Genomic DNA, 288,358 nt, shown 5'->3' on the forward strand with positions numbered 1-288,358 from the left:
TAACTGTATTACTACTGCCTTAGTAATGGCCACTTTCTGATTAACAGCGTCCATTACTAAGAAGGGGCTTAGTGTTAGGCCTTATTCACACGGGCGTTGCGCATCCCGGACGTGAAAAACGTCAGTTTTTCACATCCGAGGTGCATCCGTGCTCTGCACTGCGTGATGCGTTATCACGCATCTCCCATAGACTAGAGTCTATGGGGGATGCGTGAGGCGTGAAAAAATAGGATATGTCCTATTTTTCACGGACCCTTCACACGGTCCGTTGAAACAACGGACGTGTGAACGGCCACATTGAATTACATAGGTCCGTGGTTGTATAACACGTTCGTGTGAATAAGGCCTTAGCTGGTGAAAAGGCTAACACTAACCCCTCCATTATTACCCCGGTACCCACGATCTATAGTGATGGCCCGGTAATGGGGCAGCCGCAGGCTGATATTATTAGGCTGGGAAAGCCCAAAAACCATTGCCATCCTGGTAATGCTAGCCTGCTGCTGCTGTGTTGTATCTGGCTGGTTATGAAAAACAGGAAGACCCCACGTCATTTGTAAAAAAAAAAAATAATCAGAAAAAAACGCCCATTTTTTATAACCAGCCAGATACAACATAGCAGCAGGCTAGCATTACCAGGATGGGAAGGGCCATTGTTTTTGGGCTTTCCCAGCCTAGTAATACCAGCCTACAGCCACCCCAGTATCCGACCATCGCTACAGATGGTCGGGTACTGGATCTTACCCAGGTCTTCCCAGTACCCCTGGGGGCGGTGGGTACCGGGGAAATAATGGGCGGTGGGGGGTTAGTGTTTGCCTTTTCATCGGCTAACACTAGGCCCTGCCTTAGTAATGGACGCTGTTAATTAGCCAGCAGCAATTACTAAGGCGGTAGTAATAAAGTTAAAAAAAACACTAGAAAAAAATATTTTATTGAAATCAAAACCCCCACACAACCGTCATTAACCATTTTATTGAGAATAAAAAAAACGCCGTCATCTAAGTAGTCCTCGAATCCAAAGTAGTCCAACAACTGAGGCCTCATGCACACGACCGTATTTTTTCCCACCCGTAAATACTGGCGTAAATACGGGTCCGGTGTCACACGTATTCCACCCGTTTTGCACCAGTATTTACGAACCCGTGCTCGTAAATATGGGTCCGGTGTCACACGTATTCCACCCGTATTTACGAGCACGTTTTTGGCGGCAAAATAGCACTGCACTAATCGGCAGCCCCTTCTCTCTATCAGTGCAGGATAGAGAGAAGGGACAGCCTTTTCTGTAATAAAAGTTAAAGAAATTCATACTTACCCGGCCGTTGTCTTGGTGACGCGTCCCTCTCTTCACATCCAGCCCGACATCCCTGGATGACGTGGCAGTCCATGTGACCGCTGCAGCCTGTGATTGACCTGTGATTGGCTGCAGCGATCACATGGCCTGAAACGTCATCCAGGACGTCGGGCCGGATGTCGAGAGGGACGCGTCACCAAGGCAACGGGCGGGAGACCGGACTGTAGGAAGCAGGAAGTTGCCGGTAAGTATGAACGTCTTTTATTTTTATTTTTTACAGGTTTACTGATCGGTAGTCACTGTCCAGGGTGCTGAAAGAGTTACTGCCGATCAGTTAACTCTTTCAGCTCCCTGGACAGTGACTATTTACTGACGTCGTTTAGCAACGCTGCCGTAATGACGGGTGCACACATGTAGCCACCCGTTATTACGAGAGCTCCATAGACTTCTATGGACTGTCCGTGCCGTTATTACGGCCAGAAATAGGACATGTTCTATCTTTTTCAACGGCACGGGCACCTTCCCGTGAGAAAACGGGAAGGCACCCGTCGCCAATAGAAGTCTATGAGCCCGTTATTACGGGTCGTGATTACGACCCGTAATAACGGGAGTTTTTACGGTCGTGTGCATGAGGCCTGAACCTGTAAAATGTAAAACAACACAAAAATGATAAATAATTAGTAACACATAAAAAAGCAAAGCAATTATTACACTTACGTTTCCTGAGTCCAGCGCTTGACCTGCAATGTCAGCGAGCTACACTGTTTTTGTAACTTCAGGAGTTATAGGGCAGCATCAACTCTAAATACGGTCCAGCTTTCACCAACACTCTCCACCGTGCCCCCCCCACTTAACCTCTACCTCTTCCTATGCCCCTCTCCCCCTCCTCCCACAGAACTGCCACCATCTATCCCCCACCACAAATAAAGGTTCAAAATCCTCTTTAGTGTCCCCTGCACCCCATAAGACCCTCCCTGACACTTTATGTTCCCCATAATACCCCATCTACTTGCTCCCCAGCCTTTTAACTGGACAATATAGTGCAGCATGCTGGTCTTGATTTTTTTTGCCTGCAGTGGAAGCTTCTAAGGCTTCTTCAAACCATGGTATTTCTATCAGTCTACTGTATGTGGTGGAAAAGCTCCTGACGCCTATGATAAATGGATCCATAGACCCCCATACACTCAACGGAGGCTGAAAAAGCTTTTTTTTAGCTGCGTGGAATAGCTTTGAAGTTTGAAGTTTTTTAACATGGGCGCCTATGGAGGACGGACAGCAGAGACATCCGTATTTTAAACCGTTTAATGATCTCCTGGGAGCTTTATCAGCACATACATTATATTAATAGAAATACTGTGGTGTGAAAGCTGCCTAAGAGCATCCAATGCAGATATGTACACAGCCCAATGCTGACAATGATAATAAGGCAGCATTATTACATCTATCACCAGTGTGGCTACAGCTAACGGTTTGCTACTTGTGCTGGCCCCACCCACAACATGGGGCCACGTTTAGATATTTTTCCAGGGCCACTTTAAGCTCCCAATCCGCCCCTGACCCTCTGGGTAGTCTTCTTTGGTGACGGCTAACGTTGGTAGAAGCTGAGTGGTTAACAAAGCAATAGGTCTGGGCAGGTGGCAGACGTTCATCACAGTAAACATAGCTATAGGTCAGGGCAGGCAGCAGATGATCAACACGGTGAATGTAGTAATAGGTCAAGGCAGGCGGCAGGCATGGTTGGTCAAAAACAGGCAAGTTCGGCACACATAAAATCAAACTAGACAGCAGGAATAAGTTTGGAACTCAAAGTCAGAACTTTTACTTGGCCACTCTAAAACTATACCTCCCAACTTTTAAGTATCACAAAGAGGGACAACCGCGGCTCACAATTTATTTATTTTTAAGCCACGCCTCTAATCCCACCCAATCCCCGCCCATACACACCCGATTCAGCCCACATAGAATCATGCTCCAAAGTGCCTCCCACACAGTATAATACCAAATAGCTGCCCCTCACTGGCGGATTATCATTTGGGCCCGAACCGCACATAATTTTAAAAATCACTTTAGAGACTCTAGGATCTTTCGGGGTGCTAGTGTCAGGTCCGTATTTCACACCGAATAACCACATCTGTAAATTGAAAGCTGAAGGCATGCCTGGAGAGAAGTACACCACACAGATGTTTGGTACAGCTTCCCTCTCTCAGTCCGGAGGAAGACTGAAAAACTTTTTTATTCAGAACAAAGAAACACAGAAAGAGACACATGCCTCCTCCCCAGAGATGTGGGAGTGCCCAAGCCCCCACCAGTTTCTCAGACTCACTCTTCTTGCATTCCAGGGGGCGGTGTCTTCCATAGGTGAGTCCGACATGAACAAAGAACTTGTTATATATATCAGTATATTACACAAAGAACTGAAATGTATATACATATGTGTGAGGATAATATTTTTCAAACAATATACATAGTATTGATCCCTGACACTAGCACCGCTAATGTCCGCTGCTGAGAGGGAGGGAAGGGAGGGGCGGACTGGAACGGAATAGAGCCGCAAGCGCAGTGCTGATGGGGAGGTGGGGGAGGGATAGTAATTGCAGGGTCTGGAAGGACTAGCAGACGAGCGTCTGATAGGTGGTAGAACACTCCCCTCTTTGATGCTGTACGTAGCGCCAGTGAGGAACAGAAGAGAAGGGCGGTGGTCGAGCGGTGAGGAAGAAGGTTAGGCTGCTGTTCGCCTCCTGCCCCAAGCAACAATCGGCAGACGCTAAGGGGGGATTAATTATACAGCAAGAGTGGGGGGATTTCCAATTTCCATCTAACTCACTGCAGAGGACTCTCTGAAGGGGGGAATAATTCCCCACCATCTAAGTGACTCCAGAGGACTCTGTGAAGGGGGGAATAATCTCCCCCATCCCCCATAGAGCCCTCAGTATTTCAGTATTTATTATACAGCAGGGGGGGGGGGATTTCCATCTAACTCACTGCAGAGGACTCTATGGTGGAATAATAATTTCCCCCATAGACACTCAGAAGTCAGTTACACGCTCAACGCCCCCCCTGCTGTATAATAAATATTTAAATACTGAGGGCTCTATGGGGGATGGGGGGGGATTATTCTGGAGTCACTTAGATGGTTAGACCCCCCATTCAGTATAATCCCCCCCTTCCCATAGAGCCCTCACTAGTTACTAATATATTGCAAGGGAAGTCAACTTTTCTGACTGCTGGGGGCTCCATAGGGGGTCTGAGCGACTAACTGCTGGGGGCTCTATAGGGGGGTTTGAGTGACTAACTTCTGGGGGCTCTTTAGGGGGTCTGAGTGGCGGGCTCTATGGGGGGCTATCCCCCCCACAGAGATGTCAGAATCAGACACTCAGACCTCCCTATAGAGCCCCCAGCAGTCAGTGAGACAACCTCACCTCCCCTTGCAATATAATCCCCCCCATACAGCCTTCAGTTTTCCCATAAGGGAAATGTATGACATATCCACCTGTTTTTGCTCTCGCTGCCTCCTGGTCACATCCTGATTACATGGTCGGGAGTTACGAAAACAGCGTAGCTTGCTGAGCTACGCTGTTTCCTTAAAGAGGCTCTGTCACCACATTATAAGTGTCCTATCTCCTACATAAGGAGATCGGCGCTGTAATGTAGGTGACAGTAATGCTTTTTATTTAAAAAAAACGATCTATTTTCACAACGTTAGGAGCGATTTTGGTTTATGCTAATGAGTTTCTTAATGCCCAAGTGGGCGTATTTTTACTTTCGACCAAGTGGGCGTTGTACAGAGGAGTGTATGACGCTGACCAATCGGCATCATGCACTCCTCTCCATTCATTTAGACAGCAGAATCGCGTTCTTTCTAGAACATGATCTGCAGCCACATACACAGCGATTCTGCTTGATTAACGTTAATCCAGTGTCCTGATAATGAATACACATGACCATCCAGCCTGGACGTCATGTGTATTCAGAATCCTGACACTTTTCTGTGAGATTCCAGCAACGGATACGAAATCTCGCGAGATTACGGAGGTAAACGAGATTTCGTATCCGTTGCTGGAATCTCACAGAATCTCTGTACAACGCCCACTTGGTCGAAAGTAAAAATACGCCCACTGGGGCATTAAGAAACTCATTAGCATAAACCAAAATCGCTCCTAACGTTGTGAAAATAGATAGTTTTTTTTAAAATAAAAAGCATTACTGTCACCTACATTATAGCGCCCATCTCCTTATGTAGGAGATAGGGCACTTATAATGTGGTGACAGAGTCTCTCTAAGTCCCATAAAACAGAATGAAAGTTACGGAAGCAGCGTCGCTCGCAGACTCCCACCGATCACTAAAACTAAGTGGCAGAAGCACTCGTGTGAGTGCTGAGCCGCTTGGTTTCTGTTTCCGGAAAGCCGAGCAGTTTGTGTACGGGCTCATAGAAAGTTAATGAGCCGTACACCGCTACTTTGGCTTTCCGGAAAAAGCCGAACAGAAACTGAGTGGCTCAGCGCTCACATTAGCACTTCTGCCGCTTAGATTTAGCAATCAGTGGGGGTCTCAGCACCCGGACCCCCACTCATCAAAAGGTCTGACATGTCATTATGACATGTCAGAAGTTTGTTGAACATTTACTTACCCTTTAAAAAGAGGTGTTACAATTTGTTTTTATTTGATGTGTTAAAGGCTATGTAAACCTTTCAAAAAGTTAAAAAAATAAAATAAAATAGTGTATGGTGTTTGGTGCAACCTTTCTAAATACTTATTAAAAATTATTTTTACTTTTTGAGATACAGCTGCTTTATATCCTGAATACAGAGCAGCTGTATCTAGTGCTAAAATCTGTATCCGTCAGGTCAGTGGCACTGACGGGTACAGTGTCAGCGGGTTGTGGGGGTTGAATTGCGTGTGAGGGGGAAGGAGGGGGCCCAAGTTGTGTCAACAGCTCAGGGCCCATGGTACACTTAATTCGCCAGTGCTGCCCCTTCCCGGACACGCTGGCACATGCGACTGCATCTCTCTACTGTTTCCCCTAGGGTAATTGTCCCTGCCCAATCCCACCTCACCCTGGACTTTAAAAAAGACTCTGTCCGCTTTCTCCTTGCTTGAGCATTGTTGTACCTACCCATGTTTGTTCTGCAAATGGTTCCTTAGCTGTATCCTGTTTTCCCGTATCCAGTAATTGTGTTTAGTTTCAGTGTGAAATCTAGTATCGAGTCGAGTTCACCTTCTGTGCCCGGTGCCCATGACGGCTTGAGGATCCAGACGACTACTCTACATCTAAGTCAAGTGTCTGCCAAGTCAAGTGTCAGCCAAGTCTTCTATTCAGGTACTCATGTCCTAAAGACTATCTTTGACTCTTGTTTGGCCAGCTGCTACTTTGCTACAGCGGAGCCGCCCAGTGGGTCCAAATATCCCACAGTCGTGACAGGTTCTTTTGAAACCTTCTGGATGTCGTCGATGCACTCTTGGTGAAATTTTGGTAGGCTGGTCACTCCTATGAAGATTCACCACTGTTCCAAGTTTTCTCTATTTATAGATTATGGCTCTCACTGTGGTTCGCTGGAGTCCTGGAGCCTTAGCAATGGCTTTGTAAACCCTTTTCAGACTGGTAGATTTTATTGACTTTGTTTTGCATGTATATTTGAATCTCTTTAGAAAGTGGATTCACCTGCTGCTTTTTGAGAACTTCTAGTCTGCTTCACATTGCCAGATTCTATTTTACTGATGTTAAGATGAAACAGGTCAGGCAGTAATAATGCCTGGGTGTGACTAGTGAAATATAACCCAATTGTGAATTAAATTTGGTTAACTGGTTGAATTAGTAGCTAAGAGGGCATCTACTTTTTCACATAGGGCCAGATAGGGTTGAATGGCATATTTCCTTCAATAAATAAAAACACCATAATCTAAAAATAGTATTATACATACACACGCACAGTTTTCTACAGCTTGTGGGGAGGCACCTGCCCGTCACCCACCGACATCCAGACCGACTCATGTTCTGGGCCTTTCAAGAAATCTTATCCATACGATGCAGACAAAACCTGCACAAAAGATGGCTTGCTGTTTAGGTTATCAATCTGCAGCATGTCAATTTATTTTGCGAGAAGAATTTCCGCACAGAAAAATCTGATGTAAGTTCTGCAGTGATTTTATTACGCTAAGGCTGGGTTCCCACGTAGCATAAATGCTGCAGAATTTCCGAAATGGAATTCCTCAGCATTTACAGAAGCAACAAAGTGCATGAGATTTAGAAAATCTAATTCCCACACTGAGGAAAACAAAATCAGCATAAACATTAATAATTCCAAAAAATAAGAGAGCAAATGTTTGGCACTACCTTCACTTGTGGCATCACAGGATTGCGTGTTTGCTAGAACTTGTGGTACGATCACCTTTAATCGCTGTTGCTCTGTGCTCATAGTAGAAAGGTATGAGCAGATATACAACTTGAAGAAAAGAGACTGCACGACACTCACCGCTTTCCAAAGGTGTTTTAATTCAACAGACAGGCAGGCATAACACAGGAGTCACGGACAATAAGGCCTTGAGAAAGCATTTGGGGGACGTGAAACGGCTGTAGGCCAACTAACTTGTCCGTGACGACTAATAGTCGACTACACTATTGCTTCCGGTGCACAAAAGAGAAACGGAAACCACGGGCACTGGCTCCGTCACCATTGAAATCAATGGTGATGGAAACGGAAACCTCTGGTTTCCATCGGTGTCAGTTTGTGTCTGCTCAGGGTCCCGTACTGACGGAAACCTCCGATGGAACGTCAGAACAGGACCCCAACGCAGATGTGAACAGAGCCTTAGAGAACTGTTCTCTAGAGGAATGTGCTGCCTTTAGAAAAAGACCGTTTTGTTGGATGACGTATACTAATACACTCTATTGTCTTTATTAAAAATGCCCCCTTTGAAGTCCTCGTCGCTCCTGAAATATCAACATTTCTAAGTAGCCAGCAGGCAGGCAAAGGAGAGCCACAGGCTGCTGGAAGGTGAGCACAATGACACTTTAAAAGAATAGGTATGTTTAAAATCCCATTACATAAAAGGCACAAGGGAAAGCTTTAAAAATAGTTTAATGCCTTTAATATAAATAACTAATTACATTATTATACAAAACAACAGTTCAATTATAACATTTACATATTGTGAATAGAATTCATTTATCAGCAAGCCTAGATTTTTAAATGTTTCAATAAGCTGTTATGTAAAAAAGATGGCAAAAGGTAAGGGCCTTTTCACATGGGACAATTATCTGGCAAATGAGCGTTCACAGAACGCTCGTTCCTGATCATTGCCCTGTGTAAACACAAACGCTCATTCATCGGTTGATTTTATAGTTTCTGCAGCCTAAAATATTATCTTTATCGGCAACATATCTCCCTGTGTAAACAGGGAGATGTGCTACTGACATGATAGAAATGTATGGGACCAAGCGGTCATAGTAACAAGCGCTCGTCCATATACTAGCTCCTTGTTAGAAGAGCAAACGAGCGCGGATCAATGAGCTGCCTCATTGATCGGCGCTCGTTCTTATGGCCAAAATGGGCCAGTGTAAAAGGACCCTAAGTTTTTATATAACTGCTTGTATGTGCTGTCAAACAGGCAAAAAAAAAATCACTTTCATTTATTTGGATTTTGGCAGATTTATACTTATACACACATATTCATTTAACCTACAATGAAAACATACAATGATATATGCATTATATTGACTAGTGCACATCAAAGTCATGTGCATTGTAACATGTGCATGTGCATTGTAATATCCAGGATCATGTGGGAGCTCCGAATGAATGTGTTCTTACTGGCGGGTCCATACAACCCTATCTTTTACTGCTGGAAAATGCAATAATTATTCAATAAAACAAAATCTGTTCAAGTTGATCCCTAGGGGCGATGCTGAGTGGAAAGTTTTTTTGGAACATTGAGGCCATGCAGCACCTAAAGAGGCAAGCATAGGTTACCTCTCTTGAAATTTGATGTTTGCTGGAGTTCATGTCAGTCTGTGTGATGCCTTGTACAAGGCATCAATGAGCTCATTTTAAGTATATCGCTCTCTAAGGCTATGTTCACACGGAGTATTTTGGGGGAGGAATATCTGCCTCAAAATTCCGTTTGGAACTTTGAGGCAGATATTCCTCTCCCTGCACGCCGATTTTCGCGGCAATTATCGCGCCGTTTTTCGCCCGCGGCCATTGAGCGCCGCGGGCATAAAACAGCGAGATATACGCTTTCTCCTGCCTCCCATTGAAGTCAATGGGAGGTCGGAGGCGGAAGCGCCCGAAGATAGGGCATGTCGCTTCTTTTTCCCGCGAGGCAGTTTTACGTTCTCGGGCCGTTTCTGCCGAGTTTTGCGACGCGGTTTCCGCGTCAAAAAACTCGGCAAAATACCCCGTGTGAACATAGCCTAAGGGAAGCCATAAAAGTCACAGACAGAATCAAATCCTTCATTTTTGTGTTATAGCGATAAATGAAAAGGATTCTATTATCAAATGTGCTTTTTTATATCCAATCTACACAACCTTATTGTTAACAAAATTAGGAGATTCATGTGTCTATATTTTAAAGGAACATTAAATATACCAGATATTGCAATCAAAACTCTGATAAATATATAAAGAATTCTTCTTTATATGTCCTAGAAAACCATCCATTTCACCTTCCTTCTTCTCACAATCCTGTGTCTGGCTGTGAGATAACTGGCTGTAGAAGGAAACTTCACCCACTGTTGAACAAAAGAAAGCCAGGAACACTAAGGATAGTTTTACATGGGCAGATATTCGCCAATGTTCACCACCTATAATGAGTGGCGATCATAAGATACAGCTTGTTGATCAGCGCTTATTTTCTCTCTCTAAAAGGTCAATGATCTTTTAGTATGGGGACGTTACTACGAACATTCATCCCCATACATTTGCATCATGTCGGCAGCACACCTTCCTATTTACACAGGTAGAGGTGCTTACGACTAGCGATCATTTTTTGGGCTCCATAAAAGATGCGATCAACCGATGAATGAGTATTTGCATGTTCAGCGGCTGATCTTTGCCCTTGTTCACCCGATCATAAGGTGCCTAAGCCCGATCCCCATAGCAAAGTCCTGTTCCTAATCATCTGCCACCCAAAAATAGGTGGGACCTGGAGGAAATTAATATGTGTTTCCTCTGCAAGATTTCTCTAAGGCCTGGTTTACACGAGCGTGTGCGTTTTGCACTTAACAGCTCCGTGTGTCATCAGCGTATGATGCGCGGCTGCGAGATTTTCGCGCAGCCGCCATCATTATGGCACTCCGTTTGGATGTTTGTAAACAGAAAAGCACGTGGTGCATTTCTGTTTACATTAAGAGTTTGACAGGGGTTGCGCGAATCACGCTGTTCGCACGGAGGTGCTTCCATGTGACCTGCGTGGTTTTCACGCACCCATTGACCTCAATGGGTGCGTGATGCGCGAACAGCGCACAAATATAGGACATGTCGTGAGTTTTTTTCAGCGGACTCACGCTGAGCAAAACTCACGGACTGTCTGCATGCCCCCATAGACTTACATAGGTCCGTACGACACGCGTGAAAAGCACGCGCGTCGCACGCACGTATATCACGCTCGTGTAAACGAGGCCTAACACTGTTTCAGGAACGTGCAGAAAATCTGCAGACTGACAAACACCTAGCGGCAAGTTTATATCCTGTTTACTTTTCATTCATTTCTAAGTTTATTGTTCATAAAAGTTGTAGAATTTAAGGGGTTACTCCTATTAGGACAAATGGACATCATAGGAGGGACCACTCTAGGAGCCAGACTAGGCAGCCGCTGAAATAGAGCAGCTCAGATCATGGCCGACATGTACAGTAACAATACATTACCCCTGCAGCAACTACTACAGGGAAAATGTATGGCTGGCTGCTGGGGATTTATTTCTGAAGGCAGACTCACAGCTGATTTCCACACAACTTTTAATCAGAAAATGAGTGGTCTTCATGAGACCACCCTTTAAAGTGTTCCAATAATTTATTTTCTGAAATAAGTAAACAGAGCACTGACCCCTATAAAGATTTTTTATGAATGTAATCAGCACAGACCATTGGACCTACATATAAAAACAAAACAATACTTTTTGTATATGATTAGAAAACATGACAGCTTTCTTCCAAAATTAGTACCACACCTGTAAATGGGTTGTGTCTAGTATAGCAGCTAAGCGTCATTGAAGTGAATTGGTCTGAGTTGCAATACTACATACAACCTGTGGACAGGTGTGTTTTTTTTGGAAGGAAGCAGCCATATTTTTCTAATTCTGGACAACCCCTTTAAGTCTATTCTCCTTATACTATACCAGTTTAAAATCTGTATAAACGCTTGTTGACCTTGTGGTAAATGTGGGGGTAGTAAACATGTTATGCAAATACTGCTTTATAGTTATGAATGTATACTTTGAAGAATCAGTTTAGTGCAAATGTGAGAAATTACAAACTAAATATATGCCATAGAAGATTTGAGAGCCACGTGCTGATTAGATACAGTAAATTTACAGTATATGCAACATATTGGGTGCTTGATAAACACTGGGGCTTGATAATCCGTGGTGGCTAATAATAATTTTATGTTTACACAAGCTAAATTATCTAATGCATTAAAATAATGTTTTAAATCTAGCAGCCATTTTTTTTCATGTTTCAATTTGCAATTTTCCAACGCATATTTTCTTATTTAACCCCTTCCCCCTGCTTGCATTCTGGGCCCTAATGACCAAGCCATTTTTTACGTTTTTCCATTGTCACATTCGAAGAGCTATAACTTTTTTATTTTTGCGTCGACATTGCTGTATAAGGTCTTGTTTTTTGCGGGACAAGTTGTACTTTTTAATAGCAAAATTTTGGGGTACATATAATTTATTCATTAAGTTTTATTAACTTTTTTTTGGGGGGGGGGTAGAAGAAAACCTGAAATTTCACCACTCTTTTTTTGCGCCCTAAATCTACGTCGTCTACCGTGTGGTATAAATAACACAATAAACTTATTCAACGGGTTGTTACGATTGCAAAGATACCAAATTTGTATAGATTTTGTATGTTTTACTACTTACACAGTAAAAACACTTTTTTCAAAATTATTTGTTCTTGTGTCTCCATATTTGAAGAGCCATAACTATTTTATTGTTCCGCCGATGCAGTTGTATGAGGGCTTTTTTTTTTGCGGGACGACTTGTAGTTTTTATTGGTACCATTTGAGAGTAGATGCGACTTTTTGATCACTTTTTATCACATTTTTTTAAAGTCAGGATTAACAGAAAACAGCAATTTTTCCATTGTTTTTTTATTTTATTTTTTACGGCGTTCACCTTGCGGGTTAAATAATTTAACAGCTTTATAGTCGGGGTTGTTACGAATGCTGCGATACCAAATATGTGTAACTTTTTTGCTTTATTGTCTTTTTTTAACAGTAAAGCATTTTGTAAGGGGAAAAAGTGGGTTTTTCATTTTATTTTTCACATTTCTTTTTTATTAACTTTATTCAACTTTTTTTTACTTTTTTACTTGTCCCACTAGGGGACTTTAATATGCGATCATCCGATTGCTATTATAATACACTGCAATACTTTTGTATTGCAGTGTATTATGCCTGTCCGTTTACAGCGGACAGGCATATGCTAGGACATGCCTCCGGCATGACCTAGCAGGCATTCACTACAGGCAGACCTGGGGGCCTTTATTAGGCCCCCGGCTGCCATTGGAGATACAGACACTCGGCGATCTTATCCCCCTCTCCAAAACTACTCAAATGCGGTGCACGCTATTTAGCACCGCATCTGAAGGGTTAAACGGGTGAGATTGATACTAATATCGATCTCACACGTTCGACCAGCGACGCCCCCAGCACTCAGCTACCTCTGGCAGCTGAGAACAGGGAGATTTGACGGCTCCCTGCTCTGTTTACTTTATTCTGATGCAGCGCCGTGGAATGGCAGTGCTGTAGAATAAGGCCCACTAATGACCGCCGTGAAAAGGCTTATTGGCGGTCATTAAGGGGTTACATAATGGAGTCTGGAATTTAATAACACAATGACACAAGTAATTTTAGTTCGGAATGCAACAAGTCCACTGCAGCTGCTCCTTTTCTCAGAATATCTAAGATTTTGATTATAAAAAAACCCTTATGCAAAATGTATGCACATATTGCTGCTCATAGGATAAGGTAATATGGCTCTATAATGATGTAACTCCAACTGTTGGATAGAGATTTATATAACTATACACACATCAAGACAATAGAAAATAATAAGGTATTTTCTCATTTCTCCAGCATCATTGTATGGTTGAGATGTTAAAACTAATACTGTCAATACTGTTTGCCATATAACCCTAAACTAATAGTTCAGGCTACGCCTGACCTGAGCACTAAATTTTGTGCAGCTCTACTAAGATTGTTTTAACACTGCGTGTTTAACCTATTGCATATAAACTATTTATATGTGGAATTTCAAACCTATATTTTCTACTTATTTTATGACAAAAACTTCTCAACCACTTCAAAGAGATCAGCAGTTGAAGACAGTCCTTCAAAGTCTAATAAACTTGTATCAATCTTAAAGTTGAAAAAATCATCATCATCCAACTCTTTTTCACTTCTTTCATCGCAGTCGTTGTCAATCTCCTCCTGCCCTTCAGAGATGCTACTTTCTGAGGTAGGGATGATGACTATACGTGGAATTGTGGCATGAATGATCCAGTCTAGACCTCCACTCACATCACTGTCGTTCAATTTTGGATTACTTACAATATTGTTTTTAACAATGGATTTTAAGCCAAGTGGATAGGTAACTGTGTTGAGTGAATTTGATAGAAGAATCTCTTGTGTGTTCCTTTTCTCAGATCTTTCAAGTGGATGGCGTAGCGTACGTATGGTTGGCATAATCTAAATGGCAGAAATATAAATACAAGTATTTTGAAAAGATGACACCAAACTTATAGGGATTTTTTTTTTAAATGAATGATACTTGAAGATAACTGAACGCACATATAATAAATTTCTTTGCTTTTTGCATAAGTTAATTGTAAGCTGACAAACTCAAAACAAATGAAAATTTAAATTCGGAATACACTCCATTTCATTTTAATGTCTAAAAGTAGATCTTTAAAAAAAAGGAAGAACAAAGTCTGAACTGACCTTTACATAACTACCTTGTAAGGCAATGTCTCACTCTCCCACAACGGCAGATGTCACAAAAAAAAAAAAAAAATCAGGCATGTTGGATTTCAACATGTCCAATCCATTGTTCCCCCTGGGAGATAAGTGCTGCCAGAGGTCTCTGACAATAGCTTTCCCCCCTCTCCCTTTCGAAAAATAAACATGCACGCTCAGTTGATCTAAGTGTGAGGAGTAAGGTATGTAACAATCAGCTATCTTATGTGTATGGCCAGCATAATAGATTTGAGAGCTGCCAGATAGCCCCCTGACATCTGCTATTGAGAAAAACTTGCGCAGAAAGATTTTATCTGTTCAACTGAGAACGTTCCAGCTGAACAATTGTTTGGCTCAGAACTACATTGCATGTGTTTGGGAATACTTGGACAGTGAGATGCAGAAAATGCCCCTCAAAGGCTGAAATATTGCTGAAGATTTCTTTGAAAAACTGAAAGTAAGCCTCCAAAAAAGAACAGCAGTTAAAATAAAGGCAAAAGTAGACACACAAAAGTACTGAAAAATGTAATTATACTTAGTTGCTGAGGCTTCTGTGCAATTTCCTCTCAAATATGTTTTCTGCTTTGTTTTTTATACATTTTTTTGCTAATGCCGAGGAAGCAATAATTTTGAGAAATGGGGAAAAAAATTACATCTAACTGGCTCTGTGGGAAGACTGTTGAAGTATCGTAGGATTTTCACACATAACAATCTCTAAAATATATAGAGAATAATGCTCAAAACACATCCAGTGAGTGCCAGCTCCGTGCGGGTAGATTAGGTAGACTAGTTTAAGCTAACGGGAATGCATCAAAAACTCAAATAACAAGGTAGCAGAAGACCACATTGGGTTTCACTCTTGGCAGACAAAAATAGGGACCAGCAGTCTAAGGGCTCATTCAGACGAGTGTGTATCACGTGCGTGTGATGGCCGTTAAAACAACGGCCGTCACACAAACTCGTGTATTTCATTGGGGCCGTTCACACTACCGTTGTCAACGGAGCCTGTGAAGGGTCCGTAATAATATAAGACATGTCCTATTTTTTTGTGCTTCACACATCCCTCCATAGACTCTAGTCTATGGGGATGCGTGATAACCGGGGCACCTTGGACGTGAAAAAACTGCAGTTTTTCACAACCGAGGTTGGCCACGTTCGTGAGAATGTAGCCTTAAGTGGGTATAGACTGTGGGCAGTGACTCATATACTAATTGTGGTGTGAAAATATTCCATAAGCCACATGAATCTCCAAATCTGTTCTGCCTTGCTGCCGGTGGTGGTGTAATGATGTGAAAAGTTATTATTTGCCACTTACTATTTCCTTTAATACCAACTGGGTAATTCCTAACTCTCTTTTTCGTTTATTGACTATATACATCCATTTATGACCACACTCTATCCAATAATGGGCCAAGTCATATTGGACACATTATCACAGTGACTTCTTTCTACTCTAATTTTATTTACTCCACAATTTATTGGGTTTTTGGCATTCTGTTAAATGGATTGGTGGTGCATGTAGAAAGGGCCCAAATCCACAATAAATAAAAAAAAAAAAAAACAGAACTCAGCACACACCAAAAGTTTATGTAATTATGAATTATTTATTGTGCCCTCCATAATCCATGCTATCATGCCGACTGCCTCTCCTTTTTGTTGGAGATGTGGAAGTGAAATGGGAACACTCCTTCATGTATTTTGGGAATTTCCGATGTTGACTAGTTGGTCAGAAGTTTGGTGTATAAATTCTAAATTCACAGACCATGTTCTACCTAAATTTCCCACCTTGTTTCTGCTACATCTCTGCGATATCCCCCATCTATTTATAAGCACTCCGTGGTTCAACATCTGGTCAACGCAGCAAGAACCTTTATCCCGGCTCTATGGAGACAAAACATCCCTCCTTCTATTTCCTTGCTGTGTAACAAGATACAGAAGAGTAAGGACCTTACGGCTTTGCCCAGGGGGTTTGATGACAGGTTTCTTAAATCCTGGCACCACTTGTATGTTTCCAAAACTCAGCTGAATTTAGATCTCTCGTCCACTCATAAAGATGATGGAGGTGTGTTTTATCAATCCTTATCTTTCTCTTTCTCCTCTCTCTATGCAACCCCCGAGAAAGAACCCTACCTTTCCCCTCTTCTTCTATTTTCTATTGTTACGAAGAAAGTATTCAACACATTCCGTTGATTGATGTTTGTATTTCACATTTGAGAGTTACTGTAGATTATAAACCAGATTTGGTTCTTCATTTTGAATGTACTATGGCCTGTAAGCCATGAATGCCATGCACTGTTTTCTCTTTGTACTTCGCAGTCACCGGATCTAAGTCCCATAGGCACTTGGGTAGTTGGTAAAATGAGAGATTGGAAGCTTCAATGTACAGCCAACAAATCTGTAGCTACTGTGGGATTCTATCAAGAAGAGCAACAAAGCTAATAAGGGGCATAGAGAATGTAAGTTATGAGGAAAGATTAAAAGAATTAAACCTATTTAGCCTTGAAAAAAGACGACTAAGGGGGGACATGATTAACTTATATAAATATATTAATGGCACATACAATAAATTTGGTGAAATCCTGTTCCATGTAAAACCCAATCAAAAAAACAAGGGGGCACTCCCTCCGTCTGGAAAAAAAAAAAGGTTCAATCTGCAGAGGCGACAATCCTTCTTTACTGTGAGAATGGTGAATTTATGGAATAGTCTACCGCAGGAGCTGGTCACAGCAGGGACAGTGGATGGCTTTAAAAAAGGCTAAGATAATTTCCTAGAACAAAAAAATAGAAGCTCTTATGTGTAGAAATTTTTACCTTACCTTTTCCCATCCCTTGATTGAACTTGATGGACATTTGTCTGTTTTCAAGCATACTAACTATGTAAGTCAGCTTGAACCAGTACCTCTAGAGAATGTTTCCAGCTCATGATTCATGGCACAAAGAATTTAAATTGTCCTTAAAACATAATAGCTTTCTGCTCAGTACCAGAAAGGCTCGGTTCACATTTGTCTGAGCATTCTGTCAGACATATACGTCGGAATTGTTGGCCAAAATATACCCTTTGAATGAATGCTCTGACGTATACAATTGTATAGGATTACGGTGGCATACGTCACCCATAGACTCCCATGTTAACAAAAAGTATACTGCGCGCTATAATTTTTTTGTAGAATGCCTCTACATAGAAAAGCGTAGTAGACTATGCTGTTCTATACCGCAAAAATAAAAAGCTATACTAGCCCGACGAAAGCCAAAAGGACACTCTTTGGCCTCTGTCGGGCGAATGGAGCTCTATGTATACATTTGGCATATATGCTAGGAGCTTTGCCTGGCGTATATATCAAATTTAGGGCTTAAATGTGATGTGAACGGAGCCAAAGACGTACCTAACAGAAAAGCCTATACTTAACCACCAAGTATACCTTTTCTTCAGGTAAAGCATTGCAGCTCCATGCCTTCAAGAGTATATCCCGTTTTTGTTCTAGTTTTTGACTTGAGGAAAATGAATTGCTTCTTTGAAAACACATATTCTTGTAGGCAGCTTCTTGCTCCACATCACTTAATATCTAAATGTAAAATAACAATTGTAAATTAGCATGAACATTCCCTCTTTTTTAGATTATTATAAATACATGTTAGTTAAAATGCTTGCTAAAGATTAAATTTTCTTCCTAGTATAAATTTGCAGTCACTTAGGAATACACCTACATTTGTATAACACAGATGTGCAATCTTGTAAGTTGTTCAAAAATATTCCCATTAGAGCTTTTACGTAAACATAATTTTCTACCTGACATAAATTTTAGGAGAGATTAGTTCTGACTATAGTTGAAATCAAGGCGAAAACTGAAAATTCTGAAGCTAGAGTTCCACCTCTCAAAATCTTTCTTTCTTCCTAACTGAAAAAAACAAGGAATATCAAGGGCTGTGATAAGTGGGTATGAAACCATTTTGCTATTGAAAAACTCAGGAAACACCTGATACACTGTGTTATGTCTAGTTAAAAACGCGAGAAGGCGGTGCATGACACAGGAATTCTATTTTGGTATTTTTCATGAACCACCCCCTCAGGCGACACACTAAGCAGTGTATTAGTTTTGCCAGTTTGGCATATGGTAGAAAATATGTTTTTTATTCATGAATGTGGGGGGAAAAATGACAACTGCCATATTTTTAGTGGTTTTGTCAAATTTGTTTAATGCATTCGTTTTATGACATAGCCAGTGACGTACATAGAAGAAAAAAGATTAAAATAGGCCCTCCATTATGTTGCTGGGTTTAGCCACCATGATAGAAGGGCTTGGTGTATGTTTACCTATCCACACCCTTTTCATGACGCTTAAAAATGGAAGTCCTGTACAGGTTCTTACCACACAGTAGTAAAATGAATGGGACCATGTATATACGCCCTTGGACATAACCCTTATCTGGTTTTGTTGAAACATGCAGATCAATGATTATTATTTAAAATGATTGAATTCTGTTTTCTAGTCTAAGTAATTCCGAAAATACACGCATCTGATTGGTTAGACTCTCCACATACACCATAGTTTTCCTATTGATTATTTTAATGAATATTTTACGCTTTGTGTTTTTCCCATAGTCTTTAATCTGGCTGCTAGGAAATATATGAATAGTTGTTGGAGATGCAGACAATTACTTTTCATGAAACAAAAGAGTTACAAAAGTGAAAGTAAGAAAATGTAGAGCCTTTAATCTGAATATAAAGCAGTATATAATCAATTTATCTAACTTCATCCTTTAGTAATGGGAAGAATAATTGAATTAAACCACTCACTGATTTATATTCGAATGGAATTTCAATGGTGCATATTAAGCCAAAGGATTAATTCATCATTTATAATGAAGATAAAATGAAGACATCAGTACACCAAGATATAAAATGACTAAACCGGTAACATGACAAACACATACTGTAACTAGAATTGTTGATGATGTTCCACTGATATTATTAGAATTTCGCTCCTATAGTTACAGTTCCCTTCATATTAGGATCTCATCCCTATAGAGAAGGTCTCACTGATATTAGGATAACATCCCTATAGAGGAGGTCCCATTGATATTTGTTACGGCCGCGGTCACGGACCGCAACCTCCACTTACCTTCCGTCAGCAGACCTCCCTCTTCCTGCTGGCGTCTTCCTCTCCTGAGACGTCAGCACATGAGTGTCCACTAGAGGGCGCGCGCTGGTTCCCAGCCTTAGGGCCATGCAATTAATTAATTATGCTCCAGGTCACCTTGAACTATTGAAAGGGCCCTGTCCTTCCATTCCGTGCCTGAACGTTGTTGTAGTCTTCCCATGTCTGTATCTCAAATGGTTCCTTAGTGTTTCCCCGTTCCCAGCGTTCCCGTGCCTTTCTACCTGTATCCTGTGCTGTGCTTTGCCCTTGAGCCTGTCTATTGTTGGAGTCATGCCCTGCTGCACCTGGTGTCATCCGCCACGTCTGGCGCAACCTGCTGCACCCGGTGTCATCCGCCACGTCTGGCGCAACCTGCTGCACCTGGTGTCATCCGCCAGGTCTGGCGTAACCTGCTGCACCCGGTGTCATCCACCACGTTTGGCGCAACCTGATGCATCTACTGTCGTCCGCCACATCTGCCGCAACCTGCCACATCCAGTACCATCTGTGCGAAAGCCTCTTCCATTGTCTGGACTATCTCAGGTACGTTCATACTACAAATTCTTTGTATAGACTTGTGCATTGACTGTGACTTTGGCCAGCTGCCTCTCCACTATGGCGGAGCGGCCTAGTGGGTCCACATACCCCTAGATCGTGACAATATTTTTATGATTTCATCTTTATAGAGGAGGTCCCACTGATATTATTATGATTTCATCTGTATAGAGGAGGTCAGTGTTTATCTGGCCACAAAGGGAAGCATTACATTGAAAAAAACTATTATTATTTTATTTTTTTTTACTGCCAGCACAGTTTGGTTCTGGTGGAATCTGGGGCTGATGGACTGGAGAATTATTAAGGAAGTAAGGAATATATCTTTCACCAGGAAATACTGATGGTTGTGTGGAAGTAGATATCATTATCAGATCACTCCTTGCTCATGCTCTGTATATTGTGCAGTGCAGGGAATGCAGGGAACTGAAGTACATGAACTATAGCACTTGTCGTTTTGGATAGAGCATTCAAGTGGCCTGCAGTACTTCATGGGCAGTTTGTATTTTTTCATTAACCATTTTTTCATCCCACCAACCTTGTTACAAAAACAAATCCAGCCAGTAGCAGAAATAATCAGTCTAATGTTCCTTCTTTCTTCTGTCTGTTTTTGTTCTGTGGGTGGGCAGCAGAGCCGCACGACGTGACGCTCCTGCCTCTATCTACCAGCAGTGCATTGTGAAGCATAAAATATATTCACTCCTCACGATTTCTTTTATCTCTCATTATTTCTTCTAATAACACCTATCCAATACCTTTGTCGTTTCTCAGAGGAGGACAATGCTATTGTGTATGCTTAACTTCTCCTCTGAACTGGAGAAGAATAGAATATAGATAACCATTGGCCGCTTTAATTGATTGTATTAATGGGCAGCGTTAGCAGGGGAGAGAAGCAGATCCAGTAGGTTGACAGAGATTTCCGTATAAAAAAAATAGGGGGCTCTACCACTAATACCAATGTAAGTTATCTCTTCAGAGGAAAATTATGAATTATAGTGTATATTGAAAATGTGCATATTTTTACAGGTTCTGTCCCTTTCTAAACAATATTGTTTGTGGGATAACCCCTAAGGGTGAACCTCCTAAAAAAAGACAAAACATGAATACTAGTATTATATTGATAACCTGGTGCTCAATCACGGAATGGAAACTGACAACCAAGCAGAGCAAAAGAAGACAAAAAACAAACACTCTAATAATGGGACACAGGGAAATACCACAAAGGTTTATAGGTCAAAATCCATAATGAGTCATAAACGTTTATATAGGCCAAAGGCCCGCTAAGGTACAAAGTAATTGGTAAAAGCCACAAGAATTAAAAAAAAAATAGTTAAGTACTCAGCCTGCTGGACTTCAAACAGTCATATAGTCCATTGTGCACTCTAGGTGATATATCCAGGGAAAGCACAGCTTAGTCGCTTGTTTTTCTCACTCCCACAGCACCTTCAGCTTTCATGAGGAACGTGTCAGTTCACAAGTCACAACTTCATCGCCGTGATGACAAATCACGTTGGGGGCAGGTGACAGGTCAGAAGTTGACAATGTAATAGGAATGTCCTTGTACTACACTTGTAAGTGCATAAAGTGCAGTGTTTTAAATGTTTTAAACAAATGGTGTTACCCTATCCGACGGGGCATCATTGTGAATTGGGAACTGACACGTCCACCATGAAAGCTGAAGGTGCTGTGGATGTGAGCAAAACAAGCAAGTCTGCTGTGTTTTCTTTGAATGTATCACCTTGAGTGGACAACGGACAATATGACTGTTTCATGCCAAACAGACAAAGTCCTTATCTATTAATTGTAAGCCTTGCGACTTTTTCAGATACATTTTGATCTTAGCAGGGCTTTAGCCTTTATGAACTTTTATTGGCTTTGGCCTATGAACTGTAGCGGTATTTTTCTGTGAGGCCTGTTATTAGTGTTGTTTGGGTTTGTTTATTTCAACCCCAGGTTGCTCTTTTTCGATTTTTGGCATTTGATCTGCATACTTAGACTGAATTAACATTGCGCCTTGCTGTGCTTTCAAACGCTGTCACAAAAACGTATCTGAAAAAATGCATGCGATTTTAAATACCAGTGCTTAGTTTTTAAAAAAAAAGTGTTTCAGTAATAAGCCTATAACCATTAAATTTAAAACGAGATTACAGCTGAAACATGTAAAAAACACATGCGTTTTTTAGATGCATTAATTTTGTGAGTGTTTGAGAATGCAACAAAATCACAACAAAAAAGCACAATGTGAACCCAGCTTTAGGCCTTTTTCAGACGAACGTGTATTACGTCCGTACTACGCGCGTGGAAATCACGCGCGTCGCACGGACTTATGTAAGTCAATGGGGCCGTTCTGACAGGCCGTGATTTTCACGCAGCGTACGTCCGCAGTGTAAAACTCACGACATGTCCAATACTTGCCCGTGTTTCGCGCAGCACGCACCCATTGAAGTCAATGGGTGTGTGCAAATCGCGCATGGCACACGGAAGCACTTCCGGGTGACGCGCGTGATTCATGCTACAGTTGGTAAAGAAGTGAAGGGAAACATAAAAGCCCCTCCTTCTTTACTGTGTGGTAACATCAAAACAGAGTGTCATAATGATGCCGGCTGTGCGAAAATCACGCAGCCACGCACCATATACAGATACCACACTGAACTTTTTCGCGCGTTTCTTGCGTGCGCAAAAATGCACAAGCTTGTGTGAATAAGGCCTTAAACTGACACAGATGATTGGCTCATTAGAAGTAAGACATTGCAGATTTATTGGAGACATTGAGGAATCGAAACACAAAATATATAAAAAAAAATTGCATAACATTTCAGTTTGCAATTATTAAGCTTTATTTGCATAAAACTAAAATACCTCTTTAAGCAGTTTATTTATCTCCAATACGTATTGATGCTTCAACCAAATAAAATGAAATTCTAATTACATTTGACTTGATGTCTTCTCTCATAAATCCAAAAATATCTGCACAATCTGTCCTAACTGGAACATGTTTATTTTTAACACATCCATGCTTGCATATCAAAATATACAGTATATACTGTGTTTTTTTTTAGCTTGGAGCAAGCCAAGCAACTGTTGATTAATTGTAGCGGACAGGAGCGTCTTTAAGAAATAGTCTTCAGTCTGCTAGAAGCCTACCACGTCTATGTTTCAATCTTAGGGGCAGATTTACTTAGTATGTAACTACTGTACATACCATTGCAACTCAGTAATAAGATTCTATTTGACTAGGAGCTGAATTTCAATATATCGGCACAATTACAACTTGACATCTCCATAAAAGGAAAAAAAAAAAAGAATACACGCTGTATCCTTCCCAGTTATTAAACATCACAAATACTTATTGAATGACATCATGAAATTTAACTTCAACTGTGAAATGGTTAAACGTAAGCAACAGATGTGGTGCCATTTCAAGCAGTTTGTACTATTAGTCATTGCTAAAAAGGGGATTATAAAAAGAAAAAGAAAGTGGCTTTAAAGGAGCGCATTATGTAAATTGTGGCAAAGGTAGTTTTCTTATCGGTGACTGTATTTGTGAGTTATCCACTCCCTTCTGGTCCTCAGCTGTGTCATGTGACCAGGACCATAGGACTCTCCAACTGCAGAGTGTCTCATGTGTGAACAGGAAGTCAGTTTCTCTATTCATTCCTATCACAGCCTCGATGAATCTTTCCTGTGAGATTTCACAGCAAGGCAAAAGTAATCTTGTTTTAAATAATAGGTTACAGCGTAATCTCGTGAGATTACGCTTGCCTTGCTGTAATCTCACAGAAAAGATTCAGAAGTGTCAGGATTCTGAATATACAGCACGTCCTGGCTGAAGGTAATGTATATTCATTGTCAGGACACTTGATTAACGTTAGTGTTTGTGTATGTGGATGCACATAGCGATATAGCTATATCGCTTTGTGCTGTGTAAATGAATGGGGAGAAGTGTATGACGCTGATTGGTCAGCGTCATACACTTCTCTCCACAACGCCCACTTGGCCAAAAAGTAAAACACGCCCAGTTGGGCATTAAGAAACTCATTAGCATAAAGCTAAAAATCGCTCATAAAGTGGTAAAAATAGATCATTTTTCCAAATAAAAAGCACTGATGTCACCTACATTATAGTGCCGATCTCCTTATGTAGGAGATAGGGCACTTATAATGTGGTGACAGAGCCTCTTTAATGATGGCCAGTTCAAGTTCGGTTCCACTTGTAAATTTAAACACGTTTGTTCACACTGCAACGGGTCCTCACATGGAGCTTCAAAATGCTTGCGTAAGGGAAAACGATCAGGAACCCAACTCGGTTCAACTAGTCAAGGGAGTGACGCCAGTGAGGCTGGAAAGGATGGCCCCCTATCTAAATGATTATCCCGATAGGGCCGCGGCTACGTTGATTTATGACGGTTTTAGTTTTGGTTTTGTTATTCCCGCTCCCCCGCATGTAGTGCCAGTTACACGGCGGAATATTCGGTCTGCTTACCAGCATTCCGAGGTGGTTTCCTCTAAACTTCGTAAAGAAGTATTGCTGGGTCGTATGGCGGGCCCCTTTCTTGCTCCCCCGGTGGGGGATTTGGTAGTTTCCCCATTAGGAGTCGTACCAAAGCGGGAGCACAATAAATTTTGCTTAATTAAGCATTTGTCTATCCCAAAAGGGTCATTGGTGAACGACGGCATCACCCTAGAGTTGAGTTCGGTAGTTTACATGTCGTTTGATAAAGCGGTGGGTTTAGTGAAGCGGGCTGGTCGCGGCGCTCTTTTGGTAAAAACGGATATAGAAGCGGCTTTTCGACTGTTGGCGGTGCACTCTGACAGTCAACGGCTGTTGGGCTGTTTTTGGGATGGGGGGTTTTACGTTGATCGGTGCCTGCCTATTGGTTGCTCCTTGTCCTGCGCATATTTTGAAGCTTTCAGTTCCTTCATTGACTGAGTCACTAAATCGTAAATTTTTTGTGTGTCGGCCCCCAGGGGTCTGCGGTAATTTGTTGTTTGCTTTGCAAAAGGTCACAGGGGATTTCGGAGTCCCTTTACCACCCGGAAAGACGGAGGGCCTGGTTTCTACGATATGTTTCTTAGGGATTGAGATAGATTCGGTTGCAATGGAATGTAGACTTCCTGAGAATAAGTTGCGGGATCTCGGGGAGGAAGTTAGGCGGGCGTGTCATTTGCGTAAAATTACTTTGCGGAGTTCACAGTCCCTGTTGGGTAAGTTGAATTTTGCATGCCGGATCATGCCAATGGGCAGGGTGTTTTGTAGGAGGTTGGCGGCTGCTACTGCAGGCATGCGGGAGCCACACCATTTTGTGCGACAGGACGCGGATCATAGAGGCCGATTTGCGGGTGTGGGAGGTCTTTCTTGGGCAATACAATGGCCGGTCCCTGTGGATGTTGCAGGTGCTGGACACGTTTGATTTGGATCTCTTCACGGATGCGGCAGGTGCAGAGGGTTTTGGTGCTTACTGCGGGGGTTCATGGTGTGCGGGCGGCTGGTCGTCGAGCTAGGTGGCTAGCGGTCTTACGAGAAATCTATCCCAGCTCGAGTTGTTCCCTATTGTGGTCGCCATGACCATTTGGGGGGACAGGCTCAGGGACAAGAAGGTTCTCTTCCACTGCCACAATCTCGGGGTCGTGTTGGCGATTAATAATATTACAGCGTCTTCTCCACCTGTGGTACAATTGTTAAGGCATTTGGTATTGATATGTTTGTCATTGAATGTGTGGGTGGTGGCAGCTCATGTGCCGGATGTGGATAACTGTATATCTGATGATTTTTCTTGCTCACAGTGGGATCATCACCTGGCACCGGGTGCAGAACCAATTGGCACGGCCTGCCCGGATCATCTTTGGGAGCTGGTTTCCGTTCAGCGGGCAGGTTGATTAAGAGATCTTTGGCTGGGTCCACCTGGTCCTCTTACTTGGCCAGTTGGAGTCAGTGGGAAGAGTGGGTTAGATGCTTAGGCGATGTTAGTACAGATCGGGACAGGTTGGTCTCTCTCTTGTATTGGTTAGGGGAGGCGTATGAGGCAGGATATTTAGTGGCAAAAGTTAATAGGTTTGTCTCGGCGTTAGCTTTTGGCTTCAAATTGCGGGGTTTAGCGGATGTAATTAAGGATTTTCTAGTAAGGCAAGCGTTAAAAGACTTACGGCGGGGCAGGGCAGAGTTAGACTGCAGGCGGCCTGTTTCTTTTTCCCTCCTTTGCTCGCTCGGAACGGCGGTAGAGGTGGCGTGCTTTTCAAGTTTTGCGGTACGGCTGTTCCCGCTCGCTTTTTCTCTGGCGTTTTTCAGAGCTCTCCGGCTAAGTGAACTTGTCTCTCCTAGAGCTTTGTGGGCGGGGGGGGGGGGCTTAGACATGATGACGTGAATGTGTACGAGGACAGATTGGAAATTTTATTGCGTCAGTCAGAAACTGATCAACTGGGCAGGGGTAAGCGCATAGTTTTGTTTTCTCTCTCGGCAGTTGCGGTTTCAGGCCTCCTGGTAGCGCATCAGATGTCCCCTTGCTACGCCACGAGGATGGTACTTTTCTTTCCAGATTCCAGTTTTGTGCAGTTTTTTAAAAATGTTTGTCGGCAGTGGGTGTTAGCCCCGACGGTTATGCGTTGCATTCTTTTCGCATTGGCGCGGCAACTGAGACGGCACGCTGGGTTTGGATGAGGCGGAAGTCCAATGCATGGGAGGTGGGAATCTAATAGGTTTAGGTCATATGTCCGGCCTCATTTGTTGTGATTAATTACTTGACAATTGTATTTGAGGTTGTGTGGGGGTGGGTTCTGTTGTGGTGGTTACCGGAGTGTATGCTTATGGATGTGCGGGTACGTTTCCTTTCATTTCAGATCCCTTCCCGTGCCTGGTGTGGATATTGGGGCACTCATTCCTTCAGTGGGGTGCCCTGAGGGGGGATGTTCACCCCGACAGCCACCAACTGAGGATCCCGCGGGTCGACGCAGTACTGCATTGGCTGGGATTCCGAGGTTTGCTATGGAGCCCGGTCTTGCTTAAGTTCCAAAGGTATTCCCTGTTAGACCGGGTTCTTTAGATCCTGGCCTTACATGTGGGTGGGAACGATTTGGATGTCCGCCCCTAACGCGAACTAGTCCGGGATATTCGGCATGACCTACTTTGTTTTTAGGCTTCCCACCCGACATTGTTCCAAGGAAGCACTGGCGTTTGGTGCGGTCCGTTGACCGGATTAATAAGGCCCGTATAAAAGTTAATAGGGCAGTGTCTGTTTTTGTAGCCAGGAACGAGGGGCGGGGTTGCGTTCGGCATAGGGACTCACAGGCTTATGGTGGTCAAGGGCCTGTTTCGCTGTGGTGGGGGGATTCCTTGAGGCTGGTCAATACAAACTGGTGGGTGGGTCGCATCGGGGGCATGCATCGTCCAAAAAGGAATAATAATGGAAGACTTTTTAGGGTGTTATCCCTTTGAAGTGGGTTTTGGTCTGAGCCATCTGCAGAGGCGAGCAGTGCCTCCGAGCTGGGTTACGGCTGGAGGTAAAAAGGTGGTGGTTTGCAGATGGCTATCTCAATTAAACTAAAAGAATAACTTCAAGGGCTTTGAACATTTGTTATTTATTATTGATGTTTATTATTTATGTTTATAAATAGACTGACCCAGGTAGGGTCAGGTGAATTATTGGAGGGAATACTACTGTGGAGAATTCCCGATGTTTTTATAAATGTTTGGATATATTGACCTTTTCAGGTTATTTTATAAATAAACGGCTGCTGTGGCCATTAAAATCTAACCTCGTTTCCTGTGTGGTTTTCTTGGAATTAGGGGGGGGTTTAGAAAATAGGTAAGTGACACATTCATAGGAGAAGTGGTCATGCATGCTCTTGGCCCCCACTATTAAAGTCTTTGAGACCTTTAAGATGACAATAATTGTACTTGCCGGTTCCCAATCCCACATCAGCATCCAGTGGGGTAGACTACAGCCTAATCCTGCCCTGTCATCCTTCCTACCTCTATTTTTACCCAAGTAGATGTGATAACATCATTGCATCGTTCTGGCCTGTGTGGAAAATGGACTCCTGGTAGGCCAAAGGCTAAAATTAGATCTGAGTCATAGAGATAGCAGCCACTTACAGGGGTTGTCCAGTCCCTAAAAATTGATGGCCTATCTTTTAACCCCTTAACGCACCTTGACGTAACTGTACGTCGAGGTGAGCAGTAAGTTCGCGCACCTTGACGTGCAGTTACGTCTGTGCTTTGTCAGTTAACCGCCGCGCGGCGCTACACCGCAGCGGCAGTTAACTGTGCAGGGTGTCTGCCCTGCATTCCCCGTATCGGCAGTTAACCCCTTAATTGCGGCGCTCGATTTTGAACGCCACAATTAAGGTGTTTAGCGCCAATCGGCAGCCCCCATGTGAAATCACGGGGGCTGGCGATGGTACCCATGGCAACCGGACGCCAGACAATGGCATCCGGGCTGCCATGTACAGAAGCCTATGAGGACCAGCCGGAGGGTGGTCGTCGTAGGCTTCCTGTCAGTGTGACTGTCACGTCACAATGACAGTTGAAATGCATTACACTACGTAGGTAGTGTAATGTGTTCTAGCAGCGATCAGAGCTGCAAGTCTAAGTTTCCCCTAGTGGGACAAGTGAAAAAAGTAAAAAAAAGAATAAAAATGTTTTTAAAAAAGTGTAAAAATAAAAGTTAAAAGTGATATAAACAAGAACTGTTTTTTTTCCTATAATAAGTCATTTATTATAGGAAAAAAATGAATACGTAAAAAAAAAAATTACACATATTTGGTATCACCGCGTTCGTAACGACCCCAACTATAAAACTATAATATTATTTTTCCCGCACGGTGAATACCGCAAAAAAAATAAACGAAAAACAATGCCAGAATCACTATTTTTTGGTCACCACCCCTCACAAAATATGCAATAAAAAGTGATCAAAAAGTCGCATGTACGCCAAAATAGTACTGATACAAACTACAACCCAACCCGCAAAAAACAAGCCCTTACACAGCTTTTTTGACTGAAAAATAAAAAAAGTTATGGCTCTCAGAATATGTCTTTCTAAATAAGTTATTTTATTGCGCAAACGCTGCAAAACATAAAAAAACGTGTATATATACATATGGTATCGCCATAATCGTACTGATCCGCAGAATAAAGTATAATAGTCATTTATAGCCCAGGGTAAACGCCGTCAAAAATAAATAAAAATCATTGTCAGAATTGATGTTTTTTGGTCACCTGGCTTGCCGAAAAATGTAATCAAAAGTGATCAACAAAATCGCATGTACCCCAAAATGATACCAATGAAAATTACAGATTGTCCCACAACAAATAAGCCCTCACACGGCTCCGGTGGTGAAAAAATAAAAAAAGTTCCGGCTCCCAGATTATGGCGATGCAAAATGTACAGAGCGTTCCAAAAGCGGATAGGATCGGGTGCCATTTATAAGTGCGACACTGGCCACATATCTGCAGATTATTATTTATTTACCCCATTATTATACCCTCTTATTATGCCCCTGATGTACTCTGCCCAGCCTACATGTGCCCCCACATTATAAACTGAAATACCAGCAAAACGCCAGAGCTACTACCAAGCAAAATATGCGCTCCAAAAGCCAAATGGCGTCCCTCCCTTCTGAGCCCTACAGCGTGCCCAAACAGCCGTTTACGTCCACTGATATGGCATCGCCATACCCGGGAGAACCCTGTTAATATTTTATGTGGTATTTGTGGCACAAACTGGGCACAACATATAGTGCACTAAAATGACACATCAGTGGAAAATTTAAATTTTCACTCTGCACCATCCGCTGCGCATTAAACCTTTCGCGCACCATGACTTAATAGCATGTAGTGGTGTGGGGGGTGATATATGGAGCATCTCACGCGCTTAGCCCGTGCCATACGCTGCAGGTGTCAGCTGTGTATTACAGCTGATATCCGGGACTAACGGACAGAAACAGCGATCGCGCTGTTACAGGAGCCTGTAAAAATCACAATATACTGCAATACATTAGTATTGCAGTGTATTCTACCAGTGATCCAACGATCGCTGGTTCAAGTCTCCCAGGGGGACTAATAAAATATGTAAAAACAAAAGTAAATAGTTATTAGTGGAAAAAATTAAATAAATATTTAAAGTCCAAAAAGAAACCCTTTTCACATTTTTGTCTAAAGTAATGTAAAAAAATAAAAAAAATACACAAAATTGGTATCGCTGCGTCCGTAAAAGTCCAAGCTATTACAATATATCATTATTTAACTCACACGGTGAACGCTGTGAAAAATAAAGAATTTTAAACGGCAAAATCTCAGTTTTTTGGTCACCCTGGCTCTACCAAAAAATTTAATAAAAAGTGCTCAAAAAGTCTTATGTACCAAAAAATGGTACCAATAAAAACTACAGCTCGTCCCGCAAAAAATATGCACTCACACCACTCTATTGACGGAAAAATAAAAAAGTTGTGGCTCTCGGAAAGCGGGGAGGAAAAACGAAAAAGCAAAAAGCAAAACATGAATCAGTTCGTAAAGGGTTAATTACTTTCTAATGAAAAAGCATTTATGACCACATGTGGGGTATAGCCATACTCGGGAGAAATTGCTTTACAAATGTTGGGGTGCATTTTCTCCTTTATCCTTTGTGAAATTGAAAAAATTCAAAATTTTAGTGGAGATAATGTTGATATTAATTTTCACGCCCTAATTCTAATAAATTCTGCAAAAGACGTGTGGGGCCTAAATGCTCACTATACCCCTAGATAGATTCCTTAAGTGGTGTAGTTTCCCAAATGGGGTTACTTTTGGGGGGCTTCCACTGTTTCGGTCTCTCAGGGGCTTTGCAAATTCGACATGACACCCAAAAACTATTCCAGCTAAATTTGAGCTCCAAAAGCCAAATAGCGCTCCTTCTCTTCTAAGTCCCGGTGTGGGTCCAAACAGCAGTTTATTACCACATATGGGGTATTTACGTGATCAGGAGAAATTGTTTTACAAATGTTGGGGTGTTTTTTCTACTTTATTCCTTGAAAAAATTTAAAATTTCTACGTTTTAAAAAAAAAAAAAAAGGAGATTTTCATCTTCACATACTAATTCAAATAAATTTAGAAAAAAAACTGTGGGTTCAAAATGCTAACTATACCCATAGATAAATTTCTTGAGGGTTATAGTTTCCAAAATGGGGTCACTTTTGGGGGGTCTTTACTGTTTTGGTACCACAAGACCTATTCAAACCTGACATGGTGCCTAAAATATATTCTAAAAAAAGGAGGCCCAAAAATCCACTAGGTGCTCCTTTGTTCTGAGGCCTGTGTTTCAGTCCATTACCCCACTAGGACCACATGTGGGATATTTCTAAAAACTGCAAAATCTGGGCATTAAATATTGAGTTAAATTTTGGGGTAAAACCTTCTGTGGTACAGAAAAAATGTATTACAAATGAATTTTCGAAGAAAAAAAATGAAATTTGTAAATTTCACCTCTACTTTGCTTTAATTCCTGTGAAACGCCTAAAGGGTTAAAACACTTTCTAAATGCTGTTTTGAATACTTTGATGGGTGCAGTTTTCAAAATGGGGTGACTTCTGGGGACTTTCTAATATATAGGCCCCTCAAAGCCACTTCAGAACTGAACTGGTCCCTGAAAAAATAGGCTTTTGAAATTTTCTTGAATATATGAGAAATTGCTTCTAAAGTTCTATGCCTTGTAACGTCCTAGAAAAATAAAAGAATGTTCAAAAAACGACGCAAACATAAAGTAGACATATGGGAAATATAAACTAGTAAGTATTTTGTGTGGTATTACTATCTGTTTTACAAGTAAATACATTTAAATTTAGAAAGATGCTAAAGGGTTAAAACACTTTCTAAATGCTGTTTTGAATACTTTGATGGGTGCAGTTTTCAAAATGGGGTGACTTCTGGGGACTTTCTAATATATAGGGCCCTCAAAGCCACTTCAGAACTGAACTGGTCCCTGAAAAAATAGGCTTTTGAAATTTTCTTGAATATATGAGAAATTGCTTCTAAAGTTCTATGCCTTGTAACGTCCTAGAAAAATAAAAGAATGTTCAAAAAACGACGCAAACATAAAGTAGACATATGGGAAATATAAACTAGTAAGTATTTTGTGTGGTATTACTATCTGTTTTACAAGTAAATACATTTAAATTTAGAAAAATGCTAAAGGGTTAAAACACTTTCTAAATGCTGTTTTGAATACTTTGATGGGTGCAGTTTTCAAAATGGGGTGACTTCTGGGGACTTTCTAATATATAGGGCCCTCAAAGCCACTTCAGAACTGAACTGGTCCCTGAAAAAATAGGCTTTTGAAATTTTCTTGAATATATGAGAAATTGCTTCTAAAGTTCTATGCCTTGTAACGTCCTAGAAAAATAAAAGAATGTTCAAAAAACGACGCAAACATAAAGTAGACATATGGGAAATATAAACTAGTAAGTATTTTGTGTGGTATTACTATCTGTTTTACAAGTAAATACATTTAAATTTAGAAAAATGCTAATTTTGCTAATTTTCTCAAAATCTTGGCGTTTCTTACAAATAAATATTGAATTTAACGACTAAATTTTTTCAGTATCATAAAGTACAACATGTCACGAGACAACAATCGCTTGGATAGGCAAAAGCATTCCGGAGTTATTACCACATAAAGTGACACATGTCAGATTTGCAAAAATCGGCTGTGTCCACAAGGCCAAAACAGGCTTAGACACTAAGGGGTTAAGTATAATTTTTGTTTACTCTCATGTTAAATATGCTCTGTTCATTTATCCCAGACATACCTCCAATGTTAATTACAGATGGTTTGATCCAAAAAGTTGAACTCACTGTTTCTGCCGTGGATACTGTAGAAATGCAGCTGTTCTTTTTCCTTAAAGCTAGGGACTGGCGGCTGTAGACTGATCCTCTAAATGAAGAGTCAAAATTGCATGTGGACATAGTGTCTTTTTTTGGTAGTCTGATGAGGAACCGAAGACACGGAACAGTCTTGTGAATAGTTTCCCTAGAAAGATAAACTATTTATTTTACTGATAATAATTCAAGCACAAGCTATAATAAAATCACAAACTAATTTCAACATTTGGACTACAAACACTCTTAGGCCATGTTCAGACATGGCAGAATTTTTCCGCTGCAAATGTTGGTGCAGATTCGGGGCAATTACACCACGAATCTGCACCAACATTTGCATATTTGACAGGTAATTCAGATGTTGCAGATATCACAGCGGACTTGCCATAGAAATTCCGGTTCTTTTCCGCAACATAAAGAGCATGCTGCGGAGGGAAAATTCTGCACCGCAGCCTAAATACCGCACAGTTATTTTCCGCAACATCTGAACTAAGTTTCCTAAAATTTTCGAGAAACAAATGCATTGGCTTCAATGGCCGTGGGCGAAAAGCACTGCGAAGAAACTGGAAAAATAAGTGCAGGCAGTTCAATATCTTCCTAAAATTTCCTGAAGGAATTCTGAGGCAGATTTTTTCTGCCTGCAAAAAACTCAGTGGTGCTTTAGATATGGACAGCTATAAGATAACTATAAAAAGTTAAAACACCTGGAGTGTGCGGTACTAAATACCACGCTACTTTTACAGCTGCCAGTTTTCTTTTATTTCTAGTAGCTCTGAAAATGCCTCTAACCCCTAAGTGATCAGGTCATTTAAATTTTTTCCTCCCCACATTCCAAAAGCCCTAACTTTTTATTTTCTCATCGACAAAGCCGTATGAGGGCTTGTTTTTTGCTGAATAAGTTGCAGTTTTTATGGCGTTAATTAATTTACCATATAATGTACTGGCAAATTTAAAAAAATAATCTTTGTGGGGCAAAAAACAGCAATTCCGCCATTGTATTTTGGGTTTTGTTTTTCATTGTGTGGTAAAAATGACAAGTTAACTTTATTCTCTGTGTTGATACGATTACGACGAAACCCAATTTATATGTTTTGTTTTATATTTTACAAATTTTACAAAGAAAAAACTAATTGTTAAAAAAAAAATTGTTTTGTGTCACCATATTATGAGAGAGCCATAACTTTTTTATTTTTCCATCGATTGAGTGGTATAAGGACTTATTTTTTGTGGGACGAGCTGTAGTTTTTATTGGTACTATTTTGGGGTACATGTGACTTTGTAATCACTTTTTATTACTTTTTTTGTGCAGCTAAGGGGAATTAAAAAACAGCAATTTCGTTCAAAACTTTTACAGTGTTCCCTGCGTGGGTTAAATAATGTTATATTGTGATAGTTCAGACTTTTATGGACACGGCAATACCAATTATCTTAATTGTTTTCAACATTACTTTAGAGAAAAAATGGGAAAAGTTATTCTTTTTTTTTAAACTTTTAGTAGGCTTCATTAGGCCCCCAGTCTGCCATGACAATCATCGACACCTGTGCCACAGAGGGGGGCTGTTGGAGGGGGCCACCCCCCTCTTTCCAACACCGTGGATGCTGCGGTCGCTATTGACCGTGGCATCTAACTGGTTAAACTGGTGGAATCAAGTGATTTTTTTAATTCCACTCGTTGCAGTGACACATCGGCTGTATAACACAGCCTACACCCACTTGGTATGGAACGAGCTCAGCCCGTGAGCGTGCTTCATACTTGCCTTTAACGCTCGTTATATACATGTACGTAACAATGCGTTAAGGGGTTAATTCTATATAATACATGTAAGTTGAAATGCTATTAGCTCATTCAGTTAATAAAAATATTTAATGTTTTAGATCATTTTCATGCAAAAATGGTAAAATATTATTATCTACATTTTAAACTCACATCCTTAACCCGTTAGTGACCGGCACATAGTCTTTTTACGTCGGTCACTAACGGGCCTTATTCCGATGCCATAGACTTTTTACGTCGCGGCATCGGAATAAGTAAACAGAGCAGGGAGCTGTCAAATCTCCCTGCTCTCAGCTGCCAGAGGCAGCTGAGGGCTGGGAGCGTCCCTGCTCTGCCGGGTGAGATCGATATTAGTATCGATCTCACCCGTTTAACCCCTCAGATGCGGTGCTCAATAGCGAGCACCACATCTGAGTGGTTTTGGAGAGAGGGAAGGAGCTCCCTCCTCCTTCCCTCTCTCTCCCACCGACACCCGGCGATACGATCGCAGAGTGTCTGTGTCTCCAATGGCAGCCGGGGGCCTAATAAAGGCCCCCAGGTCTGCCAGTAATGAATGCCTGCTAGATCATGCCGCAGGCATAACCTAGCAGATGCCTGTCCGTTTTAAATGGACAGGCATAATACACTTCAAAACAAAAGTATTGCAGTGTATTATAATAGCGATCGGAGGATCGCATAGTGAAGTCCCCTAGTGGGACTAGTAAAAAAGTAAAAAAAAAAGTTTAATAAAGTTAATAAAAAAAAAAGTGAAAAAAAAAAGAAAAACCCACTTTTTCCCTTTACAAACTGCTTTACTATTAAAAAACCAAAATACAGTTAAAAAGTTACACATATTTGGTATCACCACGTCCGTAACGACCCCGACTATAAATCTATTACATTACTTAACCCGCACGGTGAACGTCGTAAAAAATTAAATAAAAAACGACGGAAAAATTGCTGTTTTCTGTGAATCCTGACTTTAAAAAAATGTGATTAAAAAGTGATCAAAAAGTCGCATCTACTTCAAAATGGTACCAATAAAAACTACAAGTCTTCCCGCAAAAAAAAAGTTCTCATACAACTGCATCGGCGAAAAAATAAAACCGTTACGGCTCTTCAGATATGGAGGCACAAAAACAAATAATTTTGAAAAAAAAGCGCTTTTACTGTGTAAAAGTAGTAAAACATACAAAAACTATACAAATTTGCTATCGTTGCAATCGTAACAACCCGCTGAATAAACATATTGTGTTATTTATACTACACGGTAAACGGCGTACATTTAGGATGCAAAAAAGAGTGGTGAAATTTCTGATTTTTTTCTATTCCCCTCCAAAAAAAGTTAATAAAAGTTAATCAATAAATAATATGTCCCCCAAAATGGTGCTATTAAAAAATACAACTTGTCCCGCAAAAAACAAGACCTTATACAGCTATGTCGACGCAAAAATAAAAACGTTATAGCTCTTGGAATGCGACGATTCAAAAACGTAAAAAATAGCTTGGTCATTAAGGTCTAAAATAGGCTGGTCATTAAGGGGTTAAACTATAATGACATGTATATGAAAAAACTGGTTAGTTTACTTATGTTTCTTTAACACATCATTATATTATTTAGTACATTGGTGCAAACTACATAAATTAAATCCAAGTATGAATGATCCCTAGAAGACAAGAAACTTCCAACACTGAGCAACATGTGGATTTGCATCCTTTTGGACACCATTTGAATAAAAAGGTGTTTTACAGAAATTGGAGAAGACGCTAACATAAACAAAGAAGTGTATTTTATGGTGTGACGCTGGGACAATCAAAGTGCGAAAATATCAGAAGTTAAGAAGTTCAACTAAACACTGAGCGTGTAACAATAAGGGTATGTTCACACGCTTAACCAAAAACGTCTAAAAATACGGAGCTGTTTAGAAGGGAAAACAGCTCCTGATTTTCAGAAGTTTTTTAAGCCACTCACATTTTTAGCTGCGTTTTTTACGGACGTTTTTGAAGCTGTTTTCCTAAACAGTCAATGAAAAACGGCTCCAAAAATGGCCCAAGAAGTGACATGCACTTCTTTTTTGCGGGCGTCTTTTTACGTGCCATTTTTGGAAAACGAGGCGTAAAAAAAAACTCCCCGTCGGGACGTTTACGGCCTGAAAAACAGCTGAAAATACTACGTGTGCACATACCCTGAGAACAAGAGAATCCATGATGAGTCCAAGCATCTGCTCTTTGTGTCTCCTGTGTTCCAAGCACCAAAAAGTAGGTTATGATGTACAAAAATGCTGCCTAGATCTTTGTTATATATAAAGAAGTCAATCAATAATGAATCAAGCTAAGAGACGTGCACTGTACTAACAGTTACATTTAAGGACGCTTAACTAAAATGTAGAATTTACAGTAGCTATGCCTGGGGTTCCCAAATGTTCCAGTTTTCCCAGAGCAGCCTATTCTACCACATAAAACCAGTTAATAGAAGCTACTGTGTATTTGCTTTCACTCCACCCACATAATGGATAGAAATTACTGGGGGGAAAAAAAAACTGCTACAGCATCTTTATTACGTTAAAGAGTAATATAAGTCCTTGAGTTGTCCTTCAGTTTACTGAAAAATGTTGTTAAGATGTTATAGCTTTTCTGGAAATGTTGGGGGACAAGCAATATTGTTAACAGTAAGTGTATGTTTGCACGGCTTATTTTCGGATGTTTTTCGGGCCGTAAACCGCAGAAAAAAATCGGAAGCAGAACGCCTCCAAACATCTGCCCATTGATTTCAATGGAAAAACGGCGTTCTGTTCCAACGGGCCGTTTTCTTACGCGTAAAGAGACGGCTGCGAAAAAGAAGTGCATGTCACTTCTTGAGACGTTTTTGGAGCTGTTTTTCCATTGACTCTATTGAAAAACAGCTCCGAAAACGGCCGTAAAAAATGCAGCGAAAAACGAGAGTTTGCTTAAAAACGTCTAAAAATCAGGAGCTGTTTTCCCTTGAAAACAGCTCCGTATTTTCAGATGGTTTTTGGTTAAAAAGGCTCCGTCACCAGTTTAGAAGTGCCCTATCTCCTAAATAATCTGATCGGCGCTGTAATGTAGATAACAACAGTGTTTTTATTTTGAAAAACGATAATTTTTGAGCAAGTTATGAGCTAGTTTAGATTTATGCTAATTCGTTTCTTAATACCCAAAGGGGCGTTTTTTAACTTTTGATCAAGTGGGCATTGTAAAGAGAAGTGTATGATGCTGACCAATCAGTGTCATACACTTCTTTGTATTCCAGTCCAGATTCTTTCACTGCACAGCGTGATCTCACGAGCTGTGCTGTCACATACTCCCACACTAAGTTTACCGAAGTGTCTTCAGAGTTTATAGACATTGCCTCCAGACAGAATGCATGGTCTATTCACACTCTCGACACTTTGTTAAAGTTTCTGTGGGGATCATGCTGTTCTGTGAGTACAGATGGACATGGATGACAGCACAGCGTGATCTCGCGAGATTATGCTGTGCTGTGTGAGTAAGTCCCACAGAAACTTTACCAAAGTGTCGGGAGTGTGAATAGACATCGCATCCTGGCTGGAGGCAATGTCTATTCACTCTCAAGACACTTCGGTAAAGTTAGTGTAAAGGATCTGCCAGGCACAGCTTCTGTGTCAACGCCCATAGGTAATCAGTCTGCACCTGCTTCTAGGTCTGTGAGACTGACTCCATCTTCCACCACTCAGGATGGCAGGCTTAGGAGTGGGAGAGCCTATCACAGCCTGGCCAGACGGAGCTAGCTCCCGCCCTCTGTCTATTTATACCTGCCTTTCCTGTTCCTCCTTGCTTGTGATTCTTCTCGTTTGGTTTCCTGGCCCTGCTGCAGTTTCTTGAACTATTTGTCCCTGCTTCATACTGACCCTGGCTTACTGACTACTCTCCTGCTCTGCGTTTGGTACCTCGTACACTCCTGGTTTGACTCGGCTTGTTCAATACTCTCCTGCTCTGCTTTTGGTACCTCGTACACTCCTGGTTTGACTCGACTCGTTCACCACTCTTGTTGCTCACGGTGTTGCCGTGGGCAACTGCCCCATTTCCCTTAGCTTCTATGTACCCTTGTCTGTTTGTCTGTCGTGCACTTATTGAGCGTAGGGACCGTCGCCCAGTTGTACCCTGTCGCCTAGGGCGGGTCGTTGCAAGTAGGCAGGGACTGAGTGGCGGGTAGATTAGGGCTCACTTGTCTGTTTCCCTACCCCCTGTCATTACATAAACACAAGCCCATATGCCTAGTCTACCCTGGTCCCTGACACTACTATGGACCCCCTTGAGACCCTGGCTCAGCAAATGCAGGGTCTCTCCCTACAGGTCCAGGCCCTGGCTCAGAGGGTCAACCAGCCTGATGCTACCATGGTAGTGCCCCTCATCTCACCTCTTGAACCCCACCTCAAGTTGCCTGACCAGTTCTCAGGGGACCGGAAGACTTTTCTCTCCTTTCGGGAGAGTTGTAGGCTCTATTTTCGCTTAAAGCCCCACTCCTCAGGTTCTGAGAGCCAGCGGGTGGGTATAATTATGTCCCGGCTCCAGGAAGGGCCCCAAGATTGGGCCTTCTCCTTGGCTCCTGACGCCCCTGAACTTTCCTCCGTTGATCTTTTCTTTTCTGCTCTCGGACTCATTTATGACGAGACTGACAAGACTGCCTTTGCCGAGAGTCAGCTGGTGACCTTACGTCAGGGTAAGAGACCTGTTGAGGAGTATTGTTCTGACTTTAGGAAGTGGTGCGTAGCTTCTCGGTGGAATGACCCTGCCTTAAGGTGCCAGTTTAGGTTGGGTCTGTCGGACGCCCTGAAAGACCTGCTAGTTTGCTATCCCTCTTCTGACTCCCTAGACCAGGTTATGGCTTTAGCGGTACGACTTGACCGACGTCTCAGGGAACGACAACTTGAACGTTTTTGTGTTTTTTCCACTGACTCCCCCAAGATGCCTCCCGAGGTTCCGTTGCTTCGTTCTTCCGCGGAAGACTCGGAGGTACCTATGCAACTCGGGGCCTCCGTGTCCCCCCAACAACGTAGAGAGTTCCGCAGGAAGAATAGTCTCTGCTTCGATTGTGGGGATGACAAGCATCAAGTGAACTGTCCTAGGCTTAGGAATAAGCAGCCGGAAAACTTCCGCGCCTAAGTGATCATCGGGGAGGTCACTTGGGCGCACAGGTATTTCCCGTAAATATGAAACGTAATAAAATCTTGCTTCCCTTTCAGGTCTTTTTTGGTGGTAGGTCTGCTACCGGCAGTGACTTCGTGGATTCAGGGTCTTCTGCTAATATCATGTCTGTGGAATTTGCTATGTCTCTAGCTATGCCTTTGATTGATTTGCCTAAACCTGTCCCGGTAGTGGGTATCGACTCCACTCCTCTTGTGAATGGTTATTTTACACAGCATACCCCTGTTTTTGAACTCCTTGTTGGCTCCATGCATTTGGAGCAGTGCGCTGTACTGTTGATGCAGGGATTATCGTCCGATTTGGTTTTAGGCCTTCCCTGGTTGTAGTTGCATAATCCCACGTTTGACTGGAATACTGGGGATCTTACCAAATGGGGTAATGAATGCTTGACGTCATGTTTTTCTGTTAATTCTATTTCTCCCCCTGAGGAGGTGAACACGCTACCTGAGTTTGTTCAGGACTTCGCTGATGTTTTCTCTAAGGAGTCCTCCGAAGTGTTACCTCCTCATAGAGAATACGATTGTGCTATCGATTTGGTACCAGGAGCTAAACTCCCTAAGGATAGGATATTTAATCTCTCTTGTCCCGAGCATAAAGCCACGAGAGAGTATATCCAGGAATGCCTTGCCAAGGGTTACATTCGCCCCTCTACTTCTCCGGTAGGTGCTGGCTTCTTCTTCGTAGGGAAGAAGGATGGTGGTCTTAGGCCATGCATTGACTACCGTAACTTGAATAAGGTCACTGTAAGGAACCAGTATCCCCTTCCTTTGATTCCTGATCTCTTTAATCAGGTTCAGGGGGCCCAATGGTTCTCTAAGTTTGATCTACGGGGGGCGTATAACCTTATCCACATCAAAGAGGGGGCTGAGTGGAAGACTGAGTTTAACACGCCCGAAGGTCATTTCGAATACCTCGTCATGCCCTTTGGGTTGTGTAATGCTCCCGCGGTCTTCCAGAATTTCATAAATGAGATTTTAAGAGATTACCTGGGGGTATTTCTTGTAGTGTACCTTGATGACATACTTGTGTTTTCCAAGGACTGGTCCTCCCATATTGAGCATGTCAGGAAGGTGCTCCAGGTCCTTCAGGAAAACAAACTGTTTGCGAAGACCGAAAAATGTGTGTTTGGGGTGCAGGAGATACCATTTTTGGGTCAAATCCTCACTCCTCATGAATTCCGCATGGACCCCGCCAGGGTCCAGGCTGTGGCGGAATGGGTCCAACCTGCCTCCCTGAAGGCGTTACAGTGCTTCCTGGGGTTCGCTAATTATTACAGGAGATTTATTGCTAACTTCTCGGTCATCGCTAAGCCTCTTACGGACCTCACTCGCAAAGGTGCTGATCTCCTCCACTGGCCTCCTGAGGCTGTCCAGGCTTTTGAGATCCTTAAAAAGTGCTTTATCTCTGCCCCGGTGCTGGTTCAGCCCTACCAAATGGAGCCATTTATCGTGGAGGTTGACGCGTCCGAGGTGGGAGTGGGTGCTGTCTTGTCCCAGGGTACCAGGTCCCTCACCCATCTCAGTCCCTGTGCCTACTTCTCCAGGACGTTTTCGCCCACTGAGAGTAACTATGATATTGGCAACCACGCACTCTTAGCCATTAAATGGGCATTTGAAGAGTGGCGCCACTTCCTGGAGGGGGCTAGGCACCAGGTAACGGTCCTTACCGACCACAAGAATCTGGTTTTCCTAGAATCTGCCCGGAGGTTAAACACGAGACAAGCTCGATGGGCGTTATTTTTTACCAGATTCAACTTTTTGGTTACCTATAGGGCTGGGTCTAAAAATATTAAGGCTGATGCACTGTCGCGTAGCTTCATAGCCAGCCCTCCTTCGGAGGAAGATCCTGCTTGTATTTTGCCTCCAGGTATAATCATTTCCTCTATTGATTCTGATTTAGTCTCTGAAATTGCGGCTGATCAAGGTTCAGCTCCCGGGAACCTTCCTGAGAACAAGCTGTTTGTTCCCCTGCCATTCCGGCTAAGGGTACTTAGGGAAAATCATGACTCCGCATTATCTGGTCATCCAGGCATCCTGGGTACCAAGCACCTCATTGCCAGAAACTATTGGTGGCCTGGGTTGCCTAAAGACGTTAAGGCCTACGTCGCCGCTTGTGAAGTTTGTGCTAGGTCCAAGATTCCCAGGTCCCGACCAGCGGGCTTACTATGTTCTTTGCCCATTTCCCAGAGACCTTGGACCCATATCTCTATGGATTTTATCACCGATTTGCCTCCATCTCAAGGCAAGTCGGTGGTGTGGGTTGTAGTACACCGCTTCAGTAAGATGTGCCACTTTGTGCCCCTCAAGAAACTACCCAATGCTAAGACGTTAGCTACCTTGTTTGTCATACACATCCTGCGTCTCCATGGGGTCCCTGTCAATATTGTTTCTGACAGAGGGGTACAATTTGTTTCATTGTTTTGGAGAGCCTTCTGTAAAAAGTTGGAGATTGATCTGTCCTTCTCCTCTGCCTTCCATCCTGAAACTAATGGCCAAACTGAGAGGACTAATCAGTCTCTAGAACAATATTTAAGGTGTTTTATCTCTGACTGTCAATATGATTGGGTCTTCCCCTCGCCGAATTTTCCCTTAATAACCGGGTCAGTAACTTGTCAAGGGTCTCCCCCTTTTTCTGTAATTTAGGGTTTAATCTGCGGTTTTCCTCCGTTTCACCTGGTAGTTCCAACAATCCCGAGGTAGCGGTCGTTCATCGGTAACTGTGCACAGTCTGGGCCCAGGTTCAGAAGAACCTAGAGGCGTCCCAGAGCATACAAAAAACTCAGGCAGATAGAAGACGTTCTGCTAACCCCTTGTTTATGGTCGGGGATCTGGTGTGGCTATCGTCAAAGAACTTGCGCCTTAAAGTCCCGTCCAAGAAGTTTGCTCCCAAGTTTATAGGGCCGTACAAGGTCATTGAAGTCCTCAATCCTGTCTCCTTCCGACTGGAGTTGCCCCCATCTTTTCAAGTACACGACGTGTTTCATGCCTCCCTCCTTAAACGCTGCTCCCCATCCTTGGCTCCCTCGAGGAAACCTCCTGTCCCCGTTCTCACCCCTGAGGGGGTAGAATTCGAGGTGGCCAAGATTGTGGACAGCAAGATGGTCCAAGTCTCCCTCCAGTACCTGGTCCATTGGAGAGGATACGGGCCTGAGGAGAGGACTTGGGTACCCGCCCGGGATGTTCACGCTGGGGTATTGGTCAGGAGGTTCCACCTTCGTTTTCCCAATAAACCAGGTCCACCTAGAAAGGGTCCGGTGGCCCCTCATAAAAGGGGGGGTACTGTAAAGGATCTGCCAGGCACAGCTTCTTTATCAACGCCCATAGGTAATCAGTCTGCACCTGCTTCTAGGTCTGTGAGACTGACACCATCTTCCACCACTCAGGATGGCAGGCTTAGGAGTGGGAGAGCCTATCACAGCCTGGCCAGATGGAGCTAGCTCCCGCCCTCCGTCTATTTATACCTGCCTTTCCTGTTCCTCCTTGCTTGTGATTCTTCTCGTTTGGTTTCCTGGCCCTGCTGCAGCTTCTTGAACTATTTGTCCCTGCTTCATACTGACCCTGGCTTACTGACTACTCTCCTGCTCTGCGTTTGGCACCTCGTACACTCCTGGTTTGACTCGGCTTGTTCACTACTCTCCTGCTCTGCGTTTGGTACCTCGTACACTCCTAGTTTGACTCGGCTCGTTCACCACTCTTGTTGCTCACGGTGTTGCCGTGGCCAACTGCCCCATTTCCCTTAGCTTCTGTGTACCCTTGTCTGTTTGTCTGTCGTGCACTTATTGAGCGTAGGGACCGTCGCCCAGTTGTACCCCGTCGCCTAGGGCGGGTCGTTGCAAGTAGGCAGGGACTGAGTGGCGGGTAGATTAGGGCTCACTTTTCTGTTTACCTACCCCCTGTCATTACAGTTAGTGTGGGACTTACTCACACAGCACAGCGTGATCTCGCGAGATCACGCTGTGCTGTCATCCATGTCCATCTGTACTCACAGAACAGCAGGATCCCCACAGAAACTTTAACAAAGTGTCGAGAGTGTGAATAGACATCGCATCCTGGCTGGAGGCAATGTCTATTCACTCTCAAGACACTTCGGTAAAGTTAGTGTGGGAGTATGTGACAGCACAGCGAGATCACGCTGTGCAGTGAAAGAAGCTGGGCTAGTTGGTCAGTGTCATACACGTCTCTTTACAACGCCCACTTGGTCAAAAGTAAAAAAACGCCCAGTTGGGCATTAAGAAACTAATTAGCATAAATCTAAAATTGCTCATAAGTTGCTCAAAATTGATTGTTTTTCTAAATAAAAACCACTGTTATCTACATTACCGCGCCGACCAGATTATGTAGGAGATACTTATAAACTGGCAACAGAGCCTCTTTAAGAGTGTGAACATACCCTAACAGCCTCCACAAGGTTTTTCAACCAGAATCCCAAATCTACCGTTTTCTGCAGCAACACAAGTGTAAGGAACATGTAACTGCATAAGTATGAAGATTTGTCACTTAGAACATCCTAGTGACAACCAGTGTGGGAGCTATAATGATGGTTATATTGGTTGGTACCTAAGTTTTACCCATATATAATGAAGAAACAGTTAAATAGACAACTCAAGGATTTTGATTTAATAGTATCTTTTTATTATAGAGAGAAATGTTCTATAAAGAAAGCATGGTGGCTTTTTGTAAATAGATTGTGTGTCGATTTGAAAATGAAAGAAGCACAGATCATATAGAATAAAAAAATAGGACAGCAAAAAATATACAGTATAACAATTACATAATTTTCTACTCACCAATGTTAGATGTTAATCATATTTAAAAAACAGTAGACCATATATAACCTGACGCAACAAAAGATTTACCTGTACTTTGGATGCATTATTCCATAGATAATAGGATTATAAATTGCAGAAGCTTTAGCTATAACTGCAGGGACTGTCTTGGAATATGGTGTCAACGATTTTCCATGGCTAAAATATAAATGGATAGGTTATCCATGCATGACATTAATCTAATATTTCTAAATAGTTTAAAGGAACATTCAGGGGTGCTAAATGATAAAGATAGATAGATAGATAGATAGATAGATAGATAGATAGATAGATAGATAGATAGATAGATAGATAGATAGATAGATAGATAGATAGATAGATAGATTTCTGTACTAAAGAAAACAGGAAAACTCTGGATATTCACTTATCACAGAATGATTCTATAAAAAACACACAAGCATACAGGAGACAATAAAAAAAATAGATTAGAAAGCAAACATGCCTTGCTAGCCACTTTCTTAGGTAATATTCTTCTAAACATATATAAACTATAATCCAACTACCGATCACAAATCACAAACAGGGTACATTAAAATGATCTTGATACATAAAAGAAAGGATAAATATAAATGATAATGATTATTTCCATCAAAAGACATCTTAAATGCTATGGACACCCTTAACATGGACAAATGATTTTTACATATGCCAGTGGTTACCTAGAGTTAAGGGGAGTCTAGAAAGTATGTAGGAGAGAACCTCCAGCTCACCTTACGGCAGAAAGTCAACTGCCTGCTGCGCTCGGATCCTCATGTCGGCACACGTTGGTTTGAAATAGAGCAGAAGAGTAGATGGGATCCAGCGCAATGATATAATTTTCGAAGAATATATTTAAAATGGAACCTTGTTCCAATTTTATTGAATGACAGAATAAAAACGGGAATCCATATCCCACAGAGGAAAGGTGGATGTATGAAAAATATATATGTATATATTGCCTACGCGTTTCAGACGATCTCCTCGTCCTTAGTCATGGCTGAAAATGAATGTTCTGACAGCAGGTTTAGGGTTTATATCCGGTCTAACACAGGTGATATTTGATTGCGGTTCAACAGAAATGAGGTGGAACGCTAGAATGTAACTGGATAGATGTCAGCACGTGTCACATGGCAAGATCCAACCATGTGTACAACACAGCACCGAAGATCGCAAAGCATATTTGGTAAGTAAGAAACTTTTTATTATATTTGTTATTAGCGATTGGTTATTACATAGCATTCACGGTATCAGAAAGTGTACTATTCTTCAAACAAATAGTTTGCTATTTGGACCGGAGATAAACCCCAAGGTAATAAAACCCTATATGTCAGAAATGATGCTTGGGAATGGAAAGTTGTGTGAATACAATATATTGGGGAATGTTTAAAATTAAATAGAAAGTATAAGATAAAAAGTGACTAGTATTGACACGTGAATATATGTACGATGGGCAAATATATTTGCATTGGAACATACAAAAATTGCAAAACCTACATAGTAATTGTGGATATATGTTGGTATACTAAAATCTTGAATGTAAATATGATGCCAGAGCAAAGGAAAATATGATACCGTGAGCTAGTAGTTGTTAGTTAGATGGTACGAAGGGATTAATTTTATAGAGAAAACAGACATCTGTAATTTGTCTACTTTGTATATTTTTATTATTTTTATTTAGATTTTTGTAGAGGACTGACGTCTAAAATGTATCTTTTTTTAGTCACGATTTAATCATAGGCTAGAGTAGCTGGATATACTTACAGGAGGTATTTTGTTACCTTTGAATAATTCAAAAGGTTCAATAGTTGTGAGCTTATTATTCATATTGCTCTTTCAAGCTTAAAAGTTATTAGTTTAAGCGGGAGCCTATTTTCATGGAAGTTGATATACCAGCCATATATAGACGAAAAATCCAATAGGCTTCCCTTCCCAATGTTTTGTGTTTCAAATTCCCTCCCCGTTTAGGTGAATGTACTTTTTCAATGGCATAGCATTTTAGTGAGTTAGTGGATCTATTGTGACACTGAATAAAATGTTTGGCTGCACTAGATGTGTTCGTAATATTAGGATTCCTGATATAACTTAAGTGTTCCAGAATTCTCAATTTGAACTTACGATTAGGATGATGTCCTTTATTTTTGAAAATTGATTGCTGTATTGGAGAATAATGACTGGTTTGTTTGTATCTAATGCTATAGATTTGTTGGTATTGGTTAGCATATTCTCCCTACTTTTTTTTATGTAATTGAGGCAGCTCTTTTAAGTGTCCAGTTGGGATATCCTCTATTACGTAATCTTTTGGAGATTATATTTTGTTCCACTATGAAATTAGATTCCGTATTGCAATTGCGTTTGGCCCTATACATTTCACCAACAGGAATGGAAGTTATTGTTTGTTTGGGGTGGTTACTCTTTGCATGGAGGATAGTATTCCCCGAGATGGGCTTACGGTGTGTTTTGGTGTATATTGTTTCGCCCACGATCCCTTTAAGTTCTAAGTCCAGAAAGATTGTATTATTAGGATGAAAGGTGTGGGTAAATTTGAGATTATCAATGTTGGAATTAAGATAACTCATGAAGAGAGGGATATCTGAAATTTGTCCCTTCCAAATAAATAGCAAGTCGTCTATGTAACGACCGTACCAATGTATGTATGTGTTAAAGATGTTGTTATCCGAAAAAAATATACAGTTCTTCCCACCATGCCATTACCAAGTTGGCCAAAGAGGGTGAAAATTTCGCCCCCATTGAAACACCCTTAAGTTGAAGGTAGAATTTTTGATTGAATTGTAAATAAGTATGTTGCATCAAAAATACTGAGACATCTAAAATGTATAGCTGAAGCTCATGGCTATATGGGCTGTGTTTAGACAAGTGATATTTAAGTGCTTCGTGTGCCACAGCATGAGGTATGTTAGTGTATAATGAGATGACATCACAATTCAACCAAACATATTATTGGGACCACGTTTCATTCTGAAAAGATCTGAGGACATCTTGAGTGTCTCTAAGGAAGCCTGGAGTATTCGTTGCCAGGGGCTGAAGGAGGGAGTCCAGCCATTCTGAGAACCTTTCCAGGAGTGACCCTATGCCGGATACGATGGGTGTCATTGGTGGAGGATTGATACTTTTATGTATTTTCGGAAGAGCGTGTAGGATGGGAGTAGTTGGAAATTCCACATCGATGTATGAAGACTGCTTTGGAGTAAGAAGACCTTTATCCAGACCTTCCTGGATTAATTTTTTTATTTTTTTATTTGAAAATCCTTGGTAGGGTTATAGTCCAGGGTTCTGTAGGTGTCTTTATCCGACAGCATGATGGTTACTTCAGTTATATATGTTTCTCTGTTCATTACCGTGATACTTCCTCCCTTATCTGACTTTTTGATGATTAAGTCATTATTGTCCTCCAGAGACTTCATTGCTGTAAATAATTCATTGGACAGGTTTCTGGGATGTTTATGTGATTTTGTTTAATCTGTGAGAAGTTGTAAATCTTTCTCAATAGCAGTTTGGAATCTGTCCATTGATTCTGTTCTTGATCCCAATGGATAGAATTTGGGATTGCTGGTTTTCAAATCTGTAGAAATATTTACCCTCTGTGCTTGTGTTTCTGAACTTAGGCTTTCTAGATCTAGTAGTGTTCTCCATTCATCGAAATGATATATTCTGGGGTTTTGGACTTTCTTGACTGCTTTATCTACTTCCAGATTTTGTGAGTCTTGTTCCAACTCCATGCAGTTAGTAAAATGTCTCTTGATGGGGAGATCTCTAACAAATTTGTTAATGTCTAGAAGTGTGTTGAAAGGATCAAAGTTGCATGCAGGAGCAAAATTAAGTCCAAGTGAAAGCACCTTCTCTTGAGCTGGAGTCAGTATGGTAGATGATAAATTGATAATACTAAATTGAGGAATTAGATCCTCTGGTGCCTCAGACGACGGCCCTGGTCCTGCTCTGAATGGTTTATGTTTTCTCCCCCCTCTTCGGCCCTATTTTTTTTACACCTTGAATTGATTTTTATCCAGATTGTATGGTTGTAGTGGTCTTAGTCTTAGATCATCACTGTCAGAGGTTTCTGCGGATTCCAATTCCGTGGAACTGAAGCTGACTCTGGAAACACTATTACCTCTATTTCTTCTAAAATTCCGTTTTTTGAGGATGGACTTGAAATTATTTGGTGTTCTGTCCTCTTTGATCCAGATATACACCTCATTGTTGGCATAGTCTCTTGAGTCTCGGAGAAATTTCTTCTTTTTGACTTCAGCCCCTGGCAACGAATACTCCAGGCTTCCTTAGAGACACTCAAGATGTCCTCAGATCTTTTCAGAATGAAACGTGGTCCCAATAATATGTTTGGTTGAATTGTGATGTCATCTCATTATACACTAACATACCTCATGCAGTGGCACACGAAGCACTTAAATATCACTTGTCTAAACACAGCCCATATAGCCATGAGCTTCAGCTATACATTTTAGATGTCTCAGTATTTTTGATGCAACATAATTATTTCCAATTCAATCAAAAATTCTACCTTCAACTTAAGGGTGTTTCAATGGGTGCGAAATTTTCACCCTCTTTGGCCAACTTGGTAATGGCATGGTGGGAACAACTGTATATTTTTTCGGATAACAACATCTTTAACACATACATACATTGGTACGGTCGTTACATAGACGACCTGCTATTTATTTGGAAGGGACAAATTTGAGATATCCCTCTCTTCATGAGTTATCTTAATTCCAACATTGATAATCTCAAATTTACCCACACCTTTCATCCTAATAATACAATCTTTCTGGACTTAGAACTTAAAGGGATCGTGGGCGAAACAATATACACCAAAACACACCGTAAGCCCATCTCGGGGAATACTATCCTCCATGCAAAGAGTAACCACCCAAAACAAACAATAACTTCCATTCCTGTTGGTGAAATGTATAGGGCCAAACGCAATTGCAATACGGAATCTAATTTCATAGTGGAACAAAATATAATCTCCAAAAGATTACGTAATAGAGGATATCCCAACTGGACACTTAAAAGAGCTGCCTCAATTACATTAAAAAAAAGTAGGGAGAATATGCTAACCAATACCAACAAATCTATAGCATTAGATACAAACAAACCAGTCATTATTCTCCAATACAGCAATCAATTTTCAAAAATAAAGGACATCATCCTCAAACATCTACCAATTCTTAAGGAGGATCAAATTTTGGATAATATCCTAAAAGAAGGTTGCAGAATAGTTGCTCGCAAAGCCCCTACCATAGGTAACGTCCTATCCCCTTCCATGTTACGGCCAGACACGCGTAAGAGTTCATGGTTGGAACAAAAGGGGTTTTTTAAATGTGGCACACATCCCTGTAAAATATGTTCCTATGCCTCTCCCAGAAAAAACTTTTTTGATTCCACAGATACATATAGCTTCCCCATAAAGAACTATATCAATTGCAATAGTGAATCAGTAATTTACGTTCTGGAATGTACAACATGTAATTTAAAATACATAGGCTGCACTAATCGTAAGTTCAAATTGAGAATTCTGGAACACTTAAGTTATATCAGGAATCCTAATATTACGAACACATCTAGTGCAGCCAAACATTTTATTCAGTGTCACAATAGATCCACTAACTCACTAAAATGCTATGCCATTGAAAAAGTACATTCACCTAAACGGGGAGGGAATTTGAAACACAAAACATTGGGAAGGGAAGCCTATTGGATTTTTCGTCTAAAAACGAGACATCCTCACGGATTAAATTTAAAAAAAGAACTTATGTTTCATTATTAGAATTATTCATTAAGAATTAAAATATATGGCTGGTATATCAACTTCCATGAAAATAGGCTCCCGCTTAAACTAATAACTTTTAAGCTTGAAAGAGCAATATGAATAATAAGCTCACAACTATTGAACCTTTTGAATTATTCAAAGGTAACAAAATACCTCCTGTAAGTATATCCAGCTACTCTAGCCTATGATTAAATCGTGACTAAAAAAAGATACATTTTAGACGTCAGTCCTCTACAAAAATCTAAATAAAAATAATAAAAATATACAAAGTAGACAAATTTTCTCTATAAAATTAATCCCTTCGTACCATCTAACTAACAACTACTAGCTCACGGTATCATATTTTCCTTTGCTCTGGCATCATATTTACATTCAAGATTTTAGTATACCAACATATATCCACAATTACTATGTAGGTTTTGCAATTTTTGTATGTTCCAATGCAAATATATTTGCCCATCGTACATATATTCACGTGTCAATACTAGTCACTTTTTATCTTATACTTTCTATTTAATTTTAAACATTCCCCAATATATTGTATTCACACAACTTTCCATTCCCAAGCATCATTTCTGACATATAGGGTTTTATTACCTTGGGGTTTATCTCCGGTCCAAATAGCAAACTATTTGTTTGAAGAATAGTACACTTTCTGATACCGTGAATGCTATGTAATAACCAATCGCTAATAACAAATATAATAAAAAGTTTCTTACTTACCAAATATGCTTCGCGATCTTCGGCGCTGTGTTGTACACATGGTTGGATCTTGCCATGTGACACGTGCTGACATCTATCCAGTTACATTCTAGCGTTCCACCTCATTTCTGTTGAACCGCAATCAAATATCACCTGTATTAGACCGGATATAAACCCTAAACCTGCTGTCAGAACATTCATTTTCAGCCATGACTAAGGACGAGGAGATCGTCTGAAACGCGTAGACAATATATACATATATATTTTTCATACATCCACCTTTCCTCTGTGGGATATGGATTCCCGTTTTTATTCTGTCATTCAATAAAATTGGAACAAGGTTCCATTTTAAATATATTCTTCGAAAATTATTTCATTGCGTTGGATCCCATCTACTCTTAAGGGGAGTCTGTCAGAATTTTTTACCCTATAAAACGGCTGATATTGCTAGTTTGGACCTATGGAAAGCTATTTAAATATAACTTTCTGTAGGGTTTGAGAAGCAGCATGAGTAAGAAGTAGAAGTTTTAATTAATCTGGTGCGTACCGCTCCCGCAAATGCCCTCTTGGCATTCCCTAACACTGAAGGGCCCTCGGGTTTATGAAGTTACCGCTCCTCAACCCATGCCTCTGCTCTTCTTCTGGATAGATGCTATAGCTGCCACTCAAGAGCAGAGGGGAGGGGTTGTGGAGAGTTTGATGTAGAGAGTCAAGGGCACTTAAGCTAGAATAGGTTGAAGTGAGAGCTGCACATACATGCATGCAGCTCTCACTTTAACCCATGCTTCTAAAGGCTCTTTCTTGGGCTAAGAATCTTGGCTCTAAAATAAAGACCTTGATCACAGTTTTATTTGCGATCTAGCCTGAGTTAGAGCAGGTTGAATTTGGAGCTACATATATTTAAAGCTCTCACTCAGCCATTGTGGTGGAGGAGACAGGGGTGGGGGGGGGGGGGTGGGGGTGCAGGGGATGTGCTTGCAGCATGCAGGGAGAGGTGGATAATATGTGATCCTCCTCCTGTCTCTCTATGGCTATAGATGACCCCAGAGGTAGGGGTAGCATAAACTTTTGTTCATGTTATCAAAACCCCTTATAAATCAGAAAGCATACTTGATCTCTGAATGTTAAATTTCAGAAAGGAAGTGAAAATATGAACAATAGCTCACCTAATCACCACTTTAGGAAGGCCATTAATTGATACCATGATCCAGACGTTTACCAGCATCCGGATGGCAGAGTAAATTACCTACGCCAGACACTTGCACACACAAACATTAATAAAGTTTATATATTTTACACTGTCCCTATCGTGTCCCTGATAGTCGCCATAAATGACCTTTTCCAATTAGTTCCACTCCAAAAAAAATCACTATTAGTTAAAAGTATTTGTGATTATTGATTAGGGTATATGTATGTGATGTGTGTTATGTATGAGCTCCTAACATTTTACAGTTTTTTGCAGAGTACATTTTGCTTGCATACGTGGTCTGCTTGAGTATGCATTTTAGCTGCAAATTGGAATTTTGCAATTTTTGCCTATAACCAATTTGATGCAAAGTTGCATGAAGGTGGTTCTATGTATAAATTATTACGTTGTACTGTATTTTTATACATGATATGCTATGTGCTCCCAAATTTTTTGGTAGCATAGCAGCTGCTTGTGGTGTTCAGTATATGTTTTTAACAAATTTGTGGCTGATGGTCAAATGTTGCATGGCCTCTGTTTCAGCATTTTTTTAAATTGTTTATATGTGTAAACCTATGCTTGTATGTGAGTTTTAGATGCAAATGTATGTTTAAATGCATTTTTTTTAAAAACATAGTTCATGCTTCTCACAAATTTACATGAAGGTGGTAATGGCTGTCAACAGCACTTCAAAATTGTCAGGTTGTCTGCTTTTAGTAAATATGTAGGGTTTTGGGGTGCACTCAGTCTTCAAAGTGTGTAATCCCTGTATTCTATTAGTTGTTTTTTTTTATTTTTTTATTCCAGCTTAAAAGCTGATTTGTTTTGTCTCTTCAATTCTGATGATTTTATGAAGATATGTGCATGTAGACATAGGAATAAGCAGTATGTGTGAATGGAAAAGTATACGTTGACAAAAAGTGCTGAGTGGGATTTTGACAATGTGCCAGATGTCAAAGTATGATTTTTTTTATGTTGTAATTTAGGTTTTATATGTATATGTCAAAAGTGTGAAAATTGTCCTGGTTATCAGAGGTGCAATATATATATATATATATATATTAATTTAAAAAAAATACCTGGCAGCAAAAGGATTAAGCATCTCGTTTTACTCACCCAGCCCATGCAATCAATGTGACACAAGCATAAGGAGACCAAGACAACACATAGACAACTATAATGATGAATGCAATCTTTGCCATTTTCCACTCATTCTTCATAGATGTTGACAAGAAGGATTGACGTCCACACGATGCAAGCTTCTGAACATTCCTGAAAAAAACGCACACAATTAATACCATACTTGATTGAACTGCAACATCTGGGCTTTAGTTTTATGTGTGGTCCCAGATTGTAATAATGGGGGTAGGGAAACAGACAAGTGAGCCCTAATCTACCCGCCACTCAGTCCCTGCCTACTTGCAACGACCCGCCCTAGGCGACGGGGTACAACTGGGCGATGGTCCCTACACTCAATAAGTGCACGACAGACAAACAGACAAGGGAACACAGAACCTAAGGGAAACGGGGCAGTTGCCCACGGCAACACCGTGAGCAACAAGAGTAGTAAACGAGCCGAGTCAAACCAGGAGAGCACAAGGTACCAAACGCAGAGCAGGAGAGTAGTCAGCAAGCCAGGGTCAATACGAAGCAGGGACAAATAGTACAAGAAGCTGCAGCAGGGCCAGGAAACCAACAGAGAAGATTCACAAGCAAGGAGGAACAGGAAAGGCAGGTATAAATAGACAGAGGGCGGGAGCTAGCTCCGTCTGGCCAGGCTGCGATAGGCTCTCCCACTCCTAAGCCTGCCATCCTGAGTGGTGGAAGATGGAGTCAGTCTCATAGACCTAGAAGCAGGTGCAGACTGATTACCTATGGGCGTTGATAAAGAAGCGTGCCTGGCAGATCCTTTACAGTACCCCCCCCTTTTATGAGGGGCCACCGGACCCTTTCTAAGAAGTGGACCTGGTTTATTGGGGAAACTAAGGTGGAACCTCCTGACCAATATCCCAGCGTGAACATCCCGGGCGGGTACCCACGTCCTCTCCTCAGGCCCGTATCCTCTCCAATGGACCAGGTACTGGAGGGAGCCTTGTACCATCCTGCTGTCCACAATCTTGGCCACTTTGAATTCTACCCCCTCAGGGGTGAGAACAGGGACCGGAGGTTTCCTCGAGGGAGCCAAGGACGGGGAGCAGCGTTTAAGGAGGGAGGCATGAAACACGTCGTGTACTCGAAAAGATGGGGGCAACTCCAGTCGGAAGGAGACAGGATTAAGGACTTCAATGACCTTGTACGGCCCTATAAACCAGGGAGCAAACTTCTTGGACGGGACTTTAAGGCGCAAGTTCTTTGACGATAGCCACACCAGATCCCCGACCATAAACAAGGGGTTAGCAGAACGTCTTCTATCTGCCTGAGTTTTTTGTATGCTCTGGGACGCCTCTAGGTTCTTTTGAACCTGGGCCCAGACTGTGCACAGTTACCGATGAACGACCGCTACCTCGGGATTGTTGGAACTACCAGGTGAAACGGAGGAAAACCGCAGATTAAACCCTAAATTACAGAAAAAGGGGGAGACCCCTGACGAGTTACTGACCCGGTTATTAAGGGAAAATTCGGCGAGGGGAATGAATGAGACCCAATCATATTGACAGTCAGAGATAAAACACCTTAAATATTGTTCTAGAGACTGATTAGTCCTCTCAGTTTGGCCATTAGTTTCAGGATGGAAGGCAGAGGAGAAGGACAGATCAATCTCCAACTTTTTACAGAAGGCTCTTCAAAACAATGAAACAAATTGTACCCCTCTGTCAGAAACAATATTGACAGGGACCCCATGGAGACACAGGATGTGTTTGACAAACAAGGTAGCTAACGTCTTAGCATTGGGTAGTTTCTTGAGGGGCACAAAGTTGCACATCTTACTGAAGCGGTCTACTACAACCCACACCACCGACTTGCCTTGAGATGGAGGCAAATCGGTGATAAAATACATGGAGATATGGGTCCAAGGTCTCTGGGAAATGGGCAAAGAACATAGTAAGCCCGCTGGTCGGGACCTGGGAGTCTTGGACCTAGCACAAACTTCACAAGCGGCGACGTAGGCCTTAACGTCTTTAGACAACCCAGGCCACCAATAGTTTCTGGCAATGAGGTTCTTGGTACCCAGGATGCCTGGATGACCAGATAGTGCGGAGTCATGATTTTCCCTAAGTACCCTTAGCCGGAATTGCAGGGGAACAAACAGCTTGTTCTCAGGAAGGTTCCCGGGAGCTGAACCTTGATCAGCCGCAATGTCAGAGACTAAATCAGAATCAATAGAGGAAATAATTATACTTGGAGGCAAAATACAAGCAGGATCTTCCTCCGAAGGAGGGCTGGCCATGAATCTACGCGACAGTGCATCAGCCTTAATATGTTTAGACCCAGCCCTATAGGTAACCAAAAAGTTGAATCTGGTAAAAAATAACGTCCATCGAGCTTGTCTCGGGTTTAGCCTCCAGGCAGATTCTAGGAAAACCAGATTCTTGTGGACGGTAAGGACCGTTACCTGGTGCCTAGCCCCCTCCAGGAAGTGGCGCCACTCTTCAAATGCCCATTTAATGGCTAAGAGTGCGTGGTTGCCAATATCATAGTTACTCTCAGTGGGCGAAAACGTCCTGGAGAAGTAGGCACAGGGACGAAGATGGGTGAGGGACCTGGTACCCTGGGACAAGACAGCACCCACTACCACCTCGGACGCGTCAACCTCCACGATAAATGGTTCCATTTGGTAGGGCTGAACCAGCACCGGGGCAGAGATAAAGCACTTTTTAAGGATCTCAAAAGCCTGGACAGCCTCAGTAGGCCAGTGGAGGAGAAGTAGAGGGGCGAATGTAACCCTTGGCCAGGCATTCCTGGATATACTCTCTCATGGCTTCACGTTTGGGACAAGAGAGATTAAATATCCTACCCTTAGGGAGCTTAGCTCCTGGTACCAAATTGATAGCACAATCGTATTCTCTATGAGGGGGTAACACTTCGGAGGCCTCCTTAGAAAAAACATCAGCGAAGTCCTGAACAAACACAGGTAGCGTGTTCACCTCCTCAGGGGGAGAAATAGAATTAACAGAAAAACATGACGTCAAGCATTCATTACCCCATTTGGTAAGATCCCCAGTATTCCAGTCAAACGTGGGATTATGCAACTTCCAGCAGGGAAGGCCTAAAACCAAATCGGACGATAATCCCTGCATTATCAGTACAGAGCACTGCTCCAAATGCATGTAGCCAACAAGGAGTTCAAAAACAGGGGTATGCTGTGTAAAATAACCATTAGCAAGAGGAGTGGAGTCGATACCCACTACCGGGACAGGTTTAGGCAAATCAATCAAAGGCATAGCTAGAGACATAGCAAATTCCACAGACATGATATTAGCAGAAGACCCTGAATCCACGAAGGCACTGCCGGTAGCAGACCTACCACCAAAAGAGACCTGAAAGGGAAGCAAGATTTTATTACGTTTCATATTTACGGGAAATACCTGTGCGCCCTAGTGACCTCCCCGATGATCACTTAGGCGTGGAAGTTCCTCCGGCTGCTTATTCTTACGCCCAGGACAGTTGTTCACTTGATGCTTGTCATCCCCACAATAGAAGCAGAGACCATTCTTCCTGCGGAACTCTCTACGTTGTTGGGGGGAAACGGAGGCCCCGAGTTGCATAGGTACCTCCAAGTCTTCCGTGGAAGAACGAAGCAACGGAACCTCGGGAGGCATCATGGGGGAGTCAGAGGAGAAAACACCAAGACGTTCAAGTCGTCGTTCCCTGAGACGTCGGTCAAGTCGTACCGCTAAAGCCATAACCTGGTCTAGGGAGTCAGAAGAGGGATAGCAAACTAGCAGGTCTTTCAGGGCGTCCGACAGACCCAACCTAAACTGGCACCTTAAGGCAGGGTCATTCCACCGAGAAGCTACGCACCACTTCCTAAAGTCAGAACAATACTCCTCAACAGGTCTCTTACCCTGACGTAATGTCACCAGCTGACTCTCGGCAAAGGCAGTCTTGTCAGTCTCGTCATAAATGAGTCCGAGAGCAGAAAAGAAAAGATCAACGGAGGAAAGTTCAGGGGCATCAGGAGCCAAGGAGAAGGCCCATTCTTGGGGCCCCTCCAGGAGCCGGGACATAATTATACCCAGCCGCTGGCTCTCAGAACCTGAGGAGTGGGGCTTTAAGCGAAAATAGAGCCTACAACTCTCCCGAAAGGAGAGAAAAGTCTTCCGGTCCCCTGAGAACCGGTCAGGCAACTTGAGGTGGGGTTCAAGAGGTGAGGTGAGGGGCACTACCATGGTAGCATCAGGCTGGTTGACACTCTGAGCCAGGGCCTGGACTGGTAGGGAGAGACCCTGCATTTGCTGAGCCAGGGTCTCAAGGGGGTCCATAGTAGTGTCAGGGACCAGGGTAGACTAGGTATATAGGCTTGTGAATATGTAAAGATGGGGGTAGGGAAACAGACAAGTGAGCCCTAATCTACCCGCCACTCAGTCCCTGCCTACTTGCAAAGACCTGCCCTAGGCGACGGGGTACAACTGGGCGACGGTCCCTACACTCAATAAGTGCACGACAGAAAAACAGACAAGGGAACACAGAACCTAAGGGAAACGGGGCAGTTGCCCACGGCAACACCGTGAGCAACAAGAGTAGTAAACGAGCCGAGTCAAACCAGGAGAGTACGAGGTGCCAAACACAGAGAAGGAGAGTAGTGAACAAGCCAAGTCAAACCAGGACAGCACGAGGTACCAAACGCAGAGCAGGAGAGTAGTCAGCAAGCCAGGGTCAATACAAAGCAGGGACAAATAGTACAAGAAGATGCAGCAGGGCCAGGAAACCAACAGAGAAGATTCACAAGCAAGGAGGAACAGGAAAGGCAGGTATAAATAGACAGAGGGCGGGAGCTAGCTCCGTCTGGCCAGGCTGTGATAGGCTCTCCCACTCCTAAGCCTGCCATCCTGAGTGGTGGAAGATGGAGTCAGTCTCACAGACCTAGAAGCAGGTGCAGACTGATTACCTATGGGCGTTGATAAAGAAGCTGTGCCTGGCAGATCCTTTAGGCTAGGTTCAGACAACCTATTTTCATACGTAAACGAGGCGTATTATGCCTCGTTTTACGCCTGAAAATAGGGCTACAATACGTCGGCAAACATCTGCCCATTCATTTGAATGGGTTTGCCGACGTACTGTGCAGACGACCTGTAATTTACGCGTCGTCGTTTGACAGCTGTCAAACGACGACGCGTAAATTGACTGCCTCAGCAAAGAAGTGCAGGGCACTTCTTTGCAGCGTAATTTGAGCCGTTCTTCATTGAACTCAATGAAGAAGCAGCTCAAGATTTACGAGCGTCATAGACGCCTCGCATAATACGAGGAGGAGCTTTTACGGCTGAAACGAGGCAGCTGTTTTCTCCTGAAAACAGTCTGTCATTTCAGCCGTAAAAGCCTCTCACCGTGTGCACATACCCTTACACAGATCCTCATTAAAAGCACTTCTGTAATTGCAGTTAATGGTTTGTAATAAACGGAGAGAAATTGTAGACAAAACGCTGCTTCTTTTTATCTGCACTTTTCCCATTCATGACTGTTTAGGCTGGGTTCACACGACCTATTTTCAGACGTAAACGAGGCGTATTATGCCTCGTTTTACGTCTGAAAATACGGCTCCAATACGTCGGCAAACATCTGCCCATTCATTTGAATGGGTTTGCCGACGTACTGTGCAGACGACCTGTCATTTACGCGTCGTCGTTTGACAGCTGTCAACCGACGACGCGTAAAATGACTGCCTCGTCAAAGAAGTGCAGGACACTTCTTTGCAATGTAATTTGAGCCGTTCTTCATTGAATTCAATGAAGAACAGCTCAAATGATCGGCCGTCAAAGACGCCTCGCAAAATGCGAGGAGGAGCTTTTACGTCTGAAACGACGCAGCTGTTTTCTCCTGAAAACAGTCTGTCTTTTCAGACATAAAAGCCAGTTCTCGTGTGCACATACCCTTACAAATATTTTAATTAAAGCGAAGGGTATGTTCACACGACCAAGTTTCAGACGTAATTTAGGCGTTTCACGGCCCGAATTATGTCTTAAAAAACGGCTCCATTACGCCGACAAACATCTGCCCATTACTTTCAATGGGTTTTACGATGTACTGTGCCGACGACCTGTCATTTTGCGCGTCACTGTCAAAAGATGGCAGGACACTTCTTGGGACGGAATTGGAGCTGTTTTTCATTGACTCCAATGAAGAACAGTTCCAATTACGTCCGTAAAAGACGCCGCGAAAAACGCGTGCACTTGTAAAAACGTCTGAAATTCAGGAGCGGTTTTCTCCTGAAAACAGCTCCGTAATTTCAGACGTATTTGGCGTTGTCGTGTGCACGTACCCTAAGGATATGTTCACACGTAGAAAAAAGTGGCTGAAAATGACGGAGCTGCTTTTAGGAAAAAACAGCCTCTGATTTCAAGGATTTCAAGGTGTTTTTTTAAGCTAAAAATTAATCTTCTTTTGTGGCTTTTTTTAGGCGTTTTGTTTTAGGCGTTTTTCATAGTGTCAAGGGAAAATCAGCTCCAAAAACACCACAAGAACTGACATGCTACTTCTTTTTACGAGGCTTTTTTTTTAGAGGCTTTTTTTAAATTCAGCAGCGTAACAATACAACTCGTGAACAGCACAGTGTATTTCCCATTGAAATCAATGTGAAACTGTTTGCAGAGTTATTTCAAGTCTATTTTGGATGGTAAAACGAGGCATTTACGCTCCAAAATCAGCCTGAAAATAAGCTGTGTGAACATACCCAAGCCTATTAGTCAGTTTCACCTTATAAGGATTCTTTGAGAGATTCCTTTTTTTGGTAACTGTACACAAAGCTTCTAAGGCTGTGTTCATAATTCACGGTCAATTTACATCTTTTCACGCCTTAATGTTTCACTATTTCACTCTAAAGTATTTTGCATCAGTATTTGTAAGCCAAAACCAGAAAGGGTCCAAAATATGGAAGTGGTTCAAATCTTTCCAATATATGCAGCCATTTTATAGAAAAGGCGTTTCCCCCAGCGTCAGGACGTAGCGTAACCCACGCTGTGATGTTCTGGCAAACAATTTAGACCAGACAGCGAGCCAACCATCCAATATTTATACAATCAACATTCATGATGTTATAGTACAAGAAACATCAGAATACAACAGAAGTACAACATGCTGGACTTGCCACTCCTCATGTAGACACCACCTAGGTGCAATAAAACACAGTACAAATATCATACCTTAAAGGCACAGTACATTAATAAATAGACCATATACTGGCATATGTACAAAATATACAAACTATGCATTTAAAGCAGACTTTGTTTGCCTTAGGGTATGTTCCCACGCTTAACGAAAAACGTCTGAAAATACAAAGCTGTTTTCAAGGGAAAACAGCTCCTGATTTTCAGAAGTTTTTGAAGCCACTCTGCTTTTTTCGTGGCGGTTTTTACGGCCGTTTTTGGAGCTTTTTCCAATAGAGTCTATGAAAAACCGCTCCAAAAACTTCCCAAGAAGTGTCCTGCACTTCTTTTTCATGGCCGTTTTTTTACGTGGCCGTTTTTAAAAATGGCCGCATAAAGAAACGGCCCGTCGGAACAAAACTCAGTTTTTCCCATTGAAATCAATGGGCAGATGTTTGGAGGCGTTCTGCTTCTGATTTTTCGTACGTTTTTCGGGCATTTATGGCCCAAAAATGGCCGAAAATAGGCCGTGTGAACATACCCTTAGAGTTGGGAATTCTCTCCAAAGTTATGTATGACGCTAGGAGTCCCTGTCTCGCTGTGGGACAACTGTCCCGTACTGTAATCATGTTTTCGGTACAGGACAGTAGTTCCACGGAGAGGCAGGGACTCCTAGATGCGTACATAACTATGATGCTAGGAGCCCGGCTCCCTGCAGTGTGTTCGGTCCGGGACTTTCGGCCGAAATATGTTCCGTCCTTTACGGACCGAACATGCTCGTGTAAATTCAGTCTTACTCTGGCCAAACATAAGATAGTTCTTAGCTGAACATTTCTTCGGATTAAAGTGAATCTCATGTGACTCCCCCATAAAGGTGCATGCATGTTTACTGCCATAAGGAGAGGGGAATAAGTCACTGGCAGATACCTCTAGTTTAATTTATCTCATGGGATAAGAAAAAAATGTGCATTTTAAAATCCAACATGCCTGATCCTTGTAACAGTTGGGCTGATCTAATGCATATCTATTGTTCAAATCTGCTTATATTTAATGTGTAGGGAAGTTTTGTTTTTTTACCTCTTAAGACATAACCGATAAACGTATAGAAAACGAAGAATTTAGGCAGCACTTAAGGGATGAGGATAAATTACTAGTGGTTTATTCTAGTGTGCAACATTTCGGCTTGTGTACGCCTTTATCAACCATGCTTCATATAGAATTACACACGCCAAAACATTGCACACTGGAAACAACCACTAGTAATTTATCCTCATCCCTTGAGTGCTGCCTGCATTCTTTTTCTATACGTTTTTGGGGGTAGTTGGTACCATGCACCTGGTCTGGCGTGCACCATAGTGATCTAAAAAAAACAAAACAAGGAGTGCTGTCCCCATCTCCATTCTTCATGACTGATAAACTTGTCCACTCATGAATATATGAATGCTTAGTCATCTTGTGGAACATTAGTTACTATGTAAATACTAGTGTCTTACCTACTAGTACTTCTGATTGCCAGGAACATGAACAAGTAACAGTGAAATATCACAATAAGTGGGATGAAGAAGACACAGCAGCACAGCATCATAGTGTAACTTTTGTTTGCAGTTGTAGCTGTGACATAGTCCCATGTACATGATATCATTAAACCCTCAGGCACGTAAGAACCTAATAAAATGGAGTAAAAAAAATCTATAAACTGACACATAAAACACAAGAAAAATGTTCTATAAGCATAAATAACATGCCTTCTATAAGTTGCCGTTATCTGCTTAAAACCTTATAGCTTGTTTGTAGAGCTACTTTAATTATTATTTATAATTTACAGTCATTCCATAATATAATGTCTCAATCACCTCCTATAAGTGCCGACAATCTTAAAATAACCCAAACTTAATGCAGTAATTGAAAATTTGGAGGAAGGATTGAATGGGAGGAAGCTGTAATACTGAGCACAGCTGCTATGAATTTTGTCGGCATTGTGCAGTGCTAAACCAGGGGTGTAGCTAGGGGGCAGGCGGGGCATGTGCCCCGTGCGCAACTTAGAGGGGGGCGCCAGCGCCGACCCCTCCTGTACTATAATTGTACCTGCGTCTATAGGACACAGGTACAATTAGAACCAATGAATCGCCGGGTACGTTCCGTGCCCGGCCATCAATGGCGGATTATCATAGTACATTGTAGTTTTGTCCGATTTTTCCGCGAATCGCGGAAAAAAACGCGAAGAAACTGCATTGTGTATGTCCTGCAAAAGGACCTTTAGACATAAGGTCACATGACATGATCTCTGAAGTTCTTACTATTGCTTAGAGACCTGCTGGTCACATGACCGCAGGAGCTCGAGCAGCAGCAGCAGCAGCGACTCCGCAGAGAAGACTGACTATGTAAGTATAAGGGGATTGATTTGTTTAATGGGTCTGTATTTAGGGGTCTGTATTTAGGGGGTCTGGTGTGGGGTTTGTATTTAGGGGGTCTGGTATGGGGTCCGTATTTAGGGGGCCATGTTTGGGGACTGTATTTAGGAGGTTTGGTGTCTATTAGTTTAAGGGGTCTGTATTTAGGGGTCTGTATTTAGGGGGTCTGGTGTGGGGTCTGTATTTAGGGGGTCTGGTCTGGGGTCTGTATCAGTTTAAGGGGTTTAGGGTCTGTATATTTAGGGGTCTGTGTTAGTTTAAGTGGTCTGGAGTCAATATTTAGGGGGTCTGTTTTCGTTTGAGGTCTGGGGTCGGTATTTAGGGGGTATGTTTTAGTTTGAGGTCTGGGGTCTGTATTAGTTTATAGGGTCTATTTAGGGGGTCTGTTCTAGGGTCTGTATTAGTTTAGGGGTCTTTATTTAGGGGTCTGTATTTAGGGGGTCTGATCTGGGGTCTGTATTAGTTTACAGGGTATATTTAGGGGGCCTGTTCTAGGGTCTGCATTAGGTTAGGGGTCTGTATTTAGGGGTCTGGTCTCGGGTCTCTATTAGAATAGGGGGTCTGGAGTCTGTATTTAGGGGGTCTGTATTAGTTTGAGATCTGGTGTCTGTATTTAGGGGGTCTGTATTTGGGGGTGTGGTCTGGGGTCTGTATTAGTTTATGGGGTCTGTATTTAGGGGGTCTGTATTAGTTTTGGGGTCTGTATTTAGGGGTCTGTATTAGTTTAGGGGGTCTGGTCTGAGGTCTGTATTAAGGGAGTCAGGTCTGGGGTCATTATTAGTGTAGGGGGTCATGCCTGGTGTCTGTATTTAGGGGTCCGGTCTGAGGTCTGTATTTATTCAGGGTGCTTGTGATGGGGTCTGTATTTGTTTAGGGGGTCTGGTCTGGGGACTGCAATAGTTTAGAAGGTCTGGGGTCTGTATGTATTCTATAATCTAGTCTGTGGTCCAAATGTATTAGTCTGAGTAAAAGGGGTTGTCCGGGCACATCGATGGGTCATCAGTATAAAAAACAGTCTGTGCCCGCACCACCCCTTTAATGTATGGGCATTGGCCTTGGTGTCTAAATTTGTGTGTTTCTATAGGGGGTGCAAATGGCTGCAGAAGTGATGGGCAAAGATGTCTCATCAGGAGAAGTCGCCATAACGGTCTGCGTCAGATGGAGAAGAAAAGAAAATGGCTCCCATTAGAGAAGACGTCACTGGATCTATAGCGGATCTCCTCTCCTGACATGTCTGTTGCATGTAATCCTTGTATTCTACATATTTCTGTGTACCCAGAGCTAATAGACAAATGCGTGTTACCATTCCCATTGTCAGGAGGATGTGTCCCTACACAGTGTGATACTGTCAGCAATGGTTGGAGACTGTCAGTATGTAGGGACACAGCCCTTTGACAAGGGTAATAGTAACAACCCTTTGACAATGCTCACACAAAAAGGTGGTGTTCACTATGGACACGGCAGAGCGGCGGTGGGGAAGGGGGCCCCAAGTTTGTGGAATAGCCCAAGGACCTATGGTCTACTTAATCCGCCACTGCCGGCCATTCAGCGCCTTTCTACGAGTGAAGCGGCGCAATACTTTGCGCCGCTTGCGTCGTTGAAAGGCGCTGATTGACAGGGAAGCGTTCAACCCCAGGAGACCTGCGCAGAAGAGAGCAGGTCTCCTATGCTGTCGGACGGCGTGGAAATGGGATTAAGGTGATTTTTAATAGTTTGTTATTTTATCGTAATAAAAAAGTGTGTGTAATTCTACAGTGGTGGCTTTATCTACAGGGGTGGCTTTACCTATGGGGGGGCTTTATCTACCAGGGGGGGCTTTTTCTATGATGGGGCTCTATCTACAGAGGGGGCTATATACTGGGGTGGGCTATCTGTGGAGCACTATATACAGGGGTGGGCTATATCTACAGGGCTCTATATACAGGGGTGGGCTATCTGCGGAGCACTATATACAGGGGTGGGCTATATCTACAGGGGGGCAATATACAGGGGTGGGCTATACGTGGAGCACTATATACAGGGGTGGGCTATCTGTGGAGCACTATATACAGGGGTGGGCTATATCTACAGGGGGGCTATATACAGGGTTGGGCTATACGTGGAGCACTATATACAGGGGTGGGCTATAACTACAGGGGGACTATATACAGGGGTGGGCTATCAGTAGAGCACTATAGGGGGAGCTATATGTGGGACACTATACAGGGGTGGGCTATATGGGGTCACTATCTACAGGGGGCTCTATGGCAGGCACTATCTACAGGGGGCACAGTGTGTGTGTGTGGGACACGGTGTATGGTCCTATTATAATTAGAGGTGCAGTGTATGGCGCTATTATATTTAGGGGCATAGTATGTGGTATAATGAGAACTTTATCTTTGTTTATAGGTGTAGAAATGTAGGAAAAGTGAGAAGCTGAAGACATCTGAGCGGCAAACTGCAGTAATGGGCTGTGACCGGGAGAAGTCATCATAGAGGTCTGGACTGGATGGAGAAAAATAACTAGAATCTGAGACGTCACTGGTGAGTCACTTAATGTAAATGTTCATTCTGCCCCTAATCAGCACTGTAGTCACTGTATGATCTGCAGGGAGATTATGGGTGGTATGATTATGATATGATTTATTTTTTGTGAAACAGCATCTCCCAGCATATCCTTACCATTGTTCGGGCCATGCTGGGAGCTGGAAACAATTTAGTGTGAACCTATACGTCAGGGGTTGCACTAAATTGAGCTGTATTTGTGCTGGTGCTGTATATATGTATTGAGCTTGGTTCTGGGGCTGTATTTATGTACTGAGCACTATATTGGTGTTGTGTATAGAACTATATTGCTTGTAAAATGTTACATAAAAAGAAATGTGGAAGAGAAATGACACGTCGATTGGTAGAGAAAACAAACATGGCGAGGGGGAATAGATGTCGGGAAAGAGGTTAGGGGGGGGGGCGCCAAACTGAATCTTTGCCCCGGGTGCTGGAGAACCTAGCTACGCCTCTGGCTAAACTGTGTGAAGTGAAGAAATGAAGGGGAAGCCTTGCTTCCCGGAGCGCTATGGCCTCTTCAATCAGTTGTTCAGCAGGGTTGCCGAGAGTTGGATCCACACCGATCAGATATTGATGACCTATCCTGAAGATAGGCCATCAATTTTATTTCCCCGAATAACCCCTTTAACTTTGGTTCCTAAAGCTTTTGCAGAGTTTAGGAAAATCTTTCATTATACGAAAGCTACAGTTTGCAGTCACAAAGCCTGGAACTCTATCATCATACAACTCTTAAATGTGTATTCCAGCTACAAACTTTTCCACTGTATAAGTGATAAATGTTAGATCAGTGGTGGTCCGACCACTGGGACTCGCACTGATTGCTTAAACTGGTGTCCTCATCCCCACAGCTTGACTGCTGCCTTGAGAAGTTTTTCAATTGGGAAGCAGTCAAGCATGTCTGCTGCCGCTCCATTCATGGGAGTGACGGAAAAATGCCAAACAAAGTGCTTAGCTGTTTCCGTCATGCCTATAGATTTTAACCGTCCATGTATTTTATTCATATATTATCATTATACTGGTAAAAAAGTATACATTTGTAAATGGCCTATATGTAGTCACAGTAGACAATCCTGTGGTGTACAAACACATAATAATAGTTCCAAAACATATAATATTGTATGTAATAATATTTTCAAAAATTTGCAAAAACATATTTTTATTTATACTAGGATGCAAATATATGTGTAGCCTAATATCACATGAGTATGTACAATGTGGACCTCCTAATACTGTATAGGGTATTCATGCAAATAATTATTTTAACCTTTATTTCATGGAATTATCAGTTTAAAGATTTAATATAGTCAATGCGCTCAACTGGAACACTAACATAATCTCTAAACAATGGCTGACACATCTTGCTTTGAGAACTTCAGGCAGATGTAGCATGCACCAATATGTCATCTAATCCTCTGTCTGCTTATTCTGGAAGAAAAAATGTATGACACAGTTTGAATTTTACTTGTCACATACAGATTCCCCTGGAAATAAACATTGACAGAGGAGTCTAGCAGCAGACCATCTACTGATATGACATGTACATTCAGGAGTATGGTTAACTGTTGGCCAAACAATGTACAGATTTTGACCCAATTTGAGATCAGTCAGACTAATATCAGTCTAATCGGAGGATCAATGCTTCCCTTTAGCGAGACAGGACAATTAAATGAATGACTGTCCATGCGACAGCTATGATACTGAACCTAAGGGACCAAAGGGTTGTGGAGCGCAATCTTAAGCCCTGCCTTGGGCACCAACAGGGCTTGTCCTACCCCTGGTTCAGTAGAACCATAGGGGGTCTAGATCTTACATCAGGATTACATACTGTAATTACATGTGCAATATGCCCATATGGATGAAGCCTTATTCTAATCCTTTTGGCCAGTTTAAACCCTTCGGAACTAGACAGCGTATTGTTAATACATCCTGATAATTATGATTAAAGATAATACTGTAGGTTTACTGGCAGTCCTATGTAAAACCACAAATAAAACTTTTGAAATAGCATTATAAATTGAATCATGATGCAAAAAAAACACCTAGAATCAGACTGACAAAGTGATTCTACAACTGTTTGCTCCTCGAAATAACACAACATAAATAAGATTATGTATAATCCTAAAATAAACCTGAAAGGCATTGAAAGTAATGCATTGTCTTAGAATTCTAGTTCTTTAATCCTAAGCAATATTACATAATATGAAATCTGTTTTTAATCTAAGATAGTGATTTATCCTTGATACAATGCAGTTAATCAGTCTGAGTGTCTCTTAGCTATCATTTAATTTCCATATGTATTCTCAAAAATATGTCAAAGTGATTGCACTTACTCCAACCAAGTAACGGTGCCATGCTCCACATTAGGGAATAGAGCCAAACGAGAGCAATTACTTGCATTGTCCGCTTTTTTGATGACCATTGTATAGATTGTAATGGTTTTGTGATAACTAGGTAGCGATCAATAGCAATAGCGAGTAACGTCATCATAGAGGTTATGCCGAATAATGCCCCACAGAATGCATATACATTACAGGCTAGAATAAAAAATAGGAAAACATGATTAGAATCAGAATAAATGTAACATAAAACATTCTAACGGCATACACACGTAAATGACTTCTACATATTATAATATTAAGTAAATAAAAAAGAAAATATCAGCATATGCTAAAGTTGATAAAATTTTAGGAATTGTGTAATTGCATATTGAGTGATCCACCAATATCAGAATTTCGGGGCATGACAGATCTAATAATTCAAATTCAATACGCAGTTGACAATTACTGCAGTGTATACCGCTAAGGAGCTACATGCACACATTACCTTATTGGTTAGACTCCTATGAGATGTTATAAAGGTCATATGATTCTAGTTAATAGATCATTAATTGAATTCATTAATAGACATTATTGGCGCCAGCAACCGGTGTATGCTGCTTGGGTGTTAGCCAGTCCTTCATGGTGCCTGTTGTTCTGAACATGTGAGCATGGCATGGAGGTTTGCCCAGATACAGAAAATACATTCAATGTAAAAGTAAATAAGTTTTCTTGTGGTTAGACTTTGGTGATCTCACTGGTCTCTAGAAGAACACATATTACACTGTTTTCAGACAGAATACCTCTGTTGAGCTATAAATATTTCAAATGTTATGTATTTCTTCTAAACAGCAAAAAAAAAAGAAAAAGAATTACATAGCAAACATAATTTTGCTATGTAATTCTGCAGTAGAAACAAGAAAATATTTCAAATTTAAAGCTAAAACTTACATATAAGAAATATAGCACAGTGAGTATATCTGGTAGCAAAGGATGCCGAGCTGCTTTCCATACTGATACAGTGTGTGCTTTAGCCATGGAAGCTGCATGTAACACAAGACAGGTTGCTAAGGGCAACAAGCGGGGCTATACCACTAAGCAGGATGAGGGCCCTATCATTGCTGAAGAGACTACCACTACTGGGTCTGATAGAAGTAACCCAGAGATGTCTGATCAGTGCGGTGAAAAATTGTCTCTGGACGGACAGTCTGAGCGTATAAGTGCTGAGACGCAAAACTCCAAGATGGAGGGGAGTATAGCATCTGAAAGTGGTGTTGTAGATGATACAAGGTATACCACAACTCATGAGATGAGTGTTACTGAACACAATGAGCCAGTGTCTAAGCCAAGGGGTGACACCCAAAGCCACTTCATGGATGCGGAAAGGTCCCTGAATGTAGGGCACAACACATGTAAATACGTCTGCGATCAGCAAAAGCTAGTAGTGCCTACAAGGGATGAGAATGCCATGCTTGCCAACATAGAAGAGCTGCTGGAGCAGCCGTATAATACACCCACGGGTGATTATCAAACTGTTACTGTAGAAGTGACCCTAAGTGTAATTATGTCCCAATGTAGGAGCTTTGACCCTGGAGGGAGGTTGAAATGTGATCAGTCCTACGGCCTTTATCAAAAGGGGGGGTATGTAGTAGTGCAGCAACTGGACAGTGCAAAAACTGTCAGGTTTTAAGCAATCAGGGAGCATGTACAGAAGAGGGTTTTCTCTGCTGTTGCTTCGGTGTAGAGCCCGAGATAGGGCCTGGTTTGCTGGAGTGTGAAGAAGGGCGGGCTTCCACTCCATACAGACAGTCCATGTCTTGGGCTGTCTGATGAGCCTAGTTAGGCTTCACCTGAGACGGCTCTTTAATTCAGGTGTGTGCAGTTCACACAGGGCTCTCAGTCCGGGGAAGACAGGCATGCTAGCCTGTGAGAGTCACCACCGTGTAAGGTAAAGCTGTGAAGGTTTTGAGGTATTGGGCACAAGGCTCAGTGTCTCGTAGTGAGGGACACTGAATGTGTTAGTTAGAGGCTGGACGGCCTAGGGTTTATTTTGTATGTTTTATGTTGTAACACTGCTTGCTGTGGTGTAGACAATAAAGCTAGCTGCGGCTGGTTTAAATCTTTTATTCAAGGAGTTGGAGTGAACTTTCTATATGTGTCAACCATCTCACCTGGGTGATGGCGATCCTATGAGCTAAGTGGTCCCCAGGTTGTCACACTATATATATATATATATATATATATATATATATATATATATATATATATATATCTTAATTAAGATTAACACAAATATAACGATAACATACCTTTATTATTCACCTTGGTCTATCTGGTGCAGTGTTCCACCATCTTTGTGACGTCACATCCAGAAGCAGCTTTTTGGTGTAGACAGCTGGCTGGGGTGCCAACAGTAATCCAAGAAGCTGCCAAAGAAGAAAGGAGTGACGTCAAAAGATGGTCGGTAAATGAAGGCATCACACTAACAAAATAATCATTGCCATACACCAACATATTCCTAACTACAACCACACCAGACAACCAAAGGAGATCCTACAATAGACATATAATTCCCCATTATTACCTTCACCTCTAATGTTCTCCATACATTTGTATGATTATTATGATGATAAAAATAAATGATGAACAGTTTTAGGTTGGGATACCTAAGAAAGATCATAATAACAACAACACCAACTTTTTTCAAGGCATTTTCCTTAATTACCGAAAGGGCTAGTCTCCACTTAAGGATTTATGGCTTATCCAAAAGATATGTGATAAATGCCTAAAAGGTTTGAGACTCTTCTTTATCGGGAAAATTGGGGCCAAGTGACCTGTTGCATTCTCCATGCATTTGATTGAAGTTTATTAACCCTTTCACGCCGCAGCCCTTTTTCAGATTTTCATTTTAGTTTTTCCCTCCCCACCTTCCAAAGGCCATAACGCCTTTATTTTTCAGTCGATATAGTACTATGAGGGCTTGATATTTGCGAGACAAGTTGTAGTTTTTCGTAGCACCATTTATTTTACCGTATAATGTACTAGGAATCGGGAAAAAAATTATTTGTGGGGTAGAAAATGAAAAAAAACAGCGATTCCGCCATGGTTTTTTGCGCGCCATTTTTACGGAATTCACTGTACAATTAAAACAACATATTCATTTTATTCTATGGGTCAATACGATTACGCCGATACCAAATATGTGTAGGTTTTTCTATATTTTACTACTTTTACAATTAAAAACCTAAGTGTAAAAAAGAAAATTTATTTTGTTTCGCCAAATTCCGAGAGCCGTAATGTATTTTTCCGTCTATTAAGTGGTATAAGGGCTTATTTTTTGCGGGATAAGCTGTAGTTTTTAATAATACCATTTTGGTGTAAATGTGATAGTTTGATCACTTTTTATTTAATTTTTTGTGGGAGATTAGGTGAACAAAAAATAGAGATTCTGGCGTTTGCAATTTTATTTTTTTTACGGCGTTCACCGTGCGGATTAAATAATGATATATTGTGATAGTTCAGACTTTTACGGACGCGGCGATGCCAATTATGTTTATTTATTAATTTTTTTACTATGCTCTAGGGGGAAAATGGGAAAAGGGGGGTTTTTGGAACTTTTAATATTTTTATTTTTTTTTACACAAAAAAAAACTTTATTTAACTCATTTTTACATTTTTTATTAGTCCCCCTAGGGGACTTCAACCAGCGATCGTTAGATCGCTTGCACAATATACTGCAATACTAATGTATTGCAGTATATCGTGATTCTGACAGTCTCCTATGAAGCCCTGCCGGAGGCAGAGCTTCATAGGAGTACCAAGATGGCGGACCTGGGGGACTTCGTCAGACCCCCAGGCAGCCGTGTGAACCAATGGCTCCCCCCAATCTTGCCGACACACTCGCTCTATGGAGCGGACTCAGCCCGTGAGCCCGCTCCATGTTCCCCCACCCGGCGTGCGCCGTATATATACGCCGGATGTCGGGAAGGGGTTAAAATAGCGGAGCAAGCAGTGTGGATCTAGTACTCCCGATAGGTGAGTGGCCCAGAGTTGGGACTTGCACCTCTCAGACTTTAAAGGCATGCCCTGTGAACATGCCAAGAATGCCTATTTTGGGAATACCCTTTAAAGAATAACTAAAATTATCTAATAGGATCCGCCAGTTGGCTGGACTGACGGCTTAGCTGACAGCGGCTCCTGTGTGCCTCTAACAATCTAAGGCTAGGGCTACACCTAGACTTTTTGTAGTGCTACTGATTGATTTTAACTATTGAGTGACAGCTGCAGTCCACAAGATTGCATGCAACTCAATGCATTCATTTGGACTGCAGCTGTAGCTCAATAGTTAAAATCAATAAGTAGCACTATAAAAAGTCTCAGTGTAGCCCTTCCTTTATACTAATCAAATCTATGTTGACCAACTTAGATTTGAACGGTATTAGGGTTAGGCTAGGGCTACACGGCGACTTTGGCCGCAACACTTACAAAAAGGGAATATACATCTGTTCTTTTTTCGCATAAAAAGAGAACAGACATCTGTTAGAATATATCTAAAATATACCCTAACAGGAACTAATATTGGACCACTCTGGAAAATTTTGTTAGGCCCCAGGCTGCCAGTATCAAGCTGTTAAGGCCCTTTTACACCGGCCAATAATCGGCCGATGCAGCGAGCGCCAATCAACGAGACATCGTTGATCGGCACTCGTTTGCGCCTGACGCATGGAGCTATAGATGGGGCGAGTGGTCGTAACACCGATTGCTCGTCCCCATACGCTATTATCATGTTGGGAGAGCGTATCCCTGTTTAGGGAGATGTGCTGCCAATAACGATAATATTTCACTTTTTTAAAATGATACGACCAGCAGATGATTGAGCGTTTGCTCGTTCATCTGCTGATCGCTGCCCTGTTTACACAGGGCCATTATCGGCAACGAGCGTTCTGCCCGATAATCGCCCCGGGGTAAAACCCCCTTTAGACCCGAAGATCCCAATGCAATAGCTGACATAGAGAGGACAAAGGAAGCCCCCTCCCTTTGTCAGAACCGGAATCAGCCTATTTGCAAAACAAGTAAATATACTGTGCACTCTGTAATCTTCACAAATGTATGCGTTATAACCTTGCACAAAAAATATCTCCAATGATTTTTTCTATGGTTACAGTTAAGGAGGTATCCCCAGAATCCACGAACATCACCTATCCACAGGATAGAGATGCGTAACAAATGGCAGAAACTAATAAATGAGTCTTGAAGTGCAGAATACAGGATCAAGGATTTTGTTTTGTTAGTCATGAAATCAAGCAAAGTAATTCTGATCATGTCTAATGCATTTAATATTTGTGAGTAGAATTGATCTTTGATTTAAAAGCAACTTATTATAATCATTCACCTCTATTCAAACCCAAACAGTAAATTATAATTAATAAACACAGAATACGAATAGGTTAATGCAGTTTTATTACCCATTCCACCAAGGATCCACTGCCTGTTGAAGCTGTTCAGAAAACAGACTGGTGCTTGTGTTGCTGACATGAGCAGGTCACTGACTGCTAAATTCATTATGAAATAGTTTGGTGCTGTTCTCAGCTTCTTGTTACTGAAATAGGATAACATTTTTAATAAAACAAGGGATAAAATAACACAAATGTGACCAAAAATAATAAAATGCAACACTACAAAACATATAACAAAATTGTTGCCCTTATAGACTACATTAAAAAGTTTTTATACCGAAGACTTTCATGGCATAACAACTAGATATACAGATATGCAATAAGAGATTCACCCTTCATAATCTTTATTCTCATGAACAAGGCCATATAATGACTTTGTACAACCTCCAAATAGTAACTGTAATAGGGCATCCAGAGACTTCTATGACCCTACTGTGCCTACGCAGGCCTTCAATTTTGTATGGAGGCATACTGGGAGTTTTTGAGAAAAAATGCTTTATCAGATGCAGAATTAAGAAGGAGCACTGATTTTAGGGAATAATTTCTCCCCTGTCTGCATTGATCCCTATCCTTTATTATCTATATAAAACGGAAAATTTACCCCCAAAAAAATTACTGTAATATTTTTGTGTTGCTTGTTCTTTAAAGGGAACCTGTCACTAGATTTTAGGGCACTAAACTTGTAGCATGTCGTTATACTGTTGGGGTTTAGCGTCCTAAACATGCTACTCCCAAAACTGTCCATTTTAGCATTAGTCTAGGAAAGCAGATTAGCTCTGTGAGCCTACTAATTTTACCCATAAATAAACACACTGATAATAGATTTTAAGAACAAATTACAAAATTCTAACACAATTGTAATAATAACCTTAAAAATAACATTATAAAGAACATTAACCAGCTTAGGGGTCTTGAAGGTATTTTTTGCTCAATTATCACTCCAGTACTCACCAGGTTTCGCACAAGAAGACTTAATATCTCGAAGACCTGAAACCCTTCCTGAGGACCTTGCCCACAGGACTTAAAGCCATCGTGGCTAATTGGTCCACTCAAGCCTCAAAATTACCACAAGTGGTTGGGGTTAACGTGTCTCAAATTTCCATATAACTTAAAATTACTTCCACGCTGCCTAAACACCCCCTCTCCTCCACACCGTGACGATCATGTTTGACCCCTTGAACATGATCGTCCCGCCACGAATAAAGTGGCATCTAAATATCTTCCAGCAGACCTAAAGCCCAAATGTCGATCCTGATATCATTAAGATTGACGACATCTTGGAACATCTGCCCTAACTCCACTTAAGTATACAAAGGAGTGGATCGTAGGACAGCAGGCAAGTTCCATTTCATAAACTAAAAGAGAAACCTAACAAACAACTTTCGCCACCTAAACAAATACAGCACAGTGACACAACCACCATCAGCACATAAAACACCCTTCAGACTAATAAACCATCCATCAGATAAGGACGCACATAAAACTTGTAGTGTGTTGACTCCCGCCGTTTAATCCGCTTCACCATATCAGAACCCAAACCACATCTCGCTGCCTCAGTAACTGTGCCTGTTTGGAAGGAGTGCAAGCTAAATTCCTGCCCCCACCAGCCCAACAAATCCAAACATTTCTGGAACACTTGTACAAATTTTAATTTAGAAAGAAAATGCCCATAAGCATGAACCAACAGTTTAACCTGCTCGATGGGATACACTGCTACATAATCTCGAAAGCAACATTTGCGGAACATGTCAGACACATGCAATTTCCCCAGTCTTATGGTAAGACCTCTCCGGAACTTGTCAGTCTTAGAGCCCCGAAGGCGACACTCCAACACTGGACCACACAAATATTGAGATGCTAAATACCCTCAACCCTTTTCTGTCTACCCGCTACCAATTCCGATATTCTAAACGCACCGAAACCTAACCGCAATAACAAAGGAAACCCTTTAATGGCCTGCCTGACCATAAAATATTTTGTCACATCACGCTAATTTCCAAAGTTTAACCAAAAAGCAAGAGGTCATGCCTAATGAAGACACCCCCTCCATATGTCCATCCAATGTAATACAGCATACATGCCCCTCTCTCACTGTCTCCATCCATCAACTCTTCCCATTTATATCCATTAATATTCTGCCCATGTGGCCATATTTACTAACCGATTAACCAAAGCCACCACAGCCCTTATACCAGATTCCAAAGCCGCACAGGACAAATAACCCCCCATGCGTCTGTTTGCGGAGCAAGCTCCCGAAACCTGTCCCACTGTAGGCAAGAATGAAAATCTGCTATAGAATTACACACACCCTGGATATGAATGTCAACAAAATGAGCATTCAATACAAGCCTCCTAAGACCAAATGTCACAAAAAGCGAACCACAGGAGGGGAATTAGGTGTTTATGCATTCACCGCCTGAACCACACCCAAATTATCACATTGGAACCATGCTCATCTATTCTGAAGGCGGTCAACCCAGATGTACGTGGCTACAATTATGGGAAACAATTCCAATAATGCTAAGTTCGAAACCAACCCTTCCTCCCACCAGGAATCCGGCCACCGTCCAGCGCACCACTCACCTTGGAAGTATGCCTGAAAAACGGTGGGCCCTGACGCATTGGTGAATAACTCCAAATCCGCTTTGGAAACGCATTGCACACTAGATTATCCATAAATACCAGCCTACTATTGTACAGAACCAGAAAATCCCTCTATACGGCAGAGCTAGCAAGCAAATAAAATAATGGAGCCTACTGACACCTTTTGTCGCCATGGCCAACCGCCTGCAAATTACATATCCCATCGGCATGCTCCTGCAGACTAAGTAAAGTTGCCCAAGTAAAGGCTGCAGATCCTTCAGTTGAATTTTCCAAATTCGCAATGCATGATCTATTGTGACTTCCCCTATTTGTCTTCTGGAAGCCAGAATTCCATTCGCTCAAAATCAATGACAATGTCCAAAAATGTCTCGACCGTAACAGGTCCTTCCATCTTATCCGGAGCCAAAGGAATGTTGAAGCTAGTAGACCACCTTTTCAACAATGCAGCAAACACCCTCGTGTCTGGAGGGCCCACAAACAGGAAGCCATCCAATTAATGTAACACAGATGACACCTGAGCCTCCTGATTAACAACCCATTCTAGAAATTTGCTGTATGTCTCGAAATAGGCACAAGATATGGAGCAGCACATTGGAAGACAGCAATCCACAAAATACTGACCCTGCCAGCAACACCCCAAAAAATTAAAACTGTCTGGATAACCTGGCAGTAAACGGAAAGCAGTCTCTATATCTGTCTTAGCTTAAAGCAAGCCCCGCCCATACTTCCAAGCCATGACTACCACCGTATTGAACGTTGTATACGACACCGTATAAAGATCAGGATCGATTCTATTATTTGCCTACTCGCCAACCGTATGCGACAAGTTCTGAATTAAATGACATTAGTTGGACTCCTTTTTTAGCACCAACCCTGCAGACCTGTGTGAGAAACTTCCTCAAACAGGCTGGCCATGTGCCTCAAAGAAACCTCTTTCCTAAGCTTCTCTGTGATTATGACCTATCTAGCCACAGGCGACAACAGATTGTGGTTTGCACCAACTGGCGGGGTAGACAAACAGGGAATAACAAAACTGTCAGTAAAACCACTAAGTAGTAAGACTGCCGTCCTCCTATTCGGATACAGGTGCATCCTTCCCATCCTCACTGGAGTCTGTCCTCTTCTTTTCAACTTCGCCCGATTTACTAATACATTTTTTAAACGAGAGAGACTGTTGGCTCCACTGCAACCTGAACACCTATGTTTGTAACGGCAGTCGGAGATTAATTTACAATGCCCCTCTGCTATCAACATTCTGACCCGGAACCGACAGCTGCATATGAGGCGGACCTACACAACGCCACCATTAGCTGCATCCAAAGAATAATGTCCTTATAATCCCACTGAATTGAAGGGCGCACTGCCATCCGTTTGACTAAACTGGACTTATTTAAGCGACACGTTATCCCCATACACCCGATAGGCCTCCCTTGTAGAGTTCAAATAGCAGAAAAGGGCGAAACAAGTATTTGCAGCCTATTCGCCAATAACACTCGCTAGATCAGCAAACGCAAAAAGCCAGATTGCAAAAAGACCTGTAGCGATGGCGTTCTTCCTTGACCATCTTACTCTTGTCCAGTTTAACCCGGTCAAGATTTCATCCATACAGCCGCAAACAGGGGAAGATACCCACAGCAGATGCTGGCCGCCAGGATGGACAGCAAGACCAGGCCGCCGTTGGGGAATGTATGAGCCCCGGCCCTCACCTTTTGCTTTAAGTGGGCCCCAATGTACCCTCAAAACAAACGTACACTTCTGCACCTCATCCTGTGGCCTAGACGTGAACCACTCCACTGCCTCTGCCCAGGACACTAACATTAGCCTACCCACTGCGACATCCGATATCACACCTAACAGTACGCTGTTCCAAACGCCCACCGAGGATTCCCCTTCTCACGTAACCCCACAGGCAAACAAATCCTGCAATCCTTTTAGAAACAACTGCATACCTTCTAAGCAAAAATTATCCCACTAGCAGGAGTCCCAATGCCCATTAACTTAGAAGATCCAGATGTTCCCAGTCCAACATTGTGATGGTTTTCAAATGTAACAGAGTCCAGGGTCCCCTGACCTGCAGCAGAAGAGGAGGAGGCCCTTGGACTGGAGACAATGGAGCCTAGCTTCAGCTGCCCTCTTGAAGCAGCTAGACAGGACGTTGATTCATCCATGGTGGAGAGAGCGGGGCCCTGACGCGTCTTATACAATATGGCCGCTCAGCCCCCGCTTCCGGTGAGAAGGAAACCAGAGTAGCTCCCCATGACTAGGTACCTCCGGTCTGAATTAATCGCCCCACAGCTATCTGTGAAGGTAAAGCCACTCTCGCTGACTGTGGATCTGAATGCTGAGCCCGCTTCTTACTGCATTCATATGCAGGCCATATCCAGGGCATTTGGGCGATGATTAGCAGAGGGTGGGGATGCTCTTGGAGACACCCTGCTGACAACCAGGACCTGTTGTCCTGGATTCATCCCGATCCTCCGGATTGCCAGTCCAAGCTGTCGAGCAGACGAGGGGGCGGAGGGTCCCAACTGGGACTCTGTTGGTAGAGCTGGACCTGTCATGCTAAATCAAGACTCAGCCAGACAGGAGGTTGAGAACAAGCCCCGAAACTGCTCTTCCAGCCCGCCGTGACTGTAACGAAGTGTAGGCTCCCTGACTCTACCCAGCTAGGCCTCCGAGAGATCGGACATTTTGAGGTAAGTGGTCACTTCTTCTCTGTAAACCTCTTCCTTGTGGCTCCTCAGGTGAAAAGAATTTCCCCTCCAAAGGCCTTCCTTATATTCTTTCTCAGAACTCCTCCCATATCTATAACATTAACATCTTTAACCCTCACACTACACTCCCCTATTTAATACTTCACAATATCAGTGTAATGATGGGGGTACGGAAACAGACAAGTGAGCCCTAATCTACCCGCCACTCAGTCCCTGCCTACTTGCAACGACCCGCCCTAGGCGACGGGGTACAACTGGGCGACGGTCCCTACGCTCAATAAGTGTACGACAGACAAACAGACAAGGGTACACATAAGCAGGGGAAAAGGGGCAGTTGCCCATGGCAACACCGTGAGCAACAAGAGTGGTGAACGAGTCGAGTCAAACCAGGAGTGTACGAGGTACCAAACGCAGAGCAGGAGAGTAGTGAACAAGCCGAGTCAAACCAGGAGTGTACGAGGTACCAAACGCAGAGCAGGAGAGTAGTCAGTAAGCCAGGGTCAATATGAAGCAGGGTCAAATAGTTCAAGAAGCTGCAGCAGGGCCAGGAAACCAAACGAGAAGAATCACAAGCAAGTAGGAACAGGAAAGGCAGGTATAAATCGACAGAGGGCGGGAGCTAGCTCCGTCTGGCCAGGCTGTGATAGGCTCTCCCACTCCTAAGCCTGCCATCCTGAGTGGTGGAAGATGGAGTCAGTCTCACAGACATAGAAGCAGGTGCAGACTGATTACCTATGGGCGTAGATACAGAAGCTGTGCCTGGCAGATCCTTAACAATCAGCAACTGCTCCCCTTGACATGGGCTCCTTTCCTTACGCCTGCTGCTACACTACAGGGATTACTTGTTGTCTAAAAAGAAGGCATAAATTACCGGAGAAGCTTCCTAAGATGAGTCCAAAGGTACTGGTCTCGGCTTCATCTGAGCACTAAGAATGCGCAGGATGCTGTTGGACTCCTCTCAAGACTCTTCTCTGATCATTTACATACAGCGCACGCTGTATTATAACTTCTTCTTAGACAAAATGCTACAATGGCAGTTTAAAGAGCGGAATGTTTGGGACACCAAACCCTAGCAGTATAACGACACGCTAGTGGTTTAGTTCCCTAAAATCTAGTGGCAGGTTCCCTTTAAAAATATTCCAGTGCCGGGAACAGGTTTTATACAAAACTATTTTATTTTTTTTAGCAGAAGTGCATAATGATTATTTTAATACCTTACCTGTAAAATGCATAAAGAACTAGTACATTTCCAACAACACCGACTGAACCAATAATGAGAATACAGCTTCCAACCGTGTGCAGAATTTGGTCTGGAACATCTGGCAGTGACAAGCCTTTGTAAGGTCCGAGCCCAACTGCCTAGGGAACAAAGATAGTTTTTGATCTGTAATTAACTAAGACATTTGTAAGTTTTACAACATTTAATGGGAATGTCTCGTGTATTTCATTTTAGTTTCAATACTTTTATGTAAGTCTGCAGAAAATAAATAATGTGCTTATTCTCTTTTAAAAGGTTTAAAAACATTATGTTTTAAAACTGTCCGGGGGGGGGGGGGCATATTGGAAACACAGTGCAGCAGGGAGTGTGCTTAAAGAGTCTCTGTCACTAGTTTAGTAATGCCCTATCTCCTAGCTAATCTAATAGGCACTGTCAGACTAATAATACAAGTGAAAATTGTGTCCCAAAAAGTTCATTATTTTAAAAGTAATGATCTTTTTTCTAAATATGTAAATGAGCCTTTATTAGACAAGTGGGAGGTAACACCGGCGATTCTACTGAGGTGGAGCTACCTCAAAGCCCATTACGCTGTCCTATCATCATGAAGCTGATTCCCACAGTGTGAGAGACTGAGGCTGGAGGCAAAGGGGATCATTTCAAACAGCAATATCTCGGGCTGTGGCATATGAAAGAGGAGATGCGCCAACATCCTCGACCCTGGATAGTGTCAGGACCTCTGCTGCGGCTGAAGAGGAGGGTAAGGTTAATAGCCATTGCCATTATCAAAACTGTCCTGTTATTGCTATATGCTGCCAGTTTGCTCCCTGAAGAACCAGTAAAAGAAACTGGTGAAACATGTTGGAGCAGTGAAATTAATATAGGAACTATCTACCAGAATAGTATAAAGGCTCTGTGAGTCTGGAGGCCGCAAACCAGCAGCCTCCAACATATACAGAGAAAAGGACTACAACTGCCACACAAGCAAGAGGACTTGTGATGGGGGTCCAGGCTAGTGTGGGAATTGTATAGATGTTAGTCGGTCCCTAGTGCACACAAATCGAAAGTGACACTAGTGGATACAGTCCTGAGACTCTAACTCTGGTCAGAATTGTATTTTAAACACTTTCACACCAGCGTGTTTATTTTTTTTTATCGGGACCCAGCCAATCAGCTAATTTGAAGGGGCCGCAGCGCTCGTACGAGAGCTGCTTCCCCTTCATTCCGGTCACTGGTTCACACTGAATCCGTGTCGGCGTCTCACAGTGTGAGCAAGTTAGGGAAATGAAGGGGAAGCAGCTCTCGTACGAGCGCTGCGGCCCCTTCAAAACAGCTGATTGGCGAGGTCCCGGTAGTCGGACCCCGACCCGTCAGCTATTGAAGGCCTATCCTGCACAACCCCTTTAAGCCTACGATGTAGCAGGCTTAGGGGGCCCATGAGGCAGGATCACAGATTGTGTGATGCTGTTTGCTGAGCCCTGTATCTAAGCCAATCACATGGTAGGCTTAGATACAGGGCAATGTGTGATTCTGTCTGATGGGCCCTGTATATAAGCCTACCACACAGTAGGCATAGACACAAGACTCCAGCAGACAGTAATCTTATACCGTATAAGATTACTGTCTGCTGGGGCCCTGTATCTAAGCATCTTACATAACCACATGGTAAGGGTAGATACAGGGCCGATATGTGATACTGTCTGTTGGACCCTGTATCTAAGCCTACCTTGTAGTAGGCTTAGTTAGATACAAGGTCCAACAGACAGTATTACACATGGGTCCTGTATCTAAGCCTACCAAATGTGTTACTAATCTTTTTTTTTGTGTTTGTGTTTTTTTACAGGTTTGGTCGGTGGACTACATCGGATATGAGGACTACTTAGATGACGACTTTTTTATTATCAATAAAATGGTTAATGAGGGTTGTGTGTTTTTTTTTTATTTCAATAAAATATTTTTTCTATGTCGGGACAAGTTGTACTTTCTAATGTTACCATTTAATATTATGTGTGATATACTGGGAAGCTGCAAAAAAATTCAGAAGTGGGTGGAATTGGGAAAAAACAGCAGTTCCTCCATTTTCTTATGGGTTTCGTTTTTACAGTGTTCACTGTACGGTGAAAATGGCACTTTATCTTTATTCTGCGGGTCAGTTCACGATCACGGTGATACCAAATTTATATCGACTTTATTATGTTTTAGTACCTTTAAAAAAATGTAAAAGTTTGAAAAAAAACGAAAAATATTTTGCATTGCCATAATGTGACCCTCGTAACTTCTTTATATTTCTGTGTAGAGAGCTGTGCAAGGCGTCTTTTTGTACGTGGAAAGATGTCATTTTTATTAATACCATTTTTGTTAATACACATTTCGATCACATTTTACTGCATTTTTTGGAGTGTTGAAGAGGCAAAAAAACTGTGTCGGCCATTTTGACCTTTTTTCCCCGCTACAACGTTAACCGTACTGGATAGATATTTTTATAGTTCAGGCATTTTCAGACGGGGGGATACTTAACCCCTTCCCGCACCTTGGCGTAACTGTACGTCCAGATAAGCAGTAACTTCGCGCACCTGGGCGTACAGTTACGTCCGCGCTTTAACAGTTAACCGCCGCGCGGCGCTACACCGCAGCGGCGGTTAACTGTGCAGGGTGTCAGCCCTGCTCTCCCCGTTGCCGATCAGCGGCCTGTCGCCACTGAAATCGGCAATTAACCCCTTCGATGCGGTGGTCGATTGCGATCACCACATCGAAGAGGTTTACAACGGATCGGCAGCCCCCCACATGTATTTGCGGGGGCTGGCGATCCTTATCATGGCAACCAGAGGCCAGACAATGACCTCCGGGTTGCCATGTACGGAAGCCTCGGAGGATCAGCCTCCGGCCGTTCCTCCTCTGCTTCCTGTCAGTGTGACAGTTACGTCACAATGACAGTTAGAACACATTACACTACGTGTGTAGTGTAATGTGTTCCAGCAACGATCAGAGCTGCCAGTCTAAGTGTCCCCTAGTGGGACAAGTAAAAAAAGTTAAAAAAAGATAATAAAAATGTTTTGAAAAAGTGTAAAAATCAAAGTTAGAAGTGACATAAACAAAGAATGCTTTTTTTCCTATAATAAGACTTTTATTATAGGAAAAAAATTAACACGTTAAAAAAAGTACACATATTTGGTATCACCGCGTTCGTAACGACCCCAACTATAAAACTGTAATATTATTTTTCCCGCACGGTGAACACCGCGAAAAAAATAAACGAAAAACAGTGCCCGAATCACAATTTTTTGGTTACCAACCCTCCCAAAATATACAATAAAAAGTGATCAAAAAGTCGCATGTACACCAAAATGGTACCAATACAAACTACATCCCGTCCCGCAAAAAACAAGCCCTTACACCGCTTTTTTGACTGAAAAATAAAAACGTTATGGCTCTAAGAATATGGTGACACAAAAATGTATTTATTTTATAAATAAGTGATTCTATTGCACAAACGCTGCAAAACATAAAAAAATTATATACATCTGGTATCACCGTAATCGTATCGACCCGCAGGATAAAGTATAATGGTCATTTATAGCCCAGGGTGAAGGCCATAAAAAAAACTAATAAAAAACATTGTCAGAATTGATGGTTTTTGGTCACCTTGCTTGCCAAAAAATGGAATAAAACGTGATCAAAAAAATTTCTGGTACCCCAAAATGGTACCAATGAAAACCTACAGATTGTCCCGCAAAGAATAAACCCTCACACGGCTCCGGTGGAGAAAAAATAAAACAGTTCTGGCTCTCAGAATATGACGATGCAAAATGTGCAGAGTGTTCCAAAAGCAGATAAGATCGGGCACCATTTATCAGTGCGACACCGGCCACATATCTGCGGATTATTCTTTATTTACTGCATTATTATACCCTCTTATTATACCCTGATGTACCCCGCACAGATAACATGTACCCTGATGTACCACGCACAGATAACATATGCCCCCACATAATAAACTGAAACACCAGTAAAACACCAAACAGAACAACTACCAAGCAAACTCTGTGCCCCAAAAGCCAAATGGCGTCCCTCCCTTCTGAGCCCTGCAGCGTGCCTAAACACCAATTTACGTCCACAGATATGGCATCGCCATACCCGGGAGAACCCGGTTAATATTTTGAGTTATTTGTCTTCAGTGGCACAAACTGGGCATAACATATAGTGCACTAAAATGGCATATGAGTGGAAAATTGTAATTTTCACTCCGCACCATGCGCTGCGCATTAACCCCTGCTCGCACCATGACATAGCATGTCGTAGTGTGGGGGGTGATGTATGGAGTGTCTGACGTAAAAAATAAAGAATTTAGAACGGCAAAATCGCTGTTTTTTTGGTCACCTTCGCTCTACCTAAAAATGTAATAAAAAGTGCTCAAAAAGTTGTATGTACCAAAAAGTTGCACCAATAAAAACGACCGCTCGTCCCTCAATAAATAAGCCGTCATACCGCTCTATTGACTGAAAAATAAAAAAGTTGTGGCTCTTGGAACGCGGGGAGGAAAAAACTAAGAAGGAAAAGAAAAAAATGGATCACTCCAGAAAGGGTTAATTACTTTCTAATGAAAAACCATTTATGACCACACGTGGGGTATTGCCGTACTCGGGAGAAATTGCTTTACAAATGTTGGGGTGCTTTTACCCCCTTTATCCTTTGTGAAATTGAAAAAAATGCAACATTTTAGTGGAAGAAATGTCGATATTCATTTTCACGGCCTAATTCTAATAAATCCTGCAAAATACTTGTGGGGTCTAAATGCCCACTATATCCCTAGATAGATTCTTTAAGTGGTGTAATTTCCACTTTTGGGGAGTTTCCCCTGTTTTGGCCTCTCAGGGGCTTTGCAAATGCGACATGGCACCCAAAAACCATTTCAGCTAAATTTGAGCTCCAAAAGCCAAATAGCGCTCCTTCCCTTCTAAGCCTTGCTGTGGGTCCAAACAGCAGTTTATTACCACATATGGCATATTTCCGTAATCGGGAGAAATTGTTTTACAAATGTTGGGGTGCTTTTTCTCCTTTATTCCTTGTAAAAATTAAAAATGGCTACCTTTTTTCAGAAAAAAAGTCGATTTTTACCTTTACAGAATAATTTCAATGAATTCAGCAAAACAACCGTGGGGTCAAAATGCTAACTTTACCCCTAGAAAAATTCCATGAGGGGTCCAATGCTATGAAAAACAATGCCAAACTAAAGTAGACATGTGGGGGATGGTAACTAGTAACTATTTTGTGTGGTATTACTATCGGTTTTACAAGCAGATACATTTAAATTTAGAAAAATGCTAAATTTTGGTGTTTTTCACAATTAAATACTGAATCTATCGGGCAAATTTTGCCAGTAACATAAAGTCCAATGTGTCACGAGAAAACAATCTCAGAATCGCTTGGATAGGTAAAAGCATTCCGGAGTTATTACCACATAAAGTGACACATGTCAGATTTAAAAAATCGGCTTCGTCCTGAAGGCAAAAACAGGCTCAGTCCTAAAGGGGTTAATGTGTTTATGTTTATTATTGTTTATTTATATATGTGATCTAGGGAAATAATTTGAATTTTTATACATTTATATATTTTTTTAAAAACTTTTTTTGCATTTTTTTTACTTTTGTTTAGCCCCCCTAGGGGGCTTAAACCTGCGTTCATTAGATCGCTTATGCCATAGACTGCAATATCACAGTATTGCAGTCTATGGCAAAATCAATGCATTGCTATTGAGAGAGTACACCGGCTCCTGCGATCTTGCAGCGCAGAAGGCGGTAACCGGCCCCGAATTGGAAGGGGTAGTAAAAACCCCTCAAATGCCAGTGGTCACATCTGACACCAGTATCTTAGGGGTTAAATGCAATCAGATTTTTTTTAGTTGTGCAACACAGCAGAGAACCGGCAGGTAAAGGCGCTCACTCTGCCTCTAAGCGTGCACCATATTTAAATACCCTTTCCCGACGTAATTTGCAGGTGGAGCGACGGGAAAGGGTTAAAATAATAAAAGTTTTTTAAAAACAAATCACACCGTAGTTATCAGCAGCAAAGCGCCTATTAGATTAGTTAGGAGATAGGGAATTAATAAACTGGTGACGGAGCCTGTTAAAAGGCAGCTAAAATGAATAGACATTTCATAGATTATTACAATCTTCAGGAAGTGATGGAGTACAGCCCTCGTGACCAGTGAGTGGCAGAGGAGATTCATACAGACCCTTATCCCTGTGTATAGTGTATATTTTTGCTATCCTGCCCTATCTAGACCTCCAGTAGTACAATATAGCTGTCATTAACTTGTCTACCCTCTAACTATATGGAGATTTTTCTGCTCATTCTCTCGATCTATATGGCAAAGTTGATAAGTATGCTACAGAAAACAGGAAGCAAAAGTGTTTATGTTTGTGTTAAAACAAATAGAAAACAAAAACATTATTTGTTTTAAAATATCTTTATTATAAAATCCTGATTTTAATAATGTGTAATTTTCTAATGATGTGTTCCCTTTGAAGAAGCACTCCAAGTTTTTGTTTTCTGCACCCCCCTCCCTTTTGCAAATGTAATGTAGTGTAATGTGGACACGTGTATTGACTTACCTGGTGCTATATTTCACGAGCTGCCACTCCGTTCTTGGCTGTCATGGGGTTACGTGGAGCCGTAGGATACAGTCAGAATAAAGATCACTTGAACCCATGATAGTCCAGAACGGAGCAACGTCCCGTGAAATACAGCACCAGGTAAGTCAATACACATGTCCACTACATTACATTTGCAAACTGGGCAAAGCGGAAAAAAAATGGACTGCAGCTAGTGATATGCCACTAGTGTAAATCTGATATGAAAGGCCAAAGATGTTAAAACTGTCCCTGCCTTGCCAAAAAGAGTAATGTCCAGCTAGCTATAGCAATGTGCTTTTGCACCATGCAATTAAATTAAATGTTAAGAGAAATGCTGCCCTAATATTCAACCGTAATCAATGTCAGGAAAATAGGTCTGTTCTCTTTTTAAATTCTTTGCAATGCTATGAAAAACAGAAAGGAAGTTTACCCACATGAAATATTTTCTCAGTTCATTTATATATTTGTTTTTTCCTTTTACATATATATAACGTTTTGACCATGAGCTCATGTGACCAACAGTGCTTACACAACAATTACGTTATATTATTTCACATATTGACCAGAACAACCATGCTCTATTTCATGAAAATGAAAAGTTGCTACAGTTATAGCACCAATGAATAGTAATTTGTTTTTATAAAAGTGCTCTTGACCTATAACAGTATATGTATAAAAGATAATAGCATTCAAAACATTGTATTTCAAAGATATTCCACAAAATAAAGGATTTGGATAGTGTCATATTTTCTAATTTCAGTGTAATATTAATCTGATTATAGCCCAGGTAATATACAGTGAAGGAAATAAGTATTTGATCCCTTGCTGATTTTGTACGTTTGCCCACTGTCAAAGTCATGAACAGTCTAGAATTTTTAGGCTAGGTTAATTTTACCAGTGAGAGATAGATTATATATAAAAAAAAAAAAAGAAAATCACATTGTCAAAATGATATATATTTATTTGCATTGTGCACAGAGAAATAAGTATTTGATCCCTTTGGCAAACAAGACTTAATACTTGGTGGCAAAACCCTTGTTGGCAAGCACATTAGTCCAACGTTTTTTGTAGTTGATGATGAGGTTTGCAGATCATCTGTAAATCATTAAGATTTCGAGGCTGTCGCTTGGCAACTCGGATCTTCAGCACCCTCCATAAGTTTTCGATGGGATTAAGGTCTGGAGACTGGCTAGGCCACTCCATGACCTTAATGTGCTTCTTTTTGAGCCACTCCTTTGTTGCCTTGGCTGTATGTTTCGGGTCATTGTCGTGCTGGAAGACCCAGCCACGAGCCATTTTTAATGTCCTGGTGGAGGGAAGGAGGTTGTCACTCAGGATTTGACGGTACATGGCTCCATCCATTCTCCCATTGATGCGGTGAAGTAGTCCTGTGCCCTTAGCAGAGAAACACCCCCAAAACATAATGTTTCCACCTCCATGCTTGACAGTGGGGACAGTGTTCTTTGGGTCATAGGCAGCATTGCTCTTCCTCCAAACACGGCGCGTTGAGTTACTGCCACAGAGCTCAATTTTAGTCTCATCTGACCACAGCACCTTCTCCCAATCACTCTCAGAATCATCCAGATGTTCATTTGCAAACTTCAGACGGGCCTGTACATGTGCCTTCTTGAGCAGGGGGACCTTGCGGGCACTGCAGGATTTTAATCCATTACGGCGTAATGTGTTACTAATGGTTTTCTTGGTGACTGTGGTCCCAGCTGCCTTGAGATCATTAACAAGTTCCCCCCGTGTAGTTTTCAGCTGAGCTCTCACCTTCCTCAGGATCAAGGATACCCCACGAGGTGAGATTTTGCATGGAGCCCCAGATCGATGTTGATTGACAGTAATTTTGTATGTTTTCCATTTTCTTACTTTTGCACCAACAGTTGTCTCCTTCTCACCCAGCGTCTTACTTATGGTTTTGTAGCCCATTCCAGCCTTGTGCAGGTCTATGATCTTCTCCCTGACATCCTTAGAAAGCTCTTTGGTCTTGCCCATGTTGTAGAGGTTAGAGTCAGACTGATTAATTGAGTCTGTGGACAGGAGTCTTTTATACAGGTGACCATTTAAGACAGCTGTCTTTAATGCAGGCACCAAGTCGATTTGGAGCGTGTAACTGGTCTGGAGGAGGCTGAACTCTTAATGGTTGGTAGGGGATCAAATACTTATTTCTCTGTGCACAATGCAAATAAATATATATAATTTTGACTATGTGATTTTCTGTTTTTTTTTAAATATAATCTATCTCTCACTGGCAAAATTAACCAGGCCTAAAAATTCTAGACTGTTCATGACTTTGACAGTGGGCAAACTTACAAAATCAGCAAGGGATGAAATACTTATTTCCTCCACTGTATATACACACATATATCTCAAAGTATAAATGTATAGCGATTGGCTATAAACAATTTCCTGATCGTCCTAAGGCAGCACACTTAAGGGTTGAGATACTTCATCTGACCGGATAGAAGAAACATATTACTCAGCAGTAATCAATTAAACAATTAGGAGGTCCCAGGTGACCTTAAATAGAGCCCAAAGCCCTTCAGAAAGCATATTTTTTATTTTTTATAGACACCTATACCAAAATGATTAAACAGAGGGGCTTCCTCTGTCCCTAAGCTGTGCCCCATTAGGACATGGGGGGCTGTATACTGGGGGTTTCGTTGGTCCCTCGGCCTGGCTTCTAAAAATCTTACCTGGAGGTAATGAGAAGCCACACTTCCAGTCGGGAGCGGTATACAGGTCTTACCTGTCCCTCGGCTCCTAGACGTGGATCCCATACACCTCCGGACGGGTGTCCCAAGATGGCCACCGCCGAGGCAAGGTGTACGCTGGATTCCGGCGCATGTGCGGTGCACTTTACCGGACTCGGTGCAGACTGCGCATGCGCGAGAACGGAAGTCTCGCGGGATCCCGGCGGTTCAATAAAGGAATCCGGGGCTATGGCGCTGGTGCAGCTGCTCGACCCTGGAGACTAGGGTAACCAAAACTTTCATTGTGTTATTGTGAGAAGGGTTTGTTTGCTTCCTTAAAGAGGCTCTGTCACCACATTATAAGTGCCCTATCTTGTACATGATTTGATCGGCGCTGTAATGTAGATTACAGCAGTGTTTTTTATTTCGAAAAACGATAATTTTTGACGCAGTTATGACCTATATTAGCTTTATGCTAATGAGTTTCTCAATGGACAGCTGGCCGTGTTTTACTTTTTGACCAAGTGAGCGTTGTGGAGATAAGTGTATGACGCTGACCAATCAGTGACCAATCAGCGTCATACTCTTCTCCCCATTCATTTACACAGCAGATAGTGTTCTTACTAGTGTGCAGACTCTAACGTTTAGTGTGGGAGTTAATGACAGCAAGCGTAATCTCACGAGATCACGCTGTAAATCACGCTTGCTGTCATTAACTCCCACACTAAACATTAGAGAAGTGTTGGCAGTGATGAATAGACATCCCATCCTGGTTGGAAGGGATGTCTATTAACTCTCAAGACTCTTCAGTAACTTTAGTGTGTGGGTATGTGACTTCACACTAGTAAGAACACTATCTGCTATGTAAATGAATGGGGAGAAATGTATGACGCTGATTGGTCAGCGTCATACACTTCTCTCCACAAGGCCCACTTAGTCAAAAAGTAAAAAACGCCCAGTTGTCCATTGAGAAACTCATTAGCATAAATCTAATATAGGTGTAATGATAGGGGTAGGGAAACGGACAAGTGAGCCCTAATCTACACGCCACTCTGTCCCTGCCTACTTGCAATGACCCGCCCTAGGCGACGGGGTACAACTGGGCGGCGGTCCCTACGCTCAGTAAGTGCACGAGACAAAACATACAAGGGAATATAACGCAAAGGGAAAGGGGCAGTTGCCCACGGCAACACCGTGAACAACAGAATGGTGAACGAGCCAAGTCAAACCAGGAGAGCACGAGGTACCAAACGCAGAGCAGAAGAGTAGTCAGCAAGCCAGGGTCAGAATGGAGCAGGATCAAATTGTTAGGAGCTGTAGCTGGGCCAGGAAACCACACGGAAAGAATCACAAGCAAGGAGGAAAAGGAAAGGCAGGTATAAATAGACAGAGGGCGGGAGCTAGCTGAGTCTGGCCAGGCTGCGATAGGCTCTCCCACTCCTAAGCCTGCCAGCCTGAGTGGTGGAAGCTGGAGTCAGTCTCAGAGAGATAGACTCAGGTGAAGACTGATTACCTAAGGAAGTTAACCCTGAAGCTGTGCCTGGCAGATTCTTTACAGTACCCCCCCTTTTATGAGGGGCCACTGGACCCTTTCTAAGCGGACCTGGTTTACTGGGGAAACGAAGGTGGAACTTCCTGACCAATACCCCAGCGTGAACATCCCGGGCGGGTACACAAGTCCTCTCCTCAGGCCCGTATCCTCTCCAATGGACCAGGTACTGGAGGGAGCCTTGGACCATCTTGCTGTCCACAATCTTGGCCACCTCGAATTCCACCCCCTCAGGGGTGAGAACGGGAACAGGAGGTTTCCTCGAGGGAGCCAAGGACGGGGAGCAGCGTTTAAGGAGGGAGGCATGAAACACATCGTGTATACGAAAAGATGGGGGTAACTCCAGCCGGAAGGAGACAGGATTGAGGACTTCAATGACCTTATACGGCCCAATAAACCGGGGAGAAAACTTCTTGGACGGGACCTTAAGACGCAAGTTCCTAGATGATAACCACACCAGATCCCCGACCATAAACAAGGGGTTAGCAGAACGTTTTCTATCAGCCTGAGTTTTTTGTACGCTCTGGGACGCATCTAGGTTCTTCTGAACCTGGGCCCAGACTGTGCACAGTTCCCGATGAACGACCTCTACCTCGGGATTGTTGGAACTACCAGGTGAAACGGAGGAGAACCGTGGATTAAACCCAAAATTACAGAAAAAGGGGGAGACCCCTGACGAGATACTGACCCGGTTATTAAGGGAAAATTCAGCGAGGGGAATGAATGAGACCCAATCATATTGACAGTCAGAGATAAAACACCTTAAATATTGTTCTAGAGATTGATTAGTCCTCTCAGTTTGGCCATTGGTTTCAGGATGGAAAGCAGAGGAGAAGGACAGATCAATCTCCAACTTCTTACAGAAGGCTCTCCAAAACAAAGAAACAAATTGTACCCCTCTGTCCGAAACAATATTGACAGGGACCCCATGGAGACGCAGGATGTGTTTGACAAACAAGGTAGCTAACGTCTTGGCGTTGGGTAGTTTCTTGAGGGGCACAAAGTGGCACATCTTACTGAAGCGGTCTACTACCACCCACACCACCGACTTGCCTTGGGATGGAGGCAAATTGGTGATAAAATCCATAGAGATATGTGTCCAAGGTCTCTGGGGAATGGGCAACAAACGTAGTAAGCCCGCTGGTCGGGACCTGGGAGTCTTGGACGTAGCACAAACCTCACAAGCGGCGACGTAGGCCTTAATGTCTTTAGGCAAGCCAGGCCACCAATAGTTTCTGGCAATGAGGTGTTTGGTACCCAGGATGCCTGGATGACCAGATAGTGCGGAGTCATGATTTTCCCTAAGTACCCTTAACCGGTATTGCAGGGGAACAAACAGCTTGTCCTCAGGAAGGTTCCCGGGGGCTGAACCTTGATCAGCTGCAATTTCAGAGACTTAATCAGAATCAATAGAGGAAATGATTATACCTGGAGGCAAAATACAAGCAGGATCTTCCTCCGAAGGAGGGCTGGCCATGAAGCTACGCGACAGTGCATCGGCCTTAATATTTTTAGACCCAGCCCTATAGGTAACCAAAAAGTTGAATCTGGTAAAAAATAGCGCCCATCGAGCTTGTCTCGGGTTTAGCCTCCGGGCAGATTCTAGGAAAACCAGATTCTTGTGGTCGGTAAGGACCGTTACCTGGTGCCTAGCCCCCTCCAGGAAGTGGCGTCACTCTTCAAATGCCCATTTAATGGCTAAGAGTTTGCGGTTGCCAATATTATAGTTTCTCTCAGTGGGCGAAAACTTCATGGAGAAGTAGGCACAGGGGCGGAGATGGGTGAGGGACCTGGTACCCTGGGACAAGACAGCCCCCACTCCCACCTCGGATGCGTCAACTTCCACGATAAATGGCTCCATTTGGTTGGGCTGAACCAGCACCGGGGCCGAGATAAAGCACTTCTTAAGGACCTCAAAAGCCTGGACAGCCTCTGGAGACCAGTGGAGGAGATCAGCACCTTTGCGAGTGAGGTCCGTAAGAGGCTTAGCGATGACCGAGAAGTTAGCAATGAATCTCCTGTAATAATTAGCGAACCCCAAAAAACACTGTAACGCCTTCAGGGAGGCAGGTTGGACCCATTCTGCCCCAGCCTGAACCTTGGCGGGGTCCATGCGGAATTCATGAGGAGTGAGGATTTGACCCAAAAATTGTATCTCCTGTACCCCAAACACACATTTTTCGGTTTTTGCAAACAGTTTGTTTTCCCGAAGGACCTGGAGCACCTTCCTGACATGCTCAATGTGGGAGGGCCAGTCCTTGGAAAACACCAGTATGTCATCAAGGTACACTACAAGAAATATCCCCAGGTAATCTCTCAAAATCTCATTTATGAAATTCTGGAAGACCGCCGGCACATTACACAACCCAAAGGGCATGACGAGGTATTCGAAATGACCTTCGGGCGTGTTAAACGCAGTCTTCCACTCATCCCCCTCTTTGATGCGGATAAGGTTATACGCCGCCCGTAGATCAAACTTAGAGAACCATTGGGCCCCCTGAACCTGATTAAAGAGATCAGGAATCAAAGGAAGGGGATACTGGTTCCTTACAGTGACCTTATTCAGGTTACGGTAGTCAATGCATGGCCTAAGACCACCATCCTTCTTCCCTACGAAGAAGAAGCCAGCACCTACCGGAGAAGTAGAGGGGCGAATGTAACCCTTGGCCAGGCATTCCTGGATATACTCTCTCATGGCTTCACATTCGGGACAAAAAAGATTAAATATCCTACCCTTAGGAAGCTTAGCTCCTGGTACCAATTCGATAGCGCAATCGTATTCTCTATGAGGAGGTAACACTTCGGAGGCCTCCTTAGAGAAAACATAGAGGTAGCGTGTTCACCTCCTCAGGGGGAGAAATAGAATTAACAGAAAAACATGACGTCAAACATTCATTACCCCATTTGGTAAGCTCCCCAGTATTCCAGTCAAACGTGGGATTATGCAACTGCAACCAGGGAAGGCCTAAAACCAAATCGGACGATAATCCCTGCATCAACAGTACAGAGCACTGCTCCAAATGCATGGAGCCAACAAGGAGTTCAAAAACAGGGGTATGCTGTGTAAAATAACCATTAGCAAGAGGAGTGAAGTCGATACCCACTACCGGGACAGGTTTAGGCAAATCAATCAAAGGCATAGCAAGAGACATAGCAAATTCCACAGACATGATATTAGCAGAGGACCCTGAATCCACGAAGGCGCTGCCGGTAGCAGACCTACCACCAAAAGAGACCTGAAAGGGAAGCAAGATCTTATTACGTTTCATATTTACGGGAAATACCTGTGCGCCCAAGTGACCTCCCCGATGATCACTTAGGCGCGGAAGTTCTCCGGCTGCATTCTTACGCTTAGGACATTTGTTCACTTGATGCTTGTCATCCCCATAGTAGAAGCAGAGACCATTCTTCCTGCGGAAATCTCTACGTTGTTGGGGGGACACGAAGGCCCCGAGTTGCATAGGTACCTCTGAGTCTTCCGGGGAAGAACGAAGCAACGGAACCTCGGGAGGCATCATGGGGGAGTCGGAGGAGAAAACACATAAACGTTCGCGTTGTCGTTCCCTGAGGCGTCGGTCAAGTCGTACCGCTAAAGCCATAACCTGGTCTAGGGAGTCAGAAGAGGGATAGCTAACTAGCAGGTCTTTCAGGGCATTCGACAGACCCAACCTAAACTGGCACCTTAAGGCAGGGTCATTCCTCCGAGAAGCTACGCACCACTTCCTAAAGTCAGAAATATACTCCTCAACAGGTCTCTTACCCTGACGTAAGGTCACCAGCTGACTCTCGGCAAAGGCAGTCTTGTCAGTCTCGTCATAAATGAGTCCGAGAGCAGAAAAGAAAAGATCAACGGAGGAAAGTTCAGGGGCGTCAGGAGCCAAGGAGAAGGCCCATTCTTGGGGCCCGTCCTGGAGCCGGGACATAATTATACCCACTCGCTGGCTCTCAGAACCTGAGGAGTGTGGCTTTAAGCGAAAGTAAAGCCTGCAACTCTCCCGAAAGGAGAGAAAAGCCCTCCGGTCCCCTGAGAACCGGTCGGGCAACTTGAGGTGGGGTTCTGGAGTTGAGGTGAGGGGAACCACCAAGGTAGCCTCAGGCTGATTGACCTTCTGAGCCAGGGCCTGGACCTGTAGGGAGAGACCCTGCATTTGCTGAGCCAGGGTCTCAAGGGGGTCCATAGTAGTGTCAGGGACCAGGGTAGACTAGGTATATGGGCTTGTGATTATGTAATGATAGGGGTAGGGAAACGGACAAGTGAGCCCTAATCTACCCGCCACTCTGTCCCTGCCTACTTGTAACGACGTGCCCTAGGCGACGGGGTACAACTGGGCGGCGGTCCCTACGCTCAGTAAGTGCACGAGACAAAACATACAAGGGAATATAAAGCAAAGGGAAAGGGGCAGTTGCCCACGGCAACACCGTGAGCAACAGAGTGGTGAACGAGCCAAGTCAAACCAGGAGAGCACGAGGTACCAAATGCAGAGCAGAAGAGTAGTCAGCAAGCCAGGGTCAGAATGGAGCAGGATCAAATTGTTAGGAGCTGTAGCTGGGCCAGGAAACCACACGGAAAGAATCACAAGCAAGGAGGAAAAGGAAAGGCAGGTATAAATAGACAGAGGGCGGGAGCTAGCTGAGTCTGGCCAGGCTGCGATAGGCTCTCCCACTCCTAAGCCTGCCAGCCTGAGTGGTGGAAGCTGGAGTCAGTCTCAGAGAGATAGACTCAGGTGAAGACTGATTACCTAAGGAAGTTAACCCTGAAGCTGTGCCTGGAAGATCCTTTACAATAGGTCATAACTCCGTCAAAAATGATAGTTTTTCTAAATAAAAAACACTGCTGTAATCTACATTACAGCGCCGATCACATCATGTACAAGATAGTCCACTTATAATGTGGTGACAGAGCCTCTTTAAGGCCTCTTACAGATAAGAGTGTAATTGCATGCCTTTTTTCCCAGATGGCAAGTCCTGCATCTCAAGGGAAACGTAAACGGAAGTCCAAGCACATTATGTGTAAAGGTTGCCAGCAACCGTTGCCAGGGGATTGGGACCAGAGTTTCTGCTCATCTTGCAGACCTCCTGAACAATCCTTCTATACTGAAGCCGTGGGGTTTCTGACCTGGTTTAAAGATCAGTTTACAGATACCTTTCAGGAGATTAAGTTGGCTGCTATGCCGAAAAAATCTAAAGGTAAAATGCTGTCACCCTCTCCGCAATCCCCTTCCGAATATGATCTATCGGAGGAGGATCTGGATACAGAGGACTCTGATGGGGAACCTTCAGATAATATTTATCTGTTAGATAAAGACAAGGTCCCGCACTTAGTGAAAGCAGTCAAACTGACGATGGAGACTAATAAAGACGTGTCTCATAAACCTAAAAAGGAACAACTTTATTATTTTCCGGTCAATAAGGACAGAGTCCTCCCATCCCGTCCTGTTATTACAGACTGAGTCCAGAAAGATTGGGATAAGCCAGAGAGACATATCGATCAAGGGATGAGGTTTAAACACACCTACAAAACAGATCCCAAGTTCAGTTCTAACTGGGATGTTCCGCCCAAAGTTGATCTTGCGGTCGCCAGATTGTAAAAAAAAATTTGTGTTTCCTTCAGAGGTGTCCTTGCTCTTAAAAGATCCAATGAATCGCAGAGCTGATTCCATATTAAAAAAAGCCTACTCATCATCGGCTGTGGCGTGCAAAGTGGCATCAGCTTCCATCCAGGTTGCCAGAGCCCTTCGTACATGGCTGAGTCAGTTCTCTCAGGATCTAGAGGAAGGCGTATCGAGAGAGAAGATCTTGCAAAATATCCCTCTCATGAAGACAGCTGCAGAATTTTTGTGTGATGAGCCGCTGGATGTCTTGAAGTCTTCTTCCAGATCCCTGGCTTTGTCTAATATGACGCGTAGAACCCTGCGGATAAATCAATGGTCAGGGGACGTGCCATCCAAAAATAATTTCTGCTCCCTGCCATTCCATCCCTACTCTCTCTTTGGCCCTCAGCTTGAAGACATCCTTAAATTAATTAATGATGAGAAAGGGGTTTCTTTCCCACATCCTCCAATGAGGCCGCCATTTAAAACCTTTCAAAACCATTCAAAAATGTCCTCTAAGAGTCAAAAATATTTTCGAGGGGGGGTGGACAGCGTAGATTCAAACGCAAGCAAGACGGTAACCCCTCCGTCAGAAAGAAATCACCCTTTTGGAAAAATTCTAACTTATGACGCCAAGAGAGTGGAGTGTCCAGTAGGTGGAAGACTGGGAAAGTTTTTTCACCTATGGCTAAAAACGTCCACAGACACCTGGGTCAGATCCACCATCCAAAATGGTTACTCACTGGAACTAAATACCGTTCCAAAGAACAGATTCTGTATAAACAGAGGTAGAAATCCTATTGTTCTCAGGCTTATTCGGGACTTCATAAGGAAGGGAGCATTGGAGGAAGTCCTGTATCATCAGCGGGGTCGGGGAGTGTACTCCCCTATCTTTGCTGTTCCAAAAAAAGGAGACAAGTGGCGATTAGTGATAGATTTAACATATCTGAACCAGTTCTTTGTAAAGAAAAAGTTCAAAATGGAATCTATACAATCAGTCATAAATATCGTCCAAGAAGGAGATTTTCTAGCCACTATTGATCTGCAAGATGCATACCTTCATATCCCGGTCCTGAAGAAACACAGGAAGCTTCTTCGGGTAGCAGTTCTTGTTCAACATCTAGTCCTACATCTTCAGTTCACCTGTCTGCCCTTTGGGATAACATCAGCACCCCGAGTGTTTACGAAAGTAGCGATGGTACTGTCGGCAGTACTACGCATGAAAGGGATCTTCGTATGTCTGTACCTGGACGATTGGGTGGTGAGAGCTCCGTCAGAATACATGCTCATAAAACACATGAAGGTCACTCTAGACATGCTCAGATCGCACGGTTTCATCATAAACCTCCAGAAGTCTAACACTATGCACCAAGTTAAATTACTTATGCTTCATGATAGACACACAGAAAATATCACTGACTCTGTCCAGCGACCGGATATGTTCTATCAGTCAGGGTGTTCAGAGACTAACTTTGTTCAGTCACTGCTCCATCCATCAGGCAATGAAGGTGTTAGGCCTTCTAACATCGGCTATCGAGGCGGTACCCTGGGCAAGGGCACACATCCGAATGTTGCAATCCAACATACTGAAAGGCTGGGACAAGAGATTAGTGTCACTCGACACCCTAATATCAGTGCCTCCGGATGTGAAACGGGACCTCCAGTGGTGGCTGGTACCTTACCATCTCGATCAAGGCAGATCTCTGAGACCAGTTCATCGGATACTCCTCACTATGGATGCCTCAGGCTCAGGCTGGGGTGCACATGTGGGAACATCATGGGTGCAAAAGAAATGGTCCAAATACGACAGCTGCCTTTCAACCAATATGAAGGAGCTCAGGGCAATCAAACTGGCCCTATTACATTTTCAGGCTGTACTCCATCATCACGATGTACAAATTTAGTCAGAAAACCTCCCCGCAGTGTTTTATGTAAACAAGCAGGGGGGCACCAGAAGCAGTTCCCTCAGCAGGGAATGCAGTCAGATTATGCGGTGGGCAGAATGCAATCTGAGATCAGTCTCCGCAGTCCACATTCGGGGGATATTGAATCTGAAAGCAGATTGGCTGAGCAGGAAATGGATCCACCTGGGAGAATGGAGCTTGAATCCGGAAGCCTTCTTCCAAATCCCCAGAAAGATGGGCAAACAATCTTTCGACGTCATGGCGACCGCAAGGAATGCCAAATTAAGGAAGTTTTGCTCCCTCAACAGGTCGGATCACCCATATGCCATAGCCAGCCTATCATTGAGTAGGGAGAGGACTTTCATATATGTCTTTCCCCCTATCCCTCTAATTCCTCGGGTATTAAGGAAAATAAGGGACGAGAAAGTGAAGGCCATAGCGATCATTCCTCATTGGCCCAGAAGGGCATGGTTTCCACTCGTGTTAAAACTCTCAAACGGCAACTTCTGGAGACTCCCATTACTTCCAGATCTCCTGCTACAGGAGGATTGGCTTCATCCCATGTTAGACAGGTTACAGTTGACGGCATGGAAACTGAACGACAGTCTCTAAAAAATAAGGGCTTCTCTGATGAAGTAGTTAATACCCTATTAGCCTCCAGGAAACCCAGTACGAATAAAATATATTCTCGGATATGGCTTATATTTTCAAAATGGTGTCAGGATAATGACAGGTCACCAGATACAGTGTCCACAGTATTGCAGTTTCTGCAAGAGGGATACGAGAGAGGCCTCAAACCCAATACATTAAAAGTGCATTTAACAGCCATTAATGCTAATTCAGAGGGGAGGTTCTCCAACCATCCTCTGATAACCAAATTCCTGAAAGCAGTTCAAAAGTTAAGGCCATACTACCGCAATCCTCTGCCCTCTTGGGAGTTGCCCATTGTTTTGAAGCACGTCAGTCGTGCCCCGTTTGAGACGCTTCACAGTATAAATCTTAAGCTTCTCTCATATAAAACCTCATTCTTAGCTATTACCTCCGCAAGGTGGGTTGGCGAGTTGCAAGCTCTGTCCTGTAAAGAGCCTTATCTTAGGATCTTACCCGAGTGTGTTATCCTCAGAACAATGCCAGGGTTCTTACCAAAAGTACCGTCCAGTTCCAACTTAAATCAAGAGATAGTTTTGCAGGTCCTATCAGTACACTCAGCCGCTGATACCCCTATTGATTCTCAATGCTTAGAAGTAAGGAGGTACTAACATACTGCAGTGAGTACACTGCTAATACTTTTCAGTCCCCACATAACCCCTATAATATTCCGCAATCTGAATCCAGGATTGGGAACATCTCTAAAAGCTGGCAAAAATGATGCAATTTATGTTGTGGCCTAGTTTTAAGCTAAAAGTTATCTTCCTATCTATTTAGGAAATTTTTCTATTCACTCATTTAATTATTAAAGAGGGAATCAACATTTACATGATGTGTTATAGAGTGTTAAAATGCATTTCAGTTAGTGAACGGTTCAGTTAACAAAGTGAGCTTCCTTTAAAAGAACAAAAAAAACAAAGCAATTACAAAACAAATAACCTTGTGGTGCATAATTGACAGAAAAAATACACTCAAGTTCATACGAAGCGTCAATACTGCAGAATTTCCATTTGGAATTTCTGTGCGGAAATCCCGCAGAGTTTTCGCATGAGAAATTGACATGCTGCAGATTGAGAATCCGCAACACAGGTTCTGCACGTCTTTTCTGCAAAAAATTTCGGTGGCGTGTGGATGAGATTTGATAAAATCTCAAACACTTTGTTGCTACTGTAATAGACTGCAGAATTTCCTTGTGGAAATTCTGCAGTAATTATGCTATGCGTGTACATGTAACAGAAATACTGTAGACTTTTCCCGCAGTGTTTCCAGAGCGTTTTTGCCGCAGTTATGCAACATTATTGCAGATTTTGCTGCAGATTTCACTTATTCTACATTGAAAATGGTGAAATATGCAATAAATTTTCAGTAAAGAATGAGCATGGTCATTTGAAAATCCGCAGCACGCTTCTGATTTCCACTCGAAAAATCTGAAATGTTCAGCAACAAGTGAAAAATGTTCAGCAACAAGTGGATGAGATTTGTTAAAATCTCATCCACATGACTGGGACTGTAATACGCTGCAGATTTTCAGAATGAAAATTCTGCATGAAAAATCAGCAGCAATTCTGTTGCGTTTTAATCCTGCCTTATTTTACACAATTTACAAGTAACACATAAAAAAGCAGACGAATGTACTGAAATACAGGTACTTTATGCATCAAGAAAAATTGCAAACAGATATAATATTATCTGCAATGATAATGTGTCTGTCAAAATGCTTGTAATCTATAGCACTCATATTTGGTATAATGTAATCATTATATATAGTGGGTAAAATAATACAATGACTGGAATATTAACCTTTAAATTGTTGTAGTAAATCAAAGGGTTAAAACAAATCAATCTCAGTTTATTGGCTATCCCAGAGACTAGCTGTTAGAAGAGTTCCACTTTTGGAAGCAGCAGTCATCCGCTGTTAAGGCAAGGTATATATGGAAGCATTTCAGTCCACACATTAAAATGAATAAGGTGAGATCCATTGAAATATAATGTTTACAGGGGTGTACACATCTTAAAGGGAGTGGGGGGGGGGGGGGGGTGTTTCACAGGTATGATTATGCATATGTAGAGCACCCTCACTTGGTCGAGAAAGTGAATACAGATAACACAGCCATACTGTACACATACTGTAACTAATGCCACCATACAGTACACATAAATAATGCTGCCATATTGTACAAATAAATAATGCCACTATGGAATGTAGGAATAACACCGCCATATAACAAGAGGCCAGAGTTGGGTCTTCATGGGTCAGTAACATTTTAAACATATTATTATACAATGAGTTGCTCTGTGCCTCTTTAACACTTTTTATAGATACACTTTAGGTTAATTTAGATGATAAAGATCTTATTTTTCATTGTGATACCTACTAGAATGGTATTCTTTGTCTGAATATTCTGTTTATTCTAGTTTTATGTTGTTATTTTTACTCCAGACTACCTCCCTGACGTATGCTAAAAAAGGATACTCTTTTGGCATACGTCAGGTCAATGTAGCCCTATGTCCGGTGTATGTGCTGCAAATTTTTCCGTTGCATATGCTGACCATATACTGTAATCACAATGTGAATAGACCTATATAATCTAATGTTTATGGTAGACTCTCACCCCAGTGCTGCCACCGGAGGAAGCATAGGGTGGAAAGAAGTTGTTTTTTTCCTGTGAAAAATTATTGTCTCCCTGGCAACAACTCATCTATCTTGTTAAAATCTGAGATTTAAAAATCTATAATTAATCTATTCAAGATAATTATCAGCCAAAGCTTATCAGGCCATGTTCAGATGTGGCAGAATTTTTCCGCTGAAAATGTTGCTGCAATGTTGTTGCAGCAACATTTGCATATTTGACAGGTAATTCAGACGTATTGCAGTGTATTACTGCCTCTCCGTTTAAAACGTACAGGCATCTGCTAGGTCATGCCTCTGGCATGACCTAGCAGGCATTCACTACAGGCAGACCTGGGGGCCTTTATTAGGCTTCCGGCTGCCATCGCAGACACAGACACTCGGCGATCTTATCGCCGGGTGTCAGTGGGTTGAGAGGGAGCTCCCTCCCTCTCTCCAAAACCACTCAGATGCGGTGCACGCTATTCAGCACCGCATCTGAGGGGTTAAACGGGTGAGATCGATACTTATATCGATCTCACCCGGTCTAGCAGGGACACCCCCAGCCCTCAGCTGCCTTTGGCAGCTGAGAGCAGGGAGATTTGACGGCTTCCTGCTCTGTTTACTTTATTCTAATGCAGCGCAGTGGAATAGCGGCGCTGTAGAATAAAGCCCATTAATGACCGCCGTGAAAAGGCTAATCGGCCGTCATTAAGGAGTTAAAGTCCTTACTTGGCTTTATTGCAGTCCAAAAATCAACAAATATTTTTCCAGCATACAAGACATTCAGCATGTAAACAAAACAAACAACTTGCCTATCTGGGCACTAACCAAACAGCAGCTTCCTCACCTATTATAAGCCAGGAGTACAGTGTTCCTTGCAGGGGCGTAACTAGGAAAGACTGGGCCCCATAGCAAACTTTTCACAGGGGCCCCCCTCCCCTGGGTATCACATAACCCCCCTTGTAGATAGTGCCTCCCTATATATTCCGCCACACAGCGCCCCTATAGATAGCACCATACAGCCCCCTGTAGATAACATCATACAGCCCCCCTGTAGATAACGTCATACAGCCCCCCTGTAGATAACGTCATACAGCCCCCTGTAGATAACGCCATACAGCCCTCCCCCTGTAGATAATGCCATACAGCCCTCCCCCTGTAGATAACGCCATACAGCCCTCCCCCTGTAGATAACGCCATACAGCCCCCCCTGTAGATAATGCCAGACAGCCCCCCTGAAGATAACGCCATACAGCCCCAAACCCCCCTTGAGATAACGCCATACAGCCCTAAACCCCCCCTGTAGGTAACGCCATGCAGCCCCCAACCCCCAAAAAACAAAACAGCCTATAGTTTGTCCTACAAAAGAGATGTATCCCCTATCCACAGGATAAGGGATACATGTGTGATCGCTGGCAGCGATAAGGAGAACGGGGGACCAAAAGTCCCCCGAAGTTCTCAATGACAAACCTCAGACTTCCGGGGTCTGCGCAGTTCAATTAAAATGAAAGGAGCGCTGGTCACGCATGCGCACAAGCGGGACCAGTGCACAATTCATTTCTATGGCACTGCCGCAGACTCAGGAAGTCCAAGGTTTGTCATGGAGAACTTCGAGGGAATTTCGGTCCCCTGTTCTCCTTATCGCTAGGCGTTCCAGCGATCCCACATGTATCCCCTATCCTGTGGATAGGGGATGCATGTCTTTTGTAGGAACAACCGCTTCAGTGGTGTTGCGCTGCGCTGTAGCAGCCATGGCGGCTGCTAGCGGAGCCTCCGGCCATAAGAGGGGGCGCCGTGCCTGCGGGCGGCACGGGCCCCCTCATGCTGCGGGCCCCCTAGCAGCTGCTACGGTCAGATGTTTGTAGGCGTAATGCAGCCGTTTTTTCAGGCGTAATTCGAGGCGTAAAACGCCCAAATTACATCTGAAAACAGTGCGTATGAACATACCCTAAGGGAATGGCGAGTCCCTCTACCAATCCTACCTGCCATTCCATAGAAATCCAAGGCCAGAAAACAGACTTAACAAAAGCCTCAGCAAACTAAATTTTGCTGAGAAACCCGACTTTTCTGGATTCCACATCTCCCCCATCTAAACCAGCCAGGTGACAAATACACCTCCAGTACTTTCCAAGCTTTTTCCATGTAAGAGGGGCTCATATGGATGCCCAATTTATAGTGGAAAACTACAAAATAAAAAATAAAAAATTTAAAGGGTAAATATCCCGCACAGGTCTTGTATGCCCTCATGGGGGACATATTATGTAAAGAAAAAAATTATTTTTATATAAATATATATATATACAAAGTGCCAATAAAGTAGGAAAAAACTAAACACACACTGCCCACGCCAACTCATACATGTATTTCAAAACAGAAACAATATAGGGATTCCATTTTAACATTTTATTTTGTGTGGATTAGAATTTTCTTTAAAAAAAATGCAAATTTAAAAAAAAAAAATTCTTATTCAGCAGTTTACCTCTTATAAAACTTTTACTAAAAAAAAACAAGAAAAACAGGTGTAATGAAAACAAAGAGTAAGAATTCTTTAAGTAGGCCAACAAATAAAAAAGTTAGGGCATAAAGTTAGGCAAAATCACTAAAATTCTCTTGAAATACTCTGGTTGTTAAGGTTTTAATATTGTTTCTGTTTCTGGAGTTATATCAAAAATATATTTTCTCTGACCGTATTCTGATTTATTTGTCATACATCTTTTCTTGTGATTTGGGCAATGGAGGATATGTTGCAGGATGTTAAAAACAAAATTCTTTAAAACAATTTAGTTTTAGGAAATTTAGCTCCCAATAATTCCCCAAAATTCTGCAGAATTTGAAAAACTATTTGAAGATGCAATTGGGGGGGGGGGGGGGGGGTGGCTAAGAAAAGTATCAGGTTGTTGGCAAGTATTCCAAAGCATACCACTGCAGATTTAAGCATGACGTCGGTCTCAAGAATGTATTGTGACAAGGGCTCAATACCTTACACAGACCAATAGGCTCAGAAATAAATCCTGGGGTACTTATTTGGGCCATGGGGAGGAATACATAAATCGAAGGAAGGGGCTGTAAAAATACATACATCCTAGGATCCACGACCAGGACACGTTGTCAAATGCTTTTCCAGCGCTGAAAGAAACAATAGCAGCCCTCAACCTTCGTGCCTGTTCGTACTCATTCCATCGTATATAGCCAGTACCTTCCCAAATAAAAAAAAAACATGGCTGCTTTATTACAAAAACTGTGTCCCACCTGTTCATGGGTTATATCTGGTATAGCAACTCCATTGAAGGTATTGGGACTAATCTGCAGTACCACAAACAACCTGTGGACAAGAGTGGTGCTGTTGTTGGTAGAAAGCAGGCATGTTTTTATAATCCTGGACAACCCCTTTAATCTGTTTGGGATGAGAGTGCATGACTCCCTTATTATTTTTCATAACCATAATGTGGGAGATCTCCCTTTCTTTCCTCGCCTTATTATCAAATTTAACCCCTTAGCAACATTCAATGTACTATTACGTTGCTGTGGCCAAGGTTTTAAGGCAAAACAACGTAACTGTATGTTGGGCCCGCACCATCGCGGGGTTCTGATAGCTGCTTTGGGAGACCAGAGGCCTAACAATGGCCTCCTGTCTGCCAAGTATGGAAGCCTGTTAGGTCCCGCTCGGAGGTGGGGCCTAGAAGGCTTCCTTCCCCAGAAACAAGATGGCGCAGGCTCAGAAGCTGAGCCTGCCACATCAACCGCGTGTGTCAGCTGTATGTTACAGCTGGCACCCTGCTGTAATGGCAGGGAACGGAACTAGCTCCGATCCTTGCCATTAACTCCTTAGATATCGCGATCATGGCATCTTAGTGGTTTAGAAGCCGATCGGCATCGCTGCGATGTGATCGCTGAGTTGGCGATCGTTATGTCAACCGGAGGCCTAACAATGGCCTCCTGGTCTGGAGGTGGGGCCTAATAGGCTTGCTGTCAGTGAATAACTGACAGCTCTAATGCATCACACTATGTGGGTAGTGCAATGTATTAGAGTAAAGATCAGAAGTGCAGGTTTTCAAGTCCCATAGTGGGACAAAACAAAAAGTAATAAAAATGTTGAATAAAAGTGTAAAAATAAAAGTTTCAAGTAAAAAAAAAAAAACACTGCCTTTTTTCCTATAATAAGTCCTTTATTATAGGAATAAAATGAAAACGTTAAAAAAAAGTACACATATTTGGTATCCCGCATCTGTAATGACCCAAACTGTAAAACTATAATCTTATTTTTTCCGCACGGTGAACACCGCAAAAAAATATATAAAAAAACAATGCCAGAATCGCTATTTTTTGGTCACCACCCCTCACAAAACATAGAATGAAAAGTGTACCCAAAAATCCTACCAATAAAAACGACAGCCCGTCCCGCAAAAAACAAGCTCTTACACAGCTTTTTTGATGAGAAATAAAAAAGTTATGGCTCTGATAATATCGTGACACAAACAATGTATTATTTTTTTTAAAAAGTGATTTTTATTGTGTAAACGCTGCAAAATATAAAAAAAGCTATATACATATAGTATCACCGTAATCGTATCGACCCGCAGAATAAATAAATGGTGAACAATGTAAAAATAAAGAATAAAAAACATTGTCAGAATTGCTTGTTTTTGGTCACCTTGCTTGCCAAAAAATGGAATAAAAAGTGATCAAAAAATCTCATGTACCCTAAAATGGTACTAATGAAAACTACAACAGATAAGCCCTCACACAGCTCAGGTGGAGAAAAAATAAAAATGTTCTGGCTCTCATGGTGCTGCAAAATGTGTGTCAAAAGCAGATAAGATCAGGCACCATTTATCAGTGCGACACTGGCCAGACAACTATGAATTATTATTTTTTTGCCGCATTATTATACCCTCTTCAGTGGTGTAACTACCGCCGTAGCAGCCGTAGCGGCTGCTACGGGGCCCGCGGCATGAGGGGGCCCGTGTCGCCCGCCGGCACGGGCCCCCACCATGGCCGGAGGCTCCGCTAGCAGCCGCTATGGCTTCTACAGCGCGACGCCACTGAACACTACGGCAGAGCAGGGAGGTATCTCCCCGCTCTGCTATTAAACAAAAGACATGTATCCCCTATCCACATGATAGGGGATACATGTGTGATCGCTGGCATTGATAGGGAGAACGGGGGACCGAAAGTCCACTGAAGTTCTCCATCACAAACCTTGGACTTCCGGGGTCTGTGTCGGCAGCTCCGTATGAATGAATGGAGCGCCGGTCGCGCTTGTGCGCATGCGTGACCAGCGCTCCTTTCATTTTTATTGAGCTGCGCAGACTCCGGAAGTCAGAGGTTAGTCATGGAGAACTTCGGGAGACTTTCAGTCCCCCGTTCTCCCTATCGCTGCCAGCGATCACACATGTATCCCCTATCCTGTGGATAGGGGTTGTATGGCGTTCCCTACAGGGGGGGGCAGTATGGCGTTTCCTACAGAGGGGGGGCTGTATGGCGTTCCCTACAGGGGGGGCTGTATGGCGTTCCCTACAGGGGGGGTTGTATGGCATTCCCTACACGGGGGGGGGGGGGCGTATGGCATTCCCTACTGGGGGGGGGCTGTATGGTGTTCCCTACAGGGGGGGGGGCTGTATGGCGTTCCCTACAGGGGGGGCTGTATGGAGTTCCCTACAGGGGGGGCTGTATGGCGTTCCCTACAGGGGGGGGCTGTATGGCGTTCCCTACAGGAGGGGGCTGTATGGTGTTCCCTACAGGGGGGGCTGTATGGCGTTCCCTACAGGGGGGGGGCCTGTATGGCGTTCCCTACAGGGGGGGCTGTATGGCGTTCCCTACACAGGGGGGGGCTGTATGGCATTCCCTACAGGGGGGCTGTATAGCATTCCCTACAGGGGGGCTGTATAGCGTTCCCTACAGGGGGGGCTGTATGGCGTTCCCTACAGGGGGGGCTGCATGGCGTTCCCTACAGGGGGGCTGTATGGCGTTCCCTACAGGGGGGACTCTGTATGGCGTTATCAACAGGGTGGACTCTGTATGGCGTTCTCTACAGAGGGGGCTGTATGGCGTTATCTACAGAGGGGGCTGTATGGCATTATCTACAGAGGGGGCTGTATGGCGTTATCTACAGAGGGGGCTTTATGGCGTTATCTACAGGGGGATGTATGGCGTTATCTACAGGGGGATGTATGGCGTTATCTACAGGGGGGGCTGTATGGCGTTATCTACAGGGGGATGTATGGCGCTATCTACAGAGGGGGCTGTATGGCGTTATCTACAGAGGGGGCTTTATGGCGTTATCTACAGGGGGATGTATGGCGTTATCTACAGGGGGATGTATGGCGTTATCTACAGGGGGATGTATGGCGCTATCTACAGAGGGGGCTGTATGGCGTTATCTACAATGGGGGGCTGTAAAAAAGGCACTATATACAAGGGGGGGTTTTGTGACACCCAGGGTAGGGGGGGCCCCAGTCAAAAGTTTGCTATGGGGCCCAGTCTTTCCTAGTTACGCCCCTGACCCTCTTATTATGCCCTGATGTACCCTGCCCTGCTTACACATGCCCCCCACATTATAAACTGAAATACCAGCAAAATCTGTGCTCCAAAAACCAAATGGCGCTCCCTCCCTTCTGAGCCCTACAGTGTGCCCAAACAGCAGTTCACGTCCACACATATGGCATCGTCATACCCGGGAGAACCCGCTTAACATTTTATGAGGTATTTATTTTCAGTGGCACAAACTGGGCGCAAAATATTGTTCACTAAAATGGCATATCAGTGGAAAATTGCTAATTTTACTTTTCACCATCCGCTACGTATTAATCTCTAATGAAAAATCACGTGGGGTCAAAATGCTCACTACACCCCTTAATATGTCCTACGGGGTGTAGTTTCCAAAATAGGGGTCACTACTTGTTTTTTTTTTTACTATTTGACCTCAGAGCCCTGCAATTGTGGGCCAGTGCTGTGAAAATCACCAAAATAGGCCTTAAATGCGAATGGTGCTCTTCAATTCTGAACCCTGTCATTTGTCCAGGCAAATTATAAATGCCTTGAAATGGGGTCACTTCTTGCGAGCGTCCACTGTACTCTGGTACTTCAGAATTTTGCAAATGCGACATGGCACCCAAAAATCAAATCAGCAAGATCTGCATGCCAAATAGCGGGCCAAACAGCAGTTTACGACCACATGTGGGGTATTGCTTTACAAATGTTGGGGTGTTTTATCTCCTTTATCCCATATGAAAAAATGCAACATTTGAGTGTAAAAAAAATTTATATTTATTTTCACGGCCTAATTCCACTAAATTCAGCAAAAAACCTGTGGGGTCTAAATGCTCACTATACCCCTCGATAAATTCCTTGAGGGATTTGATTTCCCGAATCGGGTCACTTTCGGGGGGTTTCCAAATAACGCTCCTTCCCTTCTAAACCCTGCTGTGCATACGAACAGCAATTTACGTCCACATATGGGATATTGCCGTGCTCAAGAGAGATTGTTTTACAAATATTGGGGTGCTTTTTAACCTTTAGCCCTTGTGAAAATGAAAAAATCTAAGCTAAAACTACATTTTATGGGAAAAAAATTTAGATTTTCATTTTTACAGCCTACTTCCATTTAATTCTGCAAAAAATATGTGGGGTCAGAATGCTCACTATGCCACTAGATAAATTCCATAAGGGGTGTAGTTTACAAAATGGGGTCACTTTTGAAGGGTATCCACTGTTTTTGTCCATCAGGGGCTTTGCAAATGCAAAATGGCACCGAAAACCATTCCAGCAAAATTTGAGCTCCAAAAGCCAAATGGCGCTCCTTCCCTTCTGAGGGCTGCCGTGTCTTCAAACATAAGTTTATGACCACATATAGGGTGTTTCCGTAATAGGGAGAAATTGCTTTACAAATGTTGGGGTGTTTTTTCTACTTTATTCCTTGTAAAAATTAAAACATTGTAAGATTTGTTGGATAAAAAAAATTGATTTTCATTTTTATGGCTTAAAGAGGCTCTGTCACCAGTTTATGACTGCCATATCTTCTACCTAATCTAATAGGCGCCTTAATGTAGATAAGTAATATGTTTTTTTTAATAAAATGTTTCTTTTTTACAAAGTTATGAGCATTTTAAAGGGAATGTGTCGCTAGAATTTTTTTTTTTAGTTAAACAATTATTATTTAAGTGATTACACATTGTTTTAATTTTTTTTATTTTTTCACAAGTCAGAAAATATTATAAATTAGCTTCTAATTTATAACATTTCCATGTGCTGGCCACTAGAGGGAGCAGTTCCCAAAATTGCAGCATGGTCAATGTGGTAAAGCAACCACATTGCTTTATGCTGCAAATTTGGGGTAGACACACTCTCTCTAGTGTCCTCACACAATCCCCCACTCCCTTAGTCTGGCTAGTGCCAGGAGAAGGAGGGGTTTGACTCTTCAAACCTCCTACACTGTGTGCCGCCATTTTCTGAGCGACTGCACAGTGTAGGAAGTTCAGATACAGTGATCAGCAGACAGTATAACACGAACATACATGAACATAATACACACATCACATACACAAACATAAATTACCTGCTCCTGCTGCTGCTGCGGCCTCCGCTCCTATTCCTTGCTCCTTCGCTTCCTTGAACATATGGCCGGAAGCCGTGGCCGGAAGTCGTCATCTTACTATCCGGCAGCGGCTTCCGGTCCACATGAAAACGAGCGAGCTTCGTTTTGGTCTGAGTGGGAGCGGCGCATGCGCTGTTCCCACACAGACGGCGTACGCTGCAGTGAACAGAACGGCTCCCGTTCGCATTCTCTATGGGGTTGTATGTGCCGTATTCCATCTCTGTATGTGTCGTTAATCGACACATACAGTGATGAAAACAAAATGGCAGCCCCTATAGAGAAGTAAAAAGTAGAACAAAGTAAAAAGTAGAACACAAGAATATAAATAAATAAAATTTATGTTATTATCATATTAAAAGCAATATGATAAAAAAAAAAATTAATGACGCCTTCCCTTTAAGTGTTATGCAAATTTGTTCTTAATGCCCGAGTGGGCGTTTTTTTACTTTTCACCAAGTGGGCTTTTTAAAGAGAAGTGTATGATGCTGTCCAATCAGCGTCATACACTTCTCTTCGCTACGCCCACTTGGTCAAGAGTAAAAAAAACACCCACTTGGGCATTAAGAACACATTTGCATAACATTTAAAATGCTGATAATTTAATCAAAAATAAATGTTGTTTTAAAAAAACCAATACATTACTTATCTACATTAAAGCGCCTATTAGATTAGGTAGAAGATAGGGCAGTCATAAACTGGTGACTGAGCCTCTTTAATTCAAAGAAATTTAGCAAAAAAAACTGTAGTGTCAAAATGCTCACTATACCCCTAGATTAACTCCTTGTGGGTGTAGTTTCCAAAATGGTGTCTTTTTGAGGGTTTTTCCTATGTTTTGGTACCACAAGACCTTTTCAAATCTGACATGGTACCTAAAATATTTTCTAATATAAATATTGTATGTTTTATTGGAAAAAAATTAGATTTTCATTTTTATGGCTTAATTCAAAGAAATTTAGCAAAAAAAACTGTAGGATCAAAATGCTCACTATACCCCTAGATTAATTCCTTGGGGGTGTAGTTTCCAAAATGATGTATTTTTGAGGGTTTGTCCTATGTTTTGGCACCACAGGACCTTTTCAAACATGACATGGGGCCTAAAATATTTTCTAAAAGAAAGGGGGCCTGAAAATCCACTAGATGCTTCTTTGCTTCGGAGGCCTGTGTTTCAAACCAGTTACACACTAGGGCCACATGTGGGATATTTATAAAAACTGCAGAATCTAGGCAATAAATATTGAGTTGAGTTTCTCTGGTAAAACCTTCTGTGTTACAGGAAAAAATTAATTACACATGAATTTCGGCAAAAAAAATGAAATTTGACCTCCACTTTGCTTTAACCCCTTCCCAACATTTGTCGTAAATATACGTCATGGAAAGCCAGTGCTTCCTGCAAAATGTCGTATACTTACGCCAAATGTTTGGCACCGGCTCAGAAGCTGAGTCGGTGCCATAATCGCCGGATCTCAGCTGTATCTGACAGCTGACATCCAGCTGTAAAGGCGGGGACTGAAATTAGCTTCGATCCCCGCCATTAACCCCTTAAGTGCAGCGCTCAAACGCGATCGCTGCACTTAAGGTGTTTGCAGCTCATCGGAACCCCAGTAATGAAATTGCCGGGGTTCCGTTGGCTGCAATGGCAACTGGAGGCCTAATACTGGCCTCCCAGTCTGCCTAGCACCGAAGCCGGTCAAGATCCGCCCGGCGGCGGGGCCTGATCGGCTTCCGTAGCTGCCGGCAAGATGGCGCCGGGTCAGGAGCTGATCCGGCGTCATCAGCGGTGGAAGTCAGCTGTACTGTACAGCTGACATCCACCTGTAACGGCAGGACTCGGAGCTAGCTCCGATCCCTGCCATTAACCCCTTCGATGTAGCAATCGAAAGCGATTGCTGCATCGTAGCGGTTACTAGCAGATCGCCAGCCCTGACAGGCAATCAGGACTGGTGACTGCTGTTATGGCAACAGGAGACACAATGGTCTCCTGCTCTGCCATTACGGAAGCCGATTTAGGCACCGCCGGGAGGCGAAGCCTAATCGGCTTGCTGTCAGTGAATGACTTACATATCTAATACATTGCACTACATAGGTAGTGCAATGTATTAGAAAAAAAAAATCTGACCGTTGGACCTTCAAGTACCCTAGTGGGACTTGAGAAAAAGTGTAAAAAAAGTATAAAAAAGTGTAAAAAAAAGTGCAAAAAATAAAAGTTTGAAAACAATAAAAGTTTCAAGTAATCAAATAAAACACAATCCCCCTTTTACACTTATCGAGTCCTTTATTATTGAAAAATAATAAACCATATGTATTTGGTATCGCCACGACCGTAACGACCTGAGGTATGAAAATATTATATTATTTATTGCACGCGGTGAACAGCGTAAAAAAAAAACATAAAAAAACTTTACCAGAGTTTCTGTTTTTTGGTCACTTTGCCCTACAAATATTAGAATAAAAAGTGATCAAAAAGTAGCACGTGTCCAAAAATGGTACCTATAAAAACTATAGCTCGTCCCGCAAAAAACAAGCCCTCATACACCTCCGTCGACAAAAAAATAAAAAAGTTATGGTTCTCACAACTTGGCGACAGAAAAAATACATTCTTTTTACAAAAGTAATTTTATTGTGCAAAAAGTTGTAAAACATAAAAAAGTGCTATAAATTAGGTATCGCCGGAATCGTACTGACCCGCAGAATAAAGTTAACATGTAATTTATAACGCATGGTGAACGTTGTATAAAAAAAACGAAAAAAGCTGTGCCAGAATTGCGTTTTTTTGTTTACCTGGCATCCCAAAAAATAGGATAAAAGGTGATCAAAAAGTTGCATGTACCCCAAAATGGTACCAATAATAACTACAGCTCGTCCCGCAACAAACCAGCCCTCATACCGCTACGTCTATGAAAAATAAAATTAGTTATGGCTCCAATAAGTCAGGAAATAAAAAAATATGCAGTTGTGCCCGAGGGGAACATTTATTCTGTTTCAAGAGGCGATTTATCAAGGACCTAAAATTAGAGAACCAGGAAGGGGAGAGCCCAAACATATCTGCTGGAAGCGACGGTGCCCGTATTATACCAGGACAACACTTTCCCAGCAAAATTCCCCAAACTACAAAGGTGCGGAGTGTGGACCAAAAGGGGGATAAGAAATGACACCATTTATCAGTGCGACACTGGCCTGTGCAGAAAGGATTGCTTCACAGCGTAACACACATCTATGGATTATTATTATTTTTTTTTTTACCCCATTATTATACCACCTGACTATGCCCCTTATATACTCCGCCCCGCTTACATGTACCCCCACATTATAAATGGAAACACCAGCAATACTCAAACAAATATAGTACAAAGCAAAATCCGCTCTCCAAAAGCCAAATGGTGCTCCCTTGGCTCTGAACCCTACAGCGTGCCCAAACAGCAGTTTCCTTCAACATATATGGCATCGTCATACCCGGGAGAACCCTTTTAACAATTTTTGGGGTGTGTGTCTCCAGCGTCATAAGCTTGGCATGACATATTTGCCACTGAATGGCATATCTAGGGAAAAATATAAATTTTTTTTTTTTTTTTGGAACATTAGTATTTATTGAATTTTTGTCATACATGTTAACAACAATCATTGGACCTTAACAAGGGCCCACAACAACAGTGCTTTATAACGTTAGATACATAGCGGGATAAACTGTTGGAAGAGCACCAACATAACATTGAACACAAAATCTCAAAATTGCTGTATCATTACAAATAATAACGTGAGTCTCTCCAAATTCTCCAATTTTCCAAACTTTTCTCATGACTGATAGGATTTTGTAATAGTATAGTCTCATGCTTGCCTGTATTATTTAATCTATTAGTTACTTCTGACACTGAGGGAGGTATATTAGATTTCCATGCCTTAGCAATGGACAGCCTAGTTGCAATTAATATGTGATGTAACACCACTCGAACTTCCTGGGGAATGTCTCCCAACCCAATATCCAGCACTGCCAACTCTGGTTTGAAAGGAATATCTTTTCCAGTAATCTCTTTAATCAGTTTATAAACTTCTTTCCATAAGCCTTTAATCGTCGAGCAATGCCACCACATATGTAAGGTAGATCCTAAAGATCCACAACCTCTCAAGCAGCTTTTAGATGCTCAATAGAAAAAGTGTGCGGATCTAGATGGAGACAAGTACCATCTAAGGTGAATTTTCTGCGTGAGTTCCACATGGTTAATACATTTAGAATGCCGCAAGATCCACCCCGAAGCCTTCTCCCATTCTACCACAGAGAACTCCTCTCCCAACTCCTGCTCCCATCTTAACATGTTAGAAGATTTCTTTGCCTCTGTACTATTCAGGAGAAGATCATAGCTACATGAGAGTCCCTTATCATGCCCTTGCCACTGAAACATAAACTTGTGGAATGCCGACAAGTGCTTCGGCTTTGCGGGAATCTCTAACGTCTGCAACCAGTGTCGAATTTGCAGATACTGGTAAAATAAGGTATGAGGAATGTCAAACTTGGATTGTAAACTCTCAAATGATCTCATTGTATCTCCATCATATAGATCAGATAGTTTCAGCACCCCTGCCCTTTTCCAAGGGATTCCAGATATTTGTGGAACATAAAGTTGCACTATTTGAAGTGGAATGTGTTCCAGACTTAAGTGTATCCATTTGTTTCTAAAAATGTACTGTTTCCACACCTGCATTGAGTCCACAGTAGTTTGTAAGGACACTTTGGGAAGGCTAGCCCCTACATATGATGCGGCCATCATACTAATCAAGGACGACTGAGAGAACAGGTCCCCTTCCAACTGGGCCCATAAATTAGTGACTGGAGATCTCCATAGTGAGCGTAGTTGATCCATAATAGCAGCTATGTTATAAGCGACCACATCTGGGACCCCCAACCCTCCTAGTTTAACTTTACGAAATAGTACCTTTTTATTTACTCTTGCTCTTTTTCCATTACATATAAAGTTAAGGAACAATTTTTGAAGTTGTGAGGTAAGTGAAGTAGGAATCAGCAAGGGAATAGTTCTACAAAAATATAAATACTTGGGAAGCAAAAGCATTTTGACCAGATTAATTCTTGCAATCCATGATAATTGGAATGCGTTTAAACGAGTGCATTCTGACCTCAATCCCTCCAGAAGATCCAAATAGTTGTTACTTAATATTTGAGAAACTGAAGAGAATAATTTTATTCCTAGGTATGGAAGTCCTATTGTAGCCCAACTCATTTTAAATTCCGACAGGGACTGTTTTAGGATAGGTTCTATATTAATGGCTAACATTTTGGATTTAGAAATATTCAGTTTATAGTAGGATATTTCCGAGTACCTTAAAATTATGGACATTAGTTCAGTCAAGGACCTGAGTGGGGAGGTACATGTTAAGATGACATCATCCGCGTATAATCCTATTTTATGCTCTTCTTTTCCTACCTTAATCCCCAAAATTTCAGTAGAACTCCGGATCATTTCTGCGAAGGGTTCCATGCATAAAGTAAAAATCAAAGGGGATAAAGGACAACCTTGTCTTGTCCCATTAGTAATTGATATGTCTCTGGATAGAAGACCGGAAGATAGGACCTTAGCTGACGGTGTAGAATATAAGGAAAGAATGGCCTTTTTAATAAAGGAATTAAACCCAAAAGTTTCTAAAGTGCCCTCCAAATACTTCCAGTTTACTCGGTCAAATGCCTTTTCGGCATCCAGGGAAACAAAAAGGGTCGCATTTTTGGACTCTCCAGCTAATTGTATCAGATCTATGATTCTGCGAGTACCATCACTAGCTTGCCGTCCTTTTACGAACCCCACCTGTTCCATCGCTATCAGTGAGGGTAAGCAGTCGTTCAACCTAGTCGCGAGTTTAGCATATAATTTTATATCACAATTTAAAAGTGATATCGGCCGAAAGTTAGCTGGTGAGTCCGGACTTTTCCCTGGCTTAGGAAGGGTAACGATAATGGCCCTTAGCAATTCTGAAGGCGGATTGGGATTAGATGCAAATCCCTCAAACATATCCTTCAAGTGGGGTAGGAGCAATTCTGCAAATGATTTATAATATTCATTGGGAAGGCCATCAGGTCCGGGGGACTTGTTATTTTTTGACTTGAGAAGTAATAATCTGATTTCGTCCACGTTTATGGGAGCGTTTAGGTGATTAAGCTGCATTTCCGAAAATTTAGGCAGATTTACCTTTTTTAGAAAAGCCTCAACTTGATCACTAGACACCTCTGAGATTTGTGGTTCATCTTTGAGATTGTACAATGAACTGTAATAATCTGCAAAAGCTTCTGTAATTTCATGAGGATCATAAACTCTTGACCCATCTGCCTTTTTTAAACAGGCAATTTTTGTTTTTGCAATTTGTTGTTTCACTCGTTTAGCCAATATTTTACTTGGTCTATCTCCCTGGACATAAAAATTCCATTTTAACTTTTTTAGTGTTTTTTCATACATGAAAAGCTGCCATGCCCTAATTTTTTCTTGAGCGATTCGTAATTCTTCTCTTATTGAATCTACCGAATTCAGTTTCAACCGGGCTTCCAAGGAGCTGATACGGCTAATAAGCTCATCAAATTCCTTGACTCTCTCTCTTTTGGCCCTAGCTGCTGCCTGAAGGAACAACCCCCTAACAAACGCTTTATGCGTACACCATAGTAATTCAGGAGAAGAGGCAGTAGGGGTATTAATTTAAAAAAATTCTTTTAGAGCTTTACTTATTTTTGACAAGAGATTTGGCGAATTTAAAAGAAAAGTATTTAGGCGCCAAGGAGATTTAGGAAGTGAGGAGTATTGATCTGAGATTGTGAGCTCAATAGGTGCATGGTCTGACCACGTAATTACTCCAATTTTAGAAGAACGAGAATTTAATAGCACTTGTCTATCCACTAAAATTAAATCTATCCTAGAATACACTTTGTGCGGTGCAGAATAGAACGAGTAATCCCTTTCTGCAGCGTGTTGATACCGCCAAACATCGTGAAGGTCAGCTTCTCCTATCAATGAATTCAACTCCTGCGTCAATCTATTGCATCCGTCAGAGCGGTCAATATCTTTGTTGACGACTACATTGAAATCTCCACACATAATCAAACCTCCTTAACTTTTGATAACACTTTCTTGATAAAAGCTATTTGTCTAATGTTAGGAGCATACAGTGAAATTATGGTATATACAATATTATCTAGTTCACACACCAATATTATATATCTACCCTGTGGATCAGATAATGAGTAAAGACATTTAAATGCAACGGTTTCTTTCACGGCAATGATCATCCCAGCTTTTTTTACAACATTTGAGGCATAGAATACGTGCGGGAACTTTCTATGCTTAACCCCTTCCCGCTCCTTGACGTACTATTACGTCATGGCAGCTGTATCGTTCGCGCTCCATGCCGTAATAGTACGTCTCGGGAGTAACGGCCGTTTCGGCCGTCCTCCCGACACATACAGGAGCTGTGACGCTGCTGTCTTGTTCAGCAGCTGTCACAGCTCCTACAGCGGGGACCGATCGCTGTGTCCCCGCTGATTAACCCCTTAAAAGCCGCGTTCTATAGAGATCGCGGCTTTTTAGGGGTTAAGCTGCCATCGCCGGCCTGCTACGCGATAGCGGCCGGCGATGGTGACTATGGCAACCGGACACCAAACAATGGCGTCCGGCTATGCCATAGACGGAAGCCTAGTGGGTCCTGACAACGTCAGGACCCACTATGCTTGCTGTCAGTGAGTAGCTGACAGTTCTAATACACTGCACTACGCATGTAGTGCAGTGTATTAGAATAGCGATCAGGGCCTCCTGCCCTCATGTCCCCTAGTGGGACAAAGTAATAAAGTTAAAAAAAAGTTAAAAAAAGATGTGTAAAAATAAGAAAATAAAAGATTTAAAAGTATTAAAAGTAAAAATCCCCCTTTTTCCCTTATCAGTCCTTTATTATTAATAAAAATATATAAAAAACAAATAAACTATACATAATTGGTATCGCCGCGTCCGTAACGGCCTGAACTACAAAATTATTTCATTATTTATCCCGCACGGTGAACGCCGTAAAATAAAATAATAATAAACCGTACCACAATCACAATTCTTTGGTCACTTCACCTCCCAAAAAATGGAATAAAAAGAGATCAAAAAGTCGCATGTACCTAAAAATGGTCCTGATCGAAACTACAGTTCGTTACGCAAAAAAAAAGTCCTCGCACGGCTTTATTGATTGAAAAATAAAAACGTTATGGCTCTTAGAATAAGGTAACACAAAAAGTGAATGATTGTTTACAAAACGTATTTTATTGTGCAAACGCCATAAGACATAAAAAAAAACTATAAACATCTGGTATCGCCGTAATCGTATCGCCCCGCAGAATAAAGTGAATATGTTATTTATAGCGCACGGTGAACGCTGTAAAAAAAAAAGAAAAAAAAAACAATCGTACAATTGCTGTTTTTTAGTCACCACGCCACCTAAAAATAGAATGAAAACTGATCAAAAAGCCGCATGCACCCCAAGAAAACTACAATGGATTCCTCAAGGGGTCTAGTTTCCAAATTGGGGTCACTTTTGGGGGGTTCCCAATGTTTTGGCACCACAAGACCTCTTCAAACTGGACATGGTGCCTAATAAAAAAGAGGCTTCAAAATCCACTAGGTGCTCCTTTGCTTCGGAGGCCGGCGCTTCAGTCCATTACCGCCCGAGGGCCACATGTGGGATATTTCGCAAAACTGCAGAATCTGGGCAATATGTATTAAGTTGCGTTTCACTGATAAATCCTTTTGTGTTATAAAAAAAATGGTATAAAGAGGATTTTCTGACAAAAAAAAATGTCAATTTCACCTCTACTTTGCTCTCAATTTTTGTGAAACACCTAAAGGGTTCATAAACTTTCTAAATGCTGTTGTGAATACTTTGAGGGGTCTAGTTTCTAAAATGGGGTATTTGATAGGGGTTTCTAATATATAGGCCCCTCAAAGCAACTTCAGAACTGAACTGGAACCTAAAAAAATAAATAAATGAGGCAATACTTCGCTTCTTACATTATACTGATAATGAGCCGTGCCCACCCCGAGATGACCCCAGTTTTGACCGTTTGTATAAACGGAGACCCCTATTAGACCGTTCCAGTGCCCGGTTTTCCCAAGCATACACCCCCGAGAAGTGTATTTCTATTGATGAGTCCCTGGTACATTTTAAAGGGAGGGTTCAATTCCGCCAGTACCTGCCGGGTAAGAGGGCAAGGTATGGCGTGAAGATGTATAAGCTGTGAGAGTGCATCCGGGTATACCTACAGATTTAGGCTATATGAAGGAAAGGCCACCCCCAAACCAGACTGCATCCTGGACTACAATAGGTACATGGGAGGGATGGACTTGTAAGATCAAGCCCTGAAGCCCTACAGCGCCATGCGGTGTGGTATAAGAAGCTGGCCGGGCACATCATACAGAGGGCATTGTACAATGCGTACATGCTACGTCGATGTGCAGGCCAGACGGGAACTTTCCTGGAATTTCAAGAGGTGATTATCAAGAACCTAATCTTTAGGGACCAAGAAGGGGGGGCACCCAGTACTTCTGGAAGCGGGCCCACACGCATCGTATCAGGGCAACACTTTCCAGGAGAAGTTCCCCAAACTGGCAAGAAGGGAAAAAGTCAAAAGAGGTGCAAAGTCTGCTATAAGAGGGCGATAATGGATGACACAATATATCAATGTGACACGTGTCCCCAATAACCAGAGCTCTGTATGAAAGTGTTTTAAAATTTATCATACATCCCTTGGTTTATAATTTACCCCAATTTTACTTACCCTGATGCACTCCACACAGCTTATCCCCCCTCGTCTTTCCCCTCTGAGCCCTGCTGTGTACCCAGGCAGCTGATAACAGCCACATGTAGGGTATTGCCATACCCGGGAGAACCCACATTACAGTTTATGGGGTGTAGGTCTCTGGTCAAAATGCTCACTACACCTCTAGATGAATGCCTTAAGGGTGTAGTTTTTAAAACGGGGTCACTTCTTGCGGGTTTCAACTGTACTGGTACCTCAGGGGCTTCTGCATACATGACTTCGCACTAGAAAATCCCCAGTAGGCCAAATGGTGGTCCTTTCCTTCTGAGCCCTCCCATGGGCCCAAACGGCAGTTTATCACAACAAATGGGGTATTGCGGCACTCAGAACAAATTGCGCAACAGAATGGGGTATTTTGTTTCTTGTGAAAATAAGAAATTTTCAGCCAAAACTACATATTATTTGAAAAAAATAATTTTGTTTTCATTCCCAGCCCAATTCAAATAAGTTCTGTGAAAAAACTATGGGGTCAAAATGGTCACAACACCCATAAATGAATTCCTTGAGGGGTGTAGTTTCCAAAATGGGGTCATTTGTGGTTGGTTTCTATGGCTTTGACACCTCTGGGGCTCTGCAAATGCGACATGGCACCCGAAAACCAATCCAGCAAAATCTGTACTCCAACAAACACACAGCGCTCCTTTCCTTCTGAGCCCTCCTATGGGCCCAAACGGCAGTTTATCACCACAAATGGGGTATTGCCGCACTCAGGACAAATTGGGCAACAAAATTGAGTATTTTATTTCTTGTGAAAATAAGAATTTTTGAGCTAAAATGACATATTATTGGAAAAAATATATATTTTTTTAATTCCCAGCCCAATTCAAATAAGTTCTGTGAAGAAACTATGGAGTCTAAATGGTCACATTACCCATAAATGAATTCCTTTAGGGGTGTAGTTTCCAAAATGAGGTCACTTCTGGTGGGTTTCCATTGCTTTGATACCTCTGGGGCTCTGCAAATGCGACATGGCACCCGGAAACCAAACCAGCAAAATCTGTACTCCAAAGAACACACAGCGCTCCTTCCCTTCTGAGGCCTCCCATGGGCCCAAACGGCAGTTTATTGCCACAAATGGGGTATTGATGCACTCAGGAGAAATTGGGCAACAAAATTGAGTATTTTGTTCCCTGTGAAAATAAGAAATTTTGGTAAAAAATTACATCTTATTGGAAAAAATGTCATTTTTTTTAATGTCACAGCCCAATTGAAATAGGTGCTGTGAAAAAACTGTGTTGTCAAAATGCTAACAACAACCATAAATGAATTCCTTGAGGGGTGTCGTTTCCAAAATGGGGTCACTTTTGGTGGGTTTCCATTGCTTTGATACCTCTGAGGCTCTGCAAATGCGACATGGCACCCGAAAACCAATCCAACAAAATCTGGACTCCAACAAACATATAGCGCTCCTTTCCTTCTGAGCCCTCCCATGGGCCCAAACGGCAGTTTATCACCACAAATGGGGTATTGCCACATTAAGGACAAATTGGGCAACAAAATGGGGTATTTTGTTCCCTGTGAAAATAAGAAATTTTGATCACAAATGACATTTTATTGGAAAAAATGACATTTTTTTCATTTCAGAGCCCAATTCAAATACGTGCTGTGAAAAAACTGTGTGGTCAAAATGGTAACATTAACCCTAAATGAATTCCTTGTGGGGTGTAGTTTCCAAAATGGGGTCACTATTGGGGGATTCCTACTGTTTTGACACCTCAACACCTCTTCAAACCTGGCATGCTGCCTAAAATATATTCTAATAAAAAAGAGGACTCAAAATGCACTAGGTGCTTCTTTGCTTCTAGGGCTTGTGTTTTAGTCCACGAGCGCAGTAGGGCCACATGTGGGACATTTCTAAATACTGCAGAATCTGGACAATACATATTTAGTAGTGTTTCTCTGGTAAAACCTTCTGTGTTACAGTAAAAAAATGAATAAAATTGAAATTCAGCAAGAAAAATGAAATTTGCAAATTTCACCTCCACTTTGCTTTAATTCCTGTGAAATGCCTGAAGGGTTAAAAAACTTTCTAACTGCTGTTTTGAATACTTCGAGGGGTCTAGTTTTTAAAATGGGGTGTTTTATCAGGGTTTCTAATACATAGGCCCCACAAAGCCACTTCAGAACTCCAGAGGTACCTTAAAAAAAAGGCTTTTGAAATTTTCTTAAAAATATGAGAAATTGCTGTTTATGTTCTAAGCCTTGTAACGTCCAAGAAAAATAAAAGAATGTTCAAAAAACGATGCCGATCTAAAGTAGACATATGGGAAATGTGAACTAGTAACTATTTTGGGTGGTATAACCGTCTGTTTTACAAGCAGATGCATTTAAATTCTGAAAAATGCAATTTTTTCAAAATTTTCTCTACATTTTGCAATTTTTCACCAATAAATACTGAATATATCGACCAAATTTTACCACCAACATGAAGCCCAATGTGTCACGAGAAAACAATCTCAGAATCGCTTGGGTAGGTTTAAGCATTCCGACGTTATTACCACATAAAGTGAAATATGTCAGATTTGAAAAATGGGCTCTGAGCCTTAAGGCCAAAACTAGGCTGCGTCCTTAAGGAGTTAATATGTTCAGTTTACTACAGAGGAATGGAAGATGGTCAATTTATTTAGGCCAAAATTATTTGTGATGACACTGTTCCTTTAAGGGGTTAAGTAATTTACAGTCTCTTGTGAGTAGATGCGTTTCCTGCACACATAGGATATCACAAGAGGACTGAAGGGCTTCCTTCCACAGCATGGATCTTCGGAAAGGAGAGTTCAGTCCATGAGCATTAATAGATAAAAATTTAAGACCCATCAGAAATTATGAGGAAAACCTCTTCAAAGATGATACAGCATTTAAATAAAAGAAAAACCAACAACAAAGAAACATAGAACCGTAGGTAATATTCCCATATTACCCAACAGGACATTCCCTCTTTCAGGGAAAAGGGCATAGAGACTCAAGTTCGGCTTTCCTGTAGAATGAAATTTACCGGAACAAGATCAAGAACATGAATGGAAGACGATCCGGAACTTTCCCGAAAGCCTTGACTCAAAAGATTTGACTCTAATGCTTCTTTCTTTTTTTTTTTTATACGGGCAACCGACGACTAGATCTTTTTCCTTTATTGGACCATAAGGGGGCAACAAACTCCGGTCTTATGTTATGAGGACGTTCCGGACTCTGTGAAGATGTTGCCAACAAGTTCCAGGACTGAAGAAGCTCTCTCAGTGCTGCAGGAGTAAAACATACATGCTGTTTCCCTTTATTTGAGATGATTATCTTCACTGGGAAACCCCACTTATATATAATGGCGTTATCTCTTAGTATTTTCGTTGAGGAAGCAAACTCCTTACGTCTTAGCATGGTCGCTGCCGAGAGATCTGGGTAAAGCGTAATATCTTTAAACCTTTCTGGGAGCTCTGGCGAGGCCTTCAGGCAGCGTAAAAATTCGTCTTTCACATGAAAGAAATTAATGCGTGCTATCGTATCACGTGGGAGATGCGCAGCAATATGTTTGGGTTTAGGTATACGATGAATTCTGTCTATTAAAAGCTCTTGCGTGGTTTTTTGTGACATGACAATGGCCATCATATCAGTAAGGTACTGAGGCAGCAGATCCTGAGTGACCGTTTTCGGTATTCCCCTGATTCGGATATTATTTCTGCGAGATCTGTCCTCTAGGTCTAGAACTTTGCTGGAGAGTCTCATCACATCTTCCTCTAAGTTGGAATTAGCGTCTATTAGCATGTTGTGGGATTTGACAAATTCCTCCATTTTTTGTTCCATATGGTCTGTTCTGGAAGCAATAGCTTGGATATCTGTTCTCAGATCTCCTATGACTTGTCTCATATCTGTTTGGAGGGATTCTCTCAATGAATCTAACAGCCTTTTTATAGTGGGTTCAGAGACTGGTTGAGATTCCATCTCATCCTGCATGTCATTATCTACAGAATCCGCTCTAGAGGAAGGAGATGGGGATGATGTAGCGAAAGGCAGGTGTTTGTTCACCCTAGGTTGCTGAGAAGAGGAAGGGTTGAAAAACTCTGTGAGTTTAGCTGGTTTAGATTTAGTGTTCCTTTTGGATGTTCCACCCATTCTCTCAATTATGGTTAATTGCAGCGTAAACAAATGAGCTCTTTATGCAATGTACTAGTCTCCTGAACAGACAAGCAATATGACCGTGTACTACTTTCTTGTCACTTCCCCCGGAATTTGCACTTTATAATCCACTTTGGATGTAACTTTGTGACCACTTCCCTGAGATGTTTTTCCAGAATAGCTCTCCAAGGCTTGTAAAATTGAACCACACTCCACACTTGCCCAATCCGTGGGGAGACTATGTCCGTGACAGAATGTTTTAGATTTAATGAGGATCTTTGTCCCCTTTCCAGAGACCCTAGGCCTGGCAACTTCCTTAAGAGGTTAGATATTAGGTCTAGACTGTGATATTTGATGTGTGTGCCGCGCTCTCCACCTCTCACAACCGTTTGCAGTCACTTGTTCCCGACTCTGCATCACCTCCCCCACTGATATCTTACTTCCCCTTCTGCATCTGTATGGCGCTCAAAGAAAATGGCCGACCGATGAAGAAGAAGGGCGGGGCCAGGGATTATGCTTGCTCACCGCGACTCACCCCGTTCTTGTATTTGCAGCAGGTGTATTGCCACAAACTCTTCGGTTTCTTCCTCTTCCTCACTTCCGACTCGTCTGGTATGAGGCTCCCACCTCTTCCTTCTATATTGCGATCCGGGATATCACCGTCGCCGTCCGGAGCTGTCACCACTAGTTCCGCGGTCCTTTACTCGTCCAACACCGAGCAAGGTCAGTCCCTCCTCTGGCAGTACTTAGCGCTCTCGGTTGCCTCGATTAACTCCGTCAAAAAGGTTTATTTGAGCCGGTTTAGGCTTTCATGTCCCGGAGCTCCTCAACTATGCTTCTTCCTCCATGTACTCCAGGCCACGCCCCCGAAAAATATAAATTTTTAATTTGCACCATCCGCAGTGCATTCATTTATGGAAAAGACCTGTGGGGTGAAAATGCTCACTACACCCCTTAATAAATGCCTTGAGGGGTGCAGTTTCCATAATGGGGTCACTTCTCAGGGGTTTCTTTTTATTATTTCACATCTGAGCCTCTGCAGTTGTGAACCAATACTTTGTAAATCGCCAAATTAGGCCTCCACTCCGCATGGTACTCTTCACTCCTGAGCCCTGTCATATGTCCAGGCAAAAGATTAGGGTCACATGTAGGGTGTTTCTAAAACCGGGAAACACCGCATAATAATTAGAGAGATGTCTTGTTATGGTGGCACAAGCCGGGCACCAGATATTGGCATATCTATGGAAAAAAAAATACCATTTTCGCTCTGCAACATCGAGTGCACACTAATTTCTACAAAACACCTGCAGGGTTAAAATGCTTACTACACCCCTTGGTAAATGCATTGAGGGGTGTAGTTTCCAAAATGGGGTCACTTCTGGGGGGTTTCCACTGTTTTGGGCCCACAGGCGCCCAGAAACCAATCCAGCAACATCTGCACTCCAAATGGCGGTCCTTCCCTTCTGAGCCCTGCCGTTTGCCCAAACAGCAGTTTATGACCACATATGGGGTATTGCAGTACTCGGGAGAAATTGCTTTACAAAAGTTGGTTTCTTTTTTTCCTTTATTTGTTGAGAAAATGAAAAAATTTGCGCTAAAGCTACGTCTTATTGAAGAAAAAGGATTGTTTTTATTTTCACTGTCCAATTCTAATAAGTTCTATGAAACATCTGTGGGGTCAAAACGCTCACTACACTCCTAGATGAATTCCTCAAGAGGTGTAGTTTCCTAAATGGAGTCACTTTTTGGGCGTTTTCATTGTTTTGTCCCCTCAGGGGCTTTGCAAATGTGACATGGCCTCCGCAAATCATTCCTGCTAAATGTGATCTCCAAAAACCATATATCTGCTTTCCCTTCTAAGCCTCGCCGTGTGTTCAAACAGCCGGTTATTACCACATGTGGGGTATTGTTTTACTCGGCAGAAATTGCTTTACAAATTTTGTGGTGCTTTTTCTCCTTCAGTCCTTGTGGAAATGAGAAAAAATTAGCTAAACCTACATTTTCTTTGAAAAAATGTAGATTCTCATTTTCAGGGCCTACTTCCAATAATTTATGCAAAAAAACCTGTGGGGTCAAAACACTCACTATACCCCTAGATAATTTCCTCAATGGGTGTAGTTTCCAAAATGGGGTCACTTGTGGGGGGTTTCCACTGTTTTGTCCCATCAGGGGCTTTGTAAATGTGACATGGCCTCCGCAAACCATTCCTGCTAAATTTGAGCTCCAAAAGCCAAATAGCGCTCTTTCACTTCTAAGCCCTGCCGTGTGCCCAAACAGCCGTTTATTACCACATGTGGGGTATTGTTTTACTCGGGAGAAATTGCTTTACAAATTTTGCAGTGCTTTTTCTCCTTTAGTCCTTGTGGAAATGAGAAAAAAAAATCGCTAAACCTACATTTTTTTGAAAAAATTTAGATTTTAATTTTCACGGCCTACTTCCAATAATTTCTGTAAAAAAAACCTGTGCAGTCAAAATGCTCACTAGACCCCTAGATAATTTCCTTGAGGTGTGTAGTTTCCAAGATGGGGTAACTTTTGAGGGATTTTCACTGTTTTGGCACGGCAAGAGCCCTTCAAACCTGACATAGTGCCTAAAATATATTCTAACAATAATAAGGCCCCAAAGTAACTTCACAACTGAACTGGCCCCTGTAAAAATAGCCTTTTTAAATTTTCTTGAAAATGTGAGAAATCGCTGCTAAAGTTCTAAGCCTTGTGATGTCATAGAAAAATAAAAGGATGTTAAAAAACGATGCCAATCTAAAGTAGACACATGGGGGATGTTAATTAGCAAGAATTTTGTGTATTATAACTGCCTGTCTTACAAGCAGATACGTTAAAATTGAGAAAAATGCTAATTTTTGCAATTTTTCGCTAAATTTGGTGTTTTTTACAATTAAATGCTGAACATATTGAGCAAATTTTGCCAGTAACTTAAAGTGCAATGTGTCACGAGAAAATAATCTCAGAATCGCTTGGATAGATGAAAGCATTCCGTAGTTATTACCACATAAAGTGAAACATGTCAGATTTGAAAAATGAGGCTCTGTCAGGAAGGTCAAAAGTGGCTAAAGAGGGAAGGGGTTAATTCCTGTGAAATGCCTAAAGGGTTAAGACACTTTTTGAATGCTGTTTTGAATAATTTGAGGGGTGCAGTTTTTAAATGGGGTAATTTATGTGGGTTTGTATTGTATGTGCCCCTCAAAGCCACTTCAGAACTCAAGTGGTCCCTGAAAAAATTGCCTTTTGAAATTTTCTTAAAAATATGAGAAATTGCTGCTAAAGTTCTAAGCCTTGTAACATCCCAGTAAAATAAAAGGACATTTAAAAAACAGATACATTTAAATTAGAAAAATGCAAATTCTCTAAATTTTTGTGTTTTTCACAAATAAATATTAAATTTATGATTTTAATTTTTTCACTCACATAAAGTACAATATGTCATGAGAAAACAACCTCAGAATTGCTTGGATAAGTAAAAGCATTCCCAAGTTATTACCACATAAAGTAACACAAGTCAGATTTTAAAAAAAACTAGGCTGTATCCACAAGGCCAAAACTGACTGCTGTCACGATCTGTGGGTATGTGTACCCACTATTCCATACCGCCGTAGCGGGATAGCAGCTGGCCAAACAGTGTACCAAGTCAATGTCTATATAGTCCAAGCACAAGGGTACCTGTAGCAGTTCAGACAGTAGTAGCGGCTAGGCTTAGATCGGACCTTTGCAGCAGACACCAGGCGTGGTGTAACACAGCAGGCGTGACCGATGGCACAACACGACTCCAACTTTCTAAGGCACAGGAACAATGGTGGCACAAGATACAGGATACAGGTAGCAGGTACAGGAACACTGGGAACAGGATAACACTAAGGAACCAAATGCAAGACTAACACGGGTAAACACAACAACGCTCAGGCAATGAGTGAAAGGGCAGAGCGCTTTTTATAGTCCAGGGTGATCATGGGATAATTGATGATTATTTTCATGTGTGTGCGATGGCCGTTTAAGGCCGGGCACGAGCATGCGTGCGCACCCTATGGGACACCGCAGAGCGGTAGTGAGCTCTGGCGTCTCCTGGGGGAGAAGATGTGGGCCAGTGCTCACAGATTTATGGCTGCAACCGTTGGGGGGTGAGTAATCCTGACGGTCCACGGCTGTGGACGCTACAACTGTGTCTCCAAGGCAGGGGCATAGCCAGGGGGGCCAGGCGGTGCATGTTTCTCGGGCACAACTCAGAGGGGGGTGGCAGCGCCACCCCCTCCTTCACAATCATTGTACCTACGTCTATAGGACACAGGTACAATTAGAAGCAATGAATGGCCGGGTACGTTCCGTGCCCGGCCATTCAGCGCCTTTCTATGAGTGAAGCGGCGTGATACTTTGTGCCGCTTGCGTTGTTGAAAGGGGCTGATTGACAGGGAAAGTCATTCTGCCCTGCCAATCAGCGCCTTTCATAGATGCTTCGTTCAACCCCAGGAGACCTGTGCAGAAGAGAGCAGGTCTCCATTGGCGCCGGACGGTGCAGGAACGGGATTAAGATGAGTTGGTATAGTTTTTTTTTTTTATCGTAATAAAAAAGTGTGTGGCATTATCTACGGGGGGGGGGGGGGTTGGCTTTATCTACGGGTCTCTATCCACAGGGGGGACTATGTGGAGCATTATATACAGGGGTGGACTATATGTGGAGCACTATATACAGGGGTGGGCTATATCTACAGTGGGGCTATATACAGGGATGGGCTATCTGTGGAGCACTATAGGGGGAGATAAGTGGGGCACTATATACGAGGGTGGGCTATATGGGGGGCACTATCTACAGGGGGCTCTATGGGGGCACTATCTACAGGGGGCTCTATGGCAGGCACTATCTACAGGGGGTACGGCGTGTGTGTGGGACACGGTGTATGGTGCTATTATAATTAGAGGCGCAGTGTATGGCGCTATTATATTTAGGGGCGTAGTGTGTGGTATAATGAGAACTTTATCTTTGTTTATAGGTGTAGAAATGTTGGAAAAGTGAGAAGCTAAAGACAACTGAGCGGCAACAGAAATGGGCTGTAACCGGGAGAAGTCATTAAAGAGGTCTGGACCGGATGGAGAAAAAGAACTAGAATCTGAGACGCCACCGGTGAGTCACTTAATGTAAGTGTTTATTCTGCCTCTAATCAGTACTGTAGTCACTATGATCTGCAACGAGATGATGGGCGGTATCATTATGATATGATTTTTTATTTGTGAAACAGCATCTCCCAGCATATCCTTACCATTGTTCGGGCCATGCTGGGAGCTGGAAACAATTTATTGCAAACCTATACGGCAGGGGTTGCACTAAATTGAGATGTATTTGTGCTGGTGTTGTATATAAGTACTGAGCTTGGTTCTGGTACTATGTATATGTACTGAGCTTGGTTCTGGGGCTGTATTTATGTACTGAGCTTGGTTCTGGTACTATATATATGTACTGAGCTTGGTTCTGGGGCTGTATATATGTAATTAGCTTGGTTCTGGTGTTGTGTATAGAACTATATTGCTTGTAAAATGTACAAATGTTTTAATGCTCAAGTTACATTAAAAAAATGTGGAAAAGAAATGACACGTCATTGATTGGTAGAGAAAACAAACATGGCGAGGAGGAAGGAGATGTCGGGAAAGAGGTTGGGGGGGGGCCCAAACTGAATCTTTGCCCCAGTTGTTGGAGAACCTAGCTACGTCTCTGCTCCAAGGTGTTAAAGAAATGAAAGTCTCTAAAAGACTGGTGGTGAGATTAAGTCTTTCATATCATAAATGTCCAGATGTTTTAACTTGGGTAAGGGCATCTTTGTTGGTGGGAGAAGATTCCATTTTATAAGCAGAATAGGTTGCTCAACATGCATCCCTAGATGAGGCATACGTCTTCAGGGAGAAGCTACATCTTGCAGAGACGTGATTAAACTGCACCTCGGTGTGGCTTTAGCAGTATCCTACACTAAAACCAGGTCATCTGAAAGTTGGCCGTTGTCTCAGTGGAATTCTAACCAGCTTCCCTTTCAAATGGCAGAACTTTTTTTTCCAACTTTACCGGAGTGGTGATTCTATTAACATTCCAAGTAATGACATTTAAAGTGGCCATGATGGATCCAAAAAGGGAAAGCATACATAGAAACAACTGAGGTACCTATCCCCCTACCCAAAGACCAAATATAAAATGCAATAGAATAGTATAATGAATAAAAACAACTGAAAAAGTTCTGTTAGTGACTCTATTTTTCCAGATCAGAACATGTGGTAAAACATCCAGAAACCCATATAAAGATCATGGGTAACAAATCAGTAGGTATGAGAGACCGCAAAGCAACTCCCCAAAATCCCCTTAAATTTCCTTAACGAGAAAGCTTCTATAAACTTCAATTAGTGGCCGAAGCATCTGGCTAAAACAGTAAAAGGCCTAAAGGCACAGACTAACCAGAGGATCACATATCCCCCTAAAAACAGAAGTAACAAAAACCCTAAGGAAAGTTTGCTCCATATGTACACTCACGACCAGTCACCACCATTTGAGCAATAACTGACAGTAGGCGACCTCCACAGGAGTTCTGTTAAAGAAACAGGAGATCTGTCTGCGCCTGTAAAGGATCTACCAGGCACAACTTCTGTGTATACGCCCATAGGTAATCAGTCTGCACCTGAGTCTATGTCTCTGAGACTGACTCCATCTTCCACCACTCAGGATGGCAGGCTTAGGAGTGGGAGAGCCTATCGCAGCCTGGCTAGACGGAGCTAGCTCCCGCCCTCTGTCTATTTATACCTGCCTTTCCTGTTCCTCCTTTGCTTCTTCTCGTGTGGTTTCCTGGCCCAGCTACAGCTTCTAACTATTTGATCCTGCTCCATACTGACCCTGGCTTACTGACTACTCTCCTGCTCTGCGTTTGGTACCTCGTTCACTCCTGGTTTGACTCGGCTCGTTCACCACTCTTGTTGCTCACGGTGTTGCCGTGGGCAACTGCCCCTTTTCCCTTAGCTTTGTGTACCCTTGTCTGTTTGTCTCGTGCACTTACTGAGCGTAAGGACCGCCGCCCAGTTGAACCCCGTCGCCTAGGGCGGGTCGTTGCAAGTAGGCAGGGACAGAGTGGCGGGTAGATTAGGGCTCACTTGTCCGTTTCCCTACTCCCATCATTACATAATCACAAGCCACCCTGGTCCCTGACACTACTATGGACCCCCTTGAGATCCTGGCCCAGCAAATGCAGGGTCTCTCCCTACAGGTCCAGGCCCTGGCTCAGAGGGTCAACCAGCCTGACGCTACCATGGTAGTGCCCCTCACCTCACCTCTTAAACCCCACCTCAAGTTGCCTGACCGGTTCTCAGGGGACCGGAGGACTTTTCTCTCCTTTCGGGAGAGTTGTAGGCTCTACTTTCGCTTAAAGCCTCACTCCTCAGGTTCTGAGAGCCAGCGGGTGGGTGTAATTATGTCCCGGCTCCAGGAAGGGCCCCAAGAGTGGGCCTTCTCCTTGGCTCCTGACGCCCCTGAACTTTCCTCCGTTGATCGTTTCTTTTCTGCTCTCGGACTCATTTATGACGAGACTGACAGGACTGCCTTTGCCGAGAGTCAGCTGGTGACCTTATGTCAGGGTAAGAGACCTGTTGAGGAGTATTGTTCTGACTTTAGGAAGTGGTGCGCAGCTTCTCGGTGGAATAACCCTGCCTTAAGGTGTCAGTTTAGGTTGGGTCTGTCAAACGCCCTGAAAGACCTGCTAGTTAGCTATCCCTCTTCTGACTCCCTTGACCAGGTTATGGCTTTAGCGGTACGACTTGACCGACGTCTCAGGGAACGACAACTTGAACGTTTTTGTGTTTTCTCCTCTGACTCCCCCATGATGCCTCCCGAGGTCCCGTTGCTTCGCTCTTCCACGGAAGACTCGGAGGTACCTATGCAACTCGGGGCCTCCATGTCCCCCCGACAACGTAGAGAGTTCCGTGGGAAAAATGGTCTCTGCTTCTATTGTGGGGATGACAAGCATCAAGTGAACACCTGTCCTAGGCGTAAGAATAAGCAGCCGGAAAACTTCTGCGCCTAAGTGATCATCGGAGAGGTCACTTGGGCGCACAGGTATTTCCTGTAAATATGAAACGTAATAAAATCTTGCTTCCCTTTCAGGTCTCTTTTGGTGGTAGGTCTGCTACCGGCAGTGCCTTCGTGGATTCAGGGTCTTCTGCTAATATCATGTCTGTGGAATTTGCTATGTCTCTAGCTATGCCTTTGATTGATTTGCCTAAACCTGTGTAATGAATGCTTGACGTCATGTTTTTCTGTTAATTCTATTTCTCCCCCTGAGGAGGTGAACATGCTACCTGAGTTTGTTCAGGACTTCGCTGATGTTTTCTCTAAGGAGGCCTCCAAAGTGTTACCTCCTCATAGAGAATACGATTGCGCTATCGAATTGGTACCAGGAGCTAAGCTCCCTAAGGGTAGGATATTTAATCTTTCTTGTCCCAAACGTGAAGCCATGAGAGAGTATATCCAGGAATGCCTGGCCAAGGGTTACATTCGCCCCTCTACTTCTCCAGTAGGTGCTGGCTTCTTCTTCATAGGGAAGAAGGATGGCGGTCTTAGGCCATGCATTGACTACCGTAACTTGAATAAGGTCACTGTAAGGAACCAGTATCCCCTTCCTTTGATTCCTGATCTCTTTAATCAGGTTCAGGGGGCCCAATGGTTCTCTAAGTTTGATCTACGGGGGGCGTATAACCTTATCCGCATCAAAGAGGGGGATGAGTGGAAGACTGCGTTTAACACGCCCGAAGGTCATTTCGAATACCCCGTCATGCCCTTTGGGTTGTGTAATGCTCCTGCGGTCTTCCAGAATTTCATAAATGAGATTTTAAGAGATTACCTGGGGGTATTTCTTGTAGTGTACCTTGATGACATACTGGTGTTTTCCAAGGACTTGTCCTCCCACATTGAGCATGTCAGGAAGGTGCTCCAGGTCCTTTGGGAAAACAAACTGTTTGCGAAAACCGAAAAATGTGTGTTTGGGGTACAGGAGATACCATTTTTGGGTCAAATCCTCACTCCTCATGAATTCCGCATGGTCCCCGCCAAGGTCCAGGCTGTGGCGGAATGGGTCCAACCTGCCTCCCTGAAGGCGTTACAGTGTTTCTTGGGGTTCGCTAATAATTACAGGAGATTAATTGCTAACTTCTCGGTCATCGCTAAGCCTCTTACGGACCACACTCGCAAAGGTGCTGATCTCCTCCACTGGCCTCCTGAGGCTCTCCAGGCTTTTGAGGTCCTTAATAAGTGCTTTATCTCGGCCCCGGTGCTCTGTTCAGCCCAACCAAATGGAGCCATTTATCATGGAAGTTGACGCATCTGAGGTGGGAGTGGGGGCTGTCTTGTCCCAGGGTACCAGGTCCCTCACCCATCTCCGTCCCTGCGCCTACTTCTCCAGGAAGTTTTCGCCCACTGAGAGTAACTATGATATTGGCAACCGCAAAATCTTAGCCATTAAATGGGCATTTGAAGAGTGGCGCCACTTCCTGGAGGGGGCTAGGCACCAGGTAACGGTCCTTACCGAACACAAGAATCTGGTTTACCTAAAATCTGCCCGGAGGCTAAACCCGAGACAAGCTCGATGGGCGCTATTTTTTACCAGATTCAACTTTTTGGTTACCTATAGGGCTGGGTCTAAAAATATTAAGGCCGATGCACTGTCGCGTAGCTTCATGGCCAGCCCTCCTTCGGAGGAAGATCCTGCTTGTATTTTGCCTCCTGGTATAATCATTTCTTCTATTGATTCTGATTTAGTCTCTGAAATTGCGGCTGATCAAGGTTCAGCTCCCGGGAACCTTCCTGCTGACATCTATGCCTGCTGCTGTAGAAAATATCGCTGGCATCCTGGCCAGACTGACAGACCCCTGATGATAAGTATAGAAACGCATAGGGTCGGGTGAAGTGAGGGAATTTTGCGTAGGGGGTAGTGGCATTGTTGTGCATCTGTACATTGGGAGATTCAGACGCGGTTAACGCAGGCTCCTGTGTGTACGAGGGTCTAAACCACTGCTACACCAATGTTCAAACGCTGATTCCACAATTTGATATCTCTGTTATATACCCAGTCATAAAGGGTTCGCAAACGAACTAGGACTTGGAGTATTTTGTTTAATACGTTTTTAAATACACGGTTGGGCTTTTCACAGTGGGGATTGTACCCCTGTTTTTAGATAGCTATGAAATAAATGTTATACATTTTACTCATTATCACTTCAGTGAATTTCCAATTGTTCATATTTGTGGGAGCACAATATATATCGTCAAAATTCAGTGAATTACTACCTTGTTTGTCAAACACATCCTGCGTCTCCATGGGGTCCCTATCAATATTGTTTCGGACAGAGGGGTACAATTTGTTTCATTGTTTTGGAGAGCCTTCTGTAAAAAGTTGGAGATTGATCTGTCCTTCTCCTCTGCCTTCCATCCTGAAACTAATGGCCAAACGGAGAGGACTAATCAATCTCTAGAACAATATTTAAGGTGTTTTATCTCTGACTGTCAATATGATTGGGTCTCATTCATTTCCCTTGCCGAATTTTCCCTTAATAACCGGGTCAGTAACTCGTCAGGGGTCTCCCCATTTTTCTGTAATTTTGGGTTTAATCCACGGTTCTCCTCCATTTCACCTGGTAGTTCCAACAATCCCGAGGTAGAGGTCGTTCATCAGGAACTGTGCACAGTCTGGGCCCAGGTTCAGAAGAACCTAGAGGAGTCCCAGAGCGTACAAAAAACTCAGGCTGATAGAAGACGTTCTGCTAACCTCTTGTTTATGGTCGGGGATCTGGTGTGGTTATCGTCTAGGAACTTGCGCCTTAAGGTCCCATCCAAGAAGTTTTCTCCCCGGTTTATTGGGCCGTATAAGGTCATTGAAGTCCTCAATCCTGTCTCCTTCCGACTGGAGTTGCCCCCATCTTTTCGAATACACGACGTGTTTCATGCCTCCCTCCTTAAACGCTGCTCCTCGTCCTTGGCTCCCTCGAGGAAACCTCCTGTTCCCGTTCTCACCCCTGAGGGGGTGGAATTCGAGGTGGCCAAGATTGTGGACAGCAAGATGGTCCAAGGCTCCCTCCAGTACCTGGTCCATTGGAGAGGATACGGGCCTGAGCAGAGGACTTGTGTACCCGCCCGGGATGTTCACGCTGGGGTATTGGTCAGGAAGTTCCACCTTCGTTTCCCCAATAAACCAGGTCCACTTAGAAAGGGTCCGGTGGCCCCTCATAAAAGGGGGGGGGGGTACTGTAAAGGATCTGCCAGGCACAACTTCTGTGTATACGCCCATAGATAATCAGTCTGCACCTGAGTCTATGTCTCTGAGACTGACTCCATCTTCCACCACTCAGGATGGCAGGCTTAGGAGTGGGAGAGCCTATCGCAGGCTGGCCAGACGGAGCTAGCTCCCGCCCTCTGTCTATTTATACCTGCCTTTCCTGTTCCTCCTTTGCTTGTGATTCTTCTCGTGTGGTTTCCTGGCCCAGCTACAGCTTCTAACTATTTGATCCTGCTCCATACTGACCCTGGCTTACTGACTACTCTCCTGCTCTGCGTTTGGTACCTCGTTCACTCCTGGTTTGACTCGGCTCGTTCACCACTCTTGTTGCTCACGGTGTTGCCGTGGGCAACTGCCCCTTTTCCCTTAGCTTTGTGTACCCTTGTCTGTTTGTCTCGTGCACTTACTGAGCGTAGCGACCGCCGCCCAGTTGTACCCCGTCGCCTAGGGCGGGTCGTTGCAAGTAGGCAGGGACAGAGTGGCGGGTAGATTAGGGCTCACTTGTCCGTTTCCCTACCCCCATCATTACAGCGCCAGTAAGATTATGTGGTGAACTGCTTGGCAGAGAAGGAGTCATTCAAGCTCCTGGTCTGTCCCCATAGTAATGGCAAAACTGAAGTGGAGGATCATCTGCCAGAAACATGGAAGCCTTCGCAGGGAAGCAAATGAAAGACCTGTGCCATCACATTGAAAGATTTGCAGTATTACCAGAAAGAAGAGATCAAAGCAAATGTTCTTATGTACCAGGGAAGAGCAGATGTCAGTGACAGCTTTGTATTTTTTCTGCATATCGGCAGAGTAATCCGCAAGCAATATCAGTTTGTGTCCTTCAATCACCAGAGAGGGCAGATTGGGATAAGTCTTAACCCCTAAATGACCGGGCCTGTTTGGACCTTAATGACCAAGCCAGATTTGTTAAATTTTGTATGTCTGATTTTATCAGAGAATAACTCTGCGAAAGTTTTGAATATCCAAGTAATTCTGACATTGTTTTTTCATCACATGTTGTACTTTATTTTAGTGATAAAAGTAGACTGATACGATTTGCGGAAATTAATAAAAAAATAAAAAAATTGAAGAAATTTTGTAAAAATTATAATTTTTCCCTATTTTTAACTGCAATATGTCACATATGTACATACATACTGGACAATTTTTTTAATTAAATATATATTTCCATCTCTTTACTCTATTTTGGCAGCACTTTTGAGAAAAAAACAATTTTGGGGAGCAATTTAGAAGACTTACAAATTTAGTAATAATTTTATACATTTTGAAGTACATTTTGTTTTCCTGCACCAAGCCAGGTTTTCAGAGGCTCATAGGTGTCAGAATGGTGGAAACCCCCACAAGTGACCCCATTTTGAAAACGACACCCTTAAGGTATTTATTAAGGGGTGCTGTAAGTATTTTGACCGCACAGTTTTTTTTTAAGAATTCATGCAAAGCAGGCATAAAAAAATATAATTTCACTTTTTTCATAAAAGTATCACTTTGAAGACTGATTTCTTTGTAAAGCGACCATAAGAATGAAGAAACACACCCCAAAATCTATCACCCTGTTTCTCCTGTTTTCAAACATGCCCCCATTGTGACCCTAATGCGTTGCCTGGACACACAGCAGGGCCTGAAAGGAAGGGAACACCTGGAGGCTTTCAGGACCCATATTTTGCTTGAAAATGTTTTAGGCCCCACTGTATATTTGGAGAGGTTTTGAACTACCAGAACAATAGAAACTCCCCATAAACGACCCCATTTAGAAAACTAGACCCCTTAAGGTATTTATTAAGGGGTGTTGTAAGTATTTTTACCCCACAGTGTTTTGCTAAATTTAATGCATAGCAGGTGAAATAAAATAAAAAAATCACTTTTTATATTAAAGTATCACTTTGAAGACCGATTTCTTTGTAAAGCGATTATGAGAATGAAGAAACACACCCAAAAATCTATCACCCTGTTTTTCCTGTTTTAAAAAATGCCCCCATTGTGACCCTAATGCATTGCCTGGACACACGGCAGGGCCCAAAAGGGAGGGAGCACCCGGAGGCTTTCAGGACTCATATTTTGCTTGAAAATGTTTTAGGCCCCACTGTACATTTGGAGAGGATTTGAACTACCAGAACGATAGAAACTAACCATAAACAACCCCATTTAGAAAACTAGACCCCTTAAGGTATTTATCTAGGGGTGTAGTGAGTATTTTTACCCAACAGTTTTTTGCTAAATTTAATGCATAGCAGGTGAAAAAAAAAATATCACTTTTTTCATAAAAGTATCACATTGAAGACCGATTTCTGTGTAAAGCAACCATAAGAATGAAGAAACACACCCTAAAATCTATCACCCTGTTTCTCCTGTTTTCAAAAATGCCCCCATTGTGACCCTAATGCGTTGCCTGGGCACACAGCAGGGCCTGAAAGGAAGGGAGCACCCGGAGGCTTTCAGGACTCATATTTTGCTTGAAAATGTTTTAGGCCCCACTGTATATTTGGAGAGGTTTTGAACTACCAGAACGATAGAAACTCCCCATAAATGACTCCATTTAGAAAACTAGACCCCTCAAGGTATTTATTAAGGGGTGTTGTAAGTATTTTGACCCCACAGTTTTTTTGCTAAATTTTTTGCTAAATTAACCGGTTAAGGACTAGGCTGTTTTACAGCTAAATGACCAGAGCAAATTTCACAATTTTGCTATGCGCTTCTTTACATGACTATAACTCAGCAGGTGAATAAAGTTCATCTTTGAATTTTACACTCTTTTTAAAGGACAGATAGGGCTTTGTTTTAGTGGCATTTGTCAGTATATATCATTTTTTTTTTTTTCACTAAAGTGGGCAAAATTGGAAAAAAATGCAAGAATTTAACAATTGCGTCGGTTTATGCTAGCATTTTTCACACACGGTATGAACCACGGCCAAAATTAATCTCCTTTCACATTCTTCCACTTCTCCCGTGCATGGGGATACCAAATATGTGAGCCTTATTCACTGTGCGGGCATGTGCCAGGGCTTGGCATAAAAGGAGGCTTTTTGGCCTTTTCGGTCCAGGAATTTTGCATTTGATTTTAGAGCCGTATACTGTTTTCTGGGGGGCCTAATGCTGCTGAAACATTAGAAACACCCCATAAATGACTTCATTCACACAAGTAGACCCCACAAGGTTTCCTTCAAGGGGATTATCATATTTTTAGCAAGTCCAGTTTTCTTCTGAAAGTTTCTTGAATAAGATGGAACAAAATAAAATCAGCACTTTTTTAGCAAATGCGTCAGTTTAGGCTAGTATTTTTCACACACGGTATAGACCACGGACAAAATTCATCTCCTTTCACGTTCTTCCACTTCTCCCGTGCATGGGGATACCAAATATGTGTGCCTTATTCACTGTGTGGGCATGTGCCAGGGCTTGGCATAAAAGGAGGCTTTTTGGCCTTTTCGGTCCAGGAATTTTGCATTTGATTTTAGAGCCGTATACTGTTTTCTGGGGGGCCTAATGCTGCTGAAACATTAGAAACACCCCATAAATGACTTCATTCACACAAGTAGACCCCACAAGGTTTCCTTCAAGGGGATTATCATATTTTTAGCAAGTCCAGTTTTCTTCTGAAAGTTTCTTGAATAAGATGGAACAAAATAAAATCAGCACTTTTTTAGCAAATGCGTCAGTTTAGGCTAGTATTTTTCACACACGGTATAGACCACGGACAAAATTCATCTCCTTTCACGTTCTTCCACTTCTCCCGTGCATGGGGATACCAAATATGTGTGCCTTATTCACTGTGCGGGCATGTGCCAGGGCTTGGCATAAAAGGAGGCTTTTTGGCCTTTTCGGTCCAGGAATTTTGCATTTGATTTTAGAGCCGCATACTGTTTTCTGGGGGGCCTAATGCTGCTGAAACATTAGAAACACCCCATAAATGACTTCATTCACACAAGTAGACCCCACAAGGTTTCCTTCAAGGGGTTTATCATATTTTTAGCAAGTCCAGTTTTCTTCTGAAAGTTTCTTGAATAAGATGGAACAAAATAAAATCAGCACTTTTTTAGCAAATGCGTCAGTTTAGGCTAGTATTTTTCACACACGGTATAGACCACGGACAAAATTCATCTCCTTTCACGTTCTTCCACTTCTCCCGTGCATGGGGATACCAAATATGTGTGCCTTATTCACTGTGCGGGCATGTGCCAGGGCTTGGCATAAAAGGAGGCTTTTTGGCCTTTTCGGTCCAGGAATTTTGCATTTGATTTTATAGCCGCATACTGTTTTCTGGGGGGCCTAATGCTGCTGAAACATTAGAAACACCCCATAAATGACTTCATTCACACAAGTAGACCCCACAAGGTTTCCTTCAAGGGGTTTATCATATTTTTAGCAAGTCCAGTTTTCTTCTGAAAGTTTCTTGAATAAGATGGAACAAAATAAAATCAGCACTTTTTTAGCAAATGCGTCAGTTTAGGCTAGCATTTTTCACACACGGTATAGACCACGGCCAAAATTCATCTCCTTTCACGTTCTTCCACTTCTCCCGTGCATGGGGATACCAAATATGTGTGCCTTATTAACTGTGCGGGCATGTGCCAGGGCTTGGCATAAAAGGAGGCTTTTTGGCCTTTTCGGTCCAGGAATTTTGCATTTGATTTTATAGCCGCATACTGTTTTCTGGGGGGCCTAATGCTGCTGAAACATTAGAAACACCCCATAAATGACTTCATTCACACAAGTAGACCCCACAAGGTTTCCTTCAAGGGGTTTATCATATTTTTAGCAAGTCCAGTTTTCTTCTGAAAGTTTCTTGAATAAGATGGAACAAAATAAAATCAGCACTTTTTTAGCAAATGCGTCAGTTTAGGCTAGTATTTTTCACACACGGTATAGACCACGGACAAAATTCATCTCCTTTCACGTTCTTCCACTTCTCCCGTGCATGGGGATACCAAATATGTGTGCCTTATTCACTGTGCGGGCATGTGCCAGGGCTTGGCATAAAAGGAGGCTTTTTGGCCTTTTCGGTCCAGGAATTTTGCATTTGATTTTATAGCCGCATACTGTTTTCTGGGGGGCCTAATGCTGCTGAAACATTAGAAACACCCCATAAATGACTTCATTCACACAAGTAGACCCCACAAGGTTTCCTTCAAGGGGTTTATCATATTTTTAGCAAGTCCAGTTTTCTTCTGAAAGTTTCTTGAATAAGATGGAACAAAATAAAATCAGCACTTTTTTAGCAAATGCGTCAGTTTAGGCTAGTATTTTTCACACACGGTATAGACCACGGCCAAAATTCATCTCCTTTCACGTTCTTCCACTTCTCCCGTGCATGGGGATACCAAATATGTGTGCCTTATTCACTGTGCGGGCATGTGCCAGGGCTTGGCATAAAAGGAGGCTTTTTGGCCTTTTCGGTCCAGGAATTTTGCATTTGATTTTAGAGCCGCATACTGTTTTCTGGGGGGCCTAATGCTGCTGAAACATTAGAAACACCCCATAAATGACTTCATTCACACAAGTAGACCCCACAAGGTTTCCTTCAAGGGGTTTATCATATTTTTAGCAAGTCCAGTTTTCTTCTGAAAGTTTCTTGAATAAGATGGAACAAAATAAAATCAGCACTTTTTTAGCAAATGCGTCAGTTTAGGCTAGTATTTTTCACACACGGTATAGACCACGGACAAAATTCATCTCCTTTCACGTTCTTCCACTTCTCCCGTGCATGGGGATACCAAATATGTGTGCCTTATTCGCTGTGCGGGCATGTGCCAGGGCTTGGCATAAAAGGAGGCTTTTCGGTCCAGGAATTCTGCATTTGATTTTAGAGCCGCATACTGTTTTCTGGGGGGCCTAATGCTGCTGAAAGATTAGAATCACCCCATAAATGACTTCATTCACACAAGTAGACCCCACAAGGTTTCCTTCAAGGGGTTTATCATATTTTTAGACAGTCCAGTTTTCTTCTGAAAGTTTCTTGAATAAGATGGAACAAAATAAAATTACCTTTTTTTTTTAACAATTGCGCCAGTTTATGCTAGCTTTTTCACACACAAAATGGACCACGGACAAAATTCATCGCATTTCACATTCTTCCACTTCTCCCGTGCATGGGGATACCAAATATGTGTGCTTTATTCACGGGCATGTGCCAGGGCTTGGCATAAAAGGAGGCTTTTTGGCCTTTTCGGTCCAGGAATTCTGCACTTGATTTTATAGCCGCATACTGTTTTCTGGGGGGCGTAATGCTGCTGAAACATTAGAAACACCCCATAAACGACTTCATTCACACAAGTAGACCCCACAAGGTTTCCTTCAAGGGGTTTATCATATTTTTAGACAGTCCAGTTTTCTTCTGAAAGTTTCTTGAATAAGATGGATCAAAATAAAATTAGCAATTTTTTAGCAAATGCGTCAGTTTATACCAGCATTTTTCACACACGGTATAGACCACGGTCAAAATTAATCTCCGTTCACATTCTGCCACTTCTCCCGTGCACGGGGATACCAAATATGTGGCCTTATTTATCACATAGAGATGTAGGAGGGCGGAGGATAGAAGAAGATTATTTCACAAATCGCTTTTTTTCAAAGCTGGTTTTACAAAACTCAACAGAGTTTCTATAACACTTCCAAAATATCTGCTCTTGAAGCAGAAATCCCAAAATATTCATCTAGGGGTATAATGGGAATTTATTTTTTGGGGTTTTCTAAAATAAGAAATTTCAGGTTAATGCAAATGGAGCTCTCCAGCAGATGAACTTTAGAAAACATCAAACATGACATCCACCTCCCACCCATTCCCTCCCTCACCCTTGGAGTAAAATCATGGGAAAAATAAAAACGTAATGTAGGGCAAATATATTTTCAACAAATTAACTAAAATCTAATAATTCAGAACAGTGTGGTATTTTTTAAAACATGGCTCAATGCACAGGCCTGGTTGCGAGGGACATGAGGGACAGAAATATCGGGAATCTTTGCGGTGCCCGTCTTTTCTGCAGACGCGGCACTTTTTCTGGGGGTTGCTTCTGGTTGCTGTTGGGGGAATCCGACTGATGAAGTGTCTTTCAGTCAGTCGCGTGACATCCTCAGACTGGGGGCATTCTCGGGTGTCCTGAACATCAAAAATGAGGCCTTCAATAATTTTCTCCTGGAAATCCAGGTATGTGTCTCTGCCTCTGTTTTTTTTATAGAGCACAAATGAGTTGTGGATTGCCACCTGTAACAGATAAATGGCCACTTTTTTGTACCAGGTTTTAGTTTTGCGTTTTACTAAATAGGGCTGTAAAACCTGGTCGCTTAAATCCACCCCCCCCATGTACTTGTTATATTCGGACACGCTCACTGGTTTGTGCTTGTCCGATGTTGCCCCTCTTTCCCTCACTGCCACTGTTCCTGCGGTATGAATCGTGCTTAGCACATACACATCTTTGCGATCCCTGAACTTGACCGCCAGCAATTCTTCAGATGCATAAGCACAGGAGTCCCCCTTTACCATGCGCTTCCCCACTAATTGCTGTGGAAAACCAATTCTGTTTTTGCGCATGGTACCACATGCCCCAGTCCTTGCAGCATGCAAATGCCTAAACAGGGGCACACTGGAATAAAAATTATCACAGTACAGGTGGTACCCTTTGTGAAGCAGAGGCTGCATTATCTCCCACACAATCTTACTGCTGGTGGAAAGATCAGGGGGGCATCCAGGAACATTTATTGTGCGGTCCCGCCCTTCATAAATCCTGAAGGCGGTGGTATATCCTGACCCGCTTTCACACAATTTGTAGAGCTTAACGCCATATCTTGCCCTTTTTGAAGGTAGATATTGGCGAAAGCTAAGTCTGCCATGAAAGTTGAGGAGGGATTCGTCCACACTTACATTCTGCTCAGGGGTGTAGAGTTGCAGAAATAAATTGTTCAGGGAATTTATTAGCGGTCTTATTTTGAACAACCGATCCCGGTTTGCATCGGTACTTGGGGGGGCCTGTGCGTTGTCATTGAAGTGGAGGAACCTCATTATTGTCTCATAACGAGACCTGGGCATTACTGCAGAATATACTGGGGTGGCTTGGGCGGGTCTTGTTGACCAGTAAGACCTAATGGAGGGCTTTTTGACAATACCCATATTTAGGGTGAGCCCCAAAAAAATTTTTAATTCCTGCAAATTGGTGGGCGTCCAATCTCTGGCATGGGTGGATGAAGGTTTCTGCCTTATATATTGCGTGGCATATAAATTTGTTTCGTGGACAATCTGATTTAGGATGTCGTCCGTTATAAATAAATGGAAGTAATCCATTTGGACAAAATTTGTATTGTCCACGGTTATGCCAGGAGTGGCCGTAAATCCGTGGATTCTAGGCCCAAAAGATGGGGCAGGTGCCCATACAAGAGCCTGGACTGGAGGGACCAGGCTGTCCCGTGCTACAGCGCTACTTGGCCCTGCGCTTTCAAGTTCTGCAGTTTCAACTGCATCAGGGACAACGTCCCCTGAAGATGAACCTGAAGTGACGCTGTCATCGTCACTGCCCAAAACAGGTTCCATCTCGGACGCCATCTCTGATGCGGTCTCCGACTCAGACCACAGCATGGCGTATGCCTCCTCGGCGCTAAACAACTTCCTCGCCATAACGTAACTAACACTAACACTAACTAAACAAATTTTTTTTTTTTTTTTTTTTTTATAAAACACACAAACTAACTGCTATATATATCTACACTACCGCTAACAAAAAAATAAACCGCTATTGCTATATATATTATATATATGTGGATATATATATAATTATATACTCCCTACCTGCCTATTCTAATAGAATAAAAGAAAGAAAGGTAGATAGATAGATAGAAAAAAAGATAGATGGATAGATAGATTGTATAGATAGATAGAAATCTATCTATACAGAGAATGTTTTAGTGTAACTGTATTTTTTTTCACTGTAATCTTCTGGCAGCAATTCTCCCGAGTCTCTTCTTCTCCTCAAACTGAAACAATGTTTGAGGAGAAGAAAAGAGGCAGGAGATTTACTGCCAGAAAAGTCAAAATAAAACAAATGTGGTCGCTGTGATAGGTTTTCACAGCGACCACATGATCAGGGACCATCAGATTGGTCCCTGATACTCTGCCCAGTGCCCAGAGCTGTTGGTAACAGCGAGGGCACAGGGCTGTGTGCACGCGATCGCGTGCACACTGTTTTCTATGCAGAAATGCATGTGATCGCTGTGATTGGTTGTCACAGCGATCACATGTTCAGGGGCCAAAAGATTGACCCCTGACATTCTGCCCAGTGCCCATGGCTGTTAGCAACAGCCAGGGCATAGAGCTGTGTGCACGCGATCGCGCGTGCACAGTCTCTGAAGTGCGGCCGTATATATACTATACGCCGGACTTTAGAGACCCTGACCGCTGGCCGTATATTTACGGCCAGCGGTCGGGAACCTGTTAAAGAACATTTGTGTATTAATTTGTGAGTGATCAAGTCCAGGATTTAATTGTCCAAGATTTATATAATAGAAATGAATTTGTGAGTGATTTAATTCTCCAAGAATTGTATAAAAAATATCATAAAGGGGAATTTAGTTTTACAGTCTGAAATAAATAAACTTTACTACCTCCCCATGAGAATCCCTCCCTCCCTTGGAAAACCCAGAAACGAAACAAAAAAATATGCATAAATGAAATTGACTCCCTAAAAAGAATCCCCCCACCCCACCCTTTTTGGTTTTCCCTAAATTATAGATAAAATTAATCATTAGAAACGGTGTGATAGGTCTCAAAACAGGGGTAGTTGCACAGGCCTGGATTTGAAGGGCACATGGGGCAGTAAAACCGGGAATCGCTCCTCCTTCCATGTTTACTACACACCCGGCATCTCTTTTGGGGGTATCTTTGGTTCACAGAGGCAGGGACGGGGTGAAGGAAGTGGTGCTCAGTGAGCCTTTTGACATCCTCTGACTCGAAGTATTCTCTAGGTGCGGGGGAGTCAAACAGGAGGTGCTCTATAATTTTCTCCTGATATTGGAGGAAACTGGGTCTTGTAGAGCACATAGCTGTTGTAAGTGGCCATCTGGATGAGGTAGATCGCTACTTTTTTTTTTTTAAACTCAGTTTATTGAAGGAGACATATAAATACATTAACACATTAACACAGTAAACTGCAGGACCCCCGCACAGCGGACATGTCCATAATATAGGCATATACAAAACTGTTCATTATCGCTTTGAAATATTTAACAAGATTCATAACACTTTTTATGAGATAAAACAAAACAAAATAGAGAAAAATAAAAAAAAGGAAAAAAGGAAAAGAAGAAAGATACATCTCTTTTATCGAATTCTTGCCAGCTACATTTCTGTCCCAATATAATATGCGTATTCCCAAAATAATCAAATAAAGGAGCAAGGAAACAGAGTAACACCCCCGGTAATAACGATCAATCAATTACCCACGACCCCACCTAGATCAGAATAGGTCGGTAATGCTCATGTGTGAATCCCTCTAATAGCCACTGATAGCTCCGTCCCTGAGTAGGACGTAAGATCCGAGTTGCACCAACTATCCCAGATCCAGTTGAATTTTTCAGGTCGGTTTCTATGAAGATACATTATACGTTCATAAGCTATAGCCGTGTTTACCAGTTGGATCCACATTGCTTTGGTAGGGGGTCGAGCATTCATCCATCTGAGTGCTATTGCTTTGCGGGCCATAAACAGAGTCTCACGAAGACACGTGCGAAGATGTGGTGAAATCAATTCCTCCTCAATCAACCCGAATAGGCAGATACCTGGCTCTACCAATACAGGGATCGACAGCACCCTAGCAAGCATGGCAGTAACCTCCGTTCAGAATTGGCGAATGTCTGGGCAATCCCATATCATATGCTGAAAATCGGCAGGACTAAAGAAACATCTAGGACATTGGGGAGAAGACCTTCTACATATTTTATATAGTCGAATTGGTGTGAGATAACTCTGATGTATTATATATAGCTGTATAAGTTTGTTATTAATGGCAGGGGATACAAATCGATGCGATTCCAAAAGGCTACTTCTGGACTCCTCATCCATGGATGGGATCAGCTCCTGCCACTTATCCAGCGCCAGGAAGTCTGCCCTACTTGCTTTGGCATGGATGAGATATGAGTATATCGAGGAGATCAGCCCCCCCCGGTCCCTGGGATCGAACAATGCCTATTAGAGGGTATGAGGAGATATCAATGTCCCTGCCTCTAAACTGGGCCTGTAAAGAGTGCCTGAATTGCAGAAATTTGTAAAATGCTTGTCTCGGAACCTGATACACCTCTTCCATTTGGGTAAAAGAAAATAGTAAATTATTATCAAAAACATCCCCAACAATGTTGATACCTAGATTAGACCAGAACCCAGCATCCTGTGATGAGCTCAGCTGGCCCATCGTGTCATTATACCACAAGGGGGTCTCTGCCATTATCTGACCGTTCCACGAGACCTGCATCGCGGTTGCCCAGGACTTTTTCGCCACCCTATGAATCGGTAAGGCATTACTGCCAAGTGGCACTAAAGGATACAGTATTGGCCACAGTTTCCTTAATCCTAGAAATTTTGCCAGACACCTCTCCAATCCCGCCGGTTCCTCATGTGCCACCCAGGCTCCCAGATATTTAAGTTGGCCCGCTAGATAATATACATATAGGTCCGTGAGAGCCATACCTGCCAGGTCTTTAGGCCGTTGTAGTTTGGCTAATTGCAACTTAGATCTGGAGGACCCCCATATAAACCTTATAAACATAGAGTCCATTTCTTTAAAAAACTACATGGGAATGGGGACAAATAAATGCTGCAGTACATATAAGCACTTAGGTTGAACCACCATTTTAACGAGGTTAATACGGCCCACCACCGAGAGAGGTAGAGCCGACCAAATTTTTAATTTGTCTTTGAAGATCGCAAGCAAAGGGTCGACATTCAGCTTCAGCATGTCGTTGTCTGATCTAGCTATCTGGATCCCCAAATATTACAATTTAGATACCACTTGCAATTCGCAAACCTTCTGGCCCTCCACCGAGTTCCGGAGCGGGGAGAGGTACATCAGACAAGATTTGCCCCAGTTAATACGTAGACCAGAATAATCTCAGAATAGTTCAATAATTGACATTGCTCTGTGTAACGACTCCTCCGGATATGACATGTATAATAACATATCGTCCGCATATAAGGCAATCCGTTCCTCACCCGTGTTTAAGCATGTACCCCGAAATATCTCATCCTGTCGTATCAGGATAGCTAGGGGTTCTATGGCAAGAGCAAACAACAGTGGAGATATTGTGCACCCCTGCCTGGTACCCCTTTCCAGAGTGAAGTATGGAGAAAGCTGCCCATTCAGGGATATGGCCACCCTGGGATGTAAATATAGGAGGCCTATCCATTGTATAAATACTGGCCCTAGCCCAAATTTTTGGAGAATATGCAGTAGATATGGCCATTCAATGGAGTCAAAGGCCTTGGCCGCATCCAATGAGACCAAGGCCCAGTCCTGTTCTTGCCGTGAGGCTATTTGAGACACGATTTGGGTTCTACGTAGGTTATCTGATGTACTTCTCCCTTTAATAAACCCTGTTTGATCCAGATCTATAATGGATGGCATAATGGTATTCAACCTATTGGCCAACACCTTCGGCAGTATTTTATAATCCACGTTAAGAAGTGCTATTGGTCTATATGACGAACAGTCCAGGGGATCTTTATCTGGCTTCAATATAACCACTATAGTTGCGTCAGAAAATGAGTCTGGTAGGGCCTTTGCCACTAGAGATGCATGATACGTCTTAAGCAACTCAGGGGCTAACTGGTCTTGATACTTCAAGTATACTTCTAGTGGGATGCCATCCGGGCCCGAGGCCTTCCCCTTGGGCATGGTCGATATTGCTTCCACTATCTCCTCCATAGTAATAGGGCTATCAAGATACAGTCTCTGGTCATTTGTTATTTTAGGACAGCGAACTTGGTCACAATAGTCTAGCAACTCCTCCTTTGATCTATGAGATCTAGAGACATATAAATCTTTGTAAAAGGCGTAAAACTCCAATAATATATCAGGTGTAGAAGTCAGAGTCGTACCCTCTCTAGTGTTGATTTTCAGTATAGCCGGTGACGCATTATTCTGGTGGATAATATGTGCTAGCATGCTACTAGATTGGTTGCCCTGTTCAAAGTACTTCTGGTTATTAAAAAACATTCTGCGCTTGCTTTTCTCAGTAAGATATAGAAGATACTGTCTACCCGCCTGTAACCATGCCAGTCTATTAACCTCCGAAGGATCCGAAATATAAGTAGCTTCTAACTATGTACAAGACTCAGCTAATTCCTTCTCTTTTTTGACCGACTCTCGCTTTATGTAGGAAATGGTAGATTGGAGGCAACCCCTAAGATATGCTTTTTGTGCATCCCAATAGGCTGAGTGATTAGGTGTTAATGAGTTTTCCCCTACGTAAATCTGTAACTGATCCGGTATGCGGTCCTGATGGGTAAACTGTGTTAGCCAAAAGGAATGTATCTTCCTACTCAACGTTCATGTCCCCCCCTGAGCCACCTTCAGACGTACCAATATAGTTGAGTGGTCTGAGAACGTGCGGGGTAAATGTTCTGCAGACTGCAAGGCTAAGCAAGTCTGCCCATTCCCACAGATGTAGTCTATGCGGGACATCGAATTCTTCCCGGGGGTAAAGCAGGTAAACTCCCGAACCCCGGGCCACGTGTGTCTCCAGAGGTCATGCCACCCAACCTCCTCCAAGAATAGTGCCAAAGGCGAAGGCCTACTACCTGACGAGGGATCAGGAACAGTGTCGCCTCTGAACTTATCCAGAGCAGGGACAGCTAAAGAGTTAAAGTCTCCCATACAGATAATTGTGGCCGAGGGGTAGGCTGATGCGAAGCCCGCCGCCTCGTATAAAACTGCTAAGGCCTGCGTAGGGGGTATGTATACACACATTATTACATAAGGTTGACACTCAATCCACGCATGTATGAAAATGTAACGACCCTCCGGATCTTTTTTGATTACTCCAGGCTCCCACCTAAGGGACCTATGGACTAGCAGGGAAACTCCTCTGGAATAGGTAGAGTAAGTGGCATGTGCCGCCCATTGTATCCATGACCTTCTGAGAAAACAAACCGTTTCTGGTACAAAATGCGTCTCCTGTAGACATATCATCTGTGTTCCGCTTGCCCGGATTTGGGAAAATACTTGGGTTCGTTTACCTGGGGTCCCCATTCCCCTGACATTCCATGATAATACATTTAGGACTACCATTCACTGGCAGATATAAGACAAAGAGCACCAAAGAAAAGAAAAAGAAACAGAACTTAGTAACACAACAAAACTAAAGAAACTCCTCAGAATCTGATATGAAACGAGTCAGATCCTACTATAAAGATTATCACGGGGGTAGTCTGTGATGAACGATCTACCTATCACAGACTATTGCCCCGCCCAATCAGCGTGTCCCAGGCTGTATCAGACAATTGTGTGCAACAATATAAAGATATACCTGTATTTGCAGTCGATCAATATATAATATCTCTCCAACCCCCCCTATTATGTTGTATATTATCAGCCATATACATTGCATTCCTGCTATAAGACTCTTTACTATGCAGTTATCATTTGTATCATTCCGCACAGATATGCGCACATACCCAAAAGATGCAGCAGGGGTGGCTGTATACTTATTTTAAACATAACTAGGTACTACCAGGTATTTAACACAATGGTACACATCTGAGTATTAAAGTATAAGAATAAATCAATCTGCTCTGAAAAAACGGTACTCAGCCTAGCAGTCCATGTGTGCTCTTCTTGCCAGGATCCATGTCCTGCTTCGCAGCAGATGGGCGTTATGATAAACTTCTTGGCGCCGTGGCATTACGGCTATTCAGCCAGTCTTCGGTCTCCGCCGGCGTATTAAAGAAGAGAGACCTGTCCTGATAAACGACTCGAAGTCTTGCAGGGAAAACCATTGAATACGGGATCTGGAGATCTCTCAGGCGCTTTTTAATCCCCACAAACGTGGCACGAGCTTTCTGGAGTACAGCAGAGAAATCCGGAAATAGCATTATGCATGCCATGTTGTAGGTGATGTGACCTTTTTGGCGCGCAACTCTCAAAATGGCATCCCTATCTTTACTGCTTAGTAATTTAACCAGCATGGGTCTCGGTGCAGTCCCAGGGGGGGGGGGACGAGAGGGGACTCGGTGAACTCTCTCAACAGCATAGGCCAAAGACAATTTAGCATCCGGCAGAGTATCCTTAATCCACTGCTCCATGAATGTGCTGGGGTCCGGTCCTTCAGCTCTCTCCGGCAGCCCCAGTACACGTACATTGTTCCGCCTTAGGCGGTTTTCAAGATCGTCGGATCTTTGGGACCACATTTCTGCCGCCCTCTCCAAGGCTCTAAGCTGTCTGGCTACTGGCGCAGCGTCATCCTCAATCTGTGATATTCGGGTTTCCGTTTCTTTCACTCTGTCCCGGAGATTATGAATATCCTGGCGTATCAAGCCAATATCAATTTTAACTTCCTCTATTCTAGTGGTCAATGAGGTAGTCGACTCCCTTATAGCCGTCAAAAGCTGTGCTGTGACTTCTTTCAAAGTTGGTTCCTTCTCCCCCTCCCCCTCACCTCCACTCTGCTCGTGTCGCACCTCAGGAACATCGGCGCCATGTTGGCCTCCCGGCCTTGCAAACTCTCGGAGCTTGTCCGCAGCAGTCGAGTTTCGAGTTTTACTCATGGTAAGTGCTCCTCGGTTCCTCCGTCTGGTATACCTGGTCCAAGAAATCTTTGCGGCAGTATTATGTCAGGATAATGAGTGGAGACGCTGAGACATGGACGGAGCTCCTACTGCATGCGACTGCTCGTGGCGGTAGCTAGCCACGCCCCCCCCGATCGCTACCTTTTTATACCAGGCCCTAGTTTTGCGCTTGACCAGGTACGGTTGTAGGACCTGGTCAGATAGATCGACTCCCCCCATGAACTTGTTATAGTCCACCACGCAGACCGGTTTCCTCTTATCAGAGGTTGCGCCCCTCTCCCTCACTGCCAACGTGGTGTCCTCGTGCACGGTGGAGAGCATGTACACGTCCTTTTTGTCACTCCATTTGACAGCGAGCAACTGGTCACTGGCAAATGAGAGTGACGCACCCCTTACTAGTCGCCTGGACACCAGTTGTTGAGGGAAGCCGACTATTTTTGCGCACTGTCCCACAGGCCCCTGTATTCGCAGCATGGAGGGACTTATACAGGGGGACACTGGTGTAATAATTGTCGGTATACACATGGTACCCTTTTTGTAGGAATGGCACCATGAGTTCCCAGACAATTTTCCCACTAATGCCAATATCCTCTGGGCATCCTGGGGAATTAAGGTGGCGGTCCCTGCCCTCATAAATGAAAAAGACACAGGTGTAGCCCGTTGTGCTCTCGCACACCTTATAGAGTTTCACTCCGTATCGGGCTCTTTTGGAGGGGATGTATTGGCGAAACGATAGACGGCCCTTGAAGGACATAAGGGACTCATCTACCGCTAGTTTTTGGCCTGGGGTGTATAAATTGAAAAATGAGTCACTTAGGAGGGAGATAAGGGATCTCAGTTTGTTGAGGCGATCATAGGCTGGGTCACTTCTTGGGGGGATTTGTGTATTGTCAGAAAAATGCATGAAACGCATTATTGATTCGTAGCGCGTTCGGGCCATAATGGCTGCAAATACAGGCGTGCTATGGATAGTGCTGGTAGCCCAATAGGAGCGGATAGAGGTTTTTTTTTACTATGCCCATGTTTAGGGTAATTCCCCCAAAAAAATTTATTTCAGAAACTGTTGTGGGGATCCATCCTCTGGCATAACAAGACCTGGGATTTTGGGTGCCAAATTGTCTGGCATATAAATTTGTCTGCTGGACAATTAGTTCCAGGACCTGATCACCTATAAACAGTTGAAAAAAATTATAGGGACTAAAATTTGAGACATCTGCGTTGATGCCTGGAGTCGCTGTAAATGTCAAAACTTGGGGGAGAAAGCAATTGCAGGATCCTAAATTGCGGGAGGACTGCAGTACTAGGCCCTGCTCCTGACGCTTCAATGGTGACCGCTGCGTCCACCACCATATGGCTGGGGGGTCCAGTGGCAGAAGCAGAACTTGTTTCGCTTTCTGAGCCAAGTTCTGCTTCTGACGCAGTGTCCGTATCGCTGCCGGAAGCGCTAGAGCACAGCATGGCGTACGCCTGCTCTGCAGAGAACATTCTGCGGCTTCTGCGATTCATGTTCACTGCACAAATAATAACTAATAACTTTTTTTTTAGAAGACAAACAAAAAAAACAGGGGGGTGATTACGTGTAATCTGGGGTGATTACTGGTAATTTGGGGTAATTGCGGGCAATCTGGGGTAATCACGGGTAATCTGGGGTGATTACAGGTAATCTGGCGCTGATTACGGGTAATATGGGGTAATTACGGATAATATACGGATAATATCGGAACACTGGCAAATATGTGGTGTATTTCACAGTATAATACAGCACAAGATTTGTATAGTATTTCTCTCTCTCCTCTCATAGATCAACTACAGTGGGAGGAGGGAGGGAAAGAGCACAAATCCTGTGCTGTATTTTGTAAATATGAGACTATGGTCACTGTGATAGGTATATCACAGTGACCATCTGATCAGGGACCAATTATAACGGTCCCTGATCAGTTTCCATGTACAGGCAGAATAGCTGCCTTTCAGTGACAGCGCATGCGTGCGCCATTTTTTTTTTCCCGGCAGTTGAGTGTGGGGGTGAAGGGGGGGCACGATCGGGGGCCTAACACGTTAGTTTTTTATCTCCTCTCACCAAACATTCATGGTGAGAGGAGATAAAAAGTTAGATCTACAATGCTGCATTCATTGTAACGGCGATCGCCGGTATTCGTTGAATACCGGCGATCGCCGGTTTGGGGACCGCAATCAACGGTCCCCAGACTGTGCTCCAAGCCCTCAGCTACCTCTGGTAGCTGAGAGCAGGGAGCTATCCCTCTGCACGGCGCCGCAATCTTACTGAGATTGTGTGCGCATGCGCGGGTGCCATTTTATTTCTCTTCCCGGCAGCTGGGGGGAAGAAGAGAAGGGGGGCACGATCGCTGGCATCGGAGGCCCTTCAGGTTAGTTTTTTATCTCCTCTCACCAAACATTCATGGTGAGAGGAGATAAAAAGGTCGATTTTACACGGCTGCATTCATTGTAACGGCGATCACCGGTATTCGTTGAATACCGGCGATCGCCGGTATGGGGACCGCAAACAACGGTCCCCAGACTGTGCTCCAAGCCCTCAGCTACCTCTGGTAGCTGAGAGCAGGGAGCTATCCCTCTTCACGGCGCCGCAATTTTATTCTGATGCAGTGCCGTGAAAAGGCATATGCACCAGAATAATGCCCGTTTAGTGTCCGCCGTGAAAAGGCGTATTGGCGGTCACTAACGGGTTAAAGAGCAACTCTCTATCAGCAAAGTCCATAACTAGCGCTATAGTTGGGAGCGGCCGCATAGATTGGGGCTGGTCAGTTAGATAGAGTGGAATGACGATTCGATGGGCCTCTGGAATTTTTATTGGATGAGGGAGTTTCAGGACAACCAGTAGCTTAAACTCAAAAACATCACATAGCTTAGAGGCAGAGTAAGGGTTTGTCCACACGCAACGGAATTGATGCAGAAAATTTCTGCAGCAATTCCGTTGAAAGTAGCAGACTTTCCGCCGCGACAAAAATGCACCATTTCCTGCGGTTTTTATGGCAGAAAATGGTGTTTATTTTGCTGCATTTTTCACAATGCAAGGAGATGGTGACATCTCTGAAAAACGCAGCAATTCTGTCCACTTTCCACAGCAGGAATTGACATGCTGCGGTCCGAAAATTACGCATCGCAGGTAAATTTCTGCATGCAATTTTAACGCAGCGTATGGATGAGATTTGTTGAATCTCATCCACTATGCTGCTACTGTATTCTGCTGCATTTTTTCCGTCCACAATTCCGGACGGAAAAAACACAGGAATTCCACTGCGTGTGGACAAGCCCTAAGACTCTAAAAGTCCGATCAACCGCACATTGTTCCCACAGGAAAGAATTTTAAGATCCTCAGTTTTGTCCCGTAGCTCAGAGCAGGTCTTTCAAAGCTTCTGATAATTGGCATGTAGTCTCTTGATCTCATCCTCCAGAATGGCAATGCGCTGAGTCCCTAGTTGCTTTTAACCTCTGTCTAGGGAAGCCGAGTGACATAACTGCCCATATATGGACAGTTACGTAACTGGGGCTACCCCGGGGGAAACTCGGGTGATATAACTGGCCATATATGGGCTGCTACGTCAATGGGGCTACTCTAGGGAAGCTCGAGTAACGTGACTGGCCATATATGGACAGTTACTTTACCGTGGCTACCCCAGGGTATCTCGAGTGACGTAACTGGCCATATATGGATAGTTACATCACTGGAGCTTTCCTGGCCAGAGTTAAAAAGCACCCAGGGTTCCCGAACATAGCAGTGTAATGAGGATGCTGGGGACTCCAGATGTGCACATCGAGATTTAGTGAGGGAGCGGGCAGAGGACTCTGGCTGTGCGCATTAGGATTTAGAGAGGGAGCAGGCAGGGGACTCTGACTGTGGGCTGAAGTGGGTGTGGGGGGGGAGACAGAAACTCTGGTCACATCTGAGGGTGCAAGGTTACGGGCTGAATTTGGGGGGGCAGTTGCTACAAACTCTGGACTCAGTCCCGCTCCTATCTGAGGTTTCAAGGCTCTGTGTTTTAGGGAGGCACCCGACACAGCCGTGCACACATCTGATGGAAAGGGGTTTGCTTGAGTGAGGGACAACAGGAGGATTAGAGGTGAAGGAGAGTACACTAGACACTGAGAGGGGAAGCTGTCAGTGACAACTGTCCATAAATAGTTATGCCAACGCACCCGTTAAACAAAGGCTGTGACGGATCCCATCCGTTTAATGGATACGTCTTGAAAAGGGTCATGAGAGTTCTTGATGTATACCATTATAGCCCACAGATGACAGATGCAACTGTTAGGCATCTATCACATCCTCCATTTAACATATACGTCGGGAGCTTTTCCCAACATATATGTCAAAACGGAGAGCATAACGCAGTGTAAAAGAAGCCTTATAGATACTATGCCACCAAAGATCCGATTGGCGGGGAACCAATTGATGTTGCTAGAGCAAATTAGTAGTGGTACAAGAAAAGCCGCATGGATGACATTTAAATAAACTGAAATTAAATTAAAAATATATTCCCTTTTAACACTATGTTTCAATAAAATGTGCATTACATAACATAATTAGTAAAACCGTATTAAAAAAAGCACATACTGCCAGAAATGTGCAACATTAAAAATGACATATTTCCACTAGGTCATAACAGTTGAACTGTTTAACTGACCTGAATAGTACTGTCTCCCTGATTGCAGCATTGTTTTTCTTTTTTTTCCGGGAGTCCCCCGTTCCAGAGATATGGCCCACTGTTGTGTTGGCTCCCTATATGCTAATTTTTGTAGTTAGCCAACTGGGTGGTGCTAGTTTCACTGTCTCTGAAGCTAACGAATCAGCGAAAGGCAGCTTGAGGATAGTTTACACTCTGTTGGCTATTGGCTAACTACAGCAAATTAGCATGGAGGGAGTCAACACAACAGTGGGCCATATCTCTAGAACTGGGGGGGGGGGGTCCAGAAAAAATAGAAAAATAATGCTGGAATCAGGGAGACAGTGCAAATCAGATCGATCAGTAAGCCAAGTAAGTCAACTTATATGACTTAGTGACAGGTCCTCTTCAAGAAAAATTAGAATTCCATGCTATTTACAGTTAGGGAGGACTTACAAATTGCAGCTTGTGGAATTGTGTCCATTGTGCTATTATAGTCTTTTCTACAGTTTTCCTGCCAAAACAAGTCAACACACATAGTGTCTTTGCTGTTATGCTTTCATAGATTTAATAATTAGCAAATGATCCTTGAATGAAAATTCCTGCCAAAACCAGAAAATATTGAGCTCTTAGCAACCACCCGCAGTGCAATTCTGTAAATTATAGGTGAAGCGTGGTCTTGGAGTCTACCGTAATATTAGTGCTGAAGCACATTTTAGTTTTATTGTTTTGAGCACAATATTACATTAAATACATTTGTTTGTCACTATTTGTTTTTCTCATACAATACTAAACTGTTCTTTGCGAAACACTGAGTCACAAATAGAGCAATTTGCTTTTCTTAAAGACAGAATACAGAAAAAAAAGATAAGCTTCTACCCTGCTGATAAATCCTGTGCAAGTATGCATAAATTCTTTGGGATGATAGATTTGTTTATTTTCCAGACAGCAAATGTTACAAGTAAAAAAAAATACTAGGAAATTAATAAAACAACATAATGTTTAATATAAAAGCCCGACATTACCATTAATACTGAAAACAAGATTGTCCTTATCCTCACATGGCAGGACAGCTGTCTGCAAATAAATAAATATGTACTTAAATCAAGGCAAAAGATTGAGAGAAACAATATATATTGGAGCATTAAATATTGCACGTTTTTAGGTTTTATTATGTAATAACATTGACTTTGTTCGATTTTTGCACAGATATTGCCTCTAAAATAATAGTGCCATAGAGATAGTAGCCCACATTTATTAGTGATGGAGTATTTTTCACTAATGAAATTAAAGAGGGTAGATGGCGAGAATTGCACCTAATTTATTAAAATGTGCATGATGGCTCTGGTTCAATAGATAGAGAAGCAAGAAAATGTGTTGTATTAAAGGTATATTCCTGAATAACCAATCAAATTTAATAGGATAGCTAAGGTAAAAACATTTCTTTTTGCAAATAGAGTAATTTTTTTTAAAATGTGTCATTTTTCAGATTCAGCTTCCTTTGATCCCATGGTCCTCTTCATTGTTTTGTGGCCATTGACCCTAGATACGGCCACCACTGCAATGCAGCAGCTGTGGCCCACTTGCGCCGTTGTATCACTTTACTTTACATGGGGGTGGCCAGGATCTTGGGTGCACGCATGCTGGAGCATTCGCAGTAGCTCCCTGCCTGACCATCTCTGCTACTCCATTAAAATCTATAGCAGGGGTCTCAAACACGGCCGGGTGAGTGGGCCACACATAGAAAAAATGTGAAGTTGACGGGCCGCATTACTTTCAAATTTGATAAAATACTAATTATTGTTAATCAATTAGTTATTTGAACTACTATAACAATACTACATTACTATAACAATACTACATTACTATAATAATACTACATTACTATAACAATTCTACATTACTACATTACTATAATAATTCTACATTACTGTAACAATACTACATTACTATAATAATACTGCTAGGTTTTGTAACGTCTATGGCCACGGCCCGTCGTTCTGACTTACCCCTCGACGGCCGTGGCCATGGACATGTGTTTTCCCTGCAGCGTCGTCCCTGTGAGGCGCCGGCACTCACTTCCTGTTATCGAGACTGTCCCCTGGAGGGCGCGCATGCCCGCGTGTGCACGGTCTTAAAGGGCCAGTGCACACATAATTGCAGGAAGTCTGCAGTCAAGCCCAGAATGCTACTGGACTATAAAAAGGGCTCTGCCCTCTTGTTCTTTGCCTGAGCGTTGTTCGTTACCCAAAGTTTGTCCTGCAAATGGTCTCCTAGTGTCTTCCAGTTCCCAAGTGTTCCCTGTTCCTGTATCCTGTATCCTGTGCTATCCTGGTCTAGTGCCGTGCTGAAGCTGTTGTCGAGTTGTGCTGGTAGTGGCAACGCTCTGGCCGGGGACCCTGCTTCAGGAGGAGCCCCTGACATCCCTACCCATATATGGACAGTAACGTCAGGGGCTTCTCCAGGAGCGGAATCCCAGGCCAGAGTGTCGGCAATGCTCTGGCTGGGGATTCCACTTCTAGAGGGAGCCCCAAAGGCGCTACCTACAGGAAGGGGTCTGTGTGGCACTACCAGGGAGGGGGGCTGTGTGGCACGACCAAGGAGGAAGGATTCTGCTCCGAGACAAGGGCTCACTCTAGGAGTGGAATCCCCGGAAAGGGCATCGGCAATGCTCTGATTGGAGATTCCACTCCTGAAGAAGCCATCACGGCAGCCTCCTGGTTCCTGTGTATGTACAGGAGGGGGTGGCACTATCTACAGGGGGTGTGTGCAGCATTTTCTACAGGGGGTGTGTGCGGCACTCCTCCTTTGGCCTGCTCTCTGCTGTCCGGAGGATGTCTCGGGATCTTAGGTGCACCGCGGGCTGCAGATGACAGCCTCAGGGGCCACATGCAGCCCACGGGCCGCGTGTTTGAGACCCCTGCTCTATAGGATGACTCTGGGCATGCACAGTATCCCTGGAGCCGTTCTATACGGCTGCAAATAGCATGTATCTGCCAAACCATGAACAGAAGCATCAGGAGCGCGCATATTTCTGCTTGAGTGGCAAAGGGAACGTACCACCCGCATATACTCCGGCTCCAGGGAGCATGGAGTGGAGAGTGGAGAAAATACAACCGGAATGCCATAAACCAGGGTAAGAGAAATTAGTAGACTGCAGCAATAGGGTTAATTTTAATTAAGGATGGCAGCTGGGCAAAAAATAAAGACAAGAGATGGAAATAACCCTTTAAAGGAACTTTTCTATGGCTATATGTCTATACACATGATGTACACTACCGTTCAAAAGTTTGGGGTCACTCAGACAATTTTGTGTTTTCCATGAAAACTCACACTTATATTTATCAAATGAGTTGCAAAATGACTAGAAAATATAGTCAAGACATTGACAAGGTTAGAAATAATGATTTTTATTTGAAACAATAATTTTCTCCTTCAAACTTTGCTTTCATCAAAGAATGCTCCATTTGCAGCAATTACAGCATTGCAGACCTTTGGCATTCTAGCTGTTAATTTGCTGAGGTAATCAGGAGAAATTTCACCCCATGCTTCCAGAAGCCCCTCCCACAAGTTGTATTGGCTTGATGGGCACTTCTTGCGTACTATACGTTCAAGCTGCTCCCACAACAGCTCTATGGGGTTTAGATCTGGTGACTGCGCTGGCCACTCCATTACAGATAGAATACCAGCTGCCTGCTTCTTCCCTAAATAGTTCTTGCATAATTTGGAGGTGGGCTTTTGGTTATTGTCCTGTTGTAGGATGAAATTGGCTCCAATCAAGCGCTTGTCCACATGGTATGGCATGGCGTTGCAAAATGGAGTGATAGCCTTCCTTATTCAAAATCCCTTTTACCTTGTACAAATCTCCCACTTTACCAGCACCAAAGCAACCCCAGACCATCACATTACCTCCACCATGCTTGACAGATGGCGTCAGGCACTTTTCCAGCATCTTTTCAGTTGTTCTGCATCTCACAAATGTTCTTCTGTGTGATCTAAACACCTCAAACTTCGATTCGTCTGTCCATAACACTTTTTTCCAATCTTCCTCTGTCCAATGTCTGTGTGCTTTTTGCCCATATTAATCTTTTCCTTTTATTAGCCAGTCTCAGATATGGCTTTTTCTTTGCCACTCTGCCCTGAAGGCCAGCATCCCGGAGTCGCCTCTTCACTGTAGATGTTGACACTGGCGTTTTGCGGGTACTATTTAATGAAGCTGCCAGTTGAGGACCTGTGAGGCGTCTATTTCTCAAACTAGAGACTCTAATGTACTTGTCTTGTTGCTCAGTTATGCAGCGGGGCCTTCCACTTCTCTTTCTACTCTGGTTGGAGCCTGTTTGTGCTGTCCTCTGAAGGGAGTAGTACACACCGTTGTAGGAAATCTTCAGTTTCTTGGCAATTTCTGGCATGGAATAGCCTTCATTTCTAAGAACAAGAATAGACTGTCGAGTTTCACATGAAAGCTCTCTTTTTCTAGCCATTTGGAGAGTTTAATCGAACCCACAAATGTAATGCTCCAGATTCTCAACAAGCTCAAAGGAAGGTCAGTTTTATAGCTCCTCTAAACAGCAAAACTGTTTACAGCGGTGCTAACATAATTGCACAAGGGTTTTCAAGTGTTTTCTAATCATCCATTAGCCTTCTAACACAGTTAGCAAACACAATGTACCATTAGAACACTGGAGTGATGGTTGCTGGAAATGGGCCTCTATACACCTATGTAGATATTGCATTGAAAAAACAGACGTTTGCAGCTAGAATTGTCATTTAGCACATTAACAATGTATAGAGTGTATTTCTGATTCATTTAATGTTATCTTCATTGAAAAAAACTGTGCTTTTCTTTCAAAAATAAGGAAATTTTTAAGTGACCCTAAACTTTTGAACGGTAGTGTACATAGTCATGAGCTATTTCTATCTGCCCAATCATGATATAGTATTTATGCTTATATAAACTATTTTTAGAAGCAGAAGTTCATACTACTTGATAGAAAGAATTTCTCTATTTCTCTATTATTATGGTGCACTGAAAATGATCCCTCAGATTTTAGGACTCAGCGGGGTTTATGGCATCTCATTAACATTAGTATTATCCATGACTTACTGGAAAAAACTACATAAGGCCTGATTTAGACGAGCGTGTGCGTTTTGCGCGCGCAAAAAACGCTGCGTTTTGCGCGCGCAAAAGGCATTTGACAGCTCCGTGTATCATCCGTGTATGATGCGCGGCTGCGTGATTTTTGCGCAGCCGCCATCATAGAGATGAGGCTAGTCGACGCCCGTCACTGTCCAAGGTGCTGAAAGAGCTAACTGATCGGCAGTAACTCTTTCAGCACCCTCGACAGTGAGTTCCGATCACAATATACACCAACCTGTGAATCAAAAAAAGACGTTCATACTTACCATGAACTTCCTGCTTCCTCCAGTCCGGTCTCCCGGCCGTTGCCTTGGTGACGCGTCCCTCTCTTGTCATCCGGCCCCACCTCCCAGGATGACGCGGCAGTCCATGAGACCGCTGCAGCCTGTGATTGGCTGCAGGCTGTGCTTGGCCTGTGATTGGCTGCAGCTGTCACTAGGACTGAATTGTCATCCCGGGAGGTCGGACTGGAGGAAGAAGCCGGGAGTTCTCGGTAAGTCAGAACCTCTTGTTTTTTTTACACGTATATGTATATTGTGATCGGAAGTCACTGTCCATGGTGCTGAACCAGTTTAACTCTTTCAGCACCGTGGACAGTGACTGTCTCCTGCCGTCGCATACCCGAACATTTTTTGCCGGGTTCGGTCAAAACTAGTTCAGCCGAACCCGGTGAAGTTCGGTGCGCTCATCTCTAATTTGACACTCCGTTTGGATGTTTGTAAACAGAAAAGCACGTGGTGCTTTTCTGTTTACATTCATCCATTTGACAGCTCTTGCGCGAATTACGCACTTCAATGGGTGCGTGATGCGAGAAAAACGGGCGATTATAGAACATGTCGTGAGTTTTACGCAACGCACTCGCGCTGCGCAAAATTCACGCATCGTCTACACTGCCCCATAGACTAATATAGGTGCGTACGACACGCGTGAAAAGCACGCGCGTCGCACGCGCGTATATTACGCTCGTGTAAATGTGGCCTAAATCTAATATATAAATATATATAAAAGTGCAAATTTGCATCGGCTAGTAAAGAGCAAAATGTTGAACCTAATGAAAAATATACTATGGGAATGTTAATTATAAGTGAGAGATAACTTGCTATTTTATGGGACACATAGAGACTCAACAGCACAGGGTAATGTAACATTGATCAGCTATGTCAGCTGTATTACTCTAGGCTATTTCTAACCTTCTTCTTGTTCTTTACAATCATGGGCATACTGCCCTGAAGGCTTCAAATTGTTACCTGAAACATACTCTTTGTTTATAACATTTCTAGATATGTGAGGATCTCACTAGTAGCAACAAGGGGTCAAATGTAAAAACGAAATACTATGGAGTACAAAACGACAAGTTGCAATAATTTATAGCAATAAAAGTAAGGCCCTGTTCACACACAGTATTTTGTAGGCAGAATTTGACCTGCCTGCACTTTCTTGCTGCAGTTTTTGCTGCGATTTTCGGCTGTGGCCATTGAGCGCCGTGGGCAAAAAATGCAGCGAAAAACGCTTTCTCTGCCTCCTATTGATTTCAATGGGAGGTCAGAGATGGAACTGCAGGTAGAAAGAGCATGTCACTTTTTTTCCCCGCAAGCAGAAAACAAACGCCTCCGCCTCCCATTGAAATCAATGGCAGGCGGATTCATTTTTCTTTTTCACTGATTGTGACACGGCTTCCACGTCAAAATCAGCGTTAAACAACTCAGTGTGAACAGGGCCTAGAAAGTTTGAAACCCCCAAAAAAACTAAAGATAATGTTGCAGTATTATAAACTTCCAAAATGGCCTCATATAGCTCCATATCTGCTTAAGCTCCAGGTTCACAGTGACAAATGTTTTTCGCCATCTGTATCTGTTCCCATTTGTCCTTTACGTTCCTCAGTTTCCCTAGTGAAAAACCTTTATATTGCAATAATAACCTTTTTCACACATTATATAAGTCTCTAAAATCTACAAGCTCCTAAACTCATTGTAGCATATTTCTTCAATTAGTTTTACCCCCTTTATTCCTTGTTCCTTTGGTTTACAAGTCTTTGACAAGCAATCTTTAAGGCTGAGTTCACATGGGACGGATACGCTGCGTAAAAGCACGCAGCATATCCGTCCTGTGCGCCACAGGGAATTCCCGGTGAAAAACCGCTCCAAACTGTGATGCCGTTTTTCGCCCAGAATGTCCGCTGCAGAAAACTGCAGCACTTAGCTGGCCTGCTAGCCGGCCAGCCTCCTGGGATGATGTATCATCCGAGGAGACCGCTGCAGCCTGTAATTGGCTACAGCGGCGGTCACATGGGATGAAGCTATTTTCCTCCCATTCTGCCCTGGGTGATTTAAATTAGTTTAATGCTGGTTCTTACCATCCCCAAGAATATGTAGATTTAGGCCTCATGCACACGGACATATTTTTTTCCTCCCGTAAATACTGGTGTAAATACGGGTCCTTGGTCACACGAATTCGACCCGTATTGCACCAGTATTTACGGACCCGTGCCCGTAAATACGGGTCCGGTGTCACCAGTATTCCACCCGCACTGCACTAATCGGCAGCCCCTTCTCTCTATCAGTGCAGGATAGAGAGAAGGGGCAGCCCTTTCCGTAGTAAAAGTAAAAGAAATTCATACTTACCCGGCCGTTGTCTTAGTGACGCGTCCCTCTTTCGACATCCAGCCCGACCTGCCTGGATGACGCGGCAGTCCATGTGACCGCTGCAGCCTGTGATTGGCTTGTGATTGGCCTGTGATTGGCTGCAGCGGTCACATGGGCTGAAACGTCATCCCGGGAGGCCGGACTGGAGGAAGAAGCAGGGAGTTCTGGGTAAGTATGAACTTCTATTTTTTTTACATGTTGATCTATATTGTGATCGGTAGTCACTGTTCAGGGTGCTGAAAGAGTTACTGCCGATCGTTTAACTCTTTCAGCACCCTGGACAGTGACTATCCACTGACGTCGCCTAGCAACGCTCCCGTAATTACGGGTGCACACACGTAGTCACTCGTAATTATGGGAGCCCCATAGACTTCTATGGGCCAGACCGTGCCGTTATTACGGCCTGAAATAGGACATGTTCTATATTTTTCAACGGCACGGGCACCTTCCAGTAAGCATACGGGGAGGTACCCGTGGCCAATAGAAGTCTATGCTGTAGGAAAAAAAGGAAACAAAGCGTACATAGTGCATGAACCTGTAGAATGTAAGGAAAATTAAAAAACGGTGGTCAATTGTGCTGACCTGATGGTGTTATGCTAGGAGCATAATATTCAATGATGCGTGTCCAAGGCACACTTGGGTAAGACAGTTGCAGCCGAAATTCTGGTCCGAAGATTGCTAAAACTCCGCTGTGTGGATCCAGGAAATAAGAAGGTAAAAAATGGAATGTCCGAGGGCGCAGCCGTACTGAAAATTGCTTTTATTTTTGTACAGTAACAACAACAATGTGTTTCAAGGCCGTACCGGCCCCTTCGTCAGGTTAGGTACTATCTAACCTGACGAAGGGGCCGGTACGGCCTTGAAACACATTGTTATTGTTACTGTACAAAAATAAAAGCAATTTTCAGTACGGCTGCACCCTCGGACAATCCATTTTTTACCTTCTTATCTCCTGAATAGAAGTCTATGGGCCCGTACATACGGCCCGTTATTACGGGCGTTTTTACGTTCGTGTGCATGGGGCCTAAGTCCAAGTTCTGGGTGTATGTGCAGCGTAGGTTCCCATCTCGAGGAGGTCACCTTGTCGCGGCAGGTGGGCTCACACAATTTGATCAAAATGTGCGCTATGAACCTCCCTATTGTAAGTAGATTTAGCAGTAATGCATATTTATTTATATTTAGTGGCTTAGGTGGCATTAATGTTCGCAGTGTGCTGTCGCCATTTTCTTGTGTGCTGTATAAATTTGTAGTCACAGGCGTTACTGCACCTGTATACACATTTTATTTCATTTTGTTGGAATGTGCTGTTCAAACTTTTGTGTTGTTTATGTGATTCATATATGTGCCTCCAGTTTTTGATCTTGCACTCCACCCATTCTACCCTGGGTGATTTTAATTAGTTTAATGCTGGTTCCTACCATCCCCAAGAATATGTAGGTATAGTCCAAGTTCTGGGCATATGTGCAGCATAGGTTCCCACCTCGTGGAGGTCGCCTTGTCGTGGGAGGTGGGCTCACACAATTTGATCAAAATGTGCGTTAAGAACCTCGCTATTATAAGTAGATTTAGAAGTAATGCATATTTATTTATATTTAGTGGCTTAGGTGGCATTAGTGTTCGCAGTGTGCTGTCGCCATTTTTGTGTGTGCTGTATACATGGGATGAAGTGTCATCCCAGAAGGCTGGCATTCTGACGTCACCCAGGCGGGCCTCCTGGGATGACGTTTCATCCCATGTGACCGCTGCTACAGCCTGTGATTGGCTTCAGCGGTCATATGGGATGAAACGTCATCCCAGGACGCCGGGCAGGATGAAGAAACAGACTTCTGGGTAAGAATCAGACTTATTTACAGAGTTGCGTATTTTGCAGCGGGATCGCTGTGAACCCACCGCACAAAACACAACAACTGCTATTTGTTGTGGAATTTACCTCCCAATGAATTTGCTTTTACGCAAATACAATTAACATGCTGTGGAATGAAATTCCACACTGCTGGTCAAATTATTGCCGTTTTTTCCGCTCAGTATTTATGCAGCTTGTGGATGAGATTTGTTTTATCTCATCCACTTTGCTGAACCTGTACTTGCTGCGGATTTTCCACAACAAATTCCGTTGTGGAAAACCCGCACTATTTACGCAACGTGTGAACTGACTAAGGGAACTCAGTTCACACCTTGCATAGATAGTGCGGATTTTCCGCAACCGAATTTGTTGCGGAAAACCTTCAGCAAATACAATATCAACTGACCCTTTATAGTAAATGAATCCCAATGAGAATTTATTTTAAAGTTCAGTTTCTCTATCTACAGAGTGTCCGTTCTAGCATCATATATGCTTCTCTGCAATGGGTTGTATATGATAGTAGTCTATGCCATTAAATACCTGTGTAATATTAAATTTTTGCTGCCATAATCTGAGCATAATAATGCTGAAATAAAAACAATAGCTACTATGTTTACCGTACTGGAATATACATTTTTGGTATTTTAATTATATTGTTTTAGTAATTCTATTTTACAACCAAAAAAAGGCAATATTTGTTGTGCACAGAATAAAAACATGAAAAATTGTCCTTATCATCCGCCAACAGATAAGTAAAGATAAGGCCCTATTACACCGGCCGATTTTGGTCGGTGCAGCGAGCGCCGATCAACGAGACAGCACTAGTTTGCTCCTGTCACAAGGAGCTATGTATTGGAACAAGGGGTCGTTACTCCGATCGCTAGTCCCCATACATTATTATCATGTCGGCAGTGCGTCTCACACAGGGAGATGTGCTGCCAAAAACGATAATCTTTTACATTTTTAAAATGATACAATCAGCAGATGAACGAGTGTTTGCTCATTCATCTGCTGATCACTGCCCTGTTTACACAGGGCAATTATCGGCAACGAACGTTCTGTGAACGATCGTTTGACCGATAATTGCCCAATGTAAAACCCCCTTTACTTGTACATACAAGTTGTAGGACATTAGGGTTAAAGAAATATTCACAACTTTGTGAGAAATTAGGCAGGTCAATTGTACATATTGTGTGGAAATACATATGCATGTAGCTTCAGTAGCCATGAGTGAACCACAATTAATTTATAATCTCCGGGCAACAGCACAACCATAAGCTTATAAATGAAGCGTCAAACAATTTTAGAACACAGAATGAAGCATCTCGTGGTGCACCAGACGAGCAAAACGAAAATAAGGTTTTGAGAAAAGTTGACCACCAGTGATTTGAAGCTATTTCATAAAACATCCAATGTGAAAGGGCCATGAATTAGCATCCCATTGATAGGCAAATTCAAACATTATTTAAACAAGAATCAGTAGAAGGCTCAGCTCTAGTGCTAGGTTAGAAAACAACCAGTGCAACATCACTTGGAGTTCTTATGTTCTCCCAGTATCTCCATGGGTGTTTTCTATGTGCTCCAATTTTCTTTTACTCTACGTTTATTGGCTTGCTAAGAAAATGGTGTGTGTATGGATGAGATAGGGAGATTTGATAGTGAGGACAGGGATTGATGTGAATAACTAAGGGCGGGTTCACACATAGCGGAATTTCACTTAAATTCCGCTGCGGACACTCCGCAGCGTTAATCCGCAGCGGAGCCGTTTCTCCATTGACTTTCACTTTAATTTAGCAGTGTTCGTTTACACGATGCGTACAATTCCGCTGCGGAGCATAGGCTGCGGAGCGGAATTTGGTGTCCGCAGCATGCTCTGTCTGTTGCGGAGCAGTGGCGGACTGGTTGCGGACTCATGGCGGAATTTCTCCATTGACTTCAATGGAGAGTCAAAATTCCGCAATGAAGTCCGCAGATCTTATGTGTGCTGCGGAGCGTATTGTTTTTACTACCATGACATTTCTTCATTCTGGCTGGACCTATGTATTTCTAGGTCTACAGCCAGACTGAGGAAGTCAATGGGGCTCCCGTAATGACGGGAGCGTTGCTAGGAGACGTCTGTAAATAGTCACTGTCCAGGGTGCTGAAAGAGTTACGCGATCAGCAGTAACTGTTTCTGCACCCGGGACAGTGACTACCGATCTCAATATACATGTATCTGTAAAAAAAAATATAAGTTCATACTTACCGAGAACTCCCTGCGTCTGTCTCCAGTCCGGCCTCCCAGGATGACGTTTCAGTGTAAGTGACGGCTGCAGCCAATCACAGGCCAAGCACAGGCTGCAGCGGTCACATGGACTGGAGCGTCATCCAGGGAGGTCGGGCCGGATGCCGAAAGAGGGACGCGTCACCAAGACAACGGGCGGTAAGTATGAAATTCTTTGACTTTCACTAGGGAAAGTGCTGTCCCTTCTCTCTATCCTGCACTGAATAGGGAGAAGAGAAGCACTTTTCCTGCAGTCCGCAGCGGCCAGTCCGCATCAATTTTCTGCACATTTTGTGCAGATCCGCTGCAGAATCTGCAACGCAGATTCTGTGCGGCATTGATGCGGACAGTTGCGGAGGAATTCCGCCATGTGTGGTCATGCCCTAAAGCCTGTGTGCCTGTGTACAGTGCTACTGAATATGTTCTATATACATGACAAGATGTAAATAAATACGGTACATAAGATTCAGGATTCAGAAGAAGAATTTAGTTGCTATTAGAGCAGTAGCCCACGCCCAGTACAAAAGGAATCCCTTTACAGTACTGCAATTATGTGAAAACATGCCTCTTGACAGTATTGGGTGTTTTGCCCCAAATCCCAGCCTATATATACACTAAGATGAATGCCGGTTTGCCAAGAACTAAAAAGCAGTGGAGCACAGTCGGCCCAAGATTAATGGCGTTGGAGCACTGCTGACACCATTAAAGGCTATGCATACCTTTGAAAAAAAATGTTTGTTTTAAATAAAAATGTATATCAGTGTGTTTGGTGCAACTTTCTAATGACTTTTTATTAAAAAATATTTTTACTTTTTGAGATACAGCTGCTTTGTATTCTGTATACAGAGCAGCTGTATCTTGCGCTGAGACCTAAATCCGTCAAGTCAGTGCACTTAGGGGTTCAGTGTCAGCGGGCCACCTGTTATCGATCACATCTAAGTTACGAAATTAGATGTGATCGGTAACGGCTGTATCCTGCGTGCCGCTGACCTGACGGATGTGGGTTTCAGCGCTAGATACAGCTGCGCTGTATACAGGATACAAAGCAGCTGTATCTCAAAAAATCTAAACATTTTTTAATAAAAAGTTATTAGAAAGTTGCACCAAACACACTGATTTTTATATAAAAAAAATATTTTTAAAGTTATACATAGTCTTTAAATACGTTGAAAATTGAGAAACACTTAGTTGTGAATACAGATGTAGGTAAATTAATTGGTAATAATAACTTTAAAGTGATAAAGGCATAAGGTTTTTTTTAGGCCCTGTTTTTTGCATGCAGAAAAAAAATCTGACACAGAATTCCTTCAGGAACTGCCTGCGCCTATTTTTCAGTGGGGTCTTTTACCTGCGGCCATTGAAGCTAATGCAAGGACCGCGGGCAAAAAACGCAGTGAAAAACACTCAGAAATGAGCACCGCAGGTTTTTTTCTGCATCCCATTGTTTTAATGGGAGGTCAGAGGCGGAGACTGCAGCAAGAAAGGACATGCCACTCTTTTTCTCCGCGAGCGGCCAAGAGCGATCAATGGTGGGTGATTTCAATTGAACTCAATGGGGGGGGTGAGTTCGGACGTTTTTTGGCACTGATTTCGATGCGGTTTCCGCATCAAAATCAGCGCCAAAAAACTCTGTGTGAACTGACCCTTAGAATGAAGCTTTTGTATATATTCAGTAAAATGTTCTTGCTTTATGTTACAATTAAAAAACTATGATGCTAACTATATTCGATAAAAAAACTGACATTTTTGGGCCTTAATGACTCACTAAATACAGAATAGCAACTTTGAGAATGCCTACAATAGCTTTTTTCTAATAGATATGGTATTATGACTGCATAATTATTATTACAGCTATAGTTTACCAGAATTTGCAGATTAACCCTTTCAGAACCAAGCTCATTTTGGCCTTCAGGACCAGCCCCATTTTTTCAAATCTGACATGTGTCACTTTATGTGGTAATAACTCTGGAATGCTTGTACCTATCCAAGCGTTTCTGAGATTGTTTTCTCGTGACATATTTGACTTTATGTTAGTGGAAAAATGTGGTCGATAAATTCATTGCTTATTTGTGAAAAACACCAAAATTTCGAGAAAATTTGCAAAAATTATGAATTTTCAAAATTGTAAATGTATCTGCTTGTAAAACAGATAGTAATACCACACAAATAGTTACTATTTCACATTTCCCATATGGCTACTTTATGTTTGCATCGTTTGGTTCCGTCAAAACGACGGAACCCTTGCACAACGGAGACAAACGGAAATCATTGGCACCGGATCCGTCACCATTGAAATCAATGGTGATGGAAACGGAAACCTATGGTTTCTGTTTGTGTTAGTCAGGGTCCCGTTCCAACGGAAAGCTCCAACGGAATGTCGGAACGGGACTCTGGCACAGATGTGAACAAAGCCTAACCCCGGTGACTTCCCTCTCGCAGATGCAGCCAAGACCCTCTCCACTTCCTCCAGTAACAACGAAGTGTCCAACCTACATCTCTTTTCCCCCTAGGCAATGTAATTGTTTCCAAAAAGGCCCTCGTCTCACAATAATGGCTCTGTCAGCTTGGTCTGATACAAGTCCTTATAAAAGGAGACAAAGATAGAGATGATCTCATTTAAATCTGTTACTATTCCCGCATCTTCAGATCTAATAGCGGAAACTGTATTTTTTTGGCGTTTGATTTTTGACAATCTCTGCTAACACTTTACCAGGAATACTACCCTCAACTGTAACCCTATAATTTATAAAACATTGGAATTTCAATGCCATTTTCAGTTGAAGATTTTCAATTTTTTTAACTGTACTTTGCCAATTCTCCAGACCAATCTCCATAGGCCTTTATACATAGGTTTTTTTCCCCATGATCTTACTTTTTTCCTCCATTTCTTCCATAGCTATGTTATAAATGTTTTTATAGATCTTAATTTGTTTAAATAGAATTCTCCTAAGATAGGCCTTAAAGGTATCCCAAATAACAAAAGTATGTGCTCTGTTTTCATTAATATAAAAAAAAGCTACTATTTTCTCCTTTACCCTGTCATGACATTCCAATAGGGATAACCAAAATGGGTGTTCCTTAAACTTAGCACGTGGGGGACTATCTTCAAGACCACAAATCACAACCAAGGGTGCATGGTCTGACAACCCTCTTGCCTCATAATTAATCTTAAGTATTTTCCTAACCAGGTATGTACTACCCAAACAAGTCTATGCTTGAAGATGTACTATTGGTCTTCGAAAAACCAGAATATTTGTGAACATCAGGATTTTGCTCCCTCCACACATCGTGCCACCCAAATTCTTGAATTAATTTATATAATACTGATTGCTTACCTTGATCATTTTTAGTCCCTAATCTATCTAAATCAGTTTGACATACATTATTGAAATCACCTATTACCAGTGTTAGTAAAGTGCCAACTTCTCTTACAAAACTATTTAGCTTATACAATATATCTGATGAATAAGGGGATGGTATATATATTGATGCAATTACCCATTGTGTCACTTCATAGCTGATGTTCAAAAATACAAAACGTCCTTCACTATCACAATATGCCCTCAAAACCTCCATATTAATAGCCTTATGTACCAAAATACTGACCCCACGTGAATAACTAGTGTGGAAAGAATGAAATGACTGACCAACCAATCCTCGCTTCAAAACCGTAAACTGTATTTAAAGTCGAGTCTCCTGTAAGCATATTATTCCTGGTAAATAATTTCTAATTCGATTAAAAATTGCCAGACATTTTAGTTTGTCACCAAGCCCCCTCACATTCCATGATGAATTTTAGTGTTAACCATCATTTAAATGATATAAAATATAAAAATACCACACAAGTTCAACCCCATTACAAAACGAGAACTGGGAAAAAGCAGAGAGAGAGAGAGAGAGAGAGAGAGAAAGAAGAAGAGAAAAAAAAGAGAACATCCCCCCCATAAACCCCCCTCCTACTATGACTCAAGACTGGAGACGATTGCAACATCCTCTCCAGTCAACAGGTCCCTATCTAACCCATCCCCGTGCCCACCACTCTCAACCGCTGCCACTTATATTAAAAATACAAAAAGCCTGTCGCTTGAGCCAATTATTGCTTCTCTTAGCTTTTAACATTAGCTTCAATCCAATCCGAAGCTTTAGACACATTTTCAAAAACTCTGTCCTCCCATTAATAATGACTTTTAACCTGGCCGGGAACATTAGTGCGTATTGAATCCCTGCTGCTTTCAGTTTCCTCTTAATCTCTATAAAGGCAGTCCTTTTCTTTTGTATCTCAGTCGCATAATCTGCAAAAATCATTACTTTACAATTATTCATTATTTCGTTTTTCTTCTAGCTTTCTGCAGTATAAGTTCTTTATCTCTTGATGTTAACAATTTAATTAGTAATGCTCTTGGTGGAGCTCCAGGCGGCCTGGGTTTACCCGGAACCCTATAGGCTCTATCCACAAACATTAACCCCTTCCCGCCGCAGCCCTTTTTCAGATTTTCATTTTCGTTTTTTTCCTCCCCACCTTCCAAAAGCCATAACTTCTTTATTTTTCCGTCGATATAGTCCTATGAGGGCTTTATTTTTGCGGGACGAGTTGTAGTTTTTCGTAGCACCATTTATTTTGCCATGTAATATACTAGGAAATGGGAAAAAATTATTTGTGGGGTAGAAAATGAAAAAAACAGCGATTCCTCCATGTTTTTTTGCGCGCCGTTTTTACGGAATTCATTGTGCAATTAAAACAACATGTTAACTTTATTCTGTGGGTCAATATGATTACGGCGATACCAAATATATATCGTTTTTTTCTATATTTTACTACTTTTACAAGTAAAAACTTAAGTGTAAAAAAGAAAATTTATTTTGTGTCGCCAAATTCCGAAAGCTATAACTTTTTTATTTTTCCGTCAATTAAGTGGTATGAGGGCTTATTTTTTGCAGGATAAGTTTTTAATGATACCATTTTGGTGTACATGCGACGTATTGATCACTTTTTATTTCATTTTATGTGGGAGATTAGGTGACCAAAAAATAGAGATTCAGGCGTTTACAATTTTTTTTTACGGGGTTCACCGTGCGGGTTAAATAATGATATATTGTAATAGTTCAGACTTTTACGGACTTTGCAGGACATTTCTTGGGACGTAATTGGTGCCGTTTTTCATTGACTCCAATGAAGAACAGCTCCAATTACGTCCGTAAAAGATGCGGCGAAAAACGCGAGTACATGCAATTACGTCTGAAATTCAGGAGCTGTTTTCTCCTGAAAAAAGCTCCGTAATTTCAGATGTAATTTGCATGGTCGTGTGCACATACCCTAAGAGTATTCTCCCCTTTATTTTTGCCTGTTTCTCCCTCCTGACCTATAGATGAAGTTAATTCCACAGAAATTATACACCCTTCTTCCATTATTAAACTGGATTCTGCTGCTTATAATAAAGTTTTTTTCCCTCCTACTTCCGTTTCCCCAATTGTTTTTGAAGACATTAGAGGGGAGTTAAAAAATTTATAAATTTTTACATTTTCTGCCTTGCCCAGGTTGCCCTTTTTAACTCTCAGGACACTTGCCCCCCCCCCCCCCCCAAGATAATCTGGATTTTATCTCTTCCCTATCTCTTGTGGTCATCATAAAGATTTAATCCACGCAATCTCTTTTTCCTTCTCATCCTCTTTATTTCAGTTTTTCTTACCTTTCCCCTTTTTATTTGATTATTAACACTGGATACGGTAAACCACAGTTAAGAAAAAATTCACATAATGACTATTAACCCCTTCCAGCTTTGGCCACTTTTGACCTTCCTGACAGGGCCTCATTTTTTAAATCTGACATGTTTCACTTTTGTGTGGTAATAACTTCGGAATGCTTTCACCTATCCAAGCGATTCTGAGATTGTTTTCTCTTGACACTTTGGACTTTATGTTACTGGCAACATTTGATCAAAACATTCAGTATTTAATTGTGAAAAACACCAAAATGTAGTGAAAATTTTTAAAAATTAACATTTTTCTAAATTTAAATGTATCTGCTTGTAAGACAGACAGTTATACCACACTAAATAGTTGCTAATTAACATCCCCCACATGTCTACTTTAGATTGGCATCATTTTTTGAATGTCGTTTTAAATGTAACTTTTTTTTGCAGAAATGTATTTTTAATAAAAAAAAATTGTAACACAGAAGGTTTTACCAGAGAAATGCAACTCAATATTTATTGCCCAGAGTCTGCAGTTTTTAGAAATATCCCACATGTGGCCCTAGTGTGCTAATGGACTGAAGCACCGGCCTCAGAAGCAAGGGAGTACCTAGTGGATTTTGGGGCCTCCTTTTTATTAGAAAATTATTTTTTCTTCAATAAGACTTAGCTTTAGCTCAAAATTTTTCATTTTCTCAAAAAATAAAGGAAAAAAAGAACCCCAACATTTGCAAAGCAACTTTTCTGGAGTACGGCAATATCCCATATGTGGTCATAAACTGCTGTTTGGGCACATGGCAAGGATCAGAAGAGAAAGAGCACCATTTGGCTTTTGGAGTACAGATTTTGCTGGATTGGTTTCTTGGCACCATGTCGAGTTTGCAAAGCCCCTAAGGTACCAGTACAGTGGAAACTCCCCAAAAGTGACTCCATTCACAAAATTACACCCCTTGAAGAATCATCTAGGGGTGTAGTGAGCATTTTGACCCCATAGATGTTTCATAGATTTTATTAGGATTGAGCGGTGAAAATAAAGAAAATCCTTTTTCTTCAATAAGACGTAGCTTTAGCTCAAAATTTTTCATTTTCTCAACAAATAAAGGAAAAAAAGTACCACAACGTTTGCAAAGAAATTTCTCCTTAGTACGGAAATACCCCATATGTGGTCATAAACGGCTGTTTGGGAGGGCAGAGCTCAGAGTGGAAGGAGCGCCATTTGGCTTTTGGAGTACAGATTTTGCTGGATTGGTTTCTGGTCGCTATGTCGCATTTGCAAAGCCCCTGTGGGACCAAAACAGTGGAAACCCCCCCACAGGTGACCCCATTTTGGAAACTACAATCCCTCAAGGTATTCACCCAGGGGTGTAGAGAGCATGTTAACCCCTCAGGTGTTTTGCTGAAATTAGTGTGCACTCGATGTTGCAGATGGGATTTTTCCATAGATATGCCAATATGTGGTGCCCAGCTTGTGCCACCATAACAAGACAGCTCCGTAATTATTAGGCCTTATTCACATGACCTATTTTAGTCAATGGGGCCGTTCAGACATTCCGTGATTTTCACGCAGCGTCTGTCCACTGCGTAAAACTCACGAAATGTCCTATACTTGGGCGTTTTTCGCGCATCATGCACCCATTGAAGTCAATGGGTGTGTGAAAATCACGCGCAGCACACGGAAGCACCTCCCTATGTCGCGCGGGATTTGCGCAACAGTAGATCAAGGAATGGAGGAAAAAATAAAAGCACTTCCTTCATTTCTTTTTCTAAACATCAAAACCGCGTGTCATAAGGATGGCATATGCGTGTAAAACATGCAGCCACGCAGAAAACACTGATGTCACACGGAACTGCTACACGCAAAACGCACACGTTCGTGTGAATAAGGCCTTATGCTGTGTTTCCCGGTTTTAAAATCATCCTACATGTGGCCCTAATCTTTTGCCTGGAATATCGACAGGGCTCAGGAGTGAAAGAGTACCATGCGAAATTGAGGCCTAATTTAACGACTTACAAAGTATTGGTTCATAATTGCAGAGGCTCTAATGTGAAATAATAAAATAAACCGCTGTGAAGTGACTCCATTTTGGAAACTACACCTCTCAAGGCATTTATTAAGGGGTGTTGTGAGCATTTTCACCCCACAGGTCTTTTCCATAAATGATTGCGCTGCGGATGGTGCAAAGTAAAAATTTTAATTTTTCCCTAGATATGTCATTTCAGTGGGAAATATGTTGTGCCCTGCTTGTGACACTGTAGACACACACCCCTAAAATTGTTAAAAGGGTTCTCTCGGGTATAACGATGCCATAAATGTGGAAGTAAACTGCTGTTTGGGTACGCTGTAGGGTTCAAAATGGAGGTAGCGCCTTTTGGCTTTTGGAGCGTGGATTTTGCTTGGTAGTAGTTCGGTTTGGAGTTTTACTGGTATTTCAGTTTATAATGTGGGGGCACATGTAAGCTGGGCAGAGTACATCAGGGGCATTGTCAGGTGATATAATAATGGGGTAAGCAATAAAAGAATCCATAAATGTGTGTTACGCTGTGAAGCAATCCTTTGTGCACAGGCCAGTGTCGCACTGATAAATGTCCTTTCTTATCCCCCATTTGGTCACACTCCACACCTTTGCAAGGTTGGGGAATTTAGCTGGGAAGTGTTGTCCTGGTATAATACGGGCGCCCTCGCTTCCAGCAGATATGTTTGGGCCCTCCCCTTCCTGGTTCCCTAATTTTAGAGCCTTGATAAATCGCCACTTGAAACAGAAGAAATGTTCCCCTCGGGCTTGCACAACTGCATATTTTTCTTTCCTGACTTATTGGAGCCTTAACTTATTTTATTTTTTCATAGAACTAGTGGTATGAGGGCTGTTTTTTTGCGGAACGAGCTGTAGTTATTATTGGTACCATTTTGGGGTACATGCGACTTTTTGATCACTTGTTATCCTTTTTCTTGGGAGGCAAGGTGATCAAAAACCAGCAATTCTAGCATCGTTTTTTAGTTTTTTTTTATATAGCGTTTACCACGCATCATAAATGACATGTTAACTTTATTCTGCGGGTCAGTACAATTCCGGCGATACCAAATTAATAGCACTTTTTTATGTTTTACAACTTTTTGCTCAATAAAATTACTTTTGTAGAAAGAATGTATTTTTTCTGTCGCCAAGTTGTAAGAGCCATAACTTTTTAATTTTTTCGTCGACGGAGCTGTATGAGGGCTTGTTTTTTTTTTCAAGACGAGCTATAATTTTTATAGGTGCCATTATTGGATATATGCGACTTTTTAATCCATTTTTATTTCAATTTTTGGAAGACAAAGTGACCAAAAAAATAGCAATTCTGGCATTATTTTTTAGGTTTTTTTTTACGGCGTTCACTGTGCGGGACAAATAACATAATATTTTTATAGTTCAGGTCATTATGGATGTGGCGATACCAAATATGTATGGTTTTATATATTTTTTTCAATAATAAATCCCTGATTCCTAGCATGAATAATCCATTGCCATGCTTGCCATTTCGCTCAAATATGTATCCAATGACATATATTTGAAACCAGGCTGATCTAGGTCTGGCGAGAAATCATCTAAATAATATACATACTTACAAATATATAAAAACTCATGATGAGTTTTTTCAAACATAGCTCTTGCATGTGTATTCTATACTGATTCAGTCCCAGTAGAATATCGTAAGAATTTATTATGTGCTAAATAATATTTCATATAAAAAGATGGGTACATTTCACATGATATATGTTGCACTTTTTGATGTATAGATTTTATTAGAACATATATCAGCCAATTATTAATGATCTAGATCCTGCTGATGTTTACAATAGGGCAATATAAATTTCAATACCCTGTTTGATGTCAGGATTAGATTTACTGTACATCTATACTGACCTTAATAAATCAAAGACACTACTTATGATAATAGAGTTATCATCCAACCTGAGATTTTACTGAGAATTAGCATGTACAGTTGCAATAAAAAGTAAGTGAACACTTTGGAATGAACTGGATTTCTGCATTGATTACTAATAAAATGGGGTCTGATTGTTCCTTAAGGCACAATAACAGACAAATACAATGTAGCTAAACTAATAACACACTAACAGTTGTACTGTTCATGACTTTTATTGAGCACTTTGAGTAAAAATGTAAAGTGGAGGGAGAAAATGCAAGTGAACCTCTGTGTTAATGACTTCTCCAAGAGCTAATTGGCAAAAGGTTTTAATTACCTAACTTTTCAGATGACTTTTTAGAATAACCTATTATATGTGTGTACATGAGGAGTTACACTATTTCTGATTATTATATGACTTGTTTTCTGCATTTTTTTGTAGCAGTTTTCCCCTCTGCAGGTTCTATCTCTAATTCTCAGGTTTTTTTTCTGAGCTAGTGGGTGGAACCTAACTGCTATCATGTCTACCATACACTACATACACAGAGAAGAGGAGAATCCTGCTCACCAAGCAACATGAAGAACAAGGAGCTCTCCAAATAGGTCAGAGACAAAGTTGTGGAGAAGTATAGATCAGGGTTGGGTTATAAAAAAACATCCCAAACTTTGAATATCCCACGGAGCACCATTAAATCCATTATAACAAATTTGAAAAATATGGCACAACTACAAACCTGTTAAGAGAAACCCAGCCACCAAAACTCACAGAGGGGGCAAGAAGGTCTTTAATCGGAGATTCAACAAAGACACCAACGATAACACTGAAGGAGATCCAAGGATACACAGCAGAGATGGAAGCATCTATTCATAGGAACGTTTAAGATGTACACTTCACAGAGTGGGGCTTATGGAAGTGTGGCCTTGAAAAAAAGGCATTGCTTAAAGAAAAACATAAGAAAACACACTTTGAGTTCACCACACAGCATGTGGCAGACACTCCAACCACATGGAAGAAAGTTCTCTTGTCAGATGAGACTAAAATCTAACTTTTTAGCCATCATGGGAAATGCTATGTGTGGCGCAAACCCAACACTTTCATCACCCTAAGAGCACCATTCCCACAGTGAAGCATGTGGTGGCTGCCTTATGCTGTGCTGGTGCTTTTTATGAACAGGGACTGAAAAACTGGTCAGGATTGAATGAATGATGGTTGGCTGTAAATTCAGGCCAATTCTTGAGGAAAACCGGTTTCAGTCTACCAGAGATTTAAGACTGGGATGGTGGTTTACCTTCCAGCAGGACATACTGTTAAAGCTACACTGGAGTGGTTTAAGGGGAAACATATAAATGTCTTGGAATGGCCCAGTGAAAGCCCAAACCTCAATCCAAATGAGAATCTGTGGCATGACTTGTAGACTGCTGTACACCAACACAACCCATCTAACTTTAAGAAGTTGGAGCAGTTTTGCCTGGAAGAATGGGCACAAATCCCAATGTCTAAATGTACTAAGCTAATAGAGGCATAACCTCAAAAGACTTGCATCTGTACTTTTACCAAAAGTTGGCTCCACAAAGTATTGACTTTCAGGGTGTGAACACTTTCACAAGGCACTGTGCGTGTGGGTGTGTGGGTGTGTGTGTATATATATATATATATATATATATATAGGTACACAAAAAATGTCAACCGCACAGTCCAGTTCTCATAAAAATGAGGGTGCAAGCCCGACAGGGATACGGCCACTGTCTCCCAAGGTATATATTTTTTAAAAAACAGGCAGCACTCAAAAAGTTGTAGCAAAATTAGAAAAGGTGCTTTATTCCATCAATCCCATACAGCAACGTTTCAGCTCTTCAATAGAAAAAGGCTCTATTGAAGAGCTGAAACGTTGCTGTATTGGATTGATGGAATAAAGCACCTTTTCTAATTTTGCTACAACTTTTTGAGTGCTGCCTGTTATTTGAAAAAATAAATAAATAAATATATATATGTATATATATATATATATATATATATATATATATATATATATATATATATATATATATATATATATATATAATTGTTATTATTTTTTTGGGACTGGTAAGTCAAAACTATGAAATAAAAATAATCACATTTAATGAGATCCAGGCAAGCCTGGCCAACAAATTAATACAAAGGTACATTTTGAGTAACTGTCTTTTTATACAACTTTAACAGGTTCCGACTGCTGGTTGTGTTTTCACGGCCAGCGGTCAGGGTCTCTGAAATATAGACTAATTACAACAGCACTTCAGAGACTGTGCACGCGCGATAGCGTTCACACAGCCCTGGGCACTGGGCGGAGTATCAGGGACCAATATTATGGTCCCTGGACATGTGATCGCTGTGAGAACCAATCACAGCGATCACATGCATTTCTATGCAAAATATAGTGTGCCTTCAATCGTGTGCACACAGCCCTTTGCCCACGCTGTTACCAACAGCTCTGGGCACTGGGCAGAGTATCATGGACCAATCATGAAAACCTAGCACAGCGATCACGTTTGTTTTTATTTTGACATTTCTGACAGCAAATCTCCTGCCTCTTTTCGTCTCCTCACACATTGTTTCAGTGTGAGGAGAAGAAGAGACTTAGAGAGAATTGCTGCCAGAATAATACTTTCAAAAAATATATACAGTTTTACACTATAATACATTCTCTGTATAGATAGATTTAAATCTATCTATCTATCTATCTATCTATCTATCTATCTATCTATCTATCTATCTATCTATCTATCTATCTATCTATCTATCTATCTATCTATCTATCTATCTATCATCTTTTGTTCTATCTATCTACCTTTCTATGTATCTTTACTACAATATTAGAATAGGCAGGTAGGGAATATATATATATATATATATATATCCACATATATAATATGTATATATATCAATAGCAGTTAATTTTTTTGTTAGCGGTAGTGTAGATATATAGTCTGTATGATAATTTCCAATTATATATATATATATATAATATATAAGTTAGTTAGTTTGTGTGGGTATATATATATATATATATATATATATAGAGAGAGATAGATATAGATACATCTATATATACAGTATGTATATAATCTGTTCTAAAAAAAAAGATATAAAAAAAATAGTAATTGTCGGTTTAGTTAGTGTTAGTTACATTATGACAAGGAAGTTGTTTAGCGCTGAGGAGGCATACGCCATGCTGTGGTCAGTCTCTGAGACCGCATCAGAGATGGCGTCAGAAATTAAACCTGTTTTAGGCAGTGACAATGATAGCGCACTTCGAGTTCCTCTTCAGGGGACGTTATCCCTGACGCAGTTGAAACTGCAGAACATGAAAGCGCAGGGCCCAGTAGTGCTGTAGCACAGGACAGCTTGGTCCCTTCAGTTCAGGCTCTCGTATGGGCACCTGCTCCATCTTTTGTACCTAGAATCCACGGATTTACTGCCACTCCTGGCATAACTGTGGACAATGCATTTTTTGTCCAAATGGATTACTTCCATTTATTTATTACGGATGACTTCCTAAATATGATCGTCCACAAAACTATTTTATATGCCACTCAGTATATATAACAGAAACCTTCATCCACCCATGCCAGAGATTGGAGATCACCCTAAATAAGGTTATTCTAAAACAGCTGTCCATTAGGTCTTACTGGTCCACAAGACTGGCCCAAGCCACCTCAGTGTATTTTGAAGTAATGCCCAGGTCTCGTAATGAAACGATAATGAGGTTCCTCCACTTCAGTGACAATGCACAGGCCCCTCCAAGTACCAATGCAAACCATGATCGGTTGTTCAAAATAAGACCGCTAATAAATGCCCCCAATAATTTATTTCTGCAACTTTACACCCCTGAGCAGATTGTAAGCGTGGACGAATCCCTCCTCAACTTCCATGGACGGCTTAGCTTTCGCCAATATCTAACTTCCAAAAGGGCAAGATATTGCGTATAGAAACAGGGATAAACCTCCAGCTCACCGGTCTGTGTCTTCAGATAGCGTCAGTCGGATCCCCGCGACGGCCCGCGGTGTGTAGTAGTAGAGAAGAGAAGAGATTGATCCAGCGCTAATGTTGGTTTTAAAAGGGAAAAACACGTCCCATGTTTATTGTAGAAAAAATTAAAATTGGAAGGGAGACGCAGTCCCAAGGCAAAGGTAGGAGATATGTGGGTGAATACCCAAAGCCTACGCGTTTCGAACGCGGTCTGCGTTCTTAGTCATGGCAGCAAGATATTGCGTTAAGCTTTATAAACTGTGCGAAAGTGGGTCAGGATATGCTATCGCCTTCAGAATTTATGAAGGGCGGGACCCTGTATCTAAGCCCATGTGTGATGCTGTCTGTTGGACCATGTATCTAAGCTTATCTCAAGGCAGGCTTAGATACAGGACCCCAGCAGACAGTAATCTTATACAGTATAAGCCTACCACATGTGTCACTAATGTGTTATTTTTTTTGTGTTTGTGTTTTTTTACAGGTCTGGTTGTTGGACTACGTCGGATTCGAGGACAACTTCGATGATGGCTTTTTTTATTTTCAATAAAATGGTTAATGAGGGTTGTGTGGGGGGGGTTTATTTAAATAAAATATATTTTTTCTATGTCTTTATATTTTCTTTTAAACTTCATTACTACCGCCTTAGTAATGGCCGCTGGCTGATTGACAAAGTCCATTACTAAGGCGAGGCTTATAGTTAGCCGGTGCAGAGGCTAACACTACCCACCGCCACCAGGGGTACCGGGAAGAGCTGGGTACGATCAGGTACCCGACCATCTGTAGTGATGGTCGGGCGCTGGGGCGGCTGCAGGTTGGTGTTATTAGGCTGGGAAAGGCCAAAAATAGTGGCTCTTCCCACCCTGGTAATTCTAGCCTGCTGCTGCTATGTTGTATCTTGCTGGTTATGAAAAATATGTGGGACCCCACGTCATTGTTTTTTGTTTTTTTAAATGGAATAAACGTTGTGCGCCCCCCCCCCCCCCATTTGTCATAACTAGCCCGAGTACCTGACCTACACTACAGATGGTCGGGTACTGGATCGCACCCAGCTCTTCCCAGTACCCATGGTGGCAGTGGGTGCCAGAGTAATAATGGAGGTTAGTGTTAGCCTCTGCACCGGCAAACACCAATCTTCGCCTTAGTAATGAACGCTGTCAATTAGCCAACGGCCATTACTAAGGTGGTAGTAATAAAGTTTAAAAAAATACAAGGACATAGAAAAGATATTTTATTGAAATAAAAAAACCCCAATCAAAGTAGTCCTCGAATCCAACGTAGTCCAACAACCGAACCTGTAAAAAAACACAAATACACCCAAAAAATTAGTAACACATAAAAAAGCAAAATAATTATTATTCTTACCTTTCCAGGATCCAGTGCTGGAGCCACAATGTAATGACTCACTAAATACAGAATAGCAACTTTGAGAATGCCTACAATAGCTTTTTTCTAATAGATATGGTATTATGACTGCATAATTATTATTACAGCTATAGTTTACCAGAATTTGCAGATTAACCCTTTCAGAACCAAGCTCATTTTGGCCTTCAGGACCAGCCCCATTTTTTCAAATCTGACATGTGTCACTTTATGTGGTAATAACTCTGGAATGCTTGTACCTATCCAAGCGTTTCTGAGATTGTTTTCTCGTGACATATTTGACTTTATGTTAGTGGAAAAATGTGGTCGATAAATTCATTGCTTATTTGTGAAAAACACCAAAATTTCGAGAAAATTTGCAAAAATTATGAATTTTCAAAATTGTAAATGTATCTGCTTGTAAAACAGATAGTAATACCACACAAATAGTTACTATTTCACATTTCCCATATGGCTACTTTATGTTTGCATCGTTTGGTTCCGTCAAAACGACGGAACCCTTGCACAACGGAGACAAACGGAAATCATTGGCACCGGATCCGTCACCATTGAAATCAATGGTGATGGAAACGGAAACCTATGGTTTCTGTTTGTGTTAGTCAGGGTCCCGTTCCAACGGAAAGCTCCAACGGAATGTCGGAACGGGACTCTGGCACAGATGTGAACAAAGCCTAACCCCGGTGACTTCCCTCTCGCAGATGCAGCCAAGACCCTCTCCACTTCCTCCAGTAACAACGAAGTGTCCAACCTACATCTCTTTTCCCCCTAGGCAATGTAATTGTTTCCAAAAAGGCCCTCGTCTCACAATAATGGCTCTGTCAGCTTGGTCTGATACAAGTCCTTATAAAAGGAGACAAAGATAGAGATGATCTCATTTAAATCTGTTACTATTCCCGCATCTTCAGATCTAATAGCGGAAACTGTATTTTTTTGGCGTTTGATTTTTGACAATCTCTGCTAACACTTTACCTGGAATACTACCCTCAACTGTAACCCTATAATTTATAAAACATTGGAATTTCAATGCCATTTTCAGTTGAAGATTTTCAATTTTTTTAACTGTACTTTGCCAATTCTCCAGACCAATCTCCATAGGCCTTTATACATAGGTTTTTTTCCCCATGATCTTACTTTTTTCCTCCATTTCTTCCATAGCTATGTTATAAATGTTTTTATAGATCTTAATTTGTTTAAATAGAATTCTCCTAAGATAGGCCTTAAAGGTATCCCAAATAACAAAAGTATGTGCTCTGTTTTCATTAATATAAAAAAAAGCTACTATTTTCTCCTTTACCCTGTCATGACATTCCAATAGGGATAACCAAAATGGGTGTTCCTTAAACTTAGCACGTGGGGGACTATCTTCAAGACCACAAATCACAACCAAGGGTGCATGGTCTGACAACCCTCTTGCCTCATAATTAATCTTAAGTATTTTCCTAACCAGGTATGTACTACCCAAACAAGTCTATGCTTGAAGATGTACTATTGGTCTTCGAAAAACCAGAATATTTGTGAACATCAGGATTTTGCTCCCTCCACACATCGTGCCACCCAAATTCTTGAATTAATTTATATAATACTGATTGCTTACCTTGATCATTTTTAGTCCCTAATCTATCTAAATCAGTTTGACATACATTATTGAAATCACCTATTACCAGTGTTAGTAAAGTGCCAACTTCTCTTACAAAACTATTTAGCTTATACAATATATCTGATGAATAAGGGGATGGTATATATATTGATGCAATTACCCATTGTGTCACTTCATAGCTGATGTTCAAAAATACAAAACGTCCTTCACTATCACAATATGCCCTCAAAACCTCCATATTAATAGCCTTATGTACCAAAATACTGACCCCACGTGAATAACTAGTGTGGAAAGAATGAAATGACTGACCAACCAATCCTCGCTTCAAAACCGTAAACTGTATTTAAAGTCGAGTCTCCTGTAAGCATATTATTCCTGGTAAATAATTTCTAATTCGATTAAAAATTGCCAGACATTTTAGTTTGTCACCAAGCCCCCTCACATTCCATGATGAATTTTAGTGTTAACCATCATTTAAATGATATAAAATATAAAAATACCACACAAGTTCAACCCCATTACAAAACGAGAACTGGGAAAAAGCAGAGAGAGAGAGAGAGAGAGAGAGAGAGAAAGAAGAAGAGAAAAAAAAGAGAACATCCCCCCCATAAACCCCCCTCCTACTATGACTCAAGACTGGAGACGATTGCAACATCCTCTCCAGTCAACAGGTCCCTATCTAACCCATCCCCGTGCCCACCACTCTCAACCGCTGCCACTTATATTAAAAATACAAAAAGCCTGTCGCTTGAGCCAATTATTGCTTCTCTTAGCTTTTAACATTAGCTTCAATCCAATCCGAAGCTTTAGACACATTTTCAAAAACTCTGTCCTCCCATTAATAATGACTTTTAACCTGGCCGGGAACATTAGTGCGTATTGAATCCCTGCTGCTTTCAGTTTCCTCTTAATCTCTATAAAGGCAGTCCTTTTCTTTTGTATCTCAGTCGCATAATCTGCAAAAATCATTACTTTACAATTATTCATTATTTCGTTTTTCTTCTAGCTTTCTGCAGTATAAGTTCTTTATCTCTTGATGTTAACAATTTAATTAGTAATGCTCTTGGTGGAGCTCCAGGCGGCCTGGGTTTACCCGGAACCCTATAGGCTCTATCCACAAACATTAACCCCTTCCCGCCGCAGCCCTTTTTCAGATTTTCATTTTCGTTTTTTTCCTCCCCACCTTCCAAAAGCCATAACTTCTTTATTTTTCCGTCGATATAGTCCTATGAGGGCTTTATTTTTGCGGGACGAGTTGTAGTTTTTCGTAGCACCATTTATTTTGCCATGTAATATACTAGGAAACGGGAAAAAATTATTTGTGGGGTAGAAAATGAAAAAAACAGCGATTCCTCCATGTTTTTTTGCGCGCCGTTTTTACGGAATTCATTGTGCAATTAAAACAACATGTTAACTTTATTCTGTGGGTCAATATGATTACGGCGATACCAAATATATATCGTTTTTTTCTATATTTTACTACTTTTACAAGTAAAAACTTAAGTGTAAAAAAGAAAATTTATTTTGTGTCGCCAAATTCCGAGAGCTATAACTTTTTTATTTTTCCGTCAATTAAGTGGTATGAGGGCTTATTTTTTGCAGGATAAGTTTTTAATGATACCATTTTGGTGTACATGCGACGTATTGATCACTTTTTATTTCATTTTATGTGGGAGATTAGGTGACCAAAAAATAGAGATTCAGGCGTTTACAATTTTTTTTTACGGGGTTCACCGTGCGGGTTAAATAATGATATATTGTAATAGTTCAGACTTTTACGGACTTTGCAGGACATTTCTTGGGACGTAATTGGTGCCGTTTTTCATTGACTCCAATGAAGAACAGCTCCAATTACGTCCGTAAAAGATGCGGCGAAAAACGCGAGTACATGCAATTACGTCTGAAATTCAGGAGCTGTTTTCTCCTGAAAAAAGCTCCGTAATTTCAGATGTAATTTGCATGGTCGTGTGCACATACCCTAAGAGTATTCTCCCCTTTATTTTTGCCTGTTTCTCCCTCCTGACCTATAGATGAAGTTAATTCCACAGAAATTATACACCCTTCTTCCATTATTAAACTGGATTCTGCTGCTTATAATAAAGTTTTTTTCCCTCCTACTTCCGTTTCCCCAATTGTTTTTGAAGACATTAGAGGGGAGTTAAAAAATTTATAAATTTTTACATTTTCTGCCTTGCCCAGGTTGCCCTTTTTAACTCTCAGGACACTTGCCCCCCCCCCCCCCCCCCAAGATAATCTGGATTTTATCTCTTCCCTATCTCTTGTGGTCATCATAAAGATTTAATCCACGCAATCTCTTTTTCCTTCTCATCCTCTTTATTTCAGTTTTTCTTACCTTTCCCCTTTTTATTTGATTATTAACACTGGATACGGTAAACCACAGTTAAGAAAAAATTCACATAATGACTATTAACCCCTTCCAGCTTTGGCCACTTTTGACCTTCCTGACAGGGCCTCATTTTTTAAATCTGACATGTTTCACTTTTGTGTGGTAATAACTTCGGAATGCTTTCACCTATCCAAGCGATTCTGAGATTGTTTTCTCTTGACACTTTGGACTTTATGTTACTGGCAACATTTGATCAAAACATTCAGTATTTAATTGTGAAAAACACCAAAATGTAGTGAAAATTTTTAAAAATTAACATTTTTCTAAATTTAAATGTATCTGCTTGTAAGACAGACAGTTATACCACACTAAATAGTTGCTAATTAACATCCCCCACATGTCTACTTTAGATTGGCATCATTTTTTGAATGTCGTTTTAAATGTAACTTTTTTTTGCAGAAATGTATTTTTAATAAAAAAAAATTGTAACACAGAAGGTTTTACCAGAGAAATGCAACTCAATATTTATTGCCCAGAGTCTGCAGTTTTTAGAAATATCCCACATGTGGCCCTAGTGTGCTAATGGACTGAAGCACCGGCCTCAGAAGCAAGGGAGTACCTAGTGGATTTTGGGGCCTCCTTTTTATTAGAAAATTATTTTTTCTTCAATAAGACTTAGCTTTAGCTCAAAATTTTTCATTTTCTCAAAAAATAAAGGAAAAAAAGAACCCCAACATTTGCAAAGCAACTTTTCTGGAGTACGGCAATATCCCATATGTGGTCATAAACTGCTGTTTGGGCACATGGCAAGGATCAGAAGAGAAAGAGCACCATTTGGCTTTTGGAGTACAGATTTTGCTGGATTGGTTTCTTGGCACCATGTCGAGTTTGCAAAGCCCCTAAGGTACCAGTACAGTGGAAACTCCCCAAAAGTGACTCCATTCACAAAATTACACCCCTTGAAGAATCATCTAGGGGTGTAGTGAGCATTTTGACCCCATAGATGTTTCATAGATTTTATTAGGATTGAGCGGTGAAAATAAAGAAAATCCTTTTTCTTCAATAAGACGTAGCTTTAGCTCAAAATTTTTCATTTTCTCAACAAATAAAGGAAAAAAAGTACCACAACGTTTGCAAAGAAATTTCTCCTTAGTACGGAAATACCCCATATGTGGTCATAAACGGCTGTTTGGGAGGGCAGAGCTCAGAGTGGAAGGAGCGCCATTTGGCTTTTGGAGTACAGATTTTGCTGGATTGGTTTCTGGTCGCTATGTCGCATTTGCAAAGCCCCTGTGGGACCAAAACAGTGGAAACCCCCCCACAGGTGACCCCATTTTGGAAACTACAATCCCTCAAGGTATTCACCCAGGGGTGTAGAGAGCATGTTAACCCCTCAGGTGTTTTGCTGAAATTAGTGTGCACTCGATGTTGCAGATGGGATTTTTCCATAGATATGCCAATATGTGGTGCCCAGCTTGTGCCACCATAACAAGACAGCTCCGTAATTATTAGGCCTTATTCACATGACCTATTTTAGTCAATGGGGCCGTTCAGACATTCCGTGATTTTCACGCAGCGTCTGTCCACTGCGTAAAACTCACGAAATGTCCTATACTTGGGCGTTTTTCGCGCATCATGCACCCATTGAAGTCAATGGGTGTGTGAAAATCACGCGCAGCACACGGAAGCACCTCCCTATGTCGCGCGGGATTTGCGCAACAGTAGATCAAGGAATGGAGGAAAAAATAAAAGCACTTCCTTCATTTCTTTTTCTAAACATCAAAACCGCGTGTCATAAGGATGGCATATGCGTGTAAAACATGCAGCCACGCAGAAAACACTGATGTCACACGGAACTGCTACACGCAAAACGCACACGTTCGTGTGAATAAGGCCTTATGCTGTGTTTCCCGGTTTTAAAATCATCCTACATGTGGCCCTAATCTTTTGCCTGGAATATCGACAGGGCTCAGGAGTGAAAGAGTACCATGCGAAATTGAGGCCTAATTTAACGACTTACAAAGTATTGGTTCATAATTGCAGAGGCTCTAATGTGAAATAATAAAATAAACCGCTGTGAAGTGACTCCATTTTGGAAACTACACCTCTCAAGGCATTTATTAAGGGGTGTTGTGAGCATTTTCACCCCACAGGTCTTTTCCATAAATGATTGCGCTGCGGATGGTGCAAAGTAAAAATTTTAATTTTTCCCTAGATATGTCATTTCAGTGGGAAATATGTTGTGCCCTGCTTGTGACACTGTAGACACACACCCCTAAAATTGTTAAAAGGGTTCTCTCGGGTATAACGATGCCATAAATGTGGAAGTAAACTGCTGTTTGGGTACGCTGTAGGGTTCAAAATGGAGGTAGCGCCTTTTGGCTTTTGGAGCGTGGATTTTGCTTGGTAGTAGTTCGGTTTGGAGTTTTACTGGTATTTCAGTTTATAATGTGGGGGCACATGTAAGCTGGGCAGAGTACATCAGGGGCATTGTCAGGTGATATAATAATGGGGTAAGCAATAAAAGAATCCATAAATGTGTGTTACGCTGTGAAGCAATCCTTTGTGCACAGGCCAGTGTCGCACTGATAAATGTCCTTTCTTATCCCCCATTTGGTCACACTCCACACCTTTGCAAGGTTGGGGAATTTAGCTGGGAAGTGTTGTCCTGGTATAATACGGGCGCCCTCGCTTCCAGCAGATATGTTTGGGCCCTCCCCTTCCTGGTTCCCTAATTTTAGAGCCTTGATAAATCGCCACTTGAAACAGAAGAAATGTTCCCCTCGGGCTTGCACAACTGCATATTTTTCTTTCCTGACTTATTGGAGCCTTAACTTATTTTATTTTTTCATAGAACTAGTGGTATGAGGGCTGTTTTTTTGCGGAACGAGCTGTAGTTATTATTGGTACCATTTTGGGGTACATGCGACTTTTTGATCACTTGTTATCCTTTTTCTTGGGAGGCAAGGTGATCAAAAACCAGCAATTCTAGCATCGTTTTTTAGTTTTTTTTTATATAGCGTTTACCACGCATCATAAATGACATGTTAACTTTATTCTGCGGGTCAGTACAATTCCGGCGATACCAAATTAATAGCACTTTTTTATGTTTTACAACTTTTTGCTCAATAAAATTACTTTTGTAGAAAGAATGTATTTTTTCTGTCGCCAAGTTGTAAGAGCCATAACTTTTTAATTTTTTCGTCGACGGAGCTGTATGAGGGCTTGTTTTTTTTTTCAAGACGAGCTATAATTTTTATAGGTGCCATTATTGGATATATGCGACTTTTTAATCCATTTTTATTTCAATTTTTGGAAGACAAAGTGACCAAAAAAATAGCAATTCTGGCATTATTTTTTAGGTTTTTTTTTACGGCGTTCACTGTGCGGGACAAATAACATAATATTTTTATAGTTCAGGTCATTATGGATGTGGCGATACCAAATATGTATGGTTTTATATATTTTTTTCAATAATAAATCCCTGATTCCTAGCATGAATAATCCATTGCCATGCTTGCCATTTCGCTCAAATATGTATCCAATGACATATATTTGAAACCAGGCTGATCTAGGTCTGGCGAGAAATCATCTAAATAATATACATACTTACAAATATATAAAAACTCATGATGAGTTTTTTCAAACATAGCTCTTGCATGTGTATTCTATACTGATTCAGTCCCAGTAGAATATCGTAAGAATTTATTATGTGCTAAATAATATTTCATATAAAAAGATGGGTACATTTCACATGATATATGTTGCACTTTTTGATGTATAGATTTTATTAGAACATATATCAGCCAATTATTAATGATCTAGATCCTGCTGATGTTTACAATAGGGCAATATAAATTTCAATACCCTGTTTGATGTCAGGATTAGATTTACTGTACATCTATACTGACCTTAATAAATCAAAGACACTACTTATGATAATAGAGTTATCATCCAACCTGAGATTTTACTGAGAATTAGCATGTACAGTTGCAATAAAAAGTAAGTGAACACTTTGGAATGAACTGGATTTCTGCATTGATTACTAATAAAATGGGGTCTGATTGTTCCTTAAGGCACAATAACAGACAAATACAATGTAGCTAAACTAATAACACACTAACAGTTGTACTGTTCATGACTTTTATTGAGCACTTTGAGTAAAAATGTAAAGTGGAGGGAGAAAATGCAAGTGAACCTCTGTGTTAATGACTTCTCCAAGAGCTAATTGGCAAAAGGTTTTAATTACCTAACTTTTCAGATGACTTTTTAGAATAACCTATTATATGTGTGTACATGAGGAGTTACACTATTTCTGATTATTATATGACTTGTTTTCTGCATTTTTTTGTAGCAGTTTTCCCCTCTGCAGGTTCTATCTCTAATTCTCAGGTTTTTTTTCTGAGCTAGTGGGTGGAACCTAACTGCTATCATGTCTACCATACACTACATACACAGAGAAGAGGAGAATCCTGCTCACCAAGCAACATGAAGAACAAGGAGCTCTCCAAATAGGTCAGAGACAAAGTTGTGGAGAAGTATAGATCAGGGTTGGGTTATAAAAAAACATCCCAAACTTTGAATATCCCACGGAGCACCATTAAATCCATTATAACAAATTTGAAAAATATGGCACAACTACAAACCTGTTAAGAGAAACCCAGCCACCAAAACTCACAGAGGGGGCAAGAAGGTCTTTAATCGGAGATTCAACAAAGACACCAACGATAACACTGAAGGAGATCCAAGGATACACAGCAGAGATGGAAGCATCTATTCATAGGAACGTTTAAGATGTACACTTCACAGAGTGGGGCTTATGGAAGTGTGGCCTTGAAAAAAAGGCATTGCTTAAAGAAAAACATAAGAAAACACACTTTGAGTTCACCACACAGCATGTGGCAGACACTCCAACCACATGGAAGAAAGTTCTCTTGTCAGATGAGACTAAAATCTAACTTTTTAGCCATCATGGGAAATGCTATGTGTGGCGCAAACCCAACACTTTCATCACCCTAAGAGCACCATTCCCACAGTGAAGCATGTGGTGGCTGCCTTATGCTGTGCTGGTGCTTTTTATGAACAGGGACTGAAAAACTGGTCAGGATTGAATGAATGATGGTTGGCTGTAAATTCAGGCCAATTCTTGAGGAAAACCGGTTTCAGTCTACCAGAGATTTAAGACTGGGATGGTGGTTTACCTTCCAGCAGGACATACTGTTAAAGCTACACTGGAGTGGTTTAAGGGGAAACATATAAATGTCTTGGAATGGCCCAGTGAAAGCCCAAACCTCAATCCAAATGAGAATCTGTGGCATGACTTGTAGACTGCTGTACACCAACACAACCCATCTAACTTTAAGAAGTTGGAGCAGTTTTGCCTGGAAGAATGGGCACAAATCCCAATGTCTAAATGTACTAAGCTAATAGAGGCATAACCTCAAAAGACTTGCATCTGTACTTTTACCAAAAGTTGGCTCCACAAAGTATTGACTTTCAGGGTGTGAACACTTTCACAAGGCACTGTGCGTGTGGGTGTGTGGGTGTGTGTGTATATATATATATATATATATATATATATAGGTACACAAAAAATGTCAACCGCACAGTCCAGTTCTCATAAAAATGAGGGTGCAAGCCCGACAGGGATACGGCCACTGTCTCCCAAGGTATATATTTTTTAAAAAACAGGCAGCACTCAAAAAGTTGTAGCAAAATTAGAAAAGGTGCTTTATTCCATCAATCCCATACAGCAACGTTTCAGCTCTTCAATAGAAAAAGGCTCTATTGAAGAGCTGAAACGTTGCTGTATTGGATTGATGGAATAAAGCACCTTTTCTAATTTTGCTACAACTTTTTGAGTGCTGCCTGTTATTTGAAAAAATAAATAAATAAATATATATATGTATATATATATATATATATATATATATATATATATATATATATATATATATATATATAATTGTTATTATTTTTTTGGGACTGGTAAGTCAAAACTATGAAATAAAAATAATCACATTTAATGAGATCCAGGCAAGCCTGGCCAACAAATTAATACAAAGGTACATTTTGAGTAACTGTCTTTTTATACAACTTTAACAGGTTCCGACTGCTGGTTGTGTTTTCACGGCCAGCGGTCAGGGTCTCTGAAATATAGACTAATTACAACAGCACTTCAGAGACTGTGCACGCGCGATAGCGTTCACACAGCCCTGGGCACTGGGCGGAGTATCAGGGACCAATATTATGGTCCCTGGACATGTGATCGCTGTGAGAACCAATCACAGCGATCACATGCATTTCTATGCAAAATATAGTGTGCCTTCAATCGTGTGCACACAGCCCTTTGCCCACGCTGTTACCAACAGCTCTGGGCACTGGGCAGAGTATCATGGACCAATCATGAAAACCTAGCACAGCGATCACGTTTGTTTTTATTTTGACATTTCTGACAGCAAATCTCCTGCCTCTTTTCGTCTCCTCACACATTGTTTCAGTGTGAGGAGAAGAAGAGACTTAGAGAGAATTGCTGCCAGAATAATACTTTCAAAAAATATATACAGTTTTACACTATAATACATTCTCTGTATAGATAGATTTAAATATATCTATACAATCTATCTATCTATCTATCTATCTATCTATCTATCTATCTATCTATCTATCTATCTATCTATCTATCTATCTATCTATCTATCTATCTATCTATCTATCTATCTATCTATCTATCTATCATCTTTTGTTCTATCTATCTACCTTTCTATGTATCTTTACTACAATATTAGAATAGGCAGGTAGGGAATATATATATATATATATATATATATATATATCCACATATATAATATGTATATATATCAATAGCAGTTAATTTTTTTGTTAGCGGTAGTGTAGATATATAGTCTGTATGATAATTTCCAATTATATATATATATATATAATATATAAGTTAGTTAGTTTGTGTGGGTATATATATATATATATATATATATATATAGAGAGAGATAGATATAGATACATCTATATATACAGTATGTATATAATCTGTTCTAAAAAAAAAGATATAAAAAAAATAGTAATTGTCGGTTTAGTTAGTGTTAGTTACATTATGACAAGGAAGTTGTTTAGCGCTGAGGAGGCATACGCCATGCTGTGGTCAGTCTCTGAGACCGCATCAGAGATGGCGTCAGAAATTAAACCTGTTTTAGGCAGTGACAATGATAGCGCACTTCGAGTTCCTCTTCAGGGGACGTTATCCCTGACGCAGTTGAAACTGCAGAACATGAAAGCGCAGGGCCCAGTAGTGCTGTAGCACAGGACAGCTTGGTCCCTTCAGTTCAGGCTCTCGTATGGGCACCTGCTCCATCTTTTGTACCTAGAATCCACGGATTTACTGCCACTCCTGGCATAACTGTGGACAATGCATTTTTTGTCCAAATGGATTACTTCCATTTATTTATTACGGATGACTTCCTAAATATGATCGTCCACAAAACTATTTTATATGCCACTCAGTATATATAACAGAAACCTTCATCCACCCATGCCAGAGATTGGAGATCACCCTAAATAAGGTTATTCTAAAACAGCTGTCCATTAGGTCTTACTGGTCCACAAGACTGGCCCAAGCCACCTCAGTGTATTTTGAAGTAATGCCCAGGTCTCGTAATGAAACGATAATGAGGTTCCTCCACTTCAGTGACAATGCACAGGCCCCTCCAAGTACCAATGCAAACCATGATCGGTTGTTCAAAATAAGACCGCTAATAAATGCCCCCAATAATTTATTTCTGCAACTTTACACCCCTGAGCAGATTGTAAGCGTGGACGAATCCCTCCTCAACTTCCATGGACGGCTTAGCTTTCGCCAATATCTAACTTCCAAAAGGGCAAGATATTGCGTATAGAAACAGGGATAAACCTCCAGCTCACCGGTCTGTGTCTTCAGATAGCGTCAGTCGGATCCCCGCGACGGCCCGCGGTGTGTAGTAGTAGAGAAGAGAAGAGATTGATCCAGCGCTAATGTTGGTTTTAAAAGGGAAAAACACGTCCCATGTTTATTGTAGAAAAAATTAAAATTGGAAGGGAGACGCAGTCCCAAGGCAAAGGTAGGAGATATGTGGGTGAATACCCAAAGCCTACGCGTTTCGAACGCGGTCTGCGTTCTTAGTCATGGCAGCAAGATATTGCGTTAAGCTTTATAAACTGTGCGAAAGTGGGTCAGGATATGCTATCGCCTTCAGAATTTATGAAGGGCGGGACCCTGTATCTAAGCCCATGTGTGATGCTGTCTGTTGGACCATGTATCTAAGCTTATCTCAAGGCAGGCTTAGATACAGGACCCCAGCAGACAGTAATCTTATACAGTATAAGCCTACCACATGTGTCACTAATGTGTTATTTTTTTTGTGTTTGTGTTTTTTTACAGGTCTGGTTGTTGGACTACGTCGGATTCGAGGACAACTTCGATGATGGCTTTTTTTATTTTCAATAAAATGGTTAATGAGGGTTGTGTGGGGGGGGTTTATTTAAATAAAATATATTTTTTCTATGTCTTTATATTTTCTTTTAAACTTCATTACTACCGCCTTAGTAATGGCCGCTGGCTGATTGACAAAGTCCATTACTAAGGCGAGGCTTATAGTTAGCCGGTGCAGAGGCTAACACTACCCACCGCCACCAGGGGTACCGGGAAGAGCTGGGTACGATCAGGTACCCGACCATCTGTAGTGATGGTCGGGCGCTGGGGCGGCTGCAGGTTGGTGTTATTAGGCTGGGAAAGGCCAAAAATAGTGGCTCTTCCCACCCTGGTAATTCTAGCCTGCTGCTGCTATGTTGTATCTTGCTGGTTATGAAAAATATGTGGGACCCCACGTCATTGTTTTTTGTTTTTTTAAATGGAATAAACGTTGTGCGCCCCCCCCCCCCCATTTGTCATAACTAGCCCGAGTACCTGACCTACACTACAGATGGTCGGGTACTGGATCGCACCCAGCTCTTCCCAGTACCCATGGTGGCAGTGGGTGCCAGAGTAATAATGGAGGTTAGTGTTAGCCTCTGCACCGGCAAACACCAATCTTCGCCTTAGTAATGAACGCTGTCAATTAGCCAACGGCCATTACTAAGGTGGTAGTAATAAAGTTTAAAAAAATACAAGGACATAGAAAAGATATTTTATTGAAATAAAAAAACCCCAATCAAAGTAGTCCTCGAATCCAACGTAGTCCAACAACCGAACCTGTAAAAAAACACAAATACACCCAAAAAATTAGTAACACATAAAAAAGCAAAATAATTATTATTCTTACCTTTCCAGGATCCAGTGCTGGAGCCACAATGTCAGCGAGCTGGGCCCTATATCTAATCCTATCATGTGTGATACTGTCTGCTGAGCCCCTGTATCTAATCCTATCCATAGCTATAGGGTCGTAGTGCTATAGATATGCTGTCTCTATATATATATATATATATATATATATATATATATATATATGCCCACACTTACATATACACACATATACATACACGCACACACAGGTTTGTTTTTTTTGGGAGGGGTGAACATATGTTAGTACAAGGATACTTACTGCTGGTGCCCTGTATCTAAGTATCATGTGTGATACTGTCTGCTGGGCCATGTATCTAAGCCTATCTTGTGTGATACTGTCTGCTGGGGAACTGTATCTAAGTCTATAATATGTGATACTGTCTGCTGAGACAAGGTGGGTATGTGGGACTATCTACAGGAGACTGCATGGCACTGCCTACAAGGGGGAAGTATGTTTCAACGCACAGCACACGGACGAGAATCACTCTTGTCTGAATGAGCCCTAAGCCTATCATGTGTGATACTGTCTGCTGGGACACTGTATCTAAGTCTATCATGTGTAATACTGTCTACTGGGACCATGTATCCAAGCCTATCATGTATGATACTGTCTGCTGAGACAATGCATCCAATTCTATCCAGCGGTGTAGCTATAGGAGCCTTAGTCTTATAGATATGCTATCTCTGATATGTATATCAAAATGTATTAATTTTTCAGGGGGGGTAAATATATGTCCCAGGGATTGTGCCCCTGATCTTTTAAGACCCTAGCAATGCCCCTGCAAGACTTTAAAGGAGACACAAAGACCACGCAAAAGATTACACCTTTAGGCTGTGTTCACATGGAGTTTTTTGCAGGAGGAAAATTCCTTCTGCAAAAACTGCTCCAGTAGGTTTTTGCACAGTGGTTTGACAAAAACTCGTCAAAACACTCGTCGAGGTTTTTTTTTCCTCTTTCTGACTCATTGAAATGGGGTTTTGGAGGCAGAAACCGCCTCAAGATGGGTCATGTTGCTTCTTTTTACCACGACGAGTTTTTTTTACTCGTGGTAAAAAAACTCGTCTGCCTCCCATTGAAATCAATGGGAGGCATTTTCGGGCGGTTTTTGAGGAGTTTTTTGGCGCGGTTTCTGCTCCAAAAAACTCGTCAAAAAACTCTGTGTGTTAGAGGTTTAATGAGGATAGAGATTCAATAGGGCTCTGTTCACATCACATTTGGGGTATACACTTTGAATAGGGAAATAAAGTATTTAAACATATAGCTCAGCGTATCCATAGACTTTAATGTGTCCAACGTATGTCAAAAGTGCATACTTTCAGCTTGGTTTACGTCAGGATACTTTTCTTAAGCTATAGAATATCATATTGGCTTCTGAGGACATTACCGCCCGCTTACCCTCACAATTAGGACTATTCTTCTGGACTATTTTAATTGAATACTATTAAACTTGGAAATCTGCTTCCATTTTAACTACTTCATACAGCGCTGGAACAACTCCTTTCTCTTCTTCTGTACCTCAACGTGTGCCGACACGAGATTCCGGGCGCTGCTGAGACACACTTCCGTAGTGTCAGGTGAGCTGGAGGATTCCTCCCCCCTCTTCTTCTATTTTTATAGAATATCATAGCCTAGCACGCTATTCTGTCCACCAAATAGAAAGGATATGTGATGCAACATTTTTTCTTTTTACATTACGGTCAATGAACGACATATGGAAACTTAAAGGTCTGTTTCTATATGTTTGCATACATCCAAACGTTACATTATTAAATTCTATTATGGAGAGGGTCAGAACACATGGTGTGTAGACCCTCCTCTATGTCTTACCCTTCTCTTCAGGTACCCAAACAAGGGAGACGTGCCTAATTACTGTACATGAGAAGAAGCAGCAGAGGAGAATGGAGGCTCTGCAAACTGCATGCAATAAAGCAAAAAAAGGTGTGCATCAGGCAGCAACCACAGAAAAAAGAAACACAAGAGCAAGTAGGGACTAATGCTGCAAGAGTTAAAGCAGAAAAATGTTTGTGCATCAGACAGGCTGGAAATAGCTCAAAAGCATTAAAAAAGTGTGTAAAATTACATTACTTTTGAATTGCTTGTAATTTTGCCAAAGTTCTTTTTTTTCCATGTAAATAGTGTTATGTCACATACAGAAGAATGTATCGAGGGTGTCTACAATTAAAGAATTTTTCCGGGACTTTGATATTAATGGCCTAGCCTGAGGATAGGCTATCAATATCAGATTAGTAGGGGTCTGACTCCAGGCACCCATACTAATCAACTGAAGGGGAATAAGGTCTCTTGCACACGACCGTTGTGCCCCTAAGGTGGTTTTTGACGGCATCCGAGTGGCACCCGATAGTCTTCATGGACCCATTCACTTTAGCGGGTGAATCGGGTCATTAAAAAATGTTCCGAGTCTCCGACTTGTGGAAAGATAGAACATGTCGGGATCACTGACGGGACACTCGGTCATGTGCATGAGGCCTAAAGGGGCCGCGGTGCATTAAGCCATTATTTAGCAAACACAGCACCTAATATTTTGTAGCAGCTGTGCCTGGTACTCCAGTACAGTTCTATTCAAGTGAATGGGACTGAGCTGCAATACTAAGCAGAGCCACTACCAAATGTATGGCGCTGTGACTCGTAAGCACTGACAGGGACACAGCGCTCTTCAGCAGATCGTGGGGGTGTTGGTAGTCTCCACTGACTTGATATTCATGGTCTATTGTAAGGAAAAGCTATCAATATTAAAGTCCCATAGCGTTCATTATTATTTTTTTTTACGTTTCCACTGCACATGTGCAAATTGATGACATTTGCAGTGCAAATAAGGCACCTCCGAGGCAGCAAGCTGCCAGATGATTAAGCGGAGAGAGTGGAAAGGAATGATGCAGTCAAAGCAAGATAGAGAAAGGGCAGAGATTATTTTATGATTTGTGGTTCAACTGTCCAGCAAAAATAGAAGAGGAGTTTGGAAACCCTGGTGCAAAGAGGCATTGGGCCTGATGTTGCACATGTGGAGTAGAATTGTAGGAGACAAAAGAGTCTGTTACAGTCATCAGAATTGGGTTTGTTTCCGAAGCATGTGCATTGCTATGTAAAAGGTTTGTTCAGATGAACTGGATAGTCACACACATTTCTTGCAAAAATGTGACACATGTAAATATACCCTTATATGCAATCTCTGGAGCATGTGCAGTATATATTTTGTTTAAACAATGTATAATGATAGTAATAAAAAAGTTTTAAGCTTGTGTAATTGTAAAATGAAGTAGTAATCTTATATTTGCAATATTCCCCAACTGATGTCCTCTCCACAAATACCAAGCCAGGGAAGAGTAGGCAAAAGGGCGGTTCAAGTAATTGAAAGTTTCCAGATTAAATTTTCTACTTTACTTCTCTATCTGCACATCAAGTGCCTCCATACTTCACAATGAGCCTCTTATTGTAAGTAATTAAACCAAAGCATTGTGGTTGATTTATTTAGGGAAGGCATACTGTACACATTCCAAAGTTGTCGGCCACATGCTCATTCTGCCACCATTTATTCTTCCTGTCTTCCCACATACACATGCAAAATGTAAATTTGTTCCCTATCCGGAGAGGGAAATGCTGCCCTAGACCTAGTGGCTTATCTCAAGTTGAAACCAACAAGCCCGATTCTTATTTCCCACCAACATATGCCACGTTCCGATACTTAGCACATTAATTATCCACAATTTCTTTTGTACACAATTTTATTTAAGAAGTATGTATGGAGGTTTAATAATTCTCTAATAGAGGTATTAAATTTGATGCATGCCATGTTCTCTACTTTTTAGGCCCAAAAGATTTAAGAATTGAGGTAAATGATTTTTTCTAAATATTTCTTCTTATTTATTAATGAAAAACTCAAGCAGGTAATAACTTTGCCTGCTTGTAATTCACTAGTATATAATTGTAATTCACCAGTATAAAACACAATCTGACTCTTTTAGTTGCTATCCCACTTCACACAATGGGGCAGATTTAATAGTACGGTCTTAAATGTAGACAGCTTCGATCTACACTGGATGCGCTAGATTTTATCACAGTAGCTTATAATAAATGATACATTTGGCACATCTTTAGACACTTTTGTCTAACTTCATGCCACCTCTTGGTTGACTTACTTTAGACCAACTTTTTTGCACCCAAATTTTTGCTCAATGTGGCACTTTTAAGCCACAGCCATTATCCCCTAAATCACACCCCTTGTGGGATAAGGTGCAAAGAGTGTCTAAAACTGGTAATAAATGTAGCGCAACAACATGTGCGCCAGAACTCTGGATTCATTTAAACCCGAAATCTGGCGCATTTTGAATTGTCTCTTTTGATAAAACAATGCTCCTCTTGGACTGTCTTGTGAAATGTACTTGTCCTCTCCTGTCAACTTTAATTGTATCTCTTTGTTCACAACTAATTGTTGTCATCACAGTTTACCCAAATTCCTGAAAGATGAATCTGCCTAGATATGCAGCAAAGGAAAGATGGGGGTTTATGTGATCAAATTATTCATATGTATCCTAAAGGCTGAAAAACTTTATTACAGCAAAGATTTACCTAATTGACATAGTATTATATCTTACATTGGCACTTTTTTTTTTTTTTTTAGCACAACACTAATCTGAATGTGTTTTAATACTTTAGGAAATCAGGCTGGAGTTATGTTTATCCAGTAATTGTGTATGCAGAGTAAAACTCTTCCATGACAATACATGGTAAATGCATAGAAGAAAGTATCTACACACCCACCTTTGCAACAGTCTAGAATTGACGGAGCAAAGGACGTCAGTGCCATGAGAATTATTAACATATCATTTTGGTTATTTTATTAATTCATGTCACATACGAAAGTGCTTTATTTGTACTGTAGCCACAGAAATGTTAATTTTTCTAAGGAGTCATTTATGCTTGGGTCATGTGTGAAAACCGTTTTCTGTACGTGATTGAAGACATACAGTAGCTGTTAAAGCAGTACATGAAGAAACAGAAAATCCATCGGATAAACTATCTAAGATATTGTAGCTCAGAGATGTCGATGGTAACAACATTTTTTTAAACATCTGAGCATTTATTTTTTTTACACACCAGGTGCAGATTTGAAAACAATCCAAGTAATCACATCCCTTAATACATTGAGTGATGTCAGACCTGAGACATTTGATTGGCAATAAACTTTAAAAAATGCTTCACATTTCATGTCAAATAAAGAAATACATTTAATTTAATAAGCAAAACACTGTGTAGAATCTACACAACTAAGTTCACGACAGAGGCGCTCAGACGTTCATTTTTATGTGTGTGTGTGTGTGTGTGTGTGTGCGCGCATGGATTGTATACTGAAATGTTGAATGCAGTATTAGAGTATGTTCCCACGCTTAACCAAAAACGTATGAATATAGGAAAACAGCTCCTGATTTTCAGGCGTTTTTTAAGCCACTCGCGTTTTTCGCAGCGTTTTTGACGGCCATTTTTGGAGCCGTTTTTCTATAGAGTCAATGAGTCGGCTCCAAAAATGTCCCAAGAAGTGACATGCACTTCTTTTTCGCGTGCGTCTTTTTACATGCCGTTTTTGAAAAATGAGGCATAAAAAAATGCCCGTCGGAACAGAACGCCGTATTTGAAATAAATGGGCAAATGTTTGGAGGAGTTCTGCTTCCGATTTTGTCAGACGTTTTCTGGGACGTTTACGGCTGATAAACACTACGTGTGCACATACCCTAACTCTGCTAAACTGAATGTAAAGCCATCTGAAAACCAACGCAAGAACCCAGGGAATCAATATGAATTCTATACATGACCCCATTTTTTCATATTTCATTCCTGCTGTCTCTCAGAGAATAAGACCTATACACGAGTATAATCTATTTAATGCGACCCTATTCACATAAACGGTAACCAAAAGGTCAATTTGCCCTACGCATTAAAGGGGGCCATGCATTTTATCCTTTCCTGGGTAAATATGTATCATATTTAAAGTGCCTGTACTTATGTAGATAGCCAAAACAATTAAAACAATCTAAATGTTGGCATCCCTTTAAGTCTGATTCCACCATCACAGACTCATGCCCAGAGATCTATCACAGACATTGCATTACTAGCTTCAAAAGTTCATATCAGAGAGATTGCAAATTGTAGACAAATACCCACCACTATAGTGTACATTCAAGTTACATTCTCTAAAGCTGACATATGCTATAAAATACTGTCATAACAGATTCATAGAGCACATTACCTGAGCCTTCTGACATCTCTCCTTCACAAGGTTACATTATGTGATTGATATCTGATTGTAAAATACTATTAGAATCCTCACTGACATAGACATAAAACAAGTCTTCTATTCCAGGGATAAAGAGAAGTCAGTGCAGCAGGTCCTTACCTCCAGCTCTGCCATTCTCCTGTCTATGAGAGCAGTGGATGTGCTATAGATGTGGCAGGTTGCCCCCTAGGAGGACTGGGGGCTCTCTGCCTATGATGAATTGAGAGCTGTATCTTTCCCTCTGTCTCAGCACATGGTACCCAACAGCATCAGCAGCAGCAGCAGCAGCAGCAGCAGCACAGATGAGACCTCCCTGCTCCCCCCTCAGCTCAGTATGAGCACAGCCCTATGACTACTGGGAGACACATCTAGTCCTCAATGAGTTGGAGAAGGAGTGCATTGGATATACAGACAGGTGTATTATTGGACAGTCTTGTTATCTGGGCATGTGCCATATTTCATGCTTCACAATATTTTGTATAGTGTCCGAAAACCAAACATATTCCTATGTTCTTAGAATGAATCAGTAATCATTTGTAGGTCATATAACAAAGACCATATTGTTAGCTAGGTTAAAGACATATATTTTTTTTTATTCATTTTTTTATTTTTATTGAATTCCTTAACTTCAAATATTTCATCATACAAAAACAAAACACAATAAAAGCGACAAAAGGCTCCAACTGATCAAACAAAGTGTCGTACAATAGTAAAAACCCGCCCAACCAGTACATCACAAATAAACCAGCTCGTCCAACTGGCTAACACGGCAGAATTACTTACGTCACAGAGACTCTTATAGAAGAAAAACAACTATCCCTAACCCCTAAATATCCCCTCAGGTGGAGAGGGGGCAAGGAGAGGAATATATATATATATATATATATATATATATATATATATATAACTCCACAAATAATCATACCATCCCTCACCTACGTTAAAAACATATTATCATTTACATTCTATATTTACTAAACACATTAATGTGTGATTATACGTATTTATTAATCCCTTAATGACCGCCGATATGCCTTTTCACGGCGGTCATTAACGGGCTTTAATCTAGGCTGCCGCTTTTACACGGCAGCCTAATCAACGTCCTGCATGGGTTTCCCGGTGTGATTGATGACAGCCGGGCTCCTGCTCCAATGGTAGCGATCGAAGTTTACTTAGATCGCAACCGTTTTAACCCTTCAAATGCTGCGGTAATTAGCAACCGCTGCATTTGAGTTGTTTACAGAGGGAGTGAGCTCCCTCTGTCACCCATCGGCAGCCCGCAAATGCAATTACGGGCATTCCATGGGGTGCCATGGCAGCCTGGGGCCTAACAAAGGCCCCCAGGTCTGCCCTGGCCATATACCTATTAGGACGTGCCAGAGGCATGTCCTAATAGAAGCCTGTCCGTTCTTTACTGACAGGCAATAATGCTCTGGTATACGAACTATACCAAAGCATTATATCTGCGATCTAAAGATCGCATAGTGAAGTCTCCTAGCGACACTGAAAAAATAATTAATGTGAAATAAAAATTAATAAGGTACACATTAAAAAAATAAAAGCATTTTTTTGTCATAAAAAATGCTTTTATTTGGTAAAAGTGTAAAAATAAAATAAAAACTACACATATATGGTATCCCCGCAATTGTAATGACCCAAAAAATAAAGTTAGCATATTATTTAAACCGCAAGGTGAACCTCGTAAAAAAAACAACGGCAAAATTGCTATCTTTTTCCCATTTCCCCCAAAATAATAATAATAAAAGGATAATCAATAATAAGTCCCATGTAACCCAAAATGGTAGCAATGAAGTCCCGCAAAAAACAAGCCCTCATATGGCGACATTGACGGAAAAATAAAAAAGTTATCGCTCTCGGAAAGCAGCGATGCAAAATAAAATTATTTTAGTTCAAAAGTGTTTTTATTCTGCAAAAGTAGTAAAACATAAAAAAACTATACATATGTGGTATCGCCGTAATCGTACCGACCCACAGAATAAAGGTAGCATGTTATTTACGCTGCACAGTAATTGGCATAAATGTAAAAAGCATAGAACAATGGCTAAATTAATGTTTTTTTTATATCCCCCCCAAAAAAAAGTTAAGAAAAGTTCATAAAAAAAATTCTACATACCCAAAAACGGTGCCATTGAAAAATACAACTCATCCCGCCATTTGATTAAACACAGAAAATGTCTCACAGGACACATGAGTATCTTGGTGGGAAATAGAAGTCTCAACCACCTACATCGGTTGCTAGAGATAAGGACTCTAACGATAGTATATATACTAGAGAAAAAAGGAGTCCATTACTATCAATTTTTAGCAAAAGTAGAAAACTTCTTTATTGTAAACACAATGAGAGAATCTAAAAAACAAGCCTACATCTGGATCAGTGTTTTACATGCACATTAACAATGTTATATACAGAGAGTATGTAAAGCATGGCAAATATCCTAGTTTAAGTATACGGATTAAAAATGTATCCGCTCAAATAGGTACAAGTCAGGAAAAGGAAAGGTGAAAGAACTCACTATAGGAGTTTTAGGAAAAAACGAACTGACAAGTACGGTCAGGTTGTGTAAGACCCAACAAGACCTTAGTGGTACACTTACCCATGCTAAGTGACATTGTTGCGTGACCCAGAGGGTGAGATAGCGCCCCAACGCGCGTTTCGCAAGTAGCTTTATCAAGGGGTACCATTTCCTTGTCAAGACCCAGTTTAAATGACGGACATTGATAGTTAGATGGTGTGTTCTAAGCCAATCCGATGCTGGTCACACGGCGCATGCGCGTGATTTCAGTAAGGACACGAGAATACCGCCGCCGGGCGTCATCGCCCGTCCGCGCATGCGTGAATCCCAGGACACGTCACCAGGGAGACAGCGCAGGCGCAGAGAGCGATAACGGACAGCCGGCGGGGGGAGTCCGCGTCCCACATCACAGCTCATGCGCTACCCCAGCACCGATACGAAATGTGAGTAAATGTCAACTAAGATTTAAAAGACCAATTTAAGTGGATGTGCCGAATATAATTCATTTATATGAGTTATAATAAAATGTATGAGCGTGGTACAATGTATGTTAATGCCCGATGGTGAATGCGTTAAATTAGAAGTAAGAAAAGAAAATGTGAATACCAGATTAAGGGGTGGATAATCACACCCAAAAAAAGAAGGGAGAACACAAGTTACGACAAATATCAATTTGTATATATATATATATATATATATATATATATATATCTAAAATAAAATATAGTGACCAAATAATAAAAGTATATAGTATATGAAAAAAAGAGAGATGGTATATTAATCATTATACGATAACTCATGAAAAACAAAAAGTGAATAAGACCGTACATCGTATGCAATACAAACAAAAAGTGTTAAGGTGCCAGCAGGGGCACAGCAAAAAAGAAAAGTGGCAATCACAGAAATGAAAAATTAAAAATATTACAAGATATTTATACCAGTAAAATACAACCACTAATGTATATTAGACAACCCCATAAGGACTATGATGTTCAGAAATAGATGGTACCCAATAATTATAATACTAAAATAAAACCACCAATATACATTGAACACGCCCATAAAACATAGCACAAAAATGAAAAAAATAAAAAAAATAAAAATAAAAACCGACAAAAAGCTTATACAGTTGGACCCTCAATTTGTTCTTTTCCAAATCGTCCCTCGGGCCATGTTGGTAACTCAATCACACATTCGTCAAGGCCGAAAAAAGTATCATGTTAGATTAGTGTCCGAATCGGAGTATAGACATAAATAAAAATATTAAGCACTTTATTAACAAATAATTTAAAATACCAAACATTAAAAAAATAACAAAAAAGTTAAATAAAATAAAAAGGCAGAGACATCAAAGGAAAGCTGCAAAGCTTAGTTTTTCATTCAAACCCAGAGCGGTCATAGTGCCCAAAGTCGTAATCCATCTACATTCCTTTTGGGCTAACAGGGTCCTCGCATCTCCCCCTCTGACACCACAGTGCACCCTATCAATTCCCCTAACCTTGAAGTTTTTGGGATTTCTCCCATGACACAACTTAAAGTGTTTGGGGATAGTTTTTAACAATGTTAAATCCTCGATTTCCTTTGCAGCCACTATATCCCTGACGTGTTCTCGGACTCGAATTTTCAGTTGTCTATTTGTTAATCCCACATAAATTTTAGAGCAACCACATGTGGCGTAATAAATCACAAAGGTAGTACTGCATGATATATATAGTAAAATCTTAAAAGTACGTCCACCGTTTGCTGATTCAAAAGTAGTTGCTCGAATAATGTTTGCACAGGCAATACAATCACCACAGAGGTAACAGCCCTGGGTAGGGCCTCTAGTTGAAAAGGGGCACAACTGCTTAGGAACGTAATGACTTTTGACTAGCATATCCCTGAGATTCTTACCCCTCCTTGCTGTCATCTGGGGGCATTTTGGCAGAGAGGTCGCAAATGCCTGCTCTGTTTGTAGTATGGGCCAATGTTTTTTCAAAATTGACCGCATCAGTTCCCATTGGTTATTAAAAGTTGATATAAATCTAAGCGTATTGATGTCATTCTGCTTTTTCCCCACCCCTGCAGTGTGTAGCAGGATTTTGAGGTCTGTATTTTTGGCTCGCCTATAGCCGTTTTTAATACATGGCTATACCTTCTTTCCCTTGCCTGGTTTTCAAATTTAGCTTCTGAAGAGCAGATCCGCCTCATCCTGAGAAATTGCCCAACTGGGACAGCCTTGAAAGTGGAATGTACATGTGCCGACGTAGCATGTAGCAAAGAGTTAGTAGATGTCTCTTTTCTGAACACATCCGTTTGTAACACCCCATCAGTATCCACTTCTATGGATATGTCCAGAAAATTGACTTTATGTTTGTCAGCAATGTACGTGAGTCTTATATTGCGATCATTGACATTTAATTCCCGCATGAACTGTAGAAGTTGTGTCTCTGTCCCCTGCCAAATTATCAATAGATCGTCAATATAGCATAACCAACACTGCATATGGTTCACGGCGTGGGCGCCGCCACCATGCAGAACCTGCCTCTCCCAAGCCCCAAGAAACAGGTTCGCATATGACGGCGCGTACGCCGCCCCCATGGCAGTGCCCTGCTTCTGCAAATAGAATATATCCCTGAACACAAACAAATTGTGAGTACAAAAATGTACTCCAACAATTCCACTATTAAGTCACATATTTGGATGTCCCAGTTGCTTATTCCCAGAAAGAGGCGGACCGCATCAATTCCATCCTTATGTCTGATGCAGGTATAGAGAAACTCTACGTCAGCTGTTACTAAGAACATATCAGGTTCCAAGGTTATATCATCGATTCGGGTAAGTACGTCTGTGGTGTCTTTCACGTAAGAGGGCAAGCATTCGACCATTGGTTTTAAATAATAGTCAATGAATTTACATATAGGGTCGCATAATCCTCCTATGCCTGACACAATCGGTCTTCCGGGGGGGTTTGTTAGATTTTTATGTACTTTTGATAGTAAATAAAAAGTTGGGATTTTAGGATACAAAACAGTCAGGCCTTCACAGATTTTTGGGGGGATTATCCCTTTCTCAAAGGCTAAATTCAGAATTTTCCCAAGTTCAGTGGAGAAAGTCCCCACTGGGTTGTGTGTCAATTTGGAATAAGTATGCTTGTCTCTAAGCTGCCTAAATACCTCCTTTTCATATAACGTGACAGGCCAGATAACGATATTACCCCCTTTGTCCGCTGCCTTATATACCACGTCATCATATGACTGTAGTTCTTTCAAAGCTGTCCGTTGAGAAAATGTCAAATTATCATATTGCTTATTGGTTGAGACTTCTCTGAAATCCTTTATCACTAATTTCGTAAAAATCTCCACTTGCGGGCAGATGGACAAAGGGGTAAATCTCGTTGAACGAGGTAGTACCGAGTGTGGGAACATACCTTGTTCAGAGCTCTGTTCTCGTAAAAGCTCCTCAAGGGCCAGCAGTGTCTCTCGCTCCATTTTACTGTTCAGTCCCAGGTCTGTATCGCCCCTACTATTGTAATACCAGGGTAGGGAGACAGACAGGTGAGCCCTAATCTACCCGCCACTCAGTCCCTGCCTACTTGCAACGGTCCGTCCTAGGCGACGGCGTACAACTGAGCGACGGTCCCTACACTCACTATGTGCACGACAGACAAGCAGACAAGGGTACACAGAAGCTAGGGGAACGGGGCAGTTGCCCACGGCAACACCGTGAGTAACAAGAGAAGTGAACGAGCCGAGTCAAACCAGGAGTGTACGAGGGACCAAACGCAGAGCAGGAGAGTAGTGAACGAGCCGAGTCAAACCAGGAGTGTACGAGGTACCAAACGCAGAGCAGGAGAGTAGTCAGTAAGCCAGGGTCTATATGGAGCAGAGGACAAAAGTACAAGCAGCAGCAGCAGAGCCAGGAATCCGACAGAATCACAGGCAAAGGAGAAGCAGGAAGTGAAGGTATAAATAGACAGAGGGCAGGAGCTAGCTCCGTCTGGCCAGGCTGTGATAGGCTCTCCCACTCCTCAGCCTCCCAGCCTGATTGGTAGAAGGAGGGGTCACTAGATCAGACTTAGGAGCAGGTGCAGACTGACTAACCACAGGCGTCGACACAGTAGCTGTGTCTGGCAGATCCTTTACAGTACCCCCCCTTTTATGAGGGGCCACTGGACCCTTTCTAGGTGGACATGGCTTATTGGGGAACTGAAGATGGAACCTCCTGAGCAATACTGCAGCGTGAACATCCCGGGCGGGTACCCAAGTCCTCTCCTCAGGCCCGTATCCTCTCCAATGGACCAGGTACTGGAGAGAGCCTTGGACCATCCTGCCGTCCACAATCTTGGCCACCTCGAATTGTACCCCTTCGGGGGTGAGAACAGGGACCGGAGGTTTCCTCGAGGGAGCCAAGGACGGGGAGCAGCGTTTCAGGAGGGAGGCATGAAACACGTCGTATATATGTAATGCCGGGGTAGGGGGACAGACAGGTGAGCCCTAATCTACCCGCCACTCAGTCCCTGCCTACTTGCAACGGCCCGTCCTAGGCGACAACGTACAACTGGGCGACGGTCCCTACGCTCACTATGTGCACGATAGACAAACAGACAAGGGTACACAGAAGCTAGGGAAACGGGGCAGTTGCCCAAGGCAACACCGTGAGTGTGATGGTATAGAACAACCTATAATCAATGATATAAGTGTAATGTATGTACTACTTCAAGGTAGAAGGATAAACGAGTCTATATTTTGGGTATTATTGAAAGGTTATGGAATGTGATAATCTGCAGATGTTCTGCCGAAACTGGAAATTGCGAATTCATTATGTTATGAGGGTACTACCAGGAACTAGGGAGTCTGTTTACAGAATTTTTGGGTTCTGGGCGTACAGCCAAGATAGATATGGGTAGAACACCGGATTAAAAACTAGATGTAAGGAATAAAAACAATGTATGTAGAGATAAGAATAATGAGGAAAGAAACCACAAGAATGTATATGTGTCTGCACGTAATTATATGATATTTTTACTATATAAACTCTGTGTCTCTGCAAATAAAGTCAGAAGTATTTTTGCATTGAGAGACGTCTTGGTGTCTTTACTTCTCCGAGCAGCTCGCCCCACCCACCTGATTTGAACCTGCATGGAGATCAAGGCGTAAAGTGACCTCATTGCGATCACAGAAATTGGCGCCCGAACAGGGACTTGACCAGACGAGTGGTACCCAGCCCGGGTACCTACCGGGACTAGAGTGGCGACTCTCCAGACTAAGGAACGGGCAGACCACAGCTGCAGCAAGGTAAGAAGCACTTAATTCTTACAACTTTGCTCTGCACCTTCCTGTCTGGTGGGCCACCCCTCCCGGTACTAATCCCAGGCAAAAAGGTCCACAAAAGAGGGATGTTTTAGTGTAAAAATCTGGTCAAGTCTATATGTAATCCTACCCTCAGGATAAAGTGCCTGATCTCCATGACAGTACTTGTGTGAATGTGCAAGGACGATAGTTTTGTGTCACAAATGAGTTTTTAAGAGGGAAAAAAAAAACAAAAAAAAAACATCTGATAATCCGGCAAATTACCAGAAACATGTGTACATGCTTCAGGTGACTACGGGGATTATGATAGGCTAAATTTAAGCCCGGAAATCGAAAATTTTGTGCAATCTGATAATCCGGAAAAATACCGAAAATGTGTGTACAGCATTGAGGTACTAGCGGAGATTATCATGCACTGATTTTCAGCTCAAAATTCCAGAATTTTCTGCAATCTGATAATCCGGCATGTCAAATGAATAGCTTGATTTTACGTTTGCCTTGTTATTTGGATTAGGAATATTGTCATATTACTTTTATGGTGTGGAGGATATCTCCTTGAGTGGTGTCTCAGACGAAGAAAGTAAGCTAGTTATAAAAGGAATTTAATTCTCTGGCCAGAGTAGAAGAAGGTTAAAAAGAAGTTTCGAGGGGATAAGTAACTGTCTAAAATAGGTGAGAAAGGAATTCACCTATCAGGAAAATTACCCCCTACATAACTTAGGGTCTGCCTATAGGCGACCACTTATAACTAGGCAACAATGGGGAACTTGGTGTCCCTATTAAGAAAGTACGGAAACTAGAAACTGTCTAAAATAGATGAGAATAGAATTCATCTGTCAGTAGCTAAAATCTGTAACAAAATCACAAGATGGGGAACTTGGTGTCCCTATTACGAGATGAGCACCCACAAGGACTGACAGCCAAACAGGTAGTGGCGGAAAGAGAGGGAAAGGATGTGACAAAAGGAACTAATCAGTTAATGAAGGCATGTGGAATGGGAAAAGCGGGAAGATTAGACCTGGAAAAATGGAATGAATGTTGTGACACAAAACGTGGATGGTTGAAAGATAAAAAGTTACAGGGGAAAGCAGAAGCATGGAGAAAAGTGTCAGAAGAAGTAGTACGAGGAGGTTTCAGGGAAACAGAATGTAAAGATAAGTTTTACTACACTTGTTATAATGAAGGTGATAAACAAGGAAAGGAAATAGCAAGTAGCCCACCAGGGTATGGGGTAGTCACGACGCAGGGACCAGGTGGATGGACGTGTAGAGTGTGTGGTCAGCAGAATCAAGCATGGAGGGATACTTGTTTTGCATGTGGGGCAGCAAGACCAGGAGGGCAAAATCCCCTAGGGATGTATCCAGTGGTACCAAGAATGAGTAGCACAAACCCCTTTGCCCCCTCACCTCAACAAGTACCAGAACCATATAAACAAACAATAGGGTTGGCCCCTGTAGTGTTGGCAGGAATAACCCCAGTAACAGGAGGAGCCGAGGGCTCAACGGATGAAAGAGTAGAAACTAGAGCGTTTAAAGAGAAAAGGGAAAAAGAGGAGGCAGAAGAGAAAGAGGAAAAGGAAAGACATCAGCGTAATATGGATCAGGCAGAAGCAGCAAGGAAGCTTCCCGAGTCAAAAGATACGACGCAAGCATTAGAAAACGTGGGAAAAAGGTTACAAGTGTTGACAGACCTATTTGCGACTGAAGCTGACAAAAATTTCAATAGAGGTAGAGAACATAAATATAAGCCATGGAACCCTAGGGATGCGTTGACTTTAGTTCAGAAAGCCCCCGACCTGGAGACAGAGCCTGTCCCTTTTTGGAGATATATAGAACAAATTCAGAAAATGTATTCAGCAACATGGGAAGACTTAGTGCAGCTCATACATACCAAAATGGGAATCTATATCTCTACAGTCATGGATGATTTGGATCCCCCGGTAGGAGGGAATTGGGCTCAGACGGAGCCATCAGGACAGGACATGGTAAATCAATTGAAAGAATGGGCAGTGAAAAAGCAGGCAGAGCTAGGACTTAACCTGACAGACCTTACGCAAGATGGAAATGAAACAGTGGAGAAATTTTATGCTATACTTCAGACAAGCTGGAAAAATATGGGATACAGAAGAGATAACCAACTAGATACTAGACTACTGACAAACTGTTTTGTAGACGGGCTAAAACGACACATAAAAGACGCATTGTTAGTAGCTAGACCCGAGTACCGAAGTCTGGCCCCAGGAGACCTGTTAAAAATAGCACAAGGTATAGAGCAGGGTCAAAAAGCACAAGGGCAAAGAAAGAAACAAGTTGTTGGTGCTGGAGTATACCAGCCTCAGTACCAGCAACAGGAACAGGCACAAAGGCCATTACGGAAGGATATAACTTGTTATAATTGTCAGAAGCAAGGACACATAGCCAGGAACTGTAGAGGTCCAAAACGTCCACGACAGTTCCCGCAAGTGGAAGGCGCGCAGCCTACGGCACCTCCACAGACACAACAAATGCAGTCATACCAGGCATAGGACAGTGGCAATCCCGAGGAAGGGGCAATAACACAGATACAAGTAGTTTCCTTAGGCCCCGCCCCTACGGTCCCGTTAAAGATAAACGGAGGTCCCTCCATACCCTTCCTTATAGATACGGGAGCAGCCATGACTGTCATTAAAACCCAATTACTTCCTTCCGAGATGTTGTCCCCAGATTATCAAGAATGTGTGGGTGTGGGAGGAGTTGTGGTGAAAAATCAAATAAGTAAACCTGTCACACTCCAATTTGGACCACACAGCTCGCTCGTTACTAGGTTGGTCACTTGTGATACTACTCCCGCTTGCTTGCTTGGTGCTGACCTGTTACAAAAATTACAGGCCACCATCGAGTATTTGCCGGATGGGACGGTAAAACTATGTGGCCAGCTGAATGAGGAGGAGTTGTGTTTGGTAGCGGCTTGTGACACCAATCCATGGAGTACCTCTATGCAAGCATACGTACAAGCATATACTCCCACAGAGCAAGAACAATGTTTGAAATATGTACCACACAAGTTGTGGTCAAAAAGTCCTACAGATGTAGGCATACTGCCAGTACCCCCGGTAGAGGTCAAACTGAAACCCAATCATCCACTACCTCAAAAGAAACAATACCCCCTCAGCCAAGCCCAATCAGATGCTATAACCAGTAGCATCAGGGACTTCCTACAAGCAGGAGTACTAAGGGAAATAGTGTCCCCATGTAACACTCCCTTATACCCTGTTAAAAAGAAATCAGAAAAAGGCCAACCTACAAAATATAGGATGGTCCAAGACCTGAGGGCAGTAAATGCGGCAACAGTTTTTAACACACCAATAGTGCCAAATCCCCATGTATTATTGGCCCAGATCCCAGCAGCATCTTCGCATTTCACGGTGGTGGATCTGGCAAACGCCTTCTTCTCAGTCCCATTGCACCCAGATAGTCAGTATCTTTTTGCTTTCACACATGAGGGAAAACAGTATGCATGGACTGTTTTGCCCCAGGGAGCACATAACTCTCCAAGTACCTATACGGCCGCAATGCAGTCGGTACTTGCAGAATGGGTGCCTCCCGAGGGAATAGTATTATTACAGTATGTTGATGATCTACTCCTTTGCTGTCCCTCCCAACAAGAGTGCGCAGAGGCTTCTGTGTCACTCCTCACGTTCCTAGCTAACCATGGCTGCAAAGCATCAAAAGACAAGTTGCAGTTTTGTTGCACACAAGTGGTATTTTTGGGACATTGTGTGGCTCAAGGCACACGACACCTTACTCCTGATAGGGTTCAAGCCATTACTCTATTGCCATTGCCCACGTCATTAAACACCCTCAGGACATTCCTGGGTCTTGTATCCTATTGCAGGCCCTGGATCAGATCAGCATCGATCCTCATGCAGCCCCTGTATGATTGCCTAAAAAGTCAGCCATTCGGACTCACCCCAGAAGCTGAAGAGAATTTTCATAGCCTTAAATTAGTAGTACAAACAGCTCCAGCCCTTGGTACTCCAGACTATGACAAACCCTTCAGGTTGTACTGTACTGAACAAAATGGACATGCCACTGCAGTTCTCACACAAAGTCATGGACCACAGCAGCGCCCGGTAGCATATTATTCAGCTAGACTAGACCCTGTGGCCCGAGGTTCCCCATCATGTGTGAGAGCTATCATTGCTGTAAATTTAATGTTAAACAAGGCCTCAGATTTGGTCCTGGCATTTCCAGTCCAAGTTTTTGCACCACATGATATTACTGCTATTCTAACTCAAGTACAACCGAAGCATTTGTCAACAGCAAGACATTTGAGATTAACCTGTGCACTCCTTCTTCCTGAGCAGGTTACTTTACACCGCTGTACTACATTGAACCCAGCTACCTTACTGCCTTTGGAGCAAGGGGGAGAAGACGTAGGTAAAGTATGGTCACAATTTTTGCCTGAAACTGATGAACATGATTGTATGGCCCTTATGGCCCAGGAAACAGTGGGGTTCGCACATGTAAAAGATACCCCACTCCAAAACCCAGACCTAATACTCTTTGTGGATGGTTCAAGGTATTTTGGAGAAGGATCTTTTCTTACAGGATATGCAGTAACCACCGAAGATGTAGTCCTAGAAGCAGCCTCCTTACCAGCGTCCCGCTCAGCACAAGAAGCGGAGCTTAAGGCCCTGGCAGCAGCATGCCAACATGCAGAAGGAAAGACAGCAAATATATACACTGACTCTCGGTATGCTTTTGGCATTGCACATGACTATGGCCCCATATGGAAGGCTAGACAGTTTTTGACCTCTGCAGGTACACCTGTAAAGAATGCAGACTTTGTAAAATACTTGATGGAGACCCTGATGTCACCCACTGAGGTAGCAGTAGTAAAAATTAAAGCTCACACTAAGGTGAGTTCACCAGAGACAAAAGGAAATGCTTTGGCAGACCAAGCCGCAAAAGCAGCAGCCTTAAAGCCAGTAGGTCCAGTAACAGTTATGATGTATCAACATCCTGAAGACTCCGTGGTCAACATCAGCCCCACAATACTACAAAATCTGCAAAACCAAATATCCAAAGAAGAAATAACTAGATGGCAGAATCAGGGAGCTACCCTGAGAGCGGATGGACTATGGCAACAACAAAATAAGCTGTGTCTGCCACAAACAATGTTCCCTATGATGGCACAGGTAACGCATGGACAGACACACCAGTCAAAAACAGCAATGATGGACTTGGTTAACAAAACCTGGTATGCTCCAGGGTTTAGCACTGTAGCGAGTAAGTTTGTACAAGGGTGTATGGTATGTGCCACCAATAACGTGGGGAGAACAGTGAAAGTGCCACAAAAACACACCCCAAAGCCAATTTACCCATTCCAGAGACTACAGATAGACTATATTCAATTACCAAAAGTCGGTACCTATGAGTATGTGCTTGTTTGTATTGATCTCTTTTCAGGATGGCCAGAAGCATTTCCAGTAACCAAAGCTACAGCCGTAGCCACAGCAAAGAAACTGATCAACGAGGTGGTGTGCAGATATGGAGTTCCAGAGGTGATCGAGAGCGACAGAGGAACTCATTTTACGGGTGAAATCATGAACCATGTGTTGTCAGCTCTAGGCATAAGTCAAGCCCTACATACACCATACCATCCACAGAGCAGTGGGAAGGTTGAGAGACTAAATGGGACTCTCAAATTGAAAATCCAAACAGCAATGGTAGAAACCGGGAAACCATGGACCGAGTGTCTACCATTAGCCTTGTTCTCAGTAAGATACACTCCAACAAAAAGAACAGGTCTCAGCCCATATGAGATCTTATTTGGATCGGCTCCCAGATTAGGATGTTATTTTCCACAGGTGCTCCAAATGCAGTATGGTAGACTAACAGATTATGTATCAACACTGAACAAACAATTGACCAAGGTGCATGCACAAGTTTTTGCTTCCATTCCAGATCCCGATTCAGTTGAAGGGACGCATAAGCTGGAACCGGGAGATTGGGTGGTCGTTAAGAGACACGTGAGGAAAAGTCTAGACCCAAGATTTGACGGACCGTTTCAAGTCCTACTCACAACAAGCACCTCTGTAAAGCTCGAAGGAAAGACAAGTTGGATTCACCCCAGCCATTGCAAAAAAATTACAGTACAAACGAAAGAAGACTCTAAAGAAGATGTTTAGAATTTTTATGTGGATGTTGGGAATTTTAATCTTGAAAGAAATTGCCCCCCATACACCGTCAGAATTAACACGACCTCCTCAGGATTGTGGAAGTTTTAAAGCAGGATGGTTACAGAAGAGCAACCAAACGGAACACGGTAACTTTACGTGTGCACCTTCCCCTCCGGAAAAAGCGAACGGGAGTAGTTTTTGCACTATTGCCAATATTTCTATCTCTGCACCAGCCTTATGTCGAAATGGACCCCCAGATTCACGGATGTTGTATGTAAGAATACCCAAAGATGCTGATAATATAACTATAAAATTAAAAGGGTATCTTGATTGTTATCAGATACCAAAAGGAACATTTATGCAGGAACAGCGACAGGTAGGCTTTCTGATGAAATATGATGCCCCGAGAAATACGGACAGATGGAGGTTCTACAATGAAACACAATACAAATATCCAAAATTGGCTGATACTTTTTCTATTGATCAAAATATGTTTGGACTTTGGTGCACCAATAACACCAGGATCGAAAATAGAACTACCTATGTGTTATGTGTTGAATTTTTACACGATGGCCACAAACCAAATGTTACTGAACAGAATTTAGAAAGAATACCACATACATGTAAGAATGCTGTAACCCAACAGCAGAAAAAGAATGTACATTTCAATATTTCCTTCCCTGAATCCCCCAGCTGTCATAGACAAAAAAGAGAATGGTATGACACGCTATTAGGAGGGGCGGGAACGGGATTAGGAGTATTGAATGGTATACAGTTAGAAACAGTTATGAACAAATTAAACTCAGTGGGAGATGACACATCTACTGCATTAAGGATAGGTGCGTCATGGTTACCTACTACCTTTGCCATACAACAGAAAGGGTTAGCTATAGATGAACTGTTTCTAAATGTTTTTAATGAAAGTATGCTAACCGAATATAGAACATTACAGAATGTATCAACTTTTGTAAAATGGACAGTATGTACGCTTAAAACCATGTGGCAACAAGAACAGATGAATAATTTTAAGAATAAATTGTTCAGTAGTCATGTCAGGCAATGGACAGATATTTTACCTATGGAAAGGAAAAATGATACGTGGTTATTGTTACAGCCTGAGTATACTGAGTGTACACCTAAATGGTGTGCAGGAAGACTAATAGCATACAATGTGAAAAATCCTACTCTATTATGCAAATTTATTGTTATGCCAATGGTAATGATTGATCCGGTGACATTATTAGGACAATATTGGATGCCGGAAATGAAAGGAACACACATAGATTCTCAAAACAAAACGAGGAATATAGATTTATGCCAACTAACAGAGCAAGGATATGTATGTAAACAACAGTCAGGGATATATGAACCCTGTCTAATGCAGCACCAGGATAATGTATGCGCACTCACTATAATCCCAGAAGCTAACCTACAGGTATATATTGAAGTAGGTCCACAGCATGTATGTTTAATAACTAACAATAGACAGACCCTTAGCCAGTTTAATCTCATAGGACCATTTTCAGGATGTCTATACAACGTGACGCATTTGACTTGGGGGAACCAAACTATAGTGTTCCTGCCTACTTTAGAAGAAATAATGTCTACTGTATGGGTACCTGAACCTTTGCCCTATGGAAATTTTAGTTTGCCACTGGAAGAGTTAAAACAAGTGTTACAAAAGTCTAAAGACGTAAAGAAATTAATAGCAGCCCATAATGTAACTCTAAGTAAAGTGAAAGTATTGGCTACAATAGCAGCTAGGGAAGTAATACATTTATCGTCAGCAATAAAAGATGCTAGTGCCCATCACTGGTATGATATATTTACAGGATTTTCCCCCACTGCCACTAAGATACTGCATGTGTTATTCCAACCCTTGATATGTTTCATAATATTGTTTATATTGCTTACATGTTTCAATTGTTATGCATTTTGTAAGATAAGGGAAGCATTCAATCAGAGGCCTATACATTATGATCAAAGAGTGTTGTGAGATTACCCCACCTACATACCTGTGTGAATCAAGTGAAGAAATGGATCGAAGCCTTGCTATCAGGAGATAGAAGTAGCATTGGAATTTAGGTGTTGGTAAAATCACAAAAGGAGGGATTGTGATGGTATAGAACAACCTATAATCAATGATATAAGTGTAATGTATGTACTACTTCAAGGTAGAAGGATAAACGAGTCTATATTTTGGGTATTATTGAAAGGTTATGGAATGTGATAATCTGCAGATGTTCTGCCGAAACTGGAAATTGCGAATTCATTATGTTATGAGGGTACTACCAGGAACAAGGGAGTCTGTTTACAGAATTTTTGGGTTCTGGGCGTACAGCCAAGATAGATATGGGTAGAACACCGGATTAAAAACTAGATGTAAGGAATAAAAACAATGTATGTAGAGATAAGAATAATGAGGAAAGAAACCACAAGAATGTTTATGTGTCTGCACGTAATTATATGATATTTTTACTATATAAACTCTGTGTCTCTGCAAATAAAGTCAGAAGTATTTTTGCCTTGAGAGACGTCTTGGTGTCTTTACTTCTCCGAGCAGCTCGCCCCACCCACCTGATTTGAACCTGCATGGAGATCAAGGCGTAAAGTGACCTCATTGCGATCACAGTGAGCAGCAAGAGAAGTGAACGAGCCGAGTCAAACCAGGAGTGTACGAGGGACCAAACGCAGAGCAGGAGAGTAGTGAACAAGCCGAGTCAAACCAGGAGTCTACGGGGTACCAAACGCAGAGCAGGAGTGTAGTCAGTAAGCCAGGGTCTATATGGAGCAGAGGACAAAAGTACAAGCAGCAGCAGAGCCAGGAAACCGACAGAATCACAGGCAAAGGAGAAGCAGGAAGTGAAGGTATAAATAGACAGGGGGCGGGAGCTAGCTCCGTCTGGCCAGGCTGTGATAGGCTCGCCCACTCCTCAGCCTCCCAGCCTGATTGGTAGAAGGAGGGGTCACTAGATCAGACTTAGGAGCAGGTGCAGACTGACTAATCACGGGCGTCGACACAGAAGCTTTGTCCGGCAGATCCTTTACAACTATGTAGTTTTTTTTAAATCAGTTTACGTGAGAACAGGTGCAAGTCTTTTAGTGCTGTGAAGAAATCAAAGGAGTTACTCGGGGAAAAGGTTAACCCTTTACTTAATATATAGTGCTGTGTGTCAGAGAGGACACACATCATACCGCCATGTCCACGTGAAAATAAAAAAGTTATAGCTCTTCGAATGTGACGATGGAAAAACTAAAAAAATTGCTTTGTCATTAGGGCCCAGAATGCATGCAGGGGGAAGTGCCCTATCTCCTACATAATGTGATCGGTGCTGTTTGTGCAGTGAAAGAAGCTGGGCTGGAACAATGAGAAGTGTATGACACTGATTGGTCACTGGTCACTGATTGGTCAGCGTCATACACTTCTCTTAACAACGCCCAGTTGGTAAAAAGTAAAAACACGCCCAGTTGTCTATTATGAAACGAATTAGCATAAATCTAAAATTGCTCATAACTTGCTCAAAAATTATTGTTTTTCAAAACACAAACCACTGTTGTTATCTACATTACAGCGCCGATCACATTTTGTAGGAGATAGGGCATTTATAATCTGGTGACAGAGCCTCTTTAAGATCTGAATAATTTCTTATGTTCAAAAATCTATTCAGCTTTTTTATTTAGGTATGCTGTATTTGTTACTGGGAAAACAGAGTGACAGCTAATATTACAAATGCCACAGAAGTCACGCAGCTTTTCTGAAGTCCAGAATAGCAAAGCTTCCTAGTTTTGTGATATGAGAGAAGATGGTGTATCACTGCACTACTAGACAGTCTACTGGTGTACTTCTAGTTGTACATAAAAATAAGAGAACGTTTTTCCAGTTCAATGCTACTGCCACGGGTCTCCTGTATGGCGCTCGGATATACGTCCCGGTTGATGTGTATTCATGGAAAAAATAGAGGTTGAATCCAGCGCTTCAGAGTAAAACGTACAATCTTTATTAGTTGTCAATTAAAAAAAAGTTACAGCGACATCAGGAGGTGGGTGCAGACAGGGCCGGCCTTAGGAAAGATGGCGCCCCGTGCAAAATTATCTTTCGGCGCCCCACGCCAAAATAAAAAAATTCCCCATAAAAAAGTATAATGTCCCCTACAGTATAATGCCCTATATAGTGCCCCCACACAGTATAATGCCCCATTAGTGCCCCACACACAGTAAAATAATAATATTTAATAATATAATATATTATAACCCTTTCAAGGACACAGTATTTTGTCCTATAATTGTGCCCACGCAGTATTATGCCCCCTAAGTGCCACACACATTATATTGCCCCATGTAGTACCCTACACAGTATAATGTCTACTTAGGGTATGTTCACACGTAGTCAACAAAAACGTCTGAAAATCCAGAGCTGTTTTCAAGGGAAAACAGACCCTGCTTTTCAGACGTTTTTTTACCAACTCGCATTTTTCGCGGCGTTTTCACGCCATTTTCGCGGCGTTTTTTACGTCCGTTTTTGGAGCTGTTTTCATTGGAGTCTATGAGAAAACAGCTCCAAAAACGTCCAAAGAAGTGTCCTGCACTTCTTTTTACGAGGCGTAATTTTACGCGTCGTAATTTCCGTACGACGCGTAAAATTACGCGTCGTGTGGACAATACAGCGTTCTACCCATAGAAAGTAATGGGCAGATGTTTGACGACGTATTTGAGACGTATTTCCAGACGTAAAACGAGGCAAAATACGCCTCGTATACGTCTGAAATTTGGCCGTGTGAACATACCCTAAGTGGCCTCCACACAGTATAATGCCCCACACATCCCCCCCTGTAGATAGTGCCCCCTGTAGATTGTACCATACATCCTCTCTGTAGACAGTACCATAATACCCCACCTTCTCCTTGTAGACAGTGCCATACAGCCCCCACCTCCCTCTTGTACACAGTGCCACCCACCTTCCCCTTGTAGACAGTGTCATACAGTCCCCACCTCCCCCTTGTAGAGTGCCATACAGCCCCCACCTCCCCCTTGTAAACAGTGCCATACAGCCCACACATCCTTGTAGACCGTGCCATATAGCCCCACTTCCCCTTTGTAGACAGCGCCCCCCAAACAAAAAAAATGTACTCACCTAGGCCCCATTCCCATGATGAATGGAGCTGCTCCACAACGCCGACGATAGGATCCTTGTGTAGGCCGGCGTGATCCAATGATGTCATCATGCCGGCCTGCGAAGGGATCCTGTCCTTGTGCCTGATAGGCTGATGGCCGATAGCCTAGTACAGAGTTTCCCAACCTTTTTGGACTTGAGGCACACCTGGAAAAAAAATGTCCTCAAGACACCTCTGCCAAAAATTGTTTAGAGAAAGACAGAATACGGCTAAAAATAAGCACTACACTCTTAGGGTATGTCCACACAGCGTTTTTTGTACAGCAGATTTTGAATTGACAGTGTCATTTGACATGTTTCCTTTGCATTTTTTTTCAAGCCGTTGAAGCTAATGCAAAAGACGCAGGCAAAAAAGCACTCCAAACGATCGCCGCAGATATTTTCTGCCTCCTATTAATTTCAATAGGAGGTGAGAGGTGGAAACCATTTGAAGACCATCTGCCCCCCACTCACAGTAAAATGGCCATCAGCCCCCACTCACAGTAAAATGACCATCAACCCCCCCACTCACAGTTAAATGACCATCAGCCCCCACTCACAGTAAAATGACCATCAGCCCACCACTCACAGTAAAATGGCCATCAGCCCCCCACTCACAGTAAAATGACCATCAACCCCCCACTCACAGATGCCCCCTGTAGATAGTGCCACACAGCCCCCTTGTAGGTAGTGCCACTCACAGATGCCACCTGTAGATAGGGCCACACAGTCCCCTTGTAGTGCCACACACCCCCTTGTAGGTAGTGTCACACAGTCCCCTTGTAGATAGCACCCCTCCTTCCTGTAGCACCACTGTAGCTCCCTGAAGGAGTCAAATTCCTTTGTGGCCTGGGATTCCGGTCCTGGACAGAGCGCTTGATGTCTCTGTCCAACTCCTGAAGCGCAATCCCCATCCAAAGCGTTGCCGACGCTGTTCTCACGGCACCCCGGTTGGAAACCACTGCCCTAGTAGATAGCAGAGCAGGGAGATACCTCCATGCTCTGCTATAGTGTTCATTGTTGTCTGCGTCTTTAGCTGGGCCGTATTTACATCTCACGCTGCCCTAGGTACTAAGCCTGAATATGCCGCCATTAAAGGCCTATTTACTTTAGCCAATTATCATCATGATTTATTAGTTTCTGACAAATTACAATGATATTTGGTCCGTTTTAACAAAGGAGAAGATCAATGATAAAACCTTTTCTTATCGTTGCTCTGCAATTGTGAGGTAAAAATAATTGTTATCAGTGACACGATTGATAAATATGAATGCCGCTCATAGTGAAATTTACACTTGGCATTGATGCCTAGTGCACAGTCCAGTCCTGGTGTCAGGTGGTGTGGACTGTATTCCCCAAAACTCATGTATTCTATTGGGAAATACAGGGCATATTATGCCGTACCAGAATATGGAATCTGCATACATAGATTATCCCTACCCCCACATTATAATAATACAACGCTTAAATATTACCACAATGACTAAATAATACCACCATACTGTGACTAGATACCACTGCCATACACTGACTAAATAATACCACCATATACGGAAAAATATCGCCATACGTTGACTAGATAACACTATGGAAAAAAAAAAGTTGTGCACAACCTTGCGAACATTTCAAAATGTCTGATAGGGAAACATTGAAATTGATGCGCATGTTGTCCTAATGCCAAAATTCTAGCCTTATAGCCAAGTGCCCCCCACAGACAAGCAAACTATAACTAAGCCCTGCTCCACCAAAATTTTTATTTAGGATGTATTCACACTTTGCATTCATATTTTGCTGCAATTTTCACAAAATTAAATGCAGAAAAAGCTGCAATATGGCTGCAACACGTGAATGTAATCTTAGGGTACGAATACACACAGCGTAAACACTGCGGATTCTCCGCAATGGATTTCATTGTGGAAAATCCACAACAAAATAATCACAGAAACTGTACATGAATTGACCTTAATCTGCAGCATGTCAATTTATGCTGTGGAATCGCTGCTCTTGTATTGTAAGATTTCCCCAATAAATTCAATGGGAGGTAAAACCCGCAACAAAGTCATGTGTTGCGGCAGAAATGCTGAGATTCCGCCGCAAAAATCTCAAATGAGAAAAAAAAAAGTTAATACTCCCGGCCGTAGTCAAAGCGATTTGAATTCTGTTCTGAGTGTAGCCCGGCCTCCTGGGATGATGATTCATCCCATGTGACTGCTGCAGCGAATCAAAGGCTGCAGCGGTCACATGGACTTCAGAGCCATCCCAGGAGGCCGGGCTATGCTCAGAAGAGAGGGACGCGTCACCATGACTACGGCCAGGAGTATTAGCTTTTTTTAAAATTTCTGCAGTCTTTCCGTAACAGACATGCTGCACGAAAAACTGCACGAAAATTTGGTGCAGTTTTTCAGGTGGAATTCCCTGCGGTTTCCAGGATGGATACTCTGTATAGTTTTACGCATTGCCCCTCTTTAAACAGTGACATACAGCCCCCCTGTAGGCAGAGCCATACAGCCCCACTGTAGACAGTGCTATACAGCCCCCCTTGTAGACAGTGCCATACAGCCCCCTGTAGATAGTGCCATTCAGCCCCTCCCCCATAGACAGTGCCATATGTCCCAACTGAACACAGTGCCATACGGCCCCCCTGTAGACAGTGACATACAGCCCTCCTGTAGACAGTGCAATACAGCCCCCTTGTAGACAGTGATATACAGCCTCACCTGTAGACAGTGCTATACAGCCCCACTGTAAACAGTGCTATACAGCCCCCCTGTAGACAGTGCTACACAGCCCCGTAGACAGTGTTATATAGCCCCCCTGTACACAGTGCTTTATAGCCCCCCCGTAGACAGCACTATACAGACCCCCCCTATAGACAGTGGCATATAGCCCCTCCTTGTAGACAGAACCATATACCGCCCCCCAATCCCCCAAAAAATATACTCACCTGGGCCCCATTCCCATGACGAACGGAGCTGTTCCACAATGCAGACAGGATCTTTGCGTAGGCCGGCGTCTGATAAGATGCAGGCCAAATGTGGCCTGTAGCCTATGGCAGAGCAGAGAGATAACTCCTAAGGACGCAGATACTATTGAATGTGGCTTCACTACCGCTGCTGCAGCAATAGCGGCTGCTAGCAGCGCCACCGGGCATGGGGGGTCCATGTTGGCGTCCGGCACAGGCCCCCTAATGCCGTGGGCCCCGTAGCAGCCGCTATGGCTCCTACAGCGGTAGTTACGCCACTGCCAACAAGGCTCTCTTCCCCAAATGATGATACTAGTATTATAAAGGATGAGTGATAGTTCAGGACCCTGTTACAGATTTTGCATTGAGACCAAGGAGCTTCAAGTTACGCCTCTGCTTTAGTTCTCAACTTCCGGTGGAAGCGCAGGCGCTCTAAGTAAATGGAGCTACGCTTTATTAGTCCTTAATGACCAACTGGGCGTTTTTTTGCCTTTTACCAAGTGTGCTTTGTAAAGAGAATATTTATATATTTTTGTGATCTGTACAACTACGTTGCTAGCTCCATGTTACTGATGACATTCTGTACCAGTTGTTATGGAACTTATACTTATATAATATATGTTTGTGAATTCTATAGTGCCTGAGGAAGGTCATGGTATTGACTGAAACGTCGCACTGCACTGTCATTGGCTATAAATATAATACATTTTTTATCTGCAAAAGAATTTCCACTTTGGTGTGCATAGTGCTTTTTCTCCGAGAACTGTATGACTCTGACCACTCAGCGTCATACACTTCTCTTCATTCCAGCCCAGCTTGTTTCACTGCACAGCGTGATCTTGCGAGATCACACTGTGACAGGATTTCCTCCCACGGGCCCTTCACCGGAGCGATGGAAGAGTCAACAGACATCGCCTCCAGCAGTGCCAGAACGTTTATCCGAATCTGCAGCGGCTGGAGGCGACGTCTGTTCAGCCTTCCATGGCTCCAATGAAGAACCTGTGGGAGGAAGTCCCGTCACAGAGTGATCTTGCGAGATCACGCTGTGCAGTGAAACAAGCTGGGCATGAATGAAGAGAAGTGTATGACGCTGATTGGTCAGCGTCATACACTTCTCTTTACAACACACACCTGGTAAAAAGTAAAAAAATGCCCAGTTGGTCATTAAGAACTAATTAGGGTAAATCTAAAATTGTTCATAACTTGCTCAAAAATTATCGTTTTTCAAAATAAAGACCACTGTTGTTATCTACATTACTACACATATCAGATTAGGTAGGAGATAGGGCACTCTTTAATTAACTAACTCACCGGACAGCTAAACATCTTCCCTCGTGTATGAAAACCAATGCAGGCAAGAACTGATGGTGTTGCTCATAGCAACCAATCAGATATAAGCTTTTATTTTTTTCAAAGCAGGTCTGAAAATAAAAGCAGTGATGTGATTGGTTGTTGTGGGCAACAACATCATTTCTTGTCTGCACTATTTTTCCCGTTCTGTTTTATATCAGGTTTTACATCATATGACAAAGCAAAGGCCCGCATCATTCGGACGTACATGTACAGGTCGAGTAACACATAAATGTAGACAAAAATTTGTAAACAAAATATGCCAATATAATTGTAGTTCATAAGATACATTATTCATTTAATAGTCCACATTATTAATACATTATTATTTAAAATGTCCATTACACAGAAATAAAGAAGTATATAATACCTCCAAAAAAAGAGCAGCTAAGTCTGATATTTGTGACTTTACATCCATTTACAACATATCAAGTGGATACATAAGAGCATTGAAATTAAAATCCTTTTAACACTTCCACATTTGAGCCTTGACTGTTGACCACTGACGGTGTGTGAATATCTTACAAATATCAGAGGTTATTGAGTCCTTGAAACTCTGCAATATTATTTCTCTGTGCTGTTATATAGAGAACATTTCTCCCAAAAATAATAAAAGCTGGCAGAGATTTAGTCTGGCATGAAGTATTAACATTCAATTCTTCTGTTTGTTCTGCTTTAACTGATGCTCTATTTCCAAAGGTGGCTTATGGCTCATGCACAAGGCTGTATTAGGGCTGTAATACGACTGTTACAGAGGTTTCCCCGGGCCCCTATTGTACCCTATTGTATGTCTCTGATATCATACTGAGATGGTCCATGCCATGGTCCATTAAACTCTGTACATACGGAGGAATTCTCCTCATTGCTCCATACAGACCCAACAGAGCCTGTATGGCAGCACGCTGAGGCAGTTTTGCTCAGTTGTAGTAGCCATATGATCCATGTGCACATAGCTCGGCCCTAAGGCTCTGTTCACATGTTTCAGTTTTGTCAAAGTTTATTGCGATTTTGCTCAGTGATGCAGAATTTGAGCTTTCACAAACTTGTCTCGCAACTTTTCCAAACTCATCAACGTCAAACCTGCCTATCCAGTGAAACATCCCCCACTCCATATCACTGCATATCTAGGCAGATTTGCCTAGTTTTGGAAAGTCTAGAACTCTAGAAAGTCTTAAACAGAGTGACAACCCATGTAATGAAAGCTATACTGATTGTCATCTAGTTTATTGGGAAACAAATATGTCTCAGAATCTAACTGAATAGTAAAAGACAAAGAGGGCAGACAAAGGACTTACATTTCTGAGTGATTTTCAGCTTTTTTTTTCTTTTCTTTTTTTAATGTGGAAATTCTTTTTAAAAGAGAGAATTCATCTATTTTATCCCTGATTTTTCTATGTAGATTACTCAATCTTACTATATTTGGTGAAAATTAACCTTTATGTTGCTGATGTGTCATAATGATCTACTGTATAAGTAGTGGTCCCAGAGTCAAGTGTGAGTGTGTGTTTGTGTGTGTGTGTGTGTGGGGGGGGGGGGGCGTTAAACCTAAGGGAAACTTAATAAAGGTTTATAGTAAAGTTGATAAAGAATGGCTAATGATGAGGAGGCAAGGTTATAGCCATGATGAGAACAGCCAGTCATGAGATAACTCTGCTTAGATCTTCCACTAGACGGACTGTCATACATGAAAAACTGTGCAGGCAAGAATTGGAGGCATCACTCATAGACAACAATGTGACCAAAATGTAACAATATAGTGTACCGTATAGATATACCATGTGTATCTATTTGAATTTACAAAATAAACCTGCTTTTAAAGTGATTGTCATTTTTCTTTAACATAAATTAAAAGGGGACGTCTAGTTTGTTTTAAGTTCAATTCACACAATGTCTGTGGTAACACTGTCAGCATATAAACCAGGAAAATCTCCTACCGTATGAAAAATGAGATCCTTTTGGAATGGATTTGGGAACCTTCAGCCCCAGTTGTATTAGGCTATGTTCACACAGAGTATTTTGGGGGAGGAATATCTGCCTCAAAATTCCGTTTGGAACTTTGAGGCAGATATTCCTCTCCCTGCACGCCGATTTTCGCGGCAATTATCGCGCCGTTTTTCGCCCGCGGCCATTGAGCGCCGCGGGCATAAAACAGCGAGATATACGCTTTCTCCTGCCTCCCATTGAAGTCAATGGGAGGTCCGAGGCGGAAGCGCCCGAAGATAGGGCATGTCGCTTCTTTTTCCCGCGAGGCAGTTTTACTGCTCGCGGGAAAAAGACGCCGACGCCTCCCATTGAAATCAATGGGAGGCGTTCTCGGGCCGTTTCTGCCGAGTTTTGCGACGTGGTTTCCGCGTCAAAAAACTCGACAAAATACCCCGTGTGAACATAGCCTTATAAGGCCCTGTTCACACAGAGTATTTTGCCGAGTTTTTTGGCACGGTAACCGCTCCGCAAAACTTGTCAAAAACCGGCCGAAAATGCCTCCCATTGATTTCAATGGGAGGCGGAGGCGGTTTTCTCCCGCGAGCGGTAAAACCGCCTCACGGCAGAAAGAAGGGACATGCCCTATCTTCGCGCAGTTACGCCTCTGACCTCCCATTGACATCAATGGGAGGCAGAGAAAGCGTATTTCGCTGAGTTTTTTGCCCATAGCACTCAATGGGTACGACCGAAAAACGCAGCGAAAATAGCGGCAAACGGCGTGCAGGAAGGTCAAAATCTGCCTCAAAATCCCAAACGGAATTTTGAGGCAGAATTTTCACCCTGCAAAAAACTCACGCAGATGACTGAGCTTTTTAATCCAACTACAGGTAGGTCCGGAAGTATTTGGACAGTGACACAAGTTTCATCATTTTAGCTGTTTACCAAAATATATTGAATACAGTTATATAATCAACATGGGCTTAAAGTGCAGACTCTCAGCTTTAATTTGAGGGTATTCACATTCTAATTTGAGGAAGGGTTTAGGAATTACAGCTCTTTAACCCCTTCCCGACATTTGACGTATCCATATGCGACCGCAGCATTTAAATCATTAGAAAGAGGGGGGCGACCCCCTCTAACAGCTCATCGCGCCCCCCGCAATGCAATCGCAGGGGCGATGGTTGCTATGGCTGCCTGGGGGCCTAATAAAGCACTCCAGGTCCGTCATCTTTGTGCACCTATTAAGCCTTGCCTCCGGCAGGGCTTAATAGTTGACTGTCAGAATCACGATATACTGCAATACATTAGTATTGCAGTATATCGTGCAAGCAATCTGATTATCGCTGGTTGAAGTCCCCTAGGGGGACTAATAAAAAAAGTAAAAATGAGTTAAATAAAAAAAAAATTTGTGTCAAAAAAATGTAAAAATAAATAATAGTTCAAAAAACCCCCCTTTTGCCATTTCCCCCCTAGAGCATAGTAAAAAAATTAATAAATAAACATAATTGGTATCGCCGCGTCCGTAAAAGTCTGAACTATTACAATTTATCATTATTTAACCCGCAAGGTGAACGCCGTAAAAAAAAAAATTGTAAATCTCTATTTTTTGGTCACCTAATCTCCCACAAAAAATGTAATAAAAAGTGATAAAAACGTTGCATGTACACCAAAATGGTATTATTAAAAACTACAGCTTATCCCACAAAAAATAAGCCCTCATACCACTTAATCGACGAAAAAATAATAAAGTTATGGCTCTCGGAATTTGGCGACACAAAATAAATGTTCTTTTTTACACTTAAAATATAGAAAAAACTATATATATTTGGTATCGCCAAAATCATATTGACCCACAGAATAAAGTTAACATGTTGTTTTAATTGCACAGTGAATTCCGTAAAAACGGCGTGCAAAAAACCATGAAGGAATCACAGTTTTTTTCATTTTCTACCCCACAAATATTTTTTTTCCCATTTCCTAGTACATTATATGGCAAAATCAATGGTGCTACGAAAAACTACAACTCGTCCCTCAAAAATCAAGCCCTCATAGGACTATATCGATGGAAAAATAAAAACGTTATGGCTTTTGGAAGGTGAGGAGGAAAAAACTAAAATGAAAATGGGCTGCCGTGGGAAGGGGTTAATATGTAGCTGCCTCTTTTTCAAGGGACCAAAGGTAATTGGACAATTATCTCAAAAGCTATTTAATGGGCTGCATGGGCTATTCCCTCATTAATCCATCATCAATTAAGCAGGTAAAAGGTCTGGAGTTGATTCCAGGTGTGGCATTTGCATTTGGAAGCTGTTGCTGTGAACCCACAACATAAGGGCAAAGGAGCTCAATGCAAGTGAAACAGACCATCGTTAGGCTGAAAAAAATTAAGAAATCCATCAGAGAGATAGCACAAATGTTAGGAGTGGCCAAATCAACAGTTTGGTACATTCTTGAAAAAAAAAACAGCGCACTGGTGATCTCGTGAACTCCAAAAGGCCTGGATGTCCATGGAAGACAACAGTGGTGGATGATCGCAGAATCCTTTCCATGGTGAAGAAAAACACCTTCACAACATCTACCCAAGTGAAGAACACTCTCCTGGAAGTAGGTGTATCAGAATCTAAGTCTACCATACAGATAAAACTTCATCAGAGCAAATACAGATGTTTTCTACAAGGTGCAAACCATTAATTAGTCTCAAAAATAGAAAGGCCAGATTAGACTTTGCCAAACAACATTTAAAGAAGCCAGCCCAGTTCTGGAACAGCATTCTTTGGACAGATGAAACGAAGATCAACCTGTACCAGAATGATGGGAGGACGATAGTACGGAGACGGCTTGGAACGGCTCATGATCCAAAGCACACCACATCCTCTGTAAAACATGCTGGAGGCAGTGTGATGGCATGGGCATGCATGGCTGCCAAAGGCACTGGGTCACTAGTGTTTATTGATGATGTGACTGAAGACAGAAGCAGATGGATGAATTCTGAAGTGTTCAGGGATATACTTTCTGCTCAGATTCAACCAAGTGCAGCAAGGTTGATTGGACGTCGCTTCACAGTACAGATGGACAATGACCCAAAACATACCGCCAAAGCAACACAGGAGTTTTTTTAAGGCAAAGAAGTGAAATATTCTGCCTTGGCAACCACCAGATCTCAACCCGATCGAGCATGCATTTCACTTGCTTAAGACAAAACTTAAGGCAGAAAGACCCACAAACAAGCAACAACTGAAGACAGCTGAAGTAAAGGCCTGGCAAAGCACCATAAAGGAGGAAACCCAGCGTGTGGTGATGTCCATGTGTTCCAGATTTCAGGCAGTCATTGCCTTCAAAGTATTCTTTACAAACTATTAAAAAAAAACAACATTTTATTTATGGTAATGTTAATTTGTCCAATTACATTTGAGCCCCTGAAATGAGGAGGCTGTATAGAAAAATTATTGCAATTCCTAAACGTTTCACAGGATATTTTTGTTCAACCCCTTGAATTAAACCTGAAAGCCTACACTTCAATTAGATCTCAGTTGTTTCATTTCAAATCTAATGTGGTGGCATGCAGAGCCCAAATCATGGAGATTGTGTCACTGTCCAAATAATTCTGGACCTAACTGTATATGCCAGAAGAAAAAGTATACCATGCAGTACACATTTTTTTTTTTTTAGTAAACTAACATTCTAATATACTTACCTATGCAAAGATCTTCTAATAGCGAGTTGTATTACGTGACTCCGCAACCATCGGAACTTAGCACCTCCGATGACGTGCCAACTGGTCTTCTATCTTCTTTACTTCTGGAAGAACTCCTCTTCTTGTCTTCTTCACGAACAGCACGTCATAAGTAACGTTCCAGTAGTGGTCAGTTCCTGTCATCGATGCAGTAAACTAGCGCATGCGCGGTTCAATTAATCTGTACTTGAATTACCCATAGGCATCAATGTTTAGTGACTGGATAAACCCTTTAATTAGAACCTGTGTGGCAATGTGAAGCAGCACACGATGCCACATTCTAAAGAGATTCAAATACAGATGCGAACCAAAGTCATTGAAATCTACCAATCCGGAAAGGGTTATAAAGCCATTGCTAAGGCTCTGGATCTCCAGCAAAACATAGCGAGAGCCATTATCCACAGAAAACTTGAAATACTGGTAATTCTTACTAGGAGTATAGCTGCAAAAAGGTGGCAGTGTACCCAAAATTGCAATATAAGGCTTTTTTATCCTGCAGCACAAGTGCAGGACTGTACAGTTCCATCTTTAATCAAAGGGTACCCGTAGCAATTGTCCAGACCAGATAGCTGCAGCTAATGGCCCTTGGCTTTGGCTCTGAGTTGGGTACCAATCAAGGGATCCCTGCTATAACCTCAGCATCCCATAATATTTTTCCGCAGTAGATGTGCTAATTTGTTTTTCTTCACACACTTGGGGAAAAACTCATTACTGTAATCATTCCTTTGTGTTCTGAATGCGGCATATAATATTTTCATGCATGAACAGTTATACAATGCAGTTTGATGTAACATACAGAAAAGGCATGAATTCAACAATTAATAAAAAAGATAATTGAATTGAAAAGACATGAACATTGCATGAAAATGCATTTCAAGCCCTTTTCGATGCACTCTATCTTAGTAACCGAAAAAACAAGAGGAATATAAATAGAAAAACAGTGTTTGTGGCAAGTCAGTGAAAGGTGCACCGAAAGTTTTCTTGTTAAAAAGTCTTTTTACATCTTATTCAACTTTTTCTTACATTTTCTTATTCAAATCTTTTTATTGTTTTTTTAAGTGGAATTCGACTTAAAACATAAAATTGCTCTTATATTAGTAAATCAGAAGTTCGAACTACATAGTTTTGTGTTATTATGTTTATTATACTTACAGAGATATTGTTCTTTTTTCTTTTACGGTGGTGGCAGTTTTTTTCAAAATGATGGCAGGCGGGGCATGTGCCCCGGGCGCAACTGGGATAGAAGGGGGGGGCGCCGCTGGTACAGCTGCCGCTACTATAGAGATCAGCTGTTTTGATGTGGCTGCCCCATCCTCTCAACGCCCGGCCCGTTACATTTATGTGCCGGATGGCATGGGCCCTCTCATGCCCGGTGGCATCGCTAGCATTGGGGCGGCCCTGGTGCTAGTGGCTGCAACATTCAATTGTATTTGCGTCCTCAGGACGCAGATAAAATTTAAAAATATGGTGGAGCAGCTCCCTGCTCTGCCATTACTAGGCTACAGGCCACGTTATCAGCAAAAAAAGGTATGATCCAGCATTTCTTGAAGAAATCTCAGGACTTTATTGTATAAACATTAAAAATTCACCCAGCACATAAGGACCAGTACGCTTGCGCGTTTCAAATGCCCTATGCGAGGGTCCCGCCTCAGCTTGGAGCATGGAATGGGGGTAGGTAAGTTAAAAAACATAGTATTTGTTTCTACAAGGGGGGGGTTGTGTGGCACCATCTACAGGGGGGCTGTGTGGCACCATCTACAGGGGGCTGTGTGGCATCATCTAAAGGGGGCTGTGTGACACCATCTACAAGGGGGCTTGTGTGGTACCATCTACAAGAGGGGGCTATGTGGCACGATCTGCAAGGGGGCAGTGTGGCACCATCTGCAAGGGGGCTGTGTGGCACTTTTTTTCCTAAAGAGGGGGCTGTTTGGCATTATTTACAAGAGGGGGCTGTGTGGCGTTATCTACAAGGGGGCTGTGTGGCACTATTTGCAAGAGAGGGGCTATATGGCACTTTCTACAATGGGGCTGTGTGGCGCTATCTGCAAGAGGGAGGCTATATGGCACTATCTACAAAAGGGGGCTGTGTGGCACTATCTACAAGAGGGGGGTGTGTGGCGTTATATAGAAGAGGGGCTGGGTGTGGCATTATCTACAAGAAGGGAGATGTGTGGTGTTATCTACAAGAGGGGGGCTATGTGTGGCCTCTTTAATTTATTTTCTTTGAATTTATTGTTATGAGAACCTAGCTACGCCTCTGGAGTGCAGTGACATCAAAAAAGGCAAATCAGAAGTGACCAACAATATGGCTTACTTCCTGTTTTCACTTTTGCAAAAATTTTAATATCTATGAAAGTATCATATTCAGTTTTAGATGGCCATAAAACAAACGCATTTTAGCGTCCATATTTCAGGTGAAAAATCCAGACCTTGCATAGGGTTCAATAGTGATCTAAGTTTAGTTCAGTAGAACTGCAGGGGTTTCCTGGTATGTAGTGGCCGTAATGTGGCTGTCTGAAACTGGCTATAGAAAAAACTGTTCTATCTGTGAAAATGTTGCAGTAGTATTTGCATTCTAACTCATAACTAAAGGCACATGGGCCCCGATGCAAAAGTTCTTCTTGGGCCTCCCCAAATTCTCTTCATGGCCGACAGCCCGCAGCTTTCAGCTGCAGCTGCATCGTTGGGTCTCCTAAGTGACCCAACGATGCAGCACTATCAGCCAGGGGCGTTAATAAGGTATTAAAATGTCAGGGGCAATGGCCCCAATACATATTTTTTTTACCCCTGAAAAAGTATATTATATATATATATATATATATATATATATATATATATATATATATATATACATACAGGGTGGGCCATTTATATGGATACACCTAAATAAAATGGGAGTGGTTGGTGATATTAACTTCCTGTTTGTGGCACATTAGTATATGGGAGGGGGGAAACTTTTCAAGCTGGGTGTTGACCATGGCGGCCATTTTGAAGTCGGCCATTTTGTATCCAACTTTAGTTTTTTCAATGGGAAGAGGTCATGTGACACATCAAACTTATCGAGAATTTCACAAGAAAAACAATGGTGTGCTTGGTTTTAACGTTACTTTATTCTTTCATGAGTTATTTACAAGTTTCTGACCACTTATAAAATGTGTTCAAAGTGCTGCCCATTGTGTTGGATTGTCAATACAACCCTCTTCTCCCACTCTTCACACACTGATAGCAACACCGCAGAAGAAATGCTAGCACAGGCTTCCAGTATCCGTAGTTTCAGTTGCTGCACATCTGGTATCTTCACAGCATAGACAATTGCCTTCAGATGACCCCAAAGATAAAAGTCTAAGGGGGTCAGATCGGGAGGCATTTCTTCTGCGGTGTTGCTATCAGTGTGTGAAGAGTGGGAGAAGAGGGTTGCATTGACAATCCAACACAATGGGCAGCACTTTGAACACATTTTATAAGTGGTCAGAAACTTGTAAATAACTCATGAAAGAATAAAGTAACGTTAAAACCAAGCACACCATTGTTTTTCTTGTGAAATTCTCGATAAATTTGATGTGTCACATGACCCTCTTCCCATTGAAAAAACTAAAGTTGGATACAAAATGGCCAACTTCAAAATGGCCGCCATGGTCAACACCCAGCTTGAAAAGTTTCCCCCCTCCCATATACTAATGTGCCACAAACAGGAAGTTAATATCACCAACCATTCCCATTTTATTTAGGTGTATCCATATAAATGGCCCACCCTGTATGTATATATATATATATATATATATATATATGTAAGACAACATATCCATAGTATTACAACTCCTATAACAATGCTACTAAGTAGGATTACATAAAGCAGGTCAGTAGACTGTATTACATATGATAGCATTAGACACATAGCTCAGAAGACTGTATCACACATAATAGTTTTACATACAGGGCCCAGCAGACAGTATTACACATGATAAGCTTAGCTACTGGGCCCAGCGGACAGTATCACGCATAATAGGCTTAGCTACAGGGCCCAGCAGACAGTATCACACATATTGGGCTTTGCTACAGGGCCCAGCGAACTTGGTTTGTATGATGGTAAGCTTAGATACAGGCAGGGCCATATTTAGAGTTGATGCTGCCATAGGCACTTTTAATGGTGATGCCCCCTATAACTCTCGAATTTACGGAAACAGCGTGGCTCGCTGACGTTGCTGCTCCATCGCTGGACCCAGGAAAGGTAAGTATCATAATTGCTTTGCTTTTTTATGTGTTATTATTTTTTTGTGTTTGTGTTTTTTTACAAGTTTGGTTGTTGGACTATTTCGGATTCGAGGACTACATCGATGACGGCGAGTTTTTTATTCTCAATAAAATGGTTAACGAGAGTTGTTTTTTATTTCAATATAATATTTTTTCTATGTCTCTGTATTTTTTTAAACGTTATTACTACTGCCTTAGTAATGGCCGCTGGCTGATTGGCAGCATCCATTACTAAGTTGAGGCTTAGTGTCAGGAGGTTAGCAGTGTTGGCTGGTATGAGAAATGAATGAGGGGGGCCCCACATAATTTTTTTCAATTATTATTATTTTTTAAAAACAATGTGGGGTGCCCCCCATTTTTCATAACCAGACAGATACAACATAGAAGCAGCAGGCTAGCATTACCAGGGTGGGAAGGGCCATGGTTTTCAGCCTTACCCAGCCTAATAATACCAGCGTGCGGCAGCCCCACTTCCCGACTATCACTGCAGATGGTTGGGTACTGGATTGTACCCGGCTCTTCCCGGTACCCCTGGTGGCGGTGGTTAGCGGATTAAGTAATGGGGGGTTAGTGTTAGCCTCTTCATCGGCTAACACTAAGCTCCGCCTCAGTAATGGACGCTGTCAATCAGCCAGTTGGCAGTAGTACTAAGGCAGTAGTAATGAAATTAAAAAAACAGACACATGAAAAAAAATATTTTATTTAAATAACAAAACAACCCACACAACCCTCGTTAACCATTTTTATTGAGAATAAATAACCCGCCGTGATCGAAATAGTCATCGAATCCGAGGTAGTCCAACAACCGAATCCGTAAAAAAAACCACAAATAAAACCCCAATAGTAACCCATAAAAAAGCAAAACAATTATTATACTTACCTTTCCTGGGTCTGTCACAGTAAACTAAGCAGTGACCATTTTAAACAGTTGGCTAGTTTACTTCAAGTGGTCCCAGGTTACCTCAGTTCATAGGCCTACTGCGCTGCGCTGCGCTGCGCTGCGACCCTATAGCTACACCACTGATTCTATACAGGTAGCTTGCCCGAAAAGTTTTACAGGTTCGTTCTAGATGAGTTGGCGTGATAAAGAATGTCATGTGAATGGTAGAGTTTTTTTTACAATAATACACTTTATTATCAGTAAGTGCTGCTGCAGTCTATGGGGCCATGTGCATATATGTAAAAGTAGCCCTTAAGCTTACATGTCTTGACAAAATGTTTTATTCATATGTGTTCAATTCCGTTTCCACTCACACTCCAAGAACACATGTGCCCATGGCAGGTAAATTACTGTAGATTTTAACCTTCAGCAGGACTTGGACAGATGTGACTGAATACATTTTCTGCACTGTTTAATTTGTCCCTGTTATGTAAAGAGAAGTGAATATTTATAAATGCAGTTTGTTGTATGCTGTACACTGTTATTTTGTATTTACCTGCTATTTTTTCTTACTCATTTCTTCCATTTTAGTTAAAAAAAAAATTTTTTTAGTGTACCTCAACTATATACAGATGTCGCCAAGTGACTGATAACTTGCTGCAGCGTGATATCACATAACAAAAGCGATTGAAAACTCATTGAAAAAGTAAAGTTACAGTTTCTTGCCACTGTGTATTTAATGTAAAGATGGCTACATCTGTATGTCCTCAAAGGACCTTCTTGCTGCCACTAATCAGTTCTGCCCTATAGCTGAGTTGACATGATTAAAAATCGGGGTGGTGCAAAATGCATAGTGATTCTTTTTTAATCATTCTCATTCTAAAGTACTCCCCTTTGCCCTTCTCTCCAATCAATGGGAAACTTTAGGTGTATCATTCCAAGAAAATGGCATTTAAGAACAGAGCACCTGTCACATGTATTACTCATTTTGATATAGCCATTCTAACAAGGAATATAATTTGGCTGTAAGTACAGAATGCATAATAACCTATTTAAAACCCTTACTTAGTGTCACATTTTTTTTAAATGCAAGCATTATGCAAGCCCTATTATGGTGATCATAAAAAAGTAGGTCTCGAGAACAACCAAGGCTAAAAGCATTACATATACAATTCCTACTGTTTAGCTCCTAATCTCTCATACAGTGCACTTGGAAAGTCTTCAGACCCATTCACTTTAGCCTTGTGCTAAAATAATAAAAAAAAAAAAAAAAGTTTTCTCCACCATTCTGCACTCATCACCCAATAATGACAAAGTGAAAAAATAATTGTAGAAATTTTTGCAAATTTAATAAAAATGAAAAATTCTAATTTTGCATGGACATAAGTATTTAGACCGTTTGCTATGACACATGACGTTTAGTTCTGGGGTTTCCCATTTCTCTAGATCACCTTTGAAATGTTTCTGCAACTTTATTGGTGTCCACCTGTGGTAAATTCAACTGATTGGACATGATTTGGAAAAACACACCCTTGTCTATATAAGGTCTCACAGGTGACAATGCATATCAGAGCAAAAACCAAGCGATGAGGACGAAAGAAATGCCTGTTGAGCTCAGAGATAGGATTGTGTGGGGGCACAGATCTGTAGAAGGTTACAAAAAAAATTCTGCTGCATCATCATATGGGCGGTTCGGAACCGCACATCATTTAAAAAAAAATTATTGCAGCACCCTAGCGCCATTATTGGCCGCACTCTGCTGCTGAAGGGGAGGAGGGGCAGGGAGAGCAATAGCAGGGGCAGGCTGGGACAGAAGAGGGTCGCTGCTGATGGGGAGGGCAGGGCCGCACCGTCCAGCCTGCTGCCTCTCTGAGGTGGCGGCGGCGCAACTGAAACCAGCCGCCACCACCCCCTCCTGCACTAATTGTACCTGCGTCTGTAGAACGCAGATACAATTACATGCATAAGCGCTGAATGGCCCGGCACGTTCCATGCCCAACCATTCAGCGCCTTACAATGACGCTGATTGGCATGTCAGAATAACTTGCCCCGAGAATCAGCGCCTTTCAACAACGATTCCGTTGTTGAAAGGCGCTAATTGGTGGGGAAAGTCATTCCACCCTGCCAATCACCGACTTTCAACGGCGCTAGCGGCGCGATGACGTAATCGCGCCGCTTCCGTTGTTGAAGGGTGCTGATTGACAGGAGAAGTAATTCTGCCATGCCAATCAGCGCCTTTTAACGACGCAAGTGGCGCGATGACTTCATGGTGCCACTTGCATTGTTCAGCCCTAGCAGACCTGCTCAGAAGAGAGCAGGCCTGCATTGACACAGGACAGAGTGGGGACGGGTTCAAGGTGAGTATGTAAAGTTTGTTTTTTTCACTTAAAAGTGTGAGTGGCATTATCTACGGGGGGGCTATATGTAGGGGGAAAAAATGACAAAAGTATTTCTAAATTTAGAAAAATACAAATCTTTATTGTCCCGTTTCGGGAAATACCCCCCTCCCTCAATACATACAGTAGTTAAAAAACATATAATTAAAACAGCCTCGGACAAAAAACTCCACCATGATTAATAAAGTTTTTAGTCAAATGAAAATAACATTAATATAGTAAAATGTTTACACCAGAGACCAGGTATCTAGAATATGGTCTCTCAGGTCACACCATAGGATTATTTCATAACAAATGTAACACAATTGCAATATATATCAATATCTGGAGGATTTACCTATGGTGGACATGATGGCAGATGACAGTCTCAGATCCAATGAAATACCCCAACGCGCGTTTCGCCAGGTAAATACTATGTTATTAAATGTTTATTAATTATTTCGAAAAAAATTATCGGAAGCTGTCATCTGTCATACTATCCAGAGGAAAAGAGCATCTCAGTCTACAGATTATGCGGTTTATATCGCATGACATATTATGGTTCAAATATAAAGTCACTATGTCCTTGCAAAAACTTATCCATACAGACAGTAGCATATAATTCAATAAGATGTCCATTTATTGTTTATTCCCGTAGATAAACCAGCTCCAAAAATATCTTTAAAGGACCAGTGTCACGAAAAAAACATTTTTTAGACCAATTTGCTTTTAGTGTTTTATTAAACATTATTTTATTTCTTTGTGTGTTTGTGTTTTACTTTTTTTTATTTTTTCACTTTTTCTTGTCCATGGGGGCTGCCATTTTTTTTTCCATCTCTGTATGTGTCGATTAACGACACATACAGACATGGAATACGGCACATACAGTCCCATAGTGAATGCGAACGGGGCCCGTTCCATCCACTATGCTGTACGCCGTCTGTGTGGGAACGGCGCATGCATCGCTCCCACACAGTCCAAATAGAACTGTGCGATGTCCGGCGCCATTTTCTTATGGACCGGAAGTCGCGGCCGGACAGTAAGATTACTACTTCCGGTCGCGGCTTCCGGACTTGTGCACTTGGAGCGGAGGTAGCAGACGGAGCGGACGGACCGGAGGGAGCGGCGGCGGCAGGAGCAGGTAAGTTAGGTCTGTGTATGTACGTGTTTTACTGCGTGTTTACTACTGTATGTTAACCTACTACACTGTGTGTTAGCTCAAAAAATGGCGACACACAGTGTAGGAGGTTTGACCGTTCAATCCCCTAGTTTCTCCCGGCACTAGCTAGGATAAAGGAGGGGGGATTCTGAGAGCTCACTAGAGCGAGTGAGTTTTCTCAAATTTTGCAGCATAAAGCAATGTGGTTGCTTTACCACATGCAATGCTGCAATTTTGGGAATTGCTCCATCTAGTGACCAGCGCTGGGAAATATTATAAATTAGAATCAAATTTATAATATTTCCTGACTCGTGAAAAAATTAAAAAAATTAGAACAATGTTTAATCACCTAAGCACCAACTGTTCAACTAAAAAAAAAAAAAAAAAATTTCTAGCGACACATTCCCTTTAAGGACCAGCCCATATGCACATGCATTTATGCAATGCAATAAACCCCTCATATATATTATATAAATACATGAGAAAATTATTATATGAAAAGATTATTATTAATACTAATACGAAATAAAAAATAAAAAAAAAAAAAAAAAATATATATATATATATATTGTGTTGTGCAGTGCAGTGTACTAATATCTCCATATCCTGAATGGATCAAAAACCTGTCCCTAGCAGGCGCATGGCTCACTCCTGAAAACCACAACGTATAAAATACCTCACAGAATGCCGGCAGAACCACCCCCAAAAGTCCAGGGAGATGTCCCGGATCCACACAGGCAATCAAAGTGTAGAATGTATGCATAGGCATATCGACACGGACACTTATAATGTATGTTATGTCCGATATGTCAACGCATACATATTAAAAAAGTGACAATTATATATAAAAAAGTGCAAAATAAATAGAAAATGTATCTTTGAAAATTATATATATTTAAAGTGAAAGTGAACAAGTGATAACGTTTTTAGAGGAAAAATTCTACAATACAGTATACCTATTTCTTCATATGTCACTCCATGTTAATGTGAGTTGTCAATGTAAATCCTCACCCAAATTGAGTGAGAAATCCCTTAAAGAGTTTGATGGTGAGTTGGAGGAGTATTTTAAAAAAATGGGAAAATGAGGTACAAGAAGGAAAAGCAAAGAAATTCAAAAGAGATCTGTCCGATTATCAGGCCAATACTGTGTATAGATGGCAGCGATTGGGAAGAAAACATTCCTTATCCCGATCATCTTCAGTATCATCTACCAGTAGCACTTATGGTGATCGTTTTTTAGACAAACGTACACCCATACAGAATCGGGAATAATCAGATCGTCCTCAAATGCAAACCCGAAATCATCAAAAAAGAAGGAATTATGGAGGAGTCAGGGAGACCCAGGAAAAGATGAAGAAACGCTAGAGGTAATTCATCTGACTAAAAAAACTTTTTCTGAGTCTCAGATTTCTGTTTTGAGATGAGGATTAACTTTTTCCCCCTCTGGCAATTTTGAATTTTTTGAAGCCGTAAATTTGCATTTGTTTGCTCGCAGGTTGATGCTAAAACGCTATTTTTTAATCCAGAACCATTTCTACCAGGTAATGATGAGGAAAGAGAGACCCTTAAAGCACTGGAGGAGTCATGGAAGGAGAATTTCGAAGGAGATGAAGTGACGACCAACTTTCCTCCTTGTGCCCGTAAGAAGTCCACGACTTTTCCATCTCTCTCCCTTTTTCCGCAGGTTGATATTTTTGTCAGGCTAGTCACTGCAGATTTAAGGATGATATCCAATAAATTTGGTGATAATTTGAAACCATGTGAAAGGCTGGCATTGAGGGAATTAAAACAAATGAAAGATGTTGTATTTAAACCTGCGGACAAAGGGGGTAACATAGTGGCATGGCCGAGTGGGATGTACAAACAGAAGACTAGGAGACAATTGAGTGATATTGACACCAATAGGGTGTTAGACCAAAACCCTGTGAGGGTGTTTAATTCTAAATTGGATACCATTTTGAATTTAGCGGTAGATAGGGGTATCATTACACGGGAGGTATATGAAGGATTAATTGTAAAAGAACCCAAAGTCCCTACGCTATACTTCTTGCCCAAAGTACACAAAAATCTGCTATGTCCTCCAGGTAGACCGATTATCTCGGGGATTCGGGGGATTTGTGAAATGACCTGTAGATTTATTGATTTTTACCTGAAACCCCATGTAGAAACTCTTCCATCATATATCCGTGATTCAACTGATATTCTCGTTTCACTTGAAGGTATAAGATTGGAGCAGGACATGTACCTTGTTACGAGTGATGTTGAATCTCTGTATACCTCCATAAAACATGATGATGGTCTTCGAGCCAGTAGATTTTTTTCTTCAAAGGAGTAATATTGCAATTGAATTGGTCGATCTTATTTTGGAATTATTGAAATTTGTACTCAGACATAACTTTTAATCGAGGAACAGCGATGGTGGTAACATGAGCCCCATCATATGCAAATGTATTTATGGGCTTTTGGGAGAGATGTATGATCTCCAATGAAAGTAATCCTTTTGAAATGTCTGTAGTATCGTGGAGGCGTTTCATAGATGACGTGTTGTTTATTTGGCAGGGTACTAAGGATAATCTCAATCGCTTTCTGGATTATTTGAATACTAACGAAATTGGCATCAAACTTGTGAGCAAATACAGTAGAACTGAAACTGATTTTTTGGATATAAAAATCTTAATTTAAACAGACCGTAAGCTCAGTACTGATATTTTCCAAATATCCACCTCTGTAAACTCATATTTAATGGCTGACTCCTCCCACCCTAGACACATCATTATAGCTATCCCACGAGGGCAATTTCTTCGAGCAAGAAGAATTTGTTCTTCTGATGAGGGTTTTGAACATGGGTCAAAAGATTTGATGAAAAGATTCCTTAATGGAGGTTATGAGAAAACTCATGTGATCCAGGAATACAAACATGCAAAGACTAAGAATAGGACTGATCTTATGAAACCGAAAAGGAAACAAGAATCTGATGGAGATGTGGTAAGATTTATATCAGGATATAACAAACAGTGGAATGCTATGCGAAATATATTCAATAAACATTGGTCTATATTAAAAACCGATAAACGTCTGTCCAAGATACTTACCCCTGTTCCTAATCTCCATGACATGCTTGTTCGAAGCCATTATGTTCCTCCTTTATCTGATAAATATATTTTTGGATCTAAAGGGCCTAAATGGGGTAATGTATCCTGTGGGAAATGTGGAGCCTGTCAGGTAATGGAGAGGACTGATTCCTTCTCCAGTTCAGATTGTACTAAGATATACAAAATTGTACATTTCATTAACTGTAACACCAAGAATGTGATTTATCATGCACAATGCCCTTGTAACAAAATCTATATTGGGATGACGTCAAGAGAGCTAAAGGTGCGTGTGATGGAACACATTCGAGATATTAAGGGCATTCAAAATAGACAAACCAAATCCGATGAGCCTGAATTTGGTGATAGGAGCAAACACCTGGCTAGACATTTTAAGGAGTATCACGGTAGTAACTGGAGGTTACTTAGAGTGAGAGGTATTGACCGTATATATATGGGCAACCGTGGGGGTGATTTTGTAAAGAATCTTCTGCGCAGGGAAATGAAATGGATTGTAACTCTGGACACTTTGTTCCCAAAGGGTTTAAATGAATCACAGAGTTTTGCATCTTTTTTATAGATATGTGTATTTTGTGTCTATGGCGAATGTCATTTTTTATTATTAATTTGCTAGTTCCGCGGCATTTAATTTTTATATTTATATGTATGAATATGTATTATTATAATTTTATTTTTAATTTTTAATTTTATTTATTTATTTTTTTAGTATTAATTCACTTGTTTTAGTATTATATAATTTTTGCACGGTGTGGTTAATAATAGTTTTTTTTTTTTTTTCCTTTTTTCTTTTTTTCAAATATTTTAATATTTTTGTGTTAAATATGTTTCACAATTTTGAATATATGCACAAATGTGTCATTTGTACTCGTATTAGTATTAATAATAATCTTTTCATATAATAATTTTCTCATGTATTTATATAATATATATGAGGGGTTTATTGCATTGCATAAATGCATGTGCATATGGGCTGGTCCTTAAAGATATTTTTGGAGCTGGTTTATCTGCGGGAATAAACAATAAATGGACATCTTATTGAATTATATGCTACTGTCTGTATGGATAATTTTTTGCAAGGACATAGTGACTTTATATTTGATCCATAATATGTCATGCGATATAAACCGCATAATCTGTAGACTGAGATGCTCTTTTCCTCTGGATAATATGACAGATGACAGCTTCCGATAGTTTTTTTCGAAATAATTAATAAACATTTAATAACATAGTATTTACCTGGGTTGTGACGAGTGCGCATCTCGGTCATGTGATCCTCCGACGTCAGACCGGAAGTTGTCAAACCAATACTCATAGTGAGTCTAGACACGCAAACGCGATGTGACGCAGAAAGTCTGACGTGTGGAGATGGGCGTGACGGGATATGCGCCATTGGACATCACGGCTTCAGGTATAGTATTTAAAGGTGCATAGGGACTAGCATAATCAACTCCTGACGAAGGTATTGAAACGTGCGATGGGGTGTTTCCTCGGATCTGAGACTGTCATCTGCCATCATGTTCACCATAGGTAAATCATCCAGATGTTGATATCTATTGCCATTGTGTTACTTTTGTTATGAAATAATCCTATGGTGTAACCTGAGAGACCATATTCTAGATTCCTGGTCTCTGGTGTAAACATTTTACTATATTATTGTTATTTTCATTTGACTAAAAACTTTATTAATCTCGGTGGAGTTTTTTGTCCGATGCTGTTCTAATTATATGTTTTTTAACTACTGTATGTAATTGAGGGAGGGGGGTATTTCCCGAAACGGGACAATAAAGATTTGTATTTTTCTAAAGTTAGAATTACTTTTGTGTCATTTTTTGTTTAGACATGTTCTGGTCTTTCTTGATATATTTATGTCTTGACTATTTATTGTAGCTTGGAATACATTTTGGTGGGGCTATATGCAGGGCACTATATACAGGGGGCGCTATATGTAGAGCACTGTCTATATATGTAGAGATCTAGCTACAAGGGGGCTATATGTGGGGCACTATCTACAGGGGGCTATATGTGGGGCACTATCTACAGAGGGCTGTATGTGGGACACTATCTACAGGGGGCTATATGTGGGGCTCTATCTACAGGGGGATCTATGGGGCAGTATATGAGGGCCAGATGAAACTGTACAACAATATCGGATTTCAAAACTTCAGCAAGAGGTCTGAAAAATAGATTTGAACGGAGAGGCTATCCCAGTGGTGTACTTAAAACAGCTAACCAACATGCCCTTGGGGCAAATAGAGAATCCCTCCTCAATCCCAAAATTCACCCAGACAAGGATGAAATTATCAGAGTCATAGGGACCTATGACTCTGCTCATCAGGATGTCAGGAGAATACTTACTTCCTACTGGGATATCCTAAAAGCAGATCCAGATGTGGGTAGTCTTGTTGTTGAGAGGCCCCAGATCACTTTTAATAGAGGTCGAAACATAAAAGATAGACTAGTACACAGTTATCTTGACATGGGTAAAACTACAACCTGGCTATCATCAAACCTGAAGGGAACTTTTCGTTGTGGCCAATGCAAAGCTTGTAGCTCTATTTGGAACACCAAAACCTTTACGAGCAAAAGCACAGGAGAAACATGTGATACAAGAACCTTTATAAACTGTTTGACTAAGGGGGTGGTATACCTATTAACCTGTATATGTGGGACACAATATTTTGGAAAGAGCAAGAGGGAATTTAGGCAAAGGGTGAGGGATCATATCTGTGACATTGCTAGGAGAGAAGACACATCAGTATCTCGACACGTGTGGGAACATCATTCAGGAGATCATACTGTCCTTAAATCTCAGGGGATGGAACACGTGCGACCATCCGCAAGAGGAGGGGACTGGAATTGGAGGATTCTGCAGAAGGAGGCCCAGTTGATCTTCAGGATGCAAACCATCAAACCACTGGGGCTCAATGAACAGATATCCTTCCTCCCATTTATCTAATTTCGACATCAATCTATACCCACAAAATCATATAGGTATTATTGTTCCCCCTTTCGTAGCATGTTTCATTTATCATTTATCATTTATCATCTACCTACCCTGCCTATCATTTAGGTTTACTTCAGCGTTATTTTCAGGTTTAGGAGCATGTATAAGATGAGTGGCCTCATTCTGTATTGCTGATTTATCGATTCGAGGCAGCTTCACACCGCACATATTTGTATTGATACGTATTTAATTGTTCAAGTTTAGGTGCTGTGTGTTTGAACCCTACTTAGTCCATCATGCTGCTCTTGCACACTGAATGGCTCCTTTGCTTTATGCATCACTTTCTACTTTAATTGTCCAGCGGTATATGATGTAGCCGCCTGTAGATCCCCTAGTGACTACCTGATGCTTGATGCATCCATTTCATTGGACGCAACGTTACTAAGGGGGCCACTCCAGCTGGTGGGCGTCAGTGTGATGTTTAACACACCGGTTGGTCGAGGTTCTGATCACGCGTATCATGTAGGCGGGGCTAAGCCTTATAAGGCTCTTGAGTTTCCCCAGCGCGCACTAGACCAGCCATCAGTGTGTAGTGCACGCCGGATAATACAAAAAATAAACAGCATAATATGTGCTGACCGGCAGTGAGAATATACTCATAGCAATTTATAACCCTGAGGACGCTCCCCTGTATCACAGGGGCGCAGAAATGCGTAGGGAAAGAAAATTTGCACCTCTTTGGCAAATAGACCAATGTTATAAGGGGAAAGAAAATTTGCACCGCTTTGGCAAACAGACCAATGTTATAAGTGTTAAGGTTTTTGGAGTGTCATAGCGATACATGCTGTTACTAGTGTATCTGAGACATCCTAAAAAATACCTTTTATTCGTGTATCGCTCTGGCAAACAGACCAGTAGTTTGGTTTACTACTCCTGTGCAGTGTTGCATCGGCATATGAGCTCAGTGAACTTTGAATTATCATATGTTAGACACTCCACAAAGGACCTATGATCTGTGCTGCCAATGCCTGTACTCAGATTCTTCTCTTTTAAATACCATTAATAAAATTATTTTTAAACATTTAGACAGGCATTAAAATATTTATCAATACATTTAAACGTATACCCAATACACTATTTTTGGAATTTACTATATAAAGAAAGGAAATTGATTTTCACTGATATATGTAAACTGTGCTACCTATGCATTTTACCTACTTCCTTTTTTTCTTTGTCAATCTGTAATTTAGACAAAATATTTTATTTATTTTTTTCTATATATTTTTTTCAAATATTTTAAACAGAAGAATCATAAGACAAGATGCTTTCATTAGGAAGCATTGTCTCTCATATTAGTTATATTATAAAAACTTTTGGCAATACCATGTTATGCCAACTTACCCTTGATGGAAGAAGAAATTAAGAACTGATAAGCTACTGCTTAAAAAGTGTATTTCCAATGTAAGTGTCAAGAAAAGTACATTGAAATATACAGTTTACACAGAAATGATGTTAGGATTTGCTTACACAATAAGCTGTTTAAAAGGCTCGGACTCGCTACCATAGAGTGACGGAACAAAGCAGATTATCTCTTATTGATTTTCTTGAGAAACCTGATCATACTGTACATTACACAAGACATACTGTATACATTATCCTATACATATGATATACTTGATTTACGCAGCAGTTATCATGGGCTGTATCTTGAATTTAGACAGTAATAGGTCAGAACAGAGCAATACAGCGGGGAAAAATAATTTGTGCCAAACCATGATTTGTTGTTATTAAGCAGGTGTTTTCTGGGCACTCTAAGGCCCTGTTCACACTGAGTTTTTTTGCAGGCAGAAAATTCTGCCTCAAAATTCCATTATGAATTTTTATCTGCCTGCACGCCGTTTGCCGCGTTTTTCACGTTGTTTTTCGCCCGCGGCCATTGAGCGCCGTGGGCAAACACATAGCGAAATACGCTTTCTCTGCCTCCCATTGATGTCAATGGGAGATCAGAGACGTAAACACACGAATATAGGGCATCTCGCTTCTTTTTGCGAGACGGTTTTTCCGCTCGTGGGAAAAAAACGCCTCCGCCTCCCATTGAAATCAATAGAAGGCATTTTCGGACGTTTTTTGGCGCGTTTTCCGACGCATTTTCCGTATCAAAAAACGTGTAAAAAAACTCTGTGTGAACTGACCCCAATACTCCAGGAAGTGTGGTACCCAATAAGCTTCACATTCTCTTCTGTCTAATACATAAATTTGATATCTTTTGTGGTAACTATAAATACAGTATATATACTATATTTATTTCAATTTACTAGAAAACATATACTTGACCTGGTTAAGTAGAGTCGTGTGTTGATGTCCCACTTACCTAATTACTAACTACTTAATTCCGAGAAAAACACCACAGGAAACGAGGTTGGATCTTAATGGCCACAGCAGCTGTTTATTTATTTAAATAACCTGAAAATTGTAAGTTTATCCAAAACATTTATATAAAACATAGGGAATTCTTCACAAAAGAATTCCATCCAAAAATTCACCTGACCCTACCTGCGTCAGTATATCAATAAACATAAATATTAAATAAAATACGTAAGTAAACATGAGAAATATACACTAAGGCCTCATGCACACGAACGTATTTTTTCCCTCCCGTAAATACTGGCGTAAATACGGGTCCGGTGTATTGCACCAGTATTTACGGACCCGTGCCCGTAAATACGGGTCCGGTGTCACCAGTATTCCACCCGTATTTACGGGCACGTTTTCGCTGCAAAATTGCACTGCGCTAATCGGCAGCCCCTTCTCTCTATCAGTGCAGGTAAAAGTAAAAGAAATTCATACTTACCCGGCCGTTGCTTTGGTGACGCGTCCCTCTCCTGACATCCAGCCCGACATCCCTGGATGACGCGGCAGTCCGTGTAACCGCTGCAGCCTGTGATTGGCCTGTGATTGGCTGCAGCGGTCACATGGGCTGAAACGTCATCCCGGGAGGCCGGACTGGAGGAAGAAGCAGGTAGTTCTGGGTAAGTATGAACTTTTTTTTTTTTACACGTTGATTTATATTGTGATCGGAAGTCACTGTCCAGGGTGCTGAAAGAGTTACTGCCGATCGTTTAACTCTTTCAGCTCCCTGGACAGTGACTAGTTACTGACGTCGCCTAGCAACGCTCCCGTAATTACGGGTGCACACACGTAGGCACCCGTAATTACGGGAGCCCCATAGACTTCTATGGGCCTGCCCGTGCCGTAATTACGGCTTAAAATAGGACATGTTCTATATATTTCAACGGCACGGGCACCTTCCCGTAAGCATACGGGGAGGTACCCGTGGCCAATAGAAGTCTATGGGCCCGTAATTACGAGCCGTAATTACGGGCCGTGATTACGGGCGTTTTTACGTTCGTGTGCATGGGGCCTAAGACAGGGGAAGCCCTTGAAGTTATTCATTTGTTTAATTGAGTCAGCCATCTGCAATTACCACCTATTCACCTCCAGCTGTAACCCGGCTCGGAGGCACCGCTCACCTCTGCAGATGGCTCTGACCAGAAACCCATTTCAAAGGGATAACACCCTAAAAAGTCTTCCACTATTATTCCTTTTTGGAGGACGCATACCCCCTATGCGACCGCCCCCCCCCCCCCCCATTAGTTTGTACTGACCAACCTCAAGGACTCCCCCCGCCAGCTGCCATGACACCGGAAACATATAACCAACAACCGCACAGCAGTCACCCCACTGACACCAAACACACTCCGGAGAGCGCTAGCGACCGACCACTTGATACAAAATAAAACACCATAAAAAAATGGGGCGGGAGGGCGGGAACTGATAATTAAACTGGTGTTGCTCTTCCCTCTGCTTCTCTCTCAATGAGAAAAACAGGAGGAATGCAAACGATCTAAGGTCCCTCCTACTTACTCCACCCTGCATCTAACAGAAAACACAACTCCCCTAAACCCCCCTCTTCACCTTACTTTCTTTTAGGCAGCAGTGTGGCCTCTTCTACATGAGCTGTAAAAAAAAAAAAAAAAAAATGCCAAAAATAATTTGCACTTTGAAGACAATCATGTGAAAAATAGCAACGCTAGCCTAGCAGTATTTGTGGAATATATTTAAAAAAAATATAACCATATTTGATGGCAATGACATCAGCATGACACATATGTACTACACTAGGTAGCTTTGTGATTGCTGAAATAAGTACCACTATACCATCTATCACTGTCATTGAAAGCAACACCTTTCTGGCACTCGAAATTGCCTGCTATACTAAAGCATTATTGGTAAAGAAAATGCTTATGTATTTGACTTTTGCGTGGCTTATACATTCTAGCTGTGGACATCGTACCAGATGCATATGAACTTTATACTGTCAATTGTACTTTAAAAGGTTAGAGTACAGCCCGTGTTTGATTTATTTTGACTACACTATTGGCAAATTCAAAATCTACAATCTTTGTAATATATAGTTATTACATTGTTTTTCTATATACAGTATTTTTAGTTTGTTTTTACACTGTGCAATGAAGAAGAAAAAATATCATATTGCTGCATGGAAACCTTCAACAAGCTGCTGTCAAATCTCTCATTATTAGGGGTCTCTATTTTGTACTCTGAGAACACAGGGGTATACTAATTGCAATGGGCTTAAATGGCATGTATCTGTGAGATACCCTAACAAGCACAAATCCTTGGGTGCATCGGCTGTGTAGTAAGCTAATTGACTAGATTGAGCCCTATCGACCAATTCATGTGGTAATTGTTGGAAATCACATTAGCTCTCTCTGCACCCACACATTTGCTCTTGCAGTGGCATCTAATAAATCACATTTTGTTACATTATTAGGTTTGTGGAAAATGGTTATTATTATTCATAGATCCATGCTTCCCGATGTTTGTACATTGTGCCACCAACATACACCGATTTCAGTGTGCATTATGTGAATTAGGCTTGTTCATGGTCATTGAGGAAAATGAAGCTACAATAATTTAAAAGAAAAAACATAGTACTATAGAACATGACCTAGCAGTAGATTAAAGAGGCTCTGTCACCAGATTTTGCAACCCCTATCTGCTATTGCAGCAGATCGGCGCTGCAATGTAGATTACAGTAACGTTTTTATTTTTAAAAAACGAGCATTTTTGGCCAAGTTATGACCATTTTTGTATTTATGCAAATGAGGCTTGCAAAAGTCCAAGTGGGCGTGTTTAAAGTAAAAGTCCAACTGGGCGTGTATTATGTGCGTACATCGGGGCGTTTTTACTACTTTTACTAGCTGGGAGTTCTGACGAGAAGTATCATCCACTTCTCTTCAGAACGCCCAGCTTCTGGCAGTGCAGACACACAGCGTGTTCTCGAGAGATCACGCTGTGACGTCACTCACTTCCTGCCCCAGGTCCTGCATCGTGTCGGACGAGCGAGGACACATCGGCACCAGAGGCTACAGTTGATTCTGCAGCAGCATCGGCGTTTGCAGGTAAGTCGATGTAGCTACTTACCTGCAAACGCTGATGCAGAATCAACTGTAGCCTCTGGTGCCGATGTGGCCCACACGATGCAGGACCTGGGGCAGGAAGTGAGTGGCGTCACAGCGTGATCTCTTGAGACCACACTGTGTGTCTGCACTGCCAGAAGCTGGGCGTTCTGAAGAGAAGTGGATGATACTTCTCGTCAGAACGCCCAGCTAGTAAAAGTAGTAAAAACGCCCCGATGTACGCACATAATACACGCCCACTTGGATTTTTACTTTAAACACGCCCACTTGGACTTTTGCAAGCCTCATTTGCATAAATACAAAAATGGTCATAACTTGGCCAAAAATGCTCGTTTTTTAAAAATAAAAATGTTACTGTAATCTACATTGCAGCGCCTATCTGCTGCAATAGCAGATAGGGGTTGCAAAATCTGGTGACAGAGCCTCTTTAACAGACTTTGTGGTCATGTTAGAAGCCGGGCCTAAAAAGTAACCCTTTAATAGAGTGGGCTTAAATGGATGTGCGTGCTGAGGGATTCATAAACATACTGTAAAAATGTTTGTGACATTAGAATGTATGACACCTTTAGATACTGTATATGGTTGTCATACTGTCATATTTGCCACCTCTTAAAGAGGCTCTGTCACCAGATTCTCAAATCCCTATCGCCTATTGCATGTGATCGGCGCTGCAATGTAGATAACAGTAACGTTTTTGTTTTGTTTTTAAAACTTTAATTTTTGGCCAAGTTATGAGCTATTTTATATATATATGCAAATGAGCTTTAAAATGGACAACTGGGCGTGTTTTTTTTCGTATGTTCAACTGGGCGTGTATTGTGTTTTTAACTGGGCGTGTTTACTTGTTTTACTAACTGGGCGTTGTGAATAGAAGTGTATGATGTTGACGAATCAGTGACCAATCAGCATCATGCACTCTTCTCCATTCATTTACACAGCACATAGTGTTCTTACTAGAACGATGTGCAGCCACATACACAAGTGTCCTGATAATGAATACACATGACCTCCAGCCTGGACGTCATGTGTATTCAGAATCCTGACACTTCTGAATCTTTTCTGTGAGATTTCCAGCAAGGGAAACGAAATCTCGCGAGATTACAAGGTAAACGAGATTTCGTTTCCCTTGCTGGAAATCTCACAGAAAAGATTCAGAAGTGTCAGGATTCTGAGTACACATCACGTCCAGGCTGGAGATCATGTGTATTCATTATCAGGACACTTGTGTATGTGGCTGCACATCGTTCTAGTAAGAACACTATGTGCTGTGTAAATGAATGGAGAGGAGGGCATGATGCTGATTGGTCACTGATTCGTCAGCATCATACACTTCTATTCACAACGCCCAGTTAGTAAAACAAGTAAACACGCCCAGTTAAAAACACAATACACGCCCAGTTGAAGATACGAAAAAAAACACGCCCAGTTGTCCATTTCAAAGCTCATTTGCATATATATATATATATATATATATATATATATATATATATATATAAAATAGCTCATAACTTGGCCAAAAATTAACGTTTTAAAAAAAACCAAAACATTACTGTTATCTACATTGCAGCGCCGATCACATGCAATAGGAGATAGGGATTTGAGAATCTGGTGACAGAGCCTCTTTAACTCCTTAGGTCCCATGCACAGGACCATAAAAAATCTGGGGACCCCCAGACGAAGGCAAGTGCACCAAAACGCACGTCGGGGTGGACGTCCATTACATCATCTTATGGGTCAGTATGGTAATAATTTCTCCATTATTTTTCTTCTCACACAGATCATTGCTGTACATGTATTTATACACTATTTTGCATTGGGCTTTGGTCTGTCTGTGTACGCCATACCCTACTCTCTGACTCATGTATATACCATTTATCACTCCTTAGCAGGAGTTCATGTGATGGTCGTCTTTCTGTGTGTCTGTGGACCTTTTTATATGCCCTAGTTTAGTATTTTCAATAAAAATTTATTTTATATTTGATACAAAACCCATGCGTTATTGTATATTTTTTCGCTCTTTGGTCTGGATATCTAGTTTTGATGCAGGCAAATATTACTAAAATGAATCTTTTTTGATCAACCCTTCTAACAAAACTATATTGGTTTGATATACAAATTACTTATAATTGGTGGGGGATCACTACTATATCTCTTTAGGTTATATTAAATCGTATTTACGGACACCCTTCCGTATATGCGGATGAAATACGGATGCTTACGGATCCGTATTTACGGATAGTATTTTGGGATAGATGAAAATGCGGTCGTGTGCATGGGGCCTAAAGGGTCTGAATACTTATGCAATATTTACATTTTTCCTTTTCAATAAATTAGCAAAGATTACTAATATTCTGTTGTAACTTTGTCATTATGAGGTACTGAGTGCAGAATGATGGGAGAAAACTTTTTTTCATTTTAGCATAAGTCATCAACATAACAAAATGTGAAATAATTGAAAGGGTCTGAAGAGTTTCCGAATGCATTGTAACATGCATATCATATAGTTATTGGTCAAGAAGCCTTGTAAATTAGTTCTTACTGGTACAATAAATATAATTATAAATCATAAAACATCTGAAGAACTTCAAAAAGCCATTTTGAATGCTAAACTATTTGGTAATTTAGTCAATCAATTTACTATGACCAGAATTTGTAATGGATTGATATATACACTTATTATGTACAATTTACAGAAAGAGTGACCTTCTAGTATAATAATTATTTATCAGCATATAAAAAGTGTTTCTACCTATTTTTTCTCAGTTGGCCCCTGAGACTACAAGGAAAGGTGAGCTTTTTCCATCTGTTCATTTTTTGTTGTATTTTGTGGTAATCTTTTGTTGTTGTGGTGCTGTTTCTGTGGGGGGACGTGGTCCAGAGCCAACGTGGCTTAGACCGGCAGCATGGGTGCTGTTGGTCTCCTGGGTTGCTCCCTCTGCAGGTGCTGTGTTGCAGCGACATTGGTTACCATGGGATACTACACTTGGTAGAGTAGGGACTCACTTGAAAGAGATCGTTGTGAAGTGGCAAGTGGGCTTATACAGTTAGATCAAAATGTTTTCTAAGAACCTCATGTTCTTACATTTTATTTTGCTGAGCCGCAATAGATCAAGTATAGCAAGTGGATGTGCAGTCCAGGTTTTCTTTTCTCCCCTGTGGATTGTTATTTATTATCAACTTTAAAAAAAACACAATAAACACGTCATGAAGATCATTTGTGATGAGGCCCGTAAGAAATTAAATTGTCATGGGTCCTACAGGAGGACGGTGTGAACCCACTGTGTCACCAAGAGATTTGATGTAGGCCTAAACCGGGGAGTGGAGTCTAAGGAGACCCTTGGTATTCAGCCTTTACTCCCTATACAGGGATCTGGACTTCGCTGCTGGGGAATCCAAGGTCGCTACCCCCAGAGCAGTCTTCCTTGACAATGGTCAATGTAAACAGGCGTAGTACAAAATCAGCAGACAGAATGCCATGTCAGGTCCAGCAAAAGTCAGGGCAGGCGGTAGATGGGCACTCATGGTTGGTAGAGCAACAAGTCAAGGCAGGTGGCAAATAGGCACTCACGGTTGGTAGAGCAAAAGGTCAGGACAGGCGTCACAGGTTCGTCATGGGTCACAAGCAAGAGGTCAGGGCAGGCGGAGGAAAGGATAGTCAAAGGTGCAAGCTGAGGTCAATAACAGAAAATCCAACAAAGTATAATGTCGGTATCACTAGACTAACTAGGATGAATATAATTGCTTAGGCAATGGTGGACCGGAAGAGGTTCTTGTTATACCATTGGGAAAGCTGGGTAGTTAGCGCACTGGCCCTTTAAGACTGGGACAGTCATGGATATTGTCATGGTAAGCAATGTTCTATATGCACATTGACTGTGTCCTCTGCTCCATTTTTTTTAATTAGTTAATAAAAATGTTGTATAATCCATTCTTATATAAACAGTATATAAAACATTCAGCGTTAATATGAAAACCAACCGCCTAAAATTGTGTAGTTACTCCGCATGCCTCCAGAATAGCTCTGACCTGTCGACACACAGACTCCACTAGACCGCTGAAGGTGTCCTGCAAGTAGAGTAGCTAGCGGGGATGGGGGGGAGGTGGCCCCGGGCCCACTGAGATGGTGGGGCGCACCGCGACCGCCATGACCACTGCTTCCGTCATGACTCCCGCGGCAACGCCACACAACAACCTGCTGCCTCTTTGAGGGGGCGGCGCAACTGAAACCAGCCGGCACCACCCCCTGCTGCACTAATTTTACCTGCGTCTATAGAACACAGATACAATTACATGCGCAAGCGGTGAATCGCCGGGCGCGTTTAGTTTTGCCAGCCATTCAGCGCCTAACACTGATGCTGATTGGCAGGGCAGAATGAGCGCTTCCGTTGTTGAAATCCACATTCTGCCATGCCAATCAGCCCCTTTCAACAACGCTAGCGGCGCGATGACGTCATTGCGCTGCTTGCGTCGTTCAGCCCCAGCAGACCTGCTCAGAAGAGAGCAGGCCTGCATTGACACAGGACAGCGCGGGGACGGGATCAAGGTGAGTATGTAAAGTTTTGGTTTTTTTCACTTAAAAGTGTGAGTGGCATTATCTACGGGGATAGGTATATGTGGGGCACAATCTATAGTGGAGGCTATATGTGGGACACTATCTACAGGGATGCTATATGTGGTGCACTATCTACAGGGGGGCTATATGTAGAGCGATATCTACAGGGGGGGGGCTATATGTAGAGCGCTATCTATAGGGGCCACTATGTGGGGCACTATCTACAGGGGGGCTATATGTGGGTACTATCTACAGGGGGATCTATGGGGTTACTATCTATAGGGGGCTCTATGGGGGCACTATCTACAGGAAGCCCTGTGTGTGTGTGGAACACAGTGTATGGTTCTATAATAATCAGGGACACCGTGCAAGGTGCTATTATAATCAGGGACACAGTATATTGTGCTATTATAATTAGAGGTGCAGTGTATGGCGCTATTATATTTAGGGGCATAGTGTGTGGCATTATGAGAATTTTATCTTCGTTTATAGGTGCAGAAATGTTTGAAAAGGGAGAAGCTGAAGACATCTAAACTAGTTAAACGGCCAGGAACAGCGCCATCGCTGTTCCTGGCCATTAGAGCAGCGTGTCAGCTGCTGACACCTGCAGTGTATGCAGTGTATCCAAGCATCATCCCCTCCCCGCTCCATAATGTGCCGGAACATCATGGGTCGGGAAGGGGTTAAGTAAGAAGCGGTCAGGAGGCCTGGCGCTGCTGGGTCTCTTGACTGCCGACTATAAGACAAAGGGACTTTTTAGTAAGATTTATTCTTGCTAAAAACTGAGTCTTATAGTCCAAAAAATACGGTACTCATTAAAGGGTCATGGGGCGGTGCCGCTATCCTGAAGAGTCACATAGTCCTGCCTCCAAACCTAGCTTTCCATGCTTGACTGACATCCCCCTGGCTGTTATACATCACTACCAGTCTACTCCAGCTTTCTTGGATGCGCCATTGCCTTGTACTACTTGGGCACGCACCCTGCTCACGCCAGGGGTAGGTCAATCAAAATCTGGGGGTGTGCCATTTCAATTTTCACCTCAGGCAGCATAAAAGCTAGAATTGTCCCTGACGCCACAATACTCTTCAATCTAGCAGACGTGCCGCACGCTAGGCATGTCTGCTAGAGCAGAGCACTCCTCTAACTCTGTCTACCAGAGAGGAGCAGAAGAAGCCTGCATGTTAGAAGAGAGGGTGAGCAAGCAGTCCTCCTCAATAATGAATGGATACAGGGATGATGGGGGTTTGTATACAGGGATAATGGCTGATATATACAGGGATGATGGGGGTTATTGCAGGGATGATTTCTGGACTATTTATCATCCCTGCATTTAACCACCATATAGTTCGAATGCGCCTCTTCAGTTGTAAACATGTGTTAGGGGGGCCCACTCAGATATGTTTCCCCCCTCTGTGCTAAACACCTAGCTACGCCTCTGTGTCCTGTGGTATCTGGCACCAAGATGTTAGCAGCCTCAATGTATCGTACTTGATATTTGGGGAATTTGGAGGCTAAGACAATGCCTTGAACTCTTTGTCATGTTTCTCGAACCATTCCTAAACAAGTTTTGCAGTGCAACAGGACATATTATCCTGTTGAAAGAAACAACTGCCATTAGGGAATAGTGTTGTCATGAAATGGTGTAGGTAGGTGGTACGTGTCAAAGTAACATCCACATGAATGACAGGATCCAAGGTCCCGAAATTAGTCTAATTCTTTTGAACTGGTCGACAGTTTCGATTCGGTGCAAATAAATTCATTGCAAACCGAAAGTGCCCCAATTACACTGACACTGACCGACTCCTATCTCTCTCTTAAATCTATCTCTCTATCAAATTATTGCAAATCTATTCTTTTCTAACTATGAAACACACTCACTAACACTAATCCACTTTCTGTCTGTATTGTGTTTTAGTATCTCTCACTCTCTGTCTGACATCCTCTCTCTCCTTTAACAAAACAGCAGCATTTCCTGGTTAGGCTGTTTATGACTCAACATCACTGTCATCCACTGTCATCAGTGACTCACACACCTATACTCCTCATGATTAGCTGTGCTAAAGGTAGGGCTGCTTGCAAGGAATTATGGGGAAGCCCACCGGGCTGCCACCCCAGGTAATGTTATCCTTCCAGGGCCGGACTGCCATTCTCCCAGTTCTGGCAAATGCCAGATGGGCTCGTGCACAGTGGGCTGGTAGGGTGCCCCCACACAGTTCTTGTTAGTTATATCTATGGTCTTAAGCCTATTCAATCTAGGTGTCTGATCAAGCTTATCGGTACACGGCCACTGATCAGACACTCAGAGAGATGGCAAACGGGAGATAAGGGATGAGGTAGGTGGCCTCTATATAATCCAGCAACAATCGGTCAGCAGAGAGCAATCTGTGTTTCCTCTCCCCAGAAGGAAATAGCCCGCCCACCAGCCTAGCAATGGTTAAGACGGCCATATACATTAGGTTATTGTTGGCTGAACCGTTGTAAAACCGTTTAAATGTGTACCTCTTTTAATTTGATTATGTTTTTTATGCAGACATAAGTTTCTTATACACATGCATGAATGCATCATTTAAGTCAACCATCCCATAAATTCCTGATGTACGTCCTGAGATTTTATGTTCAATTTATTATTAGCCCATTTAATCTATTAATCTGCAGGCTGACTGTTTGTTTGATCTACATTACCCCTATTGCACACACCACATTTCAACCTATATATCTAACTTTTTGTTATCCCCTAATTCAGTATATCCTCAGCTGTTTATGTAATGCATTATTTTTCCTTTTGTCTTTTCCCCGTTTACATATTGCCATGGCAACTCGTTGCGTTGCACATTGGACTTGGTATAACTAGCGCCAATATGTTGATATGCGGTAGAAACAGATTCCCTGCAGTCTTATATGCCTATACACTGGCTCTGACAATCCAGGATGCCGTTATGCACTAAATCTCTCACTGACACAGCAGCCAGCTGCTCCCACTGTTTACAGGTTGCCATGATGACCTGCCTCAGAATTCCGTTTTCTACAGAATTGCTACTACCCTTTTGTTTGTTTTTTTTTGTTTGTTTTTTTTAACAAATACTGACTTTAGGTTAGCAACACCACAACTGCTGCTCTGGTTTACAACATACTAGTGTTTCTTTGCACACGTTTTTGTAATTGTTATGTAACCTGTTATGCCACTGTTATGCAACCTGCACTGTGACCTGTGTCTGTAACACTTTCACCCCACTTTACCCACCATTTTAACTGCATTTGTCTGTTTGTATATATATAGCTGCCTGTTCTATGGGCTGACACTAGGACATGATGAAGGCTCCGGTTCGGAGCTGAAACACGTTGACGGTTTTCCAATAAATACCGTTATCTTTACCTGGAAGCCCGTTTGTGATGTTTAGCAGCGCTACAATCGCCCTGTTTTTTCTTCCTATTGTTTACTGTATATCGTGGCATTTTTTGTATATATATATATATATATATATATATATATATATATATATATATACAGCATATAGTGGCATTACTTGTGTACAGTATTTAGCAGCATTATCTGTGTGTGCAGTATGCAGTTTATGATGCCATTATATGTGTGTGCAGTATATATGACAACATTATTCATCTGTACAGTACATGAGTATATGTTGGCATTATGCATGTGTATAGTATAGTATATAGACATTCATGAGTATAGTATTTATGATGGCAATATTCATGTTTATAGTATATTTGATGCCATTATTCATGTGTACATTATATATAACCGCATTGTTAGTGTGTGCAGTACATAGCAGCATTATAAAAAATATGATGATTTTGGGTAGTAAGGATCCATGTAATAATTAAGCTAATATCCCATATATACTTATTGCCCCATAATTCATTTCATAAATAAATTAGGCACACACATTGTATATACTTGTGGTGTATGGTGTATTGTATTTATAGCACACATATATTCTTACTATTTCTGTAATATCTTATTTATGACTAGAAATGTAACTAATGGGCAGAGTATCGTCACCATTGATTCATATACATCAGTTTCCCATTCCTGCTATCTCTTTCTGTGCTGCTCAAATAGTTTATAACAGATAACCAGACACCGTTCCTGTATGAGTGTTCTGAACGCTGTATAGGAGCATCAGAAACCATGTACAATGTTTTTATAGCTGGAGCTGGAGCCTTCTACTTTGTCTTCTTGTTTTCTTCTGATCTGTAAAATGTCTGCCGCCATTTTGAGCGATTCATGCGAGATGAATCCCAAAAGTTTAGAGTTTGCTAAAATCCCAAACTTTTGAGAAATCTGTAAAGAATTTGATTAGTGTAGAATCGATTCGCTCATCTCTATTTTCAGCTCAATCTGCCCAGAGCAGCACACTGCCTTTGTCGGCCTGCCTTATTCCCATAGTGCATCTTGGTGCCATCTCTTCCCCAGGTAAGTGATAAACACACATCCGGATGTCCACATGATGTAAAACAAAATGTGACTCATCAGACCAGGTCACCCCCTTCCATTGCTCCATGGTCCCATTCAGATGCTCATGTGCCCATTGTAGGTATTTTTGGTTGTGAACAGGGATTAGCATCAGGGACGTAACTAGGAAACACAGTGCCATAGCAAATTTTTGACTGGCCCCCCTCTCCTCGGTGCAACTCACTGCCACCTCTTGTAGGTAGTGCCCATCTGTAGATGGTGCCTCCCTGTAGATAGACCCTTATAGCCCCTCCTCTAGAATGTGCCATACAGTCCCACTGTAGACAGTGCCATACAGCCAGGGCCGGTCTTAGGAAATATGGCGCCCCGTGCGAAATGATCTTTCGGCGCCCCACCCCCATCATTAAAAAAAATGCCCAATAAAAAACTTATAATGCCCCTTTAGTGCCCCCCATACAGTATAATAATAATATTTAATAATATAATATATTACAACCCCTTCAAGGACACAGTATTTTGACCTCTAATTATGCCCACAATATTATGCCCCCTGTACTACCCCTACACAGTATAACGTCCGCTTAGTGGCCCCCACACAGTATAGTGCCCCCTGTAGATTTTGCCATACAGCCTCCCTGTAGACAGTGCCGTAATCCCCATCCTCCTCCTTGAAGATCGTGCCATACATCCGCCCACCTCCCCCTTATAGACAGTGCCATACAGCCTCCACCTCCCCCTTGTAGACAGTGCACCCAAAGAAAAACAAAAACTGTACTCACCTAGGCTCAGTTCCCACGACGAACTGAGCTGCTCCACAACGGGATCCGTGCGTAGGTCAGCATGATCTTGTAGTCTGGTACAAAGTTTCCCAACCTTTTCGGACTCGAGGCAGCACTGGAAAAATAAAATTTCCTCAGGGCACCTCTACCAAAAATTGTTTAGAGAAAGACAGAAAACGGCTAAAAACAAGCACTAAACTCATAGGGTATGTTCACACAGCGTTTTTTGTAAGGCAAAAAAAATCGGCCTTAAACTTCCTTCAGGAATTGAAAGCGTTGTTTGCCATTTTTTTTTTTACATTTTTTCTTAAGCCGTTGAAGCAAATGCAAAAGACCCATGAAAAAAATGCTCCAAACGGGCGACGCAGGTATTTTCTGGCTCCCATTAATTTCAATTGGAGGTCAGAGGTGGAAACCACTTGAAGACCATCAGCCCCCCACTCACAGTAAAATGACCATCAGCCCCCACTCACAGTAAAATTACCATCAGCCCCCCACTCACAGTAAAATGAACATCAGCCCGTCACTCACAGTAAAATGAGCATCAGCCCCCGACTCACAGTAAAATGACCATCAGCCCCTCACTTACAGTAAAATAACCATCAGCCCACCACTCACAGTAAAATGACCATCAGCCCGCCACTCACAGTAAAATGTCCCAGCCCACTACTCACAGTAAAATAACCAACAGCCCGCCACTCACAGTAAAATGACCATGAGCCTGCCACTCACAGTAAAATGACCATGAGCCCGCCACACACAGTAAAATGACCATGAGCCCGCCACTCACAGTAAAATAACCATCAGCCCGCCACTCACAGTAAAATAACCATTAGCCCGCCACTCACAGTAAAATAACCATCAGCCCTCCACTCACAGTAAAATAACCATCAGCCCGCCACTCACAGTAAAATGACCATCTGCCCACCACTAACAGTAAAATAACCATCAGCCCGCCACTCACAGTAAAATAACCATTAGCGTGCCACTCACAGTAAAATAACCATCAGCCCCCCACTCACAGTAAAATGACAATCAGCCCCCCACTCACAGTAAAATAACCATCAGCCCGCCACTCACAGTAAAATGACCATCAGCCCACCACTAACAGTAAAATAACCATCAGCCCGCCACTCACAGTAAAATAACCATTAGCCCGCCACTCACAGTAAAATGACAATCAGCCCTCCACTCACAGTAAAATAACCATCAGCCCGCCACTCACAGTAAAATTACCATCTGCCCACCACTAACAGTAAAATAACCATCAGCCCGCCACTCACAGTAAAATAACCATTAGCCCGCCACTCTCAGTAAAATGACAATCAGCCCTCCACTCACAGTAAAATTACCATCAGCCCCCCACTCACAGTAAAATGAACATCAGCCCGTCACTCACAGTAAAATGAGCATCAGCCCCCGACTCACAGTAAAATGACCATCAGCCCCTCACTTACAGTAAAATAACCATCAGCCCCCGATTCACAGTAAAATGACCATCAGCCCACCACTCACAGTAAAATGACCATCAGCCCACCACTCACAGTAAAATAACCATCAGCCCGCCACTCACAGTAAAATGTCCATCAGTCCACTACTCACAGTAAAATAACCATCAGCCCACCACTCACAGTAAAATGACCATCAGCCCGCCACTCACAGTAAAATGTCCCAGCCCACTACTCACAGTAAAATAACCAACAGCCCGCCACTCACAGTAAAATGACCATGAGCCCGCCACTCACAGTAAAATGACCATGAGCCCGCCACTCACAGTAAAATGACCATGAGCCCGCCACTCACAGTAAAATAACCATCAGCCCGCCACTCACAGTAAAATAACCATTAGCCCGCCACTCACAGTAAAATAACCATTAGCCCGCCACTCACAGTAAAATGACAATCAGCCCTCCACTCACAGTAAAATAACCATCAGCCCGCCACTCACAGTAAAATGACCATCTGCCCACCACTAACAGTAAAATAACCATCAGCCCGCCACTCACAGTAAAATGACCATCAGCCCACCACTCACAGTAAAATGACAATCAGCCCCCACTCACAGTAAAATTATCATCAGCCCCCCACTCACAGTAAAATAACCATCAGCTCACCACTCACAGTAAAATGACCATCAGCCCCCACTCACAGTAAAATAACCATCAGCCCGCCACTCACAGTAAAATAACCATCAGCCCGCCACTCACAGTAAAATGACCATCAGCCCGCCACTCACAATAAAATGACAATCAGCCCGCCACTCACAGTAAAAATGACAATCAGCCCCCCACTCACAGTAAAATAATCATCAGCCCGCCACTCACAGTAAAATGTCCATCAGCCCACTACTCACAGTAAAATGACCATCAGCCCGCCACTCACAGTAAAATAATAATCAGCCCCCCACTCACAGTAAAATAACCACCAGCCAGCCACTCACAGTAAAATGACCATCAGCCCGCCACTGACAGTAAAATGACCATCAGCCCCCCACTCACAGTAAAATGACCATGAGCCCGCCACTCACAGTAAAATGACCATCAACCCCCTCCACTCACAGTAAAATGACCATCACCCCGCCACTCACAGTAAAATGACCATCAGCCCACCACTCAGAGATTCCCCCTGTCAATAGTGCCACACAGCCCCTTGTAGATAGCGCCACACAGCCCCTTGTAGGTAGTGCCACACAGCCATTTGTAGGTAGTGCCACACAGCCCCCTTAAAGTAAGTGGCACAAAGCCCCATTTTAGATAATGCCACACAGCCCCCTTGTAGATAGTGGCACCAAGCCCCCTTGTAGATAGTGCCACATAGCCCCCTTGTAGATAGCGCCACACAGCCCCCTCGTAAATAGCGCCACACAGCCCCCTTGTAGATAGCGCCACACCGCCCCTTGTAGATAGCGCAACACCGCCCCTTGTAGATAGCGCCACACAGCCCCCTTATAGATAAGGCCGCACAGGCCCCTTGTAGATAGTGCCACACAGCCCCCTTGTAGAAAGTGCCTCACAGCCCCCTTGTAGATAGCGCCACACAGCCCCCTTGAAGATTGCGCCACACAGCCCTCTTGTAGATAGTGCCACACAGCCCCCTTGTAGATAGTGCCACACAGCCCCCTTGTAGATAGTGCCACACAGCCCCCTGTAGAGAGTGCCACACAGCCCCCTGTAGAGAGTGCCACACAGCCCCCTATAGGTAGTGCCACATAGCCCCCTATAGGTAGTGCCACACAGTCCCCTGTATGTAGTGCCACACAGCCCCCTTGTAGGTAGTGCCACACAGCCCACAGTCCCTTGTAGGTAGTGCCACACAGCCCACAGCCCCCTTGTAGATAGCAGCCCCCCTTCCTGTAGATAGCGCCACTGTAGCTCCCTGAAGGAGCGGATTCCGCTCCTGGAGCGCTCCGCTTGATGTCTCTGTCCATATATGGACATTGACATTAGGGGCAACTCCTGAAGCGGAATCCCCGTCCACAGCGTTGCCGATTCTGTGACCGGGGATTCCACTCCAGGAGAAGGTCCTGTCTTCTGTGTCCATTTATGATCAGTGACGTCATTGGCTTCTCCTGGAGTACAATCCCCGGTCACAGAGTCGGCAACGCTGTGGACAGGGATTCCGCTTCAGGAGTTTCCCCTGATGTCACTGTCCATATATGGACAGAGACATCAAGCGGAGCACTCCGGGAGCGGAATCCCCGGCCACACTGGGATTCTGTTTCTTCAGGGAGCTACAGTGGCACTAGTAGATAGCAGAGCGTGGAGATACCTCCCTGCTCTGCTATAGTGCAGACGCTACTGCTGTAGCAGCCGCAGTGGCTGCTAGCGGCGCCGCCACCCATGGGGGAGACCCGGTGCGGGCGCCCTCATGCCCGGTGTCGCCGCTAGCAGCCTCGATGGCTGCTAAAGCGGTAGCGATGCTACTGAGTGAAGAAGCGCCCGGGCGGAAAGGCGACTGCTGATTCGCCGGGCCCGGGTGCTTCTGAAACAAGCAGGTGAAGGGAGCCAGCGCAGCTCCCCCTTCCACCTGCTGGAGTGATGCTCCCTGTGCTAAGGCACAGGTCCCACACCACTAAGGCCGTCCCTACATACAGCCCCCCCTGTAGACAGTGCTATACAGCAAACCCCGTACAGTGCTATACAGCCCCTCTGTAGACAGTGTTATACAGACCCACCCTGTAGACAATTCAGTACAGCACCCCCTGAAGACAGTTCTATACAGCCCCTCCCACAGACAGTTCAATACAGCCCCCACCCCGTAGACAGTTATATAAAGCCCCCACCCCATACAGACCTATACAGATAGCGCTCCCACCGTCCTTATATATAGTACGATATATCGCCCCCAAACAAAATAAAATTATACTGACCTAGGACGTGTCCCCCCGATGAACAGAGCAGCTCCTCAACGGCAACGGGATCCGTGCGTAGGCTGGCGTGATCTAGTGACATCATCATGCTGGCCTGCGTAGGGATCCTGACCCTGCGCCTGATAGGCGGCAGACCGAATGTGGCCTGTTGCCTATGGCAGAGCCGGGAGATACCTCCCTGCTCTGTCATAGTGTTCAATAGTATCTGCGTCCTAAGGACGCAGATATTATTCAATGTGGCCTTGCTACCACTGTAGCAGCCATAGCGGCTGCTAGCGGTGCCACCAGGCATGGGGGGCCCGTCCCGGTGGGTAGCATGGGCTCCCACATGCTGCAGGCCCCTTAGCAGTCGCTATGGCTGTTTAAGCGGTAGTTACGCCACTGGTTAGCATGGATTCTATGAGCGGTCTGTAGCCATAAAGCCCCATATTTAACAAGCTATGATGCACTGTGTGTTCTAACACTGTTATATTATAGGCAGCATTAACTTTTTTTTTTAGCAATTTGTGCTATAGTATCTCTTCTGTGTGCCGTCACTACCCACGCACATCAATCAACCTAGGACACCCATGAGCCTGTTACCATTTCACCGGTTATCCTTCCTTGGACAACTTTTTATAGGTACTAATCACTGCATACCGGGAACACCCCACAAGACCTGCTATTTTGGAAATGTTCTGACCTAGTCATCTAGCTATCACAATTTGGCCCTCGTCAAAGTCTCTGAGATCCTTACAGTTGCCCATTTTTCTTGCTTCTAACACATCAACTTTTAGAACTGATCGTTCACTTGCTGCCTAATATATTCCACCCCTTGACTGGTGCCATTGTAACAAGATAATCAATGTTATTCACTTCACCTGTCAGTGGTTTTAATGAATCAGCTGTACATGTGTATAAATATATATGTAGACAGCTGTACTGTAAATGAGCATTGCATATCATTGCACAATAGACAGACCTATGTAATGTATACTTTATATAATATACAGTGTGAAGTCCAAATTATGATGGTATATGTGTTTTAATGATGTGTTGAACATGGTTGGTACTGACAATTCTATATACCCCTGTAAGTAAATATATAAAGCTATTTTGCAATAATGGGCACTTCTAGGCTATGTACACCTCACAAGTTTTTGTTTTTTTTCACTTTTCTAAACAACTCTAAAATAAAAATGATGCAACTTTGAAAAAAGCCTTAATTAAAAATGTCCTATAATTGTCCTATAATTTTTTGTCCACAATACCTAGACAGGCCTATATATTTCCAGGGTAACAGACAACAAAGTCTGATCCTGCAGTCATATATTACCTTTTATCTTACCTACTTCTTGCTTGAAATATGTTAGTGAGAATTAGGAGAGGATATGATTTGTTTGTTGTCTGTTACTGAAAACATATAGGTCTAAATTTTGAATTAAGATTATTTACAAAGTTGCTTAATTTTAAATTTCAGATTCATAGGAACAATCACGCTGTTGCCAATTACACTGTGCAGTGAAAGAAGCTGGGCTGGAACAATGAGAAGTGTATGACGCTGATTGGTCAGCGTCATACACTTCTCTTCACAACGCCCCGTTGGTAAAAAGTTAAAAAGTAAAAACACGCCCAGTTGTCTATTAAGAAACGAATTAGCATAAATCTAAAATTGTTTATAACTTGGTCAAAAATTATCATTTTTCAAAATAAAAACCACTCTTGTTATCTACATTACAGCGCCAATCAGTTTATGTAGGAGATAGGGCACTTATAATCTGGTGACAGAGCCTGTTTAACCCCCTGATGACAGCCATGCGGCTATACACGTTCTAACTGCCGATGCCCCGTGCAGTTGTCACGTATATAAACATTGGCAGCCTGGAATGGGGTTTAACCCCTTGATGACCAGCCTATTTTAGACCTTAATGACCAGGCTATTTTTTACGTTTTACGATCGTCGCATTCCAAGTGCTCTAACTTTTTTATTTTTGCGTCGACATGGCTGTATAAGGTCTTGTTTTTTGCGGGACAAGTTGTATTTTTTAATAGCACCATTTTGAGGTACATATTATTTATTGATTAACTTTTATTAACCTTTTTTGGGGGGGATAGAAAAAATCTGACATTTCGCCACTCTTTTTTGCGTCCTAAATCTACGCCGTTTACCCTGTGGTATAAATAACACTAAGTTTATTCAGCGAGTTGTTACGATTGCAACAATACCAAATTTGTATAGATTTTGTATGTTTTACTACTTTTACACATTAAAAACGCTTTTTTTTCAAAATTATTTGTTTTTGTATCTCCATATTTGAAGAGCCGTAACGTTTTTATTTTTTATCCGATGCAGTTGTATGAAGGCTTTTTTTTTGCGGGAAGACTTGTAGTTTTTATTGGTACCATTTTCGAGTAGATGCGACTTTTTGATCACTTTTTAATCACATTTGTTTAAAGTCAGGATTCACAGAAAACAGCAATTTTTCCGACATTTTTTATTTCATTTTTTTACGCCGTTCACCTTGTGGGTTAAGTAATGTAATAGCTTTATAGTCGGGGTCCTTACGGACGCGGCGATACCAAATATGTGTAACTTTTTAACTTTATTTTGTTTTTTTAATAGTAAAGCAGTTTGTAAGGGGAAAAAGTGTGTTTTTCATTTTTTTTCACATTTTTTTTAAATTAACTTTATTAAACTTTTTTTTTTACTTTTTTACTAGTCCCACTAGGGGACTTCACTATGCGATCCTCCGATCGCTATTATAATACACTGCAATAGTTTTGTATTGCAGTGTATTACTGCCTGTCCATTTAAAACGGACAGGCATCTGCTAGGTCATACCTGCGGCATGATCTAGCAGGCATTCGCTACAGGCAGACCTGGGGGCCTTTATTAGGCCCCCGGCTGCCATGGGAGACACAGACACTCGGCGATCTTATTGCCGGGTGTCGGTGGGGTGAGAGGGAGCTCCCTCCCTCTCTCCAAAACCACTCAGATCTGAGGGGTTAAACGGGTGAGATCGATACTAATATCGATCTCACCCGGCAGAGCAGGGACGCTCCCAGCCTCTGGCAGCAGAGAGCAGGGAGATTTGACAGCTTCCTGCTCTGTTTACTTATTCCGATGCCGAGATGTAAAAAGTCTATGGCATCGGAATAAGGCCCGTTAGTGACCGACGTAAAAAGACTATGGGCCGGTCACTAACGGGTTAATGAGTGCAATGCTGCTTCAGTGTTGCACTCTCATGTTTGCCAGAGCTTTAAGAGCACCGGAATACACCCCTCCTGTAGATAGCACCATACACAACCCCCTTGTAGATAGCACAAAACATTTTTTGATACATACGACTTTACGATCAGTTTTTATTCAATTTTTTTAAAGAGCTAAGTTGACCAAACAACAGTGATTTTGGCGCGTTACATTTTTTACGGCATTCACCGTGTGCATTAAGTAATGCTATATTGTAATAGTTCAGACTTTTACAAACTCAGCGATACCAATGTTGTTAACTTTTCTATTTTTTACATTACTTTAAAGGAAAAATGGGAAATGTTTTCTTTTTAAACTTTTAATATTTATTTATTTTCACTACTAGAAACTTAATTTCACTTTTTTTTTTACAAAGTTTATTATGACTTGAACCCGCGATCGTTGTATCATTGGTATAATGCACTGCAATATTAATGTATTGCAGTATATTGTCATTTTTGCAGGCATCTGTTAAGCCTGTACAGGCAGAGTGAAGGCAGTCCTGGGGACCCTCATAAGGCCCGTGGGCTGCCATGGCAACCATCATCACTCCCGTCGTTTCGGGCGGGTGGCAATAAGCTGTCGGAGGGGGCCACCCCTCTTTTCAACATCTCAGATGCTGCGGTCGCGATTTACCGCAGCATTTGAGGGGTTAAACAGCCAGGAACAGTGCGATCGCTGTTCCTGGCTGTTAGTCCCAAGTGCCAGCTGTAAAACACAGCTGAAACTCACCGTATATGAACCAGGCCAATTTTTTCAAACTGCACACCCGGATGTAATGGCACATCCGGGTGCGCGAAGGGGTTAAAGAAGTGCATATCAAAAATTTAAAATTTGACCTGGACACGGGCATCAATGACCCTTGGTCATGAAAGTGTTAAGGATGCAGCCTTTTTTGGCCTTATGAACCAAGCCAATTTTTTCAAATCTGACATGTGTCACTTTATGCGGTAATAACGTAAATGCTTTTGTGTATCCAAGCGATTCTGAGACAGTTTTCTTATGACACATTGTATTTTATGTCAGTGGTAAAATTTGGTCGATACAGTCAGTGTTTATTTGTAAAAAAAAAAAACATTTAGAGAAAATGTGCAAACATTTTTATTTTTCTAAATTTAAATGTATTTGCTTGTAAGACAGATCGTAAAATCACACAAAATAGCTACAAGTTAACATTTACCATATGTCTACCTCAAGTTGGCATTGTTATTTTAAAGTCCTTTTATTTTTTTGTAGGACATTACAAGGCTTATAACGTTAGCAGCAATTTCTCATATTTTCAATAAAATTTCCAACACCAATTTTTTTAGGGACCAGTTCAGTTCTGAAGATACTTTGAGGGCTTTATTTATTAGAAAACCCCATAAATCAGCATTTAGAAAGTTTCTTAACCCTTTACAGTCACAGGAATTCAAACAAGGTGAAGGTGAAACTTACAAAATTATTTTAATTTGCCAAAATTTCATTTTAATCCATTTTTTTCTGTAACACAGAAGGTTTTATCAGAGATACGCAACTCAATATTTATTGCCCAGATTCTGTAATATTTTTTAAATATCCCATATGTGGCCCTAGTGTTCTAATGGACTTAAACACAGAACTTGAGAAGCAAAGGAACACCTAGTGAATTTTATTAGAATATATTTTAGTGTCAGGTTTGAACAGGTCTTGTGGTGCCAAAACAGTGGAAACCCCCCAAAAAGACACCATTTGGCAAACTACACCCCTCACAGAATTTATCAAGGGGTATAGTGAGCATTTTGACCCCACAGGTTCTTTGCTGACTTTAGTGGAATTAGTTCATGAAAATGAAAATCTATATTTTATTAAATTCCCCATATGTGTTCATAAACTACTTGGCTTTTGGAGTTCAAGTTTTGCTGGATTGTTTGTTGGGTGCCATGTCTTATTCCCTGAGAGACCAAATCAGTGGACACCCCCCAGTGACCCCATTTAGGAAACCACACCTCTCAAGGTATTTGCCTAGGTGTATATTGAACGTTTTGACCCCACAGGTTTTTTTGCTGAATTTATTGGAATTAGGACGAGAAATTTTAAATCTATTTTAGCTAAATATAATTTGTTTTAGCTCAGCTTTTTTCATTTTCACAATAGATAAAGAAGAAAAAGCATGTCAACATTTGTAAAGAGCACGGCAATACCCCATATGTGGTAATAAACTGCTGGTTGGACACACGGCAGGGCTTAGAAAGGAAGGGGCGCCATTTGACGTTTGGAGTTCAAGTTTTTCTGGAATGGTTTTCGGGTGTCATGTTGCATTTGCAATGCCCCTGAGGGACCAAAACAGCTCAAACCCCCCAAAAGTACACCACTCAAGGAATTTACCTGGCATGTTGACCCCACTGTTTTTTTTTTTGCTGAATTTATTGGAATTAGGCAGTGAAAATTAAATTCTACATTTTTTTTCCACTAAAAAGTGGAATGTTTTCATGTTCACAAGGAATAAAGGAGAAAAGGCACCCCAACAGTCTAAATCAATTTCTCCAGAGTACGGTAATATCCCATATGTGGTCATAAACTGCTGTTTGTACACATCGCAGGGCTCAGAATGGCAGGAGCGCTATTTGGCATACAGACTTTGCTTGATGGTTTTTTGGCGCCATGTCGCATATACAGTGCCCTTGAGGTACCAGTACAGTAGAAAAGAAGTGACTCCATTTTGGAAACGACACCCCTCGTTGCATTAATCTATGGGTGTAGTGAGCATTTTGACCCCACAGATGTTTCACAGATTTTATTAGAATTAGAAAAATTAATTTTTTCAAAAAATAATTAATTTTAGCTTCCAATTTTTACAAGGGGTAATAGGAGAAAAAATTCCACACACAATTTGTTACTCAATTTTTCCCGAGTATGGTAACACCCCATATGCGGCCCTAAATGGCTGATTGGGCACATCGGCTCAAATTGGAAGGAGCGCCATTTGGCGTCGGTCAACTCCCTTTTACACGCGACATCGGCACATACTTACTCAACAGTTAAAGCTGTCCCGGTTGGTCAGTTCCTGAGGCTGAGGCGGATCTGTTCTTCGGACTGTAGTTTTGAAAATCAAGCCCAAGACCTAAGGGAACGCTTTAGAGAGAGGGGCTATAGCCATCGCTGTATTAAACAGGGTTACAATTGGGCTAAGAGAGTGGCACGGAAACATCTACTCAACCCACTACCCGTGGAACAGAAGGAAAAGACGCCCGGCCTGATCAGATTTATCTCGACTCATAATAACCAATGGCAAACCATGAGAGAGATCCTGCAAAAACACTGGCCCATCCTACAATTGGAGGCAACACTTGCTCCAGTCCTACCCCAACATCCTCAAATGACAGCAAGAAGAAGCAGGAATCTTAAGGATATCCTTATACAGAGCCATTATGTTCCCAAACGAGTGAACCCTTTTTCGGCCAGAGGCCCGATGCAAGGCTGTTTCCCTTGTGGTGACTGCATAGCGTGTCCAAATATTCTACGGACTACAACTTTTGATTCTGTAAAGACGGATAGACGTTTTAAAATATTGCAATATATCTCATGTAGTACCACTCACGTGATATATTATGCCACATGCGATTGCCCCAAGGTTTATGTGGGTCTAACCTTAAGACAACAAAAATTACGGGTGAGGGAACATGTACGGGACATATCTGCGGCAAAAGACGTAGCTGACCTGACGACCTTAAAAACCATCCCAAGACACTTTAAATTAAAACATGGATTTGACCCTAGATCCTTCTGTGTAAGAGGCATCGACCGGATACATTGCGGTGTCAGAGGTGGGGATGTCAAAAAGATACTTGCACAAAAAGAGTGCAGGTGGATCATCACACTGGGCACCATGACCCCTCATGGTCTTAATGAAAATCTAAGTTTCTCTGCCTTTCTGTAATATATTTGCTGCTTTCTGGAATACTATGTGATTCGGCCAGCAAATCTCTTTCATACTAATTTCCCTTTATATTTTAAATGTTTTTAACTTTTATTAATGCCTGTTCTTTCTGCATTGTTATGTTTAGATTTAGTGATTCCAAAAACCGCTGTCCTTCCGATATATCATAGAACCACATTTCCGATGTACCGACTGACACCCACGGACAAGAAGAGTCTAATAATACTGATTATATTGGTTTATAGTGTACTTTATGTTTTATTTTTATATCTCTTATGTATTATTAGTTTGCTCAATAGTAAAATATTATAATTCTTTTGTGATTTTTTTTGATTTATTGTTTCCTAAATTGCTTTATTATTTAATTGATGTATACCTTTTTATTTTGTTTATTAGTATCATTATTACCTTTATGTTTTCTTGATTGTTTATTATTTTTTGATATCTGTTTTTGTATTTCACTGATCGCAATTTATAGATATATTTATATGCGTTCTCCATTCATGTTTTTCAAGATCTTCCCACTTCACTTGATATTTATGTGTTGATAATAATCCAGTAACTCGTTTACTTTTAATTTAATTTTATATATTTTTTTATCTTTCACGACACCAGTTTTTTCTAATATTATCATATTTTATTGTATGATATATTCTTACACATAGTGTATTATAAGATGTACATTTCTTTATTAAATTGTCACATGTAATTGTCGGTTATACACTCTGGTACTCACGAGGTCCTTTCTGTGTCCCTGTGTTTTTTCTTTTTTCTTCTTTTTTCTTTTCTTTTTATTTTCTTCTTCTCTTTTTTTCCCCTTCTCTTCTCCCCTCTTTAACTCATCTTCTCCTTTTATTATCGTCTTTCTGCTTGGGTAAATAACACAACATCGTAATTCTCACAATACTAGCTTCTTCTAGTATCATTATATTTTATTGTACGATATATTCCTACACATGTGTGTATTATATGATGTCATTTTATTAAATTGTCATAACTAATTGTCTGTCATATACCTTTATATTCACGTGGTCGTTCTGCGTCCCGCGATCTTTCTCTCCTCTTTTTCTTTCTTTTTTACGCTATTCATTTTTCTCTCTTTTCTTCCCCTCCCCCCATCCCCTTTTTTATTCATCTCTATTCCCTTCTCTTTTTCATTCAGGGTAATAACATCACATTATAACTTTTATATTTTTAGTGATACTCATAGTACAAGCACAGAACATATCTTCATATTTATTATAACACCTCTTCACGTCCTGGGGTTGCGCATGCTGTGAGTGAACCTGGGAGCCTCGCCCTGGCTCTCTGTCGTCTCCACGCTCGCACTGTGCCTGCTTGGTTCCCATGGACACGCGTCCTTGGGGGCACGCAGGCGCACTGCGGGTGTGACGACAGAGGGCAGGGATCCCGCGGCTCAAGTCAGGATCCCGCGCATGCGCCATTAGACCGGAACTGGAGGACGGACACCGGAGTTTTACATCTCACCATTAATCAAATCATATATAAAGCATGACATTGACAGCACCTAATACACTGCCCCCTGAGGAAGCTAGATTAGCGAAACGCGCGTCGGGGCGCAACCTTTTCAGGCTGCAGTGTGGGGCCATTTCCACGTTTTTCATGGGTAAGCCTCCTTTCATACTTTGCATGTTATATACAGATCTGTAACGATCTATACAGGCTATGCAGATTTAACTTCTCTCTCTGGCAACCTTTAGTCTCATTATGACACTCTGGTCCCGGTCTATCTCCATTCTATATAAAGCGTAAACTAACCTTTGTAACTAATCCTTTATATCTTAGTACCTTTCGATATATATGATCTTAGAGTGATTTTCTCTCTCTGTAAATTTTGCTGTTACCATCGATTTACTGTTACGCATGTATTTTACTATTTAGACTGTGTCATTTGTAATCTATATCAGACAGCGTATCTTTGCCAGGGAATTTGTGCTGTGGCGGGCCCACTACCCCGAATTTTCATTTTTCTTGAAGCCACCACACTGCGTTTCTTCTTTTATTCGAATCCTTTTTTTAACTTTTTATATTAGTATTTTGTATTGTATGTCCTAATAAAATTTGTCAATTCTTTATTATATTTTTGGCGTAATGACTTCTCTTTCTCTAAGTCTTCTATGATGTAATGAAGTTTGCTATGTTACTCATATACAATTGGGGCGCTTGGACACTTGTTAATGGTGCCTAACTTTCTATTGAACCTGGTAAGTCCTTGTACTTAAAATATTTAGATTTTATTAGAATTAGAAAAATGTATTTTTTCAAAAAATAATTAATTTTAGCTTCCAATTTTTACAAGGGGTAATAGGAGAAAAAATTCCACACACAATTTGTTACTCAATTTTTCCCGAGTATGGTATGCGGCCCTAAATGGCTGATTGGGCACATCGCAGAGCTCATTTGGCTTTTAGAGCGCAGATTTTTCTGGATTGGTGTTAGGGCACCATGTCGCATTTGCAGAGCTCCCTTAGGTACCAGAGAACAGTGGAAAACACAGAGAAGTGACCCTATTTTGAAAACTACACCCCTCAAGGCATTTACCACTTGCTTGGACAAATGACAGGACTTAGCAGTGAAAGAGCATAATGCATTTGAGGCCTATTTTTGTGATTTTCACAGCATTGACCCACAATTATCAATATCCAAACTCCAATCGCATTTATATTTAGGGCTAGGTAATGTCCTAACGAAGATCCTCCCATAATAAATCAATAGACCATTCCAAGCATATTCAAACCATTTTAGAAAAAAGGAGCATATAGCCAGATATATATAAAAGGTATAACAAATGTTATTACACATATTCATGGCCGTCCTTGGATACGTTCGACCAGTGCGGTCACACAGGGCGCCAGCCGCCACACTGCAACAGGGGCGCCAGCGGGTGTGTCTATCCCTGCGCCGTTGCAACCACCAGCGGGGATGCACACACTACCTGCAGTCGCCTTTCCACCCGGGCGCTTCTTAACTTAGTGGCCGTCGCTACCGCTGTAGCAGCCATAGCGGCTGCTAGCGGTGACAATGGGCATGAGGGCAGAGGCGCCGCTAGCAGCCGCTGCGGCTGCTATAGCGGTAGCGACGGCACTATAGCAGAGCAGGGAGGTATCTCCCTGCTCCGCTATCTACTAGCGCCACTGTAGCTCCCTGAAGGAGCAGAATCCCCATGTGGCCGGTGATTCCGCTCCTGGAGAGCTGCTTTATGTCTCTGTCCATATATGGACAGTGACATCAGGGGAAACTCCTGAAGCGGAATCCCCGGTCACAGCGCTGCAGACAATGACTGGGGATTCCACTCCAGGAGAAGCCAATGACGTCATGGACACAGACAACAGGAGCTTCTCCTGGAGTGGAATCGACGGTCACGAGCATCGGCAACGCTGTGGACGGGGATTCCGCTTCAGGGGTTTCCCCTGATGTCACTGTCCATATATGGACAGAGACATCAAGCAGCTCTCCATGAGCGGAATCTCCGGCCACATGGGGATTCCGCTCCTTCAGGGGGCTACAGTGGCGCTATCTATACTGGAAGGGGTTGGAGGGGGGTTCTATCTACAAGGGGGCTGTGGGCTGTGTGGCATTGCCTACAAAAAAGGACAACTGTGCAGGAGCACACAGAAACCCATCTTTCCCGGCTATCAAATAAATGTGTGGAAATAAACTAAGATATAAGTTTTATTTAATCCAGCTAAAAGGATTAATCTTTTAGCTAGACTAAATAAAAGTTATATCTTAGTTTATTTCCACACATTTATTTGATAGTTGTGAAAGCTGGGTATTTAGTGTGCTCCTGCACAGTTGTCCTTTTTTGAATGTCTATTGCCCGCCAGCTATCAGGGTCATTTCGTAGTCCTTGCACTACAAGGGGGCTGTGGGCAGTGTGGCACTACCTACCAGGGGGCTGTGTGGCACTATCTACAAGGGGGCTGTGTGGCGCTGCCTGCAAGAGAGCTTTCTGGCGCTACCTACAAGGGGGCTGTCTGGTCTTACCTACAAGGGGGCTGTGTGGCGCTACCTACAAGGGGCTGTGTGGTGCTACCCACAAGGGGGCTGCGTGGCGCTGCCCACAAGGGGCTGTGTGGTGCTACCTACAAGGGGCTGTGTGGCACTACCAACAGGGGGAATCTGTGAGTGGTGGGCTGATGGTCATTTTACTGTGAGTTGGGGGGCTGATGGTCATTTTAATGTGAGTGGGGGGCTGATGGTCTTCGAGTGGTTTCCGCCTCTGATCTCCAATTGAAATGAATAGGAGGCAGAAAATACCTGCGGCGCCCGTTTGGAGCTTTTTTTGCCTGCATCTTTTGCATTTGCTTCAACAGCTTAAGAAAAAATACAAAAAAAAGATCAAAGAATGCTGTCAGTTCCTGAAGGAATTTTGAGGCAAATTTTTTTTGCCTTACAAAAAACGTGTGTGAACATACCCTACGACTGTAGTGCTTGTTTTTAGCCATTTTCTGTCTTTCTCAAAACAATTTTTGGTAGGGGGGCCCTGAGGAAATTTTATTTTTCCAGTGCTGCCTCGAGTCTGAAAAGGTTGGGAAACTCTGTACTAGGCTATAGGATCCCGTTATGGAGCAGCTCAGTTCGTCATGGGAACGGGGCCTAGGTGAGTACAATTTTTGTTTTTGTTTGGGCGCACTATCTACAAGGGGGAGGTGGGAGACTGTATGGCACTGTCTACAAGGGGGAGGTGGGGGACTGTATGGCACTGTCTACAAGGGGGAGGTGGGGGACTGTATGGCACTGTCTACAAGGGGAGGTGGGGGGCTGCATGGCACGATCTACAAAAAGGAGGTGGGGGATTATGGTACTGTCCACATGGAGGCTATATGGCAAAATCTACAGGGGGGAAACTATACTGTGTGGGGGCCACTAAGCGGACATTATACTGTGTAGGGGCACTACAGGTGGCATAATACTGTGGGCATAATTAGAGGACAAAATACTGTGTACTTGAAGGGGTTGTAATATATTATTAAATATTATTATTATACTGTATGGGGGCACTAAAGGGGCATTATAATTTTTTTATGGGGCATTTTTGTTTTATGATGGGGTGGGGCGCCGAAAGATCATTTCGCACAGGGCACCATCTATCCCAGGGCCGGCCCTGCACATATTAGACAAATATAATTTAAAATTATAATATCACAAGGTAATACAGACTCGAGTCAGTGTTATAGCAGGATGGACTAATCAAATGCTGGTCGTAGAATAATAATCCATCATGTGGAAAAGTGTGCAGTATATGGTTGACTATATACATAAAGTAACCTTTGGAAACCTCTCTAAAGAATTGCTTCCATCCCTAGTAACCCTTTGTAAATAACACAAGGTAGATCGCCAGTGCATATAAGTAATTCCTAGTTTATGACCAAAGGCCAGTCTTACCCATCTCAGCAAAGTCTTCCCACACAACCACTGTGTACCCCAACGTGCGTTTTGTAGTGGGGTTTGCGATTTTATGATCACTTTTTATTCCTTTTTTTGACAAGCAAGGTGCCCAAAATCCATGAATTCTGGCATTGTTTTTTATTCTTATTTTTTTTTTAGTGTTCACCAGGGGCTATAAATGACATTTTTACTTTAATAAACTGGTCTATATGATTACGGCGATACCAAATGTATATAGTTTTTGTTATGTTTTACAGCGTTTGCACAAAAAAAAATGTTTTTTATTTTTTCATCAAAAAAGCTGTGGGAGGTCTTGTTTTGCGGGACAGGTTTTCGTTTTTATTAGTACAATTTTGGGTTACACGCAAATTTTTGATCACTTTTTATTTATTCTGTTTTGGTAGGGGTGTTGACCAAAAAACCACAATCTTTTTATTTTATTTTTTTATGGTGTTCACTGCGGGAAAAATAATGTGATATTTGTATAGTTTGGGTCGTTACAGATGCGTTGATACCAAATATGTTTACTTTTTTAATGTTTTCAGTTTTTTCCTATAGTAAAAGTCTTATTGGAAAAAAGGAAGTTATTGTTTTTTTTAATGTGAAACTTTTATTTTTATACTTTTTAACAACATTTTTATAAATTTTATTTAAACTTTTTTATGTCGCACTATGGGACTTGAAGGCATGAAGCCGTAATTGCTATTCTAATAAACTGCACTACCTACATAGTGCAGTGTATTTGAGCTGTCAGCCTATTAGGCTTTGCAGCCGTGCGGGGCCTAAAAGAGATCCGTACTTGGCAGACCAGCAGACCATTGTTAGGCCTGCGGTTGCCTTAGCCACCATCGGCGCCCCCACGGGTGCCGATCTAACTTCCCAGATGCAGCGATCGCTGGATCGGAGGCTAGCTCTGGTCCTGGCCATTACAGCAGGGAATAAGCTGTAACAAACAGCTAACACCCGTGGCTGATGGCACAGGCTCAGCTTCTGAGCCCGCACCATCTTCTTGGCCCTGACAGCAAGCATATTAGGCCCTGACTCCGGACAGGTCCTAAAAGGCTATTGTACTTTGCAGACCAGGAGGCCATTGTTAGGCCTCCAGTTTCCATGGCAATCATCGGCACCCCCGGAAGTGTGTCGCAGGTTGCCGATAGGCTAGAAACTACCTAGATGCAGCGATTGCTTTTGATCGCTGCATCTTAGGGGATAATCAGCCAGATCGGAGGCTAGCTCCAGTCCTGGCCTTTCAGCAGGGTGTTAGCTGTAATATACAACTGACACCAGCTGGTGATGGCGCTGGCTCAGCTTCTGAGCTCGCTCCATCACCATCACGTACAGTTATGTGGGAAAGCGCTAAGACAATAGCCCCCATGATGTAACTGTACGTGATTGAGTGGGAAGTGGTTAAAAGCTAATGTTTCTGATTTTGTCATCCACAGCCTTTCTGTGGAGATCTCACGTGGCAATGTTTTCTTTTAATTTTTTCTTTAACCCTTTCTTTAACTTTTTTTACTATAGCAGCTCACTTCTAAATTTATTATTTCATTTAAATTAACCGTGAGACAAAAGAGACTGTTCAAGATTTCCTTATCAGCTTGGTGGAGAATGTGGGAATGTCCAGCAGCCTTGGTTTCCCTTGCAAATTATCCGGACAGGAGGATCTTCAGGACAGACTAAGCGGCCGCAGGTCAGATTTCTTACCAGTCTGTCCTCTTCTCCTCCTTTGTGGGTCTGGCTTAGGGGACTCTGGCTACAAGCGACATTGCCGATCTCTTGCTCTCACATGTGACCTTTTGCTTTTCGTTTAACTATTTTTCTTTGTGTCTCACTAACTTGGTTGCAAAGTGTGGTGTTGGGACACCCCCCACATACTGTGGCTCTTTTGACAACGGGCTTGGGCATTTCAGAGATGTCAATGAGCACTACAGCCCCATAGTGTACTAACGTTGCCTCCATACACAAAATACGTAACCCTCTTTTTGGTTAGGATTCCAGTGTGGCTGTCTGCTTTACTTTCTTAATAGGAAGTTGGCATAGATCTCTGGGAGATTATTACCCCACAAGCAGGTGGGGTTCTCCGCCTAAATTGCATGCACAAAGGAGGCATGGGAAATATGTCTGAGACAAAAGTGGGGTAAGTACGGCCACTGATGCCAACAAGGGTGTGACTGCAAATGCACCTCCACCATATTAGTGATGGCACTGGAGCGCAGCAGCTGTTACACACCAGATGAAGGAGGTGTTTGTAGACTGTAAATGTTTTTGTTTTTGCCTATCTGCATTTCTGCATTTAATTTTTTCATTGAACTTGCTGTATGAGGCTTTGTTTTATGCGAGAGAAATAAAAAAAATTCGGTGCAGTTTTGGGATACATATAATAATTTTTGCCATCGTTTTCTTTGTTTATTTTTTACACTGTTCACGTTTTACACTAAATAACCTGGTAAATGTATTTTGCATATTACCCACCAGCCTGCATGGTACTTTTTCTTTTTATCTCACGTATTTTTGCAATTTCTGTTTCATTCATTATGAATGGAATAGACAGTACTTTATCTCCCGATGTATTTGCTTATACGGAGGGTGATGTCGAACGGATACTGCTGGATTTCAGTGGTGATGTGGGCTACCTAACTACTCCTTCTTCCACGGATCTCAAGAGGAAACTAGAGAATGAGTCTAAAAGAGCGACTACTTTACAATTACATATATCGACCCTTGGAGAGTATTATAAGCATAAAAGAATACCTAGAGGGATGCGGTCTAATCTTAGACCCAATTTGTTTTCACAAAATGAGTTTTTTTGTAATCGCTTTAAACAAATCTCTAACAAGTTTGCCTTGGATATCATTTTGCTGAATTTGGAATTCCTACAGCAAGAAATACGGACGGTTCAAGATAACATGAAGGAGGTGGATGTCGCGTTGAGAACGCGATTGACAACCAGGATTATGGCAAATTTTCTGAGAATCTGGTGACACAAATACAGAGATTAAAGACCGATCAGGAGGAAATAAAAAGAAGGAAGTGGAATAGAGATGCGGATGATTACCAGAAGGGTAAAGTGTACAACTGGCAAGGAGACGACTACAGGGATGGATCCATTACTAAAGATAACCGGAGACGCAAGAGATCGGTGGTAACCAACAGAGCTGCGGCAGGAGATTCCTTTCCTTTTTTCAGGGGAGACCCCGGACACTTCCACACCTCCAGGAAGCGCACTAGGAGAGGGGGCAGAGGGCACGGCTGGCGGACTAAACCACAGGGTGAACAGGTCCAGACAACAAATGAGGAGGGGACCAATGGAGCTGAGGAAACGATAGTAATCAATATCTCAATCATTACGTTTGAACAAGGGTCTTTCATTTTGCCCAGCAGCATGTACTGACTGGTTCAAGATTGAAACAGATTTGTTTAATTTCTTTAGGTCTATTAAACTAAAATGGTGGTTTTCTGAGAAACTTAGGGATATGCCTGTCAGGAGTTCATAATTAAATCTTAAAAAAGTTGGTCTGTCTAAAGGTAGCAAGTTTACACCCTCGTCTAGTATGCCTGCTATTGAGGCTTTTATTTCTGCGGTCAAAAACAATATTGAGGCTATAAAAATGTGCCCTGATTTTTTCAATAAATATGCACATCCTAACTTAACCACAAAATAATTTGAGGCCCTTAATGAGCTAGTTAAGGATACAAGTATCACGATCAAACCGGCCGATAAAGGTGGTGCGGTTGTGGTCATTGATACTGTCTTATATGTGAATGAGATACGGAGACAATTGAGCGACCCCATAGTGTATAAACGTATCCCGCAGGATCCGAAATTTGAGATCAGCAGGGAGATTAAGGTGATTTTGGACAAGGCAAAATGTGGTGGTATTATTGATGACAGTTTGGTAGATTATCTCACTGTTGACCATCCTAGGACACCGGTTCTTTATACACTTCCTAAAATTCATAAAGCATTGACCAATCCCCCTGGCCGCCCCATTGTGTCTGGTACAGATTCAATTTTTTGCCACATAGCCATGTTCCCTGACAGGATTCTTAGACCTTAAGCCGTAGGGGCTAGTTCATACATCAGGGATACTTCTGATTTTTTGAAAAATCTTGAGTGTGTCTCTGTACCGACTAGTAAAGAAATTTTACTTGTATCCTTTGATGTCACTAGCCTGTATACTGTCATAGATTACACTAGGGGGCTTAAAGCTGTGGAGAATTTCTTAAACTTGTTCAATTTTTCATCTGATTGTCGCATATTTCTTTTACAGCTACTGAATATCATACTGAGACGTAACGACTTTTTGTTTGGGGATTATTTCTTCCTGCAATTATAGGGTACTGCGATGGGGTCCAACATTGCCCCAACGTATGCCAAAATTTTCATGCGTACCTTGGAAGAATCATTTGTCTATATGTCCCACCATTTTGAGCATGTTGTCAAATGGTGGAGATATATTGACGATATATTTTTGATATGGACCGGAGACCTTGCAATGCTGCAGGAGTTTCATATTTTTCTGAACTCAATTGATGAGGGGGTTAAATTTACACTGGTTTACTCAGATACGGAAATACAATTTCTCGATGTATTGGTTAAGATTAAAGATGACAGCTTTAGCTCTGAACTCTTTGTTAAACCTACTGACTGCAACAATCTGCTCTTGTTATCCAGTAGTCACCCGCGGAAGATGGTAGAAAGTTTACCCACCAGTCAGCTGATGCGGGTCAAGAGGGTTGTTAGTGACACAGTTATCACTGAGAAAACACTTGACATGATGACTAATCGTTTTAAGAGACGTGGTTACCCGATGAGACTATTAAATAAGCATAGATCAAGGGTAGGGGACCTGGATAGGAAGACACTCCTAGAATCTAGGGGTTCACGGTCAGATATATGTCGTATTCCCTTTGTCTCAACATACACTGAACGAAGCAACGATATTGCTAATGTTATCAGACGACATTGGCCTATGCTGAGCAACTGTCTCCCTCAAGTTACTGAGTTCACCAACCAACCGCTTTTTTCATATCGCAGACCCCCCAATCTCAAGGATAGATTGGTCAGAGCAGATACTGGTCCGATTAGAGCAAAGAAACAGATGTACTTGACCAAACCCAGGTTTGGCTGTTTTCCATGCCTAAGTTGTGTCAGTTGCAACCTAATGCAAAAGGGGTCTACCTTAGAGCACCCCTCCACAGGCAGACTATTCCATATCAGATACTATCTCACATGCAATAGTGACTTCGTGGTCTATGTTCTCCAGTGTCCCTGTAAACTCCTTTATGTAGGTGAAACCACCTTGGACCTTAAGACTAGACTCAATCAGCATAGGTACACTATTAGGAAGAGGAAGTTGGATCTTCCTGTATCTAAACATTTTTCTGATTTAGGGCATACCGAACAGCAACTGAGATTTTGGATTATAGACCATATCCCGCCACCTAGAAGGGTTGGTGACAGGACTAAGCTCCTAAAATTAAGGGAGCTACAATGGATAGGGAGGCTCGATACTCTAAAACCAAAGGGTTTGAACGTAGATTTCGCATTGGGTGGATTAGTGTAGATCTGCTAAACACTGGTTCTCATCGGTGGTACATGTAGACATCCTTTTCCGTATATTTGACATGATAATAGAATTTTATTGAATTGATACTAATCATTCTTTTTTTATTTTTATTTATTATTAGTCACATCTATCTGGTTATCATTCCTGTGGACTCATTGAATCATTGATCTATATTTTCTGTATGGCTGGTTACCCTGTGATTGTGTTTTATGGTACTAATTCTCAAATTATAATGATGCTGTCTAGACCTGAGTGAGATATGAGTTGGCTATAGGCTTGCATAGTCTCTTATTGCTCGGACCCATTATGACACAAGTGCTCTCCATTTGTGTCCCTCATACACGCTTATTGATAGATTTTGGGATGTTTGGGAATGCACTAAGACACATGTGTGTGGTATCCACACATATAAGTGCCAGTGCTTTCCCTCATTTGGTGGCATATGTCTGCTGATAGCGGACAAGTGACCTCCTCCCGTCCCTATATTCTAGATGGAGTGTTATTCTCCCTTCACTGGATTGTAGCCGCTCGGTGTCTGGGTCCCGGTGATTTTTATGCTCCGGTGCCTGCCTCCCTGTTCTATCCTCAGCTAGTGTGCGTTTAGTCCCTATCGATATATTCATTCTTTTAAACAATTTGTCATAGGCACAACGCCAATGCCATTATCCTTACCTCCTTTTTCCCAGTATCGAAGATGGCCTCCGTATGTCTTGATGCGCAATGCGAATGCGCCAATTACGTCACACATCTGGGTCACCTCTGTTCCTAGCCATACTTCCGCGCATGCGCAGTTGCGCCTCGTGGACGCCGCCATTGCGGCTGTATGATCGTGTCTCCTCAGGTGATATCAGTTTTAATTCAATGCCCCTTTCCTTTTTTCACTTTGATTACACAGGTGCATGTATCTCGATAATTTATTGTGTATGGTTACACTGTATACTGTTTGGTCACTGTTGTCTCTATGCTGTTCTTACATTGATTTATCACTAATGTCATTTTTTACACTAAGGCTGGATTCACACAAGCGCTGCGTTTTTGCGCACGCAAAAACGTGGCGTTTTGTCTGCGCAAAAGGCACTTAACAGCTCCGTGGGGCATCAGCATATGATGCGCGGCTGCGTGCTTTTCGCGCAGCCGCCATCATTATGAAACTCTGTTTGGATGTTTGTAAACAGGAAAGCACGTGGTGCTTTTCTGTTTTCATTCATCCTTTTCACAGCTGTTGCGCGAATCACGCTGTTCGCACGGAAGTGCTTCCGTGCGACATGCGTGGTTTTCACACACCCATTGACTTCAATGGGTGCGTGATGCGTGAAAAACGCCCAAAGAACAGACATGTCGTGACTTTTTTTTCAGCGGACTCACGCTGAGTAAAAATCACGGACATGTCTGCACGGCCCCAGAGACTAATATAGGTCCGTGCAACGCGCGGGAAAATCACGCGCATTGCACGGACGTATTTCCCATTCGTCTGAATAAGGCCTAACTCTGTATTTGACATTGTATGTACATGATTATTGTTTTTGTATTTGCTGATTTGCACCTTGATTTATACTACTGTGTGTTCACATGTCTTTTGCTTGAGAAAGGCTCTAGTGGATAGAGCTGAAACGTTGCACATGGGGCAATAAAGTACCCTCTTTTTTCACTGAAATCTATGGTGTGCTGCCTATTTTTTGGATCTCTGTAATACTGGGAACCTGGTCTGCTCCCTTGGGCTTGCACCCACATTTCTAATCGGTGCTGCTGGATCTTCTGTTTTGCTATATATATATATATATATATATATATATATATATATATATATGTATAAATAATTTACAAAGTTCAGTGGGGACACTACTACAGGTCTACATTCCAATTACATTTTTTGCAGAGCTAAGCTCTCAAAGTATGTATGACATATCCCTGATATTCTGGCACCTTGTGGAGCAGCAACCATTTAGGATTCTGATAATGCCAAACCATTCGTTGACTTCTTGCTACACATTGGGGCTATTATTATGTTGGATTAGTACTAATTTTAGCCTATTATGTTCATGATTTCTGCTAGGAATATTTATTGTTCTTGTAAATTCTATGTTTCTATCAGATTGCATAAACTGTAGGAAATTGAAAACATATTTTCAATGTTTGGACTAAATGATTTGCACATCTCGGTTTTACATGACTAAATGCGTTATAAACAATATTTAAAAGGGACTGTAGTGCTCTAAGGCCTGCAGAGACAAGATTTCAAATCACATGCTTTGACGCATTGGCTCAGCAGTTTAGTGTACTTGGAAGAAAACAAGTATGTCTAGTTTGCTAATATTATTGCTTAATATATGTGAAAATGATCACTTTTATATAACATGGCACATTGCCAGTTTGAATAGCCTGAGGTAGGCATATTCCTTGCAATTTCATTATAAGGAATTAGGTAATCCCTAAGCAATGAGTATTTATGTGTTTGTGTTATACAGTCACGGTGCACTGGGAAAACCATTTCTAAATGATGGCACCAGCACTAAATAGATGTAATCCTTTCCCTCTTAAGATCTTTAGCTCTACTTTTACTTAAATTGTCTCTCTTTCAATCTAGGGACAAGAAGAAGAAGATGGCTCTTTTATTTATTGTAAAATATCTAATATCTGTCTATGTGCATTTCTATTCCACAGAAAGGGTCTCTATTATAGAGAGCAACACATGAATCCCTTGATGTACAGGACATTTTTTCAGAAAAAAAATCATTTTTTTTATTAAAGGAATAAATAATCTTTAAATGTAAAACAGCTCTGCTAATTACAGAAGCTGAAAAGATTGATTGAATAATTCCAAGGATTGGAGCTATGGAAATAATCCAGGCTTTATTGCTTAGCATATGTATTAGTGTAACTCCTGATTAAGAGATATATTGTGGTCTGCTGCTCAATAGAGAAAACAAGTAGTTCTGAAATAATTAATTGTGATACAATACAAGCATTCATGAAAGGGTCACCAAGTATAAAGCAAAGATAAGTGTAGCATTTAATTGCAACAATCTTATTTCATTTTACGATCAAGGAAATGACTGTGTTTTCTGCATTAGGACTCCCGCTGCCTGCTTGTGCTTTCCTAATAAATTACTTTAATTGAGTTGCAGGCAAGTAGAGGATTCTATGATATCCTGATTGAGTGCAAATAGGAAGACATACCAAAGAATAAAAGATAAGATAAAATGGTTGGTAATTGTTAGTAAAGACAATGGTTTTTCTGTCAAAAGTTACATCTGTATTTAAAAGGTGAATATCCCAAAAGTGACGTCACAGCGTGATCTCTCGAGAACACGCTGGGTGTCTGCACTGCCAGAAGATGGGTGTTAGCGAACAGAAGTGGATGATGCTGATTCGTCAGCATCATACACTCCCATTCCTAACGCCCAGCTAGTAAAAGAAGTAAAAACGCCCCGATGTACGCACATAATACACGCCCAGTTGTACTTTTACTGTAAACACGCCCAGTTGTACTTTTGCAAGCCTCATTTGCATAAATACAAAAATGGTCATAACTTGGCCAAAAATGCTCGTTTTTTAAAAATAAAAACGTTACTGTAATCTACATTGCAGTGCCTATCTGCTGCAATAGCAGATAGGGGTAGCAAAATCTGGTGACAGAGCCTCTTTAAGTAAAAGAGTAGTCAATTGCATTTTGTGAATATCTCTAATATACTTTCCATAATTGAAATAGAGGCTACCCATCCTTTTAGATGACTTTTCAAAATAAGCTGTCATATGTGTATATACATGAGGAATACCACTATTTCTGGCCACTATATGACTTGTATTCTGCATTTTTTTTTTTTTTCGTTTTCCCCTCTGCAGGCTGTATCTCTAATTTTCCGTTTTCCCTGACCTAGTGAGTGGAGCCCAACTGATATCATGTCTCCCATTCGTTGCACACCTAAAGAAGAGACTAATTCTGCATGTTAATCCTTTTGTAGCACACCCTCTGAAATAGCTGCAACATTGAGGACTATACAGAAGTAATGAGCAGTGTAGCTGTGAATCTAGAACTGGGGTGAGATATAACACTTACTAGAAGATGCAGCAGTGTATTTGTGTGTCTCTCCCACTCTCCTTCTCCTCCCTCCTCCCTCTCCCCTTCCCAGAAACTTCTATGGACAGCATGTAACCTGATCACTCAGTGAGTAGTTAGTGGTCTGTATCCTCTCTCAAGATGGATTTTAGCAGTGAATTGAGAGCGCAGGAGGCAGGGCAGAAGATGGAAGAGTCTGATAAGTAGAGAAAGAGGTATTTTTCTTGAATCAGTTTTTTTTTTATTTTCACTTGTGCTATTGATTTATGCAAAATTTGTTGAAAATCGGTCAGGATTCTGTTGCTCTCTACAATTTGACCACTAGTGGCTGCTGTTTTACACTTTGAGAAATGGTGCTGCTCTTTCACTTCTCACCACCGGAGGCTGCTAGTTTGCCCTTTTACTTGCCCTTAATCAAGATGGCCAATGTCGTGTGGAACCATCCTACTTCCTGATTGTGCCTACTTCAGACCATATGGTTTATCAAAGCATTGCTTGGGTAT

General features: G+C 42.1%; 1 protein-coding gene across 1 annotated transcript; it reads right to left on the reverse strand.

Moving 5' to 3' along the window:
- Positions 1-9,705: 9,705 nt before the first annotated feature.
- Positions 9,706-202,477, reverse strand: LOC142738656 (melanopsin-B-like). Its single transcript, XM_075849771.1, has 10 exons — positions 202,352-202,477; positions 79,943-80,082; positions 73,415-73,548; positions 67,965-68,168; positions 62,173-62,344; positions 53,556-53,711; positions 44,800-44,907; positions 32,981-33,155; positions 17,888-18,031; positions 9,706-14,201 (listed from the first exon to the last, which is right to left on the reverse strand). The coding sequence occupies exons 1-10, from the start codon at positions 202,364-202,366 to the stop codon at positions 13,791-13,793; spliced, it is 1,659 nt and encodes a 552-aa protein (XP_075705886.1). The 5' UTR covers positions 202,367-202,477; the 3' UTR covers positions 9,706-13,790.
- Between the last annotated feature and the right edge of the window lie 85,881 nt (positions 202,478-288,358).

The sequence above is a fragment of the Rhinoderma darwinii genome, chromosome 1, assembly GCF_050947455.1.
Source record: "Rhinoderma darwinii isolate aRhiDar2 chromosome 1, aRhiDar2.hap1, whole genome shotgun sequence".
Lineage (NCBI taxonomy): Eukaryota > Metazoa > Chordata > Amphibia > Anura > Rhinodermatidae > Rhinoderma > Rhinoderma darwinii.

Coding starts and splice junctions, on each gene's coding strand:
- LOC142738656 (XM_075849771.1), bottom strand. Junction 73,549..79,942: donor GTTCTTTATGCATTTTACAG/GTAAGGTATTAA, acceptor ATCCTATTTCAG/TAACAAGAAGCTGAGAACAG. Junction 14,202..17,887: donor ATGCTTTACCTGAAGAAAAG/GTATACTTGGTG, acceptor TCTGCCATTTAG/ATTATGCCAACCATACGTAC.